The sequence below is a fragment of the Pongo pygmaeus genome, chromosome 9 (genome assembly GCF_028885625.2).
Source record: "Pongo pygmaeus isolate AG05252 chromosome 9, NHGRI_mPonPyg2-v2.0_pri, whole genome shotgun sequence".
Lineage (NCBI taxonomy): Eukaryota > Metazoa > Chordata > Mammalia > Primates > Hominidae > Pongo > Pongo pygmaeus.
The window spans coordinates 115,791,937-116,079,552 of NC_072382.2; the positions used below are offsets into that span (position 1 = coordinate 115,791,937).

General features: G+C 46.4%; 2 protein-coding genes and 1 long non-coding RNA gene across 3 annotated transcripts; all 3 read left to right on the forward strand.

Moving 5' to 3' along the window:
• The first annotated feature begins 17,548 nt into the window (after positions 1–17,548).
• Positions 17,549–213,249, forward strand: ZBTB16 (zinc finger and BTB domain containing 16). The gene is made up of 7 exons (XM_054441490.2): positions 17,549–17,861; positions 21,197–22,554; positions 113,867–113,964; positions 144,533–144,619; positions 199,693–199,863; positions 204,787–204,954; positions 207,579–213,249. The coding sequence occupies exons 2-7, from the start codon at positions 21,287–21,289 to the stop codon at positions 207,806–207,808; spliced, it is 2,022 nt and encodes a 673-aa protein (XP_054297465.1). The 5' UTR covers positions 17,549–17,861; positions 21,197–21,286; the 3' UTR covers positions 207,809–213,249.
• Positions 213,250–215,070: 1,821 nt separating this feature from the next.
• LOC129007827 (uncharacterized) lies at positions 215,071–233,706 on the forward strand. The gene is made up of 5 exons (XR_008492396.1): positions 215,071–215,149; positions 217,649–218,321; positions 220,423–220,509; positions 227,944–228,118; positions 233,600–233,706. It is a non-coding gene; the product is annotated as an uncharacterized LOC129007827 (long non-coding RNA).
• A 19,240-nt stretch (positions 233,707–252,946) lies between these two features.
• On the forward strand, positions 252,947–270,176 carry NNMT (nicotinamide N-methyltransferase). Its single transcript, XM_054439122.2, has 3 exons — positions 252,947–254,320; positions 255,557–255,764; positions 269,705–270,176. Exons 1-3 carry the CDS (start codon positions 254,167–254,169, stop codon positions 270,135–270,137), a joined length of 795 nt encoding a protein of 264 aa, XP_054295097.1. The 5' UTR covers positions 252,947–254,166; the 3' UTR covers positions 270,138–270,176.
• The last annotated feature ends 17,440 nt before the right edge of the window (positions 270,177–287,616 follow it).

A 287,616-nucleotide genomic window follows, 5' to 3' on the forward strand; every position in this document is an offset into this window, starting at 1 on the left:
CACAGGTGACCTTGGAGTTAGACTTTGAAGGAGAAATGATTTTGGTCTAGACAGACAGAGAAGGGTGCCTCGAGTGGAAGGCACAGTCTGTCCAGAACGGAGGAGGCATGATAGTGCATGGCCGAGTCAGAGTGTGGGGAGCGGTTCACTGGGGCAGGAGAATGGTGCCAACGTGTAAATGTCTTAAAGGCCATGCCAAGTTGTTTAGGCTGTTTTTTTTTTTTTTTTTTGTAGGTCATGAAAAGAGCCCTTGAAGGGGAGTGACAGATCTGTCCTTTAGAAAATAATTCCATCGGCCATTTGGAGAGGAGCTTGCCAAGAGGTGGCTAGAAACGAGTTGGCAAAGTGGGCCAAATCCTCCTCCAAGATCAATTCACTCTCTGGTTATTTCAATGCTATTTCTAGACAAAGAAGCATCAGATGACATGAGACAAAAGGACAGAGAACTTGCAAAAAACTCCAATGGGCAGGGCCAGGACTGGGTGAGGCAGTGTGTGGCATTATGGTACAAAATGTAAGGAGGCCTCATACTTAGAATCATGCAAGTGCTCCGAGAGTGATACCTTTTGAATTTTGCATCCTAGCTGCCTCACTTGCCTCACCCTAGTCTTGGCCTTGCTGGCAAGCGTATGATCACCTGCCCCATCTACAGGGGCCCCGGTTTTGACCTCTCCATGGGGAGTCAGCAAGCCTGTGTTCATTTTTTTTTTTTTGAGATGAAGTTTTGCTGTTGTTGCCCAGGCTGGAGTGCAGTGGCATGATCTCGGCTCATTGCAACCTCCACCTCCTGGGTTCAAGCAATTCTGCTTCAGCCTCCCAAGTAGCTGAGATTACAGGCAGCCGCCCCCACACCTGGCTAATTTTTGTATTTTTGGTAGAGACAGGGTTTCACCATGTTGGCCAGGCTGGTCTCGAACTCCTGACCTCAAGTGACTCTCCTGCCTTGGCCTCCCAAAGTGCTGGGATTATAGATGTGAGCCACCACACCCGGCCGCCTGTGTTCATTTGTACTATGTTTAAATGCAAAGGCAAGAGTGCTGATGTTGCTGGTGGACCTGGATCCAGGTCTTAGCTCTGTACTTCACGAAGTGGTAGAACAAGCTACTACTGTGTAAAAGTACTGGGTACAGGTCCACACAAATTTCAGACATTATCATTCATTTTGCCTTCTTTTTTTGTTTTGAGACGGAATCTCACTCTGTCACCCATACTGGAGCACAGTGGCACGATCGTGGCTCACTGCAACCTCCAGCTCCCGGATTCACGTGATTCTCCTGCCTCAGCCTTCCAAGTAGCTGAGACAACAGGGACGTATCACCACGCCTAGCTAATTTTTGTGTTTTTAGTAGAGACGGTGTTTTGCCATGTTGGCCAGGCTGGTCTCGAACTCCTGACCTCAAGTAATCTGTCCACCTTGGCTTCCCAAAGTGTTGGGATTAAAGGCATGAGCCACTGTGCCCAGCCAGACTTCTTCCTGGCTGACCCACCCTCAGGCAGCAGGGACATAATGATGCACAAGGCTATTTCTTTCGGTTAGCAGTATCAATGAAAATAACCATAACACACAAATGGAATCTCTACTCAGAGCCGATGGAAGGACATATTCCTTTCATTTCCCCAGCTGTTAATTTTTTGGGCCTGAATCCCACATTCTCAAGAACATGCTGCCTGTTTGTTTAAAAGTCTTCCTGGGGAGAAAAAAAAATAGCACATTTCTTGTTTTGTTCTTTCATTCTTTGAACAAATATTTATTATGAGCCTCTCTATGCCAAACATTGTCCTGAGCTTGGGGTATGACGGAATGAATCACAGTCCAGCCCTCTGCCCTCATGAAGCTTACACTAACTAGAGGGGAGCCCTAGGGAGTTTCCAGGAAGGGCGGCGACAGGAAATAAACAAGGTCATATACACAAAGGAAACCATTTCTGGGAGTAACAAGTGCTATAAAAACAACCAAACCCAGAGGAGGGCCTGAAGGAGAGGGAGACAGTTCAGACAGGGCAGTTGTAGGGAGGTGCTCTGGCTCTCAGCGGGGAAAAGCTATTTGATGCAGATATTGGGTAAAGAGCCAGTGGAAACAAGAGTATTGTGTGCTGCAGAGAGAGCTACAGTCAGGGGGAGCAGCAAGTGCCAAGGCCCTGAGGTGGGCACTAGCCGTCTTTCGTTATGTTATCTGTTTTGAGTCAGGCATATGCTGTTTGGGCATGGTCTCTGAACAAGACAGGAACAGTGTTTGCAGACCTGATTCAAAGTAGCATTATCTATATCTCTTTCTAGTTCTTCATCATCCCCCTCTATACTACGGACCTTATTTGGGTCACAGCTAAAGCCTCCATAACCACAGGTGCCATGCCCTCCTCTCCTGCTCCCTCCTCTGTGACGTGACCGTGACCGTGGCTTCACTGCTGCTACATTGTTTCCTTTCCAGAGCCACAGAGAGCCGTCACTGGCAGAGGCGCCTTCCCATTCCCTGCTAAAGTTGAAGCCCAGCTTGAATTCACTCTCCTCATTCTGCTCCTGTGTGTGGAGGCCTCTCAGTTCCTGAGCACCCTCAGGATCGGGGGGCAAGGCTGTGATAAAGAGACCTTCCTTTAAGCACACCCACATCACACCTTCTCTCCGTCCGCAGCTGCCAGCACCTCATTTCAGTGTATCTGATAAAGTTCACAGAGTGTATTAGAGAATTTCCTAGGTAGAGCAGGGTTAGTAATAAAACTAGCTCAACATCTTCATGTTCTCCACAAGGAACCCAAGGAGGGGAATTAACTTGCTGAAGCTGAGAGTCAGTTAGAGACTAGTCTTAGAGCTCTTCTCAAAGAACTGAGCAAGTACTTTAAACTGGTCAAAACTTTTTCCGTATAATACCTCCAGTTTTACAGAGGAGAATGTTGAAGCACAGAGAGGTTAAGTGACTTGCCCAAGGCTACGCAAGAAGTGTTTGGCAGAGCTGACCTTGAATGTAGGCCTTCTGAGTGGAAATCTAATGTTCTCATCATTTCACCATGCTCTCTCCAATCTGTCTGATGGAAATCGGTAAGTAAACATTTCAGAACATTCCAAAAAGATGCTGGGGAAGAAGAAAAATTACCACCCCTCCATGATTTTTTTCTTGTTACTAAAGGCACTCAGCAGGTAGTAAACTCAATTAAGGAAAATTATCTTTCTGGGAAGATTGGATATTGTCTTTCTTTGAGAAGAACTTCTACACAGTCAAATATTGGTGTAGTTTATTTGAATGCTTTCCCTTGAAAGAAAATCTCTTCTGATGACTGACAGTTTATACAGAATGAAGAAACTGGAGAAATCCATGTTTTGCAGTAGACTGTAGTCAATTTATAGTCTTTCCTGCTTTTCACCAAATTTCTCTTCCTGGCAATATTTTTGGCATTTTATTTTTAGTCATGGGTGAGGGAGTGGGAGAGGATTTTTTTTTTTTTTTTTTTTTTACTGGAGTCTAATATACATATCACTAGAAGCATATGTAATCTTAACCTATTGGCTGCTTTCACACAGGGCAAAAGTGGTAGCTTTAAAAAGAAAAGATCGGACAGGATCGGCATCTCATCTCCAATCCAATAGTGGTATTCATTCCCAGGGAAATGCCCTCTGCTTCCCTATGCATGGGATGCAGTCAGAGGGGCGTCCAGGAAAGGGCCAGCTTTGGGAATCCGATAGACCTAGGTTTACTTCCAGCTTTTTCTCTTATGAGTGGGAGATCTTGGCCATGTTCCTTAATTTCTTCAAAGTTAGAGACCTTAGATATCATCATTATATTGGTAAAGAAACTGAGGCTTAAGAAATCTGCCAAACTTTCATAGCTATTAAATGATAGATCTGGGTTTGAGACCCACATTAGTATGATTTCAAAGCCTAGACCTTGACACCGCACATTGCTTCTCCACGGAATCATCTCTCACCCCAAAGAAAAACATTAATGGATTGTGCATGTAGAAATCACACCTATCAATTAACAGGATTCTGACATTTAAACTAGTATGTCAGAATGACTGTACACACCTGTGTGGGTGTTTACACACACACACACACACATATATATATATATAAACAGATATAGAGATAATATATCTCCAAATGTAGATTACATGTTTAGAAAATATATATTACACATTGAGAAAGAGAATATAATCTTTTTTGTTGTTGTTTTTTGTTTTTAGATCGAGTCTTGCTCTGTTGTCCAGGGTGGAGTGCAGTGGTGTGATCTCAACTTCTCAACTTGCTGCAACCTCTGCCTCCCGGGTTCCAGCGATTCTCCTGTCTCAGCCTCCCAAGTAGCTGGGATTACAGGCGCCCACCACCATGCCTGTCTAATTTTTGTATTTTTAATAGAGACGGGGTTTCACTATGTTGGCCAGGCTGGTCTTAAACTCCTGACCTCAGGTGATCCATCCACCTTGGCCTCCCAAAGTGCTGAGATTCCAGGCGTGAGCCACGGCCCTGAGAATAGAATTCTTACCACTGTGTTGCTATTATTGCTGGGTTATGAGCCACAGGAGGATTTCAACTTTACTGCTCCCTAGTCCCCCTTGTTTGTGACCTCAAATTTTATTACCCAGCTTCACCACCCTCTTGAGATATTGGTGCTAGTTTTGAAAATCAAATCTTCCCCCTATGGGCAAGACATGCCATGACTGAAGATTTAAAAAAAATTAATGCTATGTACTTGGAAGGCAATACCAAAAGATCTCCAAGAATGGCTGAATGGCTTCCATGACATCCTCATAATGGCCCCAAACTGGCTCTGGTCCCCAGTCCTGGCTCTCATTGGCCATGTGGCTTTGGGAATGCTGTGCCACCTCTCTGTTCTGCTTCCTCTCTTGTAAAATGGTGAGATTGGACTGATGCAGGGCAGTTGAACCCCAATCTGGGGCTTAGCCCATGAGGGTCATTGGTTTCATCCAGGAAAGTATTCAAGGGCAAGCTGAGGTAGAAGAAAACAGCTGTACTGAAGCAGCTGTGTTACAGCTCCAGTGGTGTTAAGCTCTGTGACTGCTCCTGCAGACCAGGGCCACTCCGTAGGCAGAGAGCAGCAGCTCAGGGCAGCTTTGCAGTCAAATTTATACCTCCTTTTAATTACACGCAGATTAGGGGTGGTTTATGCAGAAGTTTCCAGGGAAGGGGTAGTAACTTTTGGGTCATCAGTTCATTGCCAAGGAAAAGGGCAGTACCTGCCAAGAATTGCCATGGCAATGGTAAACTGACATGGCACACAGGTGGGCTGTCTTATGGAGAGCTGCTTCTGCCTGTCTGTGTTTTAGCTAGCCTTCAATTTGGTCTGGTGTCTGAGCCCCATCTCTGGAGTCGAGTCCCACCACTCACCTTAGGACTAGTTGATATTTCAAGTCTCTTTTGCTTTTAAGAGCCTATCTGGCATTTTGAAGAGGGCAACTATTTTGAAGAGAGCAAACTCTTGCATGCTTATGGAAAAGTGAACTGCCTTGTCTTCTAGTTATACCTAATATATATGAATAGGCATGAGTGCCTGGTGAGTACTCATTTAGAAATGAACATAACAGCTTTACCAGCCTATCTATTTTCCATATTAACCCACCACCCCATTTCCTCTCCTCAACCTAGAGGAAAGAAAAAGAGGCCAGGTGCGGTGGCTCACGCCTGTAATCCCAGCTCTTTGGGAGGCTGAGGCAGGCGGATCACCTGAGGTCAGGAGTTCGAGATCAGCCTGGCCAATATGGTGAAACCCCGTCTCTACTAAAAATACAAAAATTAGCCAGCCATGGTGGTGCATGCCTGTAGTCCCAGCTACTCGGGAGGCTGAGGCAGAACAATCACTTGAACCTGGGAGGTGGAGGCTGCAGTGAGCCGAGATTGCGCCGCTGCACTCCAGCCTGGGCGACAGAGTGAGACTCTGTCAAAAAAAAAAAAAAAAAAAAAAAATCAAAGAGAGAAATGTTGGGTGTCCTCTGTTATATTTGGCAGGGGAAAGGAAGGGGCATGGCAGGAAAGCCAGAAAAGAGACCTAGGATTGTCTCCATATTCAGAAATCATTCGGCCGGGAGCGGTCGCTCACGCCTGTAATCCCAGCACTTTGGGAGGCTGAGGTGGGCAGATCACAAGGTCAGGAGATCAAGACCATCCTGGCTAACACGGTGAAACCCCATCTCTACTAAAAATACAAAAAATTAGCCCGGCGTCGCGGGTGCCTGTAGTCCCAGCTACTCAGGAGGCTGAGGCAGGAGAATGGCGTGAACCCGGGAGGCAGAGCTTGCAGTGAGCTGAGATCGGGCCACTGCACTCCAGCCTGGGCGACAAAGGGAGACTCCGTCTCAAAAAAAAAAAAAAAAAAGAAATCATTCATCAGCCAGAGTTTTTTTTTCTCTTTGCCATATATTTATCAGCCCGATGCTAAGTTATCCAGCTGAAATTTGCAGGGCAATGGCCATCCCCTAGTTGTTAGCTAGTTGACCAGGACCATGTATATTTAGCTTAATTATACCAGGAACCTGGAGTCACAGAGGGCTGAAGTATAGTGGTGTGATCGTAGCTCACTGCAACCTCAAACTCCTGGGCTCAACTGATTCTCCCACCTTAACAGGCGCGCTACCGTGCCTGGCTAATTTATATATATATTTTTTTGTAGAGACAGGGTTTTGCCATGTTGCCCAGGCTAGTCTCAAACTCTGGCGCTCAAATGATCTGCCTGCCTCGGCCTCCTAAAGTGCTAGATTACAGGCGTGAGCCATGAGCCCGGCCCCATCACCTTCCCTTCTCTTGATGCAGGACCAAATGCCTCTGCCATCAGGAATGGAAATTAATCCAAAGAGGAAGTATGAGAACAAGTGGTCCAGGCATGGAGTCTGTGGGAGCTGGCTGCCCTTTAGCTGTGTGGCCTCAGGAAGGCTGCTTTATCTCTCTGTCTCATTTTCTTCAGCTGTAAAATGGGTTTGACAACAGTCCACACCTCATGGGATTATTTGGATGAGTAAAGGAGATGACGCATGTCAAGAGCTGGAGCCTGACGCCGAGTGAGTCCTCAACCTGTGTTTGCCATAGGTTATTCCCTCATAAGCAGTATTCAATAAATATCATGGCCAAAATAAATGGAAGGTATGGCTTAAATTTGTTTACACCTATCAAATCAATATTCATTCTACATAAACAACAGAGTGTATCAAGCTGCTGGCAGGCGCCCCTCCGAGAGACTGTAGGAAATTGCTCAGCAAGACAATGGTTACTCTGTTACCTTTGACCCAGGCAGGCTGTGTGTGGTGCTTGTCCTCCCAAACACCTCCCCCTCCCCCATCCTCTTTCATTTTGGGAAACAACAGTAACACAAGGCCTCCCACCACCTGCCCTTCCTGATTCCAGTCTTGCTTATTAAACAGTAACCTTCCTGAGGGCAGAATTATTTTTTGACTGCAGATTCCCCCCAGTGCCAGCCCAAAGGTACCCTTGGATTTTTAACAAAGCAGCAACACAAGCACCCTAGGGCTGGGTGGTGGACTTTTTTTCTTAGAGATTTTCAGAGACCAAACTGTTCAGAAAAGCAAAACAAGCTGCCCACATTCAGGGAACTGCCATCTCTGCCAATTCGTGATTAATCAACAAGGAAGAAGGTTGGTTCCTTGAAGGAAAATAAAAGAAATATGGACTGGAAGGGGGAAAGTCATGGAGAGTGGTGGATCTGGGATAGACAGCTTCCTTAACACTTTCTCCTTCCGTGTAGCCCTCTGTGACTCCAAGTTCCTGGTATAATTATGCTAAATATATGTGGTCGTGGTCAACCAGCTAACAGCTAGGGGGTAGCTGCTGTCCCTGCAAATTTTGCCTGGATAACTTAGCAGCTGGCTGACAAATATATGGCAAAGAGAAAAAATTCTGGCTGGCAAATGATTTCTGAATATGCAGGCACCCCTAGAAAAACTCTTTTCCAGCTAGGCGTGGTGGCTCAGGCCTGTAATCCCAGCATTTTGGGAGGCTGAGGCGGGTGGATCGCGTGAGGTCAGGAGTTTGAGATCAGCCTGGCCAACATAGTGAAACCCTGTCTCTACCAAAAATACAAAAAGTTAGCTAGGCGTGGTGGCGGGTACCTGTAATCCCAGCTACTCAGGAGGCTGAAGCAGAAGAATTGCTTGAACCTGGGAGGTAGAGGTTGCAGTGAGCTGAGATTGTGCCATTGCACTCCAGCCTGGGCAAAAAAAAAAAAAAAAAAAGAAAGACATCTCTTTTCCAGCTTTCCTGCAATGTGCTTTCTTTTCCTCTGCCCAAATGGTACAGAGCACACCCAACATTTCTCTATTCACCCAGCACAAGCCATCTCTCACCCCAGAATGGTAGGCTGGAGCCTCCCAGCATGGCCAAAGTGAACACTCACATGCTTGCCTTTCTTGTCGAGAAGAGATGCAGGCTGAACCGAGGTGGATGGATGGGAGCCTGTAGTCTGTGCCTGCGTCACCCTGGGCGTCTCTACAGACCCCCCTGGTCTTGTGAGTGTAATGCTAAAGGTTAATAATAATCACAACAGGCAGCCCATCATTGCCTCCCTGTCTGGCTGAGAGGTTTACAACTTAAACTCATGGCAGAGGGAGAAATTGGCTCAATCACTTGGAGTAATGGTACATGGAGAGCCAGTTGGGCATGACTGCTATTTAACTCAAGGAAACCAGGCTGCTGCGCTTAACGTACGTACACACTAATAAACATGTCATGCTACGAGGTGAAAATTAACACCACCCCCTGCACACCCTGCCTCGCTCTCCATTTGCCTGCTTTCCTCACTCCCAACAGAATGAACGAGACGAGCCTGGGAGAACAGGACCACAAACAGCTGCGCTCAGCTGCAATTAGAAGCCAAGAAACACAGGTCATGCTTCATTCTTTTAAAGAGATTTAAAATTGGCCAGGCACGGTGGCTCACGCCTGTAGTCCCAGCACTTTGGGAGGCCAAGGTGGACGGATCACCTGAGGTCAGGAGTTCGAGACCAGCCTGGCTAAAATGGCAAAAATGCATCTCTACTAAAAATACAAAAATTAGCTGGGCATAGTGGTGGCTGCCTGTAATCTCAGCTACTCGGGAGGCTGAGGCAGGAGAATTGCTTGAACCTGGGAGGCGGAGGTTGCAGTAAGCTGAGATCACTCCAGCCTGGGCGACAGAGTGACACTCCATCTCAAAAACCAAAGCAAAACAAAACAAAAATAAAATTAATTACAACGTCTTACTCCAAATATAGTAAGTTATTCTGGAGGAGGAGGATAGAAAGAAAGATTACCTGACAACACTAATATTACCTAACATTTTCAGATCTTTTACTATGGGCCAGGCACTCCTTGAGCATCCTCACAGAAACTTTAGTGAGCTGGATACTCTAATTGTCTTCAGTTTACAGGCGAGCACATTGCATATCAGAGAGCTTAAGTAATTTTCCTGAGACCACCCAGGACCAACGTGGTGGAGGTATTGAATACAGACCCACCTGATTACATCAAAGCCCAAGCTCTCAGCCTTTATGCTACACTAGGTATTTATGGTACAAAGGAGGAAGTGGAAGATGGGAAGATCACTGGCTTGACCAAGGTCTTGAATAGGTCCACATTATGATACCTTCCTTTCTGCCCCCATCCTTGCACCCATAGAAACTCAGTCGGGTGGAAGAGGCTGCTAAGGAAAAAGAGGCTCGTAGGAAAAAGGGTAAACTGGAAACCGTCAGGATCTTTCCTCATTTGCCCTTTGGCTCTGTCGACACAGGGTGCCCCATGCATCACTTCCTCGTGGTCAAGTGGACCTGGAGGCCTCTCCTTGTCCCAGGTGAAATCCCAGCTCAGGTGCTATATCCTTGCTGCTTCTGACAAATGAAACCAAGGTGTATTAATTAAGGTAATGCTAGCTACTATAATAAGCTGAAAAATATGTAATAGCTAAAAACTAGGGTTGCCAGATTTAGGAAAATAAGAACAAACAAAAAACAATTGAAATTTGAATTTCAGATAAACAATTTTTTTAGTATAATTATGTCCCATGCAATATTTGAGACATACTAAAAAGTTATTCGTTGTTTATCTGATATTCAAATTTAACATTTTCATTAATTTATTTTACTTGGCAGCCCTATGGAAGATATCAAAAGTTTATTTCTTATTTATATAAAGTCCAAAATAGATGTTTTTTAGTAGGTAGGCAGCTCTTCTCCAAGCATAATTCAGGGCTCTAGGCTCTGTCCATCCTGGCCCTGCCGTCTTTCATTGCTCAGCTTCTAAGATAGCTCTATGCTCATGGGGTCAAGTCACAGGAAAGAAAAGGGAATGTGGAGTTCCACTCGGGAGTTTTTATGGGCCAGTTCTGGAAGTGGCACAGAGGATTTCTGCTCACAATCTATTGGCCAGAACTCAATCACATGGCCTGCACCTAACTGCAAATTAAGCCAGAAAAATGTAGGTGTGCCCAGGAAGAAGTTTGGGGAACAGCTAGCCAGTCTCTGCCACACCTGGTAACAGCAGAGTGAATCTGTCAGTACTCGTGCCTAATGCGTGTCTCATATACTAGTGCTGGATTCAGTCAGCAGTCCTACATCCGCTGGGGTCCCTAGGAGGGGTCAGATGCTCTCCTCTCTGCCCTGAACTGGTTAGCTGCTTGGGACTGGGATGACAAGGCCATTGTGAGAGTGATAAGCAATGTGATTCAAACAAATTCATTTCACTTCAATTCAATGCAGGTTTTTTTTTTTTTTTTTTGAGATGGGCTTTCATGCTGTTGCCAACACTGGAGTGCAGTCGTGTGATTACGGCTCACTGCAGCCTCCTGGGCTCAAGCAATTCTCCCTCCTCAGCTTCCCAAGTAGTTGGGACTACAGGTGCATGCCACCATGTTTGGCTCATTTATGTTTTAATTTTTTGTAGACAGGAGGTCTCACTATGTTGCTCAGGCTGGTGTCCAAGTCCTGGGCTCACGTGATCCTCCCACCTCAGCCTCCCAAAATGCTGGGATTACAGGCATAAGCCACCATGCCCAGACAATTTAATAAATATTTATTAAAACTCCTAGGATATTGAGAAAAGCTTGGTTCTAGGCCCTTGGGGAAGACATCAACTGAAACAGCCCAGTTATACCCTCAGTTAGTTGTATAAAATTAAATTCATCAGATATCCTCAACCCTTATCCATATCCCATTCATCTTTCAAAGGTTGGTGAAAACCTCATAGCACAAAGAATTCTGCCCTAAATATTTGAATACAGAATGGTCCCCTCTCTCCCTAATTCCTAAAATATTTGGTCTCTATGTTCATTCATTAATGCATGCATGCTTTCAGTTAGTTCATCGACAAACATTTACATCTACTCTGTTTGACAGTGTGCTAGGCTCTGGGGCTTGGGAGTGGAAATACTAAATTGAACAAGACTGAGGCCTTGCCTTCCAGAAACTCACAAAGGAGTGGGTGGTCAGAATGCACATGACTCAGTCAGATATAAGGCAGATGGTGGTAAATACTATGATAAGTGTTCAGATAGTGCTAAGGGGCTTATGGAGAATGGGAGAAATTAATTCTGACTCAAGGGTGGGTGGAGAAGATTACATCCAAGATCCAGCAGTGACTTCCAGAAGAGACAAATGAACCTGGCCTGGCAAGGGAGGCAGAGTCAAAGTGTCTGGCTCAGAGCCCACCACAGCCTTGGCTCACAGGCGTCTCCCGATCTTCCACTCACTGAGTCCTTTCAGGGAAAGGCACTGAGCTTTTCTCAAGGGGGAACTCCAGGGACGTCTTTCATTTCATCTTACAAATTCATACAAATTTGCAATTCCACTCCACAAGATATGAGCATTTGTCTTGCTATAATTTTAATATGATTGGCATAAATTACCTGTTATCAAGTAAAATAGTTTCATCTTATGGCTTGTGTACCCCTGACATACCACTGCTATTTGAAAAGAGGCTTCTCCAGAAACTCAGCGTCTGAGAGTGCGTGACTGGAAGGTGAGTGTTTGCTTACCCCTTGCGTTTTCTCCCTGTCAGGATAAATGGAATATTCTGCTTTAAGGACCCTAAGTCTGGCCATAACATGTTTGGTGAACAGCCGACACAGTAACTATGGTTGAGGCCTGTATTCGATGAATGAGGTTTTCATATGCTTCTTTCACATCGAGAGAGAGAGAGAAAAAATAATAAACTTGGTAGAGGACGTGGAGTTGTATTTCTGGACTATGGTGGCACCTCTAAGGAGCATGGTTTTCCTTTTGCATGGCTTTGTCCATTACTATAACGCTCCTGTTATAAAACAGCTGCCGTGGATTGAAATCCATAATGTTAACTCAAAAGTTAAGCAGTCTGCTATTATAGTTAAACAGCATAAGAAACTGTTACATATCCCCTCTTCCTGGCCCCCCAACAAAGAAACAGCAAACTGTTAAAAAAGCCCATGTCTCCCCATGAGGACTTGGGGTTAATTTTCAGCATGGTATGTGGGGATTCATCTGTGGGACTCCTATTACCCATAATAGGACTCACGCTGCTTCATTTCATGCACACGATATGGAAAATGCACCCTTCTCTAGTGACAAAATTTTAGTTTTGAAATTGAGGCTAGCTTTTGCAGAACAAAGCAGATTCCCAGAAACACCAAAAAACTATTCAATGTTGGCCTAGAGCCTATGTGTCGGTGCTTAAGTGAGTATGTGTACCTGAAAGGGAGAAAATGCCTTCCTCTAAGTGCATATGCCCCTTTCAAAGACAATATTCAAACATTATGCCCGATAGCTGACAGCGATCAGTGGTTGCTATGTTTCATCCCAAAGCTTTGTTAGGAACCCCATAAAACCTGGCACATGGTTTGTGACACCCAGTGAAACACCGTGCTTCTTCCATAATATCCTGAGCCCTGCTGCCTGTCATTAAGGGACCTCTCTTATTAAGCATCTCTTTTTTAAATGGCTGCCATCATCTGGTCCCAGTGTACATTAAATCCCATTATAATTATAAACACACTTCCCCATAACATTCGTTGCAGATCTCATCCTCAGTGCCTACCCCCTTAGGGCATCTTTGCACTAATAACAACTCAGATTTGCTATCTGAGTTGACAACATTAGGTCCCAACACCATTTGCAATATGCTAGGGAAAGAGATAGAGAGAGAAGAAAAAACCATTTCTTCCTCAATCACGAAGATCTTGGGGTCACAGTGACCCAAGGCCTCAGGAGGTAAAAAAAAAAAAAAAATCCCTCCTCCTACCCTTTTGAAAAGTCACTCTCTGCTCTACAGATGAGGGAAGGGCATGCTTGGCACTTGGAAGAGAAAGTCAAGTTTGTAAACACCACTAACCAGGTCTCTCTTGGTTGGGGCGGTGGGGTGGGGGATGAGGGATGATGGCAATCACTAATCAAAGAAGCTGTCTTATTTGGTTTGCTGAGCCTCAACTAACCGGAATGCATACATCACCTGATTCTTTCCCCCTCTGCTTTTTGGAGGGGGCATCTAAGGACGTAATGTGAAAGAATTAAAATTTAAAAACAAAAACAAAAAGTCAACATATACAGGAGTAAATTCTACTCTGCCTATTTTTTTTTTTTTTTTTTTGAGAGGAGATCTTGTTCCATCACCCAGGCTGGAGGGCAGTGGTGCAATCTCAGCTCACTGCAGCCACCACCTCTCAGGTTCAAGCGATTCTCCCGCCTCAGCCCCCTAAGTAGCTGGTATTACAGGCACGTGCCACCATGCCTGGCTAATTTTTGTATTTTTAGTAGAGATAGGGTTTCACCATGTTGGCCAGGCTGGTCTCAAACTCCCGACCTCAAGTGATCTGCCTGCCTCGGCCTCCTAAAGTGCTGGGAGTACAGGCATGAGCCACTGCTCTGCCTACTCTGCCCAATTGTTGACATCACCTGCAGCTCTATAGTAGATGTCTGGAATGATGACCTGAAGGACTGTAAGACTGTAAGATTTTTTGACTCCAGAAATGGACACAATAGGCTTGCGATGTCTTCTCCTAACAGCCCCTGGGAGGGTAAAGGTCTGATGCCTGGTACGTTCCCCAGTGGCAATCTGGATTTCTCAACTGCAGAGAATACTTTTCCTCTACTCAGGGACGTCACTACCTGCATCTCTCCCTGAACATGCTTCATTTTCCACTCATCACAAGTTTTTGGGGAAATGCAAAGTAGCGTCTTCTCCCCAAAAGGTAGGGATCTTTGATTTTTTTTTATCAAGATAGAAAAGTTTACTTTGAAATAAAAAAAATTAAATATATGTTCCAAATTAAGAGTTGGAACTTAAAGAGTTGCAACATTCCATTCATACTCAGATACTCAAAACACCACTATATTCTTCTTCCTATCTCTTTAGTTGAAGTTTTTTTGTAATTCAAAGCCCCCTCCCCAATTTCTGCCTGAGATTCTGAGGGAGGAGGAAAAGTGTAAGATCCTGGGGGATCTAAGTCTGTTTATCTGGTGACCAAGATGAGAACCATTTGGTCCTCAGCTTGGCTGGCTGCTGCACAGATCTTGGCCTCAGTAGAGTAAGAGAAGAAGGAAAATTAAAAGCCCTTGCTTCCTTCATCTATTTCACTAGAAGCTATATAATCTAGAAGTTAAGAGCATGAGCTTTGCAGTCAGAATGGTCTGATTTAAAGTTTCGGCTCTGATGTTTAATAGATCTACAGTCTGCAGTAAGGCACTTAATCTCTCTGGGCCTCAGTTTTCATGTCCACAGAAATTGGGAAAATAACAGCACCTGCATTAATGGGATTGTTATGTGGATTAAATAAAACAACATAGGTAATGTGTTCAGTTTCATAGTCAGTGCTCAGAATGAGTTATTATTTTCGCTGTCTCCTTCCTGTATGATCTCTTAGAACTGCTATACCCTCCTGTTCCACTAACTGAGCTCTGAAAGGCTGCCAGTGGTGGGAGGTACACGGGTAAAGAAGGAGATGAGGGAATAAGAAGATTTAGCAATGGAATTCCATGCAAAGGCCAGCTCATCTATTCCTCTGTCTCTAGCATGATCTCCCCCTAAGATTGAGATCTCCTGTATTTTTAGAACTGATACCCAGGTTTCTCTTAAAAGACCCTTCAAGAAAAAATGTAAAAGAAAAATCACTCTAAATACGTGAACATGAGAGAGACAGAAAGAGAGCGGGCATGCGCGTGCGAGAGAGATTGAGTATTCTCTTGTAATTTTCCATCCTGCTTGTTTTTAGGTGCTGCCATATGAAATCTCTGAACTGAGGATTCTCATCAGCCTTCCCAGGACCCAAGGACATAGCTCTGGCTATAAATGGTGCCAGTTTTGGTGGGGGAGCTGCTGCTGCTTTATCTGGGCCCAATAAACCTTATCAAACTGCTGTGCAGCCAGCCTTCAGCGCTAAGTGGAAATGCTTGGAGCCCAATTCTGGCATTCAGCCCACAGCCTCGCCTGCCTTCTTCCTTTTTGTTACCTTCTCCACCTCTTAAATTCAGGCATTAATCTCTCTTTAACACTTACTAACAAGGGCTGGGCTTTTTAATGGGCAGAGTTTATGAAGCAAGGGAGATTTTCACATAGAGTGAATATGGCACGGGGGTGGGGAGGCCAGGGCCACGGAGGATTGTGCTTTCTCTCCCATTGTTTCCAGAGATTCTCTCTTTCTCTGATTTGAGGATTAATAGGAGATTAGGATCAGGGGTTAATTGTGTGCTTCTCCTGCTACTGCACTGAGGAGAGGCTGGTAGGTGGATGTGGACAGCAAAGCGGAAACCTCCAGCAGGCACTATCTAGGCAGAAGCTCAACAAGTGTAATGATTCTTTCTTCTATTTCCCTGGTGAGGCACCAGGAGGGTCTTTTCTCCTCTCCTTACATCCCTCCACTCTTGCTCTCCTTGCAGGCCAGTTCTTTCCTAACTTTCTTTAAATCCCTTTCCTCTAACAGGGTGTATAGACCTTAGTTAGAAAAATAGGTAGTCTCTAAATGGGATTGCTCTTTATTGTTAATGAAATGAGTACCCAGGGACTGGGCTTCCCCTCCTCTTGCCCTTGGTTTGATGTGGTTGTATCCAGTGCTATCAGAGGAACCCTTCCTTCACTCAAGTGTGTTCCCCTGCCCAGCTCTCTCCGTAGACTCCTCCTGGGCTGAGCTTTCCCTGCTCTTAGGAGTCAGGAGTGACTCTTGCTGGGATGGAATGACTCGTCTTTGGGGCTGCCTCATGAGCGGCTCTTGTGAACCCGGATCAGTTCCGATGTGTAAACTCTACCGCCTGGCCTTCAGCGAACAGATATAGATTTCTGCCACCTTCCATGACCCTACAGTTCATGGGACTGGGTCTGGGGCAGTGACTTGACTCTCGGTTTGGGGCAGTGCCAGAGGCACGCATGGAGGTGTGATTCTAGGTGAGTCCTGTGGAAAACCTTTGGCCCACCCGCGAGTCACGGACAGAACATGCAGACTCAGGCCTTGGTGACATAAGCCCCGCATTGCTAAAACCGCGTGACCTCAAGGGCTGACTGGCCTGAAACCCCTGGATGGCGCTCTCGGCCACCCCCACCTCCCACCCCAACCTCCTGGGCTTCGGTCAGAATCCACAGCTCGTGCCCGAGGAGCGCTTCCCGCCTCTGGCACCCTACCTTCGCTCAGCTCCAGGGAAAAGGGGAGAGGGCAGCTTTCTGCAGTCAGAGGAAGAGTACATTTTCTTTGGCTGCTCTACCCTCTAAAGTAGGGCGGCCAGCTGAAGGGGACGCACTTTTGAGGGGCCCAGAGCTTGTCCAAGCTTCCCCCTGCTCCCTGAAGACTGCACTGAGCTGGGCGCAGTTCTCGGGAACTGTTTCCACCCAGATTGCTGGGGGGGCGGGGGGGTGGGATGCGGGCAGAGCCGAGAGGCTGTCCAAGTTTGGGAGAGAGGAAAGTTTCTCCCAGGACTCGACCTTGGCCTCCAGCAATCGCGACAGCTAAAAAGGGGTGTCTCGCTTCAACAATAGATCCCCGCGGACCTTCTGGCACCTGGTTCACCAGGGCCCGCGAACTCTGCCTCGGGAGACTTATTGAAATCAGGATGCTCAAGCCGGGAGGCGCGCAGTAGCCAGGAGGATGAGAGGCCCGGGTTTGGGCTAGGAAAGCGGCCTTTTAAAACAGATGTCAGGGGCTACTGGGAATGCAGCCCCGAGCCATGAGAAAAAAGTTAAAGGCGAGATGACACGCACTGAATTGGGGCAAACATTGGAAGAGGGGACAAAACTGCGTGCTTGAGCACCGGGGTGCGGGAAGGCGGGGACAAAACCCTTATCCAGTGGAAATTAAAACCTTGGGAGTAGGTGGGGGCTGCTGCGCGCCCTTCACCCTCAGTTCCCCTATTAAGGATTCCGAGTCCCCATGCACTCCTGTCCTCTGGCTCCTTCCTTCCTCTCCGCTCGGCCGGTGAGAGGCGGCCGCCGGCGCCCCAGCAGCAGCTAGATGTCAGGCGAAGCCCGGAGCGCGGAGCGCGGAGCGCGGGGAAGGGAGGGGAAGGGAGGGGAGGGGAAAGGAGGGGTGGGGCGGGGAGCGCGCGCGGGCTCGGCCAGTGCGGGGTGGTGGGCGGGCTGAGCCCGGGGACTGCGCGGGAGGGGGGAGGGAAGGGGGGCAGCTGTGGGCAGGGAGCCGGGCTCGGCCGCCAGCACTAAAGATGGAGAGGCGCCGGGGCCTTGCAGGGGAGGGGGCTCGGCGTTGACGTGGGACGCGGCGGAGGCGCAGCAGCCGGTGGTGATTTGCTAACCTCGCAGCAGAGAGGAGTTGAGGGCGATGAGAGCGGGTACTGCGAACTGCCGGGCGATGCTGTCGCTGCCGCCGTGATACGGAGAGCAACAGTTCCCCAGCAACACCCCTCCCCGACACAGGCACACACCCCCCGACAGGCACGCACACCCACCCCACAGTGCCCGGCTCGGCTGCGGTGAGTGAGGGGCCGGGAAGAGGCGCACCGCCCAGCCAGCGCCGCGCGCTGGGGCTCCCCGGGGCTGGAGAGGTCTGGGGGGCGCGCGCTCGCTTCGGCCACTCGGCCGCTGGGCTTGTGCCTTTTTTATTTGGCGTGTTCCCTTCCTGCCGCTGCAGCCGTCGCCGCCACCGGTTGGGGGTCGGCTAGAAGGGGGAGCCCCGGCTGTCAGCCTGGGCGCAGCTGCCTCCTCAGCCCTTCCTCTCCAGGGCACGGTCGGGGTGAGAGGTGGGGGGCGTAGCGGTGTGCGGGGGCTGAGGGCGTGAGCAGAGGGGTCGGGGATCCGGAGGCTTTGTACCGCCAGGGGCTGGCAGAGGAACAGAGCCCGTGGGTGCTCTTATGTATGCGGACCGGTGCGCGGGCGCGAGATAAGGTTGTGGTTTATTTATTTGTGTGTTTATTCGCCGGCCGGCTGGGAAGCTAGGATCGGAGGAGCTGACGAGTAGATCTGGGGGCGGAGGGAAACAGGACTGGGACTGCTTACGTTTTGTTTCTCTTTGAAAAAACGTGGTGGGCTTTTTCTTGATTGGACTTGATCCCCCCCTTTTGCAGGGGAGGGAGGGAAGCTCCAGAGGGTCTCCAGCGCTGCGGGCCCTCCTCGGCTCTCGGCGGGACCGGCGGTGACTCCGGAGCTCGCCGTGCGCTCCCGGCCGCTCTCGGTGGGTGCCGGTCTCTGCACCTGATGCGTTCGGGATGCCTTTCCCACCCTGGCGCGCCTGCCGCTAGCTCGCACAGCGCCTCGCACACTCCCGCACGCGCTTGAAATGCGCACGGTCCCGCCAGCCCGCTGACCCACTCGGACGCACGGAGCACTCCGCACCGACTCGCTCGCCGCCTCCCCGAGACGCTCGCACCGTGCTTGGGCCGGGCGCGCCGGCCGCTGGCGCCGCTGGCCAGAGGCCCGGGACCCAGCCGGTCGCTCCCGGGGGGTCACGGCCCTGGGTCGGAGAGGGAGGGGGGGCAGACCCCTTCTCGCCTTTCCTCCCACAACTCGCTGCGGGGCTTTTGTGCTGCCCCTTCGCCGCGGGGCGGGTCCGCCTCCCCTGCCGCTCTCGCCGCGGAGTCCAGCCTGCCCGGACTGTCGCCTTTCCTCCCCGTCTCTTTCGCTTTCCCTCGTCCCTAGCTCAGCTCTCCTTCTTTCAGGAGTCTAGCTCCTCGGGAAAAGTTGCTTCCCCAAGTTTGCTGAAGTCGTCTCCAAGTCTCGGTGGGGGTCGCTGGGAACTGGGGGCGTGTGAGAGCGCGGTCGATCCCCACAGCTCGGGCGGGTTATCGCCGGCTCTTCCCCGCGCCGCCCAGCTGGACGCTGCAGCCAGCGCCAGCCGGATCGCGGGCGCCGAGCGGCGGGTGGGGGAGACGGCTGCCCGTGGGCGCCCAGATTTCCCTCAGGACCCAAAAGGCTTGTTTCAGGGCGCCAAGCTTCCATTCTTTTGGCTGTTCCCTCCTACTTCTCAGAAACCCCGATGTCTGCGGGAAAGCACGCGGTGGCTCGGCTCGGCTGAATGGTCATCCCACCCTTGACGGCCTCCATCCCCACGCCGGGGTGGGCAGCAAAAGTGTCTTGACCAGCCGTCCTGTGAATCCTTTCTGCGTGAGCTTGGTGGCTCCTGAACTGATAGAGCTCCTTCTGGGGGTGGAGGCAAGCAAGCAGTGTTCGAAGAGTGAGGGAGAGACCTTGCTGTTCCTTGCTCTCAGTGCATTCACTGCAATGTTGGTCGCTGTAAGGCAGACACGGGGAGGGCCCTGGGCCTGCGCGGTCTTTCTAACACTCCTTTAAGCGAGGTTTAGAGTCTAGGAGCCCTCTTATTGATCCCGAACAGGCTCTGGGAGAGGCCTTTGTTTCCCAGCCCTGTCTTCCCTTCGTACTGGTTGTAACTCACACCACAGATGCTGGTGCCAATATAACTTCCAGCGCCTCTGAGCCATGTCCAGCATCCCTTGCTGCCCCTGGTCACAGGACTTGCAGACTCCTTGGAGCCTGTGGGACACACGTGGAGTTCACACACCCAGCCCAGCATGATCACTCCTGGCTATAGGGGACCATATTTACTATGGTGTCTCTCCATACCTTAATGACCCATCCTTCTTCGTTTTTTAGATCCTCCTGTCCACCGGGCGGTTGTGGGCAGAAGGGTAGGTACAACACCTTATATAAGTCTGTGTGTGTTTACACACACACACTTTTTTTTTTTTTTTCTTCTGAGACAGAGTTTTGCTCCTGTTGCCCAGGCTGGAGTGCAGTGGCGCAATCTCGGCTCTCCGCAACCTCCGCCTCCCGGCTTCAAGTGATTCTCCTGCCTCAGCCTCCCGAGTAGCTGGGATTACAGGCGGGTGCCACCGCGCCTGGCTAATTTTGTATTTTTTGTAGAGACGGGGCTTCTCCATGTTGGTCAGGCTGGTCTCGAACTCCTGACCTCAGGTGATCCGCCTGCCTGGGCCTCCCAAAGTGCTGGGATTAGAGGCGTGAGCCACCGTGCCCTGCCCCACACACTCTTTCTGTCTGTCTCTGGCTGGTGTACATACACACAGTTCAGATTTTATATTATACATACAATAACTTTGAGGTTTCCGTGGGTAGAAATGACCCAAGTTAGTGTGTGGGTTGTATGTATGTTCCTGTTAGTACCTAGGGATGGGGACAGGGCTTGGGTCTGCCAGTGCTTTGCAGCCCTGAGAACAGTGGAAGGCCAGAGGCCAAGGCTGATGGTGAGAGGATAGCCTTTGCGGAGGAGAGCCCAGTGTCCATGGATTTCTGTGGGCCATGGCTACAGGCTCCTGGCCTCCAATGAGTTTGACTCTGCTTCTGGGGCTCCTGTAGTGAGGCAGAATTTGGAAAGACTTTGTTTTAAAGATAAGGTTTGACATCCAGGGGGCTGGTGTGAAGCTGACAAGGAAGGGGCTAAAGTCTTGCTAATTTTAAGTAAGTGCACTTCGTCATAATGAATGTTGGCCTTGCCTAGGGAGCCCCTACTCTCAGATACAGAGAAAGCTGAGGACTTATAGGACATCACTACAATTTTCATTTCACTTCATCTAACAGATGTCATAGAGTAGTGAATTAGGCATCTGCTGTGGCAGAACCTTCTTTTTACTCTCGGCATCCCTGGGCTTGAAAGGCAGATTTGTAGATTTCTAGGAAGCTACTTCAATTAAAATCTCTTAAGATCCTCTTGCTAAGGGCTTGGCAACAGGGAGGAGAGGGCATGTTGTAGTGGTTGAATTCTTACTTTTAGGGACACTGATGAATTTGTCTTTTGTTCTCTCATCTCTTTTGCTTCTTCCCATCTTCTTTCTCCTAGCCTCCTCTATTGGCCCAGGAAGTCCACCTAGCCCCGCCACGCACAGCCCAGAAGGAAAGAAAGCCTCATGCCTGAGCCGAGGGGAGCACCATGGATCTGACAAAAATGGGCATGATCCAGCTGCAGAACCCTAGCCACCCCACGGGGCTGCTGTGCAAGGCCAACCAGATGCGGCTGGCCGGGACTCTGTGCGATGTGGTCATCATGGTGGACAGCCAGGAGTTCCATGCCCACCGGACGGTGCTGGCCTGCACCAGCAAGATGTTTGAGATCCTTTTCCACCGCAATAGTCAACACTATACTCTGGACTTCCTCTCGCCAAAGACCTTCCAGCAGATTCTGGAGTATGCATATACAGCCACGCTGCAAGCCAAGGCAGAGGACCTGGATGACCTGCTGTATGCGGCCGAGATCCTGGAGATCGAGTACCTGGAGGAGCAGTGCCTGAAGATCCTGGAGACCATCCAGGCCTCAGACGACAATGACACGGAGGCCACCATGGCCGATGGCGGGGCCGAGGAAGAAGAGGACCGAAAGGCTCGGTACCTCAAGAACATCTTCATCTCGAAGCATTCCAGCGAGGAGAGTGGGTATGCCAGTGTGGCTGGACAGAGCCTCCCTGGGCCCATGGTGGACCAGAGCCCATCAGTCTCCACCTCATTTGGTCTTTCAGCCATGAGTCCCACCAAGGCTGCAGTGGACAGTTTGATGACCATAGGACAGTCTCTCCTGCAGGGAACTCTTCAGCCACCTGCAGGGCCCGAGGAGCCAACTCTGGCTGGGGGTGGGCGGCACCCCGGGGTGGCTGAGGTGAAGACGGAGATGATGCAGGTGGATGAGGTGCCCAGCCAGGACAGCCCTGGGGCAGCCGAGTCCAGCATCTCAGGAGGGATGGGGGACAAAGTTGAGGAAAGAGGCAAAGAGGGGCCCGGGACCCCGACTCGAAGCAGTGTCATCACCAGTGCTAGGGAGCTGCACTATGGGCGAGAGGAGAGTGCTGAGCAGCTGCCACCCCCAGCTGAGGCTGGCCAGGCCCCCACTGGCCGACCTGAGCACCCAGCACCCCCACCTGAGAAGCATCTGGGCATCTACTCTGTGTTGCCCAACCACAAGGCTGACGCTGTATTGAGCATGCCGTCTTCCGTGACCTCTGGCCTCCACGTGCAGCCTGCCCTGGCTGTCTCCATGGACTTCAGCACCTATGGGGGGCTGCTGCCCCAGGGCTTCATCCAGAGGGAGCTGTTCAGCAAGCTGGGGGAGCTGGCTGTGGGCATGAAGTCAGAGAGCCGGACCATCGGGGAGCAGTGCAGCGTGTGTGGGGTCGAGCTTCCTGATAACGAGGCTGTGGAGCAGCACAGGTAGGCCCCGCTCCAGCCCCGCTCCAGCCCCGCACCTGATGTAGGACTTGAGGCCCTCACACCCCTCCTTCACACCCTGGCTGCTCCCAAGTTAGAGGCCTGGCTCCCCTGTCTTGGCAATTTGTGAAAAACCCGGAACACTTCTTCTAAAGTTCTGGCAGGGGAGGGGAGCAGATTTTTTAGAGTGTAGTAAGGGGGCCTAGGATCTTTCCAAAAAGCACCAGGGGACACTCATGGGCTCAGCTTCTTAATAGGCCCTTCCCTTTGTTTTTTGCTTTTGGGCGCCTGTTTGTTTTTTCTGCTATTTGGTCTGTTCTCCTTTGCTTGGAGTGACTGACAAAATGGAGAGAAGGAGAAAAGGAGTGGGATGAGGGTCTCTTGTGTCCTGGATCTGACCAAGTTACTAGGTTTCAGGTCCTCGGGTTCCCATGCAGTGGTCCCTGTGAAGACAGGCTGTCCCTTTCTGCAGCTCAGGAGAATGGGAGGGGCTGGAGGCTACTTAAGCCACAAGAGCAGCTGCAGGTTCCAAGCCTTATTCCTGGTGAAAGTTAATCTCCTTGCTCTGTCTCCCTTCTCATTCTCTGATCCTGCACATGCGTTTAGGGGGAATTGATTTAAATGCGAGGGGAAAGGATGGGTATAAGAGTCTTGGTCTTGCAGCCTGTGAAGTCTCATTCTTATCCCATCTCTGCTCACACTGAATTAAATGCCGCTTCAGGCTAGCATTGGCTTCCCTCCGGCTTCCGTTTCCTTCTCTATGAAATAACCATTCATTGAGCTCTTATGACATGTTTGGTTCAGTACTAAGCACTTTCCATGAGTTGCATTTTCGTTACAACAGCCCTTTGAGATAGGTAATGTCCTTCTTTTTTTTTTTGGATGCGAAGTTTCACTCTCCTTACCCAGGCTGGGGTGCAATGGTGTGATCTCGGCTCACCGCAACCTCTGCCTCCCAGGTTAAAGTGATTCTCCTGCCTCAGCCTCCCGAGTAGCTCGGATTACAGGCATGTACCACCATACCCGGCTAATTTTGTATTATTAGTAGAGACGGGGTTTCACCATGTTGGTCAGGCTGGTCTCCAACTCCTGACTTCAGGTGATCTGCCTGCTTCGGCCTCCCAAAGTGCTGGATTACAGGTATGAGCCACCGTGTCCAGCTGGTAATGTCCTTCTTTTACATGGAACAATACTAAGGCTCAGATGTCAAGTCTCTTTTCCAGGGTCACGTAGGTAGGAAGAGGCAGAGCTGGATTCAAATTTAGGTCCTTACCCCCTGGTACTTTGCTGCCTCTTGGAGTCATTTAGACTTGAAGAGGATCGTGTCTATGGAACAGAGGGTTTTGAAGATTTCTTATTGGAAGTGGAGTAAATAACAGAGGGGATCAGTAGCGAGTTTGGTTTTTTTTTCCTTGCTTCTGTCATAAACCATGTGCCCAACATTTTACCCTCTAGTTTCTGGGTCAGATGAATGGAGTCAAGAAATCCAGCTTTCTGTTGTCATTGACGACAGCATTTTGCTGCACACCCTGTGGTCTGCTGTTTTGCTGATCTTGGGTGGATTCTCCACTTCCTCCCCCTTCACCCCCATTCCCCTGTTGCTCGTTCAGGTATGGGGGATGTGAGTGAGAGGGGTTGGGGTGGGGATATCTGGAAGTTGATCTCATCACCCCTAGCCGGAATCTGCTCTGACCCTGCCTCCTCGACAGCTCAGAGGCTTACCTTGTGGAAAGTGCGGCAGAGCTAAACGTAGCCGACTTTTTCCAGTGGGTGCGAAAAATAACCGCCACTAAGGTGTGTCTTCTTGATGCTTGTACCACTCAGAAATAGACTGAGGTTGTGTTTGTTTTTGCTCAAACTTTCCTAAAGAGGAAACCTGCTCCCCAAAGTTGACCAGATAGACGTATCATCTTTCCGGATGTGAATTATTTCGGCTGTGTGCTATGAGAACTGGGTATGGTGGAAAGTAATTGTTTTTCTGGCTCTCATCAGGTCCTGGTTCCTGGTTGTTTTTCTGTACCCGAGAGGGCCACAAAATATACCACTCTCTTGAGAGTTCCAAGTTCCCCTTCAGCAAGACCCTCATTCCTCTGGGGAGAGAGGGAGAGTTGGCCGTGTTATATTCGAAAGAGCCTGGGTATTGGAATTGGCCATATTTAGTGGTGAGAGCCTGTGGTACTTATTTAACCTTTCTGGGCCTTGTTTCACTCACTACTTTTTTTTTTTTTTTGAGACGGAGTCTTGCTCTGTCACTGGGCTGGAGTGCAATGGCGTGATCTCAGCTCACTGCAGTCTCCACCTCCCGGGTTCAAGCGATTCTCCTGCCTCAGCCTCCCGAGTAGCTGGGACTACAGGCGCCTGTCACTATGCCTAGCTAATTTTTTTTTTATTTTTAGTAGAGAAAGAGTTTCTCCATGTTGGCCAGAATGGTCTCGATCTCTTGACCTCACGATCCACCCACCTCAGCCTCCCAAAGTGCTGGGATTACAGGTGTGAGCCACCGCGCCCGGCCTTCACTCACTTCTTAAAATGGAGATTCTCAACAGGGTTGGTGCTGAATTAATGAAGTAAGATCCAGAAATCACTAGAGCTGTGATGGGCACATAGTCACTGCAGCGGTGAAGAACTGAATGTCTGTCCCGTGTGTTGTTTAGGCCTCATCTCTGCATGGTTCTCATTGGCTCTGAGTTCTAGTGTGTAGTGTCCACAGTGCTACCCTCCATGGGGGTTGCGTTGACTGTGAGGTGGTGCAGAGAATGACTCTGTCCTTGTGAGCATATGACAGCAAGACACTGGCCCTGGAATCCTCGGTGTCACATGTGGGCTGCTGACAGGAAGAATGTGCTTTTGTTGTTATTGTTGTTGTTGTTGTTGTTGTTGAGGCAGAGTCTTACTCTGTCGCCCAGGCTGGAGTGCAGTGGCATGATCTCGGCTCACTGCAACCTCTACTTCCCGGGTTCAAGTGATTCTCCTGCCTCAGCCTCCTGAGCAGGTGGGACTACAGACGTGCACCACCATGCCCGACTAATTTTTGTATTTTTAGTAGAGATGGGGTTTCACCATGTTGGTCAGGCTGGCCTGGAACTCCTGGCCTTAAGTGATCCACCTGCCTCGGCCTCCCATAGTGCTGGGGTTACAGGTGTGTGCCACCCTGCTGGGCCGAGAATGTGCTTTTGACTGAGGGTGGAAAGTCAGCGGGTGCAGCCCAAGAAGCTAGAGCCAGGGGCAGTGCCTTTGGTGGGAAGCTTGGGGGTCTAAAGAAATCAGAAAGGGGAGAAAATAATCCTGTGTGTGCTGGGCCCTCAGTCAAATCAGCAGCCCCTTGGGTCCCAGCTAGATGTACTTTGTAGAAGGCTTTTTTTCTCCCCCTCACCCTCAAAACTCCAGGATTAATGTGCTATTCCCTTTTTTCTACTGTTCTCTGTCTCCCCCCAACCTATCAGCAGTCTGAGAAATGCTATGGTGGAAAAAAAACAACAGCCCTATAACCAGTACAAACAAAAAGCCAAGACCAAAAAAAAAAAAAAAATCAGAAGGGGAGATTTTGATGCCAGGAAGCTGTGGCATTCACTGGAAATGTATCAGTGATAAAATAACAGGCTACAGGGTTTATTTTATTTTATTTTTAAGTCAATAGGCCTGAGTGTTGGTAAAGACTAGATACCCAGCAATCCTTCTTGCATTTCTTCTTGGGGTGGGGGGCAGAAGGGAATGGAGAGGAAATGAGGGCAGATTGCTTGTAAGTGAGGCAGGAAGGCAGGGAGTTTATTATGGAATGTCATCGGTAAGTTTCCCCATGATTTGATCCCAAGCTGGTGTGGAGTGAAGGGTAACCTGTTGGCTCAACAGATAGTGAGAATCAAACTTAGTGGAGTTGTAGATCCCGTTTTCTGCAGCGGACAGCAAGATGTACAAGCCATCCACTGCAGGAATGATGTGCTGTAAAAGGGATGCAGTGTCAAGTGTAGCCATGGATGGATGGGAAGTCCAGACAAAGGCACCACACAGGTAAATCCAATGGGACTGAATTACCTAAACGAACCAGAAGGAAGTCAGAACAGTGGGAAGATCTGATAGATAAGCAGTATTCTGCAGGCAGATGAAGGAGCAAGCTTTGGGCCCCCAAATCTTCACCAGTGCGTCCACATTACAGAGGATAATGCCTGAGGGAGGGGAAGATCATCTCAGGATTCTGGAACACTGGGCTCTCCCTTTCTCATTCCAAAAGGCTGGAGCAGTTCTGCATGCATGTAGGCTTCTCTGGATATGGTCTAGGAACCAGCTCATCCAGGCCAGGTGCACCTGATCATTCTCAGAGTTACGTACATATGCGATAAGATTGCAGGGAACAGTATAGTTGACTTAAGTGTGAACACAGTCCTCATTTATAGTCCCTAGTCTCCCATGGCTCATACAGCTTGGTCTTTATGTGTTTCTGAATTTAGTGCTGCAGAGGCACAATGGGGTCTGGTTTCTGGATCTTATACAGACAAGCACTTAGGTCAGCTGCAGTGGATGTCCTGCGCTGACACCGTCGCAACTCTTGCCTGTTTCCTTTTTTTTTTTGGAGATGGAGTCTCGCTCTGTCGCCCAGGCTGGAGTGCAGTGGCGCAATCTCGGCTCACTGCAAGCTCTGCCTCCCACATTCACGCCATTCCCCTGCCTCAGCCTCCCGAGTAGCTGGGACTACAGGCACCCGCCACCATGCCCGGCTAATTTTTTGTATTTTTAGTAGAGACGGGGTTTCACCGTGTTAGCCAGTATGGTCTCCATCTCCTGAACTCGTGATCCGCCCTCCTCGGCCTCCCAAAGTGCTGGGATTACAGGTGTGAGCCACCGCGCCTGGCCTCTTGCCTGGTTCTTGAAGGGATTCTCAGGAACCACAGCGAAAGTCTGAGCCAGCTTTCTGAATCCATGTGTACAGCCCTTCCCAGAGGCTTTGTGGAGCCAGCTCTATGGTGCATGAGCTTTGTGGCTAAGATATCAGAGTTCTGCCTGGCCCTTGGCCTTGGTCTCTCTCAGATGGTCAGCTGCTCTGTTTTTAGTGGTTGATCATGTAGAAGGCCAACAGGTGTTGACCTTGGTTGAGGCTACTTTTGGGATTTTTGAGGTTTCCTGAGACTTTTGGTTTTCTTTCATCATCCCGTCCAGAACCTCTGATGTCAAACTAAATTCTGTTTGGAAAAGGGTATGCTGTAGAATAATGATAGCCACAGCAATAATATTAATAATACCTTTTATCGGTTGCAGCATTTTCTTCTTTGCAAAGCACCTCTAATGACTTTATCTCTCTTGCCTTCCTTGAGGGGGTACAGGTCCATAATCCCATATCTGTGATAATGAAGTCTGAAAAGCTCTGAAAACTGAAAGGTTTGCAGTAAACCCATTTAGTGGCAAAACCTGATCTGAACTGATGTGAGGCTATATTTATCCTGCTTAGTTTGAATATTCATATGTTTTGCTGCAAAAATATTAATGTGTTTGATTACAGAGTGCTGCCCTAGACTCTGGTGGGGCTGTTAAACACGATAGGTGTCAGAGTACCTTTCTAAAGTCTGAACAGTTTTGGTCGTTGAAGCACCTGAAGGTTTTGGATAAGGGATTATGAACGATTATCATTCTCTATTGACAAATGAGAAAAATGAGATTTGGAGCAAGTAAGTGACTTCCCATGGTCACACAGCTATAAATGGGTAGAACCAGGCACTCAGCTTGCCTTCTAATTCACAGTCCTGGGCGCTCTGCACCAGGCCATATAAGAACATAAGCATTGCTCTTCTGGGTCAAATCCATCTGACCTAGTCTTTGGTTGCCAACACCATCCCTAAGATACCACCATTGGAGGCTACAGCCATCTTCCTTGACGTCAATCCTAAAGGTCAGGTGTATACCAGCTTCTCTTAGTAGCTATTTATGGCTGCCTTGTCATTCACAGATTTGCCAAAATCCTTTTTGAATCCATTTCCATTTCCAGGAAGTATCCTTTTTAGGGGTGATGAATGACAAGTTTTTAATCTCCTGGGCTCCTGGAAATCTGGTCTTTTGGAGAGGTTGTTGGTTGTGAAGATAGGAAGATGGCAGAAGGCTTTGTAGTGGCGAGGCCAGGTCTAGACCCAGCTCTGCGTTTTTCGGCTCTGTCACCGTTGACATCGTTTTTTTCATTGTGAGCCTTAACTTCTTCATTTTTAAAACTAGGTACTTCAGTGAGCTCTTTCTGGATTGTTGAGCTCTTTAAAAAATTCTTTTATTCTTTGTGTACCCACTTATATCTTCGTGAAGTCCTTTTGGTTAATTGAATTTTGCTGTTTTGGAATCTGGATTGGCAGTTCAGCCAGCTAAATAGGGGGTCAGTTTGATTTGATTCTGTGTGTTCTGACTTTTTTTTTTTTTTTTTAAATACTTTAACCTGCTTAGGGTTACGGAGCCATCTGGGATCTAGACAACTCTTGGAACTTTTGAAGATGATTTCCTTTATTTTATTTTCAATGGAGGAAAGTTGCCCACTCTTTCATCTCAGTGAGAAGTCCCATTTTAATTTGCCGTCACTATTGGATGGAGCCGCTAATTGCTGGGAGGGAGAAAGCTATAGTTTAGCAACACGTTTTCCTCCTGCTCATTCTAGGAAAACTATTATGAATCCTTAAAATAGTGATTATCCTAAACTGTTAAAATCAAATTCTATTCACAGCTCTTTGATTTCTTGCTAATTCAGGAGAGAAACTTTTCCAATCACTTTAATTTTTTTTTATTAATTTAAAGCAAGCCCTGCTGAAAGCCCAAGTATATATGACTTAGAGTCTTACTAAATGAATACAGGTGTGCCTCAGTTTGTCCATTGGAGGGTTTCTGAATTTTCCATAACTAAAGATTTTCTATTCTGTTTTGGCTGGGTGCGTGGGGTGAAAGCTCTTACTCTCTGGCAGTTGTTTAAGTAGTAAGAAATTTGCTACAACTCTCCCCCAACCCCACCTTTTTACAGATAGGAAATGAGCATGTTGACTGTCCAGGTCAGACTTCTGATTTTGCTACTTACTAACTGTGACAGTGGTTGTGTTACTTAACTTCTCTGTGCCTGTTTGCTCATTTGTGAAACAGAAATAATAGTAGTACCTACTTCATTGGGTTGTTATAAGGATTCATCAGAAAATATTTATCCTGTGTGAGGAATGGTGGCACAAAGTAAGTGCTCCATAAGTGTTTGCTAGGGTATTTTTCTTGTCATTGTGTGAAGTAGGTCATGCTAGCCATGCAGGGTGAAAAATGTGTTCATGTTGGTCCAGATCCTGCTTTCTCCCTGAGACCGTTCTTCTGCATAGGCGTCGATCCGTACAGTGCTGTAAAACTGCTGCCTCGGGCACCTCGTGTTTGGGGCTGAGACATTGCTTCTGCGTCTTCCCCAGAAGCTGATCTCTTGTACTGTGGTGGCCAGGGTACTCTTTGTCCCATTGACCTGAGGCCTGGTGAGTCATTCCAGTTCTCGTTTAAATTTAGCCGGGCAGCGCTCCACTGCCATCGGGTCCAAATGCCAGGGAGGCTCACTGATGCGGTGTCCTGTTACCTGTGCACGTGGCCAGGCGTGCACATCACTGTGCTTATGAGAGAGATGAAGAGCACAGATACCACCTTACTGATGGGGGTCCTGGGGCTGGGCTTGTGGGTGTTGGGGGTTCCAGAGCTCCTTCCCTTTCCTGCCTGTCAGTGCAGGATGCTTTTAAAATGTGGACTCAGCAGACATTGTTTTGGGTGCTTGCTACATGTCAGATTCTGTGCTAAGTGCACTCACAGCCAGCATCTCTGTAAGCCCTCTAGCTGTCCTGTAAGGTGGGTATCAGTTTCACATTCTCAGATGGGCCGAGAGAAGCCCAAGAGGTTAGTGGACTTTTCTCTAGTAAAGAGTTGTACAGGCCGGGCGCAGTGGCTCACGCCTGTAATCCCAGCACTTTGGGAGGCCGAGGCGGGCGGATCACGAAGTCAGGAGATGGAGACCATCCTGGCTAACACAGTGAAACCCCGTCTCTACTAAAAATACAAAAAATTAGCCGGGTGTGATGGTGGGTGCCTGTAGTCCCAGCTACTCGGGAGGCTGAGGCAGGAGAATGGCATGAACCTGGGAGCCGGAGCTTGCAGTGAGCCGAGATCATGCCACTACACTCCAGCCTGGGCGAAGGAGCGAGAGTGTCTCAAAAAAAAGAGTTGTACCAGGATTTGTGTTCAGGTCTTCTGGCTCCATGCTCTCTGCAGCTGGGTGACCAGGGGGCTCTTGGCTTCACCAGCTCTGGCCTCCTCACTTCCTCTGGTGGCTTCTTGCGAGGAAGAAGGTTACTGCAGAGGGTTCAGCTCTTTGGGGGCCCAGGCCACATGGATCCAAGGACTACTACGTCATCTCTTACCAACACAGAGAGATCAGCTTCTAGTGATAGAGGCCTTTTATGCTGACTTGAAAAACAGAAAAAGAGAGAAAAAAGAAACCCATTTACAAAAATAAAAATCCCATGCTGTTAATTTCATGCCAGCATAATCAGAAATTCCCCTTTCTACTGTTTCCCCTTAAAAGCCCCGGTGTCCTTATTATGCTGGTGCAGTCTGGAAAAACTATGGTTGGGTTTTGCCTACGTGAGGCTTATCTCTGCAGCTGCAAGGAGGGGATCCGGTACTTTATTGTCAGCATGGAAACTTTGGCTAAATACTTAGAAAAACCTTCTTAATTCTAAATTCCTAGCTCACTTTCAACTCTGTCCTCGGGACCTGATTTTCTTCGGTGTGAACAGATTGTGTTCAGCATTGCAGTAGAAAGGGTCCAAGTTAGGTAAGAGAAAGGACTTCCTGAGACACTGGGGTGTTACTGAGAAAGTTGTTAGAAGACTGTCACAGACATTTTGATGAAGGGGGGACATTCTGGGCCAGTTGAAGTGGTTTTTAGAGTTCTTTCCTCTTTAGGGCCATTTGGTTCCCCCAGAAATAAGAAGAAAAGACATATACACACACATAAACCACCACCATCAGGCTTGCTGAGAACAAGTCAAATGTGCCATCAAACCATCGTCTTAGTGGGAGATGGGGTGGCACTGCAGGGGCAGAAAGACTGATGTCTGATGGACTTGGGTTTGAATACTGGTGCTCCATGGTGAATTTGGGCAAATGTCTTCACCTCTGTGAAGCAGCAGTATCCTCTTCTGTGAAGCGAGGTTAGCCCCTACCTCTCAATGTGGTTTTTAAAGTATGTTAATGAGATCACTTGTAACCTAAAGCACACAGAGTGTGAGGCCACCTCCCTACTTCCCGCTTGTCTCATGACCCCAGCCTGACAAGGGAGCCGCTGAGCCCCCTGCCACCCTCACCCCGCGTTGTGCTCTAAGTGGATTAGCTCAGCGTTGTGATCTTAATGCCATTAGGCCTGTTGGCACGGCTCTCCTTGCCATAGTGAGAAGCAGATGTGGCCGACCATAATGGCCCTTAGGGTGATCCATCGGGCCCACAGTGCTGGGGGCGACCATTATTAGTGTTAATTTGGGGGAGCTTTTTATGGTAGCTGGGGGAAATGTGGAGGGATTGTTGGAAATTTATTTAAGCTGTTCAGCAGGTTAGGTGCTGCTGGGGTCTACTATGGCAAAACCTTAGCTCCCCCCACCCATCTCTTTAAGCAGCGTCCCTCCCCAACGCCGAAGCCCAGGCCTGATTACTTCCAGAGTTGGAGAGACAACTTAGCAGGCTCTTGTTTCTTGCCGATGTACCTTATTAGTAGCACCTGGCATCATAACCCACTAATGGGAACCAGTGCTCTCCTCCTGCGTGGCCAGTGACAAGTAGCCCTGTCAGCCGGAGCTCGCCGTGCGAGGAAGTTCCTATTAGCTTTATGGTCAGGAGAACTTGTCCTGTTCAGGAAATGAATGTTGCCGCTAAAGGTCCGCGGCCCTGACCCTGGTGGCATAACCTGTGCGGGCCGGGGAGACCCTGTGCAGGATGCTTGGGATTTCAGCCCCTCTCTGGTTCTTGTCATATGTAAAGAGGGAATCATTGTGGTATGTTGCAGCCTTGAACTTTTGATTTATGCAGTGAGGGCAACTTAACTGTTTCCATGCCTGGACGGCTGTGCAGTGACAGAGCCGTGTTGTGAGCGTATGTGCCTAGGTACGTGCGTGTGTGGGGTGCTCAAGGGGAAGGAGAGACCCCCCACGTGCTAGCAGGGGCTATTGCTGGGAGCGGGTGGATTTCATGGGAGGATTCCTTTTCTTTTTTCTTTTTCTTGCATTCTTGCAGCATCTAAATTTCCTGCTATTGTTGGCTGCAAAGTGGTAAGAAGCTGGAGAGCATTGTGTCTGGAATTGAACCTGGGTTCGAATTAATCTTCTGTCTCTTAGAGGCACTGTGACCGTGGCAAGATTCCTCACCACTCACTTCCTCATCTGTGAGATGAAATTAATAACTTCTGGTTCATACTGGTGGTAGAGCAGTGTTGTTAAGTAGGTGATGTATAGAGAATACATGGCCTAGCATCCGGCCGGTGGTGTGGCCTCAGGTTGTATACTTGAAAGGATGTGTATACTTCAGTATTTTTTCCATTGTAAAATTAAGGGTTTTTTTTTTTTTTTTTTTTTTCTTTTTCTTGAGACAGAGTCCTACTTTGTTGCCCAGGCTTGAGTGCAGTGGTGCAATCTCAGCTCACTGCAACTTCCACCTCCTGGGTCCAAGTGATTCTTGTGCCTCAGCCTCCCAAGTATCTGGGACCACAGGGGTGCACCACCACACCTGGCTAATTTTTGTGTGTGTGTGTGTGTGTGTGTGTGTGTGTGTGTATATATATATATATATATATTTAGTAGAGATGGGGTTTCGCCATGTTGGCCAGGCTGGTCTCGAACTCCCGACCTCAGGTGATCTGCCTGTCTCAGCCTCCTAAAGTGCTGGGGTTATAAGCGTGAGCTGCCGCGCCTGGCCTAAGTTTTTAAAAATTAAAAAGAATGGCATAGTGCTTTTTTGCTCTTTAACAGATCAAAAGTTTTTCCCCCCATCATGCCCAAAGTCCTAAAGAAAGGCTACTTAAGTTGTTCGTTTTCTTTTGTTTCTCCCATGAGTAATGTTTCTAAGTGTGATTTTTGCAGAGAACAGCAGTGTCTGACCTCATTCTTGAGGGGAACTTTTCTGCCTGCCTCTTCTTGAGAAAAAATGTTTGTGAGTTGTCTGGCAAATGGTTGCATTACTTTTGCTGCTGTTGCTGCCGCTGCCGTTTTAAAGGCCCCTGGTGACAAAGGAGTGAACTGCACTTTCGGGGAAAGCGTGCCGGAATCTGGCCCAGAAAAGAGGGGCCGCTGGGGGAAGGGTTTGGAGATGACGCCTCCTCAGGAACTTTAAAAGAAATCTGTCCATCTGTCTCTGGCATTTATGGCATCGTTGACAGCAGTTCAAGGAAAAATAAAAATAAGTTCTTATCTGATTGCGGGGCTGATTGCAAAGCCAAAGGACTAGAGTGGCCAGCGAGTTGGGCGGCTGGATCTGGAGTTTTGGAGAAAGGGCCACTGGCTCATTTCTGGGCACGCACGCTCACGGAGGCAAGTTCTCACCTCCTTGTGGGCTTCTCTTCACTTTACGTGGAAAAACTGCGTACGTCTCAAATTAAAAGCAGCTCTTGCCCCGCTTAGAGCCGGTGAAAGCTGCTTCGAAGGCGTTTGTAGAGTAGGGATTGGAAATGTTCAATGCAAAAGTTAAATCGTGACAGTTGTCCCCTAAATGATCTGCTAAATTAAGGATCCGCTAACATTTGTGAGTCTACCTCCCTGCATCCCCCCCACCCCCACCCCCGCCCCCTTGGCAGAAGGGATAAAGATGGTACCTAAAAACAATGTGAAGCGGCTGCTAAATCGAGTGACTCTAAAAACATTTTTCTTTCCTTGAAGTTCAGTGTGGAAAACCAGACTGGACTTGTCAGGGATGCAGACCTATATAGGGCCCATGTGCCTGGCCCCTTTCCTCAATTTCTAGCACAATGGTTTTCATTGCCACCTCTCCCGCGCCTTTCCCCCTTCATAATTATCCACTATTTTACTTTCTGTGTCCTGACAGCTACAAGAGTAGTTTTTGTTTTTTTGAGCTGAGTAGCTGCTAAATATTCCCCAGCAGCCAGATTCAACGGCTAGGGGGGGAGAATAGGCCAAACCTTGGCATCCCCTGTTGCAAAAGTGAAAAATATTTCTGTTTGCAGTTAATTTTAGTGGCAAGCAGATCATGTTAACTGGATGTAATTGCTTCCAGATATGGCCGAGGGTTTTGTGTGTTGAGATGAAGGGTCTGGTAAGTGCTTACTTCCTGTGTAAATTAGCCTATTCCATTCAGTCTTTCATTCTGGCCAGCCCTGGATTCTGTCATTCTGCTCCCATTTTCCCCCTCCCCAGCCAGCAGCCTGGTGTGAGAAGCCGCTTGCTCTGTTCCTCTAAGTGTAATTCTTTTGTCACTTGGAGCCACTCTCCTCTTGGTTCTTGATGTGAGTTTGCCCTTAAAATAATGAGAAGGGTTTGAAAAGATGCCACCTGGACCCCAGGCCACCTCCGGCCTCTTTCCCAGCAAAGGCAGATCTGAAGAGCATCTCCTGGTCATGTGGGTTGCGTCTTGGAACCCAGAACTCCTGGTTTTCTATGCGTTTTTTTTTTCCTACTGCCCTCTGACCTCCGACTCTCACCTTGGAGAACACCTTCTCTTTCTCTCAATTAGTCCGACACCTCCTCAACCTGAACTAAGCATGTTCCAGTGGGTCCGAAATCTCAGAAAAAATGAAATGGCTGTTGCGCAGAGGAGAAGGTTGTGGCCACAGAAAGGAGTTGCCTCATCAGACGCGAAGCCGCCACCTTGCCTTGCAAAGCAGGCTGCACCTCCTGACACACCTGCACCTCCCTGCAAGAAAGGGAGGGGAAAACCCACCCAAGAGAAGCTTCTCCAGGTTCCTGTGGGTTTCCAGGGTTGCAACTGAAGAAAAGTGTTAAGATTCACGTTCTCCTAAATTCTGCTTTTGTCCTGTGGCCAGTCCCACATTCTTAGTGCTATTTGCATAAGAGGTGGCTGTTTATCTTCCTATATCAGCCCCACTGATAACCCCTGTGGTCTGTTTAACAACCTATGAGGAGTAGATTACTTGATAAATGCCAGTTTTTCCAATATGCAAAGATAAACTGTTGGGGTCAGGGTGAGGGGTGGTGTGTTATGAAGGAGGGGACAGGTGGGGAGCCAGGACCCTCTTTTAGATGGGGTGGAGAAGTGTGAAAGAGCCTGATGAAAGAAAACAGGTAGCTTGTCACATAAAACAGCTGCATTTATCATACGGTTGATCAGTTTCCGGCCCTCACCTACTTTTCTCCTCCTTCATGTGGACATGCAGAATCTCTGAGAACATTTCATCAAGTGGGTTGCCTATGCCCACATTAATACAAGACGGGAAAGGGTGGAGGTTATCTTTGCTTTTTAAGTTCCCATCTTTTTCTCCCTTGGTCCTCTTCCACCCCTACAAGTTGTTGGCTGGTAAGCAGTTGATGCTCAGAAAAATGATGTTCATCTGAAATCTTAAATGAGTGGACTTTTTCTACCTGCCCTGACTTTGCAGGTGCTTCTTGAAGAGCCAAGGAGAAAAGAAAACTTCTGACCTCATCACCTAGTCAATAAGCTGTCTGAGAATCAAACAAAAGAGTTTAGACTGGCTGCTAAAGCTAGGAACCCAGCTGATAGCTTTGTTTTGATGTCCTTGTAATGTTTGCGGATCGCAGAGGGTGCTATTTAGAGCAGGGGGCATCTACTGGGACAGACTCACTGGGAAGTTGAAACAGCTAGCTCAAAGTCCAAGAGATGCTAAAGATAGTGAAATACAGCCCAGGAATTGAGGGGGAGGGCGTTCCTCACTCAAGAAGGAGACTTTCTAGGAGGGGGCGGGAGTGGTATTTTCTAGGGACAGTATGGAATGAAGGGAAGAAGGTAGGCTTTAGGAGGCAACCTGTGGGAGGCTGAGGCAGGTGGGTCACCTGAGGTCAGGAGTTTGAGACCAGCCTGGCCAACATGGTGAAACCCAGTCTCTACTAAAAATACAAAAACTAGCTGGTTGGCGGGTGCCTGTAATCCCAGCTAGTCGGGAGAGGCTGAGGCAGGAAAATCGCTTGAACCTGGGAGGCGGAGATTGCAGTGAGCCCCGATCCTGCCATTGCACTCCAGCCCAAGACTTTGTTTCATTAAAAAAAAAAAAAAATAAGAAGAAGAAGGAGGAGGCACCCTGGATGAAGACTCAGGCTCCAGAATTTACTATCTGTATGTCTTGGGCAAGTGGCTTAGCTTCTCTGAGCCCCTGTTTACTTTTCTTTTGAAAATGACCACGTTGTCCATGGTGATGAGGATAAAAAACGTGTAAAGTGCATAGCAGAGTGAAGGTGTACTGGGTAGACACGTATGATTGCGCTGTAGTCCTGTTATGGCCCAGGGGAGAAACTATGAAAGGAACCAGTGAAATCTTTTGTTTTGGGCACTGCCAAATTGATGATAGTACTAACCCTGTGCTAGCAGCCAGCAGGTGAAATAATAGGTGGATAATGTTAGTACATTGTGAATATAAAAGTTTCCATTTGCGAAGTGCTACTGCTGTTCTAAAGAAGCCACATTTCTAATAAATGATTGCTTAATCCTGTGATGCTGCCACAGCCCCACAGAGTTTGGAAATCTTTGGGAATTCTTTCTGAAGTGTGTGCCGCATTCTTTTGCTTTGCCTTTTGGGAGGGTAGATGTGACTATTGGAAATGGTCAAAATAATGCGGTAACAAATCTGGTGACGATAGTGAGTGATAAGCACCGTCGGCTGCTGTGTCTGACTCGGAAGGCAGATTCTGGAAGGGGTGTGTGTGGAAGGCTTGTTGGTTCAGCACTGGGGTGAGTGTTGGCCTTACTTCTTAGGTGAGAAGTGGACAAGGCCAAGGGGCTTTTGATTTCCAGCTACTGTGGCTGGACTCCCAGTGAGGAAGGAGTCGCTGCCATGGATTGCCTGGGACTGGGAAGACTCCTTTTAACTGCTGTAATGTTTCTGCATTTGTGGTTTGGCCTCCTGTGAGTTTGGGCTCCAGGGCGGCACTTCTGTTGTTAAAAGAAAAGAAAAGAAAACAAAACAAAACAAAAAAAACCAGGACTGTCACTGTTAGATGTTGGTTGGGGCTAGAAAGAATGGATTGAGTTTTGACCCCTATACCCCGGGGAGTAGGGAGGCCTGGGAGGCACAGTGGCCTGAGTTTGAATTCTGACTCTGCCTCTTTGGAAGGCTCTGGAAGGTTAAAGGAGCTTGTGTGTTCAAATCTTAGCCTGGTACCCGGCATATACTCAGCATGTATTTTTTCCCCTTTCCTGACAACGTTCCTTGCCCCGAACACTTGGATAGTGGAGAGAGGAATGTTTGCTTTTCCTCTCCATTGAACCATCACTCGCCCATCCACTGAGCCCGAGATTCACCTTAGGATTGTCTGTTGGACTTGGCTCTTTCGTGACCTAACAGTGCAGGGGCCTTGTGCTGAGCTGCACATGCTCGCTCTCGCTGGTGCTCCCTCTCTCTCTCTCTCTCTGCATTATTTATAGTAAACCATATTAGAACAGAGTGTTAAAGAGGAAGGATGAGTCATTCCCATTGAAACCATTGATGACATAAATAAAAGCAAAATGCTTACTATGTGTTTTGTGCAGTATTTAAGGCCAGGTTGTGCTAATTTGAATGCTCCCAAACTGGATCTGTGAAAGCGTACATATGTGGGAAAAAATTCAGGTTTAACTAGAGGGAAGTTATTTATTGAAAATCCATTTCAGTATCTGCTTTCTCCCTTCTATTTACTTCAGATCCATATTCATATCATGCTTGTTGTTCTGGCTAACGAGAGGAACTGGCTTATTCACCAGCTAAGGTTTGTTTATTTTCCGAAGGTTGAGGAATAGCACAGAGGGGTTGTTTAATTGTCCCTGTCTCCATTCCTCCTCTTGCCACCTGTTGAGGAAGGCACTCTCCACCTGCTTTGCAGGCGTGGGCTCTCAGTGTGTCCAAGAATCACAGTCAGAGCTGAAGGGCCCTTGGAATCATTTATTGCAACATGCTCATTTAGGGAGGAATAAGTGGAGGTCCAGAGAGGTTCTGTGATTTTCCCTAGGTCACACAGCAAGCTAGTGGCGAAACCAAGACCCTCACTCCCAGCCCACTTTAATTCTTCCTTCACAAGCCTGCCTGTGACTGCCCAGGTCTGTTCTCGGCTTCTACCAAGGGGGAGGCAAGACTAGAATCTGACTTGAGAGCAGTTTCAGATCTTTGTCTGTGAGGGGTGCTGGGGGGTTTCTGGCATGGTTACTTGCCTCCTGGGGCACTCATTAACCTCTCTGCTGCTGAGCCTGAGCAGACTAATGTACATCAATTCCTTAGGATTTACAGGCAATGCCCTATGTTGGGGGTTTTGAGACCCAAAGATTGCTAAGACATGGGACTTTTCCTTGAAGAGCTTATACTTTGAGTTAAAATATGTATGTTTATATCTGTGACAGAGAATAGGAAATGGAAAGACTATGATATATATATTCAGAGTTGAAATGACTTCTGTCTGGAGTGATTCATTTTAAATTTTAAAACCTTGTTGAGCACTTACTGTCTGCTGGGCACCCAGGTAGGCCCTGGGAATACTGTGATGAGCAAGACAGACAAGACATCTACCCTCCTGGGGCTTTCCTAATGGGGGAGAAAGATCCTTACTTAGCTAGCAGTCCTGTCCATAACTGTGTAAGGGTGATTTTGATACATGTTGGGAGCCTGCATGAAGTAGCGCATGAGTAGGATATTAAAGGATAAGTAGGTTTTGAAGACGGGGACAGAAAGAAGGAAAATCGTGATCAGGGCCAGGGGAGAAAACAAGGAGTAACTTTCTTTGGCAGGAATGAGGGTGATTCATGCTGGAATGGTAGGCTGGGGTCAGACTGTGGTGCTGTAAATGCGGGGAGAGAGATTAGAGAAGGCAGCGTGAGGAATGGAGAGAAAATCAGTTTGAAGTTGAGCAGACCCAGTTTCAGATTTTCATGCTGCCACTTGCAAACTGTGTGATCTTGGCCATCAAGGACTGTGAACTGGCTGGGTGCAGTGGCTCACACCTGTCTTCCCAGTGCTTTGGGAGGCCAAGGCAGGAGGAGTGCGTGAGGCCAGAAGTTTGAGACTGGCTTGGGCAATATAGCGAGACGATCTTTACAAAAAGAAAAAAATTAAAAATGCAGCTGTGAGCGCCCATAATCCCAGCTTCTCGGTGGCTGAAGAGGGAGGCTGGCTTGAACTTACAAGTTCGAGGCTGTGGTGAGCTATGATCACGCCACTGCACTCCAGCCTGGGCAACAAAGTGAGACCGTCTCTCTATTTCAAAACAACAACAACAACACCACCACACACCATGAACTGCAGCTTCTTCATTCCTACAGTGCAGTTACTGTGTGGGATAGTCTGAGGATTTGGGGTAGTGTACTTAACACACCCTGCACGGTGCCTGTAACAGTGTAGTTGCTCAATAAATATAACTGCTGTTTGTTTTAACTGCTGTTTCTTTTTGGACTTTATCCCGGAAGAGTTGGAGCCTTGGAAGGCATTTGAAAAGGAGAGTGACGTGACTGGAGTGCTCCATACTGATGCGACATCTACTAGGCATGTGTCTGACTGCCCCCTGTTCCTTCCCTGCCTTCACGAGCCCATCTGAAAAGGAGTTTAGTGGGTGATCATCAGCTCCTAAGGAGACCTCTCCCCTGCATCTTGTACCTGGCACTCTACCAAGATTTGATGAAAGGACATGAAATGGACCCTTGCCACCTCTCGGTGGGCGGGGAAGCTGGGAGAGGGGCCTGGGGAGAGGGGGTCTTCAGCTGTCAGGATCAAAGGAAGTGACACTCTGAAGCTGGTCTGCCGGACTGTTACCCGTCTCTCTGACTCTCTTTTAATAGAAACCCAGTCTCCCCTCTTGCCTCCCTGATAGCGAACAGCGACGCTATCTCCCGCGGGCCAGTCTCGGCTGTGGTCGTAGCACTACGCAATGTCTGCAAACCGACAGTGGCACGGGGAGATAAGGGCCCCGACGTTGTGTAACGAGGGGCATGGGCTGTTTGCCCGAGTGGCTCCTGGCCCCTGGGTAACTGCTAACCTCAACGGAGGAGCGGGCCGGCCTTGGAGACGCCGTTCCAGGGCCCCTCGCCGGTTCCACGGATGCCTTTTTGTGGTTGGATAAAGGAAGCTCATGTAGGCCGCCCACAGCGCAGCATGGCCTTGGGCTACGGGTGTTTGGTTGTTTTGTTTTTCTCTTTTCTTTGTCTTTTTTTTTAAAAAAAAAGAAGTTGAAAGGGGGACAGTCTTGCTTGGCACCTACCACCTTTAACCCAAAACCAAATAAAACAAACAGTTCCTAAATATAAATTAAACTTCAGCCTGCAGTATAGACGTCCTCCTTCCCTGCCCGAAACCCACTGGCCACTGGAGGCTAGCTTTAAGAAATTGGTTTTGGAGACTCTGGCTTGAAAAGGAGCCATGCCCACTTGTCTCACGTCCCAGTCGCTGGCTCCAGGGGGCCGTGGTAGAACATATATTGTACTTCAGCTGCCTTTCCCCTCCAAGCTTCCTCAGCCACCCACAGCCCTTTCAGATGAGCTGAGCCCTAGCACTGTGCCCTCTGCCCTCTTAGGGTGATAGAATCCACTACCCTGACATCTGGGGTTGCCCTGTTCTACCGGGATGGGAGATGGGCTGGAAGGGACTTCAGAGGCTCTCCCGTGTTCTGTACCACCCAGCTTCCCCTTGGATCCCTCCACCCCCACAGCCAGGAGAGGGAAGTAACTGTTCTTTGAGCAGGACATTTCATTTTCAAAGTATTCTTGATCCCCTCCCCGCCCCCCCACCAAGAATTCTGCTCTGCGGGTGATACTTGTAACTACATGGCTTCCTTATTTAGGCAGCAGTTTCTCTTCTGTGATTTTAGTTCCTCTCATGATTCTTATAACCCTCTCTCAGATACTTCCAGGATGATAAATCTTCTATCACTGTTTCATCTGATCACATCAGAGTGATTATATTCTGTGACATAACCAGGTGGCTTTAATCAGTTGGTGGAAGAACCAGGCTCTCACCTCCATTGTTTAAGATGTTATGTTTCTACTAATCTGTCCACTGAGTGTCTCCATCCTATTGTTTCCATCGCATGCTCTCAGCTTATTTCCTTTGTTCTGGGCTGTCTGATTGCGCCCAGAAGCTGCAGTTATTTTATTTTATTTATTTTATTTTTTGGTAGGAGTAGGGGATTGATCTCTCGCTTGCCATTAGCTTGAATGGGTGGTCATGTCCAGGCTTACACATTGCTCCATGCCCACTGTAGGGGTCTGGCTTAGAGATGGTCAGGGGAGAGAAGGTGGTGATTTAAAAGATTTGGAGGCGGTGGCTTACATTGATTTTAGCTTATCTAACCCTTTAACTAGAGGCTGCTCTTCCCTCAAAGTGTCCAACTAGCTGTAACTTAAAGCAACAGAGAAATGTATATCATCCCTTTTCTTGCATTAATTAGGGCTGAGAAATTCATTATTTAGAGGGATAAGAGCTCCAGAGGAGGAGGGTTTTTTGAACTAATGTAGAGATCTGTGGCCAGCTGTGTGATTCTCAGGTAGCAGGTGAGGGGGTGGGGGTTGATGAGAGGGGTGAGAAGGAGCAGGTGCCAGGGTCAGGCAGGGGAGGGAGCCCCCACTCCATGCATCATCCCAGAGCTCTGTTCCTCCAAGCCCAGATCAGACACCCTTTTCCACATGGGGCCTCAAGTTAGAAATCCTGGGAGGAGGTCTCATTGCTCAGGATCATCTGGGAATGTTGTTTTCTGGGTTTAAAATACAGTTAATGTTTAGATGAACTGCTGTTCAGGCACATGGTCTGGCTAGCAAATGGTTAAATCCTGCATCCCGTTTTTAGTCATCAAGCCAGCTCAGATCTGCCCATCTTGGAGCCCTGTGCTTTCCTGCCTTAGTGGGCAGAGTCTAGGGGACCTGTGGAATGTTCAGTGATTGAGGACTCTTGTCCAGATTCCAAAAACCTACTGTGATGATGCTGTTCTGAAGCTGTGGTAGGCAGTGATTGAATGGAGTGTGTAGTGACCCCCAGGAATTCTTCAGAAGTTGTGATTTTGACGATATCTCTGATAAGTTGGGTTTTTAATTTGCTGGTTTATCCTAGAGTGGAGGCTGTGGCCCACAGCAAGTAGTACATTTTCCATCTCAGCCCAGTGCATGGACAGACGTACCTCAAACCAAAGGTTCAATGAAACTCTATTTATCTTTACTATATGCTCTGGTATCTTCTCTTCCATTCTATCTTATTTCATTTAAGAACGTTAATGAAGACCCACTAATGGATTGCCACCCATGGTTCGAGGAGGTCCCCCAAACAGTGAGGCCTTAGCCATAGGTATTCAATTCAAAAAGCATTTACTGAGCATCAGCTGTGTACTAGGTTGTTGCTAAATGCTAGGGGGTAATGCAGAGAAATTAATAAATCCCTGTAAGAGCTCACTGTAAAACAGAACTGACAGCCATATGTGTATGACTTTGTGTGTGTGTGTGTGTGTATGTATATATATATATATATCAGACTGTATGTTCAAATATTATATAAGTGAGGTATGGGGGAGCAGAGGAGAGGAATTGAATCTTGAATTTTGAATTTTGATTGAAGATTCAAGAGGGCTTCACGGAGGAGGTAGCATTTGGCCAGGTTTTAAAGAATGGCTAGGCTTTGGACAAGTGGAGACAGGAACTGCCATTTCGAGGTAGGAGATGAGCTAAGGTGTGGCAGTGTATGGGTGGGGCAGGTGCCCGTATACAAGATAGTGTGCCGGAATGGGGAGATGGGCATGGGGTAAGATGGGAGATCAAGCAGGGAAAGTGGATTGGGGCCAGGTCCTAGAATGATTTGAATACCAAGCTAGCTTTCTGGACATTTGTAAGGCGTACTTCATAGAGGTTGGATCATTGAGATTTTATTGGAAGACAAAACTGGAGAGGGTGTGAGACCATGTGGCTGCTCAGAATGCAGAGCCCCTCTGATGTCCTCAGCCTTCTACGTGTTTAGTGATGGGGGTGGTGGTGGTAAAGAGCCTTGCAGGCAGCCTGGCTTGGGTGCTTACTGTTTGTCTGAAGTTCTTACGCCTACTAACTCCTGCCCTGCTCTGCGGAGCCTGTTGAATGGGGCATTAGGCTAGTCACACAGCTGTCCTTTTTCACATTCATGCTGTACCCTTTGCAAACATTATGCAGCAGTGCAAACTCAGCCTTGGGCCTCAGAGGAGCCAGGTGTGGCCAGGAGAGCGGGATTTGGAACGGAAGTGCTTTTGTTTTTGGCATTCACTACTCCCCCACCCCCACTGCCACTTGGATTGTCCTTCTTTTTCTCCTTGGTGTCTCTCATCCTGTCCAGCCTTCAAGACCTCCTCAAGTCAGGCTTCTCTGGGAAGCGCTGTCTGTCTGTCTTGGTGCTTGCTGGCTTCCTCTTCTGTCTCCTGTGCCATCTCCAGTTTGCACCATTTGAGTATAAGCTCTGCTGCCTTGTTTGAGTTTAAGTTTTATCCCCTCAACCACAACCTAAGTTCCATGAGGATAGTGACTGTGGATTATCTTCTCTCCCTCAGCTGTCTGCTGATACCATGCTGAATACATAGTAGGTACTCAGTAAATAATAGCTAATTGAGCATTTACTATGGACAAAGCACTTTGCTTGCATTAACACATCCCATCCTCACAACCACCTGTGAGGTGAATCCTATTAAAAGGAATACTTGGGTGCTTTCAGAGTTCTTCTCTCCAACTTTGGACTTCTCATTTCATTTGTCCTGAGAGCTCCTCAACTCTGTTGATGCTGTTCTTTCAAAGGTTGCTTGTGACCTCTTAGTTCTCAAGAGCATTGTATTAGGTTGGTGCAACAGTAATTGCTATTTTAGACATTACTTTCAATGGCAAAAACTGCAATTACTTTTGCGCCAACTAATACTTTCCCAGACTCCAGTATTGGCTCCATTGACCTCTCCTGTTCCTGCCAACTTCTCCCCCTCCTCCTCTGGTATTTCCTGGAACTCCCTCCCTAGGGTCAGTGCCATGTGGTGCCTGGAACTCCCTGGGATCTGTGTTTGAATCCTGACATTGCCCCTTTCTAAGTGGCAAACACTTTGGCCATCTCCCCCTCTCCCTGAGTCTGTTTCATCATCTGCAAAATGCTGGTAGTTTCTCTTCTCACGGGAAAGATGGTGGTTGTTCATCAATGTCTGTTGAAACCGTGACCCTCTCTGCCGAATGTAGATGCTTCAAAAGAAGATGACCTTACCAGTTCTCCTGTCTCTCCAGTGTCTTTCTTGACAATTTTGTGGTTTCCACAAGCACCCCTCTGTGGGTGATTTCCAGATCTCTACCTCTAGTTGTTTTTGATTTTTTGTCTTTTGTGTTTCACACATTCTTTTCCAGTTGCCTCATGGGCACACCAGTCCTGCAAGGATCTAGAATGTGATGTGTTTGAGCTAGTTCAACACCTTCCTCTCGAATCGCCTCCTGTGTCCTCATGTTTTGTGGGCTCTGCCCTCTTCCCAGGCACCCAACTGCAGACTTTGGCATCATCTGTGACTCCTGTCTTCCCTTTGCCTTTCATATCCACCATTTGCCTCTCCAGCCTACTTAACCAGATGGCTGTCCTGATTTCCTCACCAGCTTTCCTGCAGTGCCCCCCACAAGGCTCATCACCCCACTTCCCTGAGCAGAGTAGGGCTCTGATGGGTTTGCTGTCCTGCTCTGAACCCTGCAGTGGCTCACTGTGGCCTATTCTAGAGAAGAAACGAGAGAATTCTTGGCGTGGCATTCAAAGCCATCCGGGATCCTAGATTCCAGCTACATTTTCACCCTTCTTCCCTTTCTCTGCATATTTCTTAGAATGTACACCCCTGAAGGCAGGGACCATCTTTTTCACATCTGTGCTACAACCTTTTAGTCCACTCTCTAGCATATGGCAACTCAGCAGATGCTGCTGTTGAGCAAACTCTTATGCTTTCCTTCCCATGCCATATCCTTCTCTGGTCATCGCAACAGGGCCAAATCTCTCATGCTTCAGCATAAATGCCCTCTCCTTGAAGCATCCTTTCCTGGGGCATTCTTCCTCCTTGCATCCAGTTGGAAATAATATGTCCCTCCATTGAGCTCCCACTCCAGAAGAGGTACAGATAAAGCCAGATACTTTTTTTTTTTTTTTTTTTTTGAGACAGAGTCTTACTCTGTTGCCCAGGCTGGAGTGTAGTGGCATGAACTTGGCTCACTGCAGCCTCTGCCTCTTGGGTTCAAGTGATTCTTGTGTCTCAGCCTCCCAAGTAGCTGAGATTACAGGCATGCACCACCACACCTGGATAATTTTTGTATTTTTAGTAGAGATGCGGTTTCACCATGTTGGCCAAGCTGGTCCCCAACTCCTCGCCTCAAGTGATCTTCCTGCCTTAGCCTCCCAAAGTGCTAGGATTACAGGTGTGAGTCACTGTGCCCGGCCTGGATCTTTTATTGCTCGTATTTCTGTTCATTTCTTCCCTAAGAAACCCCACATTTTTGTGGGTAGGACCTGGAGTCCTATTCAGTTATACAGCCCCGCTTCGTCCACTGCTCCCCTTCAGAGTCTAGTGCCCTGGACATCATAGTTATTCAGTACCTCTTGCTGGCTTAGGAACAGGAGGATGCCTGATGGACAGGGTGTTCCTCTGAAGCAGGGGTGGCTGAGCTTTTTGAATATCTGCATTGTGGTAAGGGGTTAACTACCCAGGCAGTACTGGTGGGGAAGGGCCCCAGAAGCAGGCCCAGACTCAGGTATTGTTAAAGCAGAGTCATCTTTGCTCTGAAGTTTTTCTTTTATCTTTTCTTTTCTTTTTTAATTGGGGGAAACCTTGTCCTAATTGGCATCTTTATTGTGGCAGGAATAGGCCAGGCAGGGCTGGGGGAGTGTGAAGTCTGTGAAGGGAGGTGGCCTGGGGGCCCCCCACACAATGCCTGATTGTGCAGGCATAGGTATGAACACATTGCAGCCTGTGTGCACCCGCAGGGTGACCACGAGCAAGGCCTGGGGACGAGGACTATGAGGCCTGCAGCTGGGTCCTCTTTTCTCCTTCCTTACCCCCACTCAGTACCCACCTGACTGTGCCACATCCCAGTAGCAAGCAGTCCTTGTGGAAGAGCCTTCATGAAGACCTTTGCTGGGAGTGGCGGGCAGGGATCTGCGGGGAGCGTTGCTGGTTCAAGCTGGGGCTTTCCTATGGATGATGTCCTGTGATGGGTAGATCCTGGAGGGACAGACAGGTGTCTGATCTTTGGCAGGCAGGGATGTCTCATTTGTGCATTATAGGTATTCAGTACCTCTTGCTGGCTTAGGCTTCATAATGTCTCATTTGTACATGATAGGCTTCAGTACCTCTCGCTGATTTGGTTAACCCAGTTGTTATACCACGATATTGATTTTTCATGCCATTTTCTTTAGGAAGATTGGGAGATCATTGAGGAAAGGGACTGTGACCTTTTCTTTTTTCTACCCCAGGACCCAACCTGGCAGGTAGCACAGCGCAATGATCCACGATGTTTAATAGGTTGAATTGTAGACGGGGCCTCTGATTCCAAAGACGGGGGCAGAATATCAGTCCTCTCCAGACTGCCTGGGAATCCTCCTCTCTCCAACTTGGGACTGGCCAGTGGGAGACAGAGGCTGCTGAAGCAGCTGGCGGGCAGGCAAAGAAGATGATGACCTAGCTACGGTCCTCATGTGCCCACTGGGGAATCATCTTTTTGCATCTGAGTTAGTCAATGTGCTATGCATTCTCTGCAGAATTTGTGAACCTGGTATGGGTATGAGGTGAGAGAGGCCAGTAGGTCTGGCTGCTCCCCCTCTAGACTTTGCAGGTAAATCCCAAGGTGTGTGCCACGTAAAGGTTCAGAGGTTTTATAGGCATCCAGATAGCACATGTGGGTCTCTATCCCTGCTTGGAGCCTCCCTGGGGCAGCCAGCCAGGCTCAGGGCAGGAAGCTGCTGATTCTGGGTCACTTGGCTGCTCTTGCTTGCTGCTGCTGCGATTGTTCCTACAATTAAGATCTTAGCTCCATAAGGGACATATACGGAGGTCATCTAGGTCCTCTCATGGCTCTCAGGCAAGAAAAGTAGCATTATTGCTCTCGTGCTCACTTTATGGATAAGTGACTGAGGCCTGCAGAGGCAGAGTGGCTATTCCAGCCATTAAATGTGGCTCCCTGCTATTCTGTTCCCTGCCAGGATATTCTGTGGATGGTTAGGGGAGGGGTCTTGCCTCAGCTAACGAGGTGCATTTTCTGTGGGGTGAGGCCATTCTTGTCACTTAGGTGTCTGAGGCCTGATCGTGTTGGGGAATGTCCTGGTTCTATTCCCAGGGCTGTAACGTGGGGGAAGGATGGAGGAAGACAGAATGGCCTCTGGAACTTTTGGATCTTTCTGAGTTGAGACCTTGTCTGGCCGACTCCAGGAGGCTGCTGGCATGGCAAGCAGGGTAGGGATGCCTGGCCTAGCCAGGGGAGCTCCCTCTCTCCCCTCTGCTGCCCCTCTTTCCACCCCCATCGTAAACACATGTGGACTTTCTGGTGGTGAGAAGATGGTTTTGGAGGGCTGGGCTGAGGTCTAGGCAGGCAAGAGCTTCCAAACGTGTGGCTTTGATTCTCAGCCTTTTCATCCCTCGATCCTGGGAGACTCATTTTAAAACTTAAAAAAGGACTTCATTCTATTGGATGCTATGTGGGCAGGCCCTGGGCTGTTGTGGAGAGGCCTGAAACCCACTTCAGTTTCCTGGACAGGCTGGGAGTGTGTGCCCATGGGTTCCCTGCTGCCCTATTCCTGGAAGACACTAATATCCCTCCCAAACTCTCGGTTGGTTTCTGCTTTTTTTCTGTAGCATTTTGTCTTTGTGGGAAATTTTAAGAAACATATGTATGGCTTTTTGGTTTCCACTTATTTATTTTCCCCTCTGAGTTTCAGATTTCACCCTTCTCCACCCCTTCCCCCTGCCCTAAGGTGGGGCTAGTGCAAATTGCAGTGTGTGTAGTGGGATGGTTAAAGAGCCATACATCCTCATACCTGGTGACGTAGACTAAGGCAATGAACCTTCTTTAGTAAAGACCCTTTCAGCTGGGTGCGGTGGGAGGCACTTTGGGAGGCCGAGGTGGGAGGATTGCTTGAGCCCTGGAGTTTGAGACCAGCATGGTGAAACCACCTCTCTAAAAAAGTATAAAAATTAGCGGGACGTTGTGGCATGCACCTATAGTCCCAGCTACTTGGGAGGCTGGGGCGTAGCTGGGGAGGCTGGGGCGCGAGAAGTGCTTGAACCTGAGAGGTGGAGACTGCAGTGAGGCGAGATTGCACCACTGCACTTCAGCTGGGTAACAGAGTGGGACCCTGTCTCAAAACAAAACAAAACAAAAAAACAACAAAAAAAAGCATGTTTTCCTGTCTTTCCCTTCCTCTCCTTCACCCCCTGGCATGAACTCTCAACTCTTAGCCTGTGGATGTCCGTTTCTATAAATGCTGGTGCTGGGTGGCCACCGTAGACGTCCGAGCAGCCCCTGGGGCTTTGGCTTGTGTTTTCTCTATACTTGTGAGGGTGGTTGCCACTTCTGGCCGTCTTTGTGCTTTCTTTTTCTTTCCTTTCCCCAGTCTTTTGTTCCTCCCTCCCTCCCTTCCTCCCTTCCTTCCTTCTGCTTTCCTGTTTAAAGTATATGGCTGCACCTAGCATGACACAGTTCCTATTTATTCCTCAGACTTGCTGGGACAGTCTCCTCTGTATGCGGCGACTGAGGGTGGGTTCCAGTGCCCCAGCCCACTCCCCTTCCTCTTGTTTTTGTCCAGTTGGCTGGACAAAGAGAACAAAACCAAATGGCCTCCCCTCCCCCTCTCCTAAACCGGTCAAGCAGTGGTATTCTGGGATGATTTTCCCTGCAACCATTTAAACAAGTGCTTTGATGCTTACGAGTCATTGGAGTGACCAGGCCTGTGCGCCCCTTCTCACTGACACCCTTAGACCAGGCTGGGCCTCACCCTTTTGTCTTGCTGCCCCTCGGTGCCCAGTGGGCGTGGGCAGTAGGACTGAGCAGAGGGGCCGAGGCCGTGCTGGCCGGCAGCTCTGTTACAGTAGAGTGGAAGGAGGTCCCGGCCAGAGGGGCAGGTCAAACAGGCCTCTTTTATTTACAGTGCTCTCTTTCACGGCCTCACTGAAACAGGAGACCCGAGAGGCTCCGGTGAAAGGGCACTGTGTTTGTGCATTCAGGCCTTCCAGGGCTGGCTACAAAGGTGGGGGCACCCGGAGCACTGAAGGGGCTTTTTGTCATTGGCAGTTTGGCTTAGGGGAGAAGTGAGGGAGAGCCAGTGTGGGAGCCGCCTCTAGGATTGTGAGCAAGTGCCTGTTTAGACAGCTCCACGCTGCTCCTTAAAACCTATTTTGTGGTCTGAGGTTGGGGCGGGGGCGCACTACCTCGACCCTCTTGTTGTGTGGAGCAAAGTGATTCCTCTCTCCTTGTGTTCTCCAGATGGTTCCGTTGTCCTCACATCAGTTGTGGTTGAGGATACAGTGCGGAGGAGACCCTGCTGTCCTCCGCTCCCCCTCCTCTCTCCAAAGAGAAGTTTCAGGGACCGCAATAGACTTCTGTGGGATCTTTGTTCCTTGTAGCTTTCATTTCTCAATTCTTCTTCTCCCTGTATTATCTTGCGAGGCCTTAGTTTGTGCATCTCTAAAATGGGCTGGGAGGTGCTAGCCCGTACCTAATATATAGGGCCGTTGTAAGGCTTAGGTCCCGGAACTCATGGCGTTGTCTTGCACAGGGCTCTTTCCTTTCAGACTGGTCAGGCCATGGTCCTCTTATGAGTCTGAAGAGCCAAAATGAAGACCTCACTTTCTAGTATCCCCAATCTCCCTCCCACCTTTCTCTGGCTTTTGAGGGTTCTTTGGGCACGTCCCCCTCTGTCTCCATTATTATAGAGGGAAGAGAAATTTTCCAGAAGAATATTTGAAGGATTAAAGTTTGAGGTTGTAGAATATGTGAAAACACACACACACCACACCACACCCCAAAATCACCCTTTTAAAGAAGATTAAAAAACCACCAGTGCCTGCCCTACATTGGTAAACTCTGGCAAGCCTCATAATGCTGACTTTACTGACCTGCCTGACTTCAGCGGCTGAGTCCACATGGGGTGTTAAGGCCCCACGTGTTTTTGCCTGTGCCCTTTAATTGTATCTTCAGGACCATATTTTCAGAACCAGAAATCACAGCCACGGTTTGGCAGTGGCACAAAATGGTTCAATTTAGGCCTATCCCAGAGAGGCTTGGGTTGTCTGAAAAGTTCTGGGTGGTCTGTATTGTGGAGAGGTGAACACCATATTGCTGGGGGGCGGTGGGGTGTTGCTGTTTCCCTGCTACAGAAAGGCCAGGCTTCCTTTTCAGCCTTTTGTTCCCTGATTCCCCTCTCTTCCTCCACTACACTCAGCCCTGCTGCTGCTCCCAAGGGACAACTCCCTCTCTTGTCCTTGCCCATCTTTGAGAGAGGTGGTGAATAAACACCAAGGCAAGAAGAAGCAACGGGACCCCTAGAAGGAGATGAGTGTGTGGCCCAAGGATGGTGGAGCATTGTCCTGAAAGGTAGCCGCCGAGGCTCTGTTTACCATATTCTTGCCTCTTGGGCCACTTCTGTGTCCAGCAGCTGGAGCTTGTAGAAGAAAGATGGGAAAGACATAGTACAGGAAATTTTCCCGTTCAGCCAGCACTGATTTATCTGCTGCCTGGTTTCTCAGGAGGCCTAATCTGTAAGAGCAGTCGAGAACTTTATTTCTGCCCTTTAACCTATGTCCATTTTCTAGATAGTTTCTAAAAAAGGCTTCACACCAGCTCTTTGAGACAACATGTCATATGCAACTGTTGGTTTTGGGTGGAATGAAACTGAATTGTCAACGGACATTTTTTCTTTCTGTATTTGTGTGTTTGGAATAGTGACAACATCATTGGTTCAGACTTTGAGCCCCCTTCTGGTTAGGCTCTTTGGTATAAGCCCTTAAACATATTTTTGACTTTTCAGGGCCAGGCGAGGTGGCTCACGCCTGTAATCCCAGCACTTTGGGAGGCCAAGGCGGGTGGATCACGAGATCAGGAGATCAAGACCATCCTGGCTAACACGGTGAAAGCCTGTCTCTACTAAAAATACAAAAAATTAGCCGGGTGTGGTGGCGGGCGCCTGTAGTCTCAGCTACTCAAGAGGCTGAGGCTGGAGAATGGTGTGAACCGGGGAGGTAGAGTTTGCAGTGAGCCGAGATTGTGCCACTGCACTCCAGCCTGGGGGACAGAGTGAGACTCTGTCTCAAAAAAAAAAAATTGACTTTTCCAGTAAAACAAAAACCAAACAAGTCCGTGTAAAGCCTAAGATGTTGGTTCATCTCAACATTGGGATATTGGAATAGGCCACTTCGGAAGGTTTCTCTAATTGATGAAGGGCATGGGCCACCCCATGGATTGCAATGCTGTGGCTGTTTGGGTGGCACCCAGCTTCTAGGGGATGGTGGCAAACTTGGGTGTGCAGGCAGCAGGAAGGAGGAGGTAGCTTCCAGAGAGAGCCATTGCTGGGGCTCAAGAAGTTTCTTTCTGGGCTCAAGCATGGTTGCTAGTGGTCCACACAGTGCTTTCGTGTGAATTAGAAAAAGCACCCTTGTTGTGGATGGATGTGGCTCTTAACTAGGGTCTATCCCACGGTGAGCTGGTTGGGGCTGGATCTTTTTGCCCCTCAATCAGAGGCAGGAGGTCCCTGGCCCAAGGGGCTTCCATGGTTGGAGTGGTCGTCAACCGAAAGCTGTTCTGGTGAGATGTTTTGAGCTATCAGTTCCAAGTTTCCAAAGGCCAAGGCCTCTGGGATCAGTTTCACTGATCCTTCAACCAGCTTATGTGCCCTGTTAGCCCAGAGACCCCTCCAGGGTGCTTCGCACTGGGCTGCAGGTCACTGTGGCCCCACACCATAGAAGCTGGGGGCCTGTCTGCGGGTTCTGGCATCCATAAAGCTGCCTGCAAACGTGAGAGGGGGTTTATGGCACCCTTTTAGCATGACTGTCTCTTGTGACCAAGGCCAAGAAAAATAGCACAAAGATGTAGGAGTGGTGAGGAATGAAGATGCACGTGCACGTGCCCTGCAGTCTCAGTCAATGCTGAGGGTTTAGTTTGGAAAACCACAGTGTTGTGTCTTATGTAACCAATTTCTTTTCTTTTCTTTTCTGTTTTTTTCTTTTCTTTTCTTTTTTTTTGAGATGGAGTCTCGCGTCTTGCTCTGTCACGCAGGCTGGAGTGCAGTAGCTCGATCTCGGCTCACTGCTACCTCCGCCTCCCAGGTTCAAGCGACTCTCCTGCCTCAGCCTCCCGAGTAGCTGGGACTACAGGCGCCCGCCACCACACCCAGCTAATTTTTTGTATATTTAGTAGAGACGGGGTTTCACTGTGTTAGCCAGGATGGTCTCAATCTCCTGACCTCGTGATCCGCCCGCCTCGGCCTCCCAAAGTGCTGGGATTACAGGCGTGAGCCACTGCGTCCGGCCACCAATTTCTTATACATAGGTCATGGAGCGGGGAGAAAGAGACATGCAAACAAGGCAGAATTGGGACCTTTGCAAGAAGACCTTCTTCACTCGCCCGCTTTCTCATACTTTTAGTCACCAAGGCAGGGTCTTTTTAAACAACTGCAAGGCTCAGGCCTAGGGGGTTAGGAGAGTAAACCCTAAATCCCTTTCACCCTAGCATGCTTGGACGCCGTCTTGACAAGGGCTCTGAAGTGCCTATGGGAAGCAGACCAGGCTCTGAGAATAATTTCCATGTAATTAATTATTATTCTTACTCCAATAGATTTGAAATCTATTTGACTTTTCAGGGTCCCCTAGCCTTTTAAATGTTTCAAGTGTATTCTCTCTGATAGGTTACCTTTTCTCTCCCTGTAGGCTATAATTAGTGTCCTTTACACAAAATTGGCTTAGAATTGGATTTAGAGAAGATAAGAATCAAATTACCAGTATTTATCTTGTAAATTCCAAAAGATCTACTTAAGACACTGTATTAAAAAAGGAGTATAAAAGAAAAGTTTATTCTATGAAAAAGTAAATTCCTCATGGTCTGAGCAGCCAGGGATATTTTAATATCAAATCTCCAGGCTTCCCTTGGAGGCACCTAAAATTGCCTTTTCCCTTGTCGCTCGTTTTTATCTCCAGTTGAGCTTCTGAAATATGTTGCCAGGCTTTGGATATTGGAGAGCTGGTGTGGTTTCGGCTTTCATTAAAATTCGGAGGTTTTGACTTATCTATTATTTCTGATTTGTGGTAAGACATAAGCCTCTAAAATATGCTATCTTAAAGAGATACACACAAATTTTATCTTAGCATGTTAAGTTTTTAAGCCATTGAGAGATGAGAGAATAGACCTCTGTGGTCACCTGTGTGCTTCTTCGTCCTAAAATGTCAGCATGCTGGTTTTCATGTGCTGCCTCATACAGTAAGTCCCCAGCAGATTTAAATAAGGTTGTGTCAAAACATATGCCTATGTTTTTTTTAACATCATTGTCTCATAAATGTGCTGGGCAGTAATGGCATATTGAGACTGTTCATAGACTGGTCAGCTGCATTTCCTGCACCCGAGGAACCCTTTATTAAGGTGCATTTCTGGGGTTGAACTAAAACTGCTCAGCCCCGTCAAATGAGGAAACTTGAGGGGTTTGCAGCCCAGCATTTTACGAGCACTTTCGCGACTGTGTACCCTTGCGTGGCTTTCTGCTTCAGCAACATTGTTGACTTCAGTTTTCTAATCTAATTCTTTTTTTTCTTTTTTGGTTTTGACGAGAGTGTTGGATACCAAAGCACAAACGATGCATTCCTTTTGAAAGAACAAAAACATATTTTGTGAGCAATTTTACTTCTGGGAGTGTTATGTGTATACACACACACACACCCCCCCTAAATAATTGAAAGCAGGAACTTGAACAGATATTTGCACACCCATGTTCATAGCAGCATTAGCCAAAATAGCCAAAAGGTGGAAATAATTCAAATGTTCAGTGACCCATGGGTAAATTGACAAAATGTGGTGTATACATATAGTGGAATATTATTCAGCCTTAACAAGGACGGAAATTCTGACACATGGTACAACACGGATCCACTTTGAGGACATTATACTAGGTGAAATAAGCTAGATAGCAAAGGACAGATAGTGTATGGTTCCATCTATATGAGGTATCTATGCTTATATAAAGCAAATTTGTAGAAACACGAACTAGAATAGATGTTGCCAGGAGCTGGGGAGAGAGGGGAATGGGGAGTTAAGGCTGAATGGGTACACAGTTTCAGTTGGGGGAGATGAAAAAGTTCTGTGGCTGGATGGTAGTAATGGTTGCACATCAGGAATGTACTAAATGACACTGATCTGTACACTTACAATCTTTAAGATGGTAAATTTTAGTTACATAGTTTTACTACAATGAAAATGTATTTTATGTTAGTTGCAATACTTGGCATTTGAGAAAAAATTCTTAGAAAATACTGAGAATATCATACTGATAAAAACCCTCTGCTAAATTTTTTTTTAAAAAAACACACATTGCCTGTACTCCTGAGTATCAGCGATCCGTCTAGCATTGCCCCTTAACTATCATTATTGTTATTGTTAAAGTGATTTTTATTAAGTGCTATCTCTCAAGTGGTATGATTACTTGTTGAGGTCTTGTGTTGACGTTTGTCATGTGATTCTAGAAAAATCTCCCCCTTTTTGGCTCTGAGACATTCTCTAGTTGACCTCTTCCCAGAGGGAAGTTAAGGAAAATCTTCCACTCTGATTTTTTTTTTTCTGCACTTAAATAATTAAATAATATCTGTGGCCTTACAACACAGGGAGGTTTCAGTGAGGAAGAAAATTCAACTACATTTGCAAATGTCTGAAAATTATGGGAGAGATGTTTCTGCTTTTAGACTTGGTACGTATGTGGTCAGGTTTTCAGAGGTTTTCTATTCACCATCTGTGACGGGCCTTGTCTCCTCCTGCAACTGGTGGCAGATGTAGCTAGAGATTTTGTGAGCTTCTCAACAGCATCTTTTTCCTGCTCTTCTTCCCTTCCTCTTTGTTTGGTTTTTATTCACATGAAAATTTAAAGACCCATAAGGAAATTCAAAGTGAAAATCTATGCCCAAATAAGTCAGGATCTCAAGATGAAAATATAAGTTCTGGAAATGGAAGTTTCCTCTGCCCCCGTGGTGGTATCATAGCCAGCAGCCTCGTTCTGTGCTTTTGAAGGTTTAATGGTCTGCATGTGAAGGTAGGGGCGCACCATATATATAGTACCAGGCGTGTGGGCGCACTGGCACGGATCTGAAAAAGCTTATGTTTGGCATTTCTAGGTTTATTTTAAACTTACAACCTTTAACGCCAGACACAGAGCTTCTTTCCCACTTAATGTAACTATACATTGATTGCTTTTAATTAGTGTTGGATCTTTTTTGGTGTTTTGCAGCTTGGGATATATAAAAAGTCTGACTTAAATTAAAAAAAAAAAAAAAAGCTAACTCCTGACATTCTCACGAGTCTTGCAGAAACCAGCACGGGAGCCTTAGAAATTCTAACCTCCTCGTCCTCTTTATTTTTATCTTGAGTCAGGTGGGCCAAGAAGCAAGGGAAGAGTCCAATATAACATACGTAATAGATGGAGGTAATTTCCTTGGACTGTTTTGGCAGAAATTAAGCATCTGTATTTAGATAAAGGTAGTGGTGGATTGGATTTTCATAGCATAAGCATAGTTGCTGAAGATCAATAATATCAAATAATGGGTTCTTGGTGAGGGGAAAAGGAAATGGGGGAGGGGTCTTTTCACTCAACAGTTTGGAAATGCTAATGATTATTTGTGGTTTTCAGCCCAGAATTCTTCATATTTGCTTGCAAGCCTCTATGGCACTGTCGAATTCTACAGTAAATATTTCAGACATCCTCAGCCCTGTTCTCCTTTCCCTGCAGTAAATTACATATTAAAGTAGCCTGGTAACTGAGCACTGGTTGCTGTGAGATAAGGGCTGGGAAATCAATATGTTTGCCATGTGGCTGCTTGTTTATGACACCTGCCTCTAGAACAGTTGAGCAATGTTCTGTTTGTTAAAGCTGCATTTCAGAAGCTTTTGTATCCTCCTAAAACAACCGTGATCTTACTGGGGGAGAGAGAGGTGCTACAACAGATATTGATTTTAGTTTTTCTAAGTATGGAATTACACTTCTAAACAGTGGTCTTACAGCCTGTGATTTTTTCCCCATGAGGAGGAGATGTAGATACTCTGAATATATATATACACGTGCACACATATATAAAATAAATCTATTTTATAATGTTTATGATGTGGTCAGTTAAAAAAGGAGTGTAGTTTATAATAAGGAAGTGTAGGTATTATTTAGATTTATCTCCTCTCTTGGCACCTGACTTAAAAAAAAAAAAGTAGTAACAAGAAACATAGCAGCTGCTGGGAAACATGCATTTTAACCTAAGTCTCCAGTGTGGTGTTAGTTTAACCAGTGGATGATACTGTAGTCTCATGGCTTAGGCTGCTGGTGAGTCAATGGTTCTTAAAGCTGTGTGGTGTCAGCTCAAGTGAGCGAAGCAGTGTGTGGTGTGTGTGCCTTGGAGGGTGAGGGGGTATGATGAGGTAGTCAGCCTTGGAGAGAGAAGGGAGACAGCCTGGGTCTTCTTCACGTGGCCTTCCATTTTGGAAAACAGAAGCGATGATACAACTTCTCTTCTTGCCCAAGGGATTCAGTAGAAAAAATACATTTCCAAACACATTGCGCTAGAGTCATTGAACTTCAAAGTGTAAAACATGGATTGTGTTGGTGCACTTGTGGGTGCCCATGACACACACTCTTCAATGCTCCTGTGCCTTCCTAAGAGGTGTCTGTCTTTCTTGACTCCAGTGTGTGTCCTCTGACGTCTAGTGGATTGCTACATACACAGTCAGCCCCCCTTAAAAGGTTTAAAAAGAAACATGAACTCCCTTTTAGAGCACCCCGAAGCAGCCGCATTCTTGAGTTGGTGCCCTGCACTGGGATTCCCATGGACTGGGAACATGATCTCTTAATGACACTAATATATTCTGAGATCTGATTTTTTGTTTGTGTGTTTTTTAACCCAGGTTGGCAGGTTCTCCTTAATCAGTAGTGGCAAAATGTCTCTTTCCTTTCTCCAAGTAATGCTAAATGGCTTATCCAGTCATCTCTCTCTGCTCATGGTCAGCCCAAGGTGACATTTAAAATTGGATGGAGGTAGCTTGGGGTAGGAAGACTTGGTGATTTTGGCGGCACCAAGTCAAACCCAGGGAAACTGAAGCTGTGTCTGCACAGCTCGTTGAAAGGCTGTGTTGTGATCCAGGGATTTAAGTAAAAATATTCTTTCTTTACTACCCTCTGTGTCCCCTACTCCCCAGTAATATAGTAGGATGGGGGTTGACTTATTTTGAGGGGACTAGTATGTATTTAATATTTCATCTAATTTTTGTAGCCCTGGCCTGGCTGGATGACAAAAGTGTTTAAACTAAGACCGATTTGAGCAAGTATTTTATCCTCCCTCTCGGGAGAATATGGGCATAGAACGGTGTGGGGATTTGGAGGTGCTGGCAAGTCTGGCCCCTTTCCTCTTGAGTTTACTCAGGCACAGATGGAAAAAGATGAAACTCAATGACGACCCTTCTTGTTATTTTAGTTTTGGGGGAAGACTTTTGTCAAACAGTACTGAGAATTGACGCGACCGACTTTTCTGATGGACCCTTTTGTGAGATGCGGCCCATTTCGCTTTATGCAATTATTAACCTTTCATAAGACTGGGATACTTACAAACTTCCAGCAGGACCAGACAGTGACTTTCAGAATCCTCTCTTCTAAAGATAAGCGATCTACAGCTTTCACAAAACTTAAGGCTGACTTGGGAATCCAGACAGCCCCTAGTATGGTGAGTGACTCTAAAGTGGTTTTTAATGAGGAGATACTCACGGGAGCCAGCATCTCGGGGGTCCCTGGGGGGTTCATGGCCAGGAACGTCGCAAGCTGGTTTGTTTGTTTTGAGACAGGGTCTTACTCTGTTGCTCAGGCTGGAGTGCAGTGGCATAATCTCGGCTCACTGCAACCTTGCTTGCTCTCCCGGGCTCAAGCAATTCTCCCACATTAGCCTCCCAAGTAGCTGGGATTACAGGTGTATGCCACCCCATCCTGCTAATTTTTAAGTTTTTTGTAGAGATGAGGTTTCACTGTGTTGCCCAGGCTGATCTTGAACTCCTGGGCTCAAACCATCTTCCCTCCTTGTCCTCTTAAAGTGCTGGGATTACAGGTGTCAGCCACAGCGCGAGGCCTTGTTTGGTGTTTTTGTTTGTTTGTTTGTTTTATGGATAGTTACCTATAAAGGAGTTTAGAATACCCACTCATTTATGATCCAGCCTTTCCTGCATTTTCTAGCATTGAGGTTCTTTGGGGTCATAGAAGTATGTTTTTCCAAGACTGGTTGCTTCGTGTATTTAACCAGGTTTTTTGTGAAGGGTTTGATATAAACTGAGTGACTGAAGAGAGGAACATGGTGTGATTTGGTAGAAAGATCTGTAATTTTGGAGTCAAGACAGGCCTAGATGGAGAGCTTGGCCACTTTTAAAATTTTGTGTCCTTAGCCCCATAAACATTTTGAGACTCAGTTTTCTCTCCTGTGAATTGGGGACGATATTGCCTAACTTGTAAGGTTCTTGCAAAGATCAAATGAAAAAATACACATAGATCTCCTGGCTATTATTGGAGTGCCCAGTAAATGCTAGTTCCCTTATCCTCCATTTTCTTCTTGAGAGCTGAAGACCTGATTTTATTTCCTTGCATTTTTCATGTCATTGCCCAAAGGGAGATACATTCATATATTTGTTGCTCATTTTTGTATGTGTTACGGTGGTGATAAGGAAACTGATGGTATCCCAGATGGGAAGGGGCAGGTAAGGTTTTATCAGTGGCTTTTAATTTCTTTATGAAATTGGATGTGGCTCTAGGGAATAGATGTCTCTGGGATGGTCACATTTTCCCTTGCCTTTTGGCTCCTGCAATGAGAACCTCTTTCTGTTGGTGTGGGTCTTGTCTGAGCATGCCAGGGATGGCAGTGAACACATCGATGGTGGTTGGGACGTCCTCATTCCCAGACCTCTGGGACATACTAATTCCCAGACCTCTGAAACATGGGTCTCAGCTGCTTTGCCCTGCAGACTTGTTCTCAGTAGCTATTTCCCTTTAGAAGAAAAAGAAATCCTTAACCAAATGCTTTAGGAAAGCTTTTCGTGGCTGTAAGGTGCTGGTGGGTTGTTGGCAGCCAAGTTTGGGTTTAAATCTCACTGGGGGTTGAGGCTGCTGAACTGCTATTCCTAACATGCTCTTGTGTTTTTATGGATAGACTGTCTTCTGGATCCTTGGTGAGTTTTTTTTACTCTGGGGTTTTCAGGAGAAAGGTTTGTCATTCATCATCACTCTTCTCATTCATCACAGCAGTGGTCACAGTGGTTAGAGGGAGAAGGTAGAATCAGTTGTTCAAGTTTTTTTTTCTTCCAGGTAAGTCCTCCCCACCCCCCGGCTGCCCCTGCCCTTCCCCATTTTCTGGGAAGTGAATCTATTGGGAAATGCATGGGCCTGTGTTTCTGGGATGATTTTAGTGTATGTAGTAAGAGGGGCGCTTTTTGCTGATAGCCCAGGCGTTGGTCCTGTAATCCTGAGGTGTGGTTTAATAAGAGCTGAACAGTCATTTAATTATTTATTGGGTGCCTGGAGAATTTTATAGGCAGGAGAGCCTAGAGCTGTTCCAGAAAAAAGGCCAATCCTAGAGCTTTTTGTGTGGCTCCCTTCTTGGGCTTGAAGTTTTTGATGCTCGCCAACATTCATAGTAGCCCCCAATGCCACCCATACATTGGGAAGGGACAATAGAGCCAGCTAAAGCTCTTCTTTGTGTGTGCCCATATTAACCCATCTAATCAAATGTGGGTACCCTTCCAAACCATTATGTCTTGCTCCTCTCGGCTGCTGGGAACATTAAAAGAACCTTATTTGAAGGCAAACATTACTGTATCAGTGATGCTGAAACTGGAGGTCTGTCAATGGCACTTCATTGCATTGATAATTGTTTCTGCTTTGAACCACAACACTGTGATTATTGAGGTTCAACTGTAAGGGCTGAGGGAGCCTTGAGGCCATTGAAAGCATTCTCCTGCCTTTAGGCCAGGCCTATGTTATAAGTGAGAGAGACAAGTGTGGAGTGTGCAGGGAGGGAATTAAGATAGATGGTGACCTGGAATTCAGAAGGTGGACCCCCACCACCCCCCAGCCTGAGACCAAAGCACAGTTTAACTCTGTCATGGGTCATGTGCAGAGGGAGGGGCCTGCCCCAGAATTAGCAGTTGGCTGAACACCCTGCTTAAAAACTTTTTCTTTTCCTTTTTTGTGTGTACTGTCCGCTTGGACTAAAGAAGTTTTGGTGGTTGTTTTCTTGATTTTGGGCTACAGAGTCTCTGCCTACATTTGTGTTTTGTGTTTTGGTAACCACATGTAACAGCCGGTGGAATCTTTTTTCTCTTTGCTTTCTCTGAACTTTCCAAAGAGTAGGCCCCTATCTCTCGGGGGATTAACTCCTTGTGGCCCCTGGGTCGTTGGTGCTCCCCCACCCTGTGTCAGCATCTAAACCTCTGCACACAGGATGTTTTCTCTAGCGCTTATCAGATGCTTTAGAAGATGCGGGGTGGAGATAGAGGTAACGTTTAACCCATCCTGGATTCCTTTCATGAACTCAGCCACAGAGCAGAGGGAGGCTTGGCTGGAGCAAACAATGTTGGGCCTTCTATTTCAAACAGAGGTGTGGGGGCTTGTGGTGGCATCAGTGGTGCACTGAACAACCCTCCCTGACCCTAGCGTGTGGGTTTGGAGCGCGGGGAATCAAAGAGAAATCTAACAAACTATTTTTTCACGTGTGGGCTGAATGAATGTGTGGGTTATCCACATCAGTTTCTTCTCTCTTCTCATCCTCCCTCCTTCCTCGCAGACCAGCATTTTGGCCAGGGTGCCCAGTTTGAGCTCATTTGCCAAAGGTGAGTAGGGAAGGGAGTAGAAACCAAATTAGGCACCTGTCTGGCAACACAAGGCTCTTTTCTACAATGATGCATTTGGATTATGCAGAGTTTTAGATTTTCTGTTTTATCCCAGGCTGAACGTGTGTAGAAAACTGGGACCTAACCATGTTCTTCTCTTCAGTCTTATGGTCATTGCTACTTTGAAGGCAGAAAGGATAAAAGTAGCATAGGGAGTGGTTTACCATAACTGCAAGTAAATACCAAGCATGTGCGAGCCTGTAGACATTGCCTGCTACTGGGGAAAGACGGAGTTAGCTGGGGAAATACATCAGTCTTCACTCCCAGCACCCAAGATGTAAACATTTCTTACTCTTCCTGGATCATGCTATCTCTGCTTTGCCTTTTCTTTCACCTACCTCCTTCTTTCATGGCAGGAAGGAAAAGGAAAGTACCCCCGAGCAGCCAGCAGTCAGCACTGGGGCCTCTAGGGAAGAGTGGATTGGTGTTGTTTTGCTGTGGTTTGCTGTGTGTTTTCCAAAACCTCTCTTGGATGACTATCAGATTCAGTGAAGGGATGGACCTGCAGGAAGCTGAGAGATAGGAGATCCTGTGGCCTGGGAACCCAGAGGCCTGGGCCCTGGGAACAACTCACCACGGGACTCAGCCTGCGAAATAGGAAACATCATTGTAGCTTCTGCATCATGTTTTCCATGTTCCACTGGAAAACTATCTGTTGAATGGACATAGACCAATTCTTACTTTTCTTCTTTCTGGTACCAAAGAGAAAGGTGGTGTCTCTTGTCATCTAGATGTTCTTGTAGGGGCACCAGAGTCATTGCAACCATTTTGAGTAAAGATTAAGTCCACTGGGGCATCGGAAGGGGAGTGTGTCATTGCTGTTGGTACCACACAGGCCGTGGTACTTGCCTTTTCCTGACCCATTTTGCAGAGCAGGCCAGCTACTTAACCCCTTGCCACCCAGTCACCTGTGGAAGACACATTTGCAAAACAATAGACCAGTTAGTGATTTGGCACTTGTTAGGTAGACATAGTGGTACATTGAGGAAGTTCCTCCTGTTAACTAACCTAGTTTTTCTTGCTGTAATCCGAATATACTTCTCTGATTTTTTGAAAAAGCCTGTGAGTGGAGGCTGGCTCGACAGCCCAAAACGCTGAATTAATTCTGTGTCTCTCTCTCTCTTTTTTTGAGACATGGAGTCTCGCTCTGTCACCCAGGCTGGAGTGCGCTGGCATGATCTCGGCTCACTGCAACCTCCACCTCATGGGTCCAAGCAATTCTCCTGCCTCAGCCTCCCAAGTAGCTGGGACTACAGGCATTGCCACCACGCCCAGCTAATTTTTGTATTTTTAATAGAGATGGGGTTTCGCCGTGTTGGCCAGGCTGGTCTCAAACTCTAATCTCAGGGGATCCACCAGCCTTGGCATCCCAAAATGCTGGGATTGCAGGCATGAGCCACCGCGCCTGTCCCAGTTCTCTTGAGTGACATGCTGAGTGGGGCTGCTTTTTGGTGGAGGTAACAAAAAAGAGTTGAGGTATTGATTTTAGTTTCATTTGAGACAGCGATCTGTCCCCTCCCAGAGTTCCCTTGTTTGTTTGTAAACTGCTTAAATGAACTTTTTCCCCTGTTCCTCCATCACCCTGCTGTTCTCTTCTCCTCCTCTTATCCTAACAGTCTCATAGGTAAACTTAGAAGGAAGACAAATACTTATCAAATTGTCACCGAGGGTACCATAAAAGAGACATTTGGACAGTAGTTCTGGGGAGATCCTTGTCTTTGCTTCATGTTAATACAGAGGGATTGGGGTAGCCCAGATCACCAGGGGAAAGTGGTTTTTCTTCATTTAGCTTTTAATTGCTTTCTTTCACTTTTATGTATAAAAGATTGTCCATTTAATTAACTCAAGAATGCAATTTCAAAAACACTAATGCTTTACACATGATGGCTTTTAAAATAAAAGTAGCATTCTAATATTGCATAATGCTTTTCTATCCCCTTCCTCTCCCCCGCGTTCACCCCCACCCCTCCAGCCTGTATTAACCTTTCATAGTGGAGGCTTGTTAGGAGGAAAACACTGTTCTGGATGGTGCCTCTCTGCCTCCCCTTCCCACCAACCAAGTACAGCAGCGCGACAGCCGCGGGCCTTTCTGAAGTGTTCTGTAGCTTTTGTAAGAAAGAGACTACTCATCCCTTCCCCCTTGGCCTGTTTCATGCCTATATTTACCCACTTTTGGGGGTCACTGTGGCTCCTACTCTCATTGTTGCCTTTTAAGAACCATCATTATGATGGATTACATGGGAAAATTAAAAAGAAAATAAAATCCCAACATTTAGCTTTGGTTTCTTTTGAATAATTTCATTAGAAGAAACTTGTATACATTGGTCTATGATTTCACGATCTTCTTTTTTTTTTTTTTTTTTTTGAGACAGAGTCTTGCTCTGGCACCCCGGCTTGAATGCAGTGGCACGATCTCGGCTCACTGCAGTCTCCACCTCCTGGGTTCAAGCGATTCTCCTGCCTCAGCCTCCCAAGTAGCTGAGACTATAGGCCTGCGCCACCACGCCTGGCTAATTTTTAAAATTTTTTTAGTAGAGTTGGGGATTCACCATGTCGGCCAGGCTGATCTTAAACTCCTGACCTCGAGTGATCCTCCCACCTCAGCCACCCAAAGTGCTGGGGTTACAGGCATGAGCCACTGTGCCTGTCCCATCTTCTCTTTTCTGATGGAAAAGAAATCTGGCTCTTTCTCATTCCTTTTTATCCTGCTTCCAAAATGTTGTGACTTCCCCATGGCATTGGTCTTTCTTATTTTGTGATGGAAGTTCCCCTGATCCCAGAATTTTCCCTTCACACCAGCCCTCATAGCCCAGCCCCTGCTAGATGGGCTTTTTATTTTTGAAAGCACAGTAGTTTTGATGAGTTTTATTTTCAGCGTTGGATTTGGGAAGGGGCAGGATACAGATGGAGATAAATGCACATACACATAGATGCCCCTGAGAAAGACGGCTCTGGAACCTGCTAGAGTGATCCCAGCCACGAGGCGCCAGGGCCCTGGTGATCACTCTGATTTTCTAGGTGAGATAAGGGAATGGAATCACAGAGGGATCAGTGACTTGCCCAAGGTCACGCTGTCAACAAGGGTCATAGCCAGAATGAGATCCACTTCCCAGGTGTACGGGAGGTATAAGCCTCACCTGCCTTGAGGCCTGCTTGTGTTTTGTTTCTGATGATATCCAGAGAAGAACTTTTTAGACCTTGTAATGTGCATTATAAAACACTTTGCATTTAGATCTAACTTCACTCCCTCAAGTCTCAGATTAAGCCTGTGTTCTTGTGTTCCGTCCTCCCTGGTGATGAAATGCTTGGTTGTTTAGAGTGAACAAATCCAACAACCCTGTCAAGGGGTTCTCTGTGCAGGTCACTTTTCAAAGGGATCTTTTCTCCCTTGGTGTCTCTCCTCCAAAGAGCATGATTTCTGAGCCTACCAAAGTGATTACTGTGCTAAAATTTCCACCCTAGAAGAACTATTGTGTAGCTGTGAGAAGCGACTAAAAGATTATTTTCTTTTCCCAGGGTGGGTGCGAAACATTGACTTTTTCTCAATGTGTGATGTGGAGATATATGCATCTTGGGAGGAGATGCATAATATGTGTCTGATTCTATAATATGTTGATAAAAATGACCTTGGTGATGAATAATTTTCAAAGAGGAACAGAGCTGGGCTGAGAAGAGTGGAGCTTGGATTGGAGATGGTGTGCAGTCTACTTTTTTTGTTTTCTGTTTTATTTGAGGAGAGAGATTTTCAAATTAATTTGGAGTGAACAGAAAATACAGTGGCAATTTGGGACTTTTTTTTTTTTTAAAGCCTGCGTTCCTTATAGTGGGATCCCATTTTCACCTCCTCTCCTCCCACCTTTATTATGATTATTGTTATCATTATTATTATTAGTTTGTACTTAGGAAGCATTGTAAAAGACGCTGGGAGGGTTTGAATGCTGCTTGTGAGAGGAAAGGATGAGGAGACCATACGGCTTTATCATTCATTAATTCCTGGGTTCATTCATTGAGCTGTTTAAACTTCTGTGTGTAAGACGGCAGCCCCAGATGGTCTTTTGGTGCCTGCATTAGCTCTGAGACCCCAGGCCCTGACAAAAGAGGGTGCACAGAGCAGCTGAGTGTGCAGAATATTTCCAGCCGTTAGAAAGCTGCTCCCGAGTCTTTCAGCTCAGGAGCTAGAACACCTATCATCTCCAGCATCTAGAGAATCCCTTTTCAGGTCTTTTTCCTTTTCTAAAAAGCTCAGTGCGAATCTGTGAGCCAGCTTCTATTACTGCAGCAGTAGTCACAGTATCTGATTTTTAGAGTGAAATTGATGGCCGTGGGCTTATTTGCGGGTCTCCTTAGTAATTGCTCTCTGTCTTCTTGTTCTGGAAGGAGTTCTGTTAACACTGGTGAAACTTTGAGCTCATCTCCCTTCTTCCCCCTCCACCTTCCCCTTCCCTGCTCAACTCTCTAAAAGACCTGCAGCTATTAAGAAATTTCCAGTCCGCGCTGATGAGGCTAGATGGGGGTGGCTGCCTGGGTTGAACACCTACCATCTGCCCGCCTCTGAATGTGGTGATGGTACACACAGCCCCATTCAGTCCCTGCAATAGGCCTCTGGCATCCTGGCATTACAGATGAGAAACTTTAGCTTAACAGAGAAGTTCAAAGAGGTTAGATGTTCAGCTCAAGCTTTAAGTTTGGTAGCTGGAAATCAAATGTAGGTTTTCCCGATTGCTTGGCCTGAGCTCTTAATGCCTTCTTGGATTTTCTTTGTGGCTATTGGGACAGGCTGGCCTCAGTGTTGATGGGCAGGTAAGGGTACCCAGCCGGTCCTAGCTTCACCAAATTGCCGCTCTGCCTACCTCCTGCGTGTGCTTCCCTAGTGGGGCTGTCCCACTTTTGGAGTGGGGGCGGGGCTGATTTGTGTCCTAATCCATAACAGGCCTGATGGAGCTGAGACCTGGCACTGCAGGAGCGGAGGCTTTGGGGGCAGTCAGGTGGAAGGAGGAGAGGAGCATGGGGCATGCCCCATCCTCCAGATGTCTGTTCTTCTAGTGGACTTCACTTTGGCCTTTCAGTAGCTCTCCATCTGAATGTGGCAGTTGTCTCAGAAATTTTGTCCTAGCACTATCTGCCTTCATTGCTCTTGTAGAAAATGCTGGTCCCCCAGAAATAATAGCTGGTCTGTGGTGAGTGACGTTGGGTCATTGTGCCTTGAGATGTGACATCTTCTTTGGCTTAGTCAGGTCTTTGGCTTGACTACAAATGTCTGAGCCTTTTCCTCACAACTCAGATTCTTGCAGCCAGGCTCTGTCTGCCATGCCCTTTGCCCCTTACTGTTGGAGAGACCTGGAGGTTGGTGGAGTTCTCCAAGGCTGGAGTTGGGGAACACAGTGAGGCCGAGATGTTTTGCATAGTTCCTTCCATTGCCCCGATCAGGAATGTGTTCCCGCAGGATGGGTTATGGCCTGGAAGTGAGCCTAATGTAAACATCCTTGTGGAGGCCATCCCCTTAATCAAATAGAAATGGTTTGAGGGATGAGCAACTTGGGGGTGGGGGAGATAGGAAAGGAAGAGTTGGGGGAGGGGAGAGATTTAGGGATTGAACTCAGAGAGAGCTGTCTGGGGGCCATCCTTCCAGCAGTCCTGACAGAAAACTGGCTTCATGGAGTTGGTGCAGTGCAAACTGGAATGATTCTCTTAGGGAACTTGGTTCTCTCAGACAGTGTGGTATGTTGAGGGAAAGGAAGGAAATCATGGTTTGGCTGAACAGCTGGGCAGAGCAGCAAGGGAAACTGAAGTATGTTAGAAGAGCAGGACCAGAGGAGCAGGACCAGAGCAGATGGGGGCCACAGGAGGACTTCTGGAAGGAGCCCACAATTCAACTCCTTTGAAGGCCTTCAAAATCTATTTAACGTCGTAACAATTTGAAATTCTATTTTGAGGGGACTAGACTGTCAAAGAAGGGGCGTGAAGAATGTGGGGGACTTAGGTGCAAATGTGTGTGCTGGGGGGCGGTATTTAGGGCTCTTGGTGGAGCCCCTCATGTCATGGAGAAGCGAATCCTTTCCACTGTGCCCCCACCCCCTTTTCCTAGCCCTGTGAGGGTCTCAGACTTTCTTGAAGATGTGGAGCATTTCAGCCAGACCCTACGGCCAAAGATCAGTCACAGAGCAGTCTTCTGTGGCAACCTGTGCACAGTCCCCCAAGGCAGCAATCTGGGGTCACCAGGGAAGTTACTGTTACTAATCTGACCTGGGAAGTTTTCTTTTTCATAGGGGAATCTAGAAATACTCCAGGGAAAGCCACGGCCAAGCCTTTGCCCAGCCAGTAAACTTTTAGGGCTTTTGTGTGAAGTTGGTTTAGAAGAATTTGCCGATGCCAAGGCTGCTATGTTGGTTTCACTGATGCAGATTTAAAGAAGGAGGGCCAAGGAGACCTCGGGAATAGGAAGGCGGAGGAAACCTTTCTATTCTGATGTCTTCAAGTCTTGGTGCTTGAATGTGCCAAGGAGAGTGAGGATGTAAATAATTTAGTTTGCCTTCAGGATGCAGGATCTAATCTAAACATGATTAAGCTGATTTGATTTTATAGATTGGAATTTCTAAGTGATAGAAACTGATGAGGTTAATGTGAAATATTTACTTAATAAAAAGCTTCATTACCTGATGCTGAAGGGTAGAGGGAAAAAATATTCTTGGTAACATGTTTGATCTTTTGGAAATGAAGTTGGGTTAAAGTTTTCTTGGTAAAAACTGAATTCTGTGATCTTGTTTTTACACATGCTGTGCTTAAATATTAACACCAATTGAGCAAATTGCCTTTTAACTGCCTTTATTTGCTTTCATTAACAGTATAATTTAAAAGCTCAAGAATTTGCATGGAACCTGTTGTGCATGTTGGGGGGGAAAACTATTCATAAATTAATTAATTGTGAGAACATTATCTTTAAGGAAAGTCACAAAACATGAGCCTGATTTCCGAAAAGCAGTGACATGTTTTTGCCGTTTCTTGGGGACATGATGTACTTTTGGCTTAGAGATCTGTGCTGCGTGTGTGTGTGTGTGTGTGTGTGTGTGTGTGTGTGCGCGCGCGCGAGATAACTTGGCTGGATCAAGAAAAATTTTAATGACTGAGCATGTTTTAAGTTAAGTTGAGTGAACCTAATTACACTGTAGTTTCCAGAGAGCTAAAGGCAATAATACCATTGGTATTTAAGCACTAGTTTGAAAATTAAAGCCAACCTATATAATTGGCTGTGCTCCTTAAATGGTTTATCTCTTTCTTCCCTCCATTTCTGAAATCCCCCTTTTCTTTCTCTTTCACTTTTAAACCAATAGAGAGAAAGAGAGAAACTGCCTAGCGCTGCGAACCACAAGACGGTCCTTCCAGTGGGGAACATTAACTGCATTGTCCTCTCATGAAATGACTCTAAATAATGTTAAAAGTTTCCAGTATGATTTCACTGAAATTGGTTGCTTCCTTCTGTACAGATGTTTTTGTGGTTTAGAACCTCAGCCAAGGCAAACATTATGAATGAGATGCAGAGACCACCATGTCCTATGAAGGTCTGAGAGTTCCTTTGGGAGTTATTTTACTTGTGATTCTGACACCTCTGTTTTGACAAAGCTTCAGTCTTTCAGTCTCTTCTTTCCGTCTCCCTCTCCTGGTGCTATTGGTTTGTTGTGGGTGGTTTTCCTAATTAAGTTAATCTGCAACCTAGTTTTTCTGGGTCCACAGATGCCAGAATGCTGAATTTATTTATCTTGAATGTTTTTGTTGGCTACTGTTGAGACACATTCTTCCTCTTCCCCTTTTACCCCAAGTCTGTTTTAAACATTTTTTTTTTTTTGAGGCTTCCAGGCCCACTTCAATAAAGAAAGAATTTCTCTCTGGTGTCCGTTTGTCAATTTTTTTTTGTGGGGGATATATATTTTAAATAATGTAATAGATATGTAAAAGGTTGTATATAAAACCCAAAGGTTATAGACGAAAAGATGTGTAAATTTGACTACATCAAAAATTTAAAACTTTTTGCATGATTTTCTTTCAGATTTTTGCCTTTTCCTTGCACATTTGTTGGTTCTCTTTCAATATAAATCAGAAAAATGAATCTTTTATCTGTCAAATGCATGGCAAAGATTCTTCCGAGTCTATCATTTGTCCTACAGTTTTGATTATGGTTCCTTTCATCACAAAACATTTCTGTTATTTATTTAACTAAAAAATGTCACAATGATGTCTGTAGCGTAGATTTTATAAAGCATGTGATGGTCACATTTTATAATCTAAATTTTGGAAAAGTATTTGGATAATGAGAGATGGAGAAGGTAGAGGGAGAGCAAGGGAGGGGTAGAGAGGGCACGAAGATGAGGAAGGGAGGGATGAGGAAGAGAAGAAAGACTGGTGAGAATGAATGATGTTAAGAGATTGATTTTTCTTCCTGTAAAAAAGTTGGCTGTCGTCAGAACATCCCTTCTGTCTAAGGGGAATATTGTCCTTTTGGCATGTTCTTGAACCATAAAGATTTCTCTACTTGAAGAGACCTTTCCTAAGAGTTACCTGTCCAGAAGGCAGTCCTACTGTTCTCTTTCATAGCTCTACCCAGTCTTTAAGACCTAGTTGAAATGTAGGCTCCATAAAGCCATTTCTATTTTCACACAGTTCATTTTCTTTTTTTTTTTTTTTTTAAAGACAGGGTCTCACACTATCACCTAGGCTGGAGTGCAGTGGCCTGATTATATAGCTCACTGTAGCCTCGACCTTCCAGGCACAAGTGATCCTCCCTCCTCAGTTTCCCAAGTAGCTATGACTACAGGGAATGCACTACCATACCTAGGTTTTTAAATTTTTTTAAATTTTTTCTTAGAGGTGGGATCTCACTGTGTTGCCCAGGCTGATCATGACCACCTGGGCTCAAGCCATTCTCCCGCTTAGGCCTTCTAAAATGCTGGGATTACATGCGTGAGCCGCTGCACCCAGCCCACACACTTCATTTTTACTCTCAAGGTACCTGCTGCTCTCTGGCTTATGGAAGATACATCTCTGCATGTCTAATCTTTCTTCTTAGAGTGTCATTTGATAGCAGAGACCCTGTCTTCTGTCTCACTCGTCTTTAAATTCTATACTGTCTTTAGCAGTGTATAATAACCATTTATAAGTACATAAGTGATTAACCAGACAGGTTAATTCTTATCCATTCTTTCCTCCTATACATTCTTCTGGGACATTCTTCAAAAGAGATATGTGGGGCCTTGAAGGCCAACACTTCGGGTATTTGGCATAAATTAGGTTGAGGAAACTGGTTGGAATTTTGGGAAGAAGGAAGGGGAGAGGACCAAGGAAGAAGGAATTCCGGAGCTGGTAGCATTGATTTCAGAGTATTCTCAATCTAAAAACCCCGTAATCATGACCTATTCCCAAAGGTGAGTTCATGGCAGCTTATTCAACAGATATTTATTGAGTACCTGACAAGTGTTTTGCTTTGAGTGAGGCACTGTAGGGCAAATAGGAGTAAGTAAAGATCTTTGCCCTTCTGAAGCTGTTCTCCAGTTTGGGATTTAGAAAATTTGTTCAGGAAGAGGGCTTAAAAAATAGAGACATTCTGTAAATGACCCTTCTTTGAAATCCCTTATTCTACTTTGACTACTGCTGTCTATTCCTCTTTCTGAATGAAGCTGGTGGAGGCTGTCTTTTTCAAAATAAATTCTATGGAGGTTATTGGGGCAGATGTAAGTTAGTCATCTAATCATCCACTTAGTCCTGAACTGAAACCCAGAATTCATTCTTTTATTTTTATATTCATTTATTCAGTTAGTCAACACAAAGTTGCACTATCAGTATTAGCTAAATTAGCCAAGTTTAAATCCATGGTAAGGCGAAACTCCCACTTCTTTTCTATTAGAAAGCTGATTTCTTAGTGGCAGTAATGGGTGGTAGGGATAAAAACTCATCCCATGGCTGTCTTAGAACCTCCAGGTGATTCAGTAGAAATAGTGCTGTTTCTATCTCCGTAATTTATTTTCGGGAAATAAGTAGAGATACTGGGGTCCAGAATAAATGATATTCTAATTGGAAATGGTTTCTGGAGAACATGTCCCTGAGACTTCGCCCATGTTGGCCACAATGTTGGGGAGCAATGAATGTCTGTTGAAAGACAGAATAATGGATGAAGTCCAAAGGTAGGAAATTTACAAGAGATGTTACTTTGGGATGACAGGGATGGGAGGCAAACCTGATTGGGGAGGGACCACGGGGCTTCAGTGTATATGAGCAGTTTGCTATCATTTGTTAGACCTTTTGAGCATCTGAAATATTTAAACAGTTTCTTGTTATTCTCCTACTTGGTTGATCTTTATCTTTGCTGCTGAGTTCCAGGCTTAGCTCAATAGGGGGAACAGGGAGATGAATGAAGGCATAGTGTTTGTAAAAAGAGTTTGTTTCAGTTCTTATCAAAAAGTTCTTTCCAGGAACAGAACATCCTTTTCATTATATGGGATGGAAAGCAGGATGGAAGTAAATATGTTCTCTAGAATGTTACAGCCCTGAGTTGATTTGCATAGAGGTCCTACAGATCATTCTATGCCATGTGTTTTTTTTTGAGGCAGGGTCTCACTCTGTCACCCAGGCTAGAGTGCAGTGGTACAATCTTGGCTCACTGCAACCTCTGCCTGCCAGGCTCAAGTGATCCTCCTACGTCAGCCTCCCGAGTAGCTGGGACTACAAGGTGTGCACCACCACGCCCAGCTAATTTTTGTATATTTTTTGTAGAGACAGGGTTTCGCCATGTTGCCCAGGCTGGTCTCGAACTCCTGAGTTCAAGCGATCCTCCTGCCTTGGCCTCCCGAAGTGCTGGGATTACAAGTGTGAGCCACTGCACCTGGCCCAGGTCATTCCATGTTGATGGGCTACAGGGGCACAGAAATAAAGATCTCAGGGCACTCATTATTTTCTTTCTTCCTTTCTTCTTTTGTTAAGAGGGAGGTAGGAGAGAGTTGTGTGAGGATGGAATATTGCTACAAACCTGTATACTTCTTTAATTTCTCTACCCTTGCCTGAGACACTGGAGCCTTTTATTACCATCTTTGGGAAAGACCTTCTAGAGAAAAGAACCTTTGCTTTTATAGGTGAGCAGGGACGGTGTGTGTCCTCCAGCATAGTTTAAGTGTTTGGTCTGTTGCCTCTCCAGAGGTCAAAGGTGAGACAGACTTTTTGTTGGTGTTGTTTCCCTCCCTCCTTCCTCCTTTTTTTTTTTTTTTTGAAACTCCCTTTCCTTGTTATCTCAACTTCCAAACATAAGCTTTGATGTCTATTGTTGGGACTTCAAGAGGACTCTTAGCACATCGGCAGGTGTTGGTTTTAGTGAGCAGGCGAGAGTCCCACATTCTTCCGGGGAGAGAGATGGGTCCCACCACATTCCTACCCCTAGAGCAGAAGTTCCTGTGCTGCGCCTCTTCTCTGGCCGCTTGCTGAGGACGTCTCCCAGTGGGGAACTGGGTGTACACCAGCTTTCCTTCCCGTCTTTCTGAAGCCTGTCTGAAGGTATCTGTCTTCCTTCAGAGCAGCTGAAGAGAGGTTGTCTAACAGCCACATATTAAGGTTTCATTAATCAAAGACACTTCCACTGCTCCTTTACAGAAACACAACTGCTGTGGCTGTCCTCCGCTGACAGCCCGCTAATTTATCTTTCCCAGAGGAGGGGAGGGGAGAAGGACGGAGAGGCAGGCGCTGCCCCTGCCCTGCAGTAGGGATCTCCATACTGGCTCCCAGCGAGCATGCGCTCACGTGCTAACTCTAGGGGACTGTGCCCCGGGCTTCACATTTTCGTGCAGAGCCATGGGCAGCTGGCTATACCGCCTCCCCACCCTGTCCATGAAGCAGGGAATCAAAACCACTGGAAGCAGTTACTTCAGGTAGATAGGTTTAGGTTGTCTTTTATTTGCAAGAAAATTTTCATTTCAAGCTTCAAGGTTTTCACTCCCAGCTTCAAGGTTTGCTGAAATTGGGGGCAGAAAGCCCTAGAAGAAATAAGAATATGGGTACATGTGTTTAAGTGTGCTTAATGGACAGCCTCGGCGAAGTGAGGGGTGATGGGGACATTAATGGCTGGGAAGCCACTGACCTGAAATGGTACAGTCTTCCTGTAGTTACTGACTGATGAAATCATGACTCTATGAAATTTTAATCCTTGGGTGTAGAGGCACAACTGACTTTATCACTGGACCCCAGGTGTGTGTGTCTGAAATGAGTGTTTTGAATCTAACTGCATATTTGATTACTTTCTAAAGTTTAGGCTTTGCTGAACTTCTCCTCATGCTTAGGTTGGAATCTGACCTTCTGTAACCCTCAGCTCAGAAGATGGATATTTGGGCATTTGGAAACCTTTCAGGGCCTCCTAAGTAGGTGATTGAGCATTGCGTCATTGCGTCATCATCTTCTTTTTTTAAAGCTAGGTCCTGTCCACTGGGGAGCAGCTTTGAACTCACTTTATTCAACTCATCAAATATTTACTGAATACCTACTAGATGTGTTTGGTTCTGTTGGAGAAGTAATGGTGAGGCGTAATGCATTCCTAGCTCTTAATTTGGGGTTAGAACTAGTACACATATGGCTGTAATGAAAGATAGAATAAAACATGTTCCCTAAGACAATTGGTAAATGCAGTGAAAGCTCCAAGCGGGGAATGATCACATCTGACTTATTTATTCAATGAGTGTTTATTGAGTCCTACTGTATACCAGACAATGGAGATAGAGAAGTCCGAAAACTTGACCTTCGTCCCCAAGAATCTAATAAGCTAATAGGGGAGGCAGACACTGAGACATAGCAGCACTTTATAGTAGAATACAAGTGGTAGTAAAATGTAGAACAAAGTGTAGAGGAAATGGAGGTGAAGCAGCAATTGACTAGGCTTTGGGAGGGGCTATAGATAAGACTTTGCTGAGAAGGTGACTTGTAAGCAAGATCTTAAAAGATGAGAGAGGAAGATCACTGGTTAGACCAGAGGGAAAGGCATTCCAGGTAGAGGTAACAGCACACGCAAAGGCCGGGGGAAGGAGGGAGAGAGAGCTGAAGGCTATTTGGTTTCACCAGAGCTTGAGATGTGTAAAGAGGTTGGTAGAGATGGTAGCTGGAGGTATGGTTGCGAGCCTATCATGAAGATCTTGCTTGTGCAGCAGAGGGAGAAGCCGACCTTTTATTCTGTAATTTGGGAGAAGGTGTTGAAAGGTTTTAATCCCAGGAGTGAAATAGTAGGAATTATGACTTGGAGCACCCCGAGCACAGCATTGGGGATGGATATGTGGGAGTCAGAGGAACCACCTAGGAGCCCGTCGAGTGGTCTAGGTGAGAGAGAACAAGCAGAGGTAGGGAAGTAGCAAAGGAGGTGGAGAGGGAAGGGCACACTGTAGGGGGAAAGGAACAGGTCTTGTTGATTGGGGGTGAAGTTTGAGGAAGGAGTTGAGACTCCTGAGCTTTTGGCTTGGATAACTGGTGGATGGTGGGAATAGAGAAGGAGTTCTGGGTGGAAAACCAAAGTCTCTCTTTTGGACATGGAGTTTGAGGAGTTCTTGGAAAAACTATGTAGAGGTAGTCTGCAATATTTGCAGTGGGTCTTGAAGGAAAGATATTTTGATAAGCAGAAGTTGTCAGTATACTAATTCATTTGCATTCATTGAGTTCTGATGATATTTTAGAATGAACGAGAATGAAAAGTATCTTAATTCCCTGGCAGAAAACAGTATTTTTGGAGTCCCTTGAATAATGTAAAGTATTTTCATCAAAGACCTTCATTCATGTGTGTGCTGACATCTGGAGAGCAGAGATAGATATTTTCCTTAGGTCTGGGTTCATGAGCTATAAACTCTTCCCTTGCTCCTAATTAATCCTTTGTAGTTACTGACTGATGAAATCATGACTCTATGAAATTTTAATCCTTGGGTGTAGAGGCACAACTGACTTTATCACAGGACCCCAGGTGTGTGTGTCTGAAATGAGTGTTTTGAATCTAACTGCATATTTGATTACTTTATAAAATCCACAGGGTCTAGAGAAAACAGGCTAGAGGCGTTTTTGATTTTTGTTGCTGTTGTTGAGATAGAGGCTCGCTCTGTTGCCCAGGCTGGAGTGCAGTAGTGCAATCCTGGCTCACCGCAACCTCCACCTCCTGGGTTCAAGTGATTCTCCTGCCTCAGCCTCCCAAGTAGCTGGGACTACAGGCACCTGACACCACACCCAGCAAATTTTTGTATTTTTAGTAGAGACAGGGTTTTACCATGTTGGCCAGACTGGTCTCAAACTCCTGGCCTCAAGTGATCTGCTCGCCTCAGCCTCCCAAAGTTCTGGGATTACAGGTGTGAGCCACCGTGCCTGGCCCAGGCTAGAGTTTTGGGAAGGATTTGTTTATTTATTTATCTGTTTATCTATTTATTTGTTGGGCAGTCTTGGAAAGGATTTATTTAATTTATTTACCTATCTATCAGTCATCATGAGTAATTCTCAAATATCTATCATGGAATCTTAGCACTTGGGGATCACATAATTTGTTATCTTTCCTGAGGACACTTAGGCCCGGGGAGATGAAGTGACTGGAACCAGAGCCTTCTGCTTCATATTACATTTCTACTCTCACCCCTAGGAGAACAGGTAAAAGATAATTTGTGTTGAGCGAGGGGTTATGAAGAGACAAATGTTTCTAATAAAAGGAGGGTTGCGTCTCTGTGATGAGACAGAGTGTTCTGGCTTTCATGGTTTTCCCTGTCTGAAAGTAACAAGCTCTAGATTACAACAGTGAGGAATGGAGGATGTACAGATGGCTCAGACAGTGACTTGGAGTTCAGGTTGACGTTTCAGGTTGACTTAGAGGGGGCCAGGTACGGTGGCTCACACCTGTAATCCCAGCACTTTGGGAGGCTGAGGCAGGCGGATCACTTGAGGTCAGGAGTTTGAGACCAGCTTGGTCAACATGGTGAAACCATGTCTCTACTAAAAATACAAAAAATTAGCTGTATGTGGTGGTGGGTGCCTTAGTCTCAGCTACCCGAGAGGCTGAGGCAGGAGAATCGCTTGAACCTGAGAGGCGGAGGTTGCAGTGAGCCGAAATCACACCACTCTGCTCCAGCCCGGGTGACAGAGTGAAACTCTGTCTCAAAAACAAAAAAAAAAAAAACAAAAAAAGAATTTAGGGGGCGTTATTAGGGGGTGTTGTATACGAGTTTGTGTGTGTGCACGTGTGCGTGTGTGTGTGTGTCTGTGTGTGCACATGTGTGTACAGCTTCACTCTGTACCACTGCTTTCCCCTTTGCTGACCTGGACTGGCCTGCTGGATTTCCCACCAGGAGCTCTCCAGTGCATTGTCCACTGCTATTCTCAATGAGGCCCAGCACTGTCCTGGTGAAACTGGAAAGAGAAAGTGTGACAGGTGCTGTTTTTTTTTGTATGGGGGTTGTAGGATCAGAGAAGTTTAGAGTTGGTGGGGCACTCAAGGATGGATAGAAAACTTGTGTTTGGGTCTCTGCAGTGATGGAGCAATGTGGATTTTAAAAACCAGAGTAGCAGCTGTCATCTCATGAGCACCTGTATTGTGTCAGTCTCTGTGTTAGGTTCTTTAAAAGACAGAGTTTTGTTAATCCTCACTATTTTGTGGTATTGTTAAATCAGAGTACAGATGATAAATGGAAGCTCAGAGTGGTTAAGCGCTTTGCCTGGTGTCACACAGCTAGGAAGCGGTGGAGCGAGGATCTTGACTAATACCGCAGCTTTTCCCGCTTCCGTGGCATGCTGCCTCCTTCTAGCATTCAGTGAGGAAAGCTCTCACGGCTGGGAGTTGTTCACTCTAGAGTGAGCACCTTTCTTAGAGAAGGGATTTCTTGGAGAAAGATTGCAGAGTCTTCTCTAATGATTACAAGAAGGACAGAGTCCTGGTGGACACAACTGGAGGGTCTTGTCTGGAGGCAGTGGAATGAGCCAGGTGGCCTCTTGGAGCTTTTTCAGGAGGGAAATCTGTAAGGGAGAGGAGATGGGACTCTACCTTCGATCACTTGGAAGGTGGTTGGCTGAGGCCAGAGAGTATCTTTCCATACCTTTCCAGGAGCCACCCCAAACTCCTCAGGCCTTTGTTTCTGAGGTTCTCTCAGCACCACTCCAGGCAGAGCCAACAACACGTCCTGATGTTATGGGATGAATGGGGACAAGGGGCAGGGCAGCAGGCCGGGAGCAAGTGACATTAAAGACCACCTTAGCGAGTTTTCCCTTCCACCAGACTTCCCCTGGCTCCCCCTGGCTTTGTTCATCTTGAACTCCCTTCACCTCTTCTGCTGTTTCATCCCTTTCCTTCAGTCCACCCTGGATCTCATCCTTTAAAGCCAAATCCTCTTTCCTGAAGAGGAAAGAAGGAAATCCCGGCTCCTCAGATCACTGTCCTGTGAGATGAAAGTTGCTCTTCTAATTTGTCCCGTTTTCCTCAACCCTTCTTCCCCTCTGTCCCTGCTCCACATTCACCGCTGGCAACCACTGAGTCTGAGACCCTCCCGCACACTTTCTCTGCATGTCTTCGGATGCTTTATTTACTTAAGCTGACCACAGGCTCTAAAGGGTGGCAGTGTCACATTAGGGCCCGTTGAGGGAGCAGAGGGTCTTTGTCAGAGTCTGCAGGTTGTGGGGATGGTGACTGGCCTGGAGTCGGGGTGAAGCAATGAGAACTGTAGAAGAAAGGTGAAGGAGGGCAGGGCACCGTGGATGCTGGACCTGTCTCCTTCCCAGCCTTTTGGACTCTGCCTTCCCTCTCCTGGGAAGCCATGCAGCCTTGGCCGCTTCAAGAGGGTGCCTCCTTGGGCAGCACCTACTCTGGAGTCAGTCTGCATAGTTAAATGGTTGGAAAAAAGACTGGAGAGCCAATCAGGGATGCTCACTTGCAGTTCGTGTGAATCCTGCCTGACCCACGTTTAGAGACACCATAGAATTGTACAGAACCTTAGGTATCAAACTGGGTTTTTCAGATCCCACTTTCCTGGTGAGAATATTCTTCTGTTGATGTGCTAGGAAATGTTTAATCCAGGTGAGAAACACCGGATTGGTAGTGTTTGCGATTTCTGTGATGTAAATACTCCCACCAAGGCTAATTCCCAGCTGCTGGTGTGGTCACTGAAGGCGGAGTTGAGAAAAGGTGTACACAGTGGTGCGAGCCAGCTCCAGGGCACCGTGGCTTCTGAACGCAAGTGTGGAAGCGCTAGGAGTCCTAGTTGCTGGGCTCTAGAGTGGAAGTTGAATCCTTGGTGGGGCTGTCAGTAAGGTGGGGAGGTCATTTTCTCACTAAATCAAAACACAAAACCCTGGCTGTGTTGTCTTTCTTATTTTCATGCCTGGTTCTTGATTGTGGCTAGCACCATGGCTATTTCAGGATCCCACTCATGCTGCTGCCGTTGGTTGAATGCTTACATCCATTATCTCATTTAGTCATGACAGCAATCCCATGACATAGGGACTAGTATTATCTCCATTTTGCAGGTGAGGAAACTGAGGCACAGAGTGGGTCAGTAATCTGCACAGGGTTCTATAGCCTTTGAGTGGTAGAACTGGAATTTGAAATCATGACTGTCTGATCCCAGATCCCAAATCCTTGCCCAGTATATGATACTCACAGTTTTGTAGCTTTTCACAGACATCTCCAAATTCTGAGTCTACTCTCAATGCAGGGTCTTCTAGTATAACCTTTGTTCCTGTTGGCAACCTTTCATTCTGGACTGTCAAGATGCATTTCCTGAGATGTGAGATGTCATGACCCTGTGTTTGGTAAGTTTGGCTGCAAGGTACTGGCTGTCCTCTAAGACACTTCCTGAGTCCCAAGTCCACAGATTTCACTGAGGACTGAAATGGCTGCATTCTTCATAGACACTGAGTTTGCCTGTTCCAAAAATGGTGATTTCTATAGCAACCATTTATTCTAGCAGATGTGTGCCTGGTATGGTTGGCAGAGAGGGTGGGACCAAAAATGGAAACGGCCTTTTATTCTTCACTTCCTGAATGCACGCCCTGTATGTGAGGCATATAGGAGGAAAAACATGGCATCCTTAGAATCTGTAATAGATCTATGGCTCAGGAAAGAAATATGTGTTGCTTCAGACTGCTTTTTATCTGGAGCTTGAGTTGGGTTGTGTTTGGTTTGTGGCGTGTTCTTTGGCAGATGTACCTGTTGGTTTCAATTCAATGGATGTTTGTCATTTGGTCTCTGCAGAATATGCACATTTACTGTGGGGGTAGGTGACTAATAAACAGAGAGAAGACACTGGCTTGGCTCTTAAAGATCACGACGTCTATGTAAATGTGTATTACATAGGGCTTTTTTTGATGGAAAGTAAAATAACCAATTTATGCCAGCCTAAGTTAAACAAGAGGATTTAATATCATAATAAAGGAGGGTTTTATGGAGCCCAGGGACAGGAGCATGGCCCCATCTTTGAAAGGCAAGTGAATGGAACTAAGAATGAGCTGTTAGAAACTTAGGTGGAATTCTCTCTCTCTTTCTCATGCTTGTTTAGTCTTTGCACGTATTTCCATTTTCACCTCTCTGCAGACCACAGAGTCAAAAAATGACCACCCCAGGACTCCCAGGCTTACATGTGACCAGGCTTGATTCAGCTTTCCCTGTGTGTATCCCAAATTCTAGAAAGAGACACAGTCTGTCTGATGCAGCTTGGATAGTTATCCACTCTTGGCCAATCATTCACCGAAGGCTTTGTGGTGAGTGTTGTTTATCTAAGTCTGCTCAGGCTATCATAACAAGATACTATGGACTGGGTGGCTCAAACAACAGAAATTTATTTCTCACAGTCTGGAGGCTGGAAAATCCAAGATTAAAGTGGCAGCAGATTTGGTGTCTGGGGAGGGCTCTTTTTCTGGCTTGTTGATGGCCTCCTTCTCGCCGAGTCCTTCCAGAGTGGAGAAAGAGACAGTGAGCTGGTGTCTCTTCTTACAAGGACACTATTCTCTCAGATCAGGGACCCACTCTTAGGACCGCATTTAACCTTAATTACTTCCTTACGGGTTCTGTCTCCAAATAACAGTCACATTCAAGATTAGAGCTTCAACATATTAATTGTAGAGGGGCACAATTCAGTCCATAGTAGTCATGTAGGATAACATGGCTGCTGGGGTCCACTCTTGGGCCTTGGGAATAGAATGGGGCTCATTGGCTCCCCCAGAAGGAGACCAGTGCAGATGAGAAGGCTGAATACCCTGCCAAGACAATGTCATGTGCCAGATTAGAATCTAAACCTCATTGTCGAACTCAAACACATTGCACTTGAGGTGAATAGTCCTGCTGTGCATGTGTGTATCCATATACGAGGTGTGTGCATATATACACATATGTACAGGCATATATATATGCATATGTATGTATGCACATGTCTGTGTGTGTGTTTATAATTAGAGAGGACTTTCTGGAAAAGGAATGTTTGAGGGTGGCCTTGGGTTGCTGTTGGCTGTGAACAGACTCCTAATGAGCTGCCCTGTGTGTCAGTTTACACATGGTATTTGAAATTGAGTCTAAATTCCCATTTCTTGTACTTTCTGAGGAACAGTCAAGAAAGAGCCAGATTTACAGTTTGCCAGTCTCTTAGCTCTATGTTCCAAAGGAATTAAGTCACTCTTCTTGACAATGGCCTTAAAATAGGGTTTTAATAAAATGAAAAGAGGAGCAGTGGAGCCACCCACCCCTGTCACCTGTGGCTAAATGGATATACGGGCGCCAGGCTGCTACGGGAGCCTTTTGTGGCGTCACCTCCAGTGCCAGAGGGATACATGCCGCAACAGAGACCAGATGATGAATATATTTTTAAACTTGGAACCCATGAACCACTTATTATTTCTGAATTAGGAATCAAAACATATGAATAATTTCAACAGGATTTCAGCAGATGTATTCTGCTTTTAAGGTCACTCTGCTTTGGGGAGATGGTCGGGGGTAATGGGGAGTGAAGTCCAGCCTGATTCTCTTTGTGACTCTTAGGACATCTGTGTCATGTTTGCTCAATTTAGCAGTCACAGTAAGTGTGATGCGAGGCCCTCATCGTGGGGTCAGTGTAACTCATGGAAGCAAACAGCCTTCTTTATTTTTTTAATACATCACTGTCACCTGTGCTTATGCCAGGGGTTGTTAGAAGAAGAGGGGCTCTGGGTGGCTATGTGTTCATGGCTGTGATGACTGAAAAGGCCACAGCATGCAACAGAGTCCTCAGATTTACCTCCAAATGCTTCTCCCACCCTCTCTTTTCTCTTAGCATCCCTCCCTGAACCTCTTTCCCCAACCCCATACCAAACAAGGTCCGGAATTGAGGTGTTCTGGAATTCCAGCCTTGCTAAGCTCTGGGATTAAGGCCAGTCATTTGGAAAGGGGATGGGGGAAGAGGCAAAAAAAACAAAAAACAAAAACAAAAACAAAAACAAAAAACAACCCAACATTAACCCCTTGGGTCCATAGCACTGAGAAGACCTCACCATTTCGGCCACTGGCAAATCAGCATCTCGTGGCCATATCCCCGAAACCTGAGCTTCATGTACCAGAAGGAGACAGTTAAGCCAAGTCAGGCTGATGAAAATCTCTCCATTCTAATGACTGTGCAGGGTACACCTGTTCCAGCCTCTCACTTGCTCTCATTGTCAGTTGGACGCAGGTATTGAATGACCACTGAGTGTGGAGTGCAGCACAAGGGTGCTGTGGAGGAGGGGAGTTCAGGAGCAAGAAGAGAGAAGCAGTCTCTTGACCTCAGGAAGCTTGCACTGTGTTTGACGAGGCATGGTCATGCTCACTCTCTTGCTCTCCCAGCACAAAGGGAGTGGGCTAAGGGGTGGGAGGGAGGCAGATACTTACTGGGCCTGACCCTCTTCTCGGGATCAGCCACAGATCCCAGATCCTTTACCTTCCTTATCTGCCTGTTTTTCTTTATAGTTTTGTTGGAGTTAAAAAAAAATGACAGCAGTATCAGTAACACACACTCATTTTAACAAGAGAGGCAGGACAAAGATAGCTATAAAGAGTTAACAGTATTCCTTATTTGCCCTCCAGTTCAGCTCTCCTCTAGGGAAATGAATGTGTTTTATTTTTATGAAATAATTTCAAGCTTACAGAAAAGTTTCAAGAATAATACAGAGAGCACCCATATCACCTTACCCATTTGGAGTTTACTGATTTTTAATAGTTTGCCCCACTGGTTTCCTTCCTGATCTGTGTAACCACAGAGCAGCCTTTCGAGGTAGGAGACAGGTGGTATTATCTTTTTGTGTGTTAGAGGTGAGAAAGCTGTGGCCCATGGAGTTGAGGAGTGTGCCCAAGGTTATCTAACTATCCGACAACAGGTTTCCCACACAAATTCCCCATGATGTCATTCTTGTTTTCAGTTTTGTCTTTCCTCGTAGGACTTTTTTTTTTTTTTCATCAAGCCTGCAGAAGGGGCCTGTCTTGCCTTCACAAGGAGGAGATGGTTGCAGGAAAGTAGGAGGTGAAAGGTGTCCTCCCAGTCTTCTCCCCCAGATCAGTCAGCCCTCCTGGCATCCTTTGGTTTTCCCTCTAGGGCAGAAGCGGGGCTGGCTGGAGGGGGTCCAGGTGCTGTTTGTTGCAGGAGCACCATCTTGCTTTAGACCTTTTTCGTTTCAGACAGCTAGAGGAGGTCTTTTACAGGCCTCCTTGACCCCCATAAAGGAAATTCACTCCACAATACGCATCTGTTTTCACATGAAGAGGCAACAGAGGGAACAAAATGAGCAACGCAGCCATCTCATGAAGAGGTGAAAATATCACTGCCTTTTGGAGCCAGATCTGGGTTTGCACACTCCAACTCTTGCAGTGATGTGTCCTTATTTGTAAAAGGAGAGGTCTGGAGTACATTGGGAAGCAAGTCGTCAGTCATATCCATAGACTCCTGCCCCTGTTAAATGTGTCCTCCTAGATGGAAAGGTTGGAACAAGTTGTGCCCCATAGGTTCTGCCATTTTTAGGATCTTTCTGGCACTGAGCCTTTTGCTTCTGTGATCTCTCATTGGAATCCATTTCTTTTGCCCAGGCGTGGATAATGCTTTTGTCTAATGCCAGCTCTGCCCCATCTGGTCTTAAAACGAGGTGAATCTGCTGCTCTGTATTGAAATATGTGATCTAGAAAGAGCCATAAAATAGGAACCTTAATAACTCTTTCTCTCTGTTTCATTATCCGTGCAAAGTTTTCCTGGCCCGTGTCCATTCTGGCCTCATTCCCACCTCTGGGACATGTCAAGTTATTGAGGCGGTACTGGCTGTGGGTGACGATGGGTCTGGGCCAGCCTGTTCAACTGGGTCTTCTGGGGTTGGTCCTGGGTAGAGCTGGGTGGATGCAGTCTAAAACAGAGAAGGTAGTGAGGCCCTTCACATCCATTTTAAGGAAGCTGAGTATTGTTGTTGAGAGTGGCCCTGGCATTGTCTTCATCAAGGATGGGGTTAGGGATCCGGCTGCAGTGACACTGGTGAGGTGAGAGGTTGAAGGGATGATCAGACATTACTGTCTCTTGAGCAAGGTTCTGAAAGGCTATTCCTTGGAGACTTTCACAAACTGGAGGGAGGCCCTGTGTGTCCTTGGCTGAAACTGGAGGCCCAGGTCACATGACCTTGGGAGAGAAGCCACTCATGGCCTGAGGACCCAGTGAGCTCCTTGACCCACGAGGGACCATCCTGATTTCTCCACTTCCCAGTCGACTCTAGAATGGAGTCTCTGCCTGACAAAATTGTGGTTATTTTGAAATCAGCTTGTCATGTTCCTTGATTGTTTTGGGTGTAATAGTCTCTTCTCCGCAGCAGGTTGTAAGCATCTTGAAGGCCAGGACCTTGTCCTTTCTTCTTCCATTGGAGCAGAGGTTAGGGAATGCTGGCTTCTGGACCCAGCCTTGGGCCCCAGGGTTAGCACTCCCTGGCTCTTGCAGTTCCCCCTTGCCCCCCAACTCCACTATTCCCCTGGATCACGGAGCTTGCTGACAGCAGTGTACCCGCTTCATCTCAGTGTGATGGTGGGAGGGGGTCGTATGCATTTTCAAAGCCTTTCCTGTGTGATGTGCCCTTCTGGTGCAGCTTCTCTCATGAGAATCCCCATCCTAGACGTCTCTTCTCTTCCACTGCAGATCAAGGGTTCTCAAAGTGACCTGCTGAGCCATGTGCATTGGACTCCCATGGTGTGCATGTGAAAATTCCTCAGCCCACACGGATGGGCCAGAATCAGAATTCCTGGAGTGGGAGCAGAACTCTGTATTAAATAAGCCCCCTCGGATATTTCCAATGTACACTACAGTTAGAGAACCACTGTAATGGTCTGATGTGCCTCACACTCCCCACCCCAGTACACACACACACATGCATGCACACACACATACACACTCTGTTAAATGGCTGCTTCTGCTGTTGCTAAGAATACTTTGCTTTTCAGGTGTTTGTGGATGGGTAGGAGGCAGTGCCTGATTTTGAGCTCTTGACTAGGAATTGTGTCAATAGTTAGAGGAGGGAAGGATCAGAAAGGGGACCTCAGAATGGGGTTATTTGGGGGCTGGGGAGTCAGAAGAACTCAGAAAGGGGCCTACTGCATTGCTGGTGAAGCCTGAATCTTCCATCCACTGTTAGCGCATGGCTATGCAGACTCTGATTCCCATCTGATGCCATATGTGCTTCCTCCACAGTCTGGGAGTGGAGCTTTGGGCTATGTGATTAGCCTTTTGCCCTGGACAGCACAGCTAAGCTCAGCACATGTCTTGGGATGGAGCTGCAGAATCTTGGTGCCGTCTCCTCCTTGGAAGGCTAGAGTCTTGGCACTGAGAGTAAGGAAGTCCTTCCTCCATCCCCAGCCTCCTGACTGTATTGCTAGCGACTCGCAGCAAGTTAAGAAAGATTCAGTGGGAAGGGTATAGGGCTGGGAGTTGTCTGGATCCAAGCCTTTCTTGCTCAGTTTTGATAGACTTTGGAAAACCTCTGTCTCTCTCTGGGAACTCAGTCCCATCTGGTCCCTGGCTTTAGCACAGTGTGTCCACCATTGCAGCCATGGGTGAGAAGCCACTAGAGCTATGTCTTTTCCTTAGGAGAGCCTGGGGGGGATCCCAAGGTGTTGGTGGTTTGGAAGGGCAATGACCCTGCGTGACCAGGATCAGTTTGCCCAGGCACCTGCCCTATGCCAGCTGAACACCCGGGAGCACCTCCTGGATACGATAGCCACCCACTACTTCTGCCTGCCATGGCCACGTGGGCACAGTGGGGTGAAGTGAAGATCTCAGACTCTGGAGTCAGACAGTCCTGGGTTTGAATCCGAGCTCCAACACTTCTAGCTGTAGGATCTTAGGCAAATTGCTTAAACATCTGACCTTTAGTTTTTTCACCTCCGAAATGGCGGGTAAAAACTGCAACTAGCTCCTAGGGTGTGTTATGGGATGCAGTGAGGTGAAGCCAATAAAACCCTTATTAGCACCTGGCACACAGTAAGCACTTCATGAGGGTTAGCTGTGCTTGTTGTTCCTGGGTGTGTTTGGAGGAGACTTGTAATCTTGTAAAGTGAAGTTCAGGTCCTCAGAGATAAGTGGTGTCTAGCTGTGGGTTCTGGCCATTGAAGGCCTGGGTGGTTTAGAAGGGTTTTAAGTTAGTGCCTTCCCTAGAGGTGGGCACACATCTGACACCTGCCCCTGATGTGCTATTTATCCTGCCAAGCCCTGGGGCACTGAAGCAGCCCAGAGGAGGCTACTGCAAACACCAGGGAGAAAGAGAGTCTCCAAGACCCCAAATAGAGTTTGCAGGACCTCTTGAGCTCTGGAGCAAGAAGGAAAGGGACAGAGACAGGCCCCAGTGTCAGTGGCGGGCTGGGAGCGACCAGAGCACAGCTCCCCATGTGCATTCAGGTGCCCAAAATCTGTTTGGCCACTTTCATCTGGGTCTGCATGGGTGGGGGCATGTGGTAGCCCAGAACCCACTTGGCACCAGGTACAGTTTTGTCTTCAGCTCCAGTGGCTACTTTTCTCTCCTTTGCTTCACTTTGAAAATAGTCAGCAAAATCCTTATTTCCATAAGCATTTTTCTGGCTGTAAAAAGCTGAATCCCAAACCTGTTATTATAGCTGTTCATGCTATTTTAATCTGCTCTGTTTAGAGGTGAGAGGGTAGCAGTGACTCTGCAATTACTGAGTACATTTGATCCGAGGCGCAGCCACCGGAGCCGGCAGAGAACCCTTGGAGGAGGATGGTGTCGTGTGTGGCAAATCACTTTCAAATTTACTAAAAATATGCCCCTTTGCAGCCATGCAGATATCATAATTTTCCTCCCCAAGGCTTGTTGAAATGCCCATTTGCTTCCTGCCTTACGCAGGCTCCCAGCACGCGCCCCTTGGCCCACCTGCCTGTTCCCTTTCATTCTTTGTCTTGGCCAGATTCTGTCTGGTCTCTCTTGCCCTCCGCCCCTTTTTTTTCTTCCTCCCTCTTCATTTCCTGCTCAGAAATATTTTACATTCTACTGAGTGGCATGCTTGTGAAACCATTTTCCATTTGCCATGGTCAGAAGAAAAATAGTTAGCATTTTAAATCTACCAACTATTTCACATTTAAACAAGCTGGCAAGCCGCAATGACGCTGCGCCTCCTACATACAGTAATTGTTGCATCCCTAGGCTCCCTTTTCTATCTCTGTTCCTATTTCATTCATTTTTCTATTTGCAGCTAGCACAGAATATGGGCTTCTCCCCCCGCTTCTCTCCTGCAGCCCGCTTTCTATCCAGTGACCCTGGCTTCTCTGAGTGCCGCACTGTAAATGAAATGTGGCATTGCCACATGTATCTTGATAAAATATATCAGTGGATGAATTGATTTTCATATTGATTTCCTTGGATGAGCAAGGTGTGTGTGGAAATCAAGTGTCTCTTAATGATAGTCCTAGAGAGAGACAGGATGCCTAGGGAGGAGCAGGCTTTGTTTTTCTTTCACTTACGAAAAGTTTCTGCTTGTTAGCTTGGGAGGGAGGCCTGTTTGCTTTGAAGGTGCACTCTCTTTCTAGGGGTAAACAGCAAATGTCCCAAGGGTGTGTCCTGATCCCTGAGAAGACTGCGCCATCCAGCTGACCGCCTAGGGCTTTAGGGAATGCATCCCTCTGGACTCCGCCAGCCACATTGTCTTTGGAGAGAGCTGAAAAACTCTCAAGGCATGTCGGAGGCCCTTGTGCACCCAGCAGGGTGGAGGGTCTTGGTTGGAGAGTGGCCTTCTCCCTGGCCACTTCCACTTTCATATTTCAGGTTAGTTGAGACGTGGCACTTGTGAATCTAGGACTGATGCTGTGCCCCAAGGGCATGACTGTGTATAATTCATAAGTGTCGGCATCGATGTCTGGCTGTGTAGGGGCATGTGTGCTTGCGAGCATACGCATCTAAAGATCTGTATGAGCTTTGTATATGGGTTGGCTATGAATGTGGGTAGGCAGCAGTCCCTAGGCTTGCAGTGGCTTTTATTAGCGAGCTCTGGACAACCAAAAAGAGAGCATCCAGTGAGGTGATCAAAACTTCATTTTATCTCCTCTGCAGTTGCTTTCCCAATTCACTCTCCAGACTGCTCCTAAATAAAATAGATGCTTTCAGCTGAGAGTTGAATTTCTTTATGAGGCTAAGTAAGCGTGGCTTAAGGTGATACCATGCATGTGTGTGTATGCGCATGTAAAGAAAATGAAACAGTTAACTGGAATATTCAGGATGGAGCGATGATAATTCATTACGTTTTCTGGCTAACTGAGGCTTAACTGGAAAATCCTTCTGGTTCAAGCGCTGCTGAAATGCTTTGCAAAACAGAGTAGGATATTTTCCTGCTTTTGTAAGTAGAACATAGTGAGGTAATGGCATCCTTTGATGTCTCACGATCTTGCAACACACGAGGGCCGGTATTTTGGTTATCATTTGTCATTGCACAGTGGCGTACAGGAGATGGAGAACTAGCTTGGATTCATGTTTACCCTTTGATGGTGCTTCTCAATGGGGGACAGTTTCGTCCTCCAGGGCACATTTGGCAGTGCCCGAGACATGTTTGCTTGTCACAACCTAGGAGGTTGTTTACTGATGTGCAGTGGGTAGAGGCTGGGTCTGTTTCTGAATTTCCTATCGTGAACAGGACAGTCTCCTTCTCCTGCTCCCCCACCCCACTACAAAGAATTATTTGGCCCAAAATGCCAATAGTGCTGAGGCTGAGAAACCCTTTCAAAATTTTTGTCCAAAAATTTTTACTAAATTCTTGCACATAAAATCTTTTGTTTTCTCTGTTTCTTTCTTTTTAAGGGTCAGGTGCTGGAAACGTTCTGAATAATTGAAACTTCGAGTTCGTTGACGTTTATTGTTCCACAGAACAAATAGGGAAGCCTGCCAATTTGCAGATAGGCGGGCCTGTCCCCAGATGGCCCTCCAGTGAATGCCCAAATTCATTCAGTTATTTAGGGCCATTAAAAACCATGAGGGCCACACTAGCTTTAAGTTGAGCTAGGCAGAATAAACAATCCAAGAGGGGGATGTAGCTCCCCCCCTTTTTTTCATTGCAGTTAAAACTAAAATGCTCAGAGACTTCCAGTAGCACTTTCTAATGATGCAAGGTTTATTCTGCTTACCGCGGGTCAGAGACAATCTGACGATGACAGACTTAGAACTGCTTTCAGAATATTTAAACATGTTCATTGGTTTGAATGGCTCTAACTGAGTCTTCGGCAGAATCTCTCTGGTTTTGGTATGATATATGTATCTTGGGGAAAATGGGGAGATTTTGCATGCTCTGTATCTTTGACTTTCTTTGAGAAAATACTTGGGAGTCAATGAGTTCACATACCAAAAAAGCCTTATGCAGAATCTAACTGGGTGTGTGTGAAAGGGGGAGCGGGGGAAGTTAGGAAGACTGAAGGACCTCCTTTATGGCAGTAAAAAAAATCTTTTAAACTTAATTTCAAATGAAACTTTAATGTCAAATGTTCTAGAACTGTCACACATCATTTTGTTAACCTGTACCTATTAGGTCTAGAATGCTGTACAAGACTGGTTAAATGAAGTCTATGTGTGTCTGGTGAATGCATATGAGTAGTCAGAGATACACCATTCAATAGTTGATTTATTTGTGCAGGTTACCTATCATGGTAACCTCTGGCAGGGGCTCATTATTTCATATAAACTAAAAAGGAAAAAACTATCCCTGCAAGACTGATTGATTTTCTAAATCACTCACAAAGGGCAGCCGTGCAGCCCAAACACACTTCATCTCTCAAGTTATATTTTAGCCTTTTGCCTTACAATGTCTGTCAGTAGGGACAATGGCAGCACCAGAGGCCTGGGGGCAGAGTCAGAGGGATGAAGTTCCGCTGCCCTCTAGCTGTGTGACCTTGGACAAGTTGCTTATCCTCCCTGAGCCTCCATCCTGCCCCCTTGCAAGCTTGTTTTCAGGATAAAGGGATGGAAAAGCCCTCTGTAAATTGCCAAGAGCTGAGTAAATATCAAGTGCTCTGGACATTGTTCCATTGTTAAACAACGGCAATACCATCTATAAACCAGGTTTTGAGTCCATCTCGAGCATTGTTCGTGAGAGGGGCCGGAGCCTCTCGGCAGGCACTCCTTTAAGAACTGTTATCATGGATTACTCCATCTGCTGCTTGCTAGCCGAAATGCTAAATGGAGTTGTGGGTGTACCTGGGGTCTTTCTTGTTACAGTATAGACTCTGAGGGGGTCTGGATGTGTCTCCCCTCCTTTCTCTGAGATAGAAGTGTATTTATAGCCCGGTGTAAGTACAATCAGAAGGTTCCTATAAAACTGTGTTATTACTGCAGTACAAAGCTAGAAATGCTTGAGGTTTCGGCTTCTTGGCTCTTCCATGCGGCAATGAATATTTTATGGGAAAGGAAATACTTAGTGTCTGACTCTTTTTATAGTGCAGCTACTCACAGGGCTGGTAACCTTCCAAATCTCACCAAAATCAAAATTTCTGCTGTCCATCTCTTTACTCCCTTCTTCGAAAAATTGACTGGTGTCCTGCCTCGCCGAGGTGTCCAGATTCTGTTGGTGGATGGGTCCATTTACAAAATGTGGGGGGTGCAGTTTTCAATCCTAGTGAATGCCCTAAACCAGAGGCGTTGGCTCCTCCCCAGCCCTGCCCCACCCCCTGGTACCTTGTGGTGCTGGTCAGCCCCAGCAGGGCCTGCTGGGAGAGTGCCCACTGGATCTTCCATTGAAGGTCTCCATCTGCCTTTTCTCATGCCCCTTTCCTGCGTGCCCACTAGCCACTGAGTGGAGGTGGCCCAGCCTCTCCAAAGTTCACTCTGATCTTGGAATTTAAAAAGAAGCAGGTGAGTTTGAGGTCCAACAGGCCCCTGAGGGGCTTTTAGATTTTAATGAGCTTTGCCTGAAGTCCTGGCACAGAGCAGTCATTGGGCTGGTAAGATTTCCCTCTCAGGTCCTCTTCCTGTGGTCCCTTCAGTGACCCCACCCATAAGGCAGGAAAATGGGGCCTCAGTGGTCTTGGCCCTGGTTTACTAGATCAGGGACTTTAAGTAGAGGAAATGGGTCTCCTGGCAGGTCAGCATCCATGGAAATTGCTCCCCTGGTGGCCCAAGGGCATCGTGGCACAGGTGTTCCACTGGCTTGGCCCCATGGTCCTCAGAAACCTATTACGACTATAGCAGGACCGCAGACTAGGCTGATGGCCAGATTACAGTGTCAAAGAACACCTTTCTCAGCCAGCTACCCCTCATGGATCTCCTTAGAGGCCCCCACAGGCTAGTGAAATATTGACATCTCCCATGGAGGTGGGCTCAGTGGCCTCATCTTTTTACCAGTACCCAAAAAGCCCAGAGTGGAGAGCTTGGCAGGTGTGAAGTGTGGCTCCTGAGACGCACAGGAGCACAGCTGGTTGTGTCTCAACACTGGATCATGACAGTTTTTCTTAGCATGGGCAGGGCTGTGAAAAATGCTTAACATAATCTGAATGTGGGCTCCACACTTAATTTAGTAGGACTCTGGGAGCTCACCAGCATCATTGCATTTGCCTTCTGCTCTGCCCCTGGTGTTTGTCTTGGCGCCAAAGTAGGTAAAGGGAAAAAATGATTTGCAAACCTCCGGCAGTTTTGGTTTGATCTCCCAACTCTGGTTGCATTACTGCCAAACAGAGCTGTATTTTCACATCATAGCTTTGTACTGGGCCTTTCATTGTCTTTTCTTTCTTTCTTTTTTTTTCTTTTCTACTTTTTGGTGTCCAAACTCAGTGGTAGCAGAAGGCAAGGTGGGGAATACAGAGCTTTTGGTATCATAGGCTTAGAGGCTCATTTGTCCCTTAAGATGTGAGGGTAAGGAAAGGGTTAGTTATTATTTTTGATAAATGGGAATGGGATCAGCCAATGGCTTACTGGAGAAACTGGGCACAGCCCTTTATACTTAGGATTGACCACACAGTTGAAATTAATTAGCACAGTTGAAGTAATTAGCACAGTTAAAATTTAGGGTTCCTATGACCGTGAAGTTGATGGATGGGAGATAGGTAAGGCTCGAAGAACTGAAAATCCTCAAATGTGCTAAAAGCTTCATTATTGGTCCTTATTCATATTTTAACTCACCCTCCTCATCTGTGAAGTCATTTTTTTTTAAACAATGAAAATGGATAAAAGAAACGGAACCAGAGAGGAGAAGCAAGAGAGAAAAACTTTAATTAAGTGCCTACTGTATGATAGACACTGCTGTGTTCTTTTAAATAAATACCTTTCAGATTAATTCCAAAGCTAAGATTTAGCAATTCCCTGGTTCTGGGATTATTTGGCCCTAGGATCAGATAAGCCACCAGTATTCACTGAGTCATTCAGACTCCAGAGTTGCACCAGATCCCATGGAAGATGCAAGAATGCATATAGGCTGTAATTCCTTCTCTTGGGGGTTGAGATCACACACCTGTATACCCATGTGTGCACACACAGAGACAGATACAGCTAGTGGATCATGCCGGTGGGAACTATACGTTCCAGTGCTCCAGAAATTCCTGGCATACTGTGCCTGGGGTATTAGGAAGGTGACTTGTGAGTCCCTCCGTGGGACACTCCACCTCCTTATGGCAGCTTGTGGCTGCTATGATGAAATGAAACACCCACTCCTGAAGATGTACAATTTGTGAGTGTGGTAGACAAAATAATGACTCCCTAAAGATGTCCTCATCCTAGTCTCTGTAACCCATGAGTATGTTAGATTACATGGCAAAGGAATGACTTAAGGCTATTTACCAGCTGACTTTAAGATAGAGAAATTATGCTGGGTTATCCACCTGGGTCCGTGGTAACCAACATAACCTCAAGGGTCTTTAAATGTGGAAGAGGGAGGCAGAAGAATCAGTGTCAGTGTCAGTCAGAGGAGGAGTGAGCCATGGGTCCAGGAATGAGAGCAGCCTCTAGACACTGAACAAGGTAGGGGGACAGTCTCCCTTTGACCCTCCAGAAGCCACAAAGCCATGCCAGCACCTTGATTTTAGCCTAGCGAGACCCATTTTGAACTCCTTCCCTACAGAACTATAAGATACATTTGTGCCATTTTAAGCCACTCGGTTTATGGTAATTTGTTATAGCAACAAAAGGGAACTAATATAGTGAGGCAGAAGAAATCTGAGTGGCTCATCCTTGGGCAAATGGGAGCCAGTGCTGATCCTTTTACTGTTCTCGGGTGCTCTTGCAACAAGAAGTGACTTGCAGAAGTCCTTTTTAATCTGAAGTGCCAGGGAGCATGGACTCTTATTCAGCCTAGCTTCTATTCATCTCAAAGGAAAGAACATCTGCCTTTTTCCCACATCGTCTCTGTACCCCTCACTTCCTTCTTGTGGGGGAGGTTCCTTTTCTGCGGTGAGTTCCCTTTGTGGTGTGGAATCTCATGGCAAGGGCTCTGAGTAAAGGATGAGGGTTGCATGGAATGCCATTGAATTCATTAGGCTTGGACCCTAGCAAGAGTGTTGCCTGGGGTGCTGATGTCCTTCCCCACCTTCCTTTGCTAGAGTCCTTCTTGTAACTTGTCTTCCTTTTGTGAACAACCTGGGTGTAGTTTTTAAAAGAAGCGAATTCTCCTAGAAGTGTTAAAAATAGCATGAGCCTTCAAGTACTATCTCGGCATTTTGCAAAGGTTAAAGCCCCCATTGTTTGGGGGCTGAGGGTGCTCTATGTGGGGCCACCCAAAAGCAACTGTGGAAACAGAGTCTGGCTTCAGTCTCTCCAGATGTTGTGCATATAAGGAAGGGACTCTTGAGCTCATAGATCACAGATCTGTCCACAGGCTGTCAGTAGGAAAGAGCATCTTATTTTACAGATGGGGAAACTGAGGCCTAGAGAGCATAAGTGGTCCATGCAAGATCTTACAGAGAGTTTGTGAGAGTCTGAGAGCTGTTCCCCCTACTATTGCAATATTTGGAATGTTCTGAAGTTCTTACCTTCTATTGTTATCAGTTTGAGGGCTGTAGATGAGTTGTGGTAGCTACAGAGATGAGCTTTCCAGTGTGCCCCCACCAAGAGATGAATGAAAGTAATCATCAGGCAGATCACTGCCTACTAAAAGCGGTGGGTTTTTTTGGGGCGAGGTTTTACTCTTTGTCACAGAACTTGAGAATATTTCTACTGAGGATGACTTTGTCTTTGGGGCTTCCATTTTATTTTTAAGATTCAAGTGTAGTTTTAACTGCAGGGCATTAGCTCCCTTGTAGGTCACCTTGTGCTGTCTCTGGGGTTTATGACTTAGCTCTCATTCCTTAGTCACATGTCCTATGCTCACACTTCCTATCCCATTTTCCTGCCCCACCAAGATCACCACAATTATCCCAGGTTCTATATGGCATTTCTTTTCTGGTGGTCTTTAAAAATATTCTGGGAGATCTGTCTGGAATGCTTGAGTATATTCATTTATTCCTGTATGCATAGAGGGCCCAGGGACCTCCCAGGCTCTCTGAGCCCTCTGATTCTTAGAGGGTTAAACTATTATGGAAACAGACATTGCATCTGTGTCTTCTCTTGTTTCCTGAATGCAGCAGTGACCTTTGGGGTACATTGTTCAGAAGACCGACCCTTTTCTACCATTTGAAGTCTGCTATTCTCATCTTTCTACCAAAAGAGAAACTAAACTTCATTGTCATGATTAAGGTCACAGCCAACAGCAGTTAAAGAAGCCGTTGCTCTTCCCACTCATACCGCTGCCCGCTCCCTAGCTCTCAGGAGGAAGAGCTCTCCAAGATGGAAGTGTCTTGGGAAAGAAATGGAAGTGGAAAGAGAAAGATGAAAAGGCCGCTGATGGCCCTTCCCGTGTCTCAGCCTCACCGGGGAAGGAACTTGGCCGCACACTGGTTGGGTATACCAAAGTGACACAATGTGGATGTTCCAGTGGCAATTAAGTATTTATGTGACTAGACTCAAGGATTTCCAGGCCATGACACTTCCAAATCCTTCCAGCCCGCTTGTGGAGAGAGGCCCAGAGGCTTCCAGCAAGACAATTAGAGTGTGAATTAGATTGTGTCTTCTGGAAGGGAGATGCAGTTCCCTGCCTACTCTATTACAGTTTATTTCATTAAGGTTGACCATGCCCTTTTCTTTGGGCAGAGGGAATAGGATGGATTCTCTGGAGAAAACAGTGTAGCAAGGCAATGGAGAAATGCCCACACTGGAGTAGGGGGCTTTCTGGGACCCAGATGGAGTCTCCTTCCTCCCCTAGGGAATAGGACAGAGGTGGGAAAGGTGCTGCCTGGCTGCTCTGAGCACATCTGTGTGTTGGTGATGAGTGTGGCCAGCCCCATGCTGTGCATCGGTGAGAGGACCGCTCAGTCTAGTGCTGCTGTTCTGGCAGCTTCTTAAGAAGGCAAGGAGCAAGGCGTGGGCTGTGGGGCCCTTGGGGCGGAGCGTGTCATGGAGCGGGATGAAAGGATGCACAGGGCCTGTTGGCAGGCCCAGCCGCCAGGCTCTGTTCCCAAGCTGGAGAGAGAGGCAAGCGGTGAGGGAAGGCAGGAGGACTGGTCATGGGTTTGATGTAAAATGACAGTTGCAGGGGTTGCCATTTTAGAGTAAAACAGGCCATGTGACTGAGGAGCAGGTAGCATTTATATTTCAAGCTTGGTAGATGTAGAATTTTGGAATGGAGGCCAGGAGACGATGTGAGAGCTGCAGGACAGAGACATAGGTGTTTGGAGGTGGTTGTGGTGTTCCCCGATGGCAATCAACTTCACGGAGAGAAGAGGTTATTTTCTACTTAGGTTGCCTGGAGCCTACATTCCAAACTTTTAGTCCTCTTCATCTAGCACTAAGTTGTGCATCTCCCTTATTCCTGTCATGCATTATTAGTGTGCACTGTTTTAAAGTCTTTTACATACATATGTCTTGCATTCCCTACTTAATTGTAAGCTCCTTGAAGGCATTGCCTGTGTATTATGTTTCTTTGAATCTCTCTGTGGTGGCTAATGCTATGCCCTGCATTTAGTAGGCAATAAGTTTGTGTTGAGTTTTGAGTCAGCTACCACTCTTTTCTCCCTTCCTCTTTTTTAAAATTTATTTTTATTTTTTAAATTATTTTTTATTTTTTATTTGAGACAGAGTCTTGCTCAGTTGCCCAGGCTGGAGTGCAGTGGTGCGATCTCGGATCACTGCAACCTCTGTCTCCCGAGTTCAAGAGATTTTCCTGCCTCAGCCTCCTACGTAGCTGGGATTACAGGCGTGCACCACCATGCCCAGCTAATTTTTGTATTTTTAGTAGAGACAGGGTTTCACCATGTTGGCCAGGCTGGTCTCGAACTCCTGACCTCAAGTGATCCACCCGCCTCTGCCTCCCAAAGTGCTGGGATTACAGGTGTGAGCCGCTGTGCCCGGCCTACTCCCTTCCTCTTACAAGGCTCCTTACTCATTTCCTGCTCCTCACCTGCTCTCTCAGCCCAGTTTTCTAAAAAAAGAGGTAAGAGATGGATGCCAGTCTCTTTCTCCTCCAAAGTGATTTTGTGAGGATTTGTACAATGCAAGTCTTGAGATGCAAATGGACATCTAGGAACAGAGGAATTGCTGGAGCATGGAGACCGCACTTCTGAAGATGGAAGGAGACCCTTCTCCAGGCTGTCGCTTTTGATTTGTGGTTTTCCCATTACCAATTGCTCACACTGATCCCCAGTCCTGAAGGGGATGGGGGCTGCCGCTAATTCCCTGGATCTCATGACTTCCTATTTTCCTCCAGTTATTATTTTTATTGTACTTCCTTCCTGCTTCTTCACTCTCCAGCTTCGCCAGTTTGTTCCGTGTGATCATTTCAGCTTTATTTGGAAACTGGAAGCCTCATTTTACTATAATAGTTTCTTGACGATTTTCTAAATGAAACTTGCATACTTCATCTGCTCCCCCACTGCTCAGATATTAAACAAATATCTCTAAGAGGTTTCCTTCTCCCCCCCACCCAGAGACCAGCAGTTTGCTCAAACAGATGGCGAGAGATGGCGTGTGTGGGTATGTGCCCGCGGTCCACGTGTGTGTGTGTGTGTGTGTGTGTGTGTGTGTGTGTGTAGTAGGGGATTCTTATGGAAGGTGCCAGTTTCTGCAGCATCTTCTTGCCTTTTTGGCATCCGACTATGGAGCAAGACAGAGCCTCCTGGCAAGTGACCAAACAGAGTGAGTGTCCGGAAGGCCCGTCACCCTGATATTCACGCAAAGAATCTGTTTCTCCTTGAATAGGCGGCTGTGGAGGAGGCTGGGGGAGCAAGTGGCTGGCCAGCCTCCAAGGCCAGATGTTCTGTAGTACCATATGTCAGGATAGGAAGGACGGCACCAAGGGCTCCTAGAGCGTGTCAGACCTCAGCTCTTGAACTCTGTAATCCTCATGCCCCCTTCCGTCCTCGGTCAAGAACGAACAATGCTTCCCTCTTTGTCTGCTTTTCAGCCCCTCCTCTTTTCTCCATTAGCTTTCTGGTCTAAACTCATTATTGACATCCCTCCACAACACTCACCTCGCCTCTCCTTTGCCTGGTCCCAGGCTGGCTGCCCCTTTTTCTGGAATGATGCTGTTTTGGTGCCTGTTTCCCCCTCATCTGAAACAACCACCTCCTCTTCTATGTCTGCTGCCTCCTTGGTATCTTCTAAGCCCGGGCATGAGCCCCCCTCCTTGGGGAGGCCTGAGCTTTTGATTCCCACTCAGGCTGGGTGTTGAGATTGTCCTCAGGACCTGACGTGCACATGTAAGTACTGGTTTCTGTTATAGTGTATATTGTCTTCCCTCTTCAACCAAAGCTTTAGGAGGGTGGGTTGGTGTCTTATGCTTTGGTTGTATCCTTCACTATGCCAAATAAATACCTATCAATCAATCAGTCAATGGATTCTCAACTTGTCTAGGCCCAGAACAGAGGAGACCTGTCTCCTAGCCATGTTGAGTTGGTAGCCAGTGCAGGGTGCCAAAGGGAAGAAGTGTAGCTCCTCAGCTGCCCATTCTTGCTGCCATCTGCATTCTGATGAGTAGAGGATGGCATGTTTAGTTGGATGGAGGTAACAAACAGAAGCAACAGCTCTTTTGAGTTCCCTGCCGTGGTAACTTGTGCTGCATGGAGTCACTCAGGCACCTGTGCTCGGGAGTAGATAGAGATAGGAGGTTTGTTCCAGTCTCTCTTTTCTTGTACCTTCCTAGGGAATAGCAATGTCCTGTAGATGTGTGACAGTGATACCATGTTGGCATTTTGTTCTGGAAGGCTGACCTAACTACTGTCTTTGGAAACATTCTTCTTCTCAATTTAGAATTTGGGCCCTTTTCTCTGTCTGTCTCCTTCCGTGGTCCCTGCCCACGCTGAGCCTCCCACGCCCAGCCAGCTCCATTGTTTCAAGAAGGGCTTTGGGGCTGCTCGATGACTGCAGCACTGGGACCAAAGTCCTCAGCATCAGTCTCAGGACTCCGCAACATCAGCCCACTCTACCGCCTCCGCAGGCTCCTCGCCACTGTCTTCACCACCTGCCCACTGTGGATAAGCCAGGCCAGCCTCCTGAAGGCTCGCCCGGCAGGATATGCTCATTTCTAACACCAAGTCTTGGCTCATGCGATGCCTCCATCACACGGTGCTCCCCGTCTCATCCAAGGCTTTTCCATTCTTAACACTTCCAAACATGGGTAGCTAGAACCCTTTGGAGCTTCCAGAGCCCCCAAAAGGACCAACTGAATCTCACCATGTCCTCAGACCGTCTGCAGTGACAGCAGCTGCTGTCGATCTGCTCCTCTTCTGCACACCGATAGTCATTTGTTGACATATTGGCACATCACCACATCCTCCTCTGTCTCTTTCTCCGGCTCTGTCTTGTTGTCCACTAGGTTATGGACTGGCCAGGGACAGGGGCCTTTCTCTTCTTTAGCCTTACACTAGCTACACATTTATCATAAAGACATTATGTTCTCAGTGTTGTGCTAAGTTGTTTTACATGCACAGTCTCATTTATCTACCTTCTGAGGTAACAGTATTGTTAGTCTACTTGACAGATGAGAAAACTGAGACCTGGAGGATCTCAAAGTCTTAGAGCCCAGCAAGTTGTAGATCTGGAATTGGCAGACAGGGCTTGTGTCGGCCTAAGTTCTTAAACTTCCTGTTCTACTAACTAGTTGTATCAGGCTCTGCCACTTACAAGCTTAATGACCCTGGGTGAGTTGTTTATTTCCTTGTGCCTCAGCAAGAAATAGAAATAAAAATACCCACTTCATAGACTTGTCCTGAGGATTGAATAAGGCATGAAAATGGGCAGAATAATGCCTGGCACATAGTAAGTGCTCACATATGTCTTGTACAGATTTGCTTCTAATTCTTCTTCATCATCAATATCATCTAAACATTGTTGGTATTACAGTTATCACTTTTCGTGTCTCTGACATCATTTTAGCACCTGAGATGATGTTGTGTTCTTGGCTTGTGCTCAGGAAATGCTTAATGAATGACTGAAAAGGCACTTGGGCTTCTGGAGGTGAGTTGGTGATAAATGCTCAGTGTGATGTTGTCTTTGTGGCAGATGCTCATTATGAGGTTGTCTTTGCCTGTATTCAGGCTTGGCAGGTTTTTGTGGCAGTGGTGGTTAGGGATTAAGGCATTGTGTGGAGTATGGTGGAGGCTGTAGCCGACAACCTTCCTGTTGCCTAAAAACTTTTTTTCCTTCCTACCCCCTTCCCCAGTAGCTCTATGCCCTGCCAAGTCTGTGCACAAGCCTTGAAATGACAAAGTACCCTTTAGTTAATTGCACAACGGATTGCCTAGAGTTAAAAGTTCTGATTTATATGACTATAGCTCTAACTGCTCAATAACACAGGCCTGTAATCTACTTTCATTTCAAACAGAACGGTGATTTATAGGGCAGCATGCCGCTTTAGCTCAGAAATGAGGTGTTCAACATATGCTCTGTTGACATAAATTTGGAATTTATCGCTGTTGTCAAAACTGCCTGTTGGACAAAGGTGGGTATTAAGGCAATAAATGGCTCAGAATAGTTTTCTGTCACATTTCCTAACCATTGTATTCAGTCTATTTGAGGGAAAAATATATACTTAAAAGTAATCAAATGTCCAAAATCCATGCATCTTGTTTTGAATGGTGGGAAGGGAAGATGTAGGGAGGATGGAGGAGCATGGGGCCTTGAGGAGGGGGAGCTGGGGGGATTGTGGAGGAGAAAGCTTTTCATGAAGTTATGGCCCGTTTAAAAAAGATTCCACTCTGCTTCCTCCCCCCATCCCCATTAGGAGGTGGGCTTTCCTTTCTCATTTACAAAAACGGGGAGGAAAAATGAAAGCTCATTAAATAAAAATAGTAAAGGACATTTTTATGTGTGGGCTTAAAACCAGCAATGTCAGGGAGGAGTTAGTGAGTGGGGCTGTGAGGGAGGCAGAACAGGATTTTGTTTATGGGGAAATAAAGCCCCTGGCCAGCGTTGGTCTCTCCGTTGCCTTGGTGAGTGTGGGCTTGCTCCCACCTACCCTCCCAGGTTCCGAGGCTCCTGTGCACAGGGTGAACGTGTGCCGGCTGATGAGGGTGAGGAGCGGTGGGTACCCGTCTCTAAGCAATATGCTCTACTCCATCCAAATCCCGATTGATTTATTACCCACTGTACAGCCAAGATGCATCCACCCCTCATCCATCCACTAATGCTGTGCCCTTTGCAAGGCTTGAAAATACAAGATGAATGAGGCAAAGCCCTGTCTTCATGTAGCTGCCCATCCAGCTGGAGAGACAGAGAAACAAGCAGATGCACCCTAGTGAGTATATCTGCTCCACCAGAAACACACTTAAAAGACAGGGGCTGGGGGGAAAGGGGGTCAGCTTTGAGAGGGGACAGAGGGGAGCTACTGGGGAAGGCTTCTAGGGATGGTACTGACCCTCTTGCCTAGTGAAATGTCCTTTTGGAAGTATCAGGTTCCTGCAGGAGGATTACACAGAAATGTAGAAAAAATACGCTAGTGACAGGTCCTCCCTCTGTCCCAGATGTGTGGTGTTGTGGTCAGGTGATCACTGATGTGTGTCAGCGTATTGTAAGAGTGGGGCCAACGTCCTTGTGCATTGAGGCTCCAGCCTCTCTTCTCCTCCATGCCGTAGACAGTGGCTGCATCATCTAAGCACAGGGCACCCAGGCAGGTAGCACAGGTGACTTAGCAAATGCAGTCAGAGTCGAGGTTAAGAATCGATCTCTTCATTCTCTGTTTCAAGATTACATAGCATGCAGTATGTTGTTGGGTATTGTGTCGCACTGTGAGACTGAAAGTGTGGATGTTTCCAGAGAGCCGCTGCTTGGCCTCTGTACTCGTTGGGCCTTGAGTCACTGGTATTATGCATTTCCTGTGTGCTCGGGAGCCTTGCCTGTAAGGAGCAAGAGGAGCACGCAAGCTGCCTGGTACTTTTCCCCATGAAAATGAGGCCCAGCAGGGAAGAGGATTCGTATTTGTTGCTTTTATTTTATTTTTCCTTTTATCTCCAGGCCCACACGCTTGGACCGTCTCAGCATTGATAAATGTGTGCTCTCACAAACATGCACACAATTCCCTTTCTCTGGCCTGTGTGTTTGCCAGACACAAACACATACACACACACAAACACACACACTCCCACGCACACTGGACATGGACACCAATTGTAAACCTCGTCTGTGTGGCTCACCCTCCTTTTGCCACCAACCCCTGTCCTTTTCACACAAAGCTCCCTGTTGGGAAAACTCATAATTTTTACACCACACAGCCTTCACTGGCCATTGCTGGAATTACTGTCTCTTTGAAGTGCTTTCTGCTGGGGCATTTACAGGCCGTTTTAATTACCTGCAGCTTGCAAAGGGTCTTGCTCTGTCCCAGCCTTTGTTTGTTTGTTCTTTGCAAGGAGTCTGTGCAGAAAGGAATACAGCTGACTTCTTTTACAAAAAAGAAAAGGGGGTAGAAAAAGAAGTTTGGGGAGCCCTTAACAGCTTCTTGCCGCAGCCTGCTCTGGGACACCCTGCCCACTCTAACAAGCCCAGGAAGAGAGGCTCTCGCCCGTGGCTGTCTTCTCAACAGTTCCAGCACCATGGGTCCCACTCCTGGAGCTTGCCTGGGATATTTTTGTTCATGCATTTTTGTTTTAATTATTATTAAGTATATTTTCAAGCTTTCTACCAGAGACAGCAGGGCTGTCAAATCATGTTTCCCTCACTGTTGACCAAATCAAAGCTGGCTTCAGTTGAGCTGGGATCCCTCATATTTTCAACTAAATCTGTTCAAGGAATGTGCATTATTAAATTGTTGAGTTTAGACATGGGCTGGAGGGTAGGGGTTGAAATCACATATGTGAAAGTAGTGCCCACTTTGAGCTGTCTGGTGTTTTTCTTTCCTTTTCTTCATTTTTCACTTGATTCTCTAAAAGGAACTACATATAAATAGCATTCTTTGGGGTTTCTGTTAAACATGAGTGTAGCATGTCATGTCTGCAGATGAAGATGCTAGTTTACCAAAGAAGCCTCAGAATTGTATCCCCTTTTTCGGGGGCTTTTACAGCAGAAGGAATCTTTATTCATTTATTCACTTAGTCCAAAAATGTATTGAGAAATTGGAAACCTCATACATTGCTGATGGGAATGTAAAATGGTATAGCTGCTTTGGAAAACAGTCTGGCAGTTCCTTAAAAGGTTAAACACAGAGTTACCATATGAGCTGGCAATTCCACTCCTAGGTGTATACCCAAGAGAAGTGAAAACATATGTCCACACATAAAACTTGTACACAAATGTTCATAGCAGCATTATTCGTAATAGCCAAAAGGTCAAAACAACCAAATGTCCATCAGCTGATGAATGGATAAACAAAATGTGGTATATCCCTACAGAGGAACAAAGTACTGATACAAGCTATGATAGGAATGAAGCTTGAAAACATGCTGTGTGAGAGAAGCCAGACCCCAAAGGGTGCATATTGTATGATACCATTTATATGAAATGTTCAAAATAGGCAAATCTGTAGAGGAAGATAGTACATTTGTGGTTGCCAAAGGCTGGGGGTTGAGGGGAGGAATGGAGAGTGACTGCTAATGAGTACGAGGTTTCTTTTCAGGGTGATGAAAATATTCTGGAATTTGATAGTGATGATGGTTGCACAGTTCTATGAATATTCTACAAACCAGTGAATGGTGTACTTGACAAGGATAAATTTTATGGTACGTGGAAAATACCTCAGTAAAGCTATTTAGAAAAGTGTACTGAATGCTTACTCTGTACAGCACACACTGGCATACTCTGAGGTTATAGTGGATGGTTTCTGCCTTAATGTAACTTATAGTCTAGTAGAGATAAAGAATACTAATGAAAAGCTAATATATAACTGAAAATTGTGTTAAATGTCATAAAGGAAATCAACAAAATGCAATGATGGAAAATTGCATTGATGGACAACCTACCTAGATGGGCTGTGGTTCAGGAGGAGCCTGACTACTGGAGTCCAGCATACAGTAGGCGCTTAACAGATATAGGGTGAGTAGCAGTGGGGCATGAGTCGGCTTGCCTTCCCTGTAGAAGGTTATAAAGTCCCTGCGAGACCCACAGCCTATCAGTGGACTCTGGGTACCATCATTCAATTTACTTTTTTTCTTAGAGGCCTCTCTGTTCTTGCGTCTATTCAATTAGATGGAGAAAATCCCAGGAATGCTCTCGGTGACTCCTTTTTAGCTGCTGGTTTTTCTGCCCCTTTCAGGGAAAGACTCTGGCTTAGGTAGGAATATGAAGGCAGACCCTGAGGTGAGAAGTCTGGCGAAGTCTGCCCGTTTACAGGGGCAAGTAAGTCATGTGGCCTCACTTTCTCCATCCACAAAATGGGCTCTATACTCTCCATGTCAGCCACAAGGTGGTTGAGATGATCCTCAGGGAGCCCTTTCAAAGTCAGACATGATCTATAAATGCATTACCTTCTTTATCATTAAAACCTCAGTTGGGGCTAGGCACGGTGGCTCATACCTGTAATTCCAGCACTTTGGGAGGCCGAGGCGGGTGGATCGCTTGAGCTCAGGAGTTGGAGACAGCCTGGCCAATGCGGTGAAACCCCTTCTCTACTAAAAATTAAAAAAAAATCAGCCGGGCATGGTGGCTCGTGCCTGTAGTCGCAGCTACTCGGGAGGCTGAGGCATGAGAATCGCCTGAACCTGGGAGGCAGGGTTGCAGTGAGTCGAGATCGCGCTGCTGCACTCCAGCCTGGGCGATAGAGTGAGATTCTGTCTCAAAAAAAAAAAAAAAAAAACCAAAACCTGGGTTGACTAGATATTCTTTTTTGCATTTTTCTAGAAGATAGGAAGAAAGAACCAGTAAAGAAGCTAATATCTATTTGGCTTTTGCTTTTTTTCTTCATTAAAATGACAATAATGTTTATAATGTGATTTGGTGCCCATACAGGTAATCTGTTCAATCTCTTATCTTGTGTTCATAATTGATGTTTAGAGTGATAGCTCTCCAGCTTAGAATCCTCATAGAAAAGTAATTGAATTTTCAGTGTACCAAAGCAGAAAGAATGAGGCAATATACATTAAAAAGGTTTTCAGAATGGTTTAATTCCAGAGGAACTTTCTTCTTAGGCCTTTAATAAACCTCAGTTATTCTCAACAATCTCTGAGTTTCCATGGCTGGTCCATGGGATCTGAAGGTAGCATTGTGTCTCCCTGGCTAGAGTGGAAACATATAAAAATGATCCTAGATAACCAGGAGACAACATTTCCTCCACATGTATCCAGGCAGAACAAGGAGATAAAGGAAAAGTCTGTAGCTTTTCGAAAACTGTTTTCCCAGAAATCGGTTATTTGTGCTGGTTAAACGCCTCGTACAGGAGAGGGAGAACAAAAACCCTGTTCATCCATAACCATAGTTTAATTCCCTTATAGGGCCTTTTAGGATCTGGAGAGAATATTTTGGATTTATTTTTGTTTCCCTTGGGCTGACATCATCAAGCATGCATCATGGTGCCCTGTTTTGGGTTTGGAAAAAGCTCAGAGAAGCTATAAATCTTAAAGCATTTTACTATTTTTTCCTTTTCCTTTTCTAAAAGCACAACTTTTCTGGTCTCTTAAAAGAAAAAGAAAAAGAAAAAACTACAAAAGTATGTATTGATCTCTTCCCTCGGATCTTAACTGCCCTGGCTGTAATACCTTGCTTACATCTGCCAGGTTTTTGTGCAGTTTTGCAACATCTCCTTAATCCAGTGAGCATAAATAGAACATTTCAATCATATTTGGCTACCAGGAACTTCACAGATAAGCACGCTAAGACCTTGTTGAAAGAGACTGTATGAGATTGTGTGCGATAAGATCATCCTATAGCCCAGTGCACAAATGAAAAACTTTTGTTCTTGGTGAAATTTGTTGATAGAGATATTTCAAATAAATGACTTAGGAGAACTCAGTATTTTAAAACAAAGGACTGGTTACGTAACAGCCAGAAGCCCAGGCCTCTTGGTGCTCCGCAGCCAAGAAGATCCCTCCTTGAGCAGTTGCTGCAGGGAGATTAGTGTACCCCTTTGTCATTTCTGACATTGTATTTTAGCACTTGCAGGCAGCCTTATCTGAAAGTGCTGTACTTGGTTTGGTCATGGCCCCGGGGAATGCCATTGTCCTTCCTCATATTTTCAAGGCTCAGGACAGTTCCCTCCACTCTTCAGTCAGCTCCAGATTGGCTTTCATCCAGGCCAAGGCAGGATGCATAGGATGCATGGCTTCTGTCCGTCCGTCCTTCCTTCCTCCCTCCCTCCCTCCCTTTCTTCCTTTCTTTCTTTCTTTTTTTCTTTCTGAGATGGAGTCTCGTTCTGTCGCCTAGGCTGGAGTGCAGTGGTACGATCTCGGCTTACTGCAACCTCTGCCTCGTGGGTTCAAGCGGTTCTCCTGCCTCAGCCTCCTGAGTAGCTGGGACTACAGGCACCTGCCACCATGCCTGGCTAATTTTTTGTATTTTTAGTAGAGACGGGGTTTCACCATGTTAGCCAGGATGGTCTCGATCTCCTGACCTCGTGATCTGCTGGTCACGGCCTCCCAAAGTGTTAGGATTACAGGCATGAGCCACCGCGCCCGCCTGCATGGCGCTCTTTCTAAGAACCCCATAGCGAGCTTCTCTTTTGGACAGTAGGGGCAACTGTTCTTTTACTGGTGTGTGTGTGTGTGTGTGTGTGTGTGTGTGTGTGTGTGTATGTGTATCCGCATATGTGTGTAGACAGGGTGAGTTTTTTTCCACCTCTACATTTTTCTCTCCCGATTCCCTTTCTTGTTTGTTTGCTCATTCAGCCAACAAAAATGAGCCCCTTCCGTGTTCTGAGGTCAGTGATGAAGATTGAGAGGATGAATCTGGTATGGATTCTTATGCAGGAGATACAATCCAGCCAGCACAGACCCATGTCAGCCCCACAGCCTTTCAGTTTTGTAAACCTGGTTGGAAAGAGCCTAAGAAATCATCTAGCTCAACCTTTGCATTGTTGCAGAGGTGTCAAGTGAAATCTAGAGAAACTAAGTAGTTTGGCCAAGGTTATTTAATGGATATCTGCAGAGCCATGTCCCCTGCACTCAGCCCAATGTATATATATGTACACATATATACATGGTCAATATACCACTGTTTTAAAGGTGATTTTTAAGAAAACACAGCTGGTTTGGTATTTTCTCTCTCTCCCTTTAAACGGTTCCAAAACAACCAAATGGCCACTGTCTTCCCTAACTCTTCTGGTCTGGATCCCCAGTGGAGAGGTACCTGCTGTGTGCTCCCAAAACCTGCAGCATGGAAGGTGTTAACTAGCACTCAGTTAGTTCTTGGTTATTTTTCTTAATCTGTTGTTTGAAATCCTTGGCTTTTATTGGTATATTTACTTTATGGCATACATAAAGAGCTGTATTAAAAAATAAATTGTGTTGTAAAAGCATTCGGTAATGTTTATTAATATTGACTAGTCAGGGAGCAACGAACTCTATTGCTAGAAGGATAATTTGTGGTAATACCCGCTAAGCATTCACAGCTTGTCAAATGACTATCTAATCTCAACATTAAAAAAAAAGTGGGCAAAAGGGTAATTTCCCTTATGCCTTGAGAAAATGAAAGTGACCCATTCCCCAGCCAACATTAGAATGATTGCTTCTTTTTCTCCCCTGGGATACCAGGCCTCCTTTCTGGTTCCAGGCAGTCCCATGGCTAGATTTTAGTGGTTAGGTATCCCTTTGTCTTAGGGTGGTTGGAAATTGCCTTATTAGCAATAGCTTCTTATATGTCTGTTCTGGCTGCCTGAATCTGTGCTGAGGCCATAAAAGACAGAGATAAAGACATAGTTCTTGCCCCCACAGAGTGTATAGTCTTAAGGAACTTATAAATGGTTTAGTCTTGAATCTTGAACTCAATATTCCTACAAAATATGTAAGGAGAATGACACTGGGTGTGACTAATGGCCTACTTAGCCTGGAATGTGGTACTTTTGGTGGCATGAAGAGACATTCCTTGGGAAGACATGATGTCGCCCTTAGAAGGAAGGGAACATTCCCCAGAGTATCCCTGATGCCCTATGAATAACATGGTCTGGCTTAGGGTAGAGGCCGTTAGTAGAACAGGCTCTGTTTAGAGTATTCCTTTCACACAAAAAGACACATAGAAAGTACAGGAGAATTAGGCTGGGCGTGGTGGCTCATCACTGTAATTTCAGCACTTTGGGAGGCCAAGAGGGGAGGATTACTTGAGCCTAGGAGTTCAAGACCAGCCCAGGCAACATAGCAAGACCTCGTCTCTATTAAAAACGATTATTTAAAAAAGAAAGTACAGGAGAATGGACTGAATATGGAAACACTCTGCAGTCTCCCTGGAAGTTGCTTTGGGGAGGAAATACTGACAGCCTCATAACTTTTCATTCATTCATTCCTCTTAAAATTAGAGCACAGAATGCCATTGACTATTTCACCTTTCCTTTGTCATTTGAATTAAAGGTAAATGGACGTTGAAAGTGTGTTTTTGACTTAAAGGTCTAAGGAGGAAGAGTGAGCCCATTACTAAAGTATATAAGCTTTCCCTTTACTCAATTCTGTGTCTACTTGGAAAGGTGAATGAGGCTAGGGCAAGGTTCTCTTATCACCAAGCTTAGGAGTTGGTTGCTTTTGAGGCTGAGAGCATTGGCAGAGCTCCATAAAGGGACGTATCTTATGCTGTCCCCACATGGGGCCCAAGGCTGCATGTCAGCACCAACTGCCCAGGTCCTGCTTGACAGGACCAGGAAGTTTGCATGGTGGCTGGGTAAGTAGATGATCTTGGAGAGTGTTGGTTCTCATGGGGGCGGCAGACTTTTTGGAGAAGAGAGGATCATTTAGGTCATGGCTGGGATCTTACAGAATCTCCCATCTGCTTCCTATCTATTCTGAGTACCCCTCTGAAGCACTGAGAAGGTCACATTGATGGTCATAGGATCAGAAAGGGGTGGTCATAGGATCAAAAAGCCCAAAGCACTGGGGTGACTTTTGCACTGATGAGGTCAAATTGATGGTCATAGAATCAGAAAGCAAAAACCCAAAGCATTGGGGTGACTTTTGCATGTGGAGTGGCCTCATACCTACAATAGGGTGAGTTTGGAAGGCCCTTATATACTGCATTGATGTGGTCTGCGTGTTGGTTCAGAGGATGGATCAGTAGGCTGAAAACAAGGACAACATCATCTTATAAATGCCCTTACAGAATGGATTTCCCACTTTATTTTTCCTCATTCAAAGGCAGGAGAGAGCAGTGGGTAGTCCAGCTGTGGAGCCCTCCTATTCACTTTTCCCAATTACAGGTCCTAGTTCCCCGTGCTGGTCTTTCCAGCAAAACTCACAGGTCAGATAATTTCAACCCTTGGATTACTGGAACTGAGGTTTCTTTCTCTAAACCTTCCCTGCCTGTTGGTCTGCTCCAACTTGAGCATTTGCCCCTGGGCTCAGGAACCTGAGAAGACATGTGATATTGGCAGTGCTGGGACATGAACCCCTCTCTCTCAGCTAGGCAGTGCTGCTGGGCTTTTCCCTTTGATACCTGGTAGTGCAGTGAGTTCTTCTCTTATCCTTCTCACCTTGGTCCCCAGCTGCATAGGATGGAAGTGGGCCGAGCTTACCCTGCAGAGAGTAGACATGGTGGATGCCCCCTTGGGGCTCAGCTGTTGTGGTCAGCTCTCTCTGGAAGCTGAAGGTAGGGAGGATGGAGTATGGCTTGGGTCTCTCCTTGCTGCCCTTTATGCTGCTGTTGCTGTTCTAGGTAGGCTAGGTTGATAAAGGCTTACCCTAAAGATGACAGGTTGGTCTAATGGCTTCATGCTTCTATGCAGTGGCCATTAGCCTTCTTTGTATGGACTTTAGGAGCCACAGGACAGGGTCCAGTTTTGAATTGGAGGCCATCTATGAAGCTGTTGTACTGAGAATATTGTTAGGATGAGCAAAGGAATGTCATAGATGTCACTTTACAGAAAGGGATTTCTCCAGCATCCTTGATCAATCCCTTTTGAACGAGGCCTCATGAGGAAAGGAAATATAGGCACAGTCTCTGCCATTATGGAGTTTGCACTCTAAACCAGATGAAATCTTTATGAGTTTGCAGACTTACAGTAGCACAGAAATGGTTCAAATGATGAGCTTGTATCTTGCTAGCTTTGTTTTACTAGTGATAGTTGTGTGGTTGAAAACCAGTGAGAAGGAATGAATTCTTCTCTCCAGTTTCTTGTCAAACGGTTCAGATTTGTTTAGCTTGAATTTCTCATAATGATTCAGCTTTCTTGAGACAATGGAAACTTGTTAGAGGTTAATGTGTTCTTTGTCTTTTTGGACATAAGTGAAAATCTGTTACATGCAAGCTGAGTTTACCTAATGAGCCACTAAGAGTTGGGGAGAACTTGAGTCTGTTCCCCAGGAATGGAGAGTGAGGACCTGAAGCATATGGGGCAATGGAATCTCCACTGAGTATAGGATGGAGATGCGTGGGCTGTACTAGAACTGGGTTACTTTCAAAATGGTGTTCAGCAAGGTAGCTTCTTCTCAGAGAAGAGTGTGTGAAAACTCTACCACCAACTAAGGCAGTGCGCAGAAAGGTGCAAAAATGTCCCCAGATGTCTTCCTTTCCTGTCACAGTGGAGGCTGATAATCTCAGATGGCCACGTGCAATTAAACCTTATGAAAAGACAGGACTAGATTGGGAAGATGTGAGTGTGTGGTAAGGAAGAAGGAGGTGGATAGAATTTCCATTTTGATCTAAATGCTTTTCAGTTGCATAATGTGGTGATGGTAGTGGTGGGAGGTTGTGGTCTAAAGAGGGAATAGACTGTGAGTTCACACAAATTTGCACTTTTGCTCCAGGAATCGGTTGGAATTCTATTTCCACATTGGCTGTTCTGCAGACTGTGCCATGGAGAGTCTACCGGTAGCCAGGTCCCTCAAATGCACTGAAATTCTCCACCATTATTTTCTTTGAATTAGGAGAAGCCTTCACTTTTCCACATTCTTCCTTTGGTATGTGAACAAGAATTAAAGATACAAGCAAACCAGTGCTGAGCTCTGTTGAACTCCCAGGCCTGTGAGGTTGTTCCCTTTTTCTCTAATGAACTTTCTGTGCTTTGCCCAGGTCTCTCTGCCAGTGAGGAAAGACCTTTGCCCTTGTACTTCATGTGGAATCACACGGACACCATATTAATCTCTGGTAACCTGTATGGGGCACTGAGTTAGTGGGTCAGTTGCAGGGCAGTGACCTTACCCTGAGGATTAGATAGGATAGGACATCCGGGTCTCTGAAGGCAGGGAAATGCATGACAACAGAGTCATTCTGAGGACAGGCTGGTGGTAACTTCTGGAAGTTTCTTTCACTGAAAGATAAATAGCAAATGAGTAAAAGAGGAAACTCAGGCCACTTGGATTAGGTTTTAAATGACTAGATTGCTGGGATTGGGTCTAGAGGTTTGCTTGGGCGATCCTAGCCTGGCTGCCTCAGTGTCAGAGGACATCACAGTGTGCTGTAACAAGTGGGACGTGGCTCAGGGAGAATAATAGTACCCCTTAGAGGACCACCTTGTAGGCTAGGTAAAAGGATATGGGTAAGACTTTTCAATGATAAAATTTTGTCTCTATTCAAAATATTCGATGTGATCTTCATCACTTTATAGGTGATCAAATGCAGAGAGATTGTGATAGCATGACTTGTCCAAGGTTAATGGCCAAGTCAGGTGAGAGGATGCAGGTCTTCTGGCCGCTAGCTGGGCATTCTTCTCTGTACCCTGCCACCTCTGTAGTAAAGGGGCAAGTGCCTGTCATCTTTCACACCAAGCCAATCCAGTTGGCCGAGATAAGCCACTTCCACCAATTGCCGGGCAAATCCATTCATACCTAGAGAAAAGGCAATGGTGTTACCCAAACCAAGAGTGTTTATCATGGTGAGGGATTTGATTTGGAACCCTCATGGAGAAGAGATGGGAGCCCCAGAGGGGAGTTTAGCCTGGTGGTGGCTCCCAAATCTGAAGACCGGTCACTCTAGTGTCCTTTTGGAAAATAAATCCAAATGGGTGTTCGTCCTCTTATTCCTCTTGACAGCCACCCTTGAGAAGTGGGCACTCCAGGAGCTAACAAATCCCTGGTGAAGAAAAGGATGAAAATAAACTGAAACCCTTATGTTGCCATCCACCAGATTTTACTATGACTGTGTGCGAGTTCACCTGCCAAACCCCTTGTGAATAGAGCCTTTGCCACTCTGTAGAACATCTCTTAGAAAAGCAAGTATCTATCATGCCTGGGCAAGTGACAGGAATACTCCACCATCGTGTGTGTTTGCATGCACTCACGTACCTAGGTAGGTAGTTTAAAAGATACTTTGTCCAAAATGCTATTAGGACATGTCCCAGTGCCCAACATTGTGAAATCTATTTAGAGTTAAGAATGTTCAGTTAAAATGTTCTGTACTGTTAATATTTCTCAATTTGGGTGGATCAGCGTGGCAAGGAGCAAGAGAACATGGGGGGGTGGTACCCCTACAGTGTCATAGATAAGGGTGTGTGTGTGTGTGTGTATATTTGTGATTGAGAAATCATTTGTCTTTGGCAAGTGGGGAAAGGGAAAGCATGCAAACAAAACAATGTGATTGAGAAAGAGCTCTGCGGAGAGAACTTTGTGTGATCCCTATCAGAAGGCCGCACACAGTGGATACCGTATTCTGGTCCTCATGCTGTGGGAGCCCATTGACTGTGGCGCTAAGGAGGCTCACCTGGGTCCACCACATGGTCTTGACACACTGCTGGGTTCTCATTTTGGGACTTGGAAGGGTGGGTGGCTCGGTTTTGCTACCATCTAGATGCTGCCAGCTTGAGTGTGTAATACTCCCTCTGCCCACCTGCAGTTTTATCTGTTGTCAGTACCAGCTCTCCAGCCTTTTACTATGGTCTTAACACGTCAACATTTTGATGGAGATAGAGGGCCTTGTTTTCCCTTCTGCCTGCTCCACCGCCCACAGATCCGGCTTCTGGCTGCCACGCCTGCCCTGTCCTGAGGGCCAAGGGCCCTGGGGAAGTTGCGGGGATGGCACAGAGACTGGGGCGGAGGTGGAGGCCGGATCCTGGATCCGGCAATAGCATGTATGGGCCTGACAACAGGAGTGTGGGTGGGCGGCAACTTGGAGCCTCTCCCCAGTGCTCAGCTCCCTGCTAGCGCACCCGGTTCCCTGCCTCTTACCAGCTCCCATGCTGGCTCGTGACTGAGCCAGGGGTCTGGTGGGAGAGGCCCCGGGTTGGGAGTTGGGATGGGAGCACTGCTGCAGGTTGGGCCTGTGACTGGTTGTTACTGGGACCTCAGTCTTCCCAGGGGTGATAACATGGGCCCAGCCCACCTCACAGAATCACAGTGATGGCAAAATGAGAGCATGTGTATGAAGAGCTGCAGATGATTATGACCACCCTACATTTATAGAATGATGTTATCCAGTTTCTTGAAACTCTGCTTTCTGCTGGGGCAAGACAGAGGGAAGACACTTCTAAAGCTGGGCCTTAGGGGAAAGGTGTGCATGTTGGGGTGGGTCATTGCAGTCTTAAGAACATCTGGATGCCAGAGAAAGAAGTATCTTGTGTCTAGAAGGGCATCAGTTTATTCATAGGCTTATTCAGAGCCTCCTTTGTGTCAGTCACTGTAGTGGAAGTTGGAGGTAGGAGAGAGAAAAGATACAGGTGTAGCCCTCCTGGGTCCAATGGGCTTGTTCACAGTCATCACCCGGGGAAGGCAGTGCTACACAGAGGTGAGCAGAGGCTGCGGGCCTCCTGTGAGGTCTGTGCTAGTTTGACAGGAGCATTATGTCTGTCTGAGTGTCCTGGGTGTTTCATCCTTCCTCCCTCTGGAATTGGATCTGATTTTTTTTCTTGGTCCATGTGCCAGTGGTAAAGCCCGTGGACAAGACCGGGAATGGGTGCCTCACTGGAAGCAGTCCCTGGGCAGAGGCCGTGATTTACGCTGTCTGAGGATCCAGGGATGTGTTTCCATCGGTGCCCTCCTGTTCCCTTCCGCCTGTCACCTGCCAGAGGGATGGCTGCCAAGCCCCCAGGTAGGGGATGGCCCTGTCTCTTGTCCAGCCAGAGCAGCAGCAACCTCTCTTTTCCTTTCCCTTACAGGAAGCTGCACAGTGGGATGAAGACGTACGGGTGCGAGCTCTGCGGGAAGCGGTTCCTGGATAGTTTGCGGCTGAGAATGCACTTACTGGCTCATTCAGGTAGGCAAGGTCGCTTTAGGGGCCCGTTCAGATACAGGCAACCATCTCCTGCTTGCCTTCACCCCTACTCAGAGCCTGCTGTGGCCTGCATGTCCCCACTGCCAGCTGGGGCCCTGGTCCATCTTGTTCCCTGGACCCTCCCTCCAGGCTCATGACACAGAAGATCCATCCCGATGGCAGGGCCACCTGGATGAACCCACCTTCAAGCTCTCCTGGCAACCAGTGCCCCGTGTGATCTACCTTCCAAAGTAGACTGCAGTTTCATTAGTGAAACAGTTGTGGAATTAGGTTCTCGCTGTCTAATGAATCTGACTATTGGGTTCACATTATACAGGAGCCTTTAATTAAATAGATATAGAAAGGTTGGAACACAAAGCTAGTTATAGCGTGCTGTCTTTTGCAAGTTAATTTTATACAATTCTATTGAGGTTGACTGTGTGGCTGCTGGTAATTTTGCTCATGTTTGGGCAAAGCTGCTCTGCCCCACTAGGCGTGGAACGAGGAGAAGCACCTGACATTTGGCAGGCCCGGGTGTTCTTGGTGGAGGGAAGGATCTAGCAGGTCTGATGCGGTGGCTTTGAGGCTTAGGTCACCTGACTTTAGTTGCAGAGGCCTCAACTCTTCTTTGCCAGATGCATATTCTCTTCCCTTTAATTCCCTTGCCTTCCAACCTTGGAGTCATTTTTTAGGGGAGAGGAGAGGGCTGTTGTTTCATTTGATCTTGTCTTCTCCTCACATAGGCCAAGGCCTGCCTCTCCTTTCCCCATATTGGCTCCAGAAACTGGCCCTCCAGGCAGTTTGGCATTTGTGAAATGGGCTTTGGGGTCAGGCAGACAAAGGTTCAAATCCTGTTTGTGATATGTGCTGTGTGACCTTAGCTACATTCATCTTGTAAACCTCAGTTTCTGCGTCTGTCAAGTGCTGATGTTGTTAACTTATATAATTTTTTGGAGGATTAGGTGACAGAATGTATGTTGAAGGCATCTGTACTAAGCCCCTGGCATACAGTTGGCATTTAATAAATGTTAATGGTTTCTGCTTGCACCTTCCTCCCTCATCCTTGTTTCTGAACCTGTTGCCCCGTGGGGGGGCGTGTCCTCATCCGCTCGTTCCCTGCCTGCCTGGCCATTTAGTACTCTCTTTCCCCCGAGCCCATCATGTGTACAGTCGTGGAAGTGCTCTTCGGTCACTTTTTCTGCTTCAGCTCACCACTGCCTTGCTGCAGGGCCAATGTGGTTCTGCATTTTGTTGGATGTGGTCTCTCCCCCTGGCCCTCATGGACCTTCCTAAAGTGTCCTAACTCCTTCTCACTTCCCATTCTTCCCTCTTCCAGGCGCACAGATTTGTCCACAGCAGGCAGCTGGCAGCTATCTCTCTCGGCGCGTCTACTGTCCCCATGTCTTCGTGCATTCTGTGCTTCCTTCCTGTGGGCCCTCCCCACCCTGTCCCTGGCTCCACTGAATCATCCTCCTCTTGCCCGTGTGTCTCACCTTGGCCCAGAGCCCTAACTTCCAGGCATTTCTGCATCCGGATCTGCTCGGCACTCACGTACACTTTTTCTTCTGTTTTAGTGACTTACACCTTGTATCTTTGTGCTTCCCTTCAGCTTTGTACGCTACTTAAGGTTCACGGTGTGGTGGGTTTCATGAACTATCTGCCTACCAGGTTGGCTACCCTTCCTTTGCTTTCTTGGTCTTGATTTTTTCTGCTTTAACTCACCACTGCCTTACTGCAAAGTGTGGGGCGTCCTGCCCTAGAACCCTGTGTGACGTTGGGCACTTTTGGGGCAGTGTACTTCTAGCCTGTTGGTAAAGCCTCTTTGCCCTCTCAGCCCCAGTAAGCATCCTTTCTTATTACCCTTTCCTTGAGTCCAGTGCTCTAGCCAGACTTATCTTCTTGGTTTGCTTTATGGGCTTGTTGCTTTCTGAGCTCGGTGGCTTTGTTTGCCCCATTGTGACTACTTGGAATAACCCATCTCCCATCTTCCCAGATCTTCCAAGGTCCCTTCCATGATGCCATCCCCAGCTGTTCCCCACCTCCAGCCAGAAGCAGTCGTGCCTTTTCTGTGCCCATATTTCTTTATTTGAAGCTATCTTTGGGTGCAGTTTTTCTTCTGTGTTACGGTTATTTATGGACTTATCTCTCTTACTTGGGAGGCGGGGTTACATGGTGGAAGGAATTTGGACACCTACCTACTGCTGATGTGATCTGGGGCAAGAACCATAAGCTCTTACAGCCTCAGTATCCTCATCTGTAAAATGAAAATATTTAACGCTATCTCAGAGAAGCTGTGAGGCTCACCTTGAATACATACCACCATACCTAACATGTAATGGGGTCAGATCCTGTCCACGTTATGTCCAGCTCACTGCCTGGCACATTACTGGTGCCAAGAAGTATTTGTTTAGTGAATGATGCAGCCTGGGAGGCCTATGAACAGGGACACTCCTCTCTCCAGACAAGTCCCTCCTGTGGTAGCAACTGTTTATGTCCTAAGGACTCACTTGAGGAGGCAGCCAGGAGCCCCTGGCTCATATTGTATCCCTCTTCCAGGCAGTGTGACCCAGTGTGAGTTAGCCAGTGTCTCTGCTGTGAATCACACATCAGCAGCATTGGTGGGACTGGTGGGAGCTGCTGCAGAAAAGAAAGGGCTGCTTGCATACTCATGTCAGGTGGGCCCGGTGTCCCCAGTTCAGACAAGAGTGTGACTGCGCAACTGCCCTGCGGAGCTGGCGGTTCCCTAGGGAAGCTGACTTTGGTCCCACCTGAGATGCTGCTTCCAGGTCCCCTGATCTCATATGGCTGCTCCAGAGGCTTTGGGAATTGGGTCCTGTTTTCCTAGTTTTTCCTTTCCATGCCTGTCTTACTGGGCACTGAAGGCTGATTGTGTCAAATGATTTGTCCCTCTGCTAGTCACTTGCCAATGCCCTTGGAAAGGATGATTTGATGATTAGGCAGGTGCGATGAGTCATAGTAGTGCTTCAATTCACCCTTGCAGATAGCTCAGGGCCTACATTCTGATATTTCTATTCTTTTTTTCTTTCTGTTATCCAGCATACTCCTCACCTCCATGCTGAGAGGTCTTGAAAATAAAATAGCACAAAGGGCTTAGTGAGGCTAGACCATTTCCTGAATTGTTTGGCCCCTGTTAAACAGGCCCTGGGGGCCTCTGGAGTGACCTGGACTTGTTGGGGAGTTGGGGTCAGAGGGCTGGGCTGGTGGCACTGGGTCTTCTTACAGATTCCAGTAGTGGTTTACATGTTCTGATGCCTGAAAACAGAACTAGGTGATGTTTTAGAAGAGACATTGAATTAGATGATGTGAGGTTTTCCTGCTGTTCTATTTTGAAGGCTCCATGAAGAAAGCTGACAGTGAGAATGGGTGCACCAGGTCTGTCGAGTAGACCCATTTTACAGAAGATGACCGAGGGTTCAAGCATCCCACAGCCTGGAAGAACAGTAGTTGCTCCAGAACCCTGGGCGGGGGAGGCAGGAGGGGCGAGCATTTTTTTTCAAAAGGGGCAGGCTGTGGAGAAGTGAGTCCAGGATCTGGGTAGGGGTTGTGGTTGCCCCCCTAAATGTTGCCACCCTTGCACTGGCATATTCCTGCTGTTTTCTTCTGCTCAGCGGAGCTGAACGGCTCTCACTTCCTGGCTAGCTCTGTGTGTTGCCCCACCCCCTCTTGGCTAGCATCGCCTGTGTTTGTTATTGTAGTTCTGGCTCCAGGCCAGGCCTGGCTGGGAGCCAGACTTGTGGGTACAGTATGTACAGTGAGTGCTGAGCCAAGTTTGTCATCATACACGATTAATTTTTTTTTTCTAATCTGGTTGGGGTGGGGTGAAGGAGGAGGCAAGAAAAGAGTTTCTCCGATGCTTGAGAATAGGCCGCATTGAATTCCGCAGAGATGTCATTTCTGAAAGGGAGACAGAGCTCCGGCTTGTTCTTCCTTCGCAGTTTTTCCTCCTTTCTCTCCCCGTCGTCCTCCTCTCCTCTTCATTTCCCTATCATGCGAAATCAGCCTGTAGGAGATCGACAATGCAGGTCTTATTTTCAATGACTAGAATACTAAGTTTACACTCCTAAATCAGTTTTCATTGTGTTGAAATTGACAATTTGTTTAATTAGAAGTTTGCCCTGTAGGAGGCCCTTCTGAGAGACAGTGCCTTCCCTTTTTCTCTCTCCCTTACTTTGTTTTAAGCGTTTTTTAAAAGACCCTAAATGGTAGTAGTGAATTTCAGTTTAATTGAAGTTTTAATTTCAATTTCAATGTGTGAATTAATCAAGTGTTTATGAGCTATACCTGATGATCACAATAAGTTTAAACCAACTATCAATAACCGAACTCATTAACTAATGAGGTGATCTGGCCAGACCCTGCATTCTCAGAGGTGGTTTTGGGGGTCAGAAGGGTTTGCGTGTTGGGGAAAGAGGCTTGGGGTGGGGAGATGGCCTCCAAGGCTTTGCAAAGCTGGCCCTGATGGAGGGTGAAGCTTGGGTGTAGGACTGTGGGCCTTCCCCTTCCTGTGTCCCAGGAAGACTCTGAAACCTCCCTCCTCACCCTCTGCTACCTTACCCCTTTTGGGGATCTGGCCTTGAAGCATCTGTTGATCCACTGTCTCTTCGCCACTCCTTGTTGTAACACGAGAAGTGATTCCTAGCTCTGAGATGTCCATGCAGAGACCACAGACACATGCAGTGACTCAAGTTGGTTCTGAGATGGGCCAGTGTAAGGTTTCCCATTAGGTAGATTTCCCACAGCTTGGCTTAACGTCCTGGTGGCTTGTAAGTGAGCATGCCTAGAACTGCTTGTCCCTATTTTTGACTCGGCTGCATACGATTAGGGTTTGAGTATTCATGTGGCCTGCTCCTATTCTGGAGTGTCATTCATTTTTGGAGCCAGAGGATGTTTAATAAGCACGAATTGTGGGTCAGGCTCTGTGCACTTAACAGTGAAGACTGCTACAACATCCCTGCCCTCAAGGAGCTTAAGTCTAGAGTGGGAGATGAGTATGACTATACAATCATCATACAAGATGGTAATGTGTGCAAAGTCCTAAGAAATCTAGGAGAAATTCGGAGTAGGAGAGTGTTTTGTGCCAGAGGGTAACAGAACAGCATTTTGAAAGGACTCGGTGAGGGGAAGCCCAAGCCACCTATGAAGGTCGGTGGTGTAACCTGCGAGTGTAGGCTGGGCCTGCGGGGAGAGAGCAGAGTGCAGGGTTTAGAAGAGATGGATGAGATACATCTGTGGAAGGAATAGCAAAATGATCTGCATTCTCCTTGAAGCACTGGAGAGCCACTAAAGGATTGAGTAAGAGGGTGACATATTTTTGTGTCTGGAATAGAAGGGACTGTTGGGCTTTTTTATGTAGACTAGGCTAGAATATAGGGTGAATAAAGCCGTTTGGAGAACATGAAGACTGGTCGTCTATGTTGGGGTGTGGCTGGAGTGTTGAGAGGCCTGTGCCTTCTGTGCTGGTTAGGGCCATGTGGCCCCATTCTGCCAGGTGGGAGGCCCCATCCTTCCACTCCTTTCTTACCCTTGTCAGGCACTGTAGGCCCTGGCTATTGAGAAGCTTCCCTGAGACGAGGCTCTTCCCCAGAGTCAGAGCCATGGGCAGAGAACGAGGGCTTTCGTTGATAGATTTTCTGATTTCAGCAGCAGCATGGAGTGGCTGGGGCTTATCACCTGGGACCTGGGTCATCCTCCTGGCAGGGAAAAGGGCTGGAGGAGTCCTTCAGATTGGATCTCTTAGGCTTTCCTCTGTCGAGGTTAGATGGAAGAAAAAAAGCATTACAAGATGGTAAAGATCTGTGGCTTGTCCTTGTTCTGTTTTATTTATTTATTCTTTTTTTGGAGCACTGAGCTGTGGGTTTCAGTTTCTGCTTCTCAAAGACAGAGAAGATGGGGGAAAAGAGGTAGCTGGAAAATTCCCTGTGACTGGGAGGAGACGGTGCGAGGTGGTCCCCACGCTGATGATTGGAGAGGTGCCTTTGAGTCCAAAGATGGCTTCCCCTCGCCTTGTCTCTCCTCCCATTCACCTCTCTCCTCCCGGATTAGGTATCTGCTCAGAGCAAGAGACTTGGGGCTGCCCAGGCTTGTGAGAGCCCATGGCCAATCCATGCACCGTCTGCCCACTCTCCAGTCAATACCAGCTTTCCCTTCTGGTTAGCTTCCTACCATCAGGGCAAACCCGGGAGATGACCAGGAAGAAACTTTGTTCATGTTCCTCGACTCCCTCCACATTCCTTATGTCGGGGCGCCTTTGGTTTTTGGGTCAAGGAAGTGGAGAAGATCAGATGGGGGTGGCTCAGAGGCCGGGCTGCCCTCCCTTCGGTCCGCATGGGTGATGCGGACGCAGAGAGAGCAAAGGGTGAAGGGAGCCACTTTCCCCCAGCTCGCTCTTGAACACACTTCTCTTTCTCTCTCCCTCCCTACTCTGAATTTGGCTTGCTTCCCGAACTTTTTCCCAGAGTGGTGTCGTCACTGGCCTGCCGGCAGGTCTGGATGTTCTGCCAGCATTCCAGAGAGTTTATGATCGCTTGCAGATGCGCCTCCAAGAACACACTGTACCCAAAGCAGAAATTAATGCAGGCTTGACTACCGTCCAAGCCCGTACACGGGAGAGAGGAAAAAGAAAACAAAAACTGTTTAATGCTGTTTATAAATTATACACTGGCTGATGAAAAATACATTTCTTTCCTCTCCTCTTTTACTCTCCCCCCCACCCGTCCTCAGTCCCCCCCACCCCCACCGCCACCCCCACCCCTTCTCGCTTTCTGCCTCAAGAGCCTAAACTGAGACCAGAAGAATATGGTTTTGCTTTTTAGCTCCTGTTTTGGCTGGGATCCGAAACCCTGCTGCTGATTCACAGCCAGAGTATTTTTCCCCTTTACCTGATGAAATATACTGATTTTCCAGCCCAGATGGGGTGTTTTTGGTTTTGTTGTGTGGGTTGTTTTTGTTTTTTTGGTTTTTGGTTTTTGGCCAGGGATTTTGTTTACAGCAAGTATCAGGTTCCATGATGGTGCTGGGTGCGATGCTGGCCCCAGGGCAGATAAATCCCCCACGTAACTGCCACCTTAGTGCTGCGGTTATGCGTGCCTGGGTCCCCTGGCCCTAGTCAAGCCAGCTGAACTGAGAAAGTTGGGAAAGTTCATTGCAGGTCATGGTTTTAAACAGTGTTTTCACCAGTTCTCTCCCACCCCTTCACCTACAGCCCCTGTGTGAAGAGGGGGTTCACATGTCCCTGCCCCCAAATGCGCATGTCTCTGTCTCCATATGGTGCCTTAGCAGGGGTTGGGGAAGCTCGTTCCATCTACCCCTCTGGATCCCAGCCTCTCCTCCCACCCCGCAAATCCCCCATCCCAATTTATTCTATAAATTCGTTTCCACATTATGTCTATCCATTTATATGGCTTTTGTGTTTTTTAATACTGCTAATGTTTATCATTTGCCCAACAGGCTCGACAGATTTTGCTTCCTGTAGAGCATCGAGGCTTTAGAGCCCCCTCGTTGCTAAGTAGCAGTCTCCCTGTACTGTAATGGGCTGATTTTGTATTCTGTTCAGCGCTGTATCTTATTTTTGTATGCAAGACAAAGTGTTTTGATGGAGGACGATTGCGGCAGTGTCTGGAGGCTGTTTGGAGTTTTATGGGCTGTACAGTACACTGTGTGCTCTCTGAACAGAACACAGGCTGTTGAATTTTGGATTGGATTTGTCATTTTTCCCCCCTCAGAGAGGAGCCTGTCAGATAGAACATTACTTTGAGGGTGGAGGGAAGAAAGTGGAAATTATGTAATAACCTTCTTCCTTCTCCCTCTCTCGATGATTTTTCTATCTCAGCATAGGGTGGTTTCTTCCACACATACCCTCTGTCATGCCACCACATGATTTTGCACAGCTAGAGGATGACGGTCTTATTAGGAAATGAATGGTGCCCTAGAGGGATGGATGCTGGGACATCTGTCTGTCTGCCATTTATTCTCCTAGTCTCCCTTTCCTCTCCTTTGCTCCTGCCATCCTTCCTACGTTCTGGGTTGCCTTGCTGGTCCTTGTTATTGTCTGAGGATGAATAGATACGGGGTTATTGGGGAGGGATATTTACATGGGATCAACCTGATAATGGCAATGCCATTTCTGATTTCCAGGGCCTTTTTGTCTTCCCTTGGCTTCGCAGACACACACCCTGCTGGAAGAGTTCTTAGGAGGCCTGGCCATGCTTTCTTTTGCCCTCGGCCCCATTCCCCAGCCTTCTAAGCAGGCTGGGCCTGGGTCTCTGTATCCGGGGCTGTGCCCGAGGGGCCCCACCCTGCTTTAGGCATCCATCACGCTACTGTGGCCCTTACTTTCAGTGCTCTCGTCCAGGTCTCTGTGGTGGCAGGTATTTATTTTTCAGCTCTTCTCTTGTCCTTCTATTTCTCCCCAATCTGCTTTCATCTCACTTCATCTCTTTGTCCCTGTCCTTTGTGTCTGTGTCAGCCTCGGCCTTTTCTTGACACTCCTGTGTATTTTCTGTCTTCCTTCTTATGTCTTCATCTGTCTTTGTCTCCATTTGTCTTGGTTGGTCTTTTCTCTGTCTCTCTCTTTCTCTGTCTTTTTCTCTGTCTCTGTCTCTCCCTGCCTCCCTGTCTCCCTGTCCTAACCCACCACCTCAAAGGTTTTTTTAGCTTGGAAGTTGGGCAGTGGTTGGAATGGAAAACAAAATGTCACTCTGGCCCAGAGGTCTCCCCAAAGGGGAGGACTCTTGAGCCAGTGTCCCTAGAATGCTCCCAGCACCTAGAATCTCATGTGCTCTTGTCCCTTGCCTCTCAGGGGCCACAGTGAGGCTTCTCTGGCTTGGCCCCTGCTTTTCCTAGGTCCCTGGATGTTCCCCCCAAATCCCAGTTGTGTTGAGAATGGGCAAGTAGTTTAGCAGGGTTAGGCTTTACAAGGCCCTTATTGGACTTTGCTGGTACTGTGCTCTCCTGGGCCTGTACTGTGCACCTGAGTGCAGGACTCAGCAGCCGCCCTCATATACTCATGCCCTAGCAAAGTGCCTGGTACATAGGAGTGTTGTGCGCTGATAGTATTTGTCAAATAAGTGAATATCCTGTTATAAAAGTGTTTGTACTACTAGGGCAGATCTGGGTTTGCTGGGGCCTGAAGCGTACTCAGTTTTGGGTGCTGTCTCTCAGAAAAGGATTATAAATACCAGGTGTTAGAGCCCCTCCCAGGAAAGAGGTCAGTGCCAGGGAGAGGCCTGAAGCTTCAGCTTTACTGGCTTCCGGGAGAACAGGCCTCGGTGAACCACTTGAGAGGTTACTGTTGAGGGGTCTCACTTGGAACTGCTTAGTGGGGTGGCTCAGGGCTGAGGATAGGAGGGTGACATCTGCCCAGCCCAGCTCTGGGGACCTTCAGAGCCTGGGACAGCTGTGCTCACAGGCCTCAGGTTTATGTTCCATAGAGGTCAAGCCAAATCCTCCTGCCTTTGGTAAATGGCTGCAGGTGGCAGTGGGCCTGGAAACCTCATGGTATTTCACATGCTCTTCTCAGTGAGGCTGCTTGGTAGGGATGGACCCTGAGTTCCAGCTCACCCAGAGCCGCCAGGTAGGCAGCCACTCTTGGTGGCATCCTGTGGCTTCCACACTAAGCCTCGGTGACTGTCAGTGAAATGGCATGGCGTCCACTCCTCTCCCAGGTGTTCAACTGCCTAGGTCTGTGGCTGTGGCTCTCCTGCCTTCTTGGGGCAGTAGAACTGCAAGTATGGTGGGGCAGAGGACTGGTCTGCGTGTGTGTGTGTGTGTGTGTGTGTGTGTGTGTGTATGTGTGTAACCATGAGGGAGAGGGGGCCTGGAGGTGATGGAAGGTGTTTGCAGACATCTGGGCATCTGTTCTGTGGAGCTTGCAGACTCATCCATTAAGTGAGGTTGGTGAAGATTGCAGGATTGGACAGTCCTTTGGGTAGAGGGACTCCCTTGTTGGAGGGTATGGAGAAGCTGCAGTGTCTCCTAGAAATCAGGGACACAGTCCTAATCAGAACACCATGTGTGCATATGTGTGTTTGTGTGTGCAAGCATGGGAAAAAAAGAGATTGAGAAGAAGCATTTACATGAAATACTCAAATTTGTTCCTTTGCTGTAATGGGCCCGCACAGACCATTACCTTGAAGATTTAAAAACTAAATGAGCTCATCATATTGAGTGACTTCCACCGACATTCATGCTTGATTGCAAAGCCTGCTTTACCTCTGAATTTCAGCTTCATTGTTTGTTATTAATTCTCAGATGGTGGTGATGTGTTTCTACCTTTTGGATTCAGCCATGAAAATGTTGATTTTGTGTGATGGATGTGGACATTTCTCAACAAGACCCCACCGAAGAACCTTTTCATTTTAAAAATAGCCCCATGACCTTTAGGGCTCAGACTGGAGTTTCCGAGGAATCCAGCGGGCTGAGGCAAGGCTTGGGTTGACTTTGCAGGGGGCAGAAGTTTGCATTTTTTTAGTCTAATAATTTGAGTTTCATATGAATGATTCTGTGCTCCGTGCAATACTATGCATTTTCATAACTGTCTCTTTCACTTTGGGTAAAGGAAGGGAGGGAAAAAATAACAGCAGCAGCATTCTGTGGGCAAAGGAAGAAAACAAGAGAATGGGGCAGAGAACAGGCTAAATTTAAAATTGTAATTGGCTGACTTCCACTGGCTTGCGGGTGTTTTAATGACTCATAATAACTTCATTTAAAACCAGCTGAGCAGAAAATAGATTGGAGAGGAGCCTCGGGCCATTATGGATTTGTGGGTTTTTTTTTTTTTTTTTTTTTTTTTGACAAGCTTGGTTTTCAGCAGCCAGGAAGGCTCTCAGAGAGGGCTTGGCTGTGTTTTCTCTCTCTCTCTCTCTGAGGGTTGGTGGTCTGCCCAGGAGAGATTGTATAGAAACCAGGGTGAGTTGTTTTTTTTTTTTAAACTCTCCCTCCACCCCTCGCTTTTTTTTTAACTGATTAAAAATAGATGCCTTGAAGTATTATTTTAGCATCAGTAGGATTTTTTCACCTTTGATGTGGTAAATGGAACATAAATAAAATTGTTTTTGAAATTACTGAATTAATTAGGTAGTAAAGCAACTACAATGCATAAATGTCCTTGGCTGTCTGGTTTTTCTCCCTAACCCTGATCTATATTTGTAGGGCGTTCCCTTTTCTCAACAGCCCCCTCCTGCTCTCCCAGCAACCCCTCCTTCCTCTGAGCCTGCACCTTCCCTTTGAATGGCAAGATTCTTTTATCATCCCGGCAACAGCTAAATGATTTTTTAAAATCCGTAGGATTTTGACAGTATTGGTTTTATCTGGTTATCTGGTCAGCTCCAGGAGTTTTGGGACTTGCCAGAAAAGGCTCTAACCTGCCTCTAGTTGTTTTAAATAGGTCCTGCCTGTTTCCCATGCTAGGACTGGTGCCCGACCGGCGAGCGTTCCTTTTTCTCTTCTCTTTTGAAAAGTCAGCCGACTCAGCCCTAGGATACGTCTGTCTGGGCAGGACAAGAGGCCGCCCTCCATCTGATCGCTCTTAGCCATTTATCTATCCCCTCTTATGGCACCTGTCACCTTCTTTGTTACATAGCTATTTATTTGCTTGGCCTTTTTTGCCTACTAGACTGTAAGCTTCTTGAGAACATGTGATTTATTTGTGTCCCCTATACTACCTCGCTTAGTAACCTGAATGGTGGTTATAACTCAGTCATTTGAAAAATAACCTAATGGGTGAGTGAGCAGGCATGCGGATGGGCACATGGTGAGGAACAGACCTGAGATGCTGCCTGCTTCCCTCCAGCCCCAGGAGTCAGCAATCTGGATGAGAAGACAACGATGGAAGGCGGGGACCTTGTCAGTAGTGTGCTCTGTTGCATCCTCACAGCCGGACACATAGCAGGCCCTCAGGAAATATCTGCTGAAGAAGTGAAGGGCTCAGGATGCATGGGTGGCTGCAGGAAGGAGAGAAAGACATTGACTGAAACTTGCTGTGTTCCAGACACAGTGCTGTGTGTTCTGCATATCTGAACTCAATCTTTCTTCAACTTTGGAAGACAGATATGCCGATTCCGTTTTGCAGATGAGGACAGTAAAGAGTTAACTCGCCTAAGATCATAAAGCTAGAAAGTAGCAGAGCTGGACTTCAATCACCCTCTCTTTCTCTCTCCTTCCACCCTGTGTCTTGCTTTTCTATTATAGTATAGCATGCTGCTATACCTAGCCCTGGCCTCATGCTGTTTGAGTGCCTAAATGCCTGCTTCTGTGTTTGTAGAGCTAACCAATCTCAAACTGGGGAGCTGAGACCAGGAAGGCCCTGTGCCCAAGGGTCCTGGGGGTGGGGAGGGTGGCATAGTAATTGGCTGCTGCCTGAGTGCCTTGCACCTGTGCCACCAGGAGCAGGTGTGGCTTATTAGCCTCTTCCTGCTCTGCCAGAGGAGCATGTGTTCAGTGGTTGTGAGTTGTGGCTATGACTTCTCCGCAGTGCCTTGTAGGGTTGGGGATAGGAGGGTTCTGGGAGCCTTGCAGGAGGGTCTGTGGGTTAGTGTGTGGCCCTCCCACCCAGGGAGAGCTTGACTGTGTCATGCCCCCCACTCCTCCTTTCCACTATCCTGCTGAGTAGGCGGGGTAGGAGGAGAGAGCTGCGTGTGGTCCCTCCTGCATGGCGACGCAATTGGGTGCTCTGCTTCTGGTAGATGCACCCTGTGATGCTGGGGTGGGGTGAAAGGGGCAGCCGACCTGTGCTGCAGCCCAGAAATGGGAGAGCTGTGACCACTTGGGCTATTACTAGCGCCTTAGACTTCAAGCATCTTGGAGTATGATGCGTCAGGAAGGTTGTGGCCTCCCTGACCTTTCAGATTATGTCCAGTGAAGCTGGACCACTTGACATGAGGCTGGTTGTGTCCGTTCTCTGACAGCCTCCTCTTCCCCAGGCACACGCTAGGGATGCTGGAGCTTTCTCTGGGGAGCGAAACATCAGCCAAATGGGAACCAGATGGTGAAGGTTGAGCAGCAGAGAAACCTCGATGACTACTCTGGGTCACACGTGTGGCCCTCTTTTGCGGGAAATCGTTTGTGAAGTCATTCATCAGTTAGCAACTGAACCTAGGACCAGTGGTGTGCAAAGCTTGGCAGGGCGGACAGAGGGGTTGAAGCCAGTGTCCTTGTCTGCAAGAAGCTGGTGGTCTGGCTGAGAGGGTGACATGAGCCCCCTGGCAAGAGAAGGCGTTGAGCAAGGCTGGGTGTGCTCATTGTGACCGCAAGAGGAAAGACTGAGTGCTGCAGGCGTTTAGAGTGGGGAGAAGCTCCTAAGAACCAAGGGGATGAGGAAAGCTTCGGGAAGGAGGTTCGTGGGATTTTGATGAGGTCTTTGCTGCTGGAGTATCCAGAAGGAGTGCTGTGGTGGGAGTGGGCCTACCTTTCTGGACAAGAGGAAGCAAGAACTTCTGTGAGCTAGAACCATCCAGGCAGGCCTCTCTTTCCTCCTCATCCTCCTCCGCCCACAGCCACCTGGCAGAGACTTAGAGCCCAGTTTCTTGCACTTTGGAGTCCTCCAATCCCTGTGATGGCTGTGGACCTCCTTGGCCTGGAGGTTGAGAAACACCGCATTAAAGATGAAGAGCTGCCATTTCAGGGGGCCCCTCCAAGTTGAGGCATCCACAAAATAAACACATGTGAAAGCAAGGCTTAAAATTGGGTGCAGACCCAGAAGACTGTAAATTTCTCATATAGGACTTGATGGACTAAAAAATATGCTACGAGTACCTAGAACCCCACAAAGCCTAGGTTGAGAAGACAGGTCAGAGGGCTGCCTCTGAGTGAGGCTGAGGACGGACTTGGCCACCCTGGAGGGCCAATGGAGGAAGCGTCCGAGGACTGTCTCGGGACGTGCCCCAGCCCACCTCCTCGGACCACGTGGGTGAAGCCCCTGTGTATGCCTTTAGTGAAGACTGAGCTTGTTCACCACATAGCTGGAAGTCAGTGGGAGAGAGGGGCGGATGCCTCTGTAGTCAGGGGCTCCTTTTGTTGGCTCTCTCCAGGATTCAACCTGACAAAGACATCTCTTCCAGACTTTTCCCCAGTAGTTAACGCACTCCCTCCTCCTTCCCCCAAACCAGTCCCGTTTTGATTGGAATTCTTTCACTTGCCTGGGAAAAGGGGGGGAAAAAAAAGCAAATTCTAAACTTTTCATTAGGTAGTTGGGATAAAAAGTCTTCTGGGGTAGTTGGATTAAACCTCAGCAGCTCTCTCGCTGACTATTATAAGCTAATTGAGCACAGGGAGCTCATCGGCGGCTGCAGTTTTGTTGGAGTAATTATGAAAGACCACAGTCATTTTCAGTAACAAGGTAACTCCGGGTAAAGACAGAACTCTCTGAAACTTTGGATTTGCTGGAGTCTTCCTTCCTCAGTTGCCTTTGCTAATATGAGCCCGGGATAAAGGCCCAGAGACCAGATATTTTGGGAGGCTACTATCTTGCCTGAATATCCCAGATCTCCCAGTGCCTTCATTGGGGCCTAATGGACATAATCCAGCACATCTGAGAGAGCACTGCTGGGGGGCCAGTTTTGCATTAATTGAGATTTGGGGTCTGCAGTCAGACGCTCTGGAGTATAGACTCGAGAAGGACAGGTGCAGCCTTTGAAGCTGACCCGGGAGCAAAGAGAGTCACAGTGCACTGTCTTCATTACTTATCTATGCATCGAGAGCAGGGTCTGATTATAGATAATGAGGCCGAATGATACTCTCTGTCTCTAATGAGGTCCTGTCTGTCCTGGCCGAGCAAAGCGTGGACCAGCGTATGTAGTAGGACTGTGGTGACAACCCTGGGGATCTTTTCTAGCCCATAGGATTCTTGATGGGGAAACATTCCTAGACATAAAGTCCTACCACTGAACTCCACCCCCATCCAGAATCTCTATCAGGAGCTAGGAGCTGGCTCAGTGGGCTGGGAAGGGCCTTTCAGTGCCGTTTGGAAGGGGCCCTGGGGCCTTGCCAAGCTGAACTTGTCCTCTGGGTGGCCTGACTCACCTCTGGCGTGCTGCCAATCAGCATTGAATCATGCCCCTCAGAGGACAGCATGTAACTGTGCTTCCCGATATAGCCCCCGGCCCCCCGAGGTGACAGGAAGAGTCGTTGTCACGGGAGTACTCCATCTTTCTGACACCACAAGGCCAGCGTGGCTTTCTTCCCTACTGCTCAGCCCTGCACAGCCTAGAATTCTGCTTTGGGAGTGCACGTAGAGCTCACAGAGCTATTTTTTTTTCCTGCTCTCCGTCTCCCACTTTAGTTTTCAGAACTTTATCTTCAGTCTCTGGCACGGACTCTCTGCTTCCTTCCTCCATCTCAACATTATAAAAGTTTGTCACAGTCAGAGGCTGGCTGAATCGAAGCAGGAATGTGGTGTTTGGTTAAATTGTAAAATTAGCTAGGAAAGTTAATGAGGCATTCCGCCTCTGCCTGCTGAAGAGCAGGACGTTTATGAAGGTGCTTCAAAGCACCCTGCCTGAGAAGGAAGGAAAGGGAGACAGGAGCAGCAGGCGAAGCTGCCCAGGAATGTAGAATAGCCTGGTCCAGGTGAGTTTCCAGGCCTTGGACGTGACTTTCACTCACTTAGCTGAATGGAACCTGAGAAATCATCCCCTCAATGCTCCTGTGTGGGTCCAGCTCCATCTACCCACTCCAAGTCCATAGGAGTTCCGTACTGCATGTCCAAGAATGTCCCGCGACCACACACAGCTGGCCATGGATAGCCATTCTAGTGCCCAGATTTCCTTTTTGTCCTGGGCAAGGCAGAAGAGACAAAAACTGAACACTTTGTCTTAGAAGGAGGCCACGGTAGAAAGGAGCAAACCAGAGATAATGACAGTGGCAGCTGACATTTCCTGGAGGCCTACAGGTGCCAGGTACTGTGCCAGACTGCTTTACTTCATCATCTCATTTGAGTCTCACAAGACCCATTTCAAGTTGGTACTGTTAGGACGCCCATTTTACAGATGCGGAGACTGAGCTTACTTGCCCAAGATCACCTAGCAAATAAGAGACAGACCTGCGCTGTGACCCCAAGGCCGCCTGACCCTGAAGCCCCTGGTCTTAACCTTTGAGGCAAAGTTGTTTCCATCCCCTTTCCAGGCTGCCCACTTCTCCCAGCCCACAGCTCATGTGGTACAGATTGCACGTTTGCAGATGCTCACCCTGAAGCTTTGGAAGTCACGGTCTCAAAGGTGCACGCGGAAAAGCTGCCAACAGTCTATTTCCTGCACACACCAAACTCACAGGTCTTCTAATTACACCAAACAAACCTTTCTGTTTTCAAGCAGCTATGGGCTTAATAATGGCAAATAGTTTCCCACCTGGACCTTTGGCATGCGAGGAGCCAGAAAAGACGAGTTTTGTTTTGTTTTGTTTTTTTTCCGGCAGGGAGATGGTTCGTACTTAGAATGGGCATTAAGTGTGGCAGGCAATATTTCTGTTTTGAAAAGTGTGGCATCTTAAGGCTGCTGAATTTTGAGCCTGCAAATGTCAGTGCCGTAGTTGTAATGTAACACCTCAATTATGGTGCAGGGGGTAAGGAAGCCAGACTCTGAAACCTGCAAGGCTCTTTAGATCCACAGCCTGAGCCACAATTAAGGTTTCAGAAACACCAAAGGCAAGCCAATGAGTGTCATTTTTAACCAGTTTGAACATTTTACTACTTCCTAACATCAGAAGCACCCGGGCTAGAGAGCCCGCTTCTTGTCCTCAATAAAGTGATTAAGCTGAATGGGTGTTGGGGAGTATTATTAGGCTGAGAAGGGCTAAAAATAGACATGCTCTGTTTTCTAAAAGCCACAGCAGGCTTGGAGAGACTGGCAGCCTCGAGGTGCCACTGAGGGGCCCGGAGAAGGGGAAGGGTGGGTGGCAGTCTCTGGGGCTCCGTGTCTGAGATGGGGATGGTGGGTGTTGTGATGGATGGGTCAGGTGGTGGAGCCTCTTTCCCAGCTGTCACCGAGAGTGGAATCACAGTGGACGCGCACATCCGTACCCGTATATGTGTATTAATGAATTTAAAGTAACTGACAACTAGAGTCTCTAGGAGGGATGCCTAGGCCTAAAATTTACGTACTCAGCCCCAAGATAATTGAATTTACCTGCTGTTCTGGGAGAAGGAGTCCAATCTGGGCAGTGAGTAAAGGGCAGACTATAAGGGGCACAAGAAGAGGGACATGGGGAAGAGCAGAGGCCTTTACAGCCAAGAGTGAGGATCTGCTCGGCAAAGCCTTGATTAACTAGGATGCTCAGAGAAGATGTAATCAAAGGACTTTTTGGTGAACTGAAGGTTAACCAGGAAACCTTGTCTATATCGGTCTTTGTCGTTTGCTATCATTCATCAATGTGAGAGTCCATTTTTCTACTTTCAGTGAATGCAACTGATTGTCTTTTTATGATAGAACATCTTACTTGCTTAGAAGTCAAAAGGAGAATGCCTAAGAAGGGAGTCAAGCATGGGGGTATATGCCTAGAGTTTTATTATAAGTCACTCTAGAAGATCGGTTGTACCTTTTCCTTCCTACATGTTTTCATACCTTTGAACTCATTCCTCTCTATAATAGCTTTAAGTGCTGGGAGGGGCAAGGAACATGACTTCCACTTTGTAGGTGGAGAAACAGGCCAAGAAAAGCAGGATCTTAGAATACACTGAGGTCTAAGCAGAGGCAGGTCTAGACCCTGTGCTGCTCCCAGCCCAGGTTCTGTCGGATAGACAGTGTTGTTTCGTGCCTGGACCAGGAGGTGAGAGTTTTTCTTAATGGGCAAAGGACTCAGACAAGAGAGTTAGGTGGGCTTCCCATGCTGCCATCCTGACTGAGGTTTTTTGTTGTTGTTGTTTTGTTTTTTCTTTTATGCTTACTAGCTATGAGACCTTGGGCAAGAGAACTAAGCTTTTTAAATCTCAGTTTGCATATCTAAGGCCAGGCATGGTGGCTCCTGCCTGTAATCCCAGTACTCTGGGAAGCCAAGGTGGGCAGATCACCTGAGATCAGAAGTTCAAGACCAGCCTGGCTAACATGGTGAAACTCCATCTTTACTAAAAATACAACAATTAGCCGGGCGTGGTGGCATGCGCTTCCTAGCATCTCTCTCCAATACCACTTGCAACTGTCTTTGTAGTGTGTATGTGTGTATTTTGTTTCTAAGATAAAACATCTCTAGGTAATATTTCAACAAATGAAAGAAATAAAGCCTTTTAGAAGGCTCCTGATGCTGTCACAAATGTGATAATCATTGCACTCTTCAAGAAACCAATTGGCAGAGCTGTGTATGCAAGTTATCTGCTGACAATTGGCTGTAAGCTGTACAAGCCCTGCAGATGAGAGCTTCTTTTCTCCTGGAAACTCCACCAGGAAGCAGTGCCATAGACCCCAAAGACATCCAGGTCAAGCTGCAGGGAAGAGTCAGGGTTCAGTAGGCATAGAAGGCTGTCTAAGCTGGGCCCTTGCTCCCATCACAGGCAGTTTAGTGGAGAACCTGGGCTTGATGTTGACAGAACTGAGATGTTAGCTCAGCTACCCACTAGCTACATCAGGAGCGTTAGCAGCTTAACTCTCTGAGCCTTGGTTTCTTCACCTGTTAAAGAGATGATGATACATCCTTCCTACCCTAAAAGCAGGACTTCAAAGTTGCACAACAGCAGTGACACCACTCACTCAGAAATGGGACTATAAGGTTGTTGGAAGGCTTAAACAAGATGATGCACATGAAGGTGCCCAGCACAGAAAGTGGAGCTCAACAGGCACACAACACCAATACTTTCACTCCTTCCCTTCCAAGGATCCCACAAAGGCTGCCCTGCAATGAGGAGTCACAATGCTGCTGCCGCCATAGTGCTGACAGTAATCACAATAAAAATACTAATAACATGTGTTGCCCATTCATTATGATGCAAGCATTGTGCTAACTACTTTACATGCAATATACCAGTTAATTCTCCCAACAACTCTAAGATTACCCCCCATTTTATACATGTGCAAACTTTTTTTTTTTTTTTTTTTTAAGACAGAGTCTCTTTCTGTTGCCCAGGCTGGAGTGCAGTGGCGCGATTTCAGCTCAACACAACCTCCTCTCCCGGGTTCAAGTGATTCTCCTGCCTCAGCCTCCCGAGTAGCTGGGAGAGGGCAGGGGATTCTGAGAACCAAGCAATGAAGGAATTATCAATATCGAGATGCCAAAGAGAGCTCAACATTGTGAGAGGACTCGGCATTCTCGTCAGTCAGTGGGAAATGAGGGAGGCAGGGACCAGCCTGGAGAAAGTGAGGGAGGCCCAGAATGCCATCGAGACTGAGGAACGCTGCCTCCTATTCCCTTTAAAATACCTCCAATGAGGTATGTCATTTGGCAGGAGTGTCAGGAGATGCTGGGGGACCGGGGCAGGGCCAGGTGTCAGCTTGAAATGGGTGGAGTAGGCACTTGGATCCTGGCCACCACCCTTGGAGGGGTCTTAGTTTTCTTTTTTCCGTTGCCCAACCAGTATTGTGAATCCTGTTCAGGGGAAAGGGGTGTGTGTGTGCGTGCGTGTGTGTGTGTGTGTGTAAAATCCTCCATGCCATATTTAGGGTGGGGGCCTGTGACGGAGCATTCTGAAGTTGCTTCAGAAGAAAGGAGCAGAATAAATGATGATGAGAGGAGACCGAAGGCTCAGATCACAGGCTGAGCTTTGGGACTGCTGGGGACCAACAGAAACTTCTCTTTTCATTCGGAACGTCTCTCCTGAGAATCCCCAAGGAGAGACCTGGGAGGAGGGTGATTGTTGGTGTTTAGGAGTTGCGGAGATGTCTCATAAAATCATGGCAGAAACCCTTACTCTTATATCCCTGGCTTTATTATCCAGCCTTTCACAACTGCCAAAGTTGCAAAGCTATCTATCTCTCTTAAACAAAACAAAGTTATGAACACTTGAAAGCCCAGGTATTCCCTGGTACTCGGGTCAGTCTTTGGCACAGTCGCACTGGCCCGGCCTGACTCTGGCTAATGATTCTCCCAATGTCTGGACTCTCTGTTCCATTCTACCTGCCTGATAGAGCAGAATATTCACCTTGAGAAGGATTCTGCTGGCTGAACCGGGGAACCCAGCCCTCGCTTGGTCTCAACAGCACCTTCCAAACACCAAGGATTGTAAGCATTTGAGCTCTCGTGTACGGCCACGTTTAACTTTCTTTGCCATGAGCGCCCAGCTTCTCATGAACACCTGTTCATCTTTTCTCCCTTAGAGATGTCCCAGTTTAAAACTTGTCATTTCAAGATGTAGAGATGAAAGGATTCACCAAGGGTTACACAGCTCAGGCAGTGACAGTCAGGACCCCAAGTCAGTTTCTTTCGGTACTTTGGAAAATCTTGGGTGCGCTGGTCAGCAGAACCCTCCTTGAGCCAGTTATCTACCCTGTCTCACCTAAGGGTGGTGCTGTCTCCCATTCCAGATAGCATAATATCATGTATACGGGAGCCCCAGAGAACATAGTGTCTCATTTACCCAGGCCATTTACTCATTGCAATCGGGCCTTCTCCCAGAGCTGTGGGGCTGGTATGGGCTGCATACCCTGTAGGCTGTGGCCAGGAGCTGTCCTCCTGGAGCTCATCAGCTTGATGAAGTGAAATTATTCTATAATCATGATAATGACTGTGACTTGAGCACCTGCTATGTGCCAGGTACCTCATATAGGTTCTTGTTTAAGCTATCATGTGAGGATGAATAGCTACATTTTCAGGAGGGAAGTGAGGCTGCGAAGTTGATGCCGGTACCCTGGTAGAACCTTAAAGCCGACTCTGGATTTGAGCTGCTGCTCTGTCGCCAGGCTGGAGTGCAGTGGCGTGATCTCGGCTCACCACAACCTCCGCTTCCGGGGTCCAAGCGATTCTCCTGCCCCAGCCTCCCGAGTAGCTGGGATTACAGGCATGTGCCACCACGCCCGGCTAATTTTGTATTTTTAGTAGAGATGGGGCTTCTCCATGTTGGTCAGGCTGGTCTCCAACTCCCGACCTCAGGTGATCCACCCGCCTCGGCCTCCCAAAGTGCTGGGATTACAGACATGCGCCACCAAGCCCGGCTAATTTTGTATTTTTAGTAGAGATGGGGCTTCTCCATGTTGGTCAGGCTGGTCTCCAACTCCCGACCTCAGGTGATCCACCAGCCTCGGCCTCCCAAAGTGCTGGGATTACAGGCATGAGCCACCGCACCCAGCCTGGGACTTCATTTTGAGGGGGCCTGACCGTTAACCTCCGAGAGATCTCTCACTTGGCAAGGCATGTCTGGAAGGAAGTCTGGTTCATCACAGCAGGGACTGACATTCCTGTAGTAAGAGAGATTTTGTGCCCTTGTGCTGACTACCACAATACCATGATTGCTCAGTCATAGAAGTTGCCAGGAGAAGAAAGAGATTAGAAGCAATGGTAAGGTGAACCCCTGAGTCACTACTCTTAGACTTTAGGAATATTTGTATTTTTTTTGGAGACAGAGTATCACTCTGTCGCCCAGGCTGGGGTTACAGGCACGAGCTGTTGCACCTGGCCTGTATTTTTAAAAAATCTGCAACAAATTTACTATCCTACTTGCATTTTATTTAAAATAATTCACTCATGTATTTTTAAAAGCATAAATCATCTCAAACTGGTTTGCGTTCCCTGGTTCCCTTCTGGGTAGGCAGTAGCAGGGTGATAATACCATTAAACACTGGCCATGAGTGATGATGGGAGCAGACGGTAGGGGTGTCATTTCCTTGATCTCCTCCTGGGGAAGAATGATCTGACCCCATCTTTACTGGTGTGTTTTGGCTGGAGAGGTAAGAATATTTTAAATCGCGTGATATATCTCTTGCATGCATTTGATGTTTGTGTGTGTCTTATACATTGCTATTATTTTATCTCCTGATGTCAGTGATGATGTTGGTGTTAATGACAACTAGCATTTATTGGGCAGTTACTGTATACCAGACAGGGTATTAAACACTTTACATATATTATTTAAATTAATCATCCCTCAACCAACCCTGTGGCATAAACACTCTGAGCCCAGTTTTCTAGGTAAGAAAACAGGCCCAGAAGAGATAATTCACTTCTCCAGGGTGGTAGCTAGACATGGTAGGACTGGGACTTGAACCAGAGTTTGATTCCAGAGAGCGTGCTCTTCACTCCCTTACTGTGCAGCTTAATATTGAGTGCATGTGTGTGTTCTGGCTGTGGACAGTGTTTCTAAGCCTGTTGGATTACCCGCTGGTGCTAAAAGGGGTAACAAAAGAGCTTTCCAAGCCACTCTGGCTGAGAATTGAGTTGCAGGAATAAGGGACAAGGTAGACCTGCGTGCTTCCTGTGGGACTTGAGAGAGGGACTGCAGGATCCCAGTAAGAGACAAGGGCACCATGCAGCTTCCTAGTAGCGTCACATTTATTAGGTAGGATAAGAAATGTTCCCTCAGCCATAGAGATGTCTCAGCATTTCCTCCTGACCCAGTCCAGGGTTTCCTCTTCTGCAGAGTGGATATTTAGCCACACAAGAGGTGTCAGTTATTTGCCAGGTCACTGGTGGGATACTGGCTTTTGGAGATCTAAAAACCACCTGTCCTCAATCCCAGTTGACTCCCGTTGTTCTGTTGCTCAGCCCAGGAGAATTTCCTGATGTCTTTCTCCATCCTATATTTATGTGGGGTCGTGTATCTTTAGTTCATTCACCCTCCCATCCTGTAGTGAGTGAGGCCGAACTCTGAGGATCTTTCCCCACAGCCTTGTCAACCACAGCTACCCTTGAACCATATCCTGGACCTATCGATGGGGCTGGTTGTTTTCCTTTCAGCCAGCATTTGCTCACCTGCTTTCCCTTTTCCCTCTTCCCTGAATCTGTGTACCTTCCAGAAACTCTGGTTCTGGATCAGCTTTTTGTTTTGTTGATAAAGGAGAAAGAGCAAGAGCGAGAGCTAGAGAGAGAGAGAGAGAGAGAGAGAGAGCCTTCAAGCTCCTCTCTGGGAGTACACATCTCCTTGAGGGAAAGAACACACAGTGCCGGCCTTTGGAATTGGCAGCCAGTGTGCTGTTCTCCGTCTGATAAGAGGTACTGTAAATAAAACTGTACACCGTGGCCTGTTGTAAAATGCCCTGCGTCTGTACTCATTGTTCTGACAGCTTATGCTTTTTTTGGGTCTGCTGTTTTGGTACACTCTGTACTTCCTTATGTAAGCAGGCGTGCAGATCTCATCAGAACATTCAAGATGTTTATTTTAAAATCTCAAGGAATTTTGAAAAAAAGGACACACCACTCAACATTAGTTGCTGGCAAACATTAGGTGTTTTTTCAGTGGTTCTTTTTTTTCCCCCTTCTTATTATTAGCATGGGGGTGGGAGAGGCTTTGGAGAGGGAGGGATTTGGATTTTTTTTTTCTTCCCTCATTGGCTTCTGCCTTATTTCCTTCAGAGAGACACCACCCCATATCTGATTGCATTCAGTGTCTTCTGCTTCCTTCCTGGATGCCGGGACCCCCTCAGCCTCATTTCTGGTTAGGGCAGGTAGGGAGGGAGGCTCTTTGACAAGGGGGAGAGGGCAGCTGCAGGGAGCTTGTCATGGCTTCCACTGGATTTCAGCTTTATTGTCATTGGGATCCTGGGCATTTAGAGAAAGCTTTATGTTTTTGAAAGTGCCCTGCTGGCTGTTCCTTCCTTTGATTCCTGTGAGTTGGGGTGATCCTTGGCACAGAGGGAGAGCTGCTCCCACACACGGAGGCCTCAGTCCCGCCTCTGGCATGTGCGTCCTGTCTTTCCACCAAACTTTAGCTGGCTTTGAACCTTCCTCCTTCCTTTATCCCCAACCTTCTGGAGGTGTCGGGAAGTCAGGGAAAAAGGGGAGAAGAGTAGGGGTCTGGAGAACCCAAAATGGTCAGGGAGCTCCCTGCAGGGTGGTGCTTAGAACATCCTGAAGCCCTCATCTGCAGGGTCCCTGGGAGACTGGCAGGGGCCAAGGATGTCTGCCTGTCTCTTTCACAACTGGGTACCGGGAATCTCAGATAAACTCAGTGCCTGGCGTAGGGAGTAGTCACTCGGCAGATCACTGCCTGGGGGCAGGAGGCTCACTGACTGTAGCGGAGGGAAGGGTTTTTTGTTGGCGGCCACAGTGAGCGTTGGACTGGGTTGGGAGCAGACATGCTGATGAGAGGGAGGTCTCATACCAGAGGAAGCAGACAGCCCCACTTCCTAACCTTTCCTCCCTTTTCCTCTCAACTACCTGAGACCTAGCCAGAGACCATGTCCTTGAGTTTTAAATAGGGGGTAGTAGAGAACGGAGTGTGCAGAATAGGGACTCTGCCACCCCCTAGGGGACAGACAGCTTGGCAGTGCCCTGAGTGGCCATTGCGCCCTTCCCAGGTGAGTTCTGCACCCAGGAACCTGCCTGGGTCTTTCTTTAACAAGCATTTAGTGGGCACAGACTGTATGCCAGGCATGGTGCAGGGCATTGGGGATATGGTAAAGCCCAAGACAGGTGGGAACCTGCTCTCACAGAGCTTACAGTCCACTGGGAAGATGGAAGAGAGCCCCAAATACAGGACAGTTGAATGGGGCTCCAGGGGCTTGTCCAGAGAAGATTTCAGAGCCAGGTTGGTGAATAGCTGCTGATACTGACATATTGGTTCGATGGCAGATTTTTCTGCTCCCCTCAACAAAACAATCACTCATCTTTAAATTAGAGGAACAAGGTGGGGTGTGCGTGTGTGTGTTCATGTATGTGCACGTGTGGTACAGTATGTCTTTATGAATGTGAGACTCACTTTACACAAGATAAATGGCCCCCAAATAACTGTACATCTAATTCCAGTAAAATCAGTCATACTTTAATTGCATGAAGGGAGCTCTTTCTTTAAAGGAAAAGTGACTGGAGAAGATGGTAGCTGCAACTTACTGGTTCTGTGTATCTACCCACCAGCTGTGGGGTGGAGCACTTTCCCCACCTTGTCGCAACTCTCCAAGGGACTTCCCCTTACTGCTTCCATTTTACAGCTGAGGCGACAGGCTCCCTGAGACTGGCAGCTTGCTGAGGGTCACAGCTGGTGACTAGCTTGCCTGGGATTTGACCTCTGATCTGTCTGACCCAAATGTTGAACTCTTAACCACACTGCACTGCCTCCTGAGGTATAAATGGCACCAAGGACCTCTGCTATTCACAGAGTGTTTTGTGATTGACAAGGAGTTTTGTATTCATTCATGTCTATTATCCTGTTTGCTCCTCACAGCAGCCTCAGGGAGGCAGACAGATAGGCTTATGCCCGTTTTACAGATCGGGAAATCAGTTCATCAAGGTGTGATGACTAGTGTGATGCCCACAGCTGTGAGTGGCCAAGTTAAGCATGGGATCTCGTGCCTGCACCTCTAGATCCTGCTATTGTCCTCGGTTTGCTTGGATCTGTGATTGCTGTGGATAGCAAGGGTCTAGCGCCGTTTATCTTCTGCTATTCTCCCTCTGCTATTTAATTTCTTTCCCGCAATCTATCCCTTAACTTCCCCCATCCCCGCATCTCCCACCTCCATGTCACTCCATCCCATGCTGCTGGCCTCCTTGCTCCTCTTCCCTTGCCTGGCGTGGATGTTCTCATGTGGTAGCCTTGCTCTATGCAGATGTCAGCGCATCAGCGAGATCCTCCCTGACTACCCTGTGTAAAAGAACAGCCCCTGGCACTCTCTGTTTATCTTTACTCAATGCTTTGTTGTTCTTGTTGTTGTTGTTTTGAGACAGGGTTTCACTCCTGTTTCCCAGGCTGGAGTGCAATGGTGTGATCTCAGCTCACTGCAACCTGTGCCTTCCAGGCTCAAGCTATTCTCCTGCCTCAGCTTCCTGAGTAGCTGGTATTTAAAATCAGCCACTGTACCTGGCCAATTTTTGTATTTTTAGTAGAGATGGGGTTTCACCATGTTGGCCAGCCTGGTCTTGAACTCCTGAGCTCAAGTGATCGACCCATCCCGGCCTCCCAAAGTGCTGGGATTACAGGTGTGAGCCATTGTAATCACTTATCACTTATCACCACCTGGCCTGTTTTATATTTACTTGCTCTTTAAAAATCTGCCCTCCCCTCTTGAACATAAGCTCCCTGAGGGCAGGGATTTCATCTCTTTTGTTTATTTCCTGTCATCCACTTCTCGGCATATAGTTACTGGACGTTCAAAAACCAGCCCCCATGTGTAGGAAGGATATGGCAAGTCATGGCCATCCCAGAGCTGTGTCCCTGGAGTTCTCCCTACCCCAGGTTGAGCCCCAGGAAATTTTGTGGGCGTAAATGCTGCTGCTAGGTCCATGCGCACCCGCTGTGTTCAGCTGGCGTGACCTTCTTCCCTCCCCCTTCACCCCCTCCCATTGATGCTTTATAAATGTATTAGTGGCTGCATGATGTCACCGTAATGCATTTTGGGAATAGCCATGTGGTTTATACACACTTGAGTTGCTTTGAATGCAAACCTGACATCATACTGAAGGCAGCAGTGAACAACATATGCACAGTAAACAGGCAGAGACTGTCTTATTGATTAACAGATGAGGCCTCTATTATCGATCAAAGCTTGGCGAGGAAATTTATCACTTTTAATTTCAGGGCTGCCAAATATTTCTGCCTCTGAGCCAGCCATTATAGAGACAATTTAAAGGCACAAACCTCCTCGGGAGAGAGGATTTTGTCTGTCTCGCTGTGCTCCACTCATGTGTCCATGGAACTGCCTGTGTTTGCTCTCACCCTGGAGAGTTGGGGGGAAGTCAGAGCCTGTCCGGGTGGGCGTGGGAGTACTGGGGCTTCGTGAGTGGGGGCTAGCAATGGGAGCTGACGTTTGTGTTATCCACGTGTAAGGAGGGACCTGGCCCAGAGTCACTGAGGACAGGGGCTTTCACATGCTTAGCTCAGTGTCGTGACTTCAGCGAGGTGGGGGTGGAGTGGCGGGACTTTGAAGGCAAGCAGATGTGGTCAGGCTTGGGCCGAGGCAGCCGCCTTTACTAGATCATGTGTGCTTATCTGTCTTCATCTTCCTCTGCACTTGTCTGATGGTACACATCCGGCCCTTTATTTCCTACCTGGCCTCCTTCCTTTCTCTCTGCTTCTCAGTCATTAAAGCGAGAAGCTCCCTAGCCCACAGTGATGGCTGTTTTCTAAGAACCCTCTGCACCACATCCCTTGGAAGCCTGTGGCATGGTGGGCTTCTCGCCGATTGGGGTGCCCTCCCCTTCCCAGCTGGTGCTTCCCTCCTCAGGCCTTTGCTTCCCCTTTCTCCTTTAGGGAGCTGTGAGAGCGGATAAAAGCCAAGAAAGAAATACAATTAAAATCATATTCCTTACAGATCCACAGAAAATCATTGATGGCTAATGATTTGGGACTGGGGGCAGTTTCTAATTGTGAGAGAGCTGTGACTTCATCCAGCCCCAGCTTTCCCATCCAGGCCCACTCTGCTCTTGGAGGTGCTTTCTGCATTTCCAGTGTAAATGGATGAAAGGTAGTCTTGGCTGCTACCCCTGTGAACACACGTTGTGACTGCTTTGCTGTCACTGGGGGCTAGAAGTTTTCTTGGCTCTTTCTTCAAACCTCTTTAAGCCGTGTACCAGGTACTTGGCCTGAGGACGCCCTGTGGCTTCAAGGGACACCCAGAGGTCACCATGGGATTCTCCCTGCCTCCAGGTGAAATTCAACCCCAGCCACCTAAGGCAAATGACAATATTTATTTTTAAAGCTCTTCAGGAAAAGCAAGTTCATATCTTCCCTGGGGTACTTTATCACCCACTTATCCGGCCAGTCGACTCACATTTATTGAGCACCTACTAGACTATATCCTGCTCATCAGTAGGAAGATAGGTGTCAGTGAGATAGAGGAAGTCGATACCCCCAGAGGACCCCACATTCTAGACCTCCTCTAGGGTCCTCATATTCTTCACTGCAAGAAGCATTCATTGGTATTGAAGTCTGTGCTGGTACAGCTTGTATTTGGAGTTACGTTCCTTCAGTATGTGCTGATTCTCCAAGGCAGAGGTTTTCAAATTTCTAGAAAAGTAGTGGAGTCATTTTTCCAACCCCAAAGCCCTGATGTGTAAAATAGGTAAATTGAATTTTCATTCAGAGATGGGAGCTCAGACCCCACCCATGGAGTCTTATCCACGAAACATCTTTGCAGATGGAACCCTAGGAGGCCGAAGGGTATGGGGATTACTCTGAAATCAGGCTCTGAAATCAGGCTGCCTGTGTTTGAATTCACCTTTGCTATGTTAACCACTGTGTGGCATTGGGCAAAGTGCTTAACCTCTCTGAGCTTGAATTTACTCATCTGCTACATGGAGGTAATGATAGCATGTACTATAAATGGTGGTTGTTGGGACAAACCATACATATTAAGCATTTAGCATCATGCTTGGCATATAGTCAAGCCTCAAGAAATCTGAGGTGATTTGAAAACAGCACTGTGGGCTACAAATTTGTATAAAAAGTAGTTCTGGCTCGTACGAGGCTCCAGTACAAAACTAAAACACAGACATATTTAAAGAAGAGCTAAGATGACCAGACAGAGTGGCTCACACCTGGAATCCCCCAGCACTTTGGGAGACCAAGGTGGGAGGATTGCTTGAGCCCAGGAGCTCAAGAGCAACTTGGGAAACACAGTGAGACCTCATCTCTTTAAAATAAATAAATAAAATAAAATAAACAAAAAAACAGAATTAGGCATGGTGGCATGCACCTGTAGTCCCAGCTACTCAGGAGGCTGAGGTGGGAGGATCACTTGAACCTAGGAGGTTGAGGCTGCCATAAGCTATGATTGCACCACTGCAGTCCAGCCTTGGTGACAGACAGAGACCCTATCTCAAAAACAATGACAACAACAACAAAGTGCTAAGACGTGTTGAAAGGAACAGGGTGCAGTGGTAGATTGGAAAGGACAGAAGAGTAAGGGACTGGAGTGCTTGATGTCCACAAACTCTGGCCTAAGTGGGATTTGAACAGATGGAGGAATGGGACTGAGCATTGCTCAAGCACAGAGACGCTGGGAAGGTCAAGCGGTGCCCAGAGAGGGCTGGTGAGGACAGCTTACCTATGGAAGTGGGTGGCTAACCGGAACAGGTTATGGAAGGCCTTGAAGCCAAGTAGAGGAATTTAGAGTCAGTACACATTGGGAGGCATTGTATCTTCTTGAGTAAGAAAGCTTGAGGAATCAAGTGGCTGTAGAGGAACCTGCATCTGTTGAGTAGATTGCGGGTGGCTGGTGGTGTGGAAACCACCTTGCGTCTTACAGTGTTCTGAGTGTGACGCAGCAAGGGCCTGAATGGGGTGGTGATTGCAGAGGAATCACTGCACCCAGTGCAGTGGAAGAGTGCATCTACCAGACATCTTGAAGGAAAAATGCCAAGGCTTGTAACAGCTGACCCCTGGATCAGATAATATAGTAGAACCATGAAGACTATTAGCCAATGATAAAAAGTTCTGTTTCATCTTGACATGGTGGCATTATCACTGTAAGCCTTCTAAATAACAGTTCTGAGAAAGTTTATTAAATTGAGTTGCACTGAATTAATTTTATTTATTCCACAAATATGTATAGTAATAGGTTTCCACTGTGTGTCAGGCAGATGCAGCTGTGCACAGGATGACACGGTCCCTTCTCCAGGGAGCTTACAGTGTGGTGAGAGAGAAAGACAGGGCCATAGGCATTTAGAATGGAGCACAGCAAGGGCCGAGAGCTGGAACATACCAGGTGCTATGGGAGCATAAAGGAGCATTGCCTCATCTACACTCGGGGGCCCGGGTATTGAAGTTGATGCGTGAAGGATGAACAGGAGCTCCAACTGCACCATAGCAGCCAGAGAAGCGTGGGGAGAATGTCAGAGGCAGAGGACATGCAGAAGAATGTGCATGGGCCTAGCAATGAGGAAGAACACGGTTCCTCCAGGCAGCCCGCGTGGTTCAGTGTAGCTGGAGAAAAGAGAGCAAGAGTGAGGTGTGAGAGACAAAGCAGGAAAGAGGAGCACCCCCAGAAGTGCTTTGTGAGACACAGTAAGGAGTTTGGACCTTGTGCTCCAGGCACTGGGGAGCCATTCGGGGGTTTTAAATGGTCAGATGCAGGTGACAGTTGGGGGACAGATGATGAGTTTAGTTTTGGACACACTGAGTCAGAGGTCCCCATGGACATCCAGGTTGAGGTATGTCAGCAATTCTTACCTTCCCATAAAGTGCAGTTTAGGCAACAGGGCACATTTCCCTGTGTTGGTATCATTTTTCTCCTGTCCTCCCATCACCTGGAGCTAGGTCTTCAGATCCTCCTTCTTCTTGAGGTATCTAACTTGGAACCCATTTCTGTTTATCTTGATTGTTCTGATTTTGTTTCTCCTTCTCTCTAGAAGAGCCCTAGACAAGGGCATTCAGAATTCAGTTGGGTGAGTGCTCACCTCTTGGAGGAGGGTCTGAGCCATGGATGATCCCTCACTCAGGATTTTTGCAGGTGTCCAGCCCCCTCCCCTAGTGTCTACCTGCACAGTTGTGGCCCAGGACCTCCCCGCTCACCAGTGGACTATTGCTGTAGTGGTAACTGCCTCTCCTTTCTTTCAGCGGGTGCCAAAGCCTTTGTCTGTGATCAGTGCGGTGCACAGTTTTCGAAGGAGGATGCCCTGGAGACACACAGGCAGACCCATACTGGTGAGTTGACTTGGATTCTTATTCTCCAGGTTTTCCACAGTGTTGGTTGCACATGGACATGAACTGTCTGGGTGGCAACCTCTTTTTAGCAAATGTGACATCCAGTAATTTCCTGGGGGAGCTGTGAGTAGGATGGGCTTCTGCCACATTCAGCTACTCTTGTCTGTGTGGCTGGCCCAGCAGAAGTTTACAAGTATGACATGGCCCCATGAGAATGGCTGTCCTAGATTAGGCCAAGATCTGTCTCTAACCGGCCACCGAGATCTCATTTTCTTGGAGGTATCTAGTATGCTCTTGTTGAGGCCTTAGTCTGTGATGTCATCAAAACATCTTCTTCCCTTGGTCAGGAAATCTCTCACACCCATCTGATGAAACTGAAACCCTCGTGTGGCCACAGTTGGCTGGTCCTCCCTCTGCGAGAGCTGAGACATTGTCTAAAATCAGCGTGTACGCAGGATGCATTTGAACAATATTAACTCACAATGATAGAGCTTTATTTGATTTCAAAGGGATTGATTTCACCGCACCAAAGTCATCTGATTATTGTGATCAGAGTCGTTGTCATCACATCATCACAGCAGCTCACACTTAACACTCACAGTGAGGCAGGCACTGTTGTCAGTGCTTTATGTCAGGGGTCCCCAACCCTGGGATCACGGACTGGTGTCTGTGGTGGTCTGTTAGGAACCAGGCTGCGTGGCAAGAGGCAAGCGGTGGGCGAGCAAGTGAAACTTCATCTGTATTTACAGCTCTTCCTCATTGCTCGCTTTACCACCTGAGCTCCTCCTCGTGTCAGAGCAGCAGCAGCAGCATTAGATTCTCATAGGAGCACAGACCCTATTGTGAACTGTGCATGCAAGGGGTTTAGGTTGCACGCTTCTTATGAGAATCTAATGCCTGATGATCTGTCACTGTCTCTCGTCACTCCCAGATGGGACCATCTAGTTGCAGGAAAACAAGCTCAGGGCTCCCACTAATTCTACATTATGGTGAGTTGTATAATTAGTTCATTATATATTATAATATAATAATAGAAATAAAGTACACGATAAATGTACTTTAATGTACAATAAATGTACAATAAATGTAAATGTAATGTGCTTAAATCATCCCAGGACCACCCCCGTGTACCCTGCTGTATGTGAAAAGGTTTTCTTCCATAAAACTGGTCCCTGGTGCCAAAAAGGTTGGGGACCACTGCTTTACGTGATCCCATCTGGCCAATCTCTCAGTGACCCTGTAAGGTAAGGTAGGAAGCTACTCTTATGTCATAGATGAGGAAACTGAGGCTGAAAGGAGGGAAAGTGACTTGCTGGAGTTGGTAGTGGGGACAGGCGTGGTAGAGCCATATAGTTCAGAGCTGAGACTGCATGGGTTTAATCCTGACTCTGCCACTTCCTATTTGTGGGGCCATGGATAAATTATTTAAACTCTCTTAATTTAGATTTCTCATCTATTAGAAAAGTGGAGTAATATTAGTGTCTACCTCATAGCATTAGGGTTGTTGTGGGGATGAAATAAGGTATTTTATTTGAAGTATTTCATGGAGTGTTTGGCTCATAGTAAGCACTCAATAAATAGTAGTAGGTATATTTAATGTAATAGATATTTATTGAGTTTCTACAATGTGCCTGGCACTGTTTAGGCATTTAAGATGTAGTAGTGCACGAGACAGACGACATTGCTGCCTCTCATGGAACTGAGCTTCTAGCTGGGAGACAGAATCAGCAAATAAATGTACGATATCATGTCTGCTTATACATATTAAGTGCTACTAGAAAAGGATAAGGAGTACAGAATAATAGAGAGAAAAGAAATATTGTGGATATTTAGGGAGAAATGTTGTGGATAGAATGGTTAGGGAAGGCCTCTGCAAGAAGGTGGTATCTGGGCAGAGTCTTAAAAAGTGAAGGAGTGAGCCACTCAAAAATTTCTGGGAAGAATGTCTAAGCAAAGGGAGTGAGCACTTGCAGAAGCCCTGAGGCTGGATCAAGCCTGACAAGTTTAAGGACCCGCACGCAGAGCAGTGGTGGCCAGAGAGCTGGGAGTGACATGTAGAGAGTGGTGAGGGATGAGGACAGGATCTGTCAAGTCTCTCAGCCCTGGTAAAAGATTTGGGTTTTATTCTGCATGTGCTAAGAGTCCTTTGGAGGGTGACAAAATATTTGCAAATCATATATTTGATGAGGAACTTATAGCTAGAAATAGAAAGAGGTCTTATAATTCAAAAAACATAAACAAATAATCAAATTAAATAATGGGCAAAAGTTCTGAACAGACATGTCTCCAAAGATAGACAAATAGCCAATGAGCACATGAAGAAGATGCTCAACTGCATTCACCGTCAGGGAGATGCAAATCAAAACCACAGTGAGATACTGCTTCACACCCACTACAATGTGGCTACAATAAAAAATACAGATAGTTACAAGTGTTATCAAAGACGTGGAAAAACCAGAACTTTCATACTATGCTGGTGGGAGTGTAAAATGGTGCAGTCACTTTGGAAAACATTCTGGTGATTCCTCAAGAGGTTAGTTGAGGCAGGCAGATCACGAGGTCAGGAGATCGAGACCATCCTGGCCAACATGGTGAAACCCCGTCTCTACTAAAAAAATACAAAAATTAGCTGGGCATGGTGGCATGTGCTTGTAATCCCAGCTACTTGGGATGCTGAGGCAGGAGAATCACTTGAACCAGGGAGTCGGAAGTTGCAGTGAGCTGAGATTGCACCACTGCACTCCAGCCTGGCGTCAGAGTGAGACTCCATCTCAAAAAAAAAAAAAGTTAAACACAGAATTGTCATACGATGCAGCAGTTCTTCTCTTAGGTATACAGCCAAGAGAACTGAGAAGATATGTTCACACAAGAACCTGTACATGAATGTTTATAGCAGCATTATTCATAATAGCCAAAAAATGGAAACAACCCAATGTCTATCAACTGATGAATGGATAAACAAAGTGTGGTATATTCATACCATGGTATACTATTTGACCCTAAAAAGGAATGATGTACTGATATATACTACAACACAGATGAACTTGAACATGCTCCATGAAAGAAGCCAGATGCAAAATAATTCTGTTCATGTGAAATATCTAGAACAGGCAAATCTATAGAGACAGAAAGTAAATTAGTAGGTGCCAGGGGCTGGGGAAATTGTGAGGAAATTGAGAGTGACTGCCGATGGAGCTGGAGTTTCTTCATGGAGTGATGAAAATGTTCTAAAATTGATCGTGGTGATGACTGCACAGCTTTGAATACTGAGGCTGCTCGACTTACAATGGGACTGTGTCCTGATAAACCCAGCATAAGTTGAAAAGATAATAAATTGAAAATGCATTTAATACAACTAACCTACTGAACTTGTAGCTTAGCCTAGCCTACCTTAAATGTGCTCAGAACACTTACATTAGCCAGCAGTCGGGCAAAATCATCTAATATAAAAGTATTGAAGAGCTCATGAAATTTATTATATCCTGTACATTACTTCAAAACTGTGATGGTTTCCCACAATTATAAAGTTGAAAAATCCTAAGTCGGGGACCATTCTATGTATTAGTTGAACTGTTCACTTTAAAAGACATGGATTTTATATTGTATGGTATGTGTATTAGGTCTCTGAAAAGCGGCATGGGTGTGTACATGTATATAAATGAGCTCTGCCAGTATCAGGAAGAGTCACTGGCATCACTCATGCCACCTCTCTCTCATATATACACACACACACACACACACACACATATATATACACACATATGTATACATACACACACAAACAGAGTGATGTGCCGTGTATTAAGCCGTTCTTGCATTGCTGTAAAGAAATGCATGAGACTGGGTAATTTACAAAGAGGTTTAATTGGCTCACAGTTCTGCAGGCTTTCCAGGAAGCATGATGCTGGCATCTGCTCAGGCTCTGGGGAGGCCTCAGGAAGCTTACAATCATGGTGGAAGGCAAAGGGGGTGCAGGCATGTCACATGGCCAGAGCAGGAGCTAGAGAGAGAGAGTTGGGTGAGGGGGAAGCAGCTGCACACTTTTAAATGACCAGTTATCTAAGAGAACTCACTCATTGTCATGAGAATAGCACCAAGAGGATGGTGCCAAACCATTCAGGAGAAACCCACCCCCATGATCCAATCAGCTCCCACCAGGCCCCACCTCCAGCATTGGGGATTACAGTTCAACATGAGATTTGGGCAGGACAAACATCCAAACTATATTATACCATATAATGACATTTTGGTCAACAATGGATTGCATATATGACAGTGGCTCATAAGATTATAATACCATATTTTTACTGTACCTTTTCTACATTTAGATGTGTTTAGATATGTAAATACTTACCACTGTGTTATAATTGCCTGCAGTGTTTAGTACAGTAGCATGCTGTAAAGGTTTGTACCCTAGGAACAATTGGCTGTCCCATATAGCCTAGGTGTGTAGAAGGCCGTACCATCTAGGCTTATGTAAGTGTGCTCTAGGATGTAGCCTAGAAGCTACCCACTAGGAAGTGGAGAGCAGGAACTTGACCCAACTCACGTGCTCTTTCCACGACTCCCCAGCTGCCTGCACATTGACTGAGTGTTGTCCATGGGCTAAAAGGCCCAGGATCATTTAGCTCACTGCCTCGTCATGGGCAGGGCTCTTTTGGCTCCCTGTGCCCTATTTAAGACAAAATTGTCTAATGAAACATTTCTCAGAACATATCCTTATCACTAAGTGACATTTGACTGTACACACACATGCATGCACACACATACACACACACATACGTAGCTTTACTGAGATATAATACATATACACACACAGATGTGCATTTATAGAGAAGGGGGAAAAGTAGTCCTTTGGAGGGTTTTGACTGGGAGAATGACATGACTTGATTTATGTGTTTAAAAGATTATTCTGGCTCTTGTGTTGAGGATTGACCATAGAGAGTGTTGTCATGTAACAAACAACTCCAATAGTAGCTTAAAACAATAAAGTGTTATTGTCTCCGACAGTTCTTTGGGTAACCGGGCTCAGCTGGGTGGTTTTCACTTGGGGTCTCATGTGGTTTCCATCAGGTAATGGCTGGAGCTGGTGTCATCTGAAGACTAGACTGGGCTGGATGTCCAAGATGGCTCCTTCACTCAGTTATCTGAGTCTCGGTGTTCCTTTGCATGGCTTCTCTCTTCAGCAGAGTAACCTGGACTTGTTGTGTGACAGCTCAGGTTTCTAGGAGTCAGGACACAGGAACTGCCAGCCCTCTTAAAAGCTAGGCTGGAAGTACACAGCATTACTTCTACCATATTTCATCAATCAGATAGTCATAGGTCAGCCCCAGATTGAAGGCGGTGGAAGGCTGGACTCTCCTTCTCAGTAGGGAAGTGACAGAAACCTATAGGGAAGGAGGAATTGATGGCAGCCATCTTTGGAAACAAGCTACCACAGGGGACTGAAGTGGAAGAAGGAAGAACACCAGCCAGCTGCTGTTAAGATTATTGTCGTCAATATTTCAGCGTTCTTGTCCTTGCCTTTTCTGAGTGGAAAATATGCCTCCTGACTGGCATCTCGAGCTTTGGTCTGGAGGGGCCTTGCCCTGTCATGATGGGAGGGAAGCTTTACGGGTGAGCTGTCATTCCAGTCAGCATCTCCCTAGCTCAGTTATAGAGAAAGTGACCTGGCTAGGTTATTTTGCCCAGGGTTCCAGAGGTGGTTGTCATGAAAGCAAGGGGGAGAACTGGGTCTCCCAGGGTCCCAGCCATTTTCTTATTGCTAGACCACATGTAACTGAGAATCCCACTCTGAGAGTATTCTAATCTGGGGGAATGAGCTGTGAGCCAGCTTTGCCAAGCAGCTTAATTCTGTCCATCCAGATTAAATTTGCAGCAGCAGGGAGCAAGCTGCCCTCTCAGCCAGGGGCAGGGGAGCGAGCTGAGTCCCCGAGGGATGAGCAGCTGTGGAGGTTGTTCCTGGGCGGACCCCAGACGTATGGAGCACCCTCTGTGTGCCTGGCACCCGCTGGGGATATGATGGTGACCAACTCAGGCACATGCCCTGTTCTTGAAAGAAGCTGAAGGTCTGAATGTGGTGGTCTGGGCCTTTTGTTTTTCCCCCAGAGATCTTGTGGATGGGGCTCCTTGGCTGGAGGAGGGAGAGGTCAGCTACCGAGTGCCCCCTGCTGATGTTGAGGTAAAATGTGGCTTGCTCAATAGGCCACATGTGGTGTGCTCAATAAAGATTGAGTAAACTAGCTCTTGAAAGGATGGAGAATGGAGAAAATGAATCTAAATTAGGGGTGAGAGACCAAGGTGGATGCTTTGAGAAGGGCTCCCTGCCAGCCTTAGTGTGAGCTGTGGGCGAGCTCCCCCAGCAGGGAAGAGCCACTTCCTTGTGTGGGGCAGGTGTTGTGCTCAGTGCCGAGGGGAGATACGACAGCAGTTTTACCCTCAGGATAGGGCTGGCAAAGAGGGGTCCTGTGTGACCGTGGTGACTCTTTCTGACATGTGGCAGAGTTCATTCATCACTCATAGCGCTACTTTCTGCTGAACTCAGGTGGATTTTCAGTTCCCCTAATAATCAATGAGAGAATACAATCTGAAATCTATTTGCCCTCTCTGTTCCAGGAAAGGGGTCCCAGGAGGAAGGGAGTTGCCTGATGACAGGGAGCGCTGAAAATGTCACTAAAGCTGTTGGAGTGGGAAAAGCCAGGTGGGAGACCAGGTACCGTTGGGAAGCCAACGGGAGAGTAGGTAGGGAAGAGCTCTGGAAAAGAGAAGGAATGGAGACCCTGGGACAGTAAAAATAATGCCAATGCCACTTGATATTTTTGCTACCTTAGTTTATAAAACACTTTCCTCGATTACACCCATTTAACAGATGAGACCATGGGGGCCTAGACACTACCCACTAGGAAGTGGAGAACTGGAACTTGACCCAATTCCAACTCAAGTGTTCTTTCTACTACTCCCTGGCTGCCTCCGCATTGACTGAGTGTTGTCCAGGAGTCTGTAGGCTGAATGGTTCAGAGTGATCCTGTTTAGAGGTCATTGAGGTCATGGCCCTGCCTGGGAAGAGCTCTTTTGGAACCCTGTGCCCCATTGCACTAAGAAGCCCCAACACCCTGATGTGCACATCCTCCTCCAATAGTAGGATACAGTTTGCCTGAATCAGATGAGTTTCATATCCAAGGCTGCCATGTGGGAGTTCATGGAGCTCCCGTGTGGCTTTGCATGGGGCAGGTGGTTATGGTGTTGTACAGGTATTCTTGAAACTGGAAAATGAATTTAATGTAAACTGTTTCCATTTCCAGCCTATCCAAGAGAATGGCATGTTCACATCTCACCCTTTTGATCCTATTTGACCTGGATTTCTGTCTTGGCGTGTGTGACCCCTCCTTGCCCCCTGCCCTCAAGATCTTGACGGGCTCAAGCTGGTGTTCTAGGAGGCCATGCTTACGGTTGGGCTGGGCTCAGGCTTTGTTGTCACATTCAGTTTTCTGTTTTGGTACAACGAAGGCTTTGAGGAGATAAACAGAGATCATTTTACACCTTTTATATTATGACAAATACATATTGCAAAACACTGCTGCTTCCAAAATGTTTGGGTTGCAGAGCAGTGAGGAATTAACAGCTAGGCAGTTCCCGAGATGCTTGTACTTCATTTACACATCAGAATTTTTTTTACACTGTTCAGTAAAATAAAAGTGAGAAAACACACATACACGCACGTGCACACCCACATGAACACCCAGTGCACCACCTGGCTTCTATATCAGGAATGTCTTAAATTAGTAAGTAGTTCTTTAAGTCCAGATAAACTGATAAATACCATTAATGGCTTAATTTATACTCTGGGTTTGAAATTTGACACACGGACACTATCTTGGCTCAGGAAACACAAGTGGTTTTGTGCCAGAGGTTTTAATGACCGATCAGTAATATAAATTGCTGCATCACTGAGCAGAAATAGCTTCTCCATGTCATTTGATCTGGAAACTTCTCTGGCCAGGCAGCAGTTAATAAATTTAAAAATAATTACCCTCTTTATTCAAAGTCAAACTAATTAGGAGTGGGTTTTACAAATCATAATGTTGTTCAAGCCACTGTACATCCCCATTTGGGACTTGAACAGGCCTGGGGGCAACAGACAGGATCCGGTGGTGTTAATTAGAGGGCAGTGAGATAATTTGGCTGCTGAGCTCCAGGGTAGGAGGCCGGGCAGTCTTCAGCATGCCCTCGGGAGAAAATGGGAGGTCTGAGTGAAGAGGCCATGAGGGTGACCTGTAGGAACCTTCAACTCTTTCAGTCCATCTGTAGGGGACCCAGAGCAGCCACCTATTTGTAATCTGAACATGGGGGAGTTGGGGCCAGGGCTGGTCTGTGTGGGCCTGGCCAGAGAGACTGAGGGAGTCAGGGAGCAGGAAAGGGGGATGGGCAAATGACTGCCTAGGGACAAGAGTCCAGCCTGAAGGCAGGGAAGTGGATGGGATGATCTCTAGAGGACATTACTTCCTAGGAAAGTTTGAGCCCTAACAGAGTGGTGCAGGTTTGTCACGTGGATTGCAGGGAAGAGGAACCCCATGAAGCCTAAAGTCAGAGTGTCAAGTGCAGGGTATTTGGTGCACAGTGACCCAGAACTTGGGATCTGGTGTCAGACTATCTAGATTCCAATTCCAGCCCCATCACAGATTGGATAATCTCAATATAGGCCTCACATGGAGTAAGTGCTCAGGAAATGGAGGTGCCAGTTTCTCTCATCGCATCATCCTGGTCTTCCTCAGAGGCCTCTGAGAGCACGTATTTCCCCCGCTGGGTAGGTGACGGGGCCAAGTCCGTGAGGATGGTGTTGGAGGAACAGGAACAGTATACACCTGCTTTGCAAGGCCATGGTGAGGTCTTCCAGAATCCCTGACTATGTCCTCTGGCCAAGAGGACATTTGCAATGTGCCCACTGAGTTAACAGCCACTGGGGCCCTCTCAGTGCAGTTGAAAGAAAAGAAGTGAGGGCAGATTGAAGCTCCACACTTTGAGCAATCTCAGGGAGCAGATTTGGTAGATCTTAAGGCCCTGAGGTCTGGAATGCCCAAAGCTTCCCAAAGGAACCAGTCCCTGTTGGTATCTAAACAGGTGATGTGTAAACCCAGGCCAGACAGGCCGCAAAACTGGAATTGAGACTAAGCAGGTGTACCAGCCTCCAGGAGCACCAGGCCTGTGCCCTTCCACATCTTAGAGGAGGCTTCAGTGACTGGTGCCCTCAAAGGCTCAGGAATTTTGGGTTCCTGGTAGGGTCCTGAACCATGTCTGCTATCACCAGGAACCTGGGTATTCCCTGTCTCTTGACTTACTCAAATAGAACCTTCCACCTCATCCTACCTTTTCCCCAGTAAGAAAAAAGAGGCAAAGAAGCAGACAAAGATAGCTAAGGTCATTCCTAGGTTTAGAAGTTCTGAGGCTGGGAAGCTTAAGGGCACCCTCTACAGGCCCAGGGTACTAGGTTGAACTAGACCCTAGACTTACCCTGGAGGAATTCAGCTCTGTCCTCCAGCCCTCAGCCTGCCCTGCAAGGTCTGCCAGGTTAGTGACTCAAGTCTGCTGTCAGAATAGCCTGTGTAGCTGGCTTATCCTGTAGTTCCTTCATTTCCTCATTTTCTGAGTTTTTAAGTACCTACTGTATGCTAGGTGCTTTGTGGACTTAATACATAATAGTGAACAGAAATTGGGCCCTGCCTTCCTGAAGGTTACGGTGTTGTGAAGGAAATGAGCATGTAGGTTGAACTTGCCTTGGATACAGATAATTCAATAGCTGTACTCTTTTGGATACTTTTGAGTTATTATTTTATTAAGTCTTCACTATAGTCCAAAAATATAGACCTTTTTTCCTCCCTAATCTTTGCCAAAGGAAACTGAGTCCCAGAAAGGTTAAGGAAGACAAATCTGGGGCAGGACTTGAATGTGTGCCTTGGGCTTCTGTATCCCAGAGCCCACATTTTAGCATTGTCTTCCCTCCCTGTGGGGGCCTGGGCATCAGCTCTCATGTGCGGATCAATGGATCAAAGTCCCTATTTGAAAAAGGGGGTCAGTTAAGAACACGCACTCCAAACTAGGATTAGGGCCCACGAGTTCAGCCCAAGGTTCTCTCCACTGTGACTACAAAATAAGTACTTTCTTTTACTGGCCTAGAAAAAGTTGCTTAGTTTCCACATTACTGCGTCACAGGGGAAGCCACTCAACCAGATGCAAATGTTGAGATGCTGGTTCTCATCCACTGTGTGTTGGCTGCAAGAGTCTTGCAATCCAGAAACAGCATACCTCTGGCAGCTGAGGGTCCATGCTGCAGACTCTGCCCTTCCCTTCTAGCAGGGAGTGGGCATTGGAGGGAACCCCACCCAAGGGGTCCTCTTCGTTTCAGTGTAAAGGAGTCTAGGAGGCATATACTCTGTCTTCCCCCCCACTCTCTGTTTCTCTCTCTCTCTTTGCACTGTGTGGCCTCCCCCTTTGGAGGTGCAGAACTGTATCTCCAACCTTGGTGTTGGCTGCCTGCTTGCACTGGCCCCTCTCTCCTGGTATGTTAATAATATTTGAAGGAAGCTTCATGGACAGTCCCTGGCTCTGAACTTCAGAGTAGAAAATGAAGTCCTTGTTTGGAGAATTTTCTGTGGTGGGTGATCACTGTGGGGGCGGGGGTGGGGTGGGAGTAGCAGGCAAGGCAGAGGATTTATTTTATTTTAATTATTATTTTTGAGACAGAGTCTCGCTCTGTCACCCAGGCTGGAGTGCAGAAGGCAGAGGATTTAAAAGGGTGAGCAGCAACGCTCCTTCCCTCAGGATAGCTGCTGGCCTTGCCCCCTCCTGCCCTGAGCTTGGCACCAGGGACAGTGCTGGGCACCAAGGAGTCCTATAATGATAGGAAAACTGGCAACTGTTCTAGTTCCTCCTCTCAAGAACAGCCTCCCAGTGGCTGGTCCCAGAGGAGCTGGGAGGGGGCCAGATGATGACAAATAACTTAATCTACCTAAACTTTACATGAAAAAAAAAAAAAAATCCAAACGAGCCTCAAACCTCTCTCCAAGGTGGAGGGTGTCGGGGAGGACAGGACAGTGAGTCATCAGAGGGACAGGCAGACTCCATGTGGTTTGCTGTGACCTCCCCATTGAAAACATAATAGCATTTGACTTTTATAAATATCAGAGGTGATTTGTATAGCATTTCACATTCTGTGCCAAGGAATTTAACACGAGAAAGCTCAGGCTCAAGAACGGCCGCGGAACGTCATAGGCACTTTGGGAGGAGGGTCATGTGCTGCTGTTTGTACAGTCAGTGCCCCAGCATAGATTTACTCTTGACCTAATTTCATGCTGTTACTATAAAGGCATGTTTGATGCCTAATATAGAGTTTTATTTTCCAAGCACAGGGCTCTCGGCTGTGCTGGATGGAGCTGCTTGCTGTAGAGTAGGGAGGAACAACCCAGCCGTCTCCTGCTGGCCCAGACCAGCCATTCTTTCTCTCCATTGTTCACCCTAGTGGCTCCCAGGGCCCCTCTGGCCACCTTCTGGAGGGGCCCCCAATACTATTTTTTAAATTAATACATTTCATTTTTTTAAGAGCAGGTTTAGCTTATAGCAAAATGGAATGGAAAGTATAGGGTTCCCATTGTACCCCCTGTCCTCACACCCAAGTGCACAGCCTCCCCCACATCAACATCCCACGCCACACGGGTGGTACATTTGTTACAATCGGTGAGCCTACGCTGGCACATCATTGTCACCCAGGGCCCACGGTTCACATGAGGGTTCACTCCTGGTGGTGTACAGTCTGTGGATTTGGACAGACGTGTAAGGACACACATCCACCATTTTCGTATCATACAGAATAGCCGCTTCACTGCCCTGAAAGTCCTTTGTGCTCTGCCCTTTCATCACCCCAGCACATTTTATATGAAGCATCACTGCCCTGGACAGTGATTTGAGGGGATCAATGGTGTTTGGCTCTTTTGGGATTGGAGAAGGAGAATTTAAGCAAGGCAGGTTTGGATTAGAAAGGGCTGAAGTTCATTTCCGCCACAGACATCTTGAGTGTTTCTCGATGCCAGACATGGATGCTGGGTCCTGGGATAGGGATGTTGGACATGTATGCTGGGACCTGGGACCGGGATGCCAGACATGGATGCTGGGCCCCGGAATGGGGATGCCGGACGTGGATGTCGCTGGGCCCAGGGACAGGGATGCCAGACATGGATGCCGCTGGGCCCCGGGATGGGGATGCCGGACATGGATGCCGCTGGGCCCCGGGACGGGGATGCCGGACATGGATGCTGGGCCCTGGGATGGGGAAGCCGGCCATGGATGCCGCTGGGCAGTGGGCGGGACACAGACCTTGCCCTTCCCCGGCCTCCCACCCTAGCGGAAATGTGATTGCAAATTACCATTGGGGATGTGGAGGCAGCATGGCGTTTGGAAGCAATAATGAATTAGGAGAAGGAGAACTAGGTTCTTAGCCTGGCTCTGCTATGGACTTGCTTCATATGGGACAAATGGCTTCGTTTCCTTGCTTCTCTCAAAGGTAGGGTGTAGGAATTGGGCAAGAAAAGTGCTGTTTGGGGGGTTCTGTGGTTCCAAGGACAGTCTAAGATTCTGATCTTGCATTGATGGTCTGTGTTTTTCTCAGCCTTAGTTTTTCACATTTGTAAACTATGATTAATAATCATAATGGTTGCTGTAAGAACTACATAAAACCATACATGTGGGGCCGGGCGCGGTGGCTCACACCTGTAATCCCAGCACTTTGGGAGGCCGAGACGGGCGGATCATGAGGTCAGGAGATCAGGACCATCCTGGCTAACACGGTGAAACCCTGTCTCTACTAAAAATACAAAAAATTAGCCGGGCGTGGTGGCGGGCGCCTGTAGTCCCAGCTACTTGGGAGGCTGAGGCAGGAGAATGGTGTGAACCTGGGAGGCGGAGCTTGCAGTGAGCAGAGATCACGCCACTGCACTCCAGCCTGGGGGACAGAGCAAGACTCTGTCTCAAGAAAAAAGAAAGAAAAAAAAATCATACATGTGAAGCCCTAAGCCCTGGGAAGGAGGACTGATGTATGCATAAGTGGTAGCTGCTTGCTACTGTTATTTTTAGAGGCCTGCAGTTTCTGTCCCTCACCAGTAGACAAGAATTCCTCCACTTTATTTAGTAGCTTATTCAGTAACAATGTATTAAATACCTACTGTGTCTGAAGAAGGGATTAAAGATGAAGATCTTTTGCCTCTTAAAAACTATTCTAGAAATTGGAGGGGAAGGATAGAGTCTGATCTTTGAGGACTATTATTCAGAGCGTGGTCTGTGCCCAGCACTGTTGCTTTTTATGTATGGTCCAATATAGTCATCAGGACACCACTAAGGGGGGCTGGCTTCACTGTCTGCATCACTGATGCGGAATCACAGGCTCAGAGAGGCTTAAATAATACGACTCATCCAGTGGCAGGACTGGGATTCCAGGCTGGTGTTTTCTTGGGGTGATCTGGCGGGACTCACCGTCCTCACTGGTCTGAGTTGCCCCTTCACTCTCAGAATTGTCCCCACATCTGAGTCCTGAATAATCAGCCTCAGTTCTTGATCTCAGGTTTCCACTCGTCTCCCCTTGTGCCCATGCTCAGCCCCTCAAGCTTCTCCTTTATCCCTCTCTCTGCCACTGTCCACTCCTGTGTTTCCTCTCTGACTTCTCACCCTTTTCCTTAGTGACGCCATGGCTGCCCGATGACAGAAAGGAGTTAATAAAAACCAATGTGTAACTGAAACTTGAAAGGCCATAAATCGCCTTGTTTTTTCTAGGATGTTGGTAGCATTTTGATTTAATAGTTGGACAAACACAAGGGCCTATTTTATTCAGAGTTTACAGGCCTCAAGGCTGTTATTCCTCCAAAGTTAATAGCATTGAAATTGCAGGGTTTGCTATAATTTGCCTATCGCTTTCTGCTCCACCATTGATGTTTATTGTCAGCGGGATGGAATCTCAATCCGACTCACTTAGATAACATGTCTGTTAAACATTTAGATAATTGTACCATCATTAACTTGTCACATTATTTTAGAGATTCAAAACAGAGGCAGGGTAAGTAGAGGTACCCAAAGGGAGTGGAGGTGGGAGGAGGGGGAGGAGGAGGAGGAGGAAGAGACAACCTCTTCTGAGTTAGACAGCCAGGAGAGGAGAAAGTTCATTGCACACTCTTGGCATCTCATTGGAGGTGTCTAAGTTAAGGAGGTGTGTGCCACCAAGCTGGGCCCAGGGTTGCTCCCTAAGGAGTCCAGGCACCAGTGTCTCAACTGCCAACCGCAGTGGCAGTAGGGCCTGTTATCAGCAGGCCCCCGAGACAGTGTGGCAAATGCTCAGAAACCCTTGGCATTTCATCCCCGACTTTGGCCTTCATGTACCAGTTTCTAAACTTTCCTTAGGGATGCTGATTGCAACATTATTTGTAATTGCAAAGCAATGAGAATGACCTAAATATCCAAAGGTAAGGAATCTGTTAATGATGGTATGGAAAGATGTCCATAATGTTTTGCATGATAAAAGCTGGTTAGAGAAATCAGGTTATATAGTGTGGTCCCATTTCATATAAAATACTAAAGCCACCCTATAAGACTCTGTAATGCTCTATACCTGTTAACAATGATTATTATCTTTAGAAGTGGGATTATAGAGTAAAGGTGTTTTACTTTCTGCTTTATCTATTTTTGAGTAATAATAATGATGATTTACAAGCACATATCACTTACATAATTTTAAAAATTAAAGTCACTTTATAAATAAGAAAAATATCACCTTTGAGTCTCATTCTGTCTATGGAAGGAGGACTTCTAGAAAGAAAAGGCTGCAAGTACAAGTAAATGAGTTTTGGGAGCGCTCATGGACATCATTATCTCAGCCACACTGGCAGGTGCCTCAGTTTCCCACTGTTAGAACAGATAAATGCCAGATGGAGAATGCAGCACAGGGGAATGGGCCTGTGCCAGCACTCAGAGGTCAGCGCTGCTGTCCTGTTCACTATGGGCCTGACAGAGGAAGTGAGTAAGAAGAGAGCTTTTTCTTACACCGACATAAGGACTGAGGTCACACCTGGAGGGGGTGACAGAGGCCACAAATAAGAATGAGCTCAGCTGGAAGTGGGAGTGACTTCCCATGTGGGAGACCTGGGGATCAATTAAATATCAACAACAGTGGGGCACTGAGCTTGGAATATAAAACTGCCCTCGAGAAATAACGGGGTATTTGCTCCCTGTTCCCATGGTACCACGAGGTCACAGAGGTGACTACAGTGCTGTCCATCTGGCTTTGGACACTGTTATCTCCGGCATTCCCAGGGCCTTCTGTGTGACCTGGGCAAGAGAACTGTCACTATTGCCTCTCTCCAGTCTGTGTGTGCCCCAGTGACACAGGGTATAGCAAAAAAATGCACAAGGCAAAACCCATAGGTTAATGTTTCCCCAACTGTACCGTAAATAATGCAGATATTTGGGGGTGGGAGAAACAAATAATATCAATATTTTATAGACTGTAGTCTAAATAATGTATATATTTAGAAAAGCAGCTTAAATATTTCATATGCTGCAGTGAAGATTCCTGCTTAGAGGCATAATTTGGGCTGGTGAGGGCTGTGGGTTAAGGATGCGGTCTTGCGGAGCCCTGGGGTGAGGGGGCAGAGGGGATGCACTAAAAGCGTGTGTGTGAGATGGGAGTGTGGCAAGGACAGGCAGGTATCACTTATTTGGAACCCAAGTAGTTGGAAGTCTCAGATTTTTTTTAACTATCCTGTGCTTTTTTTGTTTTTAATATGGGAGAGAGACAAATGACAACCTAATAACAAGAATTTATTTTCAAAAAGTAACTTCCAACCCAAGAGAATTGAAAATGTGTCCACATAAAAACTTACTCATGAACATTCATAGCAGTGTTGTTCACAATAGCCAAAAAGTGGAAACTACCCAAATGCCTATCAGCTGATGCCTGGATATACAAAACGTGGTATATCCATATCAGGGACTATAATTTGGCCATAAAAAGAGTAACATATTGATGCATGTTACAGCATGGATGAACTTTGGAAATCCTGTGCTAAGTGAAACAAGCAAGACGTGAAAGGCCATGAATTAGATGATTCCATTTATGTGAAAATGTTCAGGACAGAGAGCTCTAGAGAGTTAGTAGATTAGTGGATGCCACAGGCTTGGGGAAAATGGGAAGTGACTACTAATGGGTATGTGGTTCCTTTTTGGAGTGATGAAGATATTCTGGAATTAGATAGTAGTGGTGATGGTATTCAGCTTTGTGAATACATTAAAAACCAATAAAAGGGCTGGGCACAGTGGCTTATGCTTTGGGAGGTTGAGGCAGAAGGATCACTTGAGCCCAGGAGCTTGAGGCTGCAGTGAGCTTTGATGGCACCACTGTACTCCAGTCTGGGTAACAGAGCAAGACCCTGCCTGTTAAAAACAAACCCCCCCCCCCCCAGCAAAAACAACAACAACAACAACAACAACATTAAAAGGGTGGAATTTTATGGTACATGAATTATATTTCAATTAAAATAAAAAACAACTTCCAGGTATGTTGTTGGTTCTTACAGACTTAACCCAATCTCCTATACCTGCGGCATCACAGGACTGTTTAGGTAACACTTTGCATCATAGTGACCATTCGGACAGTGCAGGAGACTGTGGCACCTTTGGAATCATTCTATTCACAGAAGGCAGCAGGGAGTAGGGGTGGCTCCGGGATGCCTCCTTGCCCTCCCCATTCCTCCATTTTCAGAAACAGGAAGGAATGATCAGGTCTGAACTCTGATCTGGTGAAGTAGTGAGTCCGACATCTGCAAAGTCAGGAGGAGACGGGGTAGTTGCGTTTGTGTAGATTTCTAGAAGAAAAGCCAGCCATCATCTGGCCTGGGAGGAGTCACTCTTGTCAAAAGCAAAACGTGGATGGTATTGACCCAGGCACCCCATTTTAAGAAAAATCATACCTGTAAAATGGCTTCAGTGTGGGGAAATTAGAAAATACTTACAAACAAAAGAAATATGTTCTCTGTGTCCCACTATCTTTTTTTTTTTTTTTTTTTTTTCCGAGACAGAGTCTTGCTTTGTCACCTAGGCTGGAGTGCCATGGCACGATCTCGGCTCACTGCCACCTCTACTTTCCGGGTTCAAGCGATTCTCCTGCCTCAGCCTTCACGGGCATGCACCACCACGCCCGGCTAATTTTTGTATTTTTTAGTAGAGATGGGGTTTCACCATGTTGGCCAGGCTGGCCTCAAACTCCTGACTTCAGGTGATCCACGCACCTCACCCTCTTAAAGTGCTGGGATTACAGGTGTGAGCCACCACATCCGGTCTCATTTTTCTTTTAATCATAAATGGGGCTATGATATTCAGTGCATGCTGTTTTGTAATCTGTGATTTGCCTACCAACAGACCTATGTCTTGATGATCATTTTAATGGTTTCCCAGTGTTCTCCCTACACCCACTCGTTTTTTTCTCCCCATAATCTCTGATGTTCCTTACTTGTGCACCAGAGACCAGACCCTGTATCCAGAGGACCTTCCAGGGGCTCCAGGCAGGAGAAGTGGCTAACAGAGATGCAGCTCATTACCACCTCTCACCTATTGCTGCTTCTGTCAACAAGATAAACTGGGCCCGCCAAGCAGTTTTGCAGTAGCTGTTTACTCGACCATCCCAGGCAAGCTTGAGATGCTGGGAACATATCCAGTCCCCACATTCAGTTTTCTTAGAAATTGTTTCCCTTTCGGTTTTCTCTAGGCTTGCAAGTGGTCACTTGCCCTGAGCTGGATTTGGGCAGGTAATTTACTTCCGCTACTAATTTAATGAATGGCATTGCCCTGAGGTTGGGCAGACTGAGGAAAATATGGGCATCAATTCATTTGCCACGTTAAAACCCAGAGTTAAGTAACAAGGTAAGCATCTCCATACATTAAGTATCCCAGGCCCAACTAGGGAAGACTTCCTGGAGCTGATGAGCCCCAACCAGGCACTAGGAAAAAGGCATTTAAAAAAAAAAATTTCGGCCGGGAGCGGTGGCTCACGCCTGTAATCCCAGCACTTTGGGAGGCCAAGGTGGGCAGATCACGAGGTCAGGAGATCGAGACCATCCTGGCTAACACAGTGAAACCCCGTCTCTACTAAAAATACAAAAAAATTAGCCGGGCGTAGTGGCGGGCGCCTGTAGTCCCAGCTACTCGGGAGGCTGACGGAGGAGAATGGCGTGAACCCGGGAGGCGGAGCTTGCAGTAAGCCAAGATCGCTCCACTGCACTCTAGCCTGGGTGACAGAGCGAGACTCCGTCTCAAAAAAAAAAAAAAAAAAAAAAAAATTTCTTCTCTGAACCTTAGGAGAAGTTAGCTAACAGAGGGATTGTAGGTTTGGGTCAGACGCAATGTTCCCTGCCCCCAGTAGGAGAAGATCCATTACAGATTGGAAATTACTTTGTCTCTTAAGTGTGCATTGTCAGATGGGACGCACGTTCCCCTCAACCAAACAAATATAAAATGCTTCCAGCCTCTGCCTCGGATTTTCTATTACTGTTTCACAGGTCTCCAGAGAGTTTTAAGATAGCAATTTGATTAAGCTTATGGGGAAGATCCCATCAGATAACATTCTTTTTCTGCAGGTAGAGATAATGTGTTCAAGTATTAAGTATGTTTTAAAGGTAATTATCTTTTCCATATTCATTTTAGTTACAGGGATTGACAAGTGGAAGACTCTGCATCTGAAAGCTGCCCCTTGGGCCCTAGAGTCACTCTGACTGCTCTCCTCTGGGGAACACACTTGAGGCTTTTGACAAATGAATGAGCACCAAGGGTTTTTCTATTTTGAAATGGCTCGGGATCCCCTGTCTCCAGACAAGTGGTCCAGAGGGCAAGGTCTTGGCCACTGACCTCATCTGGCTCCCTAGCTTAGATTCCTTGTTCTGGGACACCCACTGGGCTCCAAATCTTAAGCTCCTGGATGTCAAGAGGGAGCCTGGCTGCTACTCAGAAAGAGGACTTGTCTCATCTAGTACCGAGTCATGGTGCCATATCGCCAACCTTTCAAAAGTAGAGTCTGGAATTGCCATTTACATATACTGAGCCCAGTGTTGGGGTGTTTTCACATCGGGAGACACTAATTAGGGGTCCCAGAATTCTAAAATCTGTAGACTCCTAGACTGCAGAACTGTTGCAAGGGGCTTTAGGGAGCATGATGCTGAGCTTCAGAGGGGTTCTGTGATTTGTCTGGGATCACACAGCAGGCTATAGAGACACACCGTGAGCTAGAACCCAGGAATCCCTGGTCTTAGACCACTACTTCTGTCCCTCTACCCACAACTCTGTGCCATCTCCAGAAAAGCTCCTCTTTCCCTTTCCTGGAAATCTCCGAAGTAGGAGATTGCCCCCAGGCAGCCCTCCTTGGCCATCTGTGAGTCAGGGTCTGCACTAGGGCTCTGTATGGGCCTGAGGAGCCCCCATAGCAAGCCTGATGCTGATGGCCTGGAGTTCCTCAAACCTCACTTGGCCTGCTAGCTGTGCTGTTCTGAGCATTCTGTACATTTTTACAAAATAGAAAAATCAGGGCTCAGCCCCACTTTCAGAAAGCTAACTATTGCTAGGGAGGAAAACATACATATCTAAAAAGATAAATAATAAAACAAGGCAATTGGATGTGATATACCTGCACTAAGAATTGAGGAGTGATTTTTTAGGTTCCCCATCCCTTTGTCTGCCCAAAATCCAGTCTGCTGTGGCCAGACACCCATGGCTCCTGCACACAGCATTTCCCCCATGTTACTTCTCTGCCTGATCTCTCAGGTGCCCTTGGTTTGACAGCTGCAGCTTGTTGGTCTGAAGGCAAGTGACACTGGGAAAGGACCCTAGTGAGAGGTTTATCACATAAGACCCCAGGATGGTGGCATGGCCTGTTTTTGAATGACTGCCTCATTCCTATAAGACAAAGGTGGCAATGGAGGGTGGATGCAGAGTTGATGGCTGCAGCCCAAGGTTTTGGTGCTTGGCCTCATGTGTTACATCCTAGGTAAGGATGGCTCTGCCATCTTAACACCCATACCTGCTCTTGTGTCTCTCTCTCTTATCCTTCAAAGGATCCTCATTGTCTTACCCCAGCTACACAGTGAACTCATTTAGAGGAACTTTATGAAAAAAATGTATTAATAGCAAGCAAAGGCTCCCACCTCAACCCGGATGAATCAGAACCTTCCGCATGGGGCTCAGACATGGATGTATTTTCAAGCTCCCCAGGAGATTCCTATGTATAACCAGGGTTTAGAATTTCCAGATGGGATAAGATTAGACTCTACTGCATGGCCCAGAAGGTTCCTCACAATCAGAGTCACAGGCCTCATCTTTTACCACCCCCTATGATGCGTGTACACTGAGCCACTTAGAATTTCCCAGACTCTCCTGGCTGTTTTACTCCTCCATGCATCTTCCACTAACCCCCACACTCTCATGTGTCTTGTCTGCCTGATATACACACACACACACACACACATATTGAGGCAGAGTTTCGCTTTGTCACCCAGGCTGGAGTGCAGTGGCAAGATCTCACTTGAAACCTCCATCTCCTGGGTTCAAGCAATTCTCCTGCCTCAGCCTCCCGAGTAGCTGGGATTACAGGCGTGCCACACCACACCTGGCTAATTTTTGTATTTTTAGTAGAGACAGGGTTTCACTATGTTGACCAGGCTGGTCTCGAACTCCTGACCTCAAGTGATCCTCCTGCCTTGGCCTCCCAAAGTGCTGGGATTACAGGCATGTGCCACCATGCCCAGCTAATTTTTGTATTTTTATTAGAGACAGAGTTTCACTATGTTGGCCCAACTTGTCCCGAACTCCTGACCTCAGGTGATCGGCCACTTCGGCCTCCCAAAGTGTTAGGATTACAGGCGTGAGCCACCACGCCCGGCCTTAATAGAGTCTTCTCAGCTCATTTGTCTTCTCTATGACATTTTCACAGTTGACCCTCCTTCTGGTCTCCAGCATCATAGATGTACACCACTTGCCCTTAGCTATCTTGCCACTCCGTGAGTTAGGGTGAAGATTGAACCACTTTGGGGCCTTGGGCCTTTCTACTGTGTTAGTTCAAATAGTCATTCAATAAATGTTTATTGCATGATTAATCAAAAACAGAAAAGGGAGCTTCCTGATTAGAAGCAGGAATGAAGAATCTGTTCTTGTCTGGCTTCAGATTTTTGCTCTTCACTTGCCAGGTGAAGGACCTTGGAAGAGTCACTCAACCTTTGCAAGTCTCAGATTCCTTGTCTGAAAAATTAGGACACCATACCTGCCCTTTATACCTCAAAAAGGGATGTGAGGACCAAAATGGTCTTAGAATGGGGTAGGGTCTTTGCAAGCAGTAAAGCACGATTCAGATGTACAGCGATGTCATTGTGATATTTCCTCTTGCTGTGGTTTCCTGTCATGGGCTCTGGCTTCAGGGTGCCTTGCAATGCCAGTGCACCCCAGTCTGTGCCCTCTGCACAGCCTCCCATCCCAGCTTTTCTGGGCCTTTTTCTTCCGTTGGCTTCTTTTATCTTGTACCTGCCTTGCTCTCTCCCTGCACGTACCACCACCACAAATGCTGTACAAGAGCAAGTTAACCACTATTGTTTTGAATGATAGAGAAAATAATGAGGGAAACAGATTGGTCCATTCAGTGATTAAGTATTCAGCAATTAAGTATTCAGTGTTAGGTGGTGGGCAGAAGTTAGGAAGAGAGGTATCTTAAGGTTTTTGATTCGGTGTCATCCGAATGGGTCAATGAGACAGATTCCACAGGCAAACCATTCCAGATCCATAACCTCTAGAGTGTAGAAAGTTTCAGAAGGAAGAGATTCCCCAAACTGTGTAATTCCCTTACAAATCTCATTCATTCAATGGGATTTGAGAACCAAACACTTGTGCAGGTGCCCGCATCCGAAGATAACTTGTCCTCAGGAGACAGCAGATAAGAAGAGGGCAGAGACAAAGGAGATATCTTTGTGGCTTGCATCACGGGTGCAGAAAAGGTGGATAACCCAACTCTGGTGGGGTGAGTGGGCAGGGAAGGTTTGGAAGCAGGAGGAGGAGACATGCAAAGCTGCTTTGGGGTGCACTTATTTTGTGTGCTGGAGAAGGATTTGCTGGCCATTTCTTGTGAAATAAACTTTTTTGTGTATGCATGTGTATGTAGGCTGTTACTAATCCCGTTCCTTTCTTGATCTGCTGTTTTTCAGGTTAGTGGTGTCTGGGATTTGTGGAGGGAGGAAGGATATAAAAGGGCAAAAACAGGAGACCTCGGTGCCTGGATTCAGAGCCTTCACATTCCGGAGATCCCCAGAGGCCCCTCTCCCCGGACCCTTCAGCTCCAGAAAGCCATTGTGCTCCCTCCTGGCCTCTGACCCTGAGGCTCTGGGAAGCAGCAGGTTGTTGACACTTGGACAATCATTTCTTGCAAGGCAACTGCCTCCCTGGGGGGCTCTCCTCTGCCTTAGGGTGGTGACTATTCCCCCAACCAGGGTTAAGGAAGAGAAAAATTAGCTGTTGGTCAGAGCAGGAGGCAAGGAGAGAGAATCCTCAATTTCAGGCCCCCAGGCGTGTTCACCCCTCTCTCACGTGCCACTTCAGGAGTACACCATAGCCCAGGGATAAGCTTCAGGAAAATGGGTTCGGGAGAGGCATTTCTGACCAGAGTTCCTTCTGGCATCCTGCTGTGGGTCTCATGTTTGTTGAGGGGACCCCATATTTCTTCATGAAGGATATCTGTATGTCTGCTACAGTCTCAGGAATGCAGCCACAGGAACAAAGAAATTTCTAGCCCTGGTGCTGCTACTTATTAGGAGCAAGACTTCAGGCAAGTTGCTTGTCCTTTTAGAAGTTTGGTTTCCTCATTGGTAGAAGAGGGTCAAAAAGCCACTTGCCCAGTGAGCCTGCTGAGAAGAGCAGGTGAAGGAGGCGTACTTTGCACTCTGTGAAACATTGCAAATGTGTGGGTTGATCATTAATGTTTTCTCTTACAGCCAAAGCTGGTGTGTGTGTGTGTGTGTGTGTGTGTGCGCGTGTACAGTTTGTGAGTGTCGGGTTCCCAAGCATTTACTCTCCTCTCTCCTTTCTAGGACATTTCAGGAAGCATTATTCAAAAGCCGGTGGGGTGGGACAGGGGACTATTAAAATTTTTAAGAATCACCTTGCATTTCTTTCACTTTGGTCTTAATAATAAATAACTCCAACCCTGCAGCCAGGAGCTGGGATGTTCTGTCCAAATTAGCACAATCTCTGTCTCCAACAGCCGAGCATCCCCGTTCAGTGGGCGGGATCAGTACCATTTCCCCAGCAATGAGAAAAAGCCCTCTTGCTAAGCTACAGAAAAATCTCCCTTGTGCTTTAATTTTGGAAGAAGCGGATTAGTGTGGCCATATTTAACCTTTGACCCTGAAACAAAAGCATTATCAAAATTAGTTACCAAGAGCGTCTGTCTTCTTCTCGCCCCCACTTCCCTGTTTGCCGGGGCTAGTTTAGAATCTTGGTAAACTTCTTCAGAGCAAGAGCAAAATTTTGGAAGGCCATCATTACCTTAGAGACATCCCAGGCCTGGTGTTCACTGCCAGGGCTCTTGGGGTCTAAGGTGGGTTAAAGGACAGAGATGAGAATCTTATACCACAGTGGGGTTCAGAATTTGTGGGTTGGATGTAAAAACTCTTTCTCCTCTGAAACTAGCCTAGTTTCTGGCTATCTTGGAGATTTAACTATTCAGATGATATGTTAATTTTTTTTTTTTTTTTTTTTTTTTTTTAAGGATGGAGTCTCACTCTGTCGCCAGGCTGGAGTGCAGTGTCTTGATCTCGGCTCACTGCAACCTCCGCCTCCTGGGTTCAAGCGATTCTCCTGCCTCAGCCTCCCAAGTAGCTGGGATTACAGGTGTGCGCCACCACACCTAACTAATTTTTCTATTTTTAGTAGAGACAGTGGTTTCACCATTTGGCCAGGCTGGTCTCAAACTCCTGACCTCAGTTGATCCACCTTCCTTGGCCTCCCAAAGTGCTGGGATTACAGGCATGAGCCAAGTGAGTGACCGAAAAGTGCAGATTGATTTTTACCTTCTTCTCCTTCCAGGCAGAAATCCATAGACTTGGTGGTGTGGGGTGGAGGTATATCTAGACCTGAGCCACTTCTGTGGGTTTAAATCTCATCTTTCCTGTCATTAACTGTCATTGTGGCCTTGGACAAATTATTTGAACTCTGAGCCCCCCACCTAGCTTCCTTATCTGTAAAATGGGCATAGCAATAATAGTGCCCACCTCCTAGAGTTATTTTTGAGGATAGATAACAGGATACACATGAAGTGCTTACTGTGGAGTTTGGTGCTTACTAAGTGTTGAGTCAGTACTAACTACTGTTACCACAGTTGTTACCATTGTCATCAGTATCATCCTTATTGATTCTTCGTCACTTCCCCAGGTCCTGTTTGACTCCCTTCCCCTCTCCCCCACATTGGGGTGTTATTGGCAACCTGCCCCATTTCCTGCTTGTCCTCTGCCCTCGCCTTCTTTGCAGTGATTTTCAGAGTCCCCGTTTGCGTTCGCAGTGGGGAGTTTGACTTCATTTCATACCAGGAAGGCCAGCTTGCAGCGGGGGATTGGGAGGGCAGAGCGCTTTATAAGCTCGCGATGAAAGCTGTAAAACGAGATGGTCAAGGATCTGGCCAGGCCTGGTTCGGGATTATGGCCGGCCCCTGGAATGCTGAGGGGGGCCTCTTTTAAGAAGCCAGTGTCTATTTACAGTGTATCTCTCATAAACCCCAACGCTGGGGTGAGGGCAGGGGGACTCGCCCCCCTGGCATGTGATTGATTATCTGGTATTTATGCCATTGAGGACTTGTCAGCGGTCTGGGGTCAAAGGGTCATCTCATGTGTCTTGCCGCCAGCCCACCTCCTTTTGTACAGTGTGGACTGGGCGAGCTGTGCACAAAACAGCTTTTTCTTTTCCTTGGGAAAGGGGGGAGGGGGAGGGCGGAGTGTCAATGAAATTTTTTTTTCAGCCTTTTCTGAATAGTGTTCTTTAAATTCTAAAGAACTTTTAATTAAAAGTAGCAGGAAAATTCATCTTGAGAAGGTTTAACTTACCTTAACAGATACTTTTGTGTCCCAAGAAGCTGGGAGTGACTTTGAAAGAAAGAAAGAAAGTAAGGGGCTTTGTTGTGTCTCTCCCCCTCCCCCAGGCATTTTCAAAGTTCCCTGGAGTTCTTGTCCACTCCTGTCTGGTGTGGACCCTGCTTGGGAAAGCAGGAAGGGAAGAGGTCATTCTTCTCCTTTAACATAGCCATACTAATTTAGAAAGGGACTTGGGGATTCTCTGCTCCAATTTTCTCCTGTTATAGATGAAGAAACTGAGTCTTGACAGGTGAAAAGACTTCACTATAGAGTCACACAGCTACACGGTTACGGAGTCAGGCACTGGGATCTGATTCTCTATATTTCCTAGTGCTCCTCTGAGCATGCCAGGTTGCTTCCTGAAGCTGCTTTGTATGCCAAGTGAAGATAAATGTAATGATACCTTTGCTGTCATTCAGTCCTGGATATTCGAGACTTGGGAACCACTCTTAAATTCCTTGGGCTGGAAGGGTCCCTGAGGGACCACCTGGCTTATCCCCCCATCCCCCATTGCCTGCCTCGGAGCAGGCAGTCCGTGCTCACATGTGCCGGAGGAATTGCTGTGGGTCCCTTTTCTAAAAATCTGCAGAGGAAGTCTCTATGTTTTCTGCTTGGTAGAAAATGCCGGCACCCCTCCCTCAACCTTCATCACGGGATGGTCTGGACGTCCTTCTGAACAGCCGACTCTGTTTCTTCCTTCTGTGGTACAGGAGGGGCCCACCCATAGAAGCTTGTCTGTCTGTTCCCCCTTCCCCCCATCCCCTGTGTGCCCACAGTGGGCCATCCAGAGCTGTGACTGGCCGGGACACCTCAGTCTACTGTGCTGCTCCACCATGGCCTGGCTGCTGCAGGGAAACACTGACCCTCTTAACTCTCACCCAGGCTTTCGGTGACATGAGGCCTTGATGAAATGCTTTGCCCATCGCTTCCAACTCATTGAACCAAGGTGGACACTGGGCAGAGAAATCATTTGCCAAGAGATAGGTATTTGTAGGATTCGCATAAATTCACGTGTCCTGTATCCTGTTGTTTGTCTTCTCCATCCCACCATCTCCGCATTTAAAAAATGCAATACAAAGAATTGTCTTCTAAAGAATAGCTTTAGAAATCCTCATTCCTTTCCATTCCCTCCATTCCCATTTAAATTAAATTAGCGAATACTAATTTGGACTGATAGGGCACCACTGTGAAAAAGGTGTGAAGAAAGATCTGCTTCTTGCTCATGGAAGGAGACCCCAGCAGTAATTAGATTCTCACTGAAGTCACTGGGTGCCACACACTGTGCCAGTGCTTACCTCAGACTGTGTTATTTGGTCTTCATATTAACTTTCCAAGATGAACATTCCTGTGTCCAGATGAGGAACATCAGGGCTAGACATAGGTAGCCTTCTCTGGGGTATAATTTGCTTTAAGCTAAGTAGTATTAAACATGTTAAACACTTCATCTATTTGAATCCACATAAAATCCCTGTGAGATAGGGATTGTTTTTATCCTGGTTTTAGATAAAACAGGCACAGAGGAGTTAAGTAACTTACCTGAGGTCACACAGCAGTTGTAAGTGGTGGAGTGGGATTTGATCCACCATGAATGACTGCAGAGTTCACGCTTGAACTACTTGCTGCTCCACCTCTTTAAGTTGTAGAGCTAGGCTGGAACCCAGAACTTCCTGACGCTGGCGCTAATGTTTTGTTTTGTCTTTTCCTACTATTCTGACATAAATCTGCTGGGGAGACACTATATATAGACATATATAAATCAGCCAGAGACCAGCAAAAGGTCACTGTGTAATCAGATGCCAGCCTGGGTGGTGCGTGGAGAGGAATTTAGAGAAGGAATATGTTAACGAGGACACAGTATTTAGTCTCATGTCTGGACCCCCATAGTAAGGGGACAGTGCCTTACTCATCTTTCCATCTCTGGGACCTAACTTAGGGCCTGGTACACATTATATGTTCAATAAGTGCTGATTAAATTACTGGGAAAGAGTTAGTAGGGGAGATGGGACTTGAAGTTTTTGGAAAATGATATTAATAACTGTGACAGTTATTTGTGAAGTTTTTTGAAAATGATATTAATGACATTACTTTTTATGGCATGCTGGCCAGGTACTCAGCTAGGTTTATTATTTATGTTGTATTAACTCTCACAGCAGCCCTATGGCTATTACGATCCCTGGAGTAAACTGAGGCTGGAGAGAGAGATTCTGTATCTTGCTGGAGGATTTAAAGTCTCAGGGTGGTTGGTGTTTTTTTTGTTTTTTTGTTTTGTTTTGTTTTTTGTTGTTGTTTTGCGACAGGGTCTTGCTCTGTCACCCAGCCTGGAGTGCAGTGGCGTGATTTTGGCTCACTGCAATCTCCGCCACCTGGGTTCAAGCGACTCTCATACTTTAGCCTCTTGAGTAGCTGGGACTACAGGCATGCGCCACCACATCCGGCTAATTTTTGTATTTTTAGTAGAGACAGGGTTTTGCCGTGTTGGCCAGGCTGTGGTTGGTTGGTTGGTTGTTTTTTCTTGATTTTGAAATTTTTTTTTTTCCTAGAGCAGAGAAGAAGGCATAAGTGAAGGGGAAAAAGCAGCCGTGAGTGATGATGGCAGAGAGTCTGCTCAATTGGGGTGGAGGGATTTGGAAGCCAGAGAGAGGAGCTTATCTTTTTTTTCCTGCTTATAGGTGGAAGTTGCTTCTTTGATATAAGGATTTCTGGATCTATGAGGTTAACTGTGTCCAGTTAATTGAATTTATAATTCAGCACCAAAATGCTGAAAAGAATTGTCTTTTATGTCCCTTAATGAGTGCTATAAAAACAAGTGGTGAATCTAATTTTACGAATGTTCCTTTATGACTTACCTGATAACTAGTAGTTGTTCAACACAAAGGACACATAACTCAGTCTGGACCTACACTGGCTGCCTGCCATAAAATAACTTGTTTTAGAAGTTGGCCTTCTTGCTTCTCTTGAGTGGCCCAGGGATTCACTTGTTCCCTTCTCTGCTCCCTCTTCTCATCGAGGATCAGGCTCGGGTTCTTCATTCTGGAGGATTGAGATGGGTTACCATCTTCTGCCAGTCCAGGATGACCAAGACCTCACATCTTATTGGCTCTTTCCAAAAAGGGGAAGGGAAACATATGGCGGCTCATTCAGATGTCTCTCTGGTGCAGCATATTGCTTCTACTTAGAAGTTGCCTGGTGCGCTAGGAAGAAAAGAGAAATTAAGAGAAAGACTCCTTTTGTCTTTACCCTACAACAAGAGGTAAAGAGCTTTACAGCCGCAGCAGCTGCATTAGGTTAGACATTGGTGAGAACTTCGTGAGTTGCAAAGATGTTCCTAAGAGAGACTGATAACTGTCCATCTCTAGAGCTGCTTCAGTTGTGAGTGGACACATATAGATGCCCTTATCTTTTTACAGCTTTTGTCTTTTTTTATGTTTTGAAAGTTTAATTTGAATTATTTTGTGATTACATATCTTACAGGTAGATGTTGGGTACAAAATTCAGGCATTCTCTGATGGCTATTTGAGAAAGGTTGGCTGTTCCCATCTGCAATAGTCAGTGGCAGGAGCCTGGACTCACAGGCCAGTACAGCACTCAGGGAGACAGCCTAGAAATGGAAGGGCTTTTGGAGGAGGGAAGCTCTTGAACAGAGCAGACAGGGTAGGGGTGTGGGAGCGTTGATGAAGGAAGGCCAAGATAAGGCTGTGGTTTCCATTTGTTACCACCTCTCCCGCTTATCTTGAGTGAGAACAGGCCCTACAGCTCTGAGTGAACCTTTCCATGGGGCTGTTGAGCTGTGAAGAGGACAGATATGAGCTCTCCTACCCTCTCTTCCCAGTGCACCCTTTCCCTTGCACACACAGGCACCTGTAAAGGCTGCAGCTTTGGTCTATTGGATGGGTGGGGACAAATGCAGGAGTGTCCCTGTTCTGGGTGCTGATTACTTCCTAGCAGAGCTGGGGGGTGGACTGGCACATTTGTCGCCCATGATCTGAGTCTTGCCTCTGTTGGCCTTGTGCTCAGACTGGCTGGTGGGCCATCTTCTGCCTTGTCCCACCCTTACCAGGCTGATAAATTGCTGTTCCGGTCAACAGGGGCTCTGACCCAGCCCTTATCTTTGGTCAGAAGGAGGCTGGGTGACAAGGACAGGGGGAGGGGCTGCTGCACAAGCCCAGCATTTGGACACTGGTAACCTTTTGCGGGGGAATGCACACCCAGCTGGTGTGGGGCCCAGTGGAACATTTTGGCAAGACAGTGCTATCAGCCTAAACTCATCACACCAGAGGCAGCCTGCAGCACATACACATTTCTCTTGACTTATGGGAGACTGGAGATGGAGGGAAATAAGAAGTCAGCTCCCCTTACCCCCATTCTCACTGAGTTGGCATGCCACTAAAAGATCCCCCATTCCGTGTCATTTTCAGAAGAACCAAGATGGCTTGCCACTCATTCATTCAACATTTATTGCATATCTACTATGTGCTTAAATGCTGGGAATAGAAAGATGACTAGACCCAGTCTCTTGATTCAAGGAATTCAGAGTTGAGAAGAAGACAGACACATAAACAGGCAATTATAATGCAGAATGCTGAGTGCAGTGATAGAGATATTTATACACAGGATACTGTGGTAGCCCAGAGGAAGGGTGCTCAGCAGATACCCAGGGGACAGATAAGACTTCTAGAGAGGAAGACACCACAAGGTTTTAAAGAAGTAGAAAGTAGCCAGGATGAAGGGAGAGAAGGACAGAAGAAATGGAACTGTGTACGTTTAGAAACAGTGACGGTGTGGCCTGAGTAGCTCAGCTGAGACAGAATGTGGCAGATGCAGTTGGAGGCATAGGCAGGCCCAGGCCACAGAACCTTGTTAGGCTGTGTTTAGGAGCCTAGATTTTATCCAAGGAGTTCTTGGAAGCCTTTTAAAAGGAAGTTGTGAGATCAGATACATTTTGGATAGGTCGCACTGGTGGTGCTGTGCAGGTGAGATCAGAGGGAGGTAAGCTGTGTTTAGGAGACTTTTGTGGCTATCCTGATAAGGGATGCTTACATGATAGAAAATGAGCTGGATTGGGGTATCCCAATCCCAATGTCAGGCAGGAGGACCTAGAGGCCTTCGGGGTGATGTCTAGGCATCTAGCTCGAGTGACCAAGAGGATGTTAGTGCTGACAGCTAAGATGGAGATCCAGGCCAAGCAGGTTTGAGAGGCGAAGATATGGGTTTCAGGTTTGGATATTCCGGTTGAATATAAGATGCCTGTGGAACATCTAGGGAGCAGCTAGGTGTATGGATTTTGTGCCCAGAAGAGAAGTCCGGGCTGGAGGCCTCCTGGCTTCCTGGTGGTCACTGAGACTGTGAGAGTAGAGTTCACCTGGACAGATGGCGGGGCATGAAGCGTCATGAGTTAAGGGCAGAACACCATGGTAGGGATGAGAGTTGGGGCAAAGGGCACTGCTCAGCAGAGAAGGGCCTCCTCCAGCCAGCTCCTTAGGCTCCCTGGAAGGTGAGGAAGGCAGGAAGCATAGGACCTCAGGTGCAGAGGGCTTCTCAGAGGCGGATTCTCAAGGTATGGCCCGGTGTGGGGATCCTTGCAGATAGATGGGGCTCTCCAGGGTGAGGAGTGCTCTCCTGGCCCAGCTCCTGTCATTCTCAAATCCCAGGGATCTCTTGTGAACAGGGCCCTGGCCCTGGGGTAGGAGAGAAGAGGCTGACAGGCTGAAGAATAATCTCAGAACTGGTGGGGACTTATGGGATTGCAGATCCACCCTCTTGCTTCCAGGAGAATTGGATGGGCAGTCCTCCAGGCTGCTGTTGGAAAGTTCTCAGAGAAGGACCTGCTCTGCTGCACGGACCTTCCTGGAAGTCCAACCCAGGTGAACCCTTCTTGCTGGTTCCATTGCTGCATATACCATCCCTTTGCACCTGTGTCTCTTTTCTGAGGTTCATCATGCTTGGTTGTGTCGCATTGTCTGGAGGGAATACAGGCACCCTGATTCCTTCCAAAGAAGGGGAGCTCAGGGCCCTGGGTCCTGCCCCACTGGGGCTTTACATTTCCTGAAACCCCTCTTCCACTTTCCCTGTCCCACACTGATCCCGGAATGAGCACTCCATTTGGGACGGGTGGCCGCTCTCCCTCTACACCCTCCTCCAGTGGCTTGGCACTTTGGGACCAGCTGCTGGAGTGATTGACATAAAGCCAATCTATAAATAAAGTCTTTTTCTTTTCTCATAAAGACTTAGTGGTTGAGTTTGCCTTCAAGGTCAAGATCAGACCTTTCTAAATAAACACATATCAAAGGATCATTAGCAAAGCAGCACTGTTAAATTGAGATATTAACTTCTGTCAACTGCTTGTTTCTTTTTTGTTCTGTAACTCATGACTGCAGTAGGTTTTTATTATTTTGTCCTTAGGCAGTAGCATCTGGCTTCTGTAGAGACTGTAAAAATTAAAAAGCAACACAAATCATTGTGAGAGAAAAGCAGTAAATTCAATGATAAGAATTTAAAATTAAAATGTTTCGGCGCTTTTATATTCTGCAAAACATGAAATGAGTGAGTTTGTTGCCTGTTGCCATAAACCTCACTCAGCTAATCGTCCGCTTGAGTTTTTTCCTGTCTCTTTCGCTCATCACCATCAATTCTGTCCTGGCACAAGGCATAAAGTGAGAGCCGTGTGTGTGCGCATGCGCGCCCATGTGCTGGCATGTGTATGCATGTACGTGCGTGTGTATGTATAGTGGGGCTGGGGCAGAGTGGTGGATGCACTCACTGATCTCCACCTCATTAGAATGGAGGAGACAACAGCAGGGAGGCATCATGTGGGAACCAGGGTAGGGAAGAGTTGAAGATTATTACATCCCCATGGGTCAGAGTTCTCTTTTTTCATCACCCTTTCTAGTTAAATACAAAAACAAAACAAAAAGCCCCAACCAACCAACCAACAAACAGAACACTCCAGGTCACAGACATGAGCATAAACAGCAACCTGTAGCATCCAAGTTAAAATGTAAAAAAGAATTCCCTGAGCAAGTGTGTGATGCTGGATTAGGTGTCTGAGTGGGTGGCTGGGTCTTTCCCATTCCAGAGATGCCCGGCCTTTGGATGGGGTGCTGGGGAGTGGGATGGGAAGCATCTTAGGCTCCTTATTCCAATCAGAAGATTTAGGGTTTCTGTGTTGAGGTCACTCATTCTTACTGCAAAATTGAGTTGTGTCTCTGGGCCTAGCTATGTCCTGGGCTGTGAGGGAGATAAAAGTCGATTGTTTTTTTTCTTGCTCTGGAGGAACTTTAAAAAAAGCTTTAAAAAAAAAAAAGTCTTTTAAACAGTCAGAGGACAATTTAAGACAAATGTGAGTAAGGATGTGATGGCATTGTATAAGCTGTTTGCAGACATTCTGGGAAGCGTGCAGAGTGGTGTGGGGTGAGTTCAAGGGGAGCTATTAGGCCTGAGTCGCCTTGAGCTAATTCTCCAGTCTGTTGGGCTTGGGGTCTGGAAGCCTTGGAAAGCCTGGGGTGAACCCTGTCAGGGTGAGCTCACTCCCATGTCTAAACCAGGCCACAGGACTGGGAGAGTGAGAGGGAATGCTGCGGGTCCCTTTTCACATAGCCTGTCCCAGTTTGACTGCTGGACCCACAGGCATGAGGCCAGAGCTCTTTGTCCCAGACGAACTTCTCCAGCCTAGAGAGAGGTGAGAAAAGAGAGCCAGTCCTTGGCCTCCGTCAAAGGGAATGAAGGAAAGTGTGAAGATTAGTGGACGGAGGGGTCGAGTTAAGAGGGTATGACTAATAGGCTGGTCATTCAGATAGGAGGGCACATTGTTCTCTGGGCCCAGATGGTCCTTGGAATAAATCAGCTCAGGCAGAAGCAGACTTCCAGTACAAGGAAGTAGGAGCAACTGCTTGCCTGCTATTCTCTAATGACATAGCCCAGGCCCCTGGCCCTGAATAGCAGCTATTCAGGCCTCCACTGTGATGTTGGAGTGGGGGATGTGTGTGTGCAATGCATTCATGTGAGTGTGTGAGCAATGCATGCGTGTGAGTGTGTGTAAATATGTCATGTTCTAGCCTCCGATGCTTACGGAAGAGTGGATGAGTGTTTTTGTTGTAAGGAGCTGGTGCAGGGAGATTTTTACCTTGGAGCCCTTCTCAACTTCAAATTCCAACCCTGAGAGCTGCGTAAGTACTGGAGTCATTTGATTGATGTCTTCTTCAGTAGATGGGAAGCTCTACCAGGGCAGGGACTGTGTCAGTCTAATTCATCAGTGTCTCCCCAGACCCCACCTAGCACAGGGGCTGGTGGGTGCTTGATAGACATAGATGGAGGAAAGTTCTAGCAACAGTCTTACTTTTCTCCATTGCCTTGCAGTCACAGCCCCCGTTAATTAAGTAGCATATAAGTAAATGAATCTATTAGCTCTTCCTCCCATGACTTCCCTGTAGGGACGGTCATGAGGCCAGAATGAGCTGGGGTGGGGATGCGCACCACAGCAGTTACACAGAGTTTTGGGTGGTGCAGGTCTTTTATTTCTGTACTTGGGACACTCCACAGATAATGTGGGTTTGAAGCAGGACTTTCTGTCATAAAAGTTTTCCAGGTAGACAGCTTCCCTAGTTTCCCTGGTTGAAGACATGCAGGCATGTGCAGGTCGTAGAATATGTGTGAGCATCACGGTGATCCGTGGTGGTTTTCTGGCATAGTGGCCAACATTTCATTGGAAGAGCCCACCCACTCCCCGCTCATGCCCTACAGTCTCCATTCAAAGGCTGTGCTAGTTCCTTTTCCTTTCAGAACCCATTCAGCTTCTTAGGAAGGAGGGTAGGGAAGAGCCAAGCAGCAATATCACTGAGTAAATAGGAATAATCAAACAGATACTCTCTGGAGAGAGTTTTCTTTCTATGAAGATCTTAATTAATATGAACGCTTTGTCCTGGTGTTCTGAGGCAGACTTTCTGTACCAACCCTGTGTGACTGCTGATCCAGCTCTGCCTAAATCAGATCACTGGGGTCTTTCATCCTTTAGGGAATAAGCTCCTTTGGAGAATCAAGCCAGATCTTGCCTGTTGGGAGATTAAATAAGTTGCCATGTCTTAAAATTTAAAATTAAGTGCATATTAAGCAAATGACAGTGGAAGCCACTGAAGACACCCTAGGCCTGGAAGCATTTCAGTTAGAGAATGTTGCAGGGACTCCACACACATTCCCCTTCTCCACTCCACCCCCCGTCATGCCATCCTGACTTTCCACTCACTGTAAGGTGCTTCAGAAGACCCAAGACTCAGGCTGCCAGAGTGGCTGAGTTGGGTGACTTGGGGGTTGTTTCTCTCCCATTCATGTCTGAGATCCTGAATGGTCCTCTGGGCCATTTCTTGAGTGTTTCATTTCCCAGGCCCGTCAGAGGGAGGCAGTCTTTAGCATTCTCTGACTGTGCTGGTATTACTAGGAAACAACAGTCTTCTCTTAAAAGGCAATTTCAGAAAACAACTGCAACTGAATGACTCAGGAAGAGGAAGGAAAGGGGAATAGGATGAGTGAAATGTATGGCCCAGGAGCTTTTGGAGTCTGGAAGAACCAAGGGAGGAATAAAGGATGGGTACGTGGCAAGAGGAGACCCATGTTGCAGAGTGTCCATGATCATGCAGTGATCATCCAGCTTGGCTCTGCTGTCACCTGCAGAGAATACACTAATGAAACAAGTGAGTCTTGGGTGAGGGGTGGTATGGAATCATGCTTGGTGGAAGCGTCTTTGGAATCACAGGGTCTTTCATGCTGATCCTTGAGGTGCTGAAAACTTCACAGAACTTCCATCTGGGTTCAAATGGGGACATTTAGAAAGTTGTTCAGATTCACTCCTCTCAATGACTTTTGCCTGAAGACTCCAAGCCCACAATTGCTCTAACCTGAATGAACAGAAAGTATCATCCATGCTGTTTAATTCTCAGTAGCCTCTTGGACTAACCTGAAAGTCACAGCTCCCCCAACCCCCAAAATATAAGTTAAGAAAGAAGCATAAAGGTGATGGAATAAACGCTATGGCTTGTCTTTCTTATTTTTAGGGGCTCTTTGAGAGAGGGGGAATCAGGAAGTGTAGGAGTGAGCAAAGTGATTCTGGGTGGAAACCTGAATGGATATGGCAAGGACCAGGGATCCTTTGTCCGGGAGCTGGTAAATCCCTGGGAGCTGCCTGTATTGTCACATTTGCTTGCGAGGACACCTGGCATTGTATCCACCACCGTCAGATCATCTCTAGATCCACAAGAACCAGGATCTTTGGCCAGGACTGAGAGCAACTCACATCTGACAAAAGCCTGTTCACCTCTTAAAAGAAGCCCCTTTTTATTTTCCTAGCAGGAGGGTGTTGGAGGTCATGATTTCTGGGCATGCTAGTGACATTTTGGCATTTCCATTAGCATCCCTGTTCTAGAGAATCCCCATATGCTGTGAAAATTGATCTCAAAACAGTATATCATATATATCACCAGCTGAGGAGGGACGAAAACCCACCAAGAGTGTGATTTGTGGGGGCCCATTGCTTGAGTGTAGAGGGCTCAGCCTCTGAGGTCAGCTTATGTGCCTGAGGGCAACTCACAGCAGGCCCTGCAGGGAGAGCTGAGAGCCTGCCCTGGTCTTGGAGGAGAAAGAGATAGGAAGTGTGCACCAGGAGACATCTGCATGTTCCACCAGTGCCCAGGAGTTGTTGTCAGGTTTGACTTCAGATCCCAAACTGTAGGTGCTCGTTGGCTGCAATCTCACAGCTTTGGCCACAGAGTGATAGCCGTTCTGCAGGCCTCTCCAGAGATCTGTCTTCAGTTGTTGTGAATGACTCCTCATCAGGAAGGGACATCTGGGTAGCACTGCACTGCGTACCACATGAATGAATACTTCCAGGTTGAGAGGAGAAACCAAACCCGCAAAAGCCTATGCCCTGCTCCTAATGCATGTGGATATGAGTGTACACCTAACAATCACACGTATTAAAAGATATGGGAATATACGGGCTCAGAAGCCTGCAACTCATAGGGAATTGGGGATGGTGAGTGGGTGGGTGGCTTGAGAGAGGAGAGTAAGCCAGCGTATTTACTTGAGTTGAAGTTGGTCAGAGTTAGATATTAATGGTGTAGGCTCTGAAAATTATGACTTGCCTGGAGCTCTGGCTCAAGCCCACAGAAGTATTAATAGATTATTTTAAATGTATTTATTTGTTTATTAATTCATTCGGTAAATATTTATTGAACACCCATTCTTACTTAGTAGTATATTAGGCTCTGGGAATACAGTGGTGAGCAAATCAGAACCCATGTCTTCATGAGTTTCATGCCTTCTAGGGAGACACATAAGAAAATAAGCAAGTCATATACAGGATAAATATTGTTATATTGGAGGTATAGGATGTTATTAGAGCACACGTGAGCAGCCTCCAACTTGGATGGAGGCTTCCTGGAGGTGGTGTCATCTAAGCTGTCATCTGAAGGATGAGAAGAAGTTAAGACAATGAAGGAATGGGGGAGAAAGGGAAGAATGCCAGGCTGAGAGTCAACACAGGTAAATGTCCAGAGTAGGGAGAGAGTAAGACAAGTTCATGGAACTGAAAATGGGAGTGGGGAGGAGGGTTAAGATCTGAACTTGGAGAAGTAAATGGGCATTAAATGGTGAAAGGCCCTTGAAAACCATTTTAAGTAGTTTTTGCCTTTCTCTGGGGACAATAGGGAAGTGATGAAAGGATCTTAATCAAGGGAGGGACATCAGGTGATGTCATGGAAAAGTTACTTTGACTACTTGGTTTTGACTCAACTGGAGGGTTTAAGCTGAAGGCAGGGAGATTGGGATAATATTGCCATCATTTAGGCAAAGAACATGGTAGTCTGAACCAGTGTCGCTGTATGAGGGGATGGATAAATAAATGCACAAAAAGATACTAGAAATCTGAAAACATTTGGTAATTGATCTCTTTTGAGAGGTGAGAGAGGAATCTAGGATAATGCCCGCTTTTCTTGCTTGGGCAACTGAGTGATAGTGGAGTTCTTTACTGAAATTAAGAATATAAGAAAAAAGAGCTTTTTATTGTTATTGTTAGGATACTGAACAGTTTTCATATTACAGTAGCAAGGTGTACATGACATCCAAAGGTAGGGTGTGCCTAGGAGGCATGTGGGTATACATATGTATCTGGAATTCAGAAGAGAGAGACCCACTGGATATGTCCATTTTGGAGTTGTCATCAACATATAAATGATCATTGAAGCCTTGGAACTGGGTGAGTTTATATAACAAGAGAATATAGAAAGAGAAGAGAGCTTGGAATAGAATCCAGAGGAACCCCAACATATTCCACCCCTCCAGAACTATCCCAATCCACGATGGAGATTGAGGAGTCGCTGAAAGAAATAGGAGGGACACCAGAAGAGTGTGGTGTCATGGAAGCTAAAGGAAGAGGTTCCAAAAAGAAAAAAGCAGTCAGTTTTAAGTGGTGCTGAGAAGTCCCCTAAGAGGAAGACTAAAAAATGTCTGTTGCTCTTAGTGACATGGGAGTCGCTGGGTATCAAAGTCAAATAGCTTTGGTGTCAGTGGAATGATAGAAGCAGGAGTGGGATTACAGTGGGTTGAGGAGTTAGTGAGCACTTGAGAGGTAGAGGCAACGTGGGTAGGCAGCTCTAGGAGTGGAGGAGGTGGTTAGTTAGACTGATCCAAGCTTAGAATACAGCAGGCTGGTGAAATTGAAGGATCCCAGGCAGGGGAGTTCAGGAATTGGCCAGAAGTCAGTGGGGAGTTGGACGACAGGCCTTGAAGTGTGGGCCAAATATGAAAGAAGTAAGGAAAGGAAAGGCATGCTAGGGAGATTTCTGAAGATCAAATAATGGGTTTGGTGGGAGTAACTGGATGGGAGAATTTAAAAGGTGGGAGTGAGGTTTGAATATAACACTGTAGAGATAGAGCTCTTCTTGGTGATGAAAGACATGGAGTGTTCTCTATAAGCACCTCCTAGAGGGGGCCTAAGTGCAGCTCACGGTACCTGTCTTAGTCTGTTTTGTGCTGCTGTAGCAGAATACCTGAGAGTGGGTAATGTATACAGAACAAAAATGTATTTGGTTCACAGTTTTGAAGGCTAAGTCCAAGATCAGGGTGCCAGCGTCTTACAAGGGCCTTCTTGCTGCACCACTCCATGGTGGAAGGCCAGAGGGCAAGAGAGAGCAGAGCACAAGAGGGGACTAGATTCATTTCTTCCTAAGGAACCCACTCCCTCGAGAACGACATTAATCCACGCGTGAGGGCACAGCCCCCATGACCCAAACACCTCCCATGAGGCCCCACCTCCTAACACTGCTGCATTAAGATCAAGTTTCCAACACAGGAACTTTGGGGGACACATTTAAACCATAGAAGTACCTAAGTTAAAACACCACAGCCCACTGATTTAAATATCTGTACCCCACACCCTTCTTCACCCAGCCCACTGGATCAGTGTTCTAAGCGGCTACTGTTTCTCCATCCCCTAATCATGTGTCACTGTGATAGACATTTTTCATATATTATCTCTAATCCGCTCAGCAACCTTGCATGGTGGGTACTATAACTCTAATACAGAAAGGAAACTAAGACCCAGAGATACTAAGTGATTTGCATATGATTATATAGCTAGTAAATAAATGGAAGAGTCAGAATTTGAACCCAGGTGTGGTCTGACTTCAAAGCCCAGGCTCTTTGCTTTGTACTTCTCAGACTGTAAGCTTCTTGAGGCCAAGAAGTATTTTCTTATCATTGTGTAGCCTCAGGGTTTGATTCCTATACAGAATTGGGACTCAAGAAATTTCAGGTGCATGAGTGAGTCAGTGAGTGAGTAACTTAGTGAGGGGTACATAAAGTAACTCTCTAATGCCGTTCCCCAGGGGAAATAAAGCACCATCACCCAAAGAGAGAAATGAAGAGCATTGGACGGAAGAAAGGAAGAGCAGAAAGATTTGGCCATCAAGCGATGCTGGTGTTGGGTAGCTAGAACAGAGGTGTCTCTCTTCACTACTGTTTCTAACCAGGGTGCTGGACAGCCTGTGGTTGGCCTGAGAGAGTCAGCCCTAAGGCCTCCATCTGCCCCAGCATCAACCCCAGGCTCCAGAGCTGTCAGGCAGCGGCCCAAAAACTCCAGAGGAGGAGCTGAAAGGGGAGGTACCTAAGAAATAAAACCCACATGGGAGGAGAGAACCCCAAACCACGAAGTGACATCCCACTTCACGTTTCCTTTTAGTGTCGGCATCTGAGGCTGGGGTTTCTCTCCAGACCCTCCTTCAGAGTACCCAGGGTTGGCGTGTCTGAACGTATGAGGGTGTTGAGGGGGGGACCACGCTGCCCATGAGGAGCATGCACACCACCTAACATGACCTTGAAGTCCAGCCAGATGCCTGCCAGACAGTCATCTTCCTTCCCTGAAACTGATTTATAGAATCAGGAGAGCAACCTACTTGAAAGGAGGGTAGTTCCAGATGTGGGGGTAATGGGAAATGCTAGTGGGCAATGTGGTCTTTTATTTTATTTTTTTCTTTATCATAATCATATTCCTCTCTCTCCCTCCCCAAATAGCAAGAAGGACAGTATCTTCCTTCCAGGCTTTAAAATCCCTTGCATGCCGCCTGACATTGCCTAAAAGCCTCTCCCTCAGGCCTACGGACCCCCTCTCATTGCTTGCCTATTCAGTAAGCCTATAAATTTACTGTGTCCACCACCATCACCACCAGCTTGTTGTGGCAGGGAAGATGGCCTGGTGAGCCCAGTGGACTCCAGCAGGACTGCAGCGAGGTGGATACTGCTTTGTGCAGCAGCCGGGGCAGCGCTGTCCCTGAGGTCTGCAGGAAAGTCCTGGGGCCCAGGAAGACAGTGGCCCATCACCCCCAGTATTGCACATCAGGTGTCCCCCACCTGTGTGCACCGTGCACACCCCCACCGTCCACCTCCTGGGCCCCATGTGCTGGGGGAGGGTGTGGTCAGCAGACAGGGGAGGATGTTATACTGACGGAGCCCCTTAGAACAATAGGAGCTTCACAGGATCACAAAGCCTATCCCCCCTCATGTTACAGATGAGGTACAGATGAGGTACATCAACTGGTACAGTTGAAGTCCAGAGAAATCAAATTCATTTGTGCAATCCTTTATCCATCTATTTGTCCTTCTCTCCATCCAATAAATATTCATTGAACACCTGTCAGAACCAAGAGATACAGTGCTGTATAAGAGAAGTGAGGTCGCAGCTCTCATGCAGCTTTCATTCTGACAGGTGGGGAAGACGGTAAACCTTGAACTTAAAGCAAGTCTCTAAGCCTTGTGGGTGTCAGAGCTGAAGACTAAGGCTGGGCCTCCTGTAGTGTCCTTTGCAAGGCCCCATACTCCCTGCTTCCTGGGAGGCCAAGCATTTAGTTTGGCTCTCCATTGCAGTTGGAGAAGTTTGAGGGAATAAATCTCAGTTTGGACTATATACTTCTGGGCAGCAGAAGGGTTCAGGTAGTTTCAGATCAGGATTGGTTTTTAATTTTTTAATTTTGGTAAATTATATGTAATGTAAAATTTGCGTTTTTAACCATTTTAAGAGGACAATTCAGTGGCATTAAATACATTAGCATTGTCACGCAACCATCAACACACTCTGTCTCCAGAACTCTTATCCCATAAAACAGAAACTCTGTACCCATTAAACACCAACTCCCCATTCCTTCCCTGGCCCCTAGACAGGGATTCTTAACTTTTTTGTGCCATTGGCTCCCTGGGCAGTCTGGCAAAACCCCTGAACACTTCCTCAGAATCAGGTCTCTAAATGCAGAAAGTAAAATACATAAGATTGTCATGGAAACTTGAAATACAGATATCAAAATATTTTTTAAAAACCATTTGTAATATAGTAATATGTGTGATTGATTCTTTGTTATCCCATTAACCAATAAGATCAATAAGCTGTGATTGAATAACTACCATATTTTTGCAGGAGTGGCTTGCGTAGATGATATTTTGAGATGACTGCAACATTTCTAGTGCAGTGTGAAAATACCTGTAATGTCTACCGGTGACCAAGTAGTTACCAGTACTGCCCATATGACTGGCTGGTTGCTTATATTCCTAATGGAAGGAGCTACTGAATTTCAGTTGGAGGTTGGTGAAAATAAAGATGTCACTTTTTTCCCCTCTCTGAGTTCACCAGTCTCCTGAATTCTATCCCTGGACAGCTTAGGGGTTCCGTGGACTCCAGGTTAAGAAGCCGTGCCTAGACCTGAGCTCACTCCCCTTTTCTGCCTAGAGGGGCAGTGCACAGTGCACGGGGCTGGGAGCGTGCTGATGCGTAGGATGTCTTGAGTGAAGCAGTCCCTTTGCAGGGCATCACAGGAGCCCAGCCAAGGGGAAAAGGTGCCCCCACTCTCCCCAGGCCGCCAGCCTGCTGTCTGAGGTGGGCGGGGCCGGTGCCCCCTAGAAGTGTGCCTTCTGGCAGCTTCCCCCGCCCCCTTCCACCCTCTTGTCCAAGGGCTCAATGCAGAAGGGAGCCATATGGTCCTTTGTGGACACATTTTCCCAAGTACAGTATCTTCCTGGTGTGAATGCAGGGACTGGCGGGCGCCCTGGTGTCAGCTGTCCCTCCCCTTCCCTGGCGCCCCATCCCCCCTAGCCAGCCCAGAGAGTGGCAGGTTGTGGGGAGTCGGGGAGCCCTGCAGAGTCGGGGTGAGTGAGGAGTCTTTCAGTAACACCCACACACACACTCACACAGAAAACTGTTGAAGTCAAATGTCTCAAAGTCAGATCCCTTTTTAGTATGAATTTGCTGTGTCTCATTCTGAGCACTAATTCCAATTTAATTGCAAGTGGCCTGAAGCCTCTTCAATAGGAGTAACAAATGGTTTGATTTTGTAAACTTCATCAGACTGCATTTTAAATGCGACACAGTAGCCCAACTCGAATGCCAATGAAGCACTGGAGTAGCTCTCTGTTTACTAATTATCCGTTTTTACTCCAAGCCACGCTGGCTGGCTTGTCTGATTAAATCGGATTTGTGGGATAGAGAACAGCTAGCAGAGTTTTCTCTATAGTAAACGAGATTGAAACTATGGGCCGCCTGGCTGCACACTGTAAATTATATTTCCTTTTAAAGGGGACGTGTCTCTTTTATTTCTCTGTCATCCCTCCTGCATATTAAACTTTACGGTACAGAAGTATACCCGGCTGCTTCTAAATCCAGCCTCTCACCCTCCACCTGGTAGCCCACTCTCACTTTCTGTGATTTCCGTCTCCCTCTCTGAAGGACTGGAAAGGAAATTGGTAGCTACATTCTCTGCTCCTTTATCTTTTTAATGCTTTTCTTTTCTTCCCCTTTATTCTGGAATTGGCTTTTCATTATTCCATTATTTTCAAAGATACCTGTGATGACATGGATGCTTAGAAACTACATTGAGTTAGCTAAAAGAGAGTTCTGGCAACAGAATTTGCCAGGACCTAACACAGACTGGGTTTTAGCCTTTCGGAAAGATGTGAAGATGGGTGGTACTGGGCCGGGGCAGGCAGGGGTTGGGCGTGAATTGGTAACGATAGTTTGAATTGTGAAAAAAGAGTCAATTTCTGAAAAATCAAATGTGTTCCTTTGGTCCACCTGGAATGATGAAATCCTTTCCTCTGAACACAGTGAAATCAGAATCACCTGATTTCTACCTGTGGCCCAGCAGAGAAGGCCGTGGGGCAGGTGTTGGAAGGGTGAACGTTGGTAGTCCCGCCCTCTCGGTTGAAGCCCAGGTTGGGGCAGTGGGTGTGTCCTCTTTCTGCTCCCTGGCTGGTTCTGGGTCTGGCGTAGAGCTCCTGGGCTCGATTTATTGTTTATTCCTCTGACCCTAGGAAAACAAAACAACCTCTGCCCTTGGTCCTTCCTGTAATGTGCACATGCATGTGCAACACACACACCCACACACATGCAGGTACATAAAACAAACGCAAGGAGCCCTGAATCAGGTGTAATCAGGCTGTGCGTACATTCTGCCGTCGCTAAGACCAACTCCATGAGCTCGACCTGCCCTGCCCTCATTCTTGGTATCTATGTTTGCGCTGGGAGCTTTTTTATATTTTACTTTGCTTCTGAATGTCCTGCAGAATTAACAGTATCTGTCTGCACTTTTCCCTTTTTGGCTATTGTGTGCCGTACAGTACGGGAAGGCCGCATGGTGTCTCTGATATGGATAGCCTGGTTACCGTGGGAATGAATGGCCACCACACTCTCAGGCCCACAGCCCTCCTTTTAATTGTTGACAGTAAAAAGCGTTTAAATGCTGCTTAATTTGTAATCATCTTCTGGTGGGGGGGCGGGAAGGAGAGGCGCCATTAAAATGTCAGTAAAATGAATACATCCTCTCCTTTTTTGTTATTTTGTTTTGCTTATTTATATGGGGTAGTTTTTCTTTTCATTGCCCAGTGTTTGGGAGATATTTAAATGGCGCTGAAACAATCAGTATTTCGTTTTGTTTTGAATTTCTGTCTCGCCCAACCCCTGCTCCCGTCCCCACTCCATTCTCTCTCCCTGGGCCTTTGTCTTGCCTCTGTCTCTCTCTCTTTTCTGTCTGGGTCTCCTCCTGCCTTCTGCCTCTGCCTCCACCTCCTTATCTCTGGAATACATTGAGGTTTACTGGAAATTTTACATGGGAGCCTAGCTGAGGTTTTTGGGTTTTTTCCCCAGAGAACCGACTCTTGGGCTGCAGTTTCTCTGCAGGGGCCTCAGGATGACTTTGGGAATGTCTGAAACTAGAGAGAGTGACCGTCTATAGAAAGCATCTTTTACACTTGAAGAATACTGGAGATGAAAGAGTCCTGGGGATAACTTATTGTTCAGACAAGGAAATTGGGTCTTACCTTCACGTGGAAGCTCCGTGCCTCCCGTTAAGCTCTGGACACACTGCCAGAATGTAAATGCCTACTATGTGTTGGACACTGTGCTCTTGTAATGAAACTGCTAGATTCAGAGGGTCTGGTTCTCTGACTTGCTCTCTATATGGGCTTTCTTAGGGGTCTTCTCTTATCACTCTGGTGCTGGGGGCTTGGGAGAGAAAGCTCCCCCTCCATATTCCCCACCCCAACTGCCCAGCCCTCACCTGGCACAGAGAGGATTCAGGTACTCTCAGACCCAACTACTCAATAATTGCCTCCGTGAGTGTTCAGCCAGTTCTAGGAGGTCTTAAGCTGCTAACTGGTAGTCCCCTAGAAAAGGGACCTAGAGGTTCTCTCAAGTCCTGTGAAATTTTCCCATCTTCCTAAAAGTCCCCATCTCACAGTGCTGTTTGAGAAAGGTTGAACCTAGATTGGCACCCAGCAGGTGCCCAGTCAATGTTGGATCCTTTCTTTGCCTTGTCTGTGACTGTCCCTCTGTCAGCCTAAGAATGTGGTTCCCTTTTAGTTAAAGGGATTCTCTTTAGCTAAAAGAAGGCTGTCAAGTCTGACTTTGAAAGAGAAAATGCTGATGTCCATCTCAGTGGGAGAAAGGACCATTCAACCTGCCAGCACCCTCTTCAATAGAATTGTTGAATATTAGACTGGAGAAAAACCCTTTAAGGATCACTTATATCCCTCTTCATTTTACTGATGAGGAAACTGAGGCCCAGAAAGGTCTAGTAACCCACCCAGGAGTGCACAGCGAGTTAGTCACTGAGCCAGGACTTGAGGCCAGGTTTTCTACTCTTTTGTTCCTATTCAGTTGGGAGTCTGCAGTAAAAAGCCATGTGAGGGCAAGAGGATGGCTGGGATGTGAAGATCCTGGCCTGCCCTTTCATGCTCCGTCCCGATGTTCCCCCACCCGCTTTGGGGCTTCTTTTCCTGGAAGCCTCTAAGATCAGCTGAATTCAAGACCAAGGGACCCATATTTCTTGCAGTGCTCATGCAACCTTGCAGAGGGTTACAGGCAGAATACATGCCAGGGAATGGACTTAGGAAGAAACTGATTGTAGCTTTTGGTTTATTTGCTACCCACCTACCCCCAAATGCAGGAAGTAGGGAGCCCTTTGGCTTTAGGAACCCTGAGAGTAAACAGGTGCCTGTCTCTCTCCTTTGAACTTTATTTCTACAGAACAAGCAGTGTAGAGAAACCGAGGAAAACAGTTCTCTGCATCTTGGGAGAAGTTGTTGAGCACGGGGCCGTCAAGTCGGCACCCTGCCTACTTGCTCCATCCCACAGTCCATCATTCTCCCAGCCTGATCCCATCTCAGAGGCATCTCTCTGCCAGAATGGGCAGTCCCTGAGAGAGGCTTCCACATCAGATGCCCCACCCGGGGTTGGGCTGGGTTGAGTTGGGCTGGGCTAGGCTAGGCTTGCTCTGCAGAGCTGGGCTAGGTTAGGCTACTGCAAGCTGCCCTTCTCTTCTCTGGGTTGTTGAAGTTGGTCCGATTTTTCAATCGTGGGCCAATTAGTTTCACAAATGGGGGCCCCCGTGGTGCCAGGGCACATTTGTTCCGGGCCTGCGCACTGGCCAGGCCCCATTGTTCTGCCTCCCACCCCCGTGTGGGCCCATTGTCCTCGCCCCCAGCGGGTGCTGCTTACTGCTGATTTATACGGGCAGGCGTCCTGCGGGCTCCAGGCTTCTCTGCCACAGCTGGCGGAGGTGCTTAAGGCCTTGGACCCCATGACCTTTGCCCTAGTCCTGCTGTCATTTTGAAAGTTACAGACCAGAGGGCTGCATACCTCTCCGGATTTACTTTCCACCCCAACTCATCCCCCCTCTCCACTGCACACGCGCGTGTGCGCGCGCACACACACACACACACACTCCCTTTCCTTCTTCCTCTGCTTGCTCTTGGAGAAGTTTTAATTCATTCTGGAATGTCTGGAAGGGTCCAGCCACTGGACTGGAAACCAAGAAGAAGGAGCTGCTGGGGCAGGTGGGAGGTACCAGCCGAGGATATTAGTCTCTGCTAATGTGCTTGGAAGCAGCTACTTCCCGGAACATGGTTTTTAATCCTCGGATTCATTAGTTCCATATCTGATGCTGGGAGGAAGGGAGGAGGATGTTGCCGTCGGTGTGGCACTGCCAGGGAACCAGGACTTAATTTGGCATCTTGCAACTTAGCATGCACCCTTCCTGCCAGAGGCCCCTGCACCCTAGAAAGGGCAACGCAGCATAGGAGGTAGATTGAATGTGAAGGTGGTTTTGTAGCCCAGTACGAAAATGCAGATCTTGTCCCCTCTTAACCCATTTATTCTCTCTCTTCTTGCAAACCAAATTTCTCTCCTCCTTTTTTTTTTTAAACCTCCTTCCCTTTTTTTATCCACCCCTTTTCTTGTCCCCCTCCCTCATTTTCTCCCCCTCTTGGGCTGGTTTGTTGGAGTGATTGACAAAATTAGTAAATCCATTCATGTTACTTTTATTGTGCAGGTCTCAATAAATCCCCCATGTCCAGGGCGCACCTTAATGAGCTAGTGAGCTGACAAATTTGTTTACTGTAGCTGGAGGTGCCGAGTAATGAAATGCACTTGTGTCTGCAGCTCACTGCTAAACAAATACATGGTTTTCCGGGAGCCAGCTCTGCTAGCTGCTGCTGCCTGAGGACGCAGCCACATTCCCCAAGAGACTGAAAGTTGTATGTGTGCATATGTTTTGAAAAATGTAATCACTCTCCCATCCATTGCTTAGTTTTAAAACAAATCTGAATCAGCTGCTCAAACTCCTCCCCTTTTTTGTTATGCAATGAAGATGCTTTTGCTCCCTTGACTGACAGTATTGAAACCATAACATTCCCCTTTTCTCTTGTGGAAATGGAATGTCATACATATGTATAGATGCCTTCCATGATTCTACGCAGATAAGAAAGGAAGGAAAAAGGGGCAGAGAGGGCTGGATAAAGAGACCTAAAATTGACAAGGATGAAATTGACAAGTGATGCTAAGGTTTTTGGCTCTTGGCTTGGTTTGGGAAGATGTAACTGAGCGCCTCAGCAGTGGGTGACTCTATATGCAGGAGACAAACACCAATGCATGAGCTCAAAGCTAGTTGAGTTTGAGACAAGTCTTCGAAGATGGTATCTTAGTGTATTCTACCCCAGTAAAAGGAACTGGGGAACTTGTCTCCCACTCACCAGCAGCTGATTGGAGTTTCCAGGGTTCGGTGGGCTGATTTGGTCTTCATTGCCCACATAGCTAGCCTTCTGAGGAACACCAGGAGTGCAGTAGTGCATCCCTAATGATCCTGAAACTCATGCCCAAGAGGAAAACCAGAGAACTAAAGAGAGGGTTCTTGGCCATTTGTCCAGTAGATTCCTTGAAAAGGAGCTGAGCCCTAAATGATAGCACAAGGGAAGTCAAAATGGAGGAGCCACTCAGATTCAAGGGCTGGACTTTGTTCCTTTCTGTCTATTCCTGGACTTTGTTCCTTTCTGTCTATTCCTCACCCCACCCCAGCCTTCTCCATCCTCTTAAGATGCAGACAGAGCCTTCCTGCCTTGGGTGGGAGTCAGCCTGGTGCTGCTTGTCTCTGCCTCTCTTTCTCTCTTGCAGAGTGGATGGTGCAGCCCTGCTACCTTTTTCAGCAGCAACCTGGGGGCAAAGGGAGGAGAAGATGGGTGAAAGGAAAAGGCGTCAGTTTATGTGATGGTTTGAGTGTGTGGTCACGAAGGTTGCCCATGCTGGAGATGGTGTCTTAGGAAAGAGTAATCCCCCACGATGTCAGAGAGAGCAGAAAGACATATCTGAAGGATTTGGGGGCTGGGGGTGGAGGGAGGGGGAAGTTTCTAGTTTAAATCAAGATTTTCACACCCTCCTAAATTTGATATTTTCTTTCTGTGGGGAGAAGAAGCTTTCGGGGTGGCAGGGGAGGCAGTCCTTCCTTTGTCGGGTGAGGTTGGGTACGATTGGACGTGAGAAGCCCCTCCGGGGTACATGTACATGCACAAGCACACACAGGCATGCACACACCCCAGCACATGCACACACAGCAGTCCCAGCCTGCTTACCAAAAAAAGCTGGAGTATATTTAGATCCCTCTGCTCCTTTGATTAAGAAACTGCTTATAGCAGGAGATAACAAGAGCTTTGCTCCAAGAAGGTGTAGCACCTGAACATCTTCTCCAGCTGTGTACCCCTCTGATCCTCTTCCTTCCCGTCTATTAAAGAGATAATTGGTATGGAAATGGCACAGGTGTAAACATGAGGGGTTTTGTGTTTCATAATTTCAGACCCCATCATCACCTGGGTGAAATACCCTAGGTCTGTGTCACCCCTTCTGCCTACTGTTCCACCCTGACCTGGCTTTCTCCCTTCCTTCCTTTCTCCCTTCCTTCCTTCCTTGCTTTCTTTCTTTTTCTTTCTTTCTTTCTTTCTTTCTTTCTTTCTTTCTTTCTTTCTTTCTTTCTTTCTTTCTTTCTTTCTTTCTTTCTTTCTTTCTTTCCTTCTCTCTCTCTTTCTTTTTTTCTTTCTTTCCTTTCCTTTTCTTTTCTTTCTTTCTTTCTCTCTCTTTCCTTTCCTTTCCTTTTCTTTCTTTCTTTTTCTTTTTCTTTCCTTCTTTCCTTCCTTCCTTTTTTTTTTTTTTTTTTTTTTTTTTTTTTGCTAAAATTAAGCTTGTTTTAAATTGGAAGACTTTGAGTCATACATGACCTATAGTCAAAACTGGCTGTGTCGCCACTTGGGGGTCTGGTGTGGGTCACCTTCCCTGGAGATACAATTGATGCAAATGTGGCCCCAGATATTTGCATGGACCCTGCCCATATTACTAAGAGTCATGCTCCTTCTCCTTGAGTCTTGATAGCGTCATCCTTTCTACATGCATCCCCTTTTCCTACTTCAGATTCCCTTTGAGCAGATACCCTGGGAGTCCAGGCTAAGACTGAGTCCCATTCATTCTTCAGAAGAACAGAGGTGCTAATTCCTTGACCTGAAAAATTATTTCCTTGGGTCAAAGCTGACTTATATATCTGATTTACATTGAAATGTACAGATTGATAGAAAACAATACATTTGTAGGATTTACATGGTCAAAAACATTTGTCAGTTACATCATAACAGGGCTATGAAGTTAGGGTTGGAAAGGGCAGGTTAGTTATGAATTCTCTTTCCTAGATGAAGAAGCCAAGGTTAAGGACAACAGCTACCTGGACTAGGATCACAAATCCAAGAAGGGCTGCACCTCTGGGCCAGAATTGGGATCTTTGGACTGTTTCACTGTATAATATGGCAAAACTGATCCTTCTATGGTCTGGGTCTTTGCTTCTGAGCAACAGCTCAGACATGGAGTAAGAACGAAGGAGTCCTGTCCAGCCAACCAGACAGACACAGGGGGCCTCAGTGAGATCCGCTGTCTGTGGGACACTTGTCATTACGGATTTCCAAGGAGAGTCTTGTTGGATGCTCTTAGTGGTAGTTTCATTTGTGGACTGTGGTCTGAACTTTCCTCATCCCTAGCCCTCTGTCTGTACCATGACTCTCCTCATACCTCCTCCCCTACCCTTTGTGATTGTCTCACAACCCCTTATTTATTTTCTAATTCAACATGCAGTTATTAAGTGCCTACTCTATATCAGGCCGTGTGCTGTGTGTTGGGGAATATAAAGATAAATACAATAGTTCCTTCTTTGTAGGCTTATAATCTATTAGGCAGAGCTGAAAATCCAAAATAAATGCAATACAGGGCTTTACGTGATATAACAGTGAGAGCTCAGAGGAAGATGGTGTTGTTGGCACTGAATCCTAAGTGGTGTAACTCCTCAAAGATGCCTTCTCTAGGGTCAGATTCCCAGAAAGTAGCAGCCCACAGACAACAAAACAGCTCAGGCATGTGTATTGTGCAGGGCTGCCATGACTCATGATCCGGGTTGTTCAGTGCACAAGGGTACCCAGCTGAGGAGGGAAGAGCCCAAAACCCTGCCCTCTCTGTACTCACCATAAATATGCAGCCAGGTATGTGGGGCTGCCCAGAGGAGGAGACATGACTTTCTAATTCAGATGAAGGTGTTGTTTGGCTGGCATTGGCTCTGTGACCGCATTATAAAGATTTTTTGTGTGGATGGATATCTCATTCGATGTTCTCGATAACCACAATATGGCAGATAAGGAGCAAATGGATCTGGTGAAAAAAATGACTTGCTCAGGGCCACAAGGCGAGTATGTGGGAGAGCTGGGACCCCTGTGCTGCTTTTCCTTCCCCTGAGTCATGCGGACCATCTGACTTCTGAGGGTCTCGTTTATTTATCCAGTCAGAGCACCTCCCCTCTCCCCAGTGGTACCAGGCCTGACGTCTCTCCATAGCAGAGGATGGAACCCAGGCGTTGAAGGGAGCAGAGCGTTCCAGTGCTGCCAGGCACCCCCCGTCCCGCCGCACATCTCACTGCAGCTAATGAATTGCTAATACAATTTTCTAGATAATTTTATTTCCATAGTCCCACATTTTAATGTGTTTCCAAAAGCTAGCATTTATTTGCTTAATCTCCCAGTGTAATAGAATCTGCCCTGACTCATCATACATGCGAACAATCAGCTAGGCTGAAACGCCAGCAAATTGTTTAATAACTCACATCTAGTCTCTAGATTTTTAACTCGCATGCACCAATAGCTTTTCTTGTGTCTCATCCACATCTCCCCCGCCCTTTTCAATTTTTTAAAAATACTTTTCTATCATCATAGCTGTTAGTCTCTAAGCAGAAAAATGGGGAAAGTGGATGCTGAGTCTCAGAGGCTCCCCTTTCTTCCCCTGGGAGCCTTGGTTGGTGGATACGTGGCCAAGGAGCACCCCTGCACCTTGTGGAATGTCCCAGGAAGGGGAGAGAGACCACTGTAGGGACATCATAGCGTTTCCTTTCCAGGTGGTGACCGTATAACTTCCAGCCTGTTGGCCAGGTGTGGAACTGGCCATCTGGGATTTTGTGCATGCCGCTCCTCCCTTGCTATCCCACCTTTCTAGGATTTTCTCTCTCCCTTTGCCCTGGCAGCCTCTGCCCTGGTCTGGTCCCTACCCTCCTCCAGTGGTCCATCAGCCCTCTCGCTGCTTCTAACCACTTGCTGCTGCTGTTGGTCCCCATGTGTGCCCAGAGTCACTGGCTTCAAACCCAGGTCGGACTGTGCTAGCACCACTCGTCTTAGTCAATTCAGGCTGCTATAACAAACTGCCACGGACTGGGTGGCTTATACACAGCAGACATGCATTTCTCACAGCGCTAGAGGCTAGGAAGTCTGTGATCAGGGTGCCAGCATGTTCGGGTTCCGGTGAGGGTCCTCCTCCTGGTTGCAGACTGCTGATTTCTCTCTGTCCTCACATGGTGGAAGGGGCTAGCTAGCTCTCTGGGCCCTCTTTTACAAGGACACTCATTCCATTTTAATTACCTAATTATCTCCCCCAGGCCCCACTTCCTAATACCATCACCTTAGGGGTTAGGATTTTAAAAAAGGAATCAGAGGGGGACCCAGACATTAGGATCATAGCAACCCTCGGTCCTTTCATGGCACTGCATTGCCTGTAGAATAAAGTCCAACCTGTCCTGCCTGGCATGTGCAGCCCTCTGATCTGACTCCCATCACCCTCCCAGCTTGTCTCCATCCCCAGGGCCTGACCTTGGCCCCATCTGCTCTGACATTTGCCAGTGGTGTCTCTCTCCTTAGCGTGGCACATGTGTCCCAACTTCTTGTCCTTTGCTTCTCAGATACTCAACTTTTAAAAGCCTAACTCAAAATCTCAGAAGCTCTTGGAGTCACCTTGCCTTACCCTCTGGGTGGTTGTTAACTCGGCATCTCCCACTAGTCTGGGACCCAGTTTCTCTGCTCAGCCTCAGCCTGCCCCTGGTCACCTAGCACAGTGCCTGCACTTGGTAGTGGCTCAGTGAGTTGGCTGAATGGACATGAAGTGGGTTCAGGCCACCCTGAGAAGTGGGACAGCATAGTGGGGCAGCATCGAGGGGCCTTGGGAAGACCAAGGGGGAAGAGTGCCGTGGTCTGCCTTGCTGGGTGGTATTGACCCTCAGAGCACCTGTGGGTCTGGCTGTATAGGCTGAGATGTCCCACTGGGAATGCCATTGACGTTCCCTCTGCCCAGGTTCCTTCCATGCGGGGGAATCTCAGAGGATGCATAAGGAGAAGCCTTGGCTCTTAAAGGGCATGGCTGGCCCCCAAAGCCTACTCAATCCTACTGATTTAAGGTAGCTGTTTGAACACCTGGCTTAATTTGGGCTCTCTGCGGGGTGGGGGTTAAGGGCAGAGAGGGGGTAGATGCTGGGGACCCTCAAGTTGAAGGAGTGGGGGCCACTGGGCACAGAACGCATTGCAGATGCACTGTGCTCCTATGTATGTAGGCCAAGCAGGGAGGGACGTTGAAGACTCACTGTCAACCCTTGGCATTGCTTCTGTCCGGAAAGATACATCTCTCATTATGAACCCCTCCAGCAAGTGGAGCTGAATACCTTACTCAACATTTCTGAGAGACGTTGGTGGCTCCCAGTGGGATTGGAAGGCCTCAGATAGCTATGCCTTGTGACCCAGCCCTAGCATCCGCCCACTCCTGGCCAGGGGTTCTCTAGCCATTGCTGGAGCTGTACTAGAGGCAGGAGTCCTCTGTACTGTCCTTACTGGGTCTCTTCCAGGGTAAGCCCAGACAGGCAGGCAGTCAGCTCCAGAGGTAGCATTGAGCCCAGCCCCGTGGTTTCTGAAAGACAAACCGAGATATTTTCAGATCCCAACTCCGCCTCTTTCTGTGTGATCTTAGGCAAGTTATTTAATCTCTGTTTTACACTAGTAAAAAGGGTGATAAGAATGCCTGCCTTGTAGGATTGCAGGTTTTAAATGAACTGACAACATAGATAAAGCACCTAGCATAACGCCTAGTTTTGCTCCCCTTCCTTCCTGCTTTTTGTTGGCGAGGAGCAAAATCCAGTGCTGGCTGCTATTCTCCTTCCCTGCTCAGCCTTCCTGACTGCTGGTGAGATGGGGCGTGGCTCCAGGTGCTTAGACTTCAGTGTCTGCAAAGGGAAGGGATATCAGTGTGGGTGTGAGGGGCACAGAAGTGTGGGGGACAGTGAGAGGTGGGCCTTGCCTGCCTACTAGTCCATCCTAACCCAGCCATGAGTGGGAAGGAGGTGGTGAGGAGCAGACCTCTCACTTGCTATCTCCATCGATGGCCAGGAAGGCAGGGAGGTTCTTCGTGCCATCCCTTCTCTTCCCCCTACCTTCTACCAGACACTTCCCGATTCCACGCTGAGCAGCCCGTGGCTTCCAGCAGCCAAAGCTTTGCCCCTCCCCCCACCCACTCTGGACTGGACTGACAGATGCTAGGCCTACTTACGTTTCCTGCTTGTGCCTCCCCACACAGGGGACAGCGGTGTGGGGCCAAATGCAGGTGATATTGCCCAGGCACCAGCACAGAGACATACAGGGATGGGCCTAGCCGGGGAGCTCCTGTGCTTAGGAAAACAGAGCCCAAAAGGGTGGGCACTGAGCTGCCAGTTAGGACTCAGACACAAGGTCAGATACTTCCTCCTGTGGTGCTGCAGCTGGAAATTTCCAGCTCTGTGGAGCCATGGCTCCAGAGCAGTGTCAGAAAGGGATTGGTAACAACCAGAAAATGGCAGCCTGTATGTGTGGGGTACTTTGGGGGTGAACAGCCAGTTAGAATTAAATGAAAATCTCACATCACTCGCTAGCTTTCAATCCTTTGACAGTTGCCCATCGGGTTTAGGATGGAACCTAAAGCTCTTTACATGGTTTGCAAGACCCTGCATGGCCTGGCCCTTGGCTTTCCCTTTAGCCTCCTCTTCTTCTTCCCCAGCTGCACTGCACCGTTCCTCTGTCTGATCCTCCCACCGGCCATGTTTCCTCTTGGCCCAGCATGTTCACAGACACTATTCCATCTTTCGGATTCCACTGTTCACCTGGTGTTCTGGGTAACGTCGGTCATGAGAGCAGGGACTTTGCATGGTCTTCCGTGGTTATATCCCCAGTGCCAAAAAGACAGCCTTACTTGTAGAAGGCACCAAATAATACTTGTTGAGTGAAGGGACCTAAGATTCATGCTTTAGTTAGTGGAGAAGTAGTTAAAAAAAAAAATACAGGATCTGTAGCTAGTCTTGGGAAAGCATTACAATCTAGGGTGCGTGGGTGTGAATCCCAGCCCTGCCACTTATGAACACTATGGCAGGAGTCCCCAACCCCCGGGCCATGGTCTGTGAGGAGCTGGGCTGCACAGCAGGAGGCGAGTGAGTGAAGCTGAGCTCCGCCTCCTGTCATATTAGTGGTGACATTAGATTCTCACAGGAGCATGAACGCTATTGGGAAATGCATTCAAGGGATCCAGGTTTCTCACTCCTTATGAGAGTCTAATGATAAATGTAATGTGCTTGAATCATCCCAAAACCATCCCCCCACCATACATCGAAAAATTGCCTTCCACGAAACCAGTCCCTTGTGCCAAAAATGTTGGGGACTGCTGCTCTGTGGGATTTTGGCCAAAGTACTTAATCTCTGTGTGCCTCAGTCTCCTTGTCTAAGGGGTGAGGATAACAGAGGCTAGCTTTTTGAGTTTTGGATTTATATTAGTTACGTTAGAACAATGGCTGGCCCATAGTATCTTTGTTATTGTTTTTCTCGCGGGGTCTACCTTGCCTCCCCCACTTTTTGCCTCGGACTCTGTGAAGTCCATCTGGTATATGCTGTCTTAGTACCTTGCCGCCTTTTACATACCACCCGACACAGTTGCACATTACCCTTGCTGTTGCAATGTATTTGATCAACGTCTATCCTTTAGCTTTAGCTTCCAGAGCTCAGGAACCACGTCGATTTTGCCCATCACTGGGGCCACATACTGGGTGCTCAGTGTTGCATAGCCTGGGCCAACTCTGGATTTGCCGCTGAGCATGGGGATTTGGAGGTGTGAGTCCCGACACTGGCTCTCACTCCAGATGGGTAAAGAATGCACTTTGTGTTCCCACCTTTCTGAGGCACCCCCTCTCCTGTCTCCCACAGGCACTGACATGGCCGTCTTCTGTCTGCTGTGCGGGAAGCGCTTCCAGGCGCAGAGCGCACTGCAGCAGCACATGGAGGTCCACGCGGGCGTGCGCAGCTACATCTGCAGTGAGTGCAACCGCACCTTCCCCAGCCACACGGCCCTCAAACGCCACCTGCGCTCACATACAGGTAGGTCAGTCCAGCTGATGGGTGGATCTGGGTCTCTGGGAGCCAGTGTCTATATTTACCTCCAAGGACGTAAAGTGGAGGTGGTGGGCTGAGTCAGCCCTCAGTCCTTCTGCTCAAGCCTTGGACATGTAGAGGCTGGCCGTCGTGCAGGTAAATGTGGACAGTTCTCCCAGTCCCCTCCTGTGGACCATCGGTTCAAAGTCTTTCCGTGTTCAACACAGGATGCTCATTAAAAAGGCAGGCTCTTGGGTCCCACTCTCAGAAACTTTTATTCCATGGGGCCAGGGTGGGGGTCCCAGATTCAGCATTATTAATATGTATTCCCAAGGGATTCTCATGTATGTAGACCCAAAATGAATTTTGAGAAAAACTGACCTGCTGGGTCTCTTAACATTGTCTGCCCTGCCTCCCACCACTCTTGATGCCCCCGCCGCTCCATCCATACACATTTCTGAAGTCAGCTTCGGGCTTCTGAGGGCAAGTTGAAGAAGTGATCCTACTTTCCCCACAGTAACGAAGGCCTGTACTTGGACCTTAACCCTGTTTAAGGAAGACAAGGAGGGCATTTAAACGATGAGCAATGAAATATGGCTGCTCAGCCAGTTCCAGGTGATGGGACAAGGGAGGGGTTATGAGGTAAGGAGGCTGGGCCAGGTGCTGAGGGGCTGGCCATTCCCTGCCATCAGCCTCTAGGGCTTCAGGGATGGGGACACTTGGTCTCTGATGGCCAAGAGGCATTTGCTTTCCTGCAGCAGCCCCCAGTCTTCCCTAACAGGGGAGTGGATGGCTTAAGTTCCTTATTTTCTCTATGACAAAACTGGGGCTCTGCTGAAACTACCTGGTTAAAGGAATGCCCATTTCTGAGTCTGCCTTTGTGTGCTGTGTTTGTAGGGAGGGTTGGGGTCAGGTCTCTATCTGGGTATGTAACAGAGCATATACTAGTAAAAACCTCTGCATGCCATGTAAAGGAACAGTAGGCCCTCTCCTCATTTTGAGAGTCTTGTCACAGCTCAGAGATTGAGTATGCAGACCAGGTCTTGCATGGGTGGCAGGCTCTGCCGAATAAGGGAAGAGCTTTACTTCTCATGGACTGAGCTGGCCTAGCCAGCCAGCAGCAGGTATCCTCATTAAGGAGCCTTCCTGGCTCTCACTTCTGGTTGCCATTTTGTTCAGGGGAGCACATTGCCTTAGCATCACCAGATTTGCACAGAACAACTTAAAATTTCTGGGACAGGACGGAGGTAGGGCCCAGAGGGGGGGCTCAATAAGAAGGGCCCAGGAGGGTGGATGTTGGCAAGGACTTTCTCTACAGCAACTGCGTAAGCGTCTCCCCTGCAGCTATACACACCTTCCTATGAACGCCTCCCTCAACAGGTCTCCAGGTTCATTCGGTCTTATGAAAGATGGCTAGATACCTTTCAGCCACTTCTGAGCATGCCGCTGGGTCCAATCAGTTGGCTTCATGTGACTTGAATGATCTCAGTCCTGCTAAATCCACCCAGGATATGCCCTGCTTTGACCATGCCACCTTCTCAGAGCTCAGATATGAAAATGTCACATGCTCTTGTGTCAGTCATAGCTCAGATCCACAGGGAAGGGCTGTTTCCAGAGTTAGGGAGAAGCCCTTGCTTATTCTAGGAAACACGGAGCATGTGTGCTGCCTATGCACACGCAGAGAAACACCCATCAATTTTCACACCAGCGAGGCACTGTGCACACAAACCATATACAGGCTGTGCACACCCCACACACAATGCCTTATTAATATTCCGTTGTTCTTGGCGCATTTGCTGCTGGGGCCGGGTGTTTAGCATCAGCAGCTGTGTTTGGTAGGTTAGTCCAGCCGTGCTCTTGGCATTGATGGATCCCTGATTCACACGGCTCATCATATAATAAACCTCAGCTGTGCTGAAGGGAGGGGCCGGGAGGGAGGGGCCTGAGGAGCCAGCAGGATGGGGCTGGGGTGGGGAGGACGACAGACACTGGGCTTGGCCAGTGCCAAAGAAAGCACCAAGTAAGGACAGATTGGCGGCGGTGGCGGGGGGGAATGGAGAGGGGGTCACAGGTGCACTGGGCAGGCTGGAGGGGGCTCTAATTAGTCTCGTTTGTCCTGCACTTAATGTCAAGCTCATTAAAGAGGCTACAGAGTTAATCAACATACCACAAATTGGATTTTGAGTTCTGCAGCCAGTTTTGTGTACATTATGGCCACACTGACACAATCAGCTCTCAGGGTGAGGATTTCACGCCAGGTGCGCACCGTGCTTCCAAATCGGGATGGGGATACGTGTGTGTTGGTGACTTTCTTTTTTTGTTGTTGTTGTTGTTTGTTTTTCCTTTTAAGTTCTTTTTATTCTTTTCCCTGGGCAGACTCAAGAATTTCCTATTTAAACTCATTTAACATGTGCTCCACTTCATAATTAAATTCATAAAAATCGGATCAAACGAACTCCTCTGTCTTAACCCTTTGTTTTTTAAATTGTTAGGGACCCCTCTGGAGGGGAAAGGCACAGGCAGCCGCCCCCCGCCCCCCCACCGCCGTCTTCCCCCCCGCCTGGCTGGGTGGCTGCCGATGTACGTTTTAATTACCGGCTCCGGCTGAAGTCTCACGTGGCCTTGGCTTTATTTATTTATTTATACCTTAATGAGGATACTGAATCTTTGATTAAAGTCGTAATCGTTGCCGATTCAGTAAGGAGGGGGAGTTGGATGTCAGACCAGATGGGGCTGTGAGTGCAGACGCACAGAGAGAGTGGGTTCGGGTGCACACACACAGACTGGCCCTTACTGTGTTAGACACACAACTAATTAGTACCAGGGTCTGCACAGCCCTCCACTCCCTTGAGTTTGATGGGGCTGGGGGCCAGGCGGTTCCCATGGCTCTGACAGTGAGGATAGGCAGGTAGCAATTTCCCCAGCTGAGAACCCTGGGCCTTGGCCCATCCCCGGATCTGCAGGTGAGGGACTCGCTGGCCGAGCCTCTAAGCCAGCGCAACACCCCATAGATTGGGGTGAACTGGTATCAAGGCACGATGCCACTCTTTGAGCTTCTCCCATCTGATTCCTTGATGGAAGTGCCCCTCGCATGGCATGGGTGCTTCTTGCAAATCTTCCACCCATGAGAAAGTCACTGATCAGAGCCCAGCATCCGCTCCCACAGAGCCCTAAAAACCCCTCAGAGCCATCGGAACAGATGAGAATTTATGTGGGTACAGGGGCCTAACTTTGGGAGGGGGCAGCTTTGGTTAGTGGCCCGAGGAGGGGAGAGAGAGGAGAGAGTAAAATATCATTTTAAAAAGGAAGTGAAGGCACAGGCATGCGAGTCTATAACGAGAAGGACAATTTATGCCCAGGCACGAGTGCAGTTTGACATGGGGATAATGAAAAAACGTAGGTCATTGTGGATGACTTAAACCTTCAGCAGCTGAAGAAAATGTATGAAATGCAGAGGACATTACACGGTTGGCAGCCCCGCACATCTGCAAAGGGACAAGTGAAATACAGTGGGCCATTCTTTACCATAAACTGTGGTTGTTGGAGATGCAGCCCAGAGAAATTGTAATTACAGTGACAAGACGAATCAGCGATATTTAAATATTCATGAACAAAGTCTGGGGTGATCAATCTATCTTTATTGTCTGTGCCTTCACTCCTGTAATAAATAAGTAGCTGGAGTCCTCACCTTTCATCCCCCAAGCCCCCCACTTTGGGTATGAAAGGCAAGATGGTTATTTTGCACACCCCAACCTCTCATGCTCTGGAGATTTAAGAGTGGGATCCTCAAAAAAGAAAAGGCAGTTCTCTCCAAGTTTCATAGACCCACGATTTCCTGAGTCTGTTCTGGATCCTCCCTGTGCGACGCACTGAGGCTACGAGAATGGGTGAGGCTTGCTTCTTATCCTGGTGGTGCTTCCATGCTGGAGGTATGATGGGCAAGCCAGTAGATACAGCACAGTGTGTCAGCAAGCTGACAAATATATGGTACCCTGACTCTAGAGCCAGACCTGAATCCCAACTCAGCTCCTTACTTGCTATTTCACCTTGGGGATGTACAAACCTGAATCCCAACTCAGCTCCTTACTTGCTATTTCACCTTGGGGATGATGTGGAAGCATCTCATTTTTTCTCAACTATAAAATGAGAACAATATCTTTCTTTAAGGTTGTTGCCATGATCATCTGATGCGATCACATCACACATCTGAGTGCTCAGGAAATGTAGCCCATTTTAATGTGAAAGTTCCATAAAAATGATACCACACTAATAAAAGAACAAAATTCTGGGCATTTCTTCTCTTTGGGGACACAGCAGAAAGTGTGATTCATTCTGCCTTGGGAACTAAAGGGAAGTGTCCACACGGGGGTATCATATGAGCTGGGCTTTGAAGGATGATTAGGAGTTCACCAGGGAGAAAAGAAGAAATCGAGCAGAGGAAACAGCTATGTAAGACTGTGGAGGAAGGAAACTGGGGACTGTAGAAGATGTTTGGGGGACAATGTGAAGTTCCCCAAATTGGAGAGATTTCTTTGAAGGTTGGGGAGTCAGGGCTGGAGTGACTTTCACCCTTAACCTAAAGGAAGGAGAGACGAGGTCATCTGAGAAGCAAGATGGTGAGGTCTCATGTATCCACAAGGGGGCTTGCTTTCTGGGGACTGCTGTCCATCCCTGAAGCAAATGGGCTCTCTTTTCCCAGGGGTGGCCCTTGCCCCACAGATGATCATGGGGCCACAGTAAAGTATGGTCATGTGTGAAGACAGGTATTGCTTGTTTATTCAATGGAGGCGTGGCCGTGGATCCTTAAGGTGTCTTTGGAGGTGGTGAATACAGGCCGTCTCATCCCTCTCATGCACTGAATGTTCCTACTGTCCCCTGAAGAGGGGGCAAGGATAGGCAAAGGCCTGATCCAGCCCCTTGTCTCCACAGGTGACCACCCCTACGAGTGTGAGTTCTGTGGCAGCTGCTTCCGGGATGAGAGCACACTCAAGAGCCACAAACGCATCCACACGGGTGAGAAACCCTACGAGTGCAATGGCTGTGGCAAGAAGTTCAGCCTCAAGCATCAGCTGGAGACGCACTATAGGGTGCACACAGGTACCGAAGGCCAGGGAGGGGCCTGAGCTGGCTCCGGGACCTGGGCGGAGGTGGGAAGCAGATGGTCTGCTGGAGAAGCCTAAGTGAGGATGATCCCAGGCTGAATCAAAGAGTAGAAGAGGTTCTATTAAGGGCTGGTATGGTGGCCTGAGGGCCACCACACCCCAGTCAAGGCGGCCTGAGGGCCACCAGTCAAGGCCAAGGCAGACATTACTAATCAATCCCAGCACACTTTCCAGTGAGGCAGCTATACCAATAGTTGAGAGGTGACATGCAAAATGATGTCTGTATATGAGTCCTGAATTAGGGGTAAGTTGGTCCAATTAGCTGAAAGTGAAGGTTAGGGTAATTTCATGTTACTCAAGGGTTAGAGTAAGAATTACGATGCATTGAATTAGGTTGTTATGAAGGTTGGGAAATTGTAAAGTTAGATTGTGTTTGGCTCTGAGATTAGAAGAGCAGATATATTTAATAATCCCTGTATGCATATGATGTTTTACCATTTCAGAGTGCCTTCACATTTTTTTTTTTAGACGGAGTTTCACTCTTATTGGCCAGGCTGGAGTGCAATGGCACGATCTCAGCTCACTGCAATCTCTGCCTCCCAGGTTCAAGCGATTCTCCTGCCTCAGCCTCCCAGTTACCTGGGATTACAGGCGTGTGCCACCACACCCAGCTAATTTTGTATTTTTTTTAGTAGAGACAGGGTTTTGCCATGTTGGTCAGGCTGGTCTCGAACTCCTGACCTCAAGTGATTCACCCGCCTCGGCCTCCAAAGTGCTGGGATTACAGGCGTGAGCCACCATGCCCGGCCACATTATTTTTTGTATTGGAAAAAGAAATGTGGGCCACTGTTTTCCCTGAGGTCAAAAGACAAAACAAGTGAAGGGTCTTCCACAGTTTCCCAAGTTGGGGTCAGTGGAGTCCTGGAGCTTGCTTGTGAAAGCTAATTTTTCACATTTCTTCACAACTTCAAGTTCAGTGACATCACCTTAGTTGCTTAAAATTGGCCACCGTAGGAGTATTCACATCATAGCAATCAGCAGATGCTACAAACCAGGGCTTTTTGGAAAGCCAGTCATTAAACATTTACCACCAGCACACTGCTGGTTGTGGGGAAGGTTGATTTACAGAAGGGTAAGAGGTGGTGGAACCTGGAAAACAAAGACGCCCCCTCTGATCAGGGGAGACAGCTGTCCTGTCCGGAGGAAGGGGGAGAGGTGGCTTCAGGCAGGTCCTGCTGGCTTAGAGGAGAGCATGTTGCATTTGGAGGGGAAGGGTGGACAGAAGGAGCAGTAAGCAGAGCTACGTGTTGTCAGAGCTCAGTTTTCGTGCCCCAGTTTGAGCCCACAAGGAGAGGGTTGGGTGTCCGTTGATGACAACTATGGTGGCCCAGAGGATTTCCCAGAGCCCTGGGGTTTCCTTAGCCCCTTGTCGGGGATGTGACCTGGCAGGTGGATCATTAACTGTATTGGCAGTGACTATTGTAAATAGCTGGTCGATAGTTAGATCACTTTGGCTGTTCATTACTTCATTATTTGCTGGGGCCTGTGCGCGGGGGAGTATTGATAGCGAGATGGCTGGCCAGTTAATTACTGTATTGAAACAAGGTTCCCTTACATCCTCTGCTCAGCTCTAGGGGACTCTATGGAAGAAAAATTGGGGCATAGAAGGCTAGGGTGTGGCTGTGTTCTCCCAGGTTCTTTATCCCTCCCATCCCACCCCACCCCCAATTCCAGCCTCAGGAGGGAGGCAGGGTCCAGGGCAAGGTCTTAGCGGTTTTAGCAGGATAGGCCGGGTGCGGTGGCTCATGCTTATAATCCCAGGACTTTGGGAGGCCGAGGCAGGCAGATCACTTGAAGTCAGGAGTTCAAGTCCAGCCCGGCCAACATGGTGAAACCCTGTCTCTACTAAAAATACAAAAATTAGCCGGGCGTGGTGGCAGCACCTGTAATCCCAGCTACTTGGGAGGCTGAGGCTGGACAATCACTTGAACCCGGGAGGTAGAGGTTGCAGTGAGCTGAGATTGCACCACTGCATTCCAGCCTGGGTAACAGAGTGAGACTCCATCTCAAAACAAAAAAACAAAAAAAAGGGCTTTAGCAGGATAGATGTCCCCAGGTACAGCATATTTGAAGGACTGGGTTCCCTCAATTTCCCCCCACCCCTGCTCCCCACTGTAGCCCTGAAAGGTCTTGATCCACCTGCTCTCTGGATGGAACTGTGGCTTGAAGAGCCATTCCTGAGGACTTTGGGGCCTTTCTCTTTCTAGACACCCATTTTCTTAATTAGAAAGGGAAAAGACTGTGGCCTTGGGAGAGTTAAGAATAGTAAGACAAGGAGCTGGGCAATCCAGTAGTCAACTAGCTACATGTAGCTAGTTAAATTAGTGACAATGAAATAAAATTAGAAAACTGTAGAGCTCTAGTCACACCAGCCTCATTCATAGCCATGTGTGACTGGTGGCTGCCGTCTTGGGTGGTGCCTTCATTGTCCCAGAAAGTTCTGTTGGAGCAAGCCCAGCTGGAGGAACCCAGCTTCCCTGGCACGCCTGAGGGTGACATGGTGCCCTCACCGCCCTCTGTCTGTTCTCACTTTCTTCTGCCCTGTCCCTCCGCCCTCAGGTGAGAAGCCCTTTGAGTGTAAGCTCTGCCACCAGCGCTCCCGGGACTACTCGGCCATGATCAAGCACCTGAGAACGCACAACGGCGCCTCGCCCTACCAGTGCACCATCTGCACAGAGTACTGCCCCAGCCTCTCCTCCATGCAGAAGCACATGAAGGGCCACAAGCCCGAGGAGATCCCGCCCGACTGGAGGATAGAGAAGACGTACCTCTACCTGTGCTACGTGTGAAGGGAGGCCCACGGCGGTGGAGCTGAGCGGGGAGCCAGGAAAGAAGAGTTGGAGCGAGATGAAGGGAGGACTATGACAAATAAAAAAGGAAAAGAAAAAAAAAAAAAAAAGAGAAGGAAAAGGAAACCTGGTAGCTTTTTGGCCTTGGATTCTCTCTGGGCTCCAGATGACCTGGATGCCAAGCCACTGCCCCTCCTCTGGGGGCCTCCACCCTCCTCTCCCGGCTGGAGGTTTGCCTGATTTTCTGGGATGGGGTGGGGTATTTTGTTCACTCAAATGGTGGCACATTTTTCTCCTCCCTTCACCCATATCTTCCTTTATGTGTCCAGAAATGGAGGCTAGAAAGCAGGTGAGAGGTCCTCTGGTCAGAGCCACACGGTCTGTGCCGGCCTTCCTCCACCAAGACCCCCAGAAGATGAAGGGAGGGAGGAGGCGAGCCAGAAGGGCACTCCCCTGCTGATGGGGCTGGGCTGGGTCACTAGCTGCTCAAAATGGCAGCTCTAGTTTGCTGGCGGCTGACTGGGGAGGGGAAGGGCTCTGTTTCTCTTCCCACCACTCAGCCCACCTGCTGCTTTCCTCTGCTTTGCCACATCTGGGTGTCCCCTGGTGGTCTCTGAGAGCCTCGGGACCCCTGCCCCTCCCCCAGCTCTTTGTTCCCAGCCTCCCTTTGACTCCTGTCCTCCAAGTCCCAGGGGAGTCCCAGCCCCTCAGGGACCTGGCGGTGTCTCCATCCTTCTCCTGTTCCCTAGTGGGATAGCTGCCTCTGACTTCAGGGCCCCTCCTACACTCAGCCTTCTGAGAACACAAAACAAATCCAATACCCCACCCTAGTCCAGCCCCATCGTGAGCAAGATTCCTGCTGTGCTGCTTCCAAAATGGAAAAGCATCACAACTAAATACCTAATATCCTACCAAACAAACCACAGTCCCTACGTAGCCCTACTTCAGTCCCAGGAGAAGGAACCCATGAACGGGCTGAGGTTCCAAGGGTAGGTTGTGGATGTTTTTCTCTAGAGGGGCGCCACACCTGGAAAAGAGGACACCCAGCCCGTGGGGTGAGGGAAGCTGGGCAAGGGAGGAAGTTGTTGAGTCACACTGGGGACCCCAGATGTAGTGAGCTCAGCAAGAAAAGCCAGGTCCAGATAGAGTCGCACAGAATTCCTGACTCACAGCGCTCCTCGCTCCTCGGTCCACAGTGGAGAGGAGGAGGAGGAGCAGAAGGAGGAGGAGGAGCTGCAGGAGGAGGAGGAGCTGCAGGAGGAAGAGGAGTTGAAAGCGCTTTGGCCTTGTGTTATGTTTTGCTTCTTTTCTGTGTCCCCTGTTAGCACATTGTACTTGAATTACCTCAGTTTTTTGTGACCTCATGAGCTTTTTTAACCTCTGTATCTCTTTTTTGGTTGGGGCTTGGAGGAACGGGGAGGGTGTTCTTTTTCTGTTTCTTGTGTAAATTAATAGTTGTTTTTATAGACTTCAGCTGGCCAAGACCCTCCCCGTGCCCCTGGAGACCAGCCTCCCAGCTGGCAGGAACTGTGCAGGAGGAGTTGATACTCAGGATCTGAATGTGAGGGCCGGGGAGGGCAAAAAGCTTGGGTGGGGAGGGGATGTTGCATTGGGGTCTCATGGTCCCCAAAGGGCACTAGGGAGTCACTGCTGGCTCTGCCGGTGCATGAAGTCACCTGTGGCCACCATCCGTTCTGCCTAAAACACTCTGGAGAGAATCCCACCTTTTTTACAATTTGCTGGGCCATTGAGGTTTGAGGGCCTGTGTTTGGATCCTTGCAACTGTGTGGTCTCACCTCTGTGCGTGCATTCTCATTGCCAGAATTGGTGTATTTTCACGGCTGGTCTTTGGGGAGGGGGGCGGGATCCAGCCTTTGTTTTGTTGTGTTGGGGTGGGGGTGTTGTTTTTCTAAAAGCTACCTCTTATGTTTGTCCAGTTGTTCTTTTGTTCCTTTCCGCCTCCCATTCTGCTGCTCTTCCTCCCTCTTTTCCCCAACCTCCCCCGACCCTCCTGAATTTTGGAAAGCACATTTGCAATATTCGTGTTTGCTTTGGGACGGACCCTCCGTTTCATCTCATGCTTTATGTGTAAGAGTTTTTTATTATTTTTTTTTCTTTCCTTTCTCTCTCTGAGAAAGTTGTGGCTGCGTTTTGATCTTAGGTTTTACAAAGTCGTTTAGGGAAGCGGTTTTGGGGAGAAGGATCACGAGGAATGTAGGGAAGCCGGAGGGATGGGTGCTGCTGCGACGACCCCCCTGTCCCTCGGCCCCAGCCCTCCTGCCCTCCCCTTCAATCTCATCCACCAAATCTGAAGGCCTTAAAATTGTGTGTTGGGAGGATGTGAATTGGGAGGACGGTGTCACTAGACTGTTGATTAGGGATGATAAAGTAGGGAGGATGCTATTTTGCAACTATAATAACGACTTAGTGTTTTGGAAAGGAAAAGAAGTTAAACTTGAAATACGTGACTAGAACAGTTGTCATGTTTATAATGTGAAAAGGGTGAAATCATTTGGGGGAGGGGCCGTCTGTAAGAAATCATTATGCACTATGGCTGCCTCCTCTGGTCTGGGAAGAAGCGGGGACTGGCTGGCCCTCAGGGGATCTGTAAATCCCAGAAAACAGTATTTTTAACAGCAAGATGTCATTCAACATTGGTGGGGAAGGAAGAGAAAAAATCAAACTATTCCATAGAACTAGCTGGCCCCCTCACTCCCTTGCCCTTCCCACTCAGCCTGGGCCCCTCCCCGCTCCATTCATAAAAGCTGAGAGGGTTGAGCTAATCTTTACAAATTGTAATATTTTTGTAGTATCTGTTAGTTCCTTCGTCAGTTCTGCAGAACCTTGCCCTTTCCTTTTGTAATGTGAATAGGAAGACAAAAGACAAAAAAAAGTCCACCACCACCAAAATATCCCTTTGTACATGTGTGTGCGTGTGCGCGTGTGCTTTGTGTGTATGGTTGTGTGTTAAATCATGCAGTATTGTCGTAATCTGGTGTTGCAGCATTGGATGGTACTAAATCAGCACCTGGATGCCCCACCCAACCCCATGGGCCCTGCAGACCCCATAGGGAGGTAGGGGGATAGCTCAGGGGAGTGTGGTTTCTGAGGGCAACTGTCTGGGGACACCTCTGAACTTACTGTACCCTCCTCTCCCCATGAAGACACCTGAAGAGAGTCTTAACACGCCTCTTCTCCAACTTCCTACCCACAACAACAGAACAGTTCTAATGTTGCACGGCCTAGTGGCCAGGGGGCAAGCTAAGAAGCTGTCTGGAGGCTTTATATGTGTCTGGAGTTAAGGGGAGAGGAGGAGGGTAGAGGGGGGTCTCTCCCCAGGTGGGATCTGAATATCTGTCCTCCCGTCTTCTTCATGCCATCTGACTCCTTCGGCCCCCTGGCTGCCTTTAGCTGTGGTACTGCTGACAACCCTGCTTGCTACTGTTATCCAGCACAGTGAAAAACTTCTCCAGCCTGGCAAGGCCACGTTGGTTAATAGTCGCGTTCCCATATCCAGCTCCTACAAGTATGTCCCTTAATGCATTTGGTGACATTTACACCTCACTCATGTGCTCTTTCCCTATTCACTCCTTCACTCATTCAAAGCATTAAAATCCTATGTATATATAGGATAGACAAATATATAGATATATAGATATATATATAGCAAGAGATTGATATAAAATAGTAAATATCATTGCTGCTTTGGGCTGCTTTGGAGGAGGAGGCCATGAATATGGGGAAAGCAGATCTGGGGTGCAGGGGTGGGTAGGGAGGCTGGGGGACCCAGTGATTCAGTACAATCCAAGGGATGCAACACGGGCTTGTTTAATCTTTGTGCCTGAACAGTTTTTCCATGTTGAGAAAAAAAAGAAAAAAAAACTGCTGCAATTTTTCACAAGTGTATGGTACCTTTCTGGATGCTATTGGTACAACTGCTGTGGATGGAAGAGGGCCATCGAGCTTACCTCCCTATAGGGGAGAGAGCAGAGGTGGGGCAGCCTGTCGACTCTGTCCATGAGGGGTGGTAGGGTCGGGGTAGTTTTTGGGCCTGTTTCCCGGCAAGCCGAGCTAGGGTGAAAACTGGGGGCGCACCAGGATGTGAGATAGAAAAGCAGAAGATGAGACTCTGTTCATTCACTTTTCCTAGGCCCATCCTGCGGTCATCTTTCGCCATCTTACCTCCTCCTTCCTGGAGCCTCTGCCGGCTTGGCTGTAATGGTGGCACTTACCTGGATATTTCAGTGGGAGTATGAAAGGCGAGACTCACCCTACGCGGTGGGACAGATGGGGAGAGGAAAAAGGCAGAGATGGCCAGGAGAGGGGCGCGGGACAAACCAGAGAGGTTGGGTCAGGGGAAAAGGGTGGGGAAAAAGAGGGGTGCAGGCCCTGCAGGCCGGTTAGCCAGCAGCTGCGGCCTCCCCGGGCCCTTGGCATCCAACTTCGCAGACAGGGTACCAGCCTCCTGGTGTGTATCATAGGATTTGTTCACATAGTGTTATGCATGATCTTTGTAAGGTTAAGAAGCCGTGGTGGTGCACCATGACATCCGACCCGTATATATAAAGATAAATATATATATATATGTATGTAAATTATAGCACTGAGGGCCCTGCTGCCCTGCTGGACCAAGCAAAACTAAGCCTTTTGGTTTGGGTATTATGTTTTGTTTTGTTATTTGTTTGTTTTTGTGGCTTGTCTTATGTCGTGACAGCACAAGTGCCAGTCGGATTGCTCTGTATTACAGAATAGTGTTTTTAATTCATCAATGTTCTAGTTAATGTCTACCTCAGCACCTCCTCTTAGCCTAATTTTAGGAGGTTGCCCAATTTTGTTTCTTCAATTTTACTGGTTACTTTTTTGTACAAATCAATCTCTTTCTCTCTTTCTCTCCTCCCCACCTCTCACCCTTGCCCTCTCCATCTCCCCCTCCCGCCCTCCCCTCCTCCCTCTGGCTCCCCCGTCTCATTTCTGTCGGCTCCATTCTCTCTCCCTCTCTCCTGCCTCCTGCTGCCCCCTCCCCAGCCCACTTCCCCGAGTTGTGCTTGCCGCTCCTTATCTGTTCTAGTTCCGAAGCAGTTTCACTCGAAGTTGTGCAGTCCTGGTTGCAGCTTTCCGCATCTGCCTTCGTTTCGTGTAGATTGACGCGTTTCTTTGTAATTTCAGTGTTTCTGACAAGATTTAAAAAAAAAAAAAAGGAAAAAAAAAGAAAAAATGAATTTACTGCTGCAGGTTTTTTTCTCTCTCCATGTGTCACTAAGTGAAGTTTGTGCCTTCTATAGCAAAGAGAATATTTTTTACATCCTACTAACAGTAGATTTTTTTGTAGTGAACATTTTTTGTATTTTTATTTATAAGTCTCATAAGAAAAATAGCAATGTTCAGTTGTATACCTTGAATCTGCAGTTAGAAGAGAATAAAGTTAATTCATTTGTCTCTCGCTTGAAGCGTCCCACCTTTTTATTGAAGTACTTGGTTTTTTTTTTTTTTTTTTTTGCCTTTTCTTGTGTGGGGAACATGGTAGAGGAATTAAGATTTTTGTGTGGGGACTGGGAAAAAGAAAGCTCTGTATTACACATATTTAGACTTATCTATGTGTCACTTTTATGCCACATTTACAAGGCACATATGCACTGAATAACATTTTTCTAATACTTTTTAGTTAAAAAAATGTTAAATATGTTAATATCGTATGATCCTTGGTACAGTGTGCTAGGTAGGCACTTGTTCACTTATTCAGCAAGACCACCGTGTACCAGTTACTGTTGTCGGCACTGAGAATTACAGCAAAGGACAAAACAGACAAGCCCTGGCCGCCCTGGGGCTACCATGCTAGCGGGCCGCTGAGTCGGAATCTGTGGCTGTGTTAGGATAACTTGCTCAGGATTGCACGGCTGGTGAGCAGCAGTCAGAACTCCATCCACCTCTCCTGACACTAGGCCAGGTTCCTTTATTCCAGAGCTCTCAAAGCAGGGGTCTCATGTCTTCTTTAGTCTTTAGAGAGACATTTTCAACTGACTCCTTAGCGGCTAAGCAAGCTTCAGAAATTTCTCAACAAGAAGCTTCCACACAATCAAAGGTCCCTGCCTGCGTCTGTAGCAGCCAAGAGCTGTTAAGAAAGGAGATTGGAGCAGGTGGCCTTGTGCAGGGGAGGGGATGGGTGGGAGGCGGCCGTGCAAGCTCTGCATTGTCATGGACGGAATAAAGGATTTCCACAACACTCAATGGGTACGATTCCCTCCCTGTCTCATCTCCCTGTGTCTGGGCCAAGCCCTCTTCTCTGGCCCTTTCCCCGTTCCTCTTATCGGGGATGGAAGCATCGCCCTATCTTTAGCTGTAAAACCAAAGCCACTCAATCCTAGACATGGTGCTTCAGCACCTCTGCCTGAGGCCGTCCTCACGCCTGTCTCTGACCAAAATAACCCCTCTCCTCCTCAAGACGCAGGGATCACAGCCGTGATTGTCGTGCTGGGTCACTCCGGTATGGTAAACCCACACCAAGCATCAGGCCTGGCCTCCAGCATCACCAGGAGTCGCGGGGAGCCATCACCCCATGCGCCACTGCCACCCACCTGGGGAGCCAAACAAGGCCTGGCCTGCCAGGGGTGGCACTGGAAGGATTACCTTTAACCCTGTTCTCCTGGGCCCAAGGGCCGGGTCTGTCTGACCCTGGGGTTGCTGAGCAGAAACCACCTGGAGCTACCCCTACCGCGGGACAATCTTCCCAGGAGGAGGAACAGGTGCAGCCTGGGGGCTTCTAGCCCCTAGAAGTTGCTTCTCTGTCTTTGCTTTCTCCTCTCCCTCTTTGCCATCTACTGTGCTTTCTTCATCCGTCCTGCCCCTCATCTTTTTCCTCTCTCCCAATCTTTTTTCTCTCCTTTCCACTCCTCCCCTCTCTCCCTCATCTGTTGTCTTTTCTCCTTTCTTTTTGCTTTCGTTTCTCTGTCCCACCTTATTTTCCCTCTCCACATGTTTCTCATCTGGGAAACCAGTCCTTACTTAACCAAAATTCTGTGTTTTGATTTTGAGCGGTTGCCTCCATTCCCCCAAGCCATCCTGATCCTGGCTTTTCTTGGGCCCCTGCCTATTTCCTCACCCCCACACTCTGCTCCAACTCCCCGACACACACACACGCACACACACAGACACACACGCCTCCTCGCCCCTCCCCCAGCTCCCCTCCCCTCCCTCAGGCCTCAGCTTTCTCTTGACAGATGGGAGGGCAGTGAGCACTCCCTCTTTAAAACAACATTTAATCGCCGTTTTCTGTTCTTGGACATCAAAGCTGGGGCTTAGGCGCTGTGCTGGGGTCGCGGCGGCGCGGGCGCTGGGGGAGAGGAGGTGAGTGAATAGGGGCTGGGCTGAATGGGCTTTGTGTGACCGACAGCTCTGCCAGCTTTACGTGCTCTTTGACCCAGATATGATCTCATGGAGAGAAAGGGGCCCTGGCCAGGCCAGCCTGAGAATGCTCCCTCCGTGGCCTGACTCAACCCCTCTCCTCCCTTCCCGGGGCAGGCGGCCCCACTGCTGCCCCCCGCCAGCCCCGGCTGCTGCTGCTGCCCTCTGCCCCAGCCCTGGCAATTGTGGGCAACCTCCTCCAGAACACACTCCCAGGAGGGCACATTGCTGGGGTCAGAAGAGGGGACAGGCACTGAGGCAGGGGCTGGGAAGATGCCGCCGCGGGGCTGCAGGGCGCTCTCCAGGGACCTTAAGCGGGAGCTCCCCGCATGCCCTGTAGTCTTGGCTGGGTTCAAGGAGGTGCTTGGGTCATGTCAGCCTTAGCAGCTCTCCTCCCAGTGGCTCTGAGGAACTCCTCTCCTGACGAAGGTGGAGAGCTGAGGCCCGGCACCAGCAGAGGTTTGCTGAAGACTCAGGCAAGTTGCAGCCCGTGAGAAGAGGCATAAGGGAAGCCAAGACCAAGGCCGCCTCCCTCCACTCAGCACGGCCAGGCTTCCCATGTGGGAGCCCCTCACTCCCCTGGCACCAGGAAGGGAGGGGACTGGGGATCTGAAGATGACTGGCCTCAGTGCCCTGCTTCAGCCCAGACCCTCTCTCGCTTCCATCCTCTGCTTTGCTTGCTGCCCAGAGCGATTTTCCAAAAATGCAAATTGCATCATGTCGCTCCCTAGATGAGAGTCCCTGGTGACTCCTCAGTACTCTGAGGATGGAATTCAAACTCCTTAACAAAGTTCCAAGACACCCTGAGTGACAGAGCCCCTGCTCAGCACCCAACTTCGTCTTAAGATCACTCTTGAGCCCCTCGGCCAACCCCTACTGTGCTCCAGCCGATGGGACCACGGGTGTTCTGGGCCACACCGAGCTCCATTCCTCTGTGGGCCTGTGCGTGTGCTGTTTCCTCTTCTGAGAGCTACACAAACACACACACCCCTTCTGTCTGGCTCTCTCAGCTTCTCCTTATTCACTTTTCAGCTCAAACCTTCTCTCAGGAAGCCTTCCCTGGACCCCTGAAGCTGAATTAGGCATAGAGTCTCTATAGTACCATTTAGTCACCTGTTTCCTTAACTGTCACCATTACCAGACTGTCAGTTCCTTGAGGTCAGGAATTGTGTGTTGTCTATCTTTGTGTTCCCAGAGCTTCATGCTGCCTGGCACATGACAGGCACCCGGTAAATCTTTGTTGTATAAATAGATGAAAGAAAGAGAGGGAGAAAGAGGGAAACAGAGAGGTAATTAGCACTCCAGGGCTCATGTTGCAGTTGTCGGGGCACGTGAGAGCAGGGAAGGAGAAACATCACATGTCCACTCGGGCACCTCCCCAGGACACGTGTACATACACGGCAGAGGCCCAGTCGGGGGCTCCTGCATCCCCACACCTGTGCTCATGTCGATTCATAGACCACCTGACCCGTGTCTGCCACATGCCAGAGGAAGGAGCAGGAGGCAGCAGTGCAGTGGCGCTTCATAGTTGGGAGCTGCCTGGGTGTTGCTGGGCAGGATGCGGGGGCAGGAGAGGGGCTGGGGGGTTGCATATGTAGACACCTGGTCCTTGGCCCATGGGGGCAGGTCCATCCCCCAGCTCTCTGTGTGGTTTCAGGCCCAGCCTCGCCGCCATCCCCACTTCCACTCGTGGGCTGGCAGGAGGGCAGGCTCCTCTCCCGGCTGCGTTTTCTGCACCCAGGGGGTGCCTCAGTGAAAGTGAACTCGCTCATTTAAACCTGACTCTGCCGCCCTGCAGCCCCCTGCAGTGCTAATTACCCTGTAGTTCTAAACTGATTGCTGTACACTAAGCTTAAGCCCTCCTTTATTTATTTACTGACTACATTAATAGCAAAGCCACGCTGCGTTCAGCCGCTCCCAACTGTACACCGGCTGGCTGCACCCGTTCCCTCATGTCTTCCCAGGGAGGCGGGGTGCAGAGATGCAGCCTGGCACAAGGCCCCCTTACCCACCACCCTGACTGAGTCTCCAGGGCCAGACAACATGAGAAATCATTGACTTCATCCATACCTACTCTGGGACCCGACGGGGCTCCTCTTATTCTGACTGTATGACAGAGTGGGAGCACACAACACACAACAGCTCACCAAACAGAGGGGTCTGCTATTCACAGCACACTCAGAATGCTGCCATTCAGCCTTCACTTGTGGGATGAGATGCTGAGCACTGGCCTCATTTTACAGATGGGTAAACTGAGGCTGTGACTCCATAGCTGGTAGGCGGTATCTCAGGCATGCTGTCCATCGAGGAGATGGCCGCCCCGCTTGTCCCCACCCAGCCAGGTTTGACCATTTTTGTTGTGTGTTCCCATAACTTCTACCCCTTGTCACGAGAAAGGAAGCCCTTCCCTATGTGGAACTGAAACTGCTTTTTTGCTTTCAGCTTTTCTGCCTCATTCACCTGCTTGTCCAGAATTTGCTGGCAACTTTGGGAATAGAGCCTTTCCTTCATTCTCAGCCTTTACCAAGCAGGTCTAAGTTAGACCTTCGATGCCAATCCCCACTTCCCTCCAGCACTCACACACCCTGGGATGTCTGGGGAGAGGAGGCCCGCTCCGGGCTCCCGTGTGGTCAAGCCCCGCCGGTTCTCCCATTCTGGGGTACAGAAGTGCCCATAAACACTGTCCTTGCCTGGATCTCTGAGTGCCCTCAAATCCCCTGAGGCAGAGCTGGGCCCTGGCCTTGGGGCACAGCAGTTCTCTGAAGACCAGATGGGCCCCATCAGGGTGCAGCATACGGACCCACGGAACCAAGCACCCAGGCTCTACTCCGATGCCAAATAGTGGCTGGTGGCTGCCGTGCGGTGCACCCCAGAGGAAGAGGGGAAGCTGAGATTTGGCAGAATCTGGGATTCAGTCGAGGGGACCTGTGTTTGAGGCCAGCTCTGCTGTGCACCGCGTGACCTTCACTGCATCTCAAAGGCTCCCGAAGGCCCCACTTCCTCAACCATAAGACTGGGGTCAGCAAATACCTAGCCCACCCATCCTCAGGACGATTGTGAAGCCGACTAGAGTAACGACGTGAATCAGCTTTCTAAACACCACGATGCTATAAACGTGAGTTATCAATGGGGACAGGCTCTGACTGGTCTGGAAGGGGAGCTGGGGTCCTGGACATTTATCTCCAGAACAGGAGCCCACGGAGCCGGGACCCAGGAGCCTGGGTTTCTGGAGTGAGTGAGGCTGCTGCCGGCATCTCCGGGACTCTGTCTCCACCTAGTGGGCACTGACTGCAGGCGCTTCTGCTGCTAAGGCCGCCTGGAAAGCAACTGGGGTTGCACATCCCCTTAAAAGCTGCCTTGGGGCTGGGTGCGGGGGCTCACGCCTGTAATCCCAGCACTTTGGGAGGCCAAGGCAGGCGGATCACGAGGTCAGGAGATCGAGACCATCCTGGCTAACGCAGTGAAACCCCGTCTCTACTAAAAATACAAAAAAAATTAGCCGGGTGTGGTGGTGGGTGCCTGCAGTCCCAGCGCTGGGGAGGCTGAGGCAGGAGAATGGCGTGAACCCGGGAGGCGGAGTTTGCAGTGAGCCGAGATCGCGCCACTGCACTACCTGGGCGACAGAGCGAGACTCCGTCTCAAAAAAAAAAAAAAAAAGCTGCCTTTTGGTTCCGCCAGGCCTGGAGGCTCACATCTGTAATCCCAGCACTTTGGGAGGCCAAGGCGGGTGGATCACCTGAAGTCGGGAGTTTGAGACCAGTGTGACCGACATGGAGAAACCCTGTCTGTACTAAAAATAAAAATAAAAAAAATTAGCCGGGTGTGGTGGTGCATGCCTGTAATCCCAGCTACTGGGAGGCTGAGGCAGGAGAATCGCTTGAACCCGGGAGATGGAGGTTGTGGTGAGCCGAGATGGCGCCATTGCACTCCAGCCTGGGCGATAAGAGCGAAACTCCGTCTCAAAACAAACAAACAAACAAACAAAAAGCTGCCATGGTTCCTTTGGGTTGCCTGCTATCCCAGGTCAGGGTAGGGCTGAGTAAGGAGGGAATGTGGTCCAGATTTGTGCCAGAGAAGAAACGCTTTAAACTACTTGGGGTTGGGGGGCAGTGTTCAGCTGGGCCTTTCCAGAAGTCTTCCTGAGTCAATATTTCTTTCCTGACTTTTCTTCTCCTATCCACCAACTGGCCATATCAAATCCAACTCCTCCCATCCCTAAAAAGCTGAATGGGAAGCTGACGTCAGTCAGCCCTGAACCCAGGGATACGCGAGGCCCCATCTTGCACTGAGGGGAGATCAATCTCAGATGGAATTCAGCTTCTCGAAAGCTTTGTGACTGGGAAAGAAGCAGGCAGGCCTCGAACAGTTTGCAGAAGGAACCCAGAGTGCCTCTAGGGCTGCGTCACTGAGACCCTGGGACGTGACAGTAAGAGGCTGCAGGGCAATGGGACAAACTCTTACTTCCTGAGGTCCTGAACCTTCTGAAAGCCTAGAAAACCCATAATGGAGGGTCGCTAAAGTCAGCTCCTGCCTTTAAATCCAACTGCCCTTTTTACATTTTATTTTTAATCTTCAGCTTTTAAGTTCAGGGGTACATTTGCCAGATGTGCAGGTTTGTTCCATAGGCAAACATGCGCCCTGGTGGTTTGCTGCACAGATCATCCCATCACCTAGTTATTAAGCCCCGCATTTGTTAGCTATTCTTCCTGATGCTCTCCCTTTCACCTCCCAACCCAACACAGGCCCCAGTGTGTGGTGTTCCCCTCCACGTGTCCATGTGTTCTCATTGTTCAGCTCCCACTTATAAGTGAGAACATGCGGTGTTTGGTTTTCTGTCGAACTGCCCTTTTAATGCAGTGAGTGAGCCTGGTACCTGCCCTAAACCCTCCATACCCCACTTCCGGCTCTCAGAACCAGTTGACCAGCCAACCCCTGCACTCTGGGCCTACAGATGATTTGATTGGAAGTGATCTTAGGACAGGCCATCTTTTCACTCTCCTTGCCTCTGTGCGCTTCCAGCCATCTCAGATGGATGCAACTAAATGGTTTGGAAAACCCCTCCAACACGAAACTTCTAGGATTCTAGGACTCTAGGACTCTACTATAGAGCCAACTATAGAGATCCTCAGAGAAACACATACCCTTGGCTCCCTATCATCTGTCAGCACTTTTTAAAGCAGCAGCATTTCACTTTGTTTCCCCTTCACTCCAACCAGTGTGGTCTTCAGCATAGAGTGAGCTTCTAGTGACACGAGCTGGAGGGAAAGAGGAAGTGCATCATGACAGCTCGTCCAGTGGACAAGGTAAGGGAAAGATCTTCCCTAATAACTCTCCATTTGGGAAGGAGGGAGTCACAAATGGCAGGGGAGGTGGGGACACTGGCCCTCACCAGCTCAACTTGAGGAATACTCACCTTGCTCTCAGAAATCTGCCGATTACCGTTCCTCCTTCACCCCCATCCCAAGCATGGGTACTTGACCTTTTCCTGAATTCTCCACAGCTGAGACCAGCTGAATTCTTTTCCTGAATTCTCCACAGCTGAGACCAGCTGAATTCTTTTCCTGAATTATCCACAGCTGAGACCAGCCTGGAATATTTAAATTAGATTTCTCTGAAGTCTCAAGGACGGCAAAAGAAAACAAGCACCAGTGAAACTGTGTACCCCCCTGTTTCTAAGAGAAAAAAAGTTAATTTTTTACAGTTACGATTATTTTCTTTTCTCTTTTCTCCTTTCTCCTGTTCCCTGCTTCCTACTTAGCTCTTTAGAAATGATTATAACCTTTACCTTCTCTTCACCAGACACTCCCTTCTGGGCAAGCTTATCTGACTGTGTGCTTACTTAGCAGCTCCAGAGCCGATCTCTCTCCTACCAGGAGCTTACGTCAAGAGACAGCAGTTAATTATTTACAACCTGAAGGGTGCCCATTACAAAACTCTTTCCCACCTGAAGAGTATCTCAAAATCACGGCCACTTTATAACCTAGCTCTGCCCATGATGGCACCAGTTCAACCACCTGGTAGATAACGCACAAACCACGTAGACCCCACACCTGCTCGCTCCCTCCCCTGTATGCCATTCAAACCAAGTCCCCCTTTAAAAGTCCTGACTTTCTGCCCCAAAAGTGAAGTGCTAGCCTTAAATGCAGAAGCCTGGACTTCCTCCCCTAAGCTAAACTTTGGAATAAAGTCAGTGTCTTTATACCAGACCTCTTGTTAGTTGAACTCTACAAGTGGCAAGCGACTGAACCTCCATTTTGGTTACACCAAGAACAGCATAACATTAGATCATCCGGTTCACAGGCAGCAGCATGGGTCTCCCATATCATGCCTTCCTGCCTGGTTCTCTGCCTGCCTTCAGGAGACAGGGCCCATCTTTAATCCCTGCCACTGACAAGCCTGATAAAGTGAGACCCAGAGTGACATGGGCTTCCTGTTTCTAATGGACTATGTGTCCATCCTCCTATTAAAGTCAGCTCCTCCTCTTGGGCTCTGGATCATATCCTCTCAGTCTTTCCAAGCCCTTTGCTCCTGTGCTTGTCTTCTCTTTGCTACATCAATTTCCCCATCTCTTCCTGATTATTCACATCAGCATAGAACACCTCCCATTTTAGCAAACCTTTCCTTGAGCCCACATCCCCCTTTAGCTTCCACCCATACTTCTCTCTTCCTTGGAAGAGCAAAATTCTAGAGAGCTGTCTGCAGACACTATCTTCCTTCCTTTTTCTTACAACAGTTTCCAATTTGAGTTTTATCTCTGTTATTCCTTTAAAATTGTCTTTTCAAGTTCACTAGTAGTTCCACCATGCAAAATGCAATGGCTTCTTTGCTGATCTGAAAATATAGGATTAACAGACTCAGTTTCCTCCTGCCACCTTCTCACAACATAGTCACACACAGCTTCTGACACCTAATGTAGGGGGCTTCTCCCCACACACCAAGCAAGCACTCCTCCAGTAGCTGACACCAGCTGGGTGCCCTCTAACTCAATTCCATTCCAACACTACCTACCTGGAGATAGCATCAGATCCCACAGGTTAAGGGTTCAGTCCCACAAAAGCGTCTCCCACTTCCAATGCCAATCACAAGCTCCAGGTTGTTTGACCCGTGCTTCTGATGATGACCGGCTATATATCAGGGTTCCCACAACCTCCTCATTGGGTTTGATTAATTTGCTAGAGTGGTTCACTGAACTCAGGGAAACATCTACATTTACCTATTTACTATAAAAGATATTACAAAGGATACAGTTGAAGAGATGCATAGGGCGAGGTATGGGAAGGGGCTTGGCACTTCCATGCCCTCCCTGGGTGTGCCACTCTCCAGGAACTTCCAGGGATGCGGCGGTCTGGAAGCTCTCTGAACCCTGTCCTTTTGGGTTTTTATGGAAGCTTCATTATGTAGGCATGATTGATTAGGTTACTGGCCATTGGAAATCAACTCAACCTTCAGCCCCTCTTCCCTCCCTGGATGTTGCAGGGTGGGGGTGAAAGTCCCAACCCTCTAATCCTGCCTTGGTCTTTCCAGCAACCAGCTCCCATCCTGAAGCTACCTATGGGCTGCCAGCCCCCCAGTAAACTCATTCGCATATGAAAAGACACTTTTTAACATAAAATCACTTTGAAGATTTCAAGGATTTTAGGAGTTGTGCGCCAAGAGACAGGGACGAAGGCCAAATATATATTTCACAATATCACAGCTGGCTTTATCTTCCTTGCTCTCCCAACAGCTTTCCACATAACTGACTTGCTCCTTTTGGAAACACTTCTGGTTTCCCTCCCCTCACTGGCTGCTGCTTCTCAGTCTTGTTGGCTCACCCTATCATCTTCTTCTGCTGGAGCTCTCTATATTAGACAGTCTCTGAAAAGTTCCTTGATGCTTTTACTTTGTCTAGCTACATTCTCCCCGACCCTGATGTCTCATCTATTTCTGTTGCTTTTAGGGTGTACCTCTGGGAGATTATTCCTTAACTGTTCCCTGGCCACGTTTGAAGTGAGTCCTGGGATTGCGTCTGCCTTGGGACGGTGTGGCTTTCAGGACCAGCCCAATTCTTGCTTGTGCAAGTTTGGGAGACTAACTGTGGTTTTAAGCTTTGAGAGTCAAAGACATTATCAGGCCAGGTTCATGGACTTTTGGCAATTCAATTTCTCCAAAAATAGCCTTTGGCTGTATTTGCTTCCAATCGATTTCTTATGCCAGTAACCCATTAACCACGATTAAAGTTCTTTCCTCGACTTAGTTGTCCAATTTGTTATTATTATTATTATTATTATTATTATTATTATTATTATTATTCTGCACCTCCAAGTCTCCTTGTCAACTTCCTGGTGGTTACCTTGGGGTCATCTGAGAGTCAGCTTGGGTGGGAAAAGCAACACCTTTAATCTGATGTTTGTCACAGTACTGAGTCTCTTTGTAAGAGAATTTTTAATAGTGAGCCTTTAATCCTTGAAGCCTTTTCCAGTTTCATTCCTGTAATTTAGGGTCCAGAAGCAGTTAGCTTTCCTATATCCAAGAAAACCCAAATTTTTGGATTCCTCCTACTTACATTCATTTCTTCTTGGTAAATTGTCAGTTATTACCTGAACACATCTCTTCATAGTAATACCTTGCTACAAACACTGAGGAGCAATCAACCCATACTAATATTATGTCCCCCACCCCACCTTGCTGTTTCCCTTAGAGCTATAGGCTTAGTATATACTTGGCTTAGTCTACCTTTTAAGTTGTTGCACTCAAGAGTTTTCCTAAATGTTTTACTTATGCCTATCACAGGGCTCTTTCTAACTAGCTATCTTGCTCTTCTTCTGCCAGCAAAGGGCTCTAAATAAACCTGCCACTGTCTACCTTTCTGACCATCTTCTTCCACTCTTTTCCCACCTCTATACCCAGCCTCACTGTGATTCATTTGTTTCCAGAACGGGACAGGCCTTTGCATGTGCTGTTCCCACTGCCAAGAGCTCCTTGCCCACCCCCATCCCTAATCCCACTCCATATCTTTGCATGGCTGCCTCCTTCACATATAATTTGGGTCTCAGCTCAAATATTGCCTCTCAGTGGGGTCTTACCTGACCATCTGCTATGGTTTGAATGTGTCCCCCAGAAGTTTATGTGTTGGAAACTTAATTCCTCTGCCCTCATGAATGGATTAATATCATAGGAGTAGGTTTCTTATCTTGATAGTGGCTTTGTTAGGAAAACAAGCTCTCTCTGGCTTGCTTGCTCCGTCTTGCCATGCAATTCTTTCGCCATGTGATGACACAGCATAAAGGCCCACACCAGATGCTGGTGCCATGCCCTCGGACTTCCTAGCCTCCAAAACCATGAGCTGAATAAACTTTTATTCTTTGAAAAATGATATTTAGTTATAACAAGAGAAAATAGACTGAGAAACCATACCATCTAAAGTTTGTTTTCAGCTGGGCATGGTGACTCACACCTGTAATCCCAGCACTTTGGGAGGCCAAGGTAGGCAAATCACCTGAGGTCAGGAGTTCGAGACCAGCCTGGCCAACATGGTGAAATCCCATCTCTACTAAAAACACAAGAATTAGCTGGGCGTGGTGGTGCACACCTGTAATCCCAGCTACTCAGGAGGCTGAGGCAAGAGAATCGCTTGAATCCAGGTGGCAGAGGTTGCAGTTGGCCAAGATCATGCCACTGCACTCTAGCCTGGGTGACAGAGCAAGACTCCATCTCAAATAAATAAATAAAAATAAAATTTGTTTTTCCTAGCATTTACCACTGCTTGATATGATCTTGTTTATTTGTTTACTTGTCACGGTTCATGTCCTAGTCTCCTGCATGTGGACCCTGGAACAGCCAGGGCATTGTCTCCCACCATATCCTTGATGTTATAAACTGTGCTTGCCACACAATTGTTATGACTACAAATACCAATACCTACATAATACTTATTGTATGCCAGTCACTGTTTTAGTTTGTTGTTAAAAATATTTTAATATTTTTAATGAATTATGTATATTTCAAACATACATAAAAATAGAATAATATGATGAACCCCACATAATACCCATCACCCCGATTCAACATCATCCAGATTTTGCCACACTTGCTTCATCTATTCTTCTGTCTTTTGTTCCTTTTCTGTCTTTCATTTCTTTTTCCTGTCTTTTGTTTCTCCTGAAATATTTTAAAGAAAATCCCAGACATCATGTTGTTTCACCACGACATACTCTAATTCACGCATTTTTCAAAATGAATTTTTCTCATTTAACCTCAGTGCCATTTATATCTTTCCAAAATTAGGAATGGTTCCTCCATATCCTCACTCAGTCTGTATTCAGATTTTCCTGATTGCTTCAAAAATAACTTTTTAAAGTTGATTTATTTGAATTAAGAGCCAAATCATACCCACATACTGCATCAATTTGTTAATTCTCTTGTTTCATTTTCCCCATGCTGTTAACTTGTTGTAGAAAGGGGTGATTATTATTAACTATTCAGTTATGAGATGATGAGGGCCTGAAATGGGGCTGGGTAGTAGGAGTAAAAGGAGGAAATGATCTGAAGAGACCTTGTGGAGCAGAGTCATCTGGTTAATCCAGCTTTAGGCCAGTGGAGTGGCGACATCGCTGACCTTTCTGAGACACTTGGGAGCTACAAGATCAACAGTGGCCTTATTTCCTCTTACAGGGTCCCTAGTGTGACAACTGAAGGGAACCTCACAGATGAGCTAATTGTACCTCTTGTTTTAGTCCCTTTTCCAGCCTCTCCCAGCTAGGCAGAACATCTGTACAGTCCTCCCATTTGTTCACAAAGTTCCCTCTTTATCTTGCATCCTCTGGAGCTTGTTAGGAGAGGGTCAGCCTCCACACATGGGATTTACCATGGTTCCCAAACCAGCCGTGCAACCAAGCTTATGATTGCTTAAAAATATACTGAAACAGGCCAGGTGCTGTGGCTCACGCCTGTAATCCCAGCACTTTGGGAAGACAAGGCGGGCGGATCATGAGGTCAGGAGATCGAGACCATCCTGGCTAACACGGTGAAACCCCGTCTCTACTAAAACACAAAAAATTAGCCGGGCATGATGGCAAGCACCTGTAGTCCCAGCTACTCGGGAGGCTGAGGCAGGAGAATGGCGTGAACCTGGGAGGCAGAGTGTGCAGTTAGCCGAGATCACGCCACTGCACTCCAGCCTGGATGACAGAGCGAGACTCCGTCTCAAAAAAAAAAAAAAAAAAAAAAAAAAAAAAAACCTGAAACAGCTGGTTCCCTGCCTTAGACCTCCTGAATCAGAATTTGTGGGCATGCTACCTGGGAATCTGAAAGCAGCTGTGTCATAGGTTTTGTCCGGTTTTGTCCAGTTTTGTAGTTGTTTATGGTGAAAGGCAATTCCAGTAATTGTTACTCTGTCATGGCCAGAAGAAAAATTTCTGTTCTGATTTTTAAATTTGAATTAGTTCATTTAATCCTTTCACCAACTCTAAGAGGTAGATTATTATCCTTGTGTTTTCACACATTTTAAAAAAAAGCTGGGGCTAAACGAGACTAAATAACTTGTCCATGGACACATTTTGTAAGTGCTAGAGCCATATTTTGAATCTAGGCAGTTTAGCTCCAGACTCTGTGCTCTTATACATCAACCTATTATCTTACATAATAGCTTCTTAATTAATGTATTTTGGATAAATGCAGTGAAGACTTTCTCTTCTATCTTTCTTACCCATTTAACTTCTGTTCTCCTTGCCAGAAAAATCTCAACCTTACCTCAATGCAATATTTTCTCTTCTGCACCAAGACGTCTCAGCACACTGCAGAAAATCCAACTTCTGGGCAGACTGAATTCCTGTCAAGTTATCTGGGCCCTCAAGAATCCCTGATGATTCTGTATTTCCCTAGTTTTTGCCTTCTGTTTTCCATAGGGTTCTTGTCCAAATCTCAAACACCTGCACCTCCCTATTCATTATTTTCAGGAAAAACATCATTTTCAGCTCAGTTTTCTACTCATCCCTTATAAATTTGACTTGTATTGGCATCTGTCCTTGCCTTTCCTCCACTGTCAAAATATTTAGTGTTTCTCTATCAGAGGCTCATCCACTTTTAGCTACTGCCCTATCTTTCTTCCCTTTCACAGCCAAGCTTTCAGAGGTGTTGTTTGCATTTTCTGTCTGCACTTCCTCACCACCCTCTCACCTCCAGCTCACTCCATCACTACAATCTGGCTTCTGTACTCATCACTTTATTCATTTACTAGCGTCGGCTTTTATCTTTATTAATTTTGTCATTGCATGTTATTTGAATGTACTTGTTATTCTTTTTTAACTTCTTGATTTAGATATTTAATTCATGTATTATCTTCTGTTATTAATATAAGTAATTAAGGTCATAGATTTTCGTCTTCTTGGTGTCCTATAGATTCTTATGTGTACAGTTTAAAAAATTCTAGATGATTTTCAATTTTTTTGGTTTCTCCTTTGGTCCAAAAATGTTTAAGAGAAAAATTTAAAATTTCTGCGTGGTAGAGTCTTTTGTTTTTGTAATGAATATTTATTTTGTTGCAATTTGATCAGAGAATATTTTGTATTATTTCTACCTTTTGAGAATTTAAACAATTTCTTTGAGGCTTTTTATATAGTCAGTTTTTGTGAATATTCCATGGGTACCTTGAAAAGAAGTTATATTTTCTATTTTTAGATTAGAGCATTCAATAGTGAATTAACTAGATTTGAATTATTAATTATATTTTAATATCTTCTATATTCTCATTTACTTAGGAACGTGTGAACAGAGGAAACCCGTGCCCTTTCCCTGGGCATAGCCTAGAAAGTGTCAAGACCCCAGACTCATCTCTATTCTCAACGTGGTGCTGGAGCAGAAGCAATGCTTTGATGGTTGTTTCACAGCCCAGAGTATCGTAAGCAAAGGGAGAGTGATTTCCCTTACTCCCCGGTGAGTGTATGAGTTTGTTAGTGTTGCCATAAAAAAAGACCACAGACTGGGCGGCTTCAACAACAGAATTTCTCACTGTTCTGGAGGCTGGAAGTCCAAGATCAAGTTGCCAGTAGGGTTAGTTTCTGGTGAGGTCTCTCTCCTTGGCTTGCAGATGGCCACCTTCTCACTGTGTCCTCCTATGGCCTTTTCTCTGTGTGTGTTTCCCTCTTCTGATAAGGAGAGTAATCCTACTGGATTAGGGCCCTATTCTATGACCTCATATAACCCTAGTTACCTTTTTGTTTAGTTCTTTTTTTTTTTGTCTCGCTCTGTTGCCCAGGCTGGAGTGCAGTGGCATGATCTCAGTTCACTGCAACCTTTGCCTCTCAGGTTCAAGCAATTCTCCTGTCTCAGCCTCCCGAGTAGCTGGGATCACAAGCGTGCACCACCACACCCTGCTAGTTTTTGTATTTTTTTAGTAGAGACAGGGTTTCACCATGTTGACCAGGCTGGTCTTTAACTCCTAACCTCAAGTGATCCACCTGCCTCAGCCTTCCAAAGTGCTGGGATTACAGGCATGAACCACCGTGCTCGGCTCCTAATTACCTTTGTAAAGGCTCTATCTCCAAACACGGTAGTCATATTGGGGCCAAGGGGTTCAACATATGAATTTTGGGAGTGGGCAGGGAGGCAGGCACAATTCAGTCCATAAAAGTAGAGAATGGGAATAGAAGAGAGAGGGAAATTTGTTTTAAAAGGGAGAAAGATATTGAGACTGGGTAAAGGGGATGTTGCAACCTTTTAAAATCTGTGATCTCAGACCAAATTATACAATATAATCTCAGTAGGTGCCAGTAGTAGGGAAAAATGTTAGCCCTCATGTCTGGCACTAAGTACCACCCACCCCAGCCCCAGTGACGGGAGCCTCTAAATGACTGAGATTGAATGTCTACTACCCATTTGAATGGGGACTTGAAGAAGAAATTCAGTGCAGTTATAGAGCAGGTACTTTTTGCACACTTATCCCCACTGCATCTGTGGCTCCAGCTCAGGTCTCTCTGTGAGTTTTTGACCTGCATCTGGGTTAGATTCCATTTTTTAGCCTCAAGCCAAGCATGCTCCAAATGAAACTTCTCATTTCTCATCATGTCATCCTCTTCACCCTCATCTAAACCTGTTCTTCTTCCTGTGTTCCCTAGTTTATGAATTATCAGCATTCACTCAGTGGTCTGGGACAGAAACCAGGGTGTTGTGTTCGGGAGCTGAAAACACTAAAGACTAAAACCCAATGAAGACATCTTCATCCTAGTATCTCACAGCTCCTGGGGGTTCACAGGAGATTTTGTTTAAAAATTAATTAGGTATGCTACTTAAAAACCCACTGTAGAAGAGAGTGCAGTACAGTGGAGCAGAAGAGATGGGAAACCCTAAGCCGCTGAAAAGCCTGGGGGCTGGTTGAGGGGGGCATCTGTGCAGAGAAGGAACTGGAAGGAGGGAGAGGTGGCTGTGACAGAGGTGAATACCTGGGAGAGGAAGGTTCAGGAAACTTCCTTCATTGGCTGTTCAATTCTTCACCTAAATGTCTAGAGGTGGAGCTGGGGTTGGGGGGATGGTTACTGAGTCTGAACTCCATCAAGAAGGGCCCAGGGGATCAGATGGTTTGCTCCTTCCTGGACAAACTCCCTGCCCTCCATGACTCTTCAGGAATCCACAGCACCTGACATCTTTTGGGTGGATTGTGAGTCCATAGCCCGCCTGGACTACTTCAAATCCAGCCGGAATCTTTTGGGAAATGGATTCCTCCATTTCCTGTGGAAGGACTACAATGACATGATTAAGTCAGATGCTGATCTCCTTCAACCTTGCGGGAGGTCTGTGGGTGCTCAGGGTAGCTGTGAAAACTTTAAATCAGGTGCAGCTCTACTTCAACCCTGGGGCAGGGTTAGAGAGGGAGGTGGGCGAGAGCCACCAGGTAACTGACAGACACTTTGGACCTTCAGAGTGTGTGGACCTGCCCTACGGGAAAATTTTAGTTCCACTTGATACATGGTCCATGGTGGGAGACCCTCAAAGTCTCTGAGGTTTCTGAGGTTGAGATTTCCTGCCCCCATAAAGTCTAAGAGCTGTATCTTTGATGGTCTTGAGTGAAGCTGCGAAGGCATTGGAAAGTAGGAAGTCTCTCTCCACCTGCGGGGTGGCCTTGACTGCTCTGCCCTGTCACCACTGTGGCTCATGAAAACATCATTGTGGATGGCTTCCAGATTTGCTCCTAGGGAAACAATGGTACTAGCCAGGTAGACCGTTGAAATCAAATAATGGGTATCTTTTCATGATTAACAGGAGAAAAAATAACCCACTAGATAGACTTTTCCCACTTACAATTTTTCTGCCATAAACTTTTCTTAAACCTCTGATGCCTGCCTCAACCTATCTGCCACTGTACCCTACGGATAAAACAAATGAGCAGGGAGCAAATGAAGAGTAGCAGCAGAACCCAGGAGTGAATGAGCATGCTAAGTTCAATAGCCTGTGTTTCTGTGATCTCCTGGATCTGCATGTATGTGCCTCTGATTTTATATTGCCTGTGGACCTGACTACTGTAGTGTGGTATGTTTCCTGCTGGCAAAATTGTTCATAATTTGTGTATTAGAATTAAAGAGATGACTATTTCCTGTTGTTCTACAAAAAGAACCAAGATTTCCAGGTGCTCTGCCATCTGAAGACATTTAAAGACCAGTTATAGCTCAGGGATAAGAGGGTGAAAGCTTCCAGCTTAGGCAGATGGCGAGAGGTGCTTCTTGCTGAACAAGAGGTTAGAGGCTGGGCCGGAGGAGGAATTATAACAGATTCAGCTCGTTTTCTCTCCTCACTGCCTTGTTCATTTTGGAAGCCCCTTGCCAGAGTCCAAATGATATTGATATTTTGTGTCAACCCAGTCTCTCCCTAGCTGGAGAGAAGGCAAGACAGGAATAAGAGACCGAGAGTTTTGTGTGCGGACCCTATATTCTCATTTTAGTCCCCATGCTGCCAAGTAAGAGTCTTATAACACAGTTGATGCTTAATAAATGTTTAAGGCTGGGCGCGGTGGCTCATGCCTGTAATCCCAGCACTTTGGGAGGCCAAGGTGGGCGGATCACCTGAGGTCAGGAGCTCGAGTCCAGCCTGGCCAACATGGTGAAACCCTGTCTCTACTAAAATTACAAAAATTAGCCAGGTATGGTGGCACATGCCTGTAATCCCAGCTACTTGGGAGGCTGAAGCAGGAGAATCACTTGAGCTCAGGAGTTGAAGGTTGCAGTGAGCTGAGATCATTCCATTGCCCTCCAGCCTGGGCAACAGAGTGAGACTTCATCTCAAAAAAAAAAAAAAAAAAAAAAAGTTTGAGACCATGTTACAGATGGTCTCAGCGGGGCCATACAGCATTTCAGTGAAGAACACTTGGAATAGGAAAGCCAGTGTCCTCATGAATGTGACCAGTTATCTCTGAACAGGTAATTTACAGTGGTCGATTGGCAGTTGAAGTGACAAAGCTTGTTCTCTACTAGTTGCTGCCCCACCCCTCAGTGCCTTCCTGCTCCTAACACTCCCCTCCTACCCAAACCATCCCTGCTCAGTGCTGGGGACTGTGCTCAGTTGTGTCTAAGGCTGTTAGTGCAGATAAAATTCCAAATCTTAGAGTTTGCATTCCCAAGTGGTTGACTCTCTACACCCCAAACAAGCATGTCTCTCTAAGAAGTTTAGAGAAAGTAGAACCTTTTGGGAAAGGTGAACCTCAGAGCCATGCTTTGGTACTGACGATTTAGAAATATTCTTGTTCTAAAGCAGGTGGGCTGATAGGAAAGTGACTAATTGGCATTGGCCCTGAGGCCACCATTATCAGCTCCTCTCTGCCTGGGAGTCTTTCTAGGAGACCATTGCCTCCAAGTACGTGGACAAGAATGGCCTGGAGCTGAACAGGTAGCAGAGACAGAGGCTGCAGTCATTTGACTGGTCTCCAGTGGTAAAATATGTATGTGAGCTTGAAGGGATCAGGCAAGGAGTTCGGTGTTTGTTTTTGCACCTTGAGGATGCCAGAGCTTCATGTGGCTCTCTGAACTAAGAATTTTCTGTGGGGCTCATGTAGAAATGGCAAGAAAGATGGAGACTAAGAAAGAAGGATGTCAGTGGAACTGCAGGAAGAAGAAAAGAAGAGTGAGTTCTATAAAGCCCGAAGGAGGGAACCAAAGTAGATGGCTAGAGACAAGCCTGGAGCCAGAAAGAAACTGTCCCAGATGCCAAGATCTGAGCCCAAGCATATGCATAACAGGCAGGATGACAGTCAGCTGGCTTTTGATGGCAGGCAACCGTTCTGACTGGTCAGTGTTCCTGTTGTTCCAATTGCAACCTCCAGACTTTTGACCCCAAACCTGTGGAACCTTTCTCTGGGTCTCCTGAGGTGACCTTTCACTGCTGGGAAGAGGGAAACACAGAGAAGGCCATCGCTGGGATTGGAGTTGGGAATGGAATTAAGACCAATCTAACTTTGAGGCAGAATAGAATTTACTTACCTTGTGTAATTTCAGGCACCAGGAAAGTCCGCCATAGCATCTTCACTCCCAAAATACCCCACACCCTAGTTAAGTAAGAAGGTTGAAGTTGTTCATTAGGTCCTTCTTCCTTTTGCTTAAGACAATGACATTTATAATATACTATTGAAGAGCTGTAAAGAGTAACCCTTTAAGTGCTAGTCCTTATTCATACCTCAGTATGAATGAGCCTCATAGCCTATAATAGGTATTTAAGAAGATAATGTGACAACTGAGTGGAGTGTGTAGCCAGGAGACACTGAGAGGGAAAGATGATGGAGGTACTGGATGTCCTCAACAACATCTACCAAGCTCACTTTGTGTTAATAGTTTTGCTCTGCTGGTTCCAGGCAGACTTTCCATTTCCCTTTGCACTTTCCTGACTTGTTTTAAGTCATGGACCAGGCAGAGAAAGAACGGGCTGATTGTCAGAAGCACATTGCAGAGAGAATGCTGGCAAGTGGAAAGAGCACTAACTGCAGGGTTGGCGGGCCCTAGGCTTGCCCGTGCCAATAGCTGATGTCATGACTGCGTCTCCAGGACTCAGTGTCTTCATCTGTAAAAGGAGTGACCTGATTCTCATATTCTGAGATTCTGTGAGTGTGTGTATGTGTTGGGGTTAGGGTTATGGTTAGGTTTTGTGTTAGAATATTCTGATATCTTGTGAGTGTGTGTATGGGTTAGGGTTAGGGTTAGAATATTCTGATATCTTGTGAGTGTACAGGGGTTATGGTTATGGTTAGGGTTAGAATATTCTGATATCCTGTGAGTTGTGTATATGTTAGGGGTAGGTTTACAGTTAAGATTAGGGTTAGAATATTCTGTTATCCTGCAAGTGTGTGTATGAGACGCAGAAAATGACCAGGAGTGATCTATATGTCCCATGAGGTAAGCTTGACCCAGCTGGCCACTCTTTTCATTTCCTTCTTTCCAGAGAGAAGTGGGCTGAAAAGGAGGAGTGTTTAACGAAAGCTACTCAAATGTGCTTACATGTGACATTTGGAAAGAATGGCCTCTGAAACCTGCAGTCCTGCCCCTGGCCAACTGCCTCGTTTTCTCCCTGTGGTTTCAGGCTGCCCCCGCCCCCTACCCACCCTGGGTACCTGCCAAGACACCTTGTGCCAACTTGGGACCCTGCTTCAACCCAGGGACCATATGCCGCAAGCAGAGGCTTTGAGACCAGCTTCTACATGGCAGGGGACAGGAGGTTCTCCACACTGCCCCTAGAGAGGAATTTCTGCAGGAGCCCCTGCAGGAGACAGGCTTGGATTTTGAGAAGTTGGAGAAGGCTCAGCAGGCAGCTGAGAGCCACTTCCACGACTGCCCAGTTGACCCAGGGATGTTCTCTGTGGCCCGGCGAAGGGACTGATGCAGCAGACTTGGTAGGAGCTGGGAGTGCACAGGGGCAGGATTTCCAGCTGCCATCCTGCTACCTCATTTGCTTTCCTCTCCATTTAGTCTGTTTTATTTAGAACCCTTACCAGCAAATGCTTTTAGAGTCTTATTGTACATGATTGCCAGGTAAATAGGAATGTTGATCTCAAACAGAGAGGTTTATAATATGCTCCACTCATGGCCCAGGGAGGGGGAGAAAGAATTGGACCAGAGAAATAAAGCTGTGCTTCTTCTTGTTTCAAGGGCTCTGCAGGGTTGCATAGAGAGAAGAGGGGAGAGCCCCCCATGATCTCCTAGTTTAGGCCATTTGTCACCACACAACTTCTGAGCCCATTCAGCACCTCCATCCTCACCCCTGTGAATACTGCAGCCCTACCCCATGAAATGAGAACACAGTTTTCCGCATCAGGAGACGTGGCTTTTCCTCTTTGGCTCTCTGGCTTACTTGCTCTGTGACCTTTGGTGGGTCACTAACATCTCAGAGCCTCAGTTTCCTCATCTCTGAAATGGAAATAATTGCCAGGTGCGGTGGCTCATGCCTGTAACCCAATATTTTGAGAGGCTGAGGCGGGTGGATCACCTGAGATCAAGAGTTCAAGACCAGCCTGGTCAACATGGTGAAACCCCGTCTCTACAAAATACACAAAAATTAGCTGGGCATTGGGGCTCATGCCTGTAATCCCAGCTACTCAGGAGGCTGAGGCAGGAGAATCTCTTGAACCCGGGAGGTGGAGGTTGCAGTGAGCCGAGATCGTGCCACTGCACTCGAGCCTGGGCGACATAGCAAGACTCTGTCTCAAAAAGTAAATAAATAAATAAAAGAAAAAGAAAAGAAAGAAAGAAATGGAAATAATAATACCTATTCCCAGGATTATCGTAAGACCCCAAAGATATAATAGGAATGCACTTAGTAAATAATTATTTGTGTGATGTGGTATGTAAGAGTTTTGGCTGACTTTATATATATGCATGAAATGAGCGGTTCTAAAGAGAGCTGGATAAGGTGTCTTCTTTCTTGATCCAACACAAACCATCTAACCCAGTCTGAGGCAGGGAGGAGGCACTTGGGGAAAGACTTTTTGAAGGAAGTAGCAGCACATTGGTGAGATGTAAAGGATATTTAAAGGTAAGCCATGTGAAGGAATGGGGTTGAGGGGTGAAGAGCAGGAATTCCCACATGCTGAGACCTGGAGAAGAAATAACTTACTATGTTAGGTGAACTTCAAGAAAAGTGAAAGAACCTTAGATGTAATTGTGGCACTATCCCTAGAGGGCACTACTAAGGCTGTGGTAGAACAGGACAGCTCTCTAAGCCAGCAGAGAGGACCAGAGGTAACTGTTGATAGGCATGGGTGGTGGGCAGGTAAGTGATCGATTCATTCAACAAATATTTGTGGAGTACTCTGTAAAGCTCAGTGCTAAGCTCAGCATCAGAACCTTTGCCCAGGGCTGGTCCTCATGCTAAACATAGTTGGAACACGTAAGCCCTTGACCACATTCTGCCTCATGCGCCTAGTCTGCCTCTTCTTCTCTCCGTTAGTGCTGACATTGGTAGTTTTTACCTTATCCTTTACCCATTACTAAAAGAAGAAATATGTTGGCTGCTACGTTAGTTCATTTTGCAATGCTGTAAAGGAATACCTGAGACTGGGTGAATTTATAAAGAAAATAACTTTATTTGGCTCATGGTTCTGCAGGCTGTACAAGCATGGCGTTAACATCTGCTCAGTTTCTGTTGAGGCCTCAGGAAGCTTACAATCACGGCGGAAGGCAAGGGAGGAGCAGGCATTTCACATGGCGAGAGAGGGAGCAAGAGAGAGAGGAGGAGGTGCCAGGCTTCTTTAAACGATCTGCTCTCTTGTGAAAGAGCTCACTCATTACTGTGAGGATGGCACTAAGCCATTCATGAGGGATTTGCCCCCATGACTCAAACACCTACTACCAGGTCCCACCTCCCACATTAAGGATTACATTTCAACATGAGATTTGGAGGGGACAAATATCCAAACTATATCAGCTACATCAAGAATGTTCTCTTTGTACTTAGGTACAAAGGTTGTGGCACTGTCCCTAGAAGGCACTACTAATGTTCTGGGCACCTAGTGTGATAGAACAGGCCAGTGCTCCAAGCAGGCAGAGAGTACCAGAGGTGACTGTTGGTAGGGGTGGGAGGTGGACCTAATACTCATATGTGTGTGCGTGTGTGTGTGTGTGTATTATGTGTGCATATGTGAGTGTGTGCACATGTATGTGTGTGGTGATTCAGGTAGTGGAGGGTGGCTAGATCTGTGAGTGGTGTCACCACACGGGTGACGAATGAGGTTGTATCCCAGGTGCTGGGGTCAGATCAGAAGTTGGATACCAGGAGAAGCTTGCAGCAGATGGGACCAGAGGCTGAGTGTTAACTCCATCCAAGGGGAGCTCCAAGTGTACACAGGAGTGTGCAGCCAGAAAGCTGCTATGGGATGGGAAGGCATAAGGCAAAGAACAAGGCAGCCAGGCACATGTGCAGGGTTTCCAGGGCAGGTGCCCTAGGCAAGACTGGGTTGCCTGGTGCTCCCCTTGCTGCATAAAGTAGGATGGACCAGCCTGGGCCACCCAGGATGAGGGTGTGTGTGCTGTGATATGTTCTTCTAAGGACCTGGTGTTAGTTACGTGAACATTCACATTGGGAGACTATTGGCTCCTTTGATCCTCAAGTCACCATATACACGTGGGCCCAGTGTGAGTAGGTATTGCTATTGGCCTCACGGGAGAGAGGGTGATACTGACATGTATAAGGCGTGGCTAGTGACAGTGAAGAGCTTACAATTCACTGAATTTATTAAAAAATACACAGCCTGCTTTTATTAAGTCCCCACTGAGTAGGCATGGGACTCTACTACAAGGCAGAATTTGCTAATTCTAATACAAGGGGATGATGGGAAGCACAGAAGAGGAAGGGATTAGTTCCTGCTGGGGAACCGGAGAAGACTTCATGGAGGAAGCTGCAGTGAAGATGAGTCTTAAAGGAGAGTAATGGTTGGAAAGACATTCCTGCTAGAGGAAACAACACTGCTAAAAGCATGGTGCTGGGGTCAGATCAGGAGCTGGATACCAGAAGAAGCTTGCAGCAGATGGGACCAGAGGCTGAGTGTTAACCCTATCCAAGGGGAGTTTAGGAAGATGCTGGGTGAATGATGTGATGTTTCATTTGGCTCCTTTGGCTCGAGGGTGGGCTCCCTATGCCAGAGCAGAAGGAGGCAATGCTAGGAAGGTAGCTCAGGCGTGGCTCTAGGAGCCCCTGCAATCAGAGTTCACCAGTAAGTATTCATATATCATCTGCCAGGTACTAAGAATGTGAGGATAACAATTTTTGCCCTTGCTGGGCTTGCAGACAGTAGTGGCAGCAGCTTATAGGAGGTGAGAGCACAGAGAAAGAAATGCCTGATTTGGGGGAGATAATGGAGTCTTTACAAAGAGGTAACATGTCCACACTGAGTTTGAACTAACAGGAACTGGCAGGTTGCCAGGCAGGCGGTGAGATGAAGGTGGCGGTGGGCTAGGGTGTCGAAGGTGTTTCAGGTGGAAGAAGCCACGTGACAAAGGTGGGTTCACGGAAGGATGCTGAGCGTGTTTGCGAAACCTCGATCAGGAAACGTACTGAGAGTCTGCTATGTGCCAGGCCCCATTCTGCATTCTGAGGCCACGGAGAATGAGTCAGACAGGGCCCTGCTCTCATTCTGGTTGGGAAGGGAAGGGAAGGCAGACAATGAAAAAATAAACAAATAAAGATGAGGACATGACTTTCAGAGTGGGAGAAGCCCTAAAAGTAGAAAACCCACAGCATGGCACTGTGGAGAGTACCTGGGGCAGAGGGCTGGAGGGAGGGCTGAGTACAAGTGCCTGGGATAGACAGACCTGGGCTGGGCTCACACAACCAGATGGTGGTGTGTGAGCTGGGAGCCCCTGGGGCAAGGGTGCTGAGCCCAGCAGTCACCCTTTCACTGGACCAGAGCTCTCCAAAGGTGGAGCAGAGAACACCTCCGAAAGCAGAATCTACAGGCAGACAGGAGCTGATCCTGCCTGTTGCACACCCTGTCTGCCCGCCCTGCCCCAGAGAATCCCCTTATACATTTTCAAGCCCTTCCTTTTTCCCTTCCAGAGAAGGGTCTTAGGTACTCAGACCTTCAGGGGAAGGTACAGGCGGTGACTGGGGTGGGTGGTCCATTCTTGGGGACAAGGCAGGTCATCCTGCTGAATGTGTGTCTCTGCGATGTGCCCTTTGGGAAAAGGAGGAACAAGGACAGCAGGATGGCTGCAGGCACCTGACCGAGACCTGTTTTTGGGTTATTTCCCTTGTCTTTCGCTCTCTGGGCACAAGAGGGCAGCCGAGTCTTGAGCTTGGCGGGCTGCAGGGCCAGTGGGGTGGGAGGGCTCTTCCCTTCTTTGCTTGTCCACGGCCTGCTCATTTGCCTGCAGCCTGCACTCCTGTTCTCCCAGATCCTGACCGCTGAATGGGGGAACCAGGAAGAGGAGGGCCGCAGCCAGCGCAGAGTGCCCTGACCTCCACCCGGCCATGTATTCTACATGTTGCCTCACCTCCACCGCAGAAGCTGAGGCCCAGGAAAGCCAACCTGCTGGCCCAGGGTCCCACTAGGGACGTAAGCTAGCCCATAGGCTGCCTGGATGACAGACCAAGGGAGAGGCACACCAGCTGGCCCCTGGACCAGGAGAATTCTTCCAGCCTCTCTCTGCTATAGTAAAAACCTCCTTAAAGCCCATGAAGCTGGGGCAGTAGGGCCAATTGCAGCAGATGGGGCACAATTAGCTCACTAGATCCGTTCAATGGCTATTAAGGCCAATCCGTGCGTTAGGGCCCCTGCAAGTGGGAGGAATAGAAAGATGAATGGGATTCAGGCTCTTCCAAAAAGCTTACCTTCTAGTGGACAAATGGCCATTGCAGCATCATGTGGCAAGTTTAGTGAGAGAGAGATGTTCAGGGCACTGGGGAGTATAGAAGAGGTCCATTAACCTAGCCCTGGGGGTATGGTGGAGGGAGGTCAATGAAGCCTTCCTGGAATTCATGCCCAAGCTGAGTATTAAAGATAAAAGAATTTAGACAAGCAAAGGGAGGGAGGGCTTTTCAGGCAAAGGGTCAGACAGTGTGAGCAAGAAATCAAAGTCAAGACACAACATGAGAGGGATTAGAAGTTCCAGTGTGTTTGAGAAAGTTCCAGTTTGGCACTGTTTACTGTTGCAACCATTTTAATAGATACACGCTCCATGAGCTGGCTCTTGTCTCCCTCTTCAGCCAGTTGAAAGGGCTTCTTGAACAGGTTTGCACATGTCCACAGGGGCTTTGGAGAACTGAGTTTTTCTAGGCTAGGGACTATAGGATTAGGGGAAATTGGATGCCGAAAAAGAGAATTAGAGGCAGGGAAATTAGCTTTCTGGCAGGGCTTTTTCTCTGGGGGAATGTCTTCTTTGCTGTGCCTGAACAAGTGACTCCTCTGCAAACTGGAGACTGATGAGGAAATTGACAAAGGAAGGTAAAGTGACTAAAGACTTCTGTGCCTGATACGAAGTACACTCAAGAGGAATCCAGAGGTTAAGATCATAAACCCCAGCCTGGGCAACGTAGTGAGATCTCCACTCTACTAGAAATTAAAAATGCCAAGCATGGTGGCATGCGCCTGAAGTCCCAGCTACTCAGGAGCCTGAGATGGGAGGATTGCTTGAGCCCGGGAGGTTGAGGCCGCGATGAGTTGTGATTGCACCACTGCACTCCAGCCTGGGCCACAGAGTGAGACCCTGTCTCAACAAACGAACAAACAAATCCCCCAAAATTGTAAACAAATACAAAAACAATAAAAAAAATTAGATTCCTGCTTGATAATTAGATTCCTGCCAAAGTGATCAGGCGGACAGACTGGAAGAAATATTTACAGTGAATAAAACCAACAGGGGACAGGTATTTTCTAGAATATACAAGGAACTACTGCAAATCAACAATAGGAAAAAGTCTAAAGACAAAAAGGAGCAAGAATATGATTAGGAAATGTATAGAAGAGGAAACTGCAAAAGCTAGCAAGCATTTTGTGACAGAGATTGTCTAACTCCTCCCCAATTTGTATGTCCTTTTTTCAGCACACATCCAGGCTGTATTTTGCAGCCCCCTTGCCTCAGGCTGTGTGATGAAGTTCTGACCCAAAGAATATGAACAGATTAATGTATGGCACTACTTAGGCTGTGTCCTCAAAACCCTCGCGTTCCAATCTCCTCCGAGAGCTCTCTCCCCTTCTCTGCGGGCTGGATGCAGAGAATCCAGTGGAAGGCTCTGGGGCCTTAGAGCCACACAATGGAAGAAGTCTGAGTGCCCAAAGGACCACTGGGGGAGTACCCTTCCCTTGCCCGCCACCATGGTCTGTGATGTGAACACAAACATTTATTTTGTTAAGCCACTGAGGTTTGAGGTCTGTTACATCACTTAGCTTATCTCACTGATACTGATATGCATGTTTAGAAGTGCTCAAACTCATCAGAGAAAGTGTACAACTTCACTTATTCTCATTAGACTAGCAAAAATTAGTATAGCAGATCATTCTAAAAATTGATGGTAGGGATAGGAGGGGGTGTGGTGATACAGGAAACCTCATGCACTGCTGATGGGGGTGTAGACTGGTATAGCCTTGCTGGGGGCAATCTGGTGGTTCTTACTCAAATCAAATATGTGGATACCTTAGGATTCACCAGTTCTACTCCTGGGAATTGTACCCCATAGGAATTCTCACACAGGTCTCTATACGAAGGAGACATGGATGTCTCTGGAATCATTGTGTTGGGGAGTTGGAAACAACCTGGGTATCCACTTCTGGGGGTGTGGATAAATAAATGAGGGGTGCAAATCATGAAGAACTATGCAGTGGCATGAAGCAGTGGGTGACATACACACGTAATGTGATAGGGCTTTAATGCATAGTGAAAATGATGCAAATACAAATATATGCATACACAACAGCAGCACACATTTTACCAAAATGCACATAAAGAATAGACATCAAACACCTTGGGATGGTTGTCTATGAAAGGGAAATGAGAGTGGAAAATAAAAGGGGAGGAAGAAAATATAATCATATGAGTGAATTTCCTTCCACTGTACAGATTCTCAGTTCATTCCGAAAGCGTTTTGACAAGAGATTGAAGACTGACAATCACAGCTGTTTTACTCCGAGGCTTAGTTTCCTTTACAGAATCTTATCTCCATGACGTTATTACATCTATCCTCAATTTTTAAAAAAGCTTATATTCTGCCTTTGCTGCTTTTTTTCAATTTAATAAGCATTTTCTTTTAACCACCTGACCTCATGCTTCTTCAAAAACTAAACTAAACAAAACAATAAAGAAGAGAATTACAAGATCCAATCTTAGTCCTAACATCTTTTACCCTGAACATAAAACGATTTGCTTTTTACATAGGTAATAAACAGAGGGAGAAGAATGAACTCCATTATCTTGATATTTGCATAGCATTAGTAGTGATAGGACAGATGTCCTAAATACGTATCGTACCATTACAGTAATTAGTAGGAAGCAAAGAAAAATCAATGGAACAGAGCAGATAGCCCTAAATCAAGTCCCAGTAAGTTTTGTAAGTAAGCATGTGACAAAGGAGCAACAAGCTGAGGAGGAAAAGAAACAAAGCAAAATAGGGCAAATAGCACAGAAGACACTCAGCTTTTCAGCTTTTGCCAGCAGGATATTGGGGATGCTCCACCCTGATTTCCAGCCTCCCTGTGCCAGGCAGATGTGGATCTCCAGCAAGCTGGCCACCTGCCACAGCAACACTGCTGGTATCTGGCTCAGCCAAAGGCCCTATCACCCCGGATGCCATCTGCCTGCAATTTACAAACTGTATAGCAGGGGTGGGTCAGGGCTGGACACCTCGTGGCTGGACTATGGAAACTGGTCCTGGCTGAGGCTCAAGAATTGCTTTCCTTTCCAAGTAGTCCTCAACCACCTTCATCCCAACATGGTTTTTGTTGTTGTTGTTGTTGTTGTTTTTCTTGAGATGGAGTCTTGCCCAGGCTGGAGTGCAGTGGTGCTATCTTGGCTCACTGCAACCTCCGCCTCCCAGGTTCAAGCAATTCTCCTGCCTCAGCCTCCCAAGTAGCTGGGACTACAGGCACGTGCCACCACACCCGATTAATTTTTGTATTTTTAGTAGAGACGGGGTTTCACCGTGTTAGCCAGGATGGTCTTGATCTCCTGACCTTGTGATATGCCCACCTTGGCCTCCCAAAGTGCTGAGATTACAGGCATGAGCCACTGCACCCGGCCATCTTTTTTTTGAGAAGAGTATTGCTCTGTCACCCAGGCTGGGGTGCAGTGGTGTAGTCTCTGCTAACTGCAACCTCCACCTTCTGGGTTCAAGTGATTCTCCTGCTTCAGCCTCCCAAGTAGCTGGGATTACAGGTGCATACCACCATGCCTGGCTAATTTTTGTATTTTTAGTAGAGACAGTTTCATCATGTTGGCCAGGCTGGTCTTGAACTTCTGATCCGCCCACCTCGACCTCCAAAAGTGCTGGGATGACAGGTGTGAGCGACCGTGCCTGGCCCCAACATGTCTTTTCTCCCATCACGCTTCTTCTTCCTTTGGCCAAGAAGCTTGCCACCTTACACCCTTCCTCTCCCTCCCTCCTTGGCATCCTTCTCAAAGCTTTCTGTAACCTGAACAGTGGATTTAGAAGCCAGTGAAAATATTTGAGATGCTTGAGTATTGATAACCAGATAATTAGGTAACTAGAGTTTCTGGCTGAATCAGTGTCTTTGTGGCTGCGGATTTTCAACCCAAAGGTCCACGAGAGGGCACACTGTGAGAACCAGGCGGAAGGCAGCCCTCTGTGTACATACAGTGACGCCCTTATGGTCTGCAGCCTCATTTTTACCCCAAAGGTAGCCATGACTTAAGAGTGACAAAAGAGAGAAGCTGACAGGTTGTGGACTCCAAGAAAGGGTTCCCTACCTCCCTGCAATTAAGGCTCATATTAATCACCCCTGGACTCACCATATATATCCACTAAAATCTAGAGCAGGCCCTGCGGGAGCACATCAAATTTGATGGGTTATAGTTTTGGTGATAATTTTGTTTATTTGTTATTAATTATCAAGCACATGAAAGGCTCCCAAATTACTGATGCCTCTTACTCCAGGAGTTGCTTAATTTGACTCTGCCTTGGAATTCTTTCCTGGGGACTCATGCCTGCCAGAAGGTACGGTTTGCGCAGAGAAAGAGGAAGAGGCTCAGTAGTTGCTTCTCTGCAACATATGTGAATACTCCACCCACAATTGCAGCAGGAAGAGGTGAAGGGAGCAGACTCCTAATTGCTGTGGCGTACCCAGGGGTACGTTTCTTTCTTGGAGATAAGCAGAAGGCAAGGAGTGTCAAATGAGAGATCACTGCCTACAGAAGTCTGTGTCATCTCTGAAGCATCCTGGGGCCCTCTGATCTACAGTAGGACTTGATGTCATCTGAGGCACAGAAGGAATTCTTCCAGCATTGGAAAGAAAAGCTTGGAGGGAAAGCTTCAGCTGCAGTTTCTGTAACGTTCTCCTCCATCCTTGCCCCATTTTTGCAGAGATTGTTGTTTATCCTTTAGTACCATTGAGTACCATTTAGCCCCACTGGGTAAAACTGAGTGAAAAAGAAACACTAGGTCCTGCCTCAGAGAGGAAACTTGGGAAGACCAATATTATCAAGTAGACTTGATAATTTGTGCTTGTTTCAAGGGACTCTGCGTCTGGATATGCAGGATGTTTTTTAAATTGTAAGATGCATCTACAGAAAAGTTCATAGAACATTTACATAGAGCATAAAGGTTAATATAAAATGCATGAGCACTGGTTAGCACCGCAGGATCTTTGAAGCACCCTCTCTCCCCTGTGTTCTGTAACCTGAGCACTTCGTCCTCCCCAGTCACCCACAGGCAACCACTATCCTGGCATCTAATGTAATTATCTCATTGTTTTTCTTTAGTTTTCCCACCCATTTATGCATCACTAAATAATAAAATTTACTTTTGTTTGTTTTGGACTTTTGGACTTTATAGATGGAATAAAAAGGAGGTCTTTCTTGGGACTTTCTTCTTTTGCCCTACATCATTTGGAGAATCATCCACGCTGATGCTTGTAGTTCTAATTGGTTCATTTTCATTGCTGTACACTCCAATTTATTTTACCATTGTTGGACTTTTAGGTTGTTTCTAGTTGGGGGCTGTTCCAAACAATGCTGCTAAGAACATTCATGTTTATGTGCCAGATTTTTCTCTAGGTATGTACCTGGACTGTAATTACAGGACATAGGGTACGCAGCAACTCAACTCTACCAGTCAATGCCAGACTGTTTTCCATAATGCTGCACCAAGTTACATGCCTGCTAGAAATACACAAAGACATCTATTGGTCAAGGTCTTTGGTGCTGGTCAGATGTGATTTTTGCCGGTTTGATGGTTGTGTAATTGTATCTCATTGTGGTTTAATTTGCATTCCACTGATGAGATTAAGGATCTTTTCCTAGGTTTATTGGTCACTTGGATTTCCTTTCTCAGAAAGGGTCTGTTCAAGTTTTTTGTTTTCTTTATTTTCATACTGATTCACAGAAGTTCTTGTAAATTCTGTTGTCAGAATTCATAAATTCTCGCTTGTCAGTTTTATGTGCTGTAGTATCTTTTTCCCACTCTGTAGAGTGTCTCTTCACTCTCTTAAAGTATCTTTGGTCGAACAGACATTCTTAATTGTAATATACTAGTATTTACAAATCTTTTATTCATGATTAATGGCTTTTGTGTCTGGTGTAAGAAATCGTTATCTGCACCCAAGGTCATAAAGATATTCTTCTACATTAACTTTTGAATCTTTAGAGTTTTGCCCTTCATATTTAGTTTTTTAATCTGCCTGAATTGTTTTTTGTGCGTAATGTGAGGTGGGGTTCTAATTCCTTATTCCTCCCTACAGATACCCAATTATCTTAGCACTATTTATTGAAAAGTCTATCTTTTTCCCCACTGATCTAAGCTGTCACCTCAATCATATATCAACTGTTCATAAAAGTACAGGTCTGTTTATGGGCTCTCTACTCTGTTCCATTGGTCTGTTTGTCAGTCCTACTACCAATACTACTCTGTCTTAATTACTACAGCTTTATAATAAGTATTTATATCTGGTAGAGCAAGTCCTCCCACCTTATTTTTCTTCTTTAAGAGTAACTACTCTTGGCCCTTGGCACTGTCATATAAATTTTAGAGCCAGCTTGTCAAGTTTCACCAAAAAACTATTGGGATTTTAATTGGGATTTTACTGAGTCTATAAATCAATTTGGAGACAAATGACATCTTTACCATGTGGAGTCCCCCCATCCATGAAGTGGCGTATTTCTCCATTTATTTAGGTCTTCTTTAATGTCTTTCAATAAAATTTTATTATTTTCTCCATTAATGTCTTATACATAGTTTGCTGGATTTATTCTTAGGTACTTCATATTTTTCGATGCCATTGTGGACAATGGCTGTTTTAAATTTCATTGTATAGCTGTTGCTGATTAGAGAGGAATTTAATTTTTATATTGATTTCATATCCAGATATTTTGCTAAACTCTTATATTGTAATAATTTACTTGTAGATTATTTTTCATTCTCTCTCTATATCATCATGTTATCTGCTAATAATAACAGTTTTTTCTTTTTCCTCCTCAATACTTACATTTTTAACTTTTTTTTAACCTACTGTACTGTCCAGGATGTTGAATGAAATTGGTATTTGTTAACATTTTTGTCTCTGTTCAACTTGAAAGGAAAGCTTGTAAATGGGTCATCAGGAAGAGTGATGCTTGTTGAGGTTTTTGTAGGTAATCTTTATCTGATTAAGGAAGTCTTATTCTATTCCCACTTTGGCAAGAATTGTTTTTGTTGTGAATGGATATAGAATTTAAGCTTTTTCTTTTTTTTTTTTCCTGCATCTATTGAATGGATCAGAAGGTATTTTTCCTTTAACATGTATATGTGATGATTTGTATAAATTGAATTTTGAATGTTAAATCACTTTGTATTCCTGGGAAAAACTCACCTTGGCCATTGTATAGCTGCTAGAAAATTAGGCTCTTGAGTTAGACTGCCTGGGTCTAAAACTTGGCTATACCACTGTCTAGCAGCGTGACCTGGGCAATGTACTTTACATTTTTGTGCCTTGATTTTCTCATATGCTGAAATGGGGATAATAATAGCCCCTAACTCACAAAACTCCTGTAAATTTTAATAATATGTCCAAAATGCTTAAACCAGTTCCTGAAAAATAGTAAGCACCATATACATATTTGCTACTTTATTGACCAGACAATAACTTGTTTAGGATTTTTATACTCGTGCTCATGGGTGATTTTTAGCTTGTAATTTTTTTCTTCTCATAAGTAACCTTGATATTAGGCTTTAGCTAGACTTATAAAGTTAGTCGAGGGGTATTTTCTCTTTTTTTATTCTCTAAGTTTGTGTAAGATTAGAATTATTGATTACTTGAATATGTGGTAGAATTCACTGGTAAAGCCATCTGCTCTGAAGATTCTGTATGAAACTAATTTTCCATTTAAATTCTTTAATGGTTACAAGGCAATTCAGATTTTACATGTGTTATATATTTATTTGGAAACTTCTAAATTTAATGTTTCAATGTATAGGCATAAAGTTATTTGTAATATCTTGTTATTACCTTTTAAATGTCTGCAGCATCTGCCATGAGGTTCCCCTTTTTATTCCTGACACTGGGCATATGAGCCTTCTCTCTTTTTTGCCTTGATCATTCTAGCTAGAAATTTGTTAATTGTATTTATCTTTTCAGAGAACCAACTTTTGGGCCTGTTGATTCTCCCATTAATTCTTAACTTTTCTGCTCTGCAAGATTCTCTTCTTTCTACTTTTGTCTATTTTGCTGCTCCTTTCTTAACTTCCTCAGCTCATTAACTTTCAGTTTTTCTTCTTTACTAGTATGCATATTTGAGGACTAGAGTTCCCTTTAAATCCTGCCTTAGCTACAACTCATGAGTTTTTATGTGTAGTATTTTTATTACTACTCAGTTAGAAATATTTTATAATTTCCATTATGATTTCTTCTTTGACCCATAGGTTGTTTGTTGGTGTGTTTCTTTATTTCCAAACAAATAAGGGTGTTTTAGTTATCTTTTATTTTTTACTTTTAGCTTAAATGTATTGGTCAAATAGCATGCTCTATATCATTTCAGCCCTTTGAAATATGTTGAGGCTTGCTTAATGGGCTAGTATGTAAGAATTTATTAGGAGCCTATGTATTCTTGAAACAAATGTGTGTCTTGGAGCATTTGGGATGCTCTAACAAAATGCCATAAACTAGGTGGCTTGTAAACAACAGAGATTTGATTCTCATAGTTCTGGAGGCTGGGAAGTACAAGATTGAGGCACCAGCAGATTCAGTGTCTGGTAAGGGCCTGTTTCTTTCTTTGTAGATACCACTTTCTCACTGTGTCCTCATGTGGTGAAAGGGTGAATGAGCTCTCTCGGGCCTATTTCATAAGAGCACTGATCCCATTCATGAGGCCTCTACCTTCATGACCTACCACCTCCCAAAAGACCCCACCTCCTAATACTGCTATGTTGAGCGTTAGGATTTTAACATATGAATTTGATGGGGAACAAACATTCAAATCATAGCAGTGGGTGTTTGGGTGCAGTATATTGTATATGTCCATTAAATCAAGTTGGTTAATCCTGCTGTTCATGTAATACATATTTTAACTGATGCTTTTGTCTGTTTTTAATCCTCCACCAAATATCTTCTTATTTTATGCTTTGTATTTGTCCTTAAAGAGCTGTTTCTTTTTCTCTCCATTCTTATCTTCTTTCTAATTGATAGTATTTTGTCATTCTAGTTCTTCTGCTCTACTAATTTGGAAGTTAATACACTTTGATTATATTATTTTGTGGTATCTAAAATTGGAGTGTAAGTATTTTATTTTGGATCCCACTAAGCACCAGTGGGGGAATGGGGAAGTGAGACAGAGAAAGCAAGCAATCTGATGCAGGGTGGATTAATGTGGAAAACTAGGGCTCAGCCACTTTCATTCCATCTTACTTACTTTTAACTACACATGGCATTATTTTTTATGTCTATTAGAATCACCCATATGTTGGCCTTCTCAGTTAATTCTTCATTCCTTCTTGCATTTCAGACCTTCCACTGGGGTTCACATTCCTTCTGTCTGAAATTCATCATTTAGAATTTCCTTTAGAGAGGACGTACTAGTGGCAAGCTTTTAGTTTTGCCTGCTACTTTATTTTGTCCCAATTCTTCAAAGACTTTTTCTGGTTGTAGAATTCTAAGTTGACAATTGCTTTATTTTAGCACATTTACAATATCATTCTCTTGTCTTCTAGCATGCTTCCTAGTCCTGCAAAGTCAGCTGTTAGTGTAACTATCATTTGTGTTTTTTCTCTAGATGTTTTTAACATCTTTTGTAGTCTTTGGTGTTGCAGTTTTTTATCAGTAAAATGTCTAGGAGGGAATTGCTTTTCAAATATTTTGCTTCTGATTCACTGGACTTCTAAACGTAGTCCTTCCTAGACTGTTACAATGATTAAATGAGTTAATATGTGTAAAGCACATATAGAACAGTACTTGCACAAATAAGTGCTCAATAAATACTACCTATTTTGGATTCTGTGTATTGATGTCTGTGTCCGTTCTTAATACATTCCTTCATAGCTCCAACCCACCCTTCTGTCCTCTGTGGTGTGAGAGCTAGTCCATGTCTCTTAGCTTTCTCTTTTATTTTTTCCATTTCCCTTTCTCCCTCTGCTACATTTTGCATGATTTCTTTTAGCCTATCCTCCAATTGCAAATTGGACGGATTTACAAATTGGATTTTCACACACAACTTTCCTTTGCCAGTGCATCTATGTTGGTTCCACCAGTGAGAGATTCTGGAGGGACATGCAAGGCTTGAGGAGGAGGAAGGGACTTACCGTGTCCTGTTTTTTTGTTTGTTTGTTTTTTGTTTTGTTTTGTTTTGTTTCTGAGGTCTGGTTGTGGGCTTATGATCCTGTGAGTAATCTTGGCAATGGTTGTCTTCATGCAGCTGTTGGCTCAATGCACGGCTTATCTCTGCAGTGGCATTCCTTGAGTTCCTCAGGTGTCCAGCATTCCTGCAGCAGCTGTGCTTTCTCATCAGAGCTTTTTGATGCTTGGTTCTGTGGACTCGTCCTCTAAGTTTCTAAGTTTCTCCTGGTTTCCTTGTTCTGTCAGCCCAGTGACTTTCTGCATTTGCCACCTCTGTTACACCCCAGAGTCCACCTTTACTCTCTTAGCTGTTAACCAATTTTTACTTAGTCAATTCTTTATACTAAATTTTATATTAATAATTTCTGACTCAAGTTTAAGGTGGGTTTCTGTCTCCTGGCTGGATTCTGATACAGTATTTATCATCAGTTCTGGAAAATTCTCTGTCTTTATCTGTTTAAATATTATTCTAGTCCATTTGATCTCTCTTATCTCTCGGGAACTCCAGTCTGACATATAGCAGACCTTTCTCCTCTATGCTCGATGTCTCTTAGCTTTCTCTTTCCCTTTTTCTATTTCTCTTTTGCCCTCTGTTACATTTTGGATAATTTTTCTTAGCATATCTTCCTATTTACAAATCTTCTATTCAATTACATATAACATTCTGTCAAACTCCTCTACTGCTAATATATACAAGGTATTTTATATCTATATATCAGCATGTTTAGCTTTTTAGCATTTTAGGCTTTCAGGAAAAGGGTGTATCTTGAGAGTTACCCAGACATATTACTGGAACCTGATATGTCAATATTTGGAATCTTTTTTTCCAGCAAACATAAGCAATGCTGGTGTTTACACTTTTGGTTTGTATCGTATTTTCTAGCAATGGATTTGATCTAGCACCTCTGGAGTCTAGAGTGAGGTATTTTCTAGGAGAATGCCCCACTACATTGATTTTTTGTGCATTAAGTATTGTAGCACTATTTTCTCACGAGGTCATAGCCTGGGACGATGAACCAAATTCTTTGCCAGTAGACCATGTGGGAAGAACAGCTACCAGTGAACCAAATACCCAGACGATATGGAAATACCATGTTTTTCTTTCTTCTTGCCTTCCTTCTCACCCTTTGTTTCTTCCCTTATATGTGCATTTATTTACTCACAACAAACATTTATTTAAGGGTGGGTAGAGGGTCATTACAAGGAAACAGATTCCTATCTATAATAAAAAATCTGATTCTGACTGTAAATCTTGGAAATTTCTGGAGAGGGTAGAAAAAAATTAATGATGGAGTGAGGGGAAAGGGGTACAATATCAAGGCCACATATATGCTATATCACCACTATGTCTAAAATTCCCTGGTAAATTGACCCATGAGTGGGAATGGGGCACACTTCCCAAGGTAAGGATTCAATGTAAGGAAAGCTATCATTGAAATTCCTCAATACCTCAGATTGAATAGTAAAATACGTACTGTTAAGTCCATTTTACTCATCAAAACTGAGGCTTAAGAGTCTCAAAAGTTAGTTTTTCCAGCTGTCCATTTTACAAATTGCTACTAGTAAACCAGGATAACAAATTATGTCTTTGGACTTTCTGGATGCCTCCTGCTGTGCTCCATTACTAGGGCAGTCAGCAGAAGCAGGGAGCGTCTGTGCTCCAGCAGCAGTGCCTGGGGTCAGTCCACAAAGACACCCTGCTTCCATTCTACATCTCCTAAGTCTGTGAACTGACATTTGAAGATGCAACAGTTGCAATAATCTGAGACAATTTGCCTGCCACATGTAACTTCTTGCAATGGGCAATCTTAATACCACACAGGTTTCCTTTACTTCCCTTCCCCACCCCAACACACTTAGTGAGCAGGATCAATGACTGATCTAAGTTCAAGGGCAGAGGCTACCATTTGAAATTGCCAGAATAGAGCTGTGTGCATTCCAACCAACAGTGTACAAGGGTCCCCTTTTCTCCATATCCTTGCCAGCATTTGTTATTATCTGTCTTTTGGATAAAAGCCATTTTAACTGAGGTGAGATCATATCTCGTAGTTTTGATTTGCATTTCTCAACTACGAGACATGACCTCACCTCAGTTAAAATGGCTTTTATCCAAAAGACAGACAATAACAAATGCTGGCAAGGATATGGAGAGAAGGGGACCCTTGTACACGGTTGGAATGTAAATTAGTACAACCACTATGGAGAACGGTTTGGATGTTCCTCAAAAAATTAAAAATAGACCTACCATATGACACAGCAATCCTATTGCTAGGTATATACCCAAAGGAAAGGAAATCAGTATATCCAAGAGCTATCAGCACTCCCATGGTTATTGCAGCACTGTTCACAATAGCCAAGATTTGGAAGTACTCTAAGTATCCATCAGCAGATGAATGGATAAAGACAATGTGGTACATACACATAATGGAGTACTATTCAGTCATAAAGAATTAGATCCTGTCATTTGCAATAACATGGATGGAACTGGAGGTCATAATGTTGAGTGAAATAAACCAGGCACAGAAAGACAAACTTTGCATGTTCTCACTTGTTTATGGGAGCTAAAAATTAAAATAACTGAACTCACAGAGATAGAGAGTAGAAGGATGGTTACGAGAGGATGGGAAGGGTAGTGAGGTGGGTAGGGGGGATGTGGGGATCATTAATGGGTATAAAAAATAGTTAGAGGCCAGGTGCAGTGGCTCATGCCTGTAATCCCAGCACTTTGGGAGGCTGAGGTGGGTGGATCACCTGAGGAGTTCAAGACCAGCCTGGCCAATATGATGAAACCCTGTCTCTGCTAAAAATACAAAAATTAGCTGGGCGTGATGGTATGCACCTGTAGTCCCAGCTGCTTGGGAGGCTGAGGCAGGAGAATCGCTGGAACCCAAGAGGTGAAGGTTGCAGTGAGCTGAGATCGCGTCACTGCACTCCAGCCTGGGTGACAGAGTGAGACTCCATCTCAAAAAAAAAAAAAAAAAAAAAAGTTAGAAAGATTGAATAAGACCTAATATTTGCTAGCACAACAGGGTGAATATAGTAAAAAATAATTTAATTGTACCTTCAAAAATAACTAGACAAGTATAATTGGGTTGTTTGTAACACAAAAAAATAAGTGCTTGAAGTGGTGGATACCCCATTTACCCTGATGTGATTATTTTGTATTGCAGGCCTTTATCAGAATATCTCATGTAACCCATAAATATATACACCTACTGTGTACCCACAAAAAGTTTTTAAAAAGAAAAATAAATAGCAACCAAAAAAAAAAAAAAAGAGAGAGAGAAAAGAAAAAAGAAAAAAAAAAATCAAGTGCCTGGCTGGGTAGAACAAATTCTAAGGCTATAATGTTACTGACCATGGGTTTTTTGGCTCTCAGTGTATAGAAATTGACACAAGGCCAATAGTCTTCCCAAACATGTTTTACTGGAACTTATGCCCTGGCATAAGGGCGACAACAAAAGAGGAAGCCAATTCTCTGGCTTGCTGACTCCTTGGAAAGAACCGGTAGGGATTTTTTTATTAGGCAAAGCACAGGAATTGACGTCAGAGACAGGATGTGCTGCTGGGCAAAGCACATGAGAGAAGTAGGGTATGCAGGTCAGCATTACCTGGTTGCAATGGTTATCTTGAGGAATGGGCCAACTGGTGGTCTGGCCAGTGGCAACAAGGCTGTAAATCAATTATTCAGCATTCCTTCCCGAGGTGGGACACCCCGCAACATTGTTTATCTCCTAAGGCCAGTTCCTGGAATTAAGTAAAAGGATGACTAATGGACATGTCGTCAGTGAGGTAGTGGTGTGGTTTTGTGATCAGTGGGAATGCATGAAAGAATGCTTTAGCGGGAAGTGAGCTGAAGCCAAGCCCCATCCCTACTCTGTCTCAAAGTGAGTTCAGAAAAGGGGATTTAAAGAATTCTTTTTTTTTTTTTTTTTTTGAGACAGAGTTGCTCTGTTGCCCAGGCTGGAGGGCAGTGGCACCATCTCGGCTCACTGCAAGCTCCGCCTCCCGGGTTCATGCCATTCTCCTGCCTCAGCTTCCCAAGTAGCTGGGACTGCAAGGTGCCTACCACCACGCCTGGCTTATTTTTTATATATATATTTTTTAGTAGAGACGGGGTTTCACCGTGTTAGCCAGGATGGTCTCGATCTCCTGACCTCGTGATCTGCCCGCCTCAGCCTCCCAAAGTGCTGGGATTACAGGCGTGAGCCTCTGCGCCCGGCCTTAAATAATTCTTAAAGGAAGTAAAGTTAACTTTGAAAGAACTATCAGGATTTGGATTGACTGAAAGGAGTGGGGAGGCTTAGGGAGGAGGTGCTTGCCAGACACTGGGTCATGGCAGTGGTCAGTGAAGCTGCAGTTGCCTAGGGCAGGGATGGAGAGAGAGTCTGGGCATGAGGAGAGGGTCTCGGGATGTTTGGCTGGACTAGACTTTACAGAAAGCCTTATCCAGGCTTTTAAAATTACTCTTTCCAGACTTCATCTGAGACTCCTTCTTCAGCCAACATTCCTTAGCCCTGAATAGATTTCCTATCCTCATCTTTCCCCTCTTTTTTTCCTTTCTTTTACATGTTTAAATTTAAACCATTCTTTGTGACCCCTTTTCCTGGGGGAATCATGGCAAGAATGAGAAGAAAGATGGTGCTTGTTGGAGATGTCCTGTCTCTCTGAACTTTGGGGTCCTATGCATTAAATAACTTTCCTGACGAGTTCAAGTGCTCCCTCTGGTCTACAATCCCTGGCGGCTGGCCTTCACACCTTGGGCAAGCATTGCATACAGCTCATGGCCCTCCCTCTACCATAACCTCCACCCCCGTTCGCCTAGGCTCCCTTCTCCGGGAATTTCATCACTTCCTAGAATAGCCAGAACATTTGTGGTCTATTTCTCTGTTAGTGTTTAACCAATCATCTGTTCTAAAAGAAGGGCTGAACTGTTGGAAGGAATGCTGTTAGCCTGAGACTCAGGAAGACAACTTCTGCAGGGTCACTCCCTGGCTTCTGGAGGAGAGAGAAGGAGGGCAGTGCTCCAGTGGTACAGAAGTGAGACACAATGGAATCAGGCTTCACCTCCAAGGACACCTATCTAAGCCATTTTAACCCTCGGGATTACCTAGAAAAATATTACAAGTTTGGTTCTAGGCACTCTGCAGAAAGCCAGATTCTTAAGCACCTTCTGAAAAATCTTTTCAAGATATTCTGCCTAGGTAAGTCTGTTGTCTGCATGTCTCCCCGCTAATGTGAGTCATATAGATGGAGTCTCAGGGCACGACTGGGTTTTGCGTCTGTCGTTGTTGCTTCACAGCCCTTTTGGCATCACCCATTTATTTAACTAGGATAAAAACGAATATTGGCATAGTGATTCCACAGTTTACAAAGTGCTTTTGTATCCACTGTCTCACTTGATCAAACAAAAGGAAACCAGAGGACCGGAGTGCTGTCCTAGGTCTACCTTGATTTGCTAGGCGACTTGAGGGAGACTTTTAGCCTCAAAGGGCCACTTAAGTGGAAATTTTAAAACAGTACTTCTGATCCTAACTCAAGGGAATGCTGTGAATATGTATGAGATAAAGACCTCCCAATATATGAAGAACTGGGTGCTTTTTGGAGAAAGACATTATATACTCAATTTTTTTAAAAATTAACTTTCCTTGAAAGTATTGCTTAATAGTTTTTACATTCTCCATGTAACAGACTTTCTGGATCTGGTGTTCAGTCTGTACACCAGATGTAGATCTTTTTTACCTTCTCCTAGACCTTAAAATTCCTGGCAACATGCATCCACCCTGGATTGGGGAATAAAAAATGAAAAGTTTTTTTTCTTTTTGACTTTAAATTTTATTAATGTTTGAGGTTTTTCAAACTGATGTGCTTTACTTAAAATTCAAGTGAGACATTTTTAGTCTTTTTGATACTTATATTTTCTTTGTCACTATGATGTAAATTACAGGGATTTGGGGAAAATAGGGATTTTTTTTTTTTTTTTTTTGGAGATATAGATCTCACTCTGTTGCCCAGGCTGGATGGAGTGCAGGGATGTGATCACAGCTCATCATGATCTCAAACTCCTGGACTCAAGGGATCCTTCTGCCTCAGCCTCTCCAATAACTGGGTCTTCAGGCACACGCCACCATGCCCGGCTAATTTTAAAATTTTTTTGTAGAGATGAGGTCTCACTATGTTGTCCAGGCTGGTCTCATCCTCCAGGCCTCAAGTGATCCTCCTGCCTTGGCCTTCCAGAGTATTGGGACTATAGGCATGAGCCACTGTGCCTGGCCCAGAAAAGATGTTTAAAAAAAACATTTTGAGGGAAAGGTTGTGAACAGTAGTGGTCTGTCTTTGAGGATCGCCAGCACAGTCCCAAGGAAGACAATGCAAATTTGACTCTGCCCACTGCCATGAGATGCCTGACCCTCTCCTCTTTGTTCCTCCCACTAACCCAGATGGTGTGAAGGGAGACCTGCTGATTGACATCGGCTCTGGCCCCACTATCTATCAGCTCCTCTCTGCTTGTGAATCCTTTAAGGAGATCGTCGTCACTGACTACTCAGACCGGAACCTGCAGGAGCTGGAGAAGTGGCTGAGGAAAGAGCCAGAGGCCTTTGACTGGTCCCCAGTGGTGACCTATGTGTGTGATCTTGAAGGGAACAGGTAGAGAAACTGGTGTCTACTTCTTGGCTTTTGAAGGTATCTGAGTGATGGTTGGCAAAAGCGACAGACAGATAGGGACCAAAGAGAAATCCAAATGGAGAATGAGTGGTAACGAGAGAGCGAGAGCAAGATAGATGAGATAGGCCCATGTGTGTGCGTGTTTGTAAATTTGTGTATGTGCACGTGCGTGTGTGCACCAGAATAACGGAAGACACAGGGAGAGGGTTGAAGAAATGGATACTGAGCAAAGAGGAGTAAACCCCCAAACTTTCCAGGCCTGTGGGGACAAGAGCAGTGTGCAGTCAAGTACCTTGGGACCTAGGTTTAGGACAGCTGCAAGTAAAAGGCTAACTCAGCTTCTCACCAGCAGCTTTTGGATGTCAGGGCTTGTCCCTTGCCTCACTGCCATGCTGTTTTAGCCATCCAAGCCTATAGAACTTGGCTGTGAGTGTGGCTGATGCTGACATCACCAGATACAACCAAAATCTGACTAGGTTTTTAAACTGAGGTAAGCAACATAAAGGAATTACTTGAAAAGAATTTATTAATCACCATCCATGAAAGTAGACTTTATATACTCACAACTAATGGTCAAGATCTTACACTACCACATCTACAGGTAAATTTATGCAAATGAATCTCATTTGTTCATGTAAATTTTAATTTCTTCCAAAACGAGAAATTGGCAATAGCCTATTAGCCAGAGGTAGCCATGTCTGTGATTCACTGTCTTTCTCATGTCCTTATGCACTTCCATCTTTTGCTGATTGTCTGACAATATCCAGTCTATTCCCCAACTGACCATTCACTCCTGGAGCAACATTTCTCTGCTGCTATGCATGTTGTTGAGACCCCACAGACTTCTTTGCAAGCTGCATAAAAAAGATGAATGTATGCAATTATAGTATCTTCAAATAAAAATAGGTTTTGTTCTTCTATTCCAACTTTACACTTTTTATTTATTTTTCTGGCCTTATTATGTTGGCAAAAACTTTCAATACAATATTGAATAGAAATGATGACAGCAGACCTCTGTGCCTTATTCCATATTCTAGGAGAAAAAATGTTCAACGATTTATCATTAAGTATATTAGCTATTGGTTTTTCATAGATATTATTTATCAGAATAAGTTCTGCATTCCCTGCTTTTTTGAAATTTTAATCAAATGTTGAATTTTGTCAAAATTTGTTTGCATTTATTAAGATGGTCATATGATTTTCCTCCTGTATTCTGAAAACGTGAATTACATTGGATGATTTTGAATGTTACACCAAAGTGGCATAAACTACTCGGTCATGAAGTATTATTCTTTTTATGTATTGCTGGATGTGGTTTTCTAATCTTCTGTTAAAGATTTTTGCATCTATATTTATGATGGATATTGAGCTATAATTTTCTTCTAGTGTGCTTCACAAATTTTGATATCAACATGATGCTGGAGTCATAAAATGAGTTGGGAGTGATTTCCCCTCTTCTATTTTGTGGAAGAGTTTGAGTATTATTAGTATAATTTCCTTCTTAAATGATTGACAGCATTCACCAGAGAAGCCAGGTGAATCTGAAAGTTTTGTGCGAGAGAAGACTTTATTAAAAATAGTATTTCTTTAATGGTTACTTGGATTTTCTTTTTGTTCGTCTGTTTTGGTAAGTGGTATTTTTCAAGAAGTTTGTCCTTTTCATCTTGGTTGTCAACTTTACTGGCATTTTTTTTTTTTTTTTTTACAGTATCCTTTTAAGACCTTGTTATGTCTGTAGGATCTGTAGTGATCTGTCCTCTTTCATTGTTGATATTGGTAATTTGTCTTGTTTTCTTTCTTTTGTCTTGATCAACCTTGCTACAGATTGATCATTTTATTAATCTTTTCCAGGAACCAACTTTTGGCTTTGTTGATTTTTCTCTATTGTCTGTCCATTTTCTATTTCATTGCTTTCTGCTCTTATTTTTGATCATTTTCTTTCTTCTAGTTATTTTAATTTTAATTCTTTTCTAGTTTATTTTATTTTTTTCTAGCTTTCTAAAATTTCTTGTTTTTAATTCTTCTTTTAGCTTCTTAAGTTGGAAACATATCATTTATTTCACATATCTCTTTCTTCTAATGTAGGCATTTAATGCTGCAAATTTCCTTTAGCACTGTTTTAACTGCATCCCATGATTCTTGTACGTGGTATTTTTATTATTTTCAAATTCAGCATATTGTCTCATTTCCTTTGTAATTTCTTTTTTGACCATGAATTATTTAGAATTATATTGCTTAATTTGCAAAGTATTGGGATTTTTCTAGATATCTTATTGTTATTGCTTTCAAATTAAATTTTGTTGTAGTCAGAGATTTATTTTGTGGCTGTGCATATGGTCTATCTCAGTAAACATTCTATGTGCTTTCTACATTGAAAAGAGTGCATATTGTTCAGTTGCAGCTATCGTTTCTATAAATATCAATTAGGTCAGGCAGGTTGATAGTATCATTCAAATTTTCTACATCCTTACTGACGTTTTGTTTACTTTCTCTGTCAATTACTGAGAGAGAGGTGTTAATGTCTCAAACTATGGTTGTTGATTTATCCTTTGCTCCCTATAGTTCTGTCAACATTTGCTTTATGCATTTTGACACTTGTTTTTAGCTCTTTTATATACATTTTTAGGATTGTTATGTCTTCTTGATGAACTGACCATTTTACCATTGTGAAATATCTCCCTTTATTTCCAGTAATGTATTTGTCTTGAAGTCTACTTTTTCTAATGTTAATATAGTTACATCAGCCTTCCTGTGCTTGCTGTTTTGCATGGTGTGGTGGGCAGCCTCTAAGATGGCCCCCAATAATCCTTGTGTCAGTATTTTCACCTCTGTGTAATCCCCTTCCCTAGAATATCCGCTGGATTTAGTGATTCAGTACTGACAAGTTTGGTAGAATGCAGCATAGTGATGGGATATCAATTGTGATATTAAATTAAAAAGAACGACAGCACCACTACACACCTGTTAGATCTAGGCCAGAATCCGGAAGACTGACAACACCAAATGCTGATGAGGCTGTGGAGAAACAGGAACTCTCATTTATTGTTTGTGGGAATTAAAAATGGTGTAGCCACTTTGGAAGACAATTCGACTATTCGTTGCAAAACCATTCAATCTAGCAGTTGCACTCCTTGGTATGTAACCCAAAAAGTCGAAAACTTACATCCACACCAAAAGCTGCACACAGATGTTTATGGTAGCTATATTCGTAATTGCCAAAAATTGAAAGCAACCAAGATGTCTTTCAGTGGGCGAATGAATAAATAAACTGTGGTACATTTAGACAATGGAATAATATCCAGTGCTAAAAAGAAATGAGCTATCAAGCCACGAAAAGATGTGGAGGAAATGTAAATACAATTACTAATTGAAAGAAGCCAATCTTAAAAGGCTACATGTATGATTCCAACTATATGACATTCTGGAAAATGCAAAACTAGGGAAGAAGTAAAGAAGATCAGTGGTTGCTAGGGGTCAGGAGAGGGAGGGATAAATAGGTGGAGTATAGAGGATTTTTTAGAGCAGTGAGACTACTCTGTACAATACCATAATGGTGGACACATGTCATTATATATTTGTCCAAATCCATGGAATGTACAATACCAAGAGTGACTCTTAACGTAGATTACAGACTTTGGGTGATAATGGTATGCCAATGTAGGCCTTCTGCTTGATTTTGCAGTGAACCTAATATTGCTGTAAAAAATAAAATCAATTTTTAAAAAATGACAGCTTTTTATTGGGTATTCTCTCTCTATCTCACTCTCTTGTCCTGGGGAGTGAGCTTGGAACCAAATTTCCCCCAGTTGAACCAGAAAAAACAGAGAAATAAGTGTTTGTCATTTTTAGCTGCTAAATTTTGGGGATAATTTATCCTGCAGTTATATATAACTAATATACATGATATATCTACATATCTTTTTCTACCCTTCTGTTTTCAGATTATGTTTTCTCTTTTTAATCCAGACTGACAATTTCTGCCTCTAACTGGGTTGTTTAGTCCATTTACATTTAATGTAATTACTGATATTACAGGGTTGAATTTAAATCTACCATCTTGGTATATGATTTCTATCTGTCCCATCTGATTGTTGTTCACCTGTGTCTTTCTTCCTGTTTTCCCTTGGTGAATGCAGTAATTTTTAGTATTCCATTTAGTATAAGTGTACATATTTTTAGTATTTCTTTATCTCCTCTATTAACCTCTTCTGTGTCTTGTGTGAGTTTGTGTGGTTTTTCTAGAAATCGCAATATGCATCCTTGACATATCTATTGTCTCATGAAGGATGTAAGATATTCCAAAAGTGTAATTTCCTTAACTGACTTTCCTGGCCGTTATGTTCTTGTCATATATTTTATTTCTATGTATAACACTGTAATACATGTATTGTTATTAGTTTTGCTTTAGTTAGTAGTGCTTTTATTTATTCTTATTGTCTTATTTTTAATTTTGATTTTAAAATAAAATTTACCATCTTTACTATGTTCAAGTGTTAGTTGAATAGTGCTAAGTATAGTCACATAAGTCAGTATACAGTTTTAAACAATGTATATAACAATATATATTAAACATAGGAATTTTGGACTGAATGTTTGTATCCCTCCCTCCCAATTTCTGTGTTGAAATCCTAACCCCCTTGTGATGGTATTAAGAGGTCGGGACTTTGAGAGGTCATTAGGTCATGAAGGTGGAGACTTCATGAATGGGATTAGTGCCCTTATAAAAGGAACCCCAGAGAGCTCTCTAGCTCTCCTTCTGCCATATAAAGATACAATGAGAAGTCAGCCGTCTGTGGCCCAGAAGAGTCCTCATCAGACCCTGACCAGGCTGGCATCCTAATCTCAGACTTCCAGACTTTAGAATTGTAGGAAATAAATTTCTGTTGTTTATAAGCCACCCAGTCTATGGTATTCTGTTACAGGAGCCCAGACTAATTAAGGCTATATTATGCATATATTTAAGATCTTTTATATTTACCCACATATCTTTCTTCTCTAGTGTTTTTCATTCCTTTCCCAAGATCTATTCTTCTGTTTGGCATCATTTTCCTTCACCTGAAGAATTTATTTTAGTATTACTTATAATGCAGTTCTGCTGGAGACAAATTCTCTTAACTTATGAAGTCGGGTAAAAAGTTAGTAATTGTTTTCCTCCCTGCTAACTTGAGGAATTTAACAATTTTTGATAACCAAAGTCCCTTGGCATCTCTCTTCCCAGTATTTATTATTGAAATCTGAGATTTTAAAGTTCAAATATTGTAATTTAAAGTATTATTTTTATATTTTCTTTCAAGATCAGTTTGGACATTTGCTTTTGGTTTGTAATCAAATTTAGAATTATTTGGATGTATTTGGTGCTCATTTTATACAATTTTTCTAGATATTGAGTCTTTAATTTTGATTCATCTATCAACTGAATAGATCTTCAAATATTTGTTTCAAGAAGAACATACAGTGACGTGTTTTCTAAGCACATGCATATATGAAAATGTATTTTGTCACTCTTACACATGAACAAAATCATAAAATTGTTTAAATATTGCCCCATTTTTTTTCTGACATGTAGTAAGAAGTTGAGAGAGGCTCTTCTATTTTTTTTGAGACAGGGTCTTGCTTTGTCACCCACAGTGGAGTGCAGTGGTGAAATCTCACTGTAGCCTTGACCTCCTGGGCTCAGGTGATTTCCCACCTCAGCCTCTTGAGTAGCTGGGACTACTCAAGGTCCACACTGCCATAGCTGGCTAATTTTTTGTAGAGATGGGAGTTTTGCTCTGTTGCCCAGGCCAGTGAGAGCCTATTTTCATATGCATTTTAACCTGTATACCCCTGACTTAGAATTTTATGTTGGCTATAGCCTTCAAAGTGGGGCTATATTCTTCAATATAAAAATAATTTCATACACCTTTTTTTCTGTTGACTATGTGATTCCACAGAATGAAATTGATATTAACTAGAAACAATTGCAGCTATGACAATTTGGACAATATCTAAAGTTATTTAGTAAATAAGGAAATTCTCAGGATTTGTAGAATCTCAGGGAAACTTTGTAAAATAAATAAATAAATAAATCTTCAGTCACTGTTAGACAACACACCTTTCCAAAGTCCAAATCATCTGTCAAGAAGGCTTTTGAAACTTTGTTCTCACTTTCTGTATCCACTACCGGCCTTTCCATCTCATTCGAAAATGAACCCTTACAATCTAGCAGGATAGTAAAATCATTACTTATCCCACACCTGAACTGTCAGCTTGGAACAACTGGCTCTTGAGACACTGTCCCTTCCCAATCACTCTGTTGGAAATTGCATTTTTGGCAGTAAATTTCTGCATTCTTACCCTATCCTTGTGCTAGATCCTGTGACTAATTATTTTGAGAATGATAATGATCCTATGCAACTCATGTCTTTCCTGCATCTTCAAGTAGCTTTATCAACCTACAACCTATTTCCTTCAAGACGATTTCTTCTTTATCTGAAGGTTTTTGTTGTGCTAAAGGCTGCCAAAGACATACGTACTGTCTCCTGTTCTTCTACCTCTGCGTTTAAATACCACTCATTTTAAATTAGCTGGCCATGGTGGTGCACACCCATATTCCCAGCTACTGGGGAGGCTCAGGAGAGAGGATCACTTGAGCTGGGGAGATCGAGGCTGCAGTGAGCTGTGGTCATATTCCAGACTGGCTGGCAGAGTGACACTCTGTCTCAAAAATAATAAAAAATAATAAAAATAAACAACCCTCATTTTTACAACTATCCAAAAAAGTCGTAAGAAAGTCAAACACTAAGATACAACTACTCAAGCTTATATCATGAACAGAGGAAAATGAGCTCTTTCCTTAAGAAATTGTAGAAGCTGCATTACTTAACCTATTGTTCCTGGAACTTGGAATGCATAGCTTAGGCTTGTGGTCCCTGGACTAGTAGTTTTGACAACACGTGGGAGCTTTTAGAAATGCAGGCTCTCAGGCCCCACTAGCTACCTACAGAATCAGAACCTTCACTGTAAGATCTGCTAAGGGTGGTATGCACTTTACAGTAGAAGCACTGGTGTCTGGAGCAGGGCTTCCCTCCAGGTATGCCAGGGCACACACACAGGTGGGTGGGAATCAGTTGCAGGCGTGCTGTGCAAGCTGTTTTCCTTGGCCCTCTGGACAGCAGGTGGGGCCTGGAGCACCTCCTGGTTGCCTCTGTAGAGAGTGGCTCCTCCTCTTTTTTTTTTTTTTTTATTATACTTTAAGTTCTAGGGTACATGTGCACAACGTGCAGTTTTGTTACATATGTATACATGTGCCATGTTGGTGTGCTGCACCCATTAACTCGTCATTTACATTAGCTATGTCTCCTAATGCTATCCCTCCCCCCTCCCCCCAACCCCACAACAGGCCCCAGTGTGTGATGTTCCCCACCCTATGTCCAAGTGTTCTCATTGTTCAATTCCCACCTGTAAGTGAGAACATGCGGTGTTTGGTTTTCTGTCCTTGCGATAGTTTGCTCAGAATGATGGTTTCCAGCTTCATCCACGTCCCTACAAAGAACATGAACTCATCATTTTTTATGGCTGCATAGTATTCCATGGTGTATATGTGCCACGTTTTCTTAATCCAGTCTATCATTGTTGGACATTTGGGTTGGTTCCAAGTCTTTGCTATTGTGAATAGTGCCGCAATAAACATACGTGTGCATGTGTCTTTATAGCAGCATGATTTATAATCCTTTGGGTATATACCCAGTAATGGGATGGCTGGGTCAAATGGTATTTCTAGTTCTAGATCCCTGAGGAATCACCACACTGACTTCCACGATGGTTGAACAAGTTTACAGTCCCACCAACAGTGTAAAAGTGTTCCTATTTCTCCACATCCTGTCCAGCACCTGTTGTTTCCTGACTTTTTAATGATCGCCATTCTAACTGGTGTGAGATGGTATCTCATTGTGGTTTTGATTTGCATTTCTCTGATGGCCAGTGATGATGAGCATTTTTTCATGTGTCTGTTGGCTGCATAAATGTCTTCTTTTGAGAAGTGTCTGTTCATATCCTTTGCCCACTTTTTGATGGGGTTGTTTAATTTTTTCTTGTAAATTTGTTTAAGTTCTTTGTAGATTCTGGATATTAGCCCTTTGTCAGATGCGTAGATTGTAAAATTTCTCTCCCATTCTGTAGGTTGCCTGTTCACTCTGATGGTAGTTTCTTTTGCTGTGCAGAAGCTCTTTAATTTAATTAGATCTCATTTGTCAATTTTGGCTTTTGTTGCTATTGCTTTTGGTGTTTTAGTCATGAAGTCCTTGCCCATGCCTATGACCTGAATGGTATTGCCTAGGTTTTCTTCTAGGGCTTTTATGGTTTTAGGCCTTTAATCTTTTAAGTCTTTTAACATTTAAGTCTTTAACCCATCTTGAATTAATTTTTGCATAGGGTGTAAGGAAGGGATCCAGTTTCAGCTTTCTACACATGGCTAGCCAGTTTTCCCAGCACCATTTATTAAATAGGGAAACCTTTCCCCATTTCTTGTTTTTGCCAGGTTTGTCAAAGATCAGATGGTTGTAGATGTGTGGTATTATTTCTGAGGGCTCTGTTCTGTTCCATTGGTCTATATATCTGTTTTGGTACCAGTACCATGCTGTTTTGGTTACTGTAGCCTTGTAGTACAGTTTGAAGTCAGGTAGTGTGCTCCTCTGAACCTCAGCATAACTGACAGAAGAAAGCTTAGGCCCCTGTCAAGGTGGCAGTTCTCTGAGGTAAATGCTCTCTGTGCAAAGACCTCCATTTCTATTTAAAAAGATGTTTGTATGTTGTCCAAAAATAGACACAGTTGTGCCAAATGTGTTCCACAAACTAGTGAACCACCTCTATTCCGAGGCATCTCTGGACTTTCACAGCTTGCAAAAGGATATTGATAAGCTTTTTCAAAACCAGGATCTTGATGATCATGATGATTGTTTCAGTGATACCTAGGAAACATTCCCGCCTTTTACAAGGATGCCTCTCTCTTAAACAGGTGTTCTTGCCACCTTATCTCCCCAGGAAAATTCACAGGGCAGGTTAAGAAACCTTCAACTAGCTATTTCCTCAACTGTAAACATTTCTACTCACAGGTCTCAGAGCACTTCAGACTCAGTGTGTCCAAAACAGAGCTATGATCTGCTCCAGATCTGCTTTATTTCTGGTATTCCTAGCTCCTTGAATGGCACCATCATATAATAAATTGGACAAGCCAGAACCTGGAAGTCAATTTGTCCTTTCCCTCTCTGTCATGTTCCATATTTAACTTAACATCAAGCTCTGTCCATTTTACTTCCTCTGTAACCCATTTCTTCCTATGTTTACCATCACCTGGTCCCAGCTACCCTGTCTCCCTCCTGACTGGCCTCCCACTTCCACTGTTGCCCCTCCACTCAATTATTCTCTGCTCTGCAGCCCAAGTGACCCTCTCAAAATGTAAATCAGATCATGTCACTGTCCTCCTTAGTGCTGCCTAGTGACTCTCCGGAGCTTTTGGAATGAAAAGCAAAATTCCTATCATGGTCCACAAAGGCCTGCCTAGTCTGGCTCCTGCCAGCCTGTTTCCCCACAATCCAGCCACGTTGGCTCTCTCCTCTTGTGTTTCCTGCCACCATGTGGCCTTTGCACTTGCGGTTTCCTCTTACTGGAATTTCCTCCCGCCCTCCCTGCTCTTGCTTCAGTCTGGTTAACTCCTACATATTTATCCTCTATATCTCTGCTTGCCTGACTCTTTTTTGGAGGAGGTTTTCCTGATCCTCTAGGTCAAGGGGAGCTCCCAACATCTCCCCATTAGTGCCATGCTCCTTTCCTTCCTTGCATTTGTCAGTTTTAATTTCCACTTCCGTGAGTGATCACTGGGTTAATGCTTTCTCCCGCCACCCACCCATCTACAGTCTCCATGAGGTTAGAATCTGTTTCTCATTTGTTCATCCTTGTGTCCCCAGTGCCCAGCCTATTTCCTGTAACATAATAGAGGTTCAAAACATATTTGGAAAATACATGAATACTCACATTTTGCTTTTCAGACTTCTCCTCCTAGAATATCATTCACCTGATTCGGGTGTGGGGTGTGGTCTCTATCAAAGGTGCACTAATGATTATTCCTTGCCCGTACAATTCTCACAGTGACCTCCAAGCTTACTTAGCCTTGATTTCCTTGACCTGTTTTGATGCTTCTTTCTCAGGAGAGCCTGCAGGAACTTCTGAAGATGGGGCTTTGGGGATGTGAGGACAATGAAAAACAGCTTGTCAGGGAGATTCTGATGCACTGCCGGCCTTGCTGAGACAGGGCAGGAGGAACCGCCTCTAAATCTCAGGATAGTTCACCTGGAATGTGGGAAGACATTTTCAGAAAGGGTTCTTCCTGGGGCCCTCCTCTTCATCCTTTCTTGCCTCCCTCCCTCCCTCCCCATACACCTCAGGCTTTTATAGATGCACATTTACAGAGGACAGGGCTGCCTCTTTTTTTGCATATTGAATCATTTGAAAGGGCAGATCTTTAGAACTAAAGAAATGGCCACACCGCTGTTAGCTTTCTGCAAAACAGCATAGCACTTTCCCGGTGTGTGTTTATTACCTACCCCACGAGCTAAACGTGAGGCAAAGTGGTAATTGGCTGGGTCTCCGGTGAGTCCATTTCCCTGCATTGCCCCGAGGTGTATGCAGGCTTTACACAGCTACCTTGGCAACTGACTTCCCCAATGTTTGCTCTGTGTCCAAGGACAAGCGGGGATCTATGACACTGGGTGTTTCTAGCAAATTTCCCTTTCAAATTGGCACATTCTCTGTGAGCTTTGGAGACTTCACAGTGTGGCTCACAGTTTGGGAACTATTTGTATCATCATCTGACTGGTAAGTTCTTGTTCTGTGGTAACTCAAGTGTTTCAAATAGCTTAATACGCAATAGGGCACGGAGGTTCGTTCTGCTTCTGTTGTAATCAAACACACATTTCCACAATGTTCCCGTTATACAGGATCATCCCAGAACACATCCCCCAGAACACTATGTTGTCACTACTCTACCTTTTGGTATACACTTTATTATTATTCCTATGTGCAGATAGGTTACTTAAGTTTTTCTCTTCTAGATTAGTTTGTCTATTCAAATACATGTTTCTCACCCACTTCTACAGTGTTTTTTTTTTGTTGTTGTTATTCTTAAAGTGTTCTATGAAATCTTCCATGTTGTATCAAGGCTGGGTGGTAGCTTTGTAACTAGTTTCCCACCTTAGAGTGACTGTCTGCTTTGTCCAGGACTGCAAGGGGGACTTAGAATATGGGATTTTTCAGTGCTAAAACTAGAAAAGTCTGAGACAAATCAGGACAAAGTGGTCACCCTGCTACCATTTCTAGCCTTGATAAAGGAGCAGGTAGACCCAGACCCAACTAAGGATAATTTTTGTTTTCTCTGTAGGTACCAGTTTAGTGGTTGGTAGGAATTCCCCCAAATCAACACCTTGCTAAGCTCATCTCTCTCTCTCTCTCTCTCTCTCTTTTAATATAACAGCTTATTGAGATATAACTCACATACCATACAATTAATGCACCCATTTAAATTGTGAAATTCAGTAGTTTTTAGTATACTTTCAGAGTTGTGCAACCTTCACCACAGTCAATTTTACAACATTTTCATAATTCTCAAAAGAAATCCTGTACCCATGAGCAGCCACTCCCATTTCTTTCCAAATACCTCAGCTCCTGGCAACCACTGGTCTGCTTTCAGTCTCTGTAGCTTTGCCTTTTCTGGACATTTCATATAAATGGAATCATACAATATGTGGCCTTTTGGTTCTGGCTTTTTTCATTTAGCCTATGTCTTCAAGGTCCATCCATGTTGTAGCATGTGTCAGAATTTCATTTCTTTTTGTTGCCAAATAATATTCCATTGTATATCACATTTTATTTACCTATTCAGAAGTTGACAGTTGGATTGTTTGCACCTTTTAGCTATTTATAAACATTCATTACAAGTTTTTGTATGGATATATGTTTTCATTTCTCTTGGGTATATACCTAGACAGATTTCCTGGGAACTCTATATTTAACCTTTTAAGGAACTGCCAGACTGTTTTCCAAAGTAACTGGACTATTTTACATTGTCAGCAGCAGTGTATGTAGGTTCCAGTTTCTGCAAATCCTTGCCAACACTTGGTATTATCTGTCTTTTTTATTATAGCCATCATAGTGATGTGAAGTGGTATCTCATGGTTTTGATTTGCATTTCTCTGATGACTGACAATGTTGAGCATCTTTTCATCTGCTAATTGCTAAGCTCCTTAAATGGAAAATTATAGCAAGCACAAAGCATGTTTGCAAAGAAGTGATTATATTCGCTGGGATTAAGATTTTAAGTGAATATTTAAGATGCCCATGACTAGTGTCCACTCTCTCAAATCAAGTTTTATTTAAACCATTGACTTTTCCTCATAACTAGAAATGGTCCCAGTGAAAGTCTCCCTCACTTGCTGGAATGTGGGGCCATCTCTGCTGTCTGTCAAGCCTTGATGCCCAAGTGGCCATTTTCTCCTGGAGTCTGCATCAGATGGTGGAGTGTGTGTTTCCTAAGTGTGAGACTGGATCTGCTCCACAATGCTTTGCTGGTTAACTCCTTCCAAGAGTGCAATACTCAGGGGTCACTCCTACTCTTAGTGCTCTGGGGCCTGGGCCCTTAACACACTCAATGTTTCTTCCCCTTTTCTCACTTATCTGATCTTCTGCTACTTCATTCTCCTTTGTCTGCCCCTGCTCTCTGGTTTCTCTTGTGCACTCTGTTTATTTAATTTTGATCATTTGTTTGTTTGTTCCTTTCTTCCTCCTCTAACAAATTCAAATAGGATACAAGCCACTCTGTCCCATCTCCTGCCCTTGCCTTCTCTTCTTTCATTCTTTTATTAACTGATTTTTCTCTCGAGAATCACCATTGGGCCAGGTGTGGTAGTGGCTCATGCCTGTAATTCCAGCAGTTTGAGAGGCTGAGGCAGGAGGATCACTTGAGGCCAGAAGTTCAAGACCAGCTTGGGCAACATAGGGAGACCCTGTCTCTATAAAACATAAAAAAACTAGCCTGGTGTGGTGGTGCAAGCCTGTAATCCCAGTGCTTTGGGAGGCTGAGGTGGGAGGATCCCTTGAGCCCAGGAGTTTGAGGCTGCAGTGAGCTGTGATGGCACCACTGCGCTCCATCCTGTGCAACAGAACAGGACCCTGTCTCTAGAAACAAAACAAAACAAAAAACCCAAAACATGCCATTGATTTGGCAGAAAAGGACAGGGTTCCTGGCAAGGCTACCAAAAACATGATCTCTGTCAGAAAACGTACTATCTGCAATATTTGTTGGAATCTGAGAATGGGAAATGTAGCTTTCTTCTCTGCAGGAGTGCCCTGTTCACAGCTGTGGGATAATGATCAATAGTTCCTAAAAATATCTATGGATGACCTCACCACTCTTATTGATCAGCAACTACTGCAAAGATAATGTTTCAGCATTTGAAACCCCTTATTATTAATACTTGTTCTGTATGGGTCAAGTAGCTGCTACCTTACAGTTTGGCAGATGGATCAAGTATAATAATAATAACATATAAATACTAATAAATGAGCCAGTATAGTATAAGTGAGTACCATACTAAGCAGTGAAGGAAGAATAATTTCATGGGGGGAAGTCCATGGTAGAAGCAGGCTGCTAGGTATTATCATCATTTTCACATACTATTCACTTTATAAAGAGATTTAACATAGCTCAGGGTAATACAGTCTCATTCAAATGCCAAAATGGCCCCTCAGTTCTTCTTTGTCTCCTTTCCCGATAGAGGTGGCCCTAAGGATACACATCTGGGACAATATGGCCATTTTTAGCCTTGACCGAAGAGATCTGAGTTCCCCATGACTGGAGTGGAAAACAATGTCTGTGGGTTTGTGTTTTTCAGAGTCAAGGGTCCAGAGAAGGAGGAGAAGTTGAGGCAGGCGGTCAAGCAGGTGCTGAAGTGTGATGTGACTCAGAGCCAGCCTCTGGGGGCCGTCCCCTTACCCCCGGCTGACTGTGTGCTCAGCACACTGTGTCTGGATGCTGCCTGCCCAGACCTCCCCACCTACCGCAGGGCGCTCAGGAACCTCGGCAGCCTACTGAAGCCAGGGGGCTTCCTGGTGATCATGGATGCGCTGAAGAGCAGCTACTACATGATCGGTGAGCAGAAGTTCTCCAGCCTCCCCCTGGGCCGGGAGGCAGTAGAGGCTGCTGTGAAAGAGGCTGGCTACACAATCGAATGGTTTGAGGTGATCTCGCAAAGTTATTCTTCCACCATGGCCAACAACGAAGGACTTTTCTCCCTGGTGGGGAGGAAGCTGAGCAGACCCCTGTGATGCCTGTAACGTCAATTAAAGCAATTCCTTTGACCTGTCCAGTTGACTTCTGTCTTTGTTTCTAACTGCCAAGTCATGTGCTGAGTAGAGGCTCAGTGGTTGGGGCCCGATGGTTCATCTAGGATGGGACTAGAGAGGTCAGTCTACAAACAATCCATTGACCACTTACTTGGTGCTGCACACAAATGTGGGTGCTATGGGACCCAAAGATGAGCAATTAGTATTCCAGCCTTCATTGCCTGTGTTTACAAAAGAAGACCTCACTTCCCTAAACATCTAGTTATGTCGGCTCAAGCCCATACCTGCCTACAGAGGAGTGTCTGCAGTTACTCACCATTAGTTTCCTAGGGGGGCACTGCTGGCTCCTCTCCCAGGAATGGGCTTCTCCTATTCTTCAACTCTTGCCTTCTCCCTGGAGAGGCTACCAAACCCTGGCCTCTGCCACTGTTCAGGCTGCCCTGTGGGTATAGCTGTTTGCTAGACTCCACTCTGGCCTCAGGGGCCAGAGAACAGCTGTCCAGCATTTCTGTTCATTCCAGCAATCCAAAAAAATTTTTTTTAAGCTACAAAGACCACCCCATTTTCAAATTCAGACTCTGCCACTTATTAGCTGTTTCTCATTAGGCAAGTTATATAACCTTGCAGTGCCTCACTTTCCTCATCTATAAAATGAGATTAAAATAGTATTTTTATTAAGAGAATTAAAGTGAATTGTGGCCAGGCACGGTGGCTTGTGCCTGTAATCCCAGCGCTTTGGGAGGCTGAGGCAGACAGATTGCTTGAGCTCAGGAGTTCAAGACTGGCCTGGGGAACATGCAAAACCCTGTCTGTATTAAAAATACAAAAAAATTAGCCGGGTGTGGCAGCACATGCCTGTGGTCCCAGCTACTCAGGAGGCTGAGGTGGGAGGATGGCTTGAGCCCAGGAGGTGGAGGTTGCAATGAACTGAGATCGCACCACTGTGTTCCAGACAGAGTGAGATGCTGTCTCAAAAAGTAAAATAATAAGTAAATAATAAATAAAATAAAATAAAGTGAATTGTTACATGTAAAGGACCTAGAATAGTGCATGGTGCTTGATAAACGTTCAGTAAATGTTAGTTACAATCATTATTATTATACGCATCATCATCAATATTTGTTGCCAAAGCAGCTGAGAAAAGATGGCTTATTCTCCAAGCAGAAGAGAGGATTCCTGTTCTGGGCTACAGGCACTGGACTCTTTACTGGCATTGCCTTTGAGAGAGGCTATGATACAACTCAGTTTCTATACCACATGCTGCCAATTCCTTTTTGATTTAAGAAATCTCTAGCAAACATTTAGCACTCTCCAAGCATCTTTCTTTCACGCACCAGGCACAAGAATGAAAATGAAATCCCAGTGTCAGCTGACTCAACAGCCCTCATCTTCATAGTCCCAGAAACACCCTAAGTGCTCCCAGGTCCTTCCAAGGGCAGTAGTGTACCTGCACCAGCAGTCCCCACCCAGAATCTCCCCTGTTGTGGCTTTCCTGCTCAGGCTGTGATGCTGGGGGCCCTGAGTCCAGCCTGAGGATGCTGGAAAGGGGCCAATATGCCCTATTTTGAGAAAGATACTGCCCATGCCTAACACTCTGCTTTAGATGACTCAGAGCCGTCCTGGTTTCCTCCCAGAGTGGTAAGAAACACTTTCCATTTATTCCAGGGATTGGTAAACTTTTCCTGTCAAGGCCCAGATAGTAAATATTTCTGGCTTTGTGGGTTATACAGTCTTAATTGCAGCTACTAAACTCTGCAGTTGTAGCAGAAGCAGCTATAGACAGTATGTAAACAAATGTGCATGTTTGTGTTCCAATAAAACTTTATTTATAAAAACGGATGGATAGATTAGGCCCAAGGGTTGTAGTTGGTAGACCCCTGATCTAGACCCTTAAGTAGCCTTGTTTGTGCCTGAAGTTTACAGATGATCTCCAACTTATTTATTTTTGTTTTATTTTTTTGAGATGGAGTCTCTTTCTGGAGCCCAGGTTGGAGTACAGTGGCGTGATCTTGGCTCACTGCAACCTCCACATTCTGGGTTCAAGCAATTCTCCCGCCTCAGCTTCCTGAGTAGCTGGGATTACAGGCGTGTTCCACCATGCCCAGCTAATTTTTGTATTTCGTATGTTAGCCACTTTGGCGAGGCTGGCCTCAAACTCCTGATCTCAAGTGATCTGCCCACCTCAGCTTCCCAAAGTGCTAGGATTACGGGAGTGAGCCACCGTGCCCGAACCCCAAATTATGTTTGACTTACAATATTTGGACTTTATGATGGTGCAAATGTTATATGCATTCAGTAGAAATTGTACTTCAAATTTTGAATTTTGATCTTTTATTTTTATTGTTACAAAATTGGCTTTGTGTTTGATGATGTTGCCCAGTTTTTGGCTAATGAAAGAGTTCTGAGCATATTTAAGGTAGGCTAGGCTAAACTATGATGTTCAATACATTAGGTGCATTAAATTTATTTTGGACTTATGATATTCTCAACTTATGATGGGTTATTGGGATGTTACCTCATCATCCGCCAAGGACCATCTGCATACATTTTCTTGTGAACAGTCTGGTCAGTTTCTACTTACAGGAGCTCAAGGCAAGTCCAAGGGGCTGGACAGAAAATAGGCAGAATATGGTTTCCTCTGTGCTCCATCCCTGCTGTAGCACTCTCTTTCTTGCTCAATCTCCCAATCAAAACTCCTCCTTCCGAATGGCATGAACCCGGGAGGCGGAGCTTGCAGTGAGCCGAGATCGCACCACAGCACTCTAGCCCGGGCCTGGGCGACAGAGCGAGACTCCGTCTCGAAAAAAAAAAAAAAGGAACTCTTCCTTCCTCCCCTAGTTTGAAGCATTCAATAAATACAAACAGAAAATCAGAAAACAAGGGTGGTGGGGGATGGCAGATGAAGTGTTACCTATACTAATATGTCTCAAACTGCAAGTTGCCATTCATCAATGTATCATAAAATCAATTTGGTGCACCAAATCCACATTTTAAAACTAATAGAGAATAAACTAGAAAACAGAATCTCAGATATTAGCACTGCATGTGGTATATTATTTGGGGAAATTTCGTTTCCATTTTACAAACATCTGTCTTTCTATCTGCACACATGTGCATATTTGTTACTGGATCATGATATAATATGCATTTGTTACTCTAGTTTGTGATTTTTAAAACGTTTGAAAGCCACTGGGCTGTTCTTTGGGCTCTGGGACTCTGCTTTGATAACCAACATTTTTCTTTCCAACGGAGATGAAAGACATAGCCCCTGTTCTTAAAGAACTGCGAGTCGTGGGGAGAAATCGACATGCAAACAGTTAAGACACAGCGAAACAAGGGCTCTGAGATGCGTAAGCGCAGGGTGCTAAGGGGGAGGATGGCAGGAAAGGTGGCATTTGCTCTGGGCCTTGCAGACTGAATAGGGGTGTGTTTGGCAACCGAGAGGAAAAGGGCAGTCTAGGGAACAACGTGTACAAAGACATGAAATGACTCCTCCTCCTGATAGCAGCCTCCTCACAGGTCTGTTCTCCGACGGAAGCCGGGACCTAAGTAAATATTTGGCTTCTGGTTTTTCATTTGCTTTCCTTGAAATCAAACAGACCAACCAAGTCATGAGCAAACAAGGACTAGGGTCATTCTGGTCCTAACTTGTAAATCTCTTTGACCGCTGACCCAGCTCCAGTTTTTTAAGGTCCTACTTTCTGGGGAAATGTTCAACAGTCACACTTTAAGCAAACCTTTGTGATGCAGGAAGCTGCAAGTCTCTGTGTAACATCCTGGGGAAAGAGTGGGGAGAAGAAAGCTATTAAAAAGGTTGTTAACCCATTTGGTGTCATGCAGCTCAGTCTTCGTGATTCCCATCATCTGACTGTCAAAAGTAATATAAGATGTCCATGGTACAACTTACTAGGCTGAGCTTTAAAAGCTATAACTGCCCCCTCTAATTTTAGTCTCAGCCAACTCGGAGAATATGAGGCAACCAATAAATTTTATGGAGGCTCAGAGAACATGGAACAAACACAGGACTAAGGGACAGAAAACATGTGTGAATCTCAGCTTGATCACTTGATTGTTGTAAGAGCATCATTCCAGCTTTCTCAGGCTTGGGGCCCCTCTGGAAAACAGGGATAATAATCATTTCTCAGGACTGCACTGAGATCAAGTGAGATGTCTGTGATGGCATTTTGTAACCTGTTAAGTGACAAATATTAGATAACTCTGATAGTATTAACCCATTCTAGGACAGCCATTAAGCCACATGTTGCTGCATTCATGAACAGTTCCTTAGTAAGAAAATAAATCATTCTACCAAAAAGACATATGCACCCATATGTTCATCACAGCGCTACTCACAGTAGCAAGACATGGAATCCAGTAGGCACCTATCAATGGTGGATCGGATAAAGGAAATGTGGTACATTTACACCATGGAATATTATATGGCCATAAAAAATGAAATCATGTCCTTTGCACCAACATGGATGCAGCTGGAGGTCATTCTCCTCAGTGCAGTAGCCAGAAACAGAAAGCCAAATACCGCATGTTCTCATGTATAAGTGGAAGCTAAACATGGGGTCCACATGGACACAAAGATGGGAACAATAGACACTGGGGACTACAAAAGGGGGGACGAGGGAGAGGGGCAAAGGTTGAAAAACTACCTATTGGGTACTGTGTTCACTACCTGGGTGATGGGTTCAATCACACCCCAAACCTCAGCATCACACGATATATCCATTTAACAAACCTGCACACATATCCCCTGAATCTAAAATTAAAATTGAAAGAAAGAAAATCTTAACACTGAAAAAACTTTCTTAATGAACTGAGTATGGCCTTCAAAACCTGTCTTGCATATGCTTTCTATGCAAGTCAGCACCATAGGCACCTTGAATCCAGAGCCTTCTTCATAGTTGCTTATTCATTCAGAAGATGTTTCTTGTATCCCTGTTATGTGCTAGGCATTGGGCCTGAGCTGAGGATCCTACACTGAAGATGACGCAGTCTCTGGCCTCGTGGGACTTATATCCCTGCAAGGAAGACCAGAAAGAAATGCACTCTGACACAGCCTGAGCAGAAGTGCTAGAATTTTTTTGGTACTCAAGTCAGCTAGGCAGGACCTTTTGCCCACCCAAATGAGACAAACCAGGCCCTTCTTACAGCTGTACCTTCTCATGTATATATAGATCAGCTTCACTCAAAAAAAATGTTGAGCTAGGATTATGTGTTTAAGGAATATTATCACAAAGAAAAACACCATTGCGAGTAAGGTCACTGAAGCTTTCTGTTTCATATCTTCCAATGAAAGCAGGGATTTAAACTTTCTGAGTCTAGCCCTCTCGTGCTCCCTTGCTCCTTTCAGTTTCACACTGAAAGGAGATGCTTTCCTTGGCCTTTCAAACGCTTTCCTTGGCCCTCTGATCGCCAGCAGAGGGTGCACGTGGCTCTTGTTGAAGCCCTTCATTCCTGCATTTGAGCATTTACACATGAAGGAATTTAAACTGAGTTAAACCTTCCCAAACAAGAAGCTTCTCCGCAGTTTCTCCTTTTTCACAGTCTACTTATGAGGCTGCTAGGAAAAGGGAAAGAGGAATTCAGCATATTTTTCTTTAACAAAAAATATGGATAATTATTTTTATGGATACACACATTTAAAAATTTCCCTTTTATGTCTATACACAAAATGCAAATTTTAATAAACTGTAGAGAGGATCTTGGCCAGATTAGCATGAGAAATGATAACTATTAGATTATGCAGTTAACTCACCATCACCTTCTATTTGCTGTTTATTCAAAGAAGAGAAAGAAGGTTTTTGTGCTTTTTCAAACCCTAGATTTTTAATATTTAGAAAATGAAGAAGTCTTTCTATGGCTGTGGTTGCTGGCCAAACCGCTATGCTTATCGCTTTAATTTGTACTTTAATAGTGTCTGATGAATTCAGGTGAAGGGTTGAGGTTGAATTTCAAACTCTGAACAAATAATTGTGAGTTATTATTGCCTTTGTTTGGACTTCAGTATTGAAAGCCAGAAAGTAGTTTCTTTCCTGGTAGGTTATTATCTTTCTTCCTTTCAGAGAAAAGCTTTTGAATGTTTAAACAGAAGAGGAGTTAAAGAATTGTGAACACCAGTTAGGCTCCTCTTTAGAAAGATTGGTAATAGCGACCAGGTGCAGTGGCTCACCCGTGTAATCCCAGCACTTTGGGAGGCCGTGGTGGGTGGATCATTTGAGGTCAGGTGTTCGAGACCAGCCTGACCAACATGGTGAAACCTCGTCTCTACTAAAAATACAAAAAAATTAGCTGGGCGTGGTGGTGCATGCCTGTAATCCCAGCTACTTGGAAGGCCGAGGCAGGAAAATCGCTTGAACCTGGGAGATGGAGGTTGCAGCGAGCCAAGATCACACCACTGTACTCCAGCCTGGGAGACAGAGCAAGACTCTGTCTCAAAAAAAAAAAAAAAAAAAAAAAAGCATCAGTAATAACAAGAACAACTCACTTTGAAGCCTTCCACCTAAGCGACTGGTATTTTTCTTAAGAGCAGGTATGTAAACACTTCATTTGCATGAGGAGGAGAAAGAGGTTTCTAGAAAGGGGAGGGTAAGCAGTTAGTTTATTGCTCCTTTACCTCTCAAGGGTCCATTTCTGGCCCCTTCTCACTGCTGTCTAATATTTGTTAAATGCTATAGAAATCCCAGTCGTTGGTCAGGCACAGTGGCTCAGCACTTTGGGAAGCCATGGCAGGAGGATCACTTGAATCCAGGAGTTTGAGACCAGCCTGGGCAACAGAGCAAGACCCCGTCTCTACAAAAATATTAAAAAAAAAAAAAGAAACCTCGTTTATTTAATGTGACCTTTGCCCTTGCAGAATTTATAATCTTGCTTGTGAGTTAACATTTACAAAATTACCAGTCAAATCCTCTTAGAGGTGAAGAAATGGAGACTCTAAGCGGGCAAGGAGCTTTACCTTTCTGTGCCTTAGTCTACTGTAAAATGAAAAGTTGAATTACATATCCGTGAAGTCCAGTGTTTTATGATTTATGAATTAGAGAACAATGCTTGTTAAAATAGAGTTCTAACTAAAGGACTACTTGGGTTAATCCCATCCTTTAAGATTCAAGTGAAATAGGCTCAAACCCTGTCCTTCATACAGCCCATAATTTCCTCTCGTCTTGCAGGGAACTGTCGGGGGCGGTGACTTGTATTTCTCCTGGTGACCCTTGGAGTGGAGCTTCCACTCGGTCTGTGTTACAGTGTGTGAATCACTCACTCCTAGCATGGTCTGATCCTTCTCTGCAGCACATGATCCCTAACCAGACCCATCCTGATCCCTTCATTTGCTAAAATTCCCCTGGCCCTCAAATATATAAGTAGCAGCCTTTGCTAAAGCCTCAAGACAACAGAAGGGGTTCACGCTTAGGACCCTACCAACTTAAAATATTTGGCATCCTTGCTGTTAAACTCATGGGGAATTTCTCAGTGACTCAACTTCTTCAAATGACCCTGGCCATGTTGCTCTGGCATCTGTCCTCCCTTCTCTGGTCCCCAGCCCACTCCTCTTGGGCTCTTTGCCTCCCCTCCTGAATTCCTGTACTGATCTCCTCATTTCACTTGCTTCTTCAAGTCGAGAACACACACCTGGGGCTTCACTTCCTTGAAGCCTTCAAGGTGTTTTCCTTGAAAGGAACTTTAGTGCCCGTATTTAAAATTAGAAAGTTCTCCCCCTTTACCTTATCAAGGGCTCCGGCTCTGAGCTTGCTGGCCTCCAAGGCAAAGAGGAGAAATATCAGTTACAAGGTTCACTGTTCATCAGTGCAAAACAATGCTGTTCAATGCAAGCACGACTTTCCCCTGAAAACTCACTCACAGTTCATGATGATAGGGGCATAGTGTGTATCACTCTCTCCTACCTGCCTCTACTGTGCTGTACCTGGCTTCGCTCAATTACTGATTGTAACTTCATGTTTCCCAAGTCTGAATCCTTTAGAAGAGCATTATGAAATCCTGTATGCAAAAAGCATTTATTGAGTGCCAGAAATGGGTCTGACTGTTATATAGAGAGGAACCCGAGACAGACGTGGTCCCTGATTTCCTGGAGCTCACAGTTAAGATGGGCCCAGATATACTCTAATATGGAATGCCACGTAGATGCAAAAACACAGGAGAGTCGAGTCTAGTCACGAAAGGTTGGCAAAGGTGTCCTGGAGGAGGCGGTGTCTAAAATGAAGTAAGATTTATCTGAGGAAAAGGGAAGAAAGCAAATTCTAGACAAAGAGAAGAGCATGTATGGGAATGCCCAGTGATGAGAGGGACGGTACACAGGATTGGTGACCCTCGTAGATGCTGCAGTGCTACACCTGGGCCCCCTTCTCCAGGTCAGCACACCCAGCCCCCAGCTGCTCCGAGTGGAGTGTTGCTGCTCACAGCTCACAGCTCACAGCTGCTCCTTCTCAGGAGAACTGCTCTTAGCTAATCAGAGCCACCTCCTCAATAAATGTACTCAATAAATGTTTTTTGCATACAGGATTTCACAGTGCTCTTCTAAAGGATTTAAACTTGAAAAACATCAAGTAACAGTTAGTAATTGAGCAAAGCCAAGTACAGCACAGTAGAGGCAGCTAGGTGAGAGTGATAGACACAGTAAGTTACAGGCCACCGTCCCCTCCCTCACCCATAGCCATGACTGACTGATAGGGGGATTCAAAAGCCTTGTTCCCCTCCTGCACTGGGGGACACTCATCAATGCAGTTTCTGTTTCTGCACCTCTCCCCTTGTGGATCGGGCCAAGATTGGATTTTTCCTGAGACCACATCCCTGATTGGCTCCTTCTCCGTGTCTAACCAGTTCTCCCTAAAGAGCACTCCCTCAATGAATTACATGTTCCCAAGTCCCTATCTTGGACTCTGGAGCAGCTGTGAGCTGTGAGCTGTGAGCAGCAACACTCCACTTAGAACCCTGGCTGAGACAATAACAAAGGAAAAAAGTTGAGATTGAAGTTTGGACCAATGCACTAGGTCCAAATTTGAGCCCCAACCATGAATGGGTTAAGGCTTTACTAACTTAAATTACTACCATTTTCAGTGAAAATTCTTATGTGATGCATCCATTTAAATTGGATTATTAGGAATACAGTAAATTAAACTTAACTCTGATTTACTCCAGCCTCCTAAATTGGAAATAAGGACTCCAAGACCCAATAAATCATGACATTCAGGTAAAACCTCAGTCTCTTTACAAAGAGAGAATAGTAATCCATGTTCTCTCTGCTTTATCAGTGTACAGCTAGCATAAAACGTTCCTCAAGAGACGACTGGGCATGGTGCCACATGCCTGTAGTCCCAGAAGTTTGGGAGGCTGAGGCAGGAGGATCGCTTGAGTCCAAGAGTTTGAAACCAGCCCGGGCTGTTAACGTGGTGTGACCCCATCTCTAAGAAAAAGAGAGAGAGAGAGGATCTAATATTCTTTGACCTTCTAGGATATGAGGACAGAAATGCCCTGAATCACAACTTCCAAAATTCCAAATTCTGGAAATGCAAACTCCTCATACCAAGTAAAAATAGTCCACTCTCTGGTGCTGATTCAGTCTCTTATGAGTCTGACTTGCATAAGTGAGTAACCAGACGAGCCACAGATGTAATAAAAAATCCTGTTTCTTAACCTACAGGACCAGACACTGAAATAAGACACTGATGTTTTCTGAGACTTAACCTGCACTAGTCAAATGTTTTCATCCCTCTCTTTAATTTCCTGGAGATCAGGGTGAATGGCCTCCCCTAGTGGGGCAGGATGGGAGCTGGAACTTGAAGGGTGACTAGAAAGAACTCCAATAAGACCCACTGGGAGGCAAAGAAGCAGAACGCCTCCCCACAAATGCAAGGTGCTTTTTAGTTCCTTGCTCCCAGGCAGTAAGTATAATCCATGAATTAAAGATAATTAGTGTCCTTTTAGAAAATGCAACTGTAATTGTAGACATTTAAGTGTACTTTGTGCATTTGAGAAGAATTGATTGTTTCACAGTTCAAAAAAGACCCTGCTGGCTGGAGGGCAAACTCAGCACCCTTAGCAACTTTATAATCATTAGAAGAGTGGGGCTCGAGGAAACCTGGATCTCAGGGAACAGTACAGTCCCCATAGTGGAGAATGAAACATTTAACCTTTAACATAATGGAAAACCCCACTAATTCCTAGGCTAGGGGAGCTAAATGCCCAATTCTCCCGAGGTGAACTTGTTTGTTTCCCTCTGTTTGGGCTCAGAGGCACCTACTAAGTGTCAGGCACTAAGTACTAGGGAGAGAAACAGTAAATTGGACATACGTGGTTCCTGCCCTTTCCAAGTTTATGGTCGATTGCCAAGTGCTAGGGACTGAGTGTTTGTGTCCCTCCAAATTCATATATATTCATAAATTCATAACCCCATTACCTCCCAAAGTCCCCCCTTCTAGTCCCCAATGTGATGGTATTAGGGGGTGGGGACTTTGGGAGGTAACTGGGTTATGAAGGTGGGGCCCACATAAATGCGATTAGCGCTCTTACAAAAGGAGACACAGGAGCTTGCTCTTGTGCTCAGCTCTGTGCCATGTGAGGTCATATGGGGAAAGGGGTCACCTGCAAACCAGAAAGAGGACCTTCAACAGGCACCAGATCTGCTGGGACCTTGATCTCAGACTTCCCACGCTCCAGAACTCTAAGAAATAAGTCTGTTGTTTAAACCACACAGTCTATGGTATTATATTAGAGCAGCTGGAACTGACTACCACAGCAAAGATGGACAATAAAATCAAGCAAAACAATTCAGTATGAAAACGGTCATATAGAAACACATGACGGTATGATTTCCTGGAGAAAGCGAGTTTCAAGCTGAGAACTAGAGGATGAAGAATCAGCAAGGTGCATGTTGCAGGTAAGGGTTGGGAGAGGCGGATCTATATTCTAGACAAAATGCAACAAAGACTTGGGGACAAGAGAGAGCATGGCTGATCTGAAGACACGAAGGAAGTTCCATGTGGCTGGTCTACAGAGTCTAGTGAGGAGATGGCTGGCTACAGGTGGACTAAAGAGAGAAACAAAAGCTGAGTCAGAAAGACTGAAGCTGTTTGTACTTAATTACAAACACAATGAAAGGCCCTTGAAGGTGGTTAAGGAAAGATGTAATAAATTCTGGCCTTGAGAAACAGAGACTTCTATTGCCCTTCAATAGTTTCAGGGAGGGAACCCGTAGCTTCTTTGGGTTGCTTATTCTAAAGGTTAACTGAAAGAAAACGTTTTTTAAAAAACATTTTTTTAAACTTTTATTTTAGGTTCAGGGGTATATGTGCAGTTTTGTTATTTAGGTAAACCCATGTCATAGGGATTTGTTGTACAGATTATTTCATCACCTAGGTACTAAGCCTGGTACCCAATAGTTATTTTTTCTGATGTGCAGGTTTATTATTTAGGTGAACTCATGTCACAAAGATTTGTTGTACAGTTTGTTTTGTTACCCAGGTACTAAGCCTAGTACTAAATAGTTATTTTTTCTGGCCAGGTACGGTGGCTTATGCCTATAATCCCAGCACTTTGGGAGGCTGAGGCAGGTGGGTCACTTGAGGTCAAGAGTTTGAGACCAGCCTGACCAACATTGCGAAACCCTGTCTCTACTAAAAACACAAAAATTAGTCCCGTGTGGTGGTGCATGCCTGTAATTCCAGCTAATTGGGAGGCTGAGGCAAGAGAATTGCTTGAACCCGGGAGGCGGAGGTTGCAGTGAGTCGAGATCGCTCCACTGCACTCAGCCTGGGTGACAAGAGCAAAACTTAGTCTCTAAAGAAAAAAATTATTTTTTCTGATCCTCTCCCTCCTCCCACCCTCCACCTTCAAGTAGGCCCCAGTGTGTGTTGTTCCTCTCATTGTGTCCATGTGTTCTCATCATTTAACTCCCACTTATAAGTGAGAACATGCGGTATTTGGTTTTCTGTTCTTGTGTTAGTTTGCTAAGGATAATGTTCTCCAGCTCCTTCCACGTTCGTGCAAGGGATATGATCTTATTCTTTTTTATGGCTGCATAGTATTCCATGGTATGTATGTACCACGTTTTCTTTATCCAATTTGTCATTGATGGGTATTTAGGTTGGTTCCCTGTCTTTGCTATTGTGAATACTGCTGCAATGAACATTCTCATGCATGTGTCTTTATGGCAGAATGATTTATATTCCTTTGGGTATATACCTAGTAATGGAATTTCTGGGTCAAGCAGTATTTCTGTTTTTAGCTCTTTGAGGAATTGCCACACTGCCTTCTACAATGGCTGAACTAATTTACACTCCCACCAACAGTGCATAAGCGTCCCCTTTTCTTTGCAACCTCGCCAGCGTCTGTTATTTTTTGACTTTTTAGTAATAGCTATTCTGACTGGTATGAGATGGTATCTTATTGTGGTTTTGACTTGCATTTCTTTAATGATCGATAGCATTGAGCTTTTTTTTTTTTCATATGCTTGTTGGCCGCATGTCTGTCTTCTTTTGAAAAGTGTCTGTTCGTGTCCTGAAAGAATATGTTTAACATGGATACAGAGAGGGGAACAACACACACCAGGGCCTGTTGCGGGGGTGGGGGATGAGGGGAGGGAACTTAGAGGATGGGTCAATAGGTGTAGCAAACCACCATGGCACACATATATATACCTATGTAACAAACCTCCACGTTCTGCACATGGATCCTCATTTTTTTTTTAGAAGAAATAAAGAAAAAAAAAGAAAATATTTAGTTTTACCTAAGCCTTTTGCTCCCTGGCCACATTTGCTCATTCCATACTCCTGCCTGTAAGCCTTTGGTGACTCTCCGTGGCACATGGGATCAAGTTCAGACCCCTTAGCATGGCGTCCAGGGCCTGTCTCAATGGCCCCACCTACCTCTGCCCCTCACTCTCAGCCCTTATTCATACATGCCTGACACTTAGAATGTGTTCAGTAAATACTCGTTAAATGAAAGAACCATGGGCTGTCTTTGGGCATCTATCTCAGCGGTTGACAAATGTGCCCCCCAGGACTTCAGGCTTTGCACATGTTACCCCCGTCCTGGATCCACCAGGAAGGTGAACGGTCAAAACCATTGTGTGGGAGGAAGTATTTTCTGTTTACAGATGAAACAAGTAAGGTGTGTACTTAGGCTTGGCAAATGAATTTTTCTACTTGGACCTAACTGCCTGAGGCAGTGGCAGAGGCACTGCAGGGCCTTGGTGGAGGCTCCTCAGCAGCAGAGGGACAAGGCTGGCACCCAGAGGAGACCCAGCCCTGGCCTTGGGGTCCTTTGCCAAGTCAATTCAGAAGTCCCTCTGCTGAGAAGTCCCTGCCTCTGGCAGAGCTGATAGACCCTTCTCTGGGTTCTTTCCATATACAATTGTTTCTTGTTATTGTGGTCATTACGTTCTATAAAATAATCAAAATACTGAATTAGTAAATATGGATCCATTGCTCCTAGGAAAATTGCAGGGTCAGTTTCCTGCCAGCTTCTGGTTACATTTTCATCAACTGACCAATGCATAACTTTGTCTTCTGTTTTAAAAACACCTTATTTACTATATGTTGTTATTCATTGATTTTGAACTCTTGGCCAACAGCATTATGACTCACCCTGCATGACGCTTGTCTAACACGCATATTTTCCCTCCAAGGCACATCACAGCCATCTTGTGCTGAGGAACAGAAGACAGCACTTCACTACGCTTTGGGGTCACTTTAAACAGTGAAACAACCAATCAAAAGCATAAAAATGTAAAAACAAACAAACAAAAAAACATGGCACCAAACAGATCATGAAAGGGACATTTGTTTATAGTATGAGAGCTGAAACAGAAAGACAGAGCATTGCCTTGTTGGACCTCAGCTGAGAATATGCGTGCTGGGCAACTCAGATGTTTCACCACACCACGTGCTCATAAATGACCACAAATGTGATGCAAGTGTCGATTTGGAGGTTACAAATTTTAGTAAGCAGGCAGATCAGCAAATCCAGAATCCATGAATAATGAAAATTGACTGTATTTCTATTATAGCATTTATTACCCTGAATGAAAGTTGGTAATTTATGTCTTCTGCTACCAGAGTCTGGTGACTACAGTGTGGGGTCCTTGAGGAGTTGGCATATAACAAGAAATAATGCCAACAGCAGATGAACATGGAGATCTCACCATGCAGTTTTCCACATGCAACTTTTTCATTCAGTGCTCACAAGAATTCTCTGAATTATGTGCTGTTATTATAATTCCTACTTTATGGATGGGGAAACCAAGGCTTAGCAGTGATAGTGTAAAAGTTGCCTATAGTAACATAGCTAGTAGTAGTAGCAAGATTTTCACACATTAGAAGCCCACATGCTTAATTGCTGTGTTATTCTGCCTGTGGATTTAAGCCCTTTTGGAGGAATGTCTAGAAGAAAAAACCACAAGACCTCAGCATAATGGACCAATCAACCACTGAGAGTGACAATTGGCCCAACTGGTGAGAGAGGAAGGAGGAGTGGCTTCTAGGAGGAGGCAGAGTTGATGGCAAGACCTCTTATGCATATCCCCTAGAAGACTGAATTTCCTCATTAGTTTGAAAAGGCGAATGGTCAAAGCAATTGTGAGGAAGGAGGGATTTTCTGTTTGTGGGTGAAACAAGGAAGGTTGGTACTTAGGCTTGGCAAGTGAATTGTCCAAATTGGACCTAAGTGCAGGCCATGGCAGAGGCACTGCGGAGCCTTGGCAGAGGCTCCCCAGCAGTAGAGTGAAGTGACAAGGCTGGGACTCAGGGAGGACGCAGACTTGGCCTTGGGGTGTGAGGGCCTTTCAGGTAGCAGCCTGGCATCTGGTGATGTCAGGAAGAGTACCATCGTGCCTCAACCGCCCAGGATCTAGAAGGTCCTGTGTAGCACGAGAGAATTCTCTATAGGGAATACACCTCAATCATCATTCCTCACATTCTTTGAAGTCAATGTTGGGTACTTGGAAAAGGCCAAAGCTCTAGCCATTGAGTTTTCTACCATTATCCCATTGACAGTGTGCCCGGGCTGCTCAAACTGGAGGAAATGGCTGTGTGCTCAGGGAATGAATGAGCATAAAAAGAAATATCACCTTAGGTACAAGGACATCCATAATTCCTCCGACCAGAGAGCTCCTTCCCGCTCCAAGGGAACTGAGAATCAAAGCCCTCTTTGTGGCCTAGATATTTTGATTCTGAACAAAACTGCACTCGGTTCTCAAAAAACACTGTCACCATTCACATCTTGAGCTACTTACAATCCTCACCTGAGTCCTTCAAATGGTCACAGGAGATTAGGGGAGCCAGCTTAGAATGTCTGTGGCTGGAAGGAGACTCTGGAATGTCTCCAGTGAGAGCCATTTCCATACTTCAGAGCAACTTGTCAGATCTTCCCAGGAACAGAAAGGCCAACATCTCTGGAGAAGGTACAGCTGCTGTCTATATACAAATTCTCTTTCTGCCAGAGGGAATGCTTGCCATTTGTCTCAATCCCCCCATGCAAGATGAATAAAGAACCAGCTCTGCACACTTTTCCCTCCTGACCTACCTGCCTGGCATTGCTCTGATTATTTCATCTGAAAAACCAAACCTCCTTCCCCACCCTCAGAACTTCTAAAGTAACTTACCCTCCCCAAGGGCCATTCCTCCACTCCCTCCACATTCCAAGGATGCAGCTAAGGAGAATTACAGTCTTAGTACAGCCCAGCACGGTTGGTAACATTTTCACCATTTAACAAATTTTCCCTTGACCACGATTTATATCATGCAGGTGTCATCTAATTTCTCCAAGGCCTTGTGGCAATTTGTACAACAAGACTGGATCTGGTCAAAATGATGAAGTGGCTGAAATTTGTCTCCATTAACCCCACACCACCCAGTGCTCTTCCTTCTTTAGGTACTGACTGCTTGTGAGCGGCTGCTGGCTGCTCATTCTCCTTCCTCACGCAGCAATAGGCTTCTTTTCCAATCATGGAGATGGTGTGCCTGGGACTTTCACTATTAGGATACAGTGTATGAATATGTAACCCAAGTAAAACTAGGCTCTCTTGTGGCCAATATTACTTTCAAATGAAATAAAAATCTGAATCCAAAAGCATTGAAAGGTAACACTGTTTTTTTCTGAGGTGTCGTGAGGCAGTAATGTGTCATGTTGTACAACTCAGAGAAAGATTTCCTAAGCATTCATTTTTAGGCCAGATGCAGTGGCTCAAGCCTGTAATTCCAGCACTTTGGGAGGCCAGGGCGGGAGGATTGCTTGAGCCCAGGAGTTCAAGACCAGCTGGAGCAACATACCAAGACTTTATCTCTAAAAATAAATTCACTTTTAAAATCTCTCTGCAGTCCCGTTCCTCACAACAGAAGACGTTTTTTCTCTCTTTAAAACTTTTCTTCCCCAAGTACCTGACTGTCCCTGACTCCTCATGGCCCAGCCACCCTACAGCTAACCCCTTTTCCTGTCTCTTAAATATTCTTCCCACCATAGCCCTATACTCTGTCCCATATTTTGGCCCACTTCTCTCCATTTTTCTTTTTCAGTTTTGTATTTTATGCATTTTTCTACTTGTCTCAATAAAAGCCTGGTTGTAGAGCAACAGCAAGAGAAGTTCTGAGCTGGTAAGGAAGGCAGTATGTCATGAATAAGAGAAATGAATCACAGCAATGGTGCTACCTGGCTAAGATGCTTCTTCTCTTGTGTGTGTACTTAGGAGAGGTATGCAAAATGCTTTGTCCAAGTCAAAATCCAGGGCTCCTCAGAGCTGTGCTGGTATTTCTGATAGGTGAGTGGGACAGAGATTTGTTTTTAGAAAAACCTTTTCCAGGAATGAATTAATGGCATTTGCAGCAACCTGGATGGGATTGGAGGCTATTATTCTAAGTCAAGTAACTCAGGAATGGAAAACCAAACATCACATGTTCTCACTCATAGGTGGGAGCTAAGCTATGAGGATGCAAAGACATAAAAATGATACAGTGGACTTAAGGGACTCAGGGCAAAAGAGTGGGAAGGGGGTGAGGGATAAAAGACCTGAAACTGGGTTCAGTGTATACTGCTTGGGTGATGGGTGCACCAAATTCTCACAAATCACCCCTAAAGAACTTATTCATGTAACCAAATACGACTTGTTCCCCCCCAAAACTATGGAAATAAAAAATTTAGAAACAAAAACAAAAATAAAAATATTTTCCTGTGGACAGACACAGTGACTCACGCCTGTAATCCCAGCACTTTGGGAGGCCAAGGCAGGTGGATCACTTGAGGTCAGGAGTTCAAAACCAGCCTCACCAACATGGTGAAACCCCATCTCTACTAAAAATACAAAAATTAGCTGGGCCTAGTTGTACATGCCTGTAATCCTAGCCACTCGGGAGGCTGAGGCAGGAGAATCGCTTGTACCTGTGGGGCAGAGGTTGCAGTGAGCTGAGATTGCACCATTGCACTCCAGTCTGGGCAACAGAGCGAGACTCCA

Coding starts and splice junctions, on each gene's coding strand:
- ZBTB16 (XM_054441490.2), top strand. CDS start 21,287: ATGGATCTGACAAAAATGGGCATGATCCAGCTGCAGAACCCTAGCCAC. Junction 113,965..144,532: donor GCACTTACTGGCTCATTCAG/GTAGGCAAGGTC, acceptor CCTTTCTTTCAG/CGGGTGCCAAAGCCTTTGTC. Junction 144,620..199,692: donor ACACAGGCAGACCCATACTG/GTGAGTTGACTT, acceptor TGTCTCCCACAG/GCACTGACATGGCCGTCTTC.
- NNMT (XM_054439122.2), top strand. CDS start 254,167: ATGGAATCAGGCTTCACCTCCAAGGACACCTATCTAAGCCATTTTAAC. Junction 254,321..255,556: donor TTTCAAGATATTCTGCCTAG/GTAAGTCTGTTG, acceptor CCACTAACCCAG/ATGGTGTGAAGGGAGACCTG. Junction 255,765..269,704: donor TGTGATCTTGAAGGGAACAG/GTAGAGAAACTG, acceptor TGTGTTTTTCAG/AGTCAAGGGTCCAGAGAAGG.